Source organism: Pogoniulus pusillus, chromosome Z, assembly GCF_015220805.1.
Source record: "Pogoniulus pusillus isolate bPogPus1 chromosome Z, bPogPus1.pri, whole genome shotgun sequence".
Taxonomy (NCBI): domain Eukaryota; kingdom Metazoa; phylum Chordata; class Aves; order Piciformes; family Lybiidae; genus Pogoniulus; species Pogoniulus pusillus.
Window position 1 is genome coordinate 65,767,839 of NC_087309.1, and position 243,793 is coordinate 66,011,631.

Genomic DNA, 243,793 nt, shown 5'->3' on the forward strand with positions numbered 1-243,793 from the left:
CCTGGGCACACTGCTGGCTCATCTTCAGCTACTACCTATCAGTACCCCCAGGTCCCTTTCCTCCTGTCTGCTCTCCAGCCACTCAGTCCCCAGCCTGTAGTGCTGCTTGGGGTTGTTGTGGCCAAAGTGCAGAATCCTGCACTTGGCCTTGTTAAATCTCATCCCCTTGGCCTCTGCCCACCCATCCAGCCTGTCCAGGTCCCTCTGCAGGGCTCTCCTACCTTCCAACAGATCAACACCTGCTCCTAGCTTGGTGTCATCTGCAAACTTACTGATGCTGGACTCAATGCCCTCGTCCAGGTCATCAATAAAGATATTGAACAGGACTGAGCCCAGCACTGATCCTTGGGGAACACCACTAGTGACAGCTGCCAACTGGATGTGGCACCATTCACCACCACTCTCTGGGCTCTGCCATCCAGCCAGTTCTTGATCCAGCACAGAGTGAATCTGTCCAAACCATGAGCTGCCAGCTTGGCTAGGAGCTTCTTGTGGCAGACAGTGTCAAAGGCTTTGCTGCAGTCCAGGTAGACTACATCCACAGCCTTCCCCACATTCACCAGGCAGGTAACCTGATCATAAAAGGAGATCAGGTTGGTGAGGCAGGACCTGCCCTTCCTAAACCCATGCTGGCTGGGTCTGATCCCTTGGCCATCCTGTATGTGCTATGTGATGGCACTCAAGATGACCTGTTCCATGACCTTGCCTGGCACTGAGGTCAGGCTCACAGGTCTGTAGTTTTCTGGCTCCTCCTTACGACCCTTCTTGTGTATGGGAATCACATTGGCCAGCTTCCAGTCTTCAGGGACCTCTCCAGTGAGCCAGCACTGCTGAGAAATGATGGAGAGTGGCTTGGCCAGCTCAGCTGCCAGCTCTCTCAGCACCCTAGGGTGGATCCCATCTGGTCCCATGGACTTGTGAGGATCCAAATGATGCAGCAGGTCCCTTACTGCTTCCTCATGGATTAGAGGGGGACTGTACTGGTCCCTGACTCCATCCACCACTTCAGGAGTCCAGCTGTCCTGGAGACAACCTGTCCCACTAGTGAAGATTGAGGCAAAGAAGGTGTTAAGAACCTCTGCCTTTTCCTCATCCTTTGTCACTATGTTCCCCTCTCTATCTAATAAGGACTGGAGGTTGTCCTTGGTCCTTCTCTTGCCATTCATATATTTAAAGAAACACTTTTAATTTTCCTTCACAGCCGTGGCCAGCCTGAGCTCCAAGTGGGCATTTGCCTCTCTAATTTTTCCTCTACAAGACCTAACAACTTCCTTGAACTTCTCCTGGGACACCTCCCCTCTTTTCCAAAGGTGATACACTCTCTTTTTAATCTTTAATTCCTTCCTTCGGAAGTCCAGTGTGGAGGTTCTGTTGATGCCCCTCCTGGTTTCTGCATGTATTGAAAACTCTATAATTTCATGGTCACTGGACCCCAGGCAGCCTCCAACCACCACATCCCCTACCAGCCCCTCTCTATTTGTGAGCAGCAGGTCAAGCAGAGCTGCCCCCCTGCTAGGCTCACGTAACAGCTGGGATAAGAAGCTGTGCTCCACACATTCCAGAAACATTCTAGACTGCCTCTTCTCTGCAGTGTTTGAGTCCCAGCAGATGTCTGGTAGGTTAAAGTCGCCCACCAGAACAAGGGCAGGTGATCTTGAGGCAGCCTCCAGTTGCTTAAAGAGTAATAAATCAACCTCTTCTTCCTGGTTGGGTGGTCTGTAACAGACTCCAACCAGTATATCAGCCTTGTTGGCCTTCGCCTTAAGTCTCACCCATAATGACTCAACTTGATCATCCTTGATTTCTACCTCCATGACATCCAGAGCATCCCTAATATACAGAGCCACTCCCCCACCTTTTCTCCCTTGCCTGTCTCTCCTGAAGAGTCTGTAAACATTGATTACAGCACTCCAATCATGTGAGCGATCCCACCACGTTTCAGTGATGGCGACAATATCATAGATTCTGCCTTACATGCAAGGTATGTTGGGAGGATTGGCAATTGAGGTTAAAAGCAGAATGATTAGCTGGGTTACACAGGTCCAAGCAGAACAGCAGAAACCCAGAGAGAAAACATAGACACCAACAGACTCCAACAGACTGTCTTATCTGTGTTTGTGTCCTTGTTTTTATACATCTCAGCGAGCCTATGAGTGAAGTAGACATCACCATTGTTTTCTTGTCACAGCTTATAATCAAATTTTTCTCATTAAAATATTCCAATTAGCCTTAAACCAACACACAAGCATACAAGACCTGGGGAAAAGCTCTCTTTTTTTGCTTACAAAGCTGCAAAGACATTCATATGAAAGTGAAGATTAAGTGCCACTATTGGAACTTGTATGAGCTGCATTGGGGAAGACATAAATTTTATTCTCAACTTCAGATACTTTTTTTTTGCAGACAAGCTTGTGTCCACTAATTGCTTAAGCAGAATTAAAAAACAAACAAACAAACAAACAAACAAAACTCATTCTTAAATAACTGACTAGTTTTGGTTTCTGTGTGCAATGAAATAGGGGGAAAAAAACATGTTCTGTCTGGGCACAGTGTTTGCAACTATTGTAAAGGGTTACTTTGTGTGTAAGGTTCACAGCATCCCTGAAACATTTCATGGGATAAGGAAAAAATGCTTGCTATAAAAGCAAAAATAGATGTGTTTGTTTGTTTGATTGATTGTTTGTTTTAAAGACATGTCCTAAAATTAGTTTTCATTTAATCACCCTTCTTCCATTATCAGACTTTTTCACTGCCCGAAAACAAGCCTATGTTTTGACCAGCAGATTGCACTAGTTCAAGTACAGCTCTTGAACGTGTGCTTGTTTGGAAGCACACACTCCAGTAATTCTGACTTTAGTTAAAGAGTAAAACCTGGCTCTGGGGCTGATGTGCTGCAGTGCTGGACAGTCTGATTTCTCACTAGCAGGCAGAGTATTTGCACAGTGCTGGGTGGTGTTTTTATCGTGTAAGCAAGACTGCCAGTGAGAAATGGAAGGCTGTGTAGAAGCAGTGGAGGAAGCAAAGTCCTCTCCACATTGCAAGCAAGTAATAGGGAAACATGTTGATGAGTTTGTCTATGTTCTCAAACTGAGCAAAAATGGAAGCAGCAGCCATGCCAGCTCCAAGCCTCTCACACCTCAGTGATTTTGTGCATTAAGTAGAGATCCTGGCTTGCAAACAGGTCTTGCTGCACAGGGGCTGACTTACTGGCATCACTTAACGGAGTAAGTCACACCACACAAAGGTCCTAACTGTGTGTCAGGAACGAGGGAAGCTATGTTAGCAAGCATTGTACCATAAGGCACCTAACAGACACAGAGGTGTCAGGACTTCTAGCTTTACAATTTAATCAGACGAATAATGAATCAAGCTTGGAAATGCTCTTGGAGGCAAAAAAAGAAAAAGAAAAAAAAAACAACCCAACTTTCATTCAGTCTGTCTAGCTTTGGCCACCTATGATTGGTTTTAGTTTGTTTGCTTGCTTTTTCTGTCTTTTTTATTTTTTCTTCTTGCATTCACCATCCTTCAGAGCTGTTCTGCTCGTAAGCAGGGATGTCGCAGAAGCTGCACGCTAGTGGTGCTTCCCTGACACTGCCCCGCAGCTGGAGCAGACCAAAAGGAAGGGCGAGGGGAGCCAGAGACGAGCCTCTTGGCAGCTCTTGTGCAAACCTTTCAATATGTCACTTGGAGGAGATGTGACAGCTTTACTGTCCTTACTTGTCACTCCATGGAAGTCCTCGAGGGAGCAAGTCGTCTGGCCTCTAGACTGACCTTCGCCCTCCCAACCTGCCCTACAACTCTGTAAATATGTTGATTGTGGGGGTTCGTTGTTTTTAAACATTGATCTCCCAGACTACAAAGGCATTACCCCAGTCTCCAGGTGGAGTTAATTGTCGGGTAACTACCGACTGTGCTTTCAGCACAGGGTAAAAGTGCAAACATTTGCATTTCTGTGTTGTAGCTTAATTCTGTTTTTGTAAAACTATTTCCACATGGAAGCAACTAATTTTTTATAATACAACAGATGCCTTCTTTTTTAGTCTAATTGTTGCAGCCTGGTTCTACTGTTCTCAAGGAACCTAAATCTGTATATTCAGTTACAATACAAAGTATTCTTTAGGCTAAGGATTTTGTACAATTTGCCCTGCTATAAGGAAGGAAGGAGAGATGAGATCTCTTCTTCTTGAGGAGGGAAAAAAAAGAATATACTAAAACAAACAAATAAACAAGAATTAAAAGAAAGGACTTAGTATCCTGAAACTCTTCTAGTGATCTGCAACTGCATTCAGCACAAATCTTTTTCAAATACGTGTGAGTAGCCATGACAGGATTTAGTGATCGTCTCACGGACAACAGCAGGAGTTGTACTACAAGTAGCAGGAGCTTATTTTAAACTACTAAGAACTCATAATTGCAGGAAAAGATCTGTTACAGCCGTTGCAAAATGTGGCACAGCTCCACAAAAAAAAAAAAAAAAAAAAAAAAAAAAAAAAAGAGACCAGAGCTGAGCCCACTTTGAACCCAGACACTTGAAGATTAATTGCTTAAAAAGAGAACAAAGACTTTATAAATATTTGAAGTTAAACAGTTGGGTTTTTTCCCCCAAGAAGAAAAGCTTTCTGTCTTATACAGATATGCCCATCAATGTATCTCCTTTCTGAGAAAATGGATTCACAGTGCTCCAGTCTCAGTCTACACAGAGAAAATTGTGTAGATCCTGGCACACCAAGATAAAAGGCTTGAGGAATATAGCCAGCAGTAAGAGTTACAGTGAGCAGACATGGTGATAACTGCTGTGAAGGGAGTAGGTATGATATTTGAAATCTCAGAATTTGATCTCCTTAATGTGGATTTTGACTTTGGAAATGCCTTACTATGTTCTAACAGTTATTTTGCAGAGGGGAGCATTAACTGTATTTACTTCTGTACCTTGCAAAGCAGATTACTTTCTTTGCTTAGAATACTGGATTCTTCATTGTTGAAGGTTTTAGGATACTGTTTGCAAGCACTTGGGCTTAAGAAGGTTGGCCTTAGAGAACGAATCAGCCCTGCAGTGTCTTGTGGGGACAACTGAGGCAGAACAGGAATTTCTCAGTGCTCACTTTTTCATCACTTACCATCACTTCATCTTCACTACCCCTGAAATTAAGAGGGGTGCAAATTCATGTGAGATGAGGATTTAAATGTTAGTGTAGTACATGGGGAGAAGCTGTTCATCCAGGACACAACTGAAAAGGAGCCTAAAGTGTGTTTGTAAACAAGGTGGTCTTGGCAGTGCGTTATTTCAGTGAGGAAGCCCCAGGGCAGTGCTGCAGTTGCGCTGCAGTTTGCAAAGCGGACTGTGACACTGGCAAGTCTGCAGACTGGGAAGAGAGATTATCCTCAGTTTCCCTATCAGAATGTGTTCCTCTGTGAATCCTCAACAGTGAAAAAGTCTTTGCACCTTATCAGAATTTCTTGATATCAATAGAAGTGTAGGAAAACACTTCCTTGCATATATGAGGATTAGTAGGAAGATTCAGGAAGTTCAATAAGGACAATAGCAGGGTCCTGCATCTGGGATGGAATAACAACAGGCACCAGTGCAGGCTGGGGGCTGCCCTGCTGGAAAGCAGCTCCATGGAGATAGACCTTGGAGAGGACCAAGGTGGCCAAAAGAGTCAATGACATCCTGGGGTGTATCAGGAAAAGTGTGGCCAGAAGGTGTAGGGAGGTTCTTCTGCCCCTATACTCTGTCCTAGTGCAACCATATCTGGAATACTGTGTCCAGTTTTGGGCTCCCCATTTCAAGAGAGACAGGGACTTGCTGGAAAGAGCCCAGGGGACAGCCATGAGGAATACTGGGGGACTTGAGCATCTCCTCTATGGTGAGAGGTTGAAAAACCTAGGGCTGTTTAGTCTGGAAAAAAACTGAAAGGAGATCTTATCCATGGGTACAAATATCTGAGGGGTGGGTGTTAAACAGATGGGGCCAAATCTCTTTTCACTGGTCAGCAGCAATAAGACAAGGAGCAATGGCTACAAACTGGAACATAGAAGGTTTCACCTCAACATGAGGAAAAATGTCTTTACATTGAGGATGACAGTACTGGAACAGGCTGCGCAAAAAGGTGGTGGAGTCTCCTTCTCTGGAGACTTTCCAGACCTGCCTGGATGTGTTCCTGAGAGAACTACCCCAGGTGATTCTGCCTTGACAGGGAGGTTGGACTTGATGATCTCTGGAGGTCAATTCCAACCTTTGAAATTCTGTGATTCTTGATATTAAAAAGAGCAGCTGCTGTATTGGGAAGTATCAAATTCAAACGTGGCTGGTTTGTCTTCCTTCCTTCCTTCCTTCCTTCCTTCCTTCCTTCCTTCCTTCCTTCCTTCCTTCCTTCCTTCCTTCCTTCCTTCCTTCCTTCCTTCCTTCCTTCCTTCCTTCCTTCCTTCCTTCCTTCCTTCCTTCCTTCCTTCTTTCCTTTTCTTTCCAGCCCACTTCCCTTCCATGAAGTTTCTAAAGCAAAGTAAATTCATTCTGCCAGTCCAAACAAGAATTGATTTTCTTTCAAGATTTTGCCTGTATTTTTGTCACCCTCATTTCTACGTTTTCCTTCTGGCTGCTCCCCGGAAGTGTTCCTTCACAAATGGGAGAAAATAAGCAGTTCAAAGTTATCCCTGGCAAGGGATAGAATGGGTTGGAATAGGTGAAGACATAGCAGGATGCTGTCTCCCTATAGGCAGTTCCAAGTCCCCTCTCCAGCCTACACTGTGGAACTCTGGTGTCGGTCTGCCTGCTCCAGTATGGCCACCTCTGCAACTTCCCACAGCTGCTCCAAAGGACCTCATGTCTGTCCTTCCTAGCAATGGGGGCTAATAATGGATGATTATATGGAGAGTTGTGTCCTGTTTTGCTTTCAGTTTTGCCTTTTGTTTGTTTTTCTTTTATTTTCTTTTTTTTTTTTTAAATTTGTTTTCCAATTTAAAAGATAAATTAAGTCAGAGCTGACAAAAGAGGTCAAAAGTGATGAAAGAATTGCTTTGGATAGCTGTAGCTGACTGTAACCTGTGAATAATTTTTCCAAGTGTAAATTCTGGAACATGCATTCTTCAGTTGCACTTTAGCTACTCTGATGTTTCATGTGGGATGCAAGGCACTGGACCCCAGCTCTGTAAATCCACTCCATAAAACTGACTCTGCATAGATGACACCACAGAATTTTAGCACTGCTTCCTGAAAAGTGCAGCACAGCACATGGAAACAAGGTGCCCTGAGAACAGTCACTCCTGCACTTGGCTGAGTCCTGTGCTGCACACCACTGTTGCATCAGTCTTAAGATAAAGCATACAGAAGTTTTTTGCCTACAGGCAGACCCATCTTGGAAGGATTTTGTTTCATCTACGTGAAGTTTTCAAATGGGATTTTACACTTCACATTCACTGCTTTAGTCACTCCCATTTGAAAATAATGTATGTTAAAACCTGGGGTTTTCTGTTTTTTTTTTTCCTACCTTTGTTTAACTCCTGGAAACTTCCTAACCTAAAGAAGTATCAGGAGGTTTCCAGTTAGCCAGGAACATCATACATAGCTGACCTGGTAACACAACAGTGATGAAACACAGGTCACTGTAAGATCACACACAGTATCACAGTATTATCAGAGTTGGAAGAGACCTCATAGATCATCAAGTCCAACCCTTTACCACAGAGCTCAAGGCTAGACCATGGCACCAAGTGCCACGTCCAACCTTGCCTTGAACAGCTCCAGGGATGGTGACTCCACCACCTCCCCGGGCAGCCCATTCCAGTGTCCAATGACTCTCTCAGTGAAGAACTTTCTCCTCACCTCCAGCCTAAATCTCCCCTGGCGCAGCCGAAGGCTGCGTCCTCTTGTTCTGGTGCTGGCCACCTGAGAGAAGAGAGCAACCTCCTCCTGGCCACAACCACCCCTCAGGTAGTTGTAGACAGCAATTAGGTCATTGTTACAATGGTTAGGAGAAGAGAAAGGATCTTCTGACTCTCTGTCCTTTTTCTTTTACCATAAAGACTCTTTGCATTTACTTTAAAAGTTGGAATAAAAATGTAATGATTTGTTGTTTTCTTTTTTTCTTCTTATTTGTTGAGCAGCTATGTCTGTTTCAGAGTCTCATTGCCTCAAAACAAAGTATTTTTTTTTAATTTCACTGCTGGCTAAAATGTAACTGGAATCAAATGCTGGCTTGTAAGTTTCTGATCGTTGATTCTCAGATTTCTTCTTTCTTTCATAATTATGTAACGTTTCTTTCTAATTCCTTTCCGTGAACCTACTAGTAATTTATTGATAAGGAGCACACTCATAAAGAGCTGAAGCACTGTCTAGTCAAAAGGTATCCTTACGGTTGTCTGTAAGTTCACTTTGCCCTCTAGCGCCCATTCTGTTTTGTTGTTTTTTTTTCCTGCACTGCAAAGTACTCTGCTAACTGAAATGTCTCAAAACATATTTTTTTATTTGGTGATGAGTCTTGCAAGGGTACTTATAATTAAAAAAAAAAAAAAAAACCCAACCAAAAATCCAAAAAACCACAACCAACCACCAACCTTAATTATATGAGAGTTTCAGAACAATTAGTGGACCATGAATTACCATATTCTCACCAAGGCAGTAAAATCTGCAATCCTTTGTGAGAGTGCAGTTGAAAATATTTCATCTGATTTCCAAGTTCCAATAAAAATGAAGCCATTTCGATAGCATTTGACTGCATCAAGGAAGCTACCTAGGATATCAGAACCTGGAAGGCAAGGAGATTGAATATCCTTTTATAGTACAGGCTTGAAGAAGTGTAAAATCCAAAAAGAGTAGAAAGGTTCAAAACAGTCTCACAGAGAAGCCATTTCAGGTGCTCTTAGTGCTCTTAGTTCCAAAACCCAAGAAATATACATTTTTGCTGTAACACATGTGGTGGAGTGTCACTGGGTAGAAAATCTGCTCTGTTACTTTGCTCCTTTCTGTTGTTCTGGATGACTGTGGACTTGTTAGCTGGTTTTATTACTAGTATTGAAGCTTCAGACTTGATACCCATGGCTCTCATCACTTCTTTAGTTTGCATCCATGAGCAGTGGAGTACATATACCCTGCAAAAGATACTGGTGTCATAAATATGGTACCTGAGGTCTGGTGCACCATTGATACTGTTCTTACCAGTCTTCTTGTTGCTTTCTGGGTTTTTGATTGGTTTGTTGGTCTGTTTTTGTTTGTTTAGATGTACCTTTTTATCATCAACCCTTTGAATGATGTTCTTCTGAATAACTGGATATCAGGAAAAGCTTTAAAGTGGTTCCTCACCTGATGCTTAAACCAACCTCTGGCAATTTTGACCTTTTGTTTTTAACATCAGCCCCTCTTGAGAATCATGGCCAGTACCTCTCGCGAGTCACAGCCATGCCAGACTTAGAAGTCTGTGTCAAGCATACCTCAGCCATGGCCACAGGAAATAGCTTAGCTTGTTTGTTTGTGTTGTTGTTGGTTTAACTGTTGGGGGGTTTATCCATTTTTCACTAATAGTCATTAATTAACACTGCCTGGCTATAACTCTTCTTTTCCCTCTTATTCACACGCAGCAAATGACTAGGGAAAACAAAATCATTTGAAATGGAGTTACCCAGGGACAATTTCCCAAGTGTAAAATCTGGACTTGACCTGGTAGAAATTAGTAGATTTTTGCCCAGTTCGTTGCAAGTTGCTTCAAATAATTCTATTATATTGTAATTACTACTTAAAGCTGTGCAGCTTGGAGGGGAAATCCGCTGGAATACCAAGTGTTGTATGTTTCTGTTGGTCAATTTGAGAGCAAAGGGAATGAGGCAGAAAATTTCATGCAGCAACATGGCACTGCACTGAATGAACGTGTCCTTGAGCACATAGAACGTGCCACAGATAGATGAGACTTTAGGGTACTTTTACAAAGAGCAGTTATTTCAAATAAGCTTGCAAAAGAAGTTACAGGAGGGCAAAAAATCCTTTGTCCCAGATAACTAGAGGAGGCAAAGACACTTCAGTTGAAAGTAACAATGTCCAACTGAGAAGTTATTGCTGAAGCCATAGGTACTGCAAGCAATATCCTGTGTGGGTGGGTCCTTCTAGGGTTACTTTACCTCTCTGAACAAAGCAAATGTTAGAATAATTTGAATGTTAAAAGAAAAAAGAGCATGCAAACTTTGAAAGAATGAATGGTCTCAGCCTAAACCAGGACAATTTAAATTACATAGCACTTTAGCCTTGATACAGTCTCAATCAGGGCAAATCTAGCAATTCCTTTAAGGCAGAGCTACATAGCACATTCACAAGTGTATGATTCTCTATATGTAGCTGAAGCAGAGATGGAGAACAGCAGCACAATTTCTTAGCAGAAAATACTGTAGGATGACACTGGTTATAATAAGATTGCAAACCCTCCCTGTGGCATAACCCCCTCTGAGAAGTCATACAGATTAATTTACAGTGTAGACATCTTGCTTACAGAGGGTAAAAAAAAAAATAAATCATATGTCAAGTAATGCATTACATTTGCAAAGATAAGTTTCAGCAACATAATCATTTCAATACAACAAAAATTAACTGTAACTACTGCCACAAGGTATAACAAATAATAAACATAAATATTTCAAAAACTGAGTTATGTCAGGTCAGAACCCCTGTACCTTATTTGCTAAGCTTCCAAATGACTTTATCAGCCAGTTGAAGACATCTCCTTGTCTCTGCACGGCTGATCTCCCAGGAGCACAGGCTATGTTGTTTGTCTTCAAGAAAAGACTTTATTTTTTGGAAGTACTTCTTCAGTTTCAGCCTGTTGACTTCTTTACTCCAATGGTAGTGGATCTGCTTCTTGATGACACATGCCTCCAATTGCTCAATTTGCTGATAAAGTCCATTTTGGAATTGTTCTAAAGCTGTCCCATCCCAAGCAGCTGGAGTCAGATTTTTGCTAAAGATATAGAAGATGTGTTGGAAGATCTCTTCAATGGCCACATTGACAGTCTCTTCCTGTGTGCGTGTTAGAACCTGCTCAGGAAATCTGAAGGACTTTTTCTCTCCTAGACATTGTAGAGGAAACCTTTTACCCATTTTGTCCAAAAGTTGCAGGCTGTTCTTGATCACTTTTCTTTCCTGTAGAGGCAGGTGACTACAGTGAAGACAGGAGCTGATGGTGTTGCACAACAGAATGAGGCCAATTTGTATCAACCCAAATGAATTCATGGTAAAGATAAGATCTTGCCTTTCTCCTTCTGAGAGACAGGCTGGGAATCTTTGTTCATAGGCTCCTGTGTCTTCAGAACATTGAGATTTAATTATTCTGTAGCAGAAGTTTTCTTTCATCTTTTTTTTTTTTTTTTTTTTGGTTTTTAAGGTTTTCCCCTGTTGCTACTTAGCACTTTCATTTTCTGCCTTATGACTTCATGAACCTTTTTTTTTTTTTTTAATTTCAGCTGGATATTAGAATGTTATGTGTATCTTTAGTTATTTATCCCCTCTCCCTCAAAAATTATACCAGAAGTATAATGAGAACCTGAAATAAAAAGAATACACAGAAATATCCTTTGTGTCTTAATATTTTAGGAATGGAAGAACACACTGAAATAAAATAACACTCTTAATTATGGGTCAGGACCTGCTGAATGCTTCCAAAAGTAATTTAAGCTTTCTGTGCCTACTTTTATTCACTTAAAATATTTTCTTTCTCCTCACCTTTATTCCTCAAGCATTAGATGATCTTTCGATGTCCCTTCCAGCCCTTAGCATTGATTACTGATTCTGTGATTTAGACACAAAGGACAGATGTCATATCATTAAAATATATATGTGTATATGTGTGTGTGTGTGTATGTGAATGTGTATATGCATTAATATACCTGTGTATATTCTAAGGCATACACACAGCTAATTAAAGGAGGCCTTGGTCTCACTTGGAGGCTGTAAGTGCTGTGCAAATACAAATGGTCACAGAGTAACTGAGAGCTACTTGGATGAGTTCAGCTATTTGCTTTCCTTAGCCATATAACAAAGGCTAGGACTGCTACAGCACAGTGATAAATCTGGCTCCTGTCTTTGATTTTGTTTTGATGAGAGCTGGTCTTGAACTGTCATTTTGCTGTGTCCCCAGCCTCCTCTGAAAACACACATTGTCACAAAGGCAGGTCTCTGCAGGTGGTTTTATCTTGAAGAAGAAGTCAAATACACTGGTTTTTGTTTGTTGGTTTGTTTGTTTGTTTGTTTTTCACTCTGAGACCTGGCTGTGTAATTTTTTTCCATTGTTGCATCCAGTACTATGCATTTAGCTTCATTCCCAGTCTGGTAGTCACTCTGAGCAGATTTATGATACTATTTTAGAACTTCCTTTGTGTTCAGCACACAAATTTTAGGGAGGGCTTAAAAAGTCTTAAGTAGATGCAAGCACAATTATTCACATGAGCAAACTCCTTGGGTGGCCTAATGTGGCTTAAGCAGCCTCAGATTGGGTGTACTGACAGTGTGAGGAAAACATGAATTCTATATCACTTATGACATTAGAAAATAAAAATAATAAGGACAGTTGAGGCAGGACACAAAATTCGTAACACTGGACAAAGTCTTTGCACTTAGTGGAAGTGTTCATTGCCTTTGGAATGTAGATACAAAATGGCCCTGGAGATGTGCTGCTTTTGCAGCTGTAGAAGGTAAACACAACACATTACAATAGTGATGAAAACAATAAAAAATTAATTTTGATCAAGAAAAAATATTAACTACTGCTACAGCTATTTCCACAGATCACACAGAAGTGTTTTTTTTTAATGAACACTAGCCACTATATGGGCTTAATCCTTCTACTGACTTAAATAGGTAAATGTCTTCAAGTTCATTGTATCTCCCAGACACAAAATTCTTTCAGTTGTCAACGTTTCCCTCTCAGTGAATTGCTGGAGATGTAATCCTGAGCGGAGCAAACATCACAGAGCGGAAAACCAGGATGTTTTCTTCCAGATCTGCTGTCCACTCTTCCCTCCTCACAGAACAGTTACCTTGACTTAGTCCATCAGGGTTTTGAGGAGAGTTTACGTTGTTTGTTTATTCGTGTTTTCTTTTGCTTATGTGTTTGGGTTAACCACACTTTGTTCCTCCCTGCACAACCAGTTTCTTGATTATTGCACTGAGCAAAGCACAGTAGCAACATTAAGTAGTCCAGAGCACAAATGCTTCAACTCACCTGTTGTTATTGCTTAATTCAACTCACCTGTTCTTACTGCTTAATTTAGAAACAGTTCATTAAAAGCAGTGCCTGGAAGAGGTAACTGAGTGGCATGAAGCTGCAGCACAGATTGCTGTTTGTTTCTCAGGCTGTGGTTGAAGCACAGACCACTTCAACCAAGAATGAAATGACAATATAAGTTTACAAGCCAGTACCATATTTCCAAATAGACCTAACAAATAATTATTCTAGAAAGGTTCTCTGGTCTGAGTCCATGTAAGAAAATACCTGCCTTTAAATGCCATCTAGGTATATGTATGTATTTATTACAGGAATATAAGACTGGAGCTAAACATAAGCAAGACTTTATGTCTTTGTAACAACTTTAAAATGCCACAAATTATTTCCTTAATGGAAGTCTTAAACTTTATTTTGTAATGTAATAGAGGAGTGAAATGAATATTCACTGTCCCTTATGATAGGGGTTCTTTTATCTCAGGCACCAAGGCACATGTTGAGTCTAAGTTCAGCCTACATCCCAGCTGGCAAATGGAGCATGTGAGAGAACATTGCTGCAGAACTGTGCTGTTGGCCTTGGGTAACTACCCCATGTCAGATCACTTCATATGACCTGACACCAGATTTCTGAAACCAAAGTAACCAGTTCCTCAACTTTTCATCTGCTCTAGCTATCAGTTTCTTTTCTCCTGTAATTCATTCAGAACACACCGGTTTTAAGAAGTCAACATGCCACAAAAGAGTCCAAGTAGTTCAACTTGTCACTGCACAAGATAGCTTCCTCTTCAGATAGCTGCCACTGCGCACATTTAAAAAGATGCAGTTTTTGTTTGTTATGCCTTCCAGCATGATTTTAACTTACCAGTCTTCTCCCTTACTGTTGTGGAGAGGAGTTTTGGGGAATAACATGCAAGGTCGATTTTTATGAAAGTTTAAATGATTTGTTACTAAAATACTAGAAATCCCCTTCCCCAAACTTATTTATAACTATCCCATGAAAGTTCTTGGTTCGCGGTTGCGGATTAAAATGCAGAATGGCAAAAAATGAAGAGTCTATGATTTAAGAGAGTTCACTGGAGTCTAGAGAGATTATTCAGTCTTTGGATTAAGGTTTTATCAGTTACTCACTGTCCAAATGCAGTTCAGAGAAGTCTTAGAGGATTATGAATTTAAGGCACGTTGTCCGAGCCTCCGTGGGTCCAGGCCAGGCTGGACGCTGGCTTCCAAGGCTTGTGAGGATCGGGGCATTGCCAAGTTCTGTGCCGTCCCGAGCTGGCTGTAACTTCGATGCTGCGGTGCGAATGCCGAGCGAGTGTCGATGCGTGTGTGTGCAAGCAAGCAGGGTAACGAGCAAACAAGGGGTGCGAGGTGCAAAGGTACAAGGGTGCAAGGTTGCCCAATTAAGGCAAATGCAGCATTTTTATAGTGTTTCAGAAGAGCTGTGTTCAGCCAACTCAGGCGGGCTTACGTGAACTTTACAGATTGGTACAAAGTTATAATCAATTCATACATTGGATAATTTTTACCAAAAACAACCTATGGTACCACCCAGGGGTCAGCCCCCAACAGGTGTTCATCGGGTGATGAGAATGCATGAGAACCAAGGTCCCTTATTGCAAAATAATAGCACATGTGTATACTTTTGCCCCTCTGGGGGAGAAATCTTCCCAGAGACTATACGACTGCTGGGACAGCAGCTGCCGTCATGCAGGCAGATAGAAAGCAATGTTTTGACTTTTTCAATGGCTGGCCTTTATGTGAGCCACAACCTTGTGTACAAATGTTTTTGCAAGAGGGCAAGAGGGCTCTGCAACCTTCCATGACATATTCTACCCCCTGGCTCACATGGGCCAAAAATCGAAAAATGAAATGGAATATGTATATTATACATGACCATTATACATATAACACTTTTAAACCTTAAAACATACAAACAGTGTACGTAATACATAAGAAAACTATAATCTAAACCAGCTTAAGACAGATCAACCCCATATACCCACCCCCTGAATAACAAACAACTTTATTAAACATCTGCAAAGTAACAGAACCTGTTATATGTGAAAGCAATTTCAGAAGTCTGGGATAATCCATCGCACGCTTATGCGATGAGTTTTCCCACTTACATCGGTTGCTTCCCATGCATATAACCCATTTGGTTTCGACAAGGTCATGGGTACAACTCCAATTGAGGGCAAGTTTACCATCACCGGTTGTCCCACCTGTAACTTGTGTAATGAGTGTTGAGGGTGTTGGGATTTATCTGGCGGATGGTTAATATTTTCCACTGGTTTGTCAGGACAAAATGCTTTGATTTTTGGACTACCATAATTGCCCCATTTGTTATTTACAATGAAGACTGCATGTGGTAAATGTTTATCCCAATTACCTTTTGATATGATGGCATGCCTCTTGATTAGAGCATTTGACCTTTCTACCATACCATTAGCTTGAGGATAGTAGGGAGTATGAAATACCCATGTAACTCCTTCACCCTTAGCCCAGTCTTGTACAGATGATGCCATGAAATGAGATCCATTATCACTCTGGATGTACTCTGACATTGGCAGAAAACTGAACCACTGCCTCAAGGCCTCAATGGTTTGAGCACCTGTGGCAGCACTGGTGGCTGTAGCCATGACTAATCCTGAGACCACTTCCACCCCCACCAGTATGTATCTCTTCCCATGTGAGGGTTTAAATGGACCCACATAGTCAATTTGCTATGTGCTCCATAACTTCTTGTCTTCTCTAATGTGCTGAGCTGGTGCTAGGTTGGGGTGATTGGCTTTAAGCCTAATTTTGCACTGTGGACAAGCTGAAATGATTGCCTGACAGGTGGTCATAGAGATTGGCCATCCTCTAGATCTACATTCATAGTAGAGGTCTGCTTTTCCTGAATGTCCTCTTTTAATGTGTAGCCATTCAGCTAATCTCCATCAATCATTCTTTTCATCATTGACCATGTTTATTTTTGCCAGGTAGTCTACCTGATCATTCCAGGTTGAAGCCAGGGTTTGCTGTTTGGAGTGCCCTTTAACTCAGCCTACTTTAAGGGGTCTGGATCGGCTTATCTCCAACAGCCTCTTCCAGTCATCAGCCCTCCAAACTTCTACGTTTGAAACCTTCCACTGATTCACTTCCCACTGGCAAATACACTCAGTAGCACCTTTGAATGTAGAGTAGGAATCGGTGTAAATAATGTCTGCCCCATGCTCTGCTGCTAGCATGAGAGCACGTAATTCCCCTACCTGTGCACTGCCATCACTCTCCTCAGTGATGGTTTGGCCTGTGCCAGTCTCCAAGGCAGTGGCTTTGTAACGCCACTTGGACCCCACCCTCCGAGAGGATGCATCTGTAAACGGCACTCCTGACTTATCTGAGTCTGCGGTCATTTCTGGGACCACCTGAATAGGAAAAGGCTTATATGGTTGACCAAGTAGTGCTTTATCAGGATTTATGGGCTGTTGCAATTTGGATACCTTTGTAGGTCCTTCTCTCAATGGCAAAAGCTGTGAGATTCCCTCTAGGTAGGCATACCACTTTCTTACGGTAGCCTTTTGGGCAATCCCTTCTGGTGAAGGAGATCCTTTAAGGATTGCTTTCAACAACGGGAATGGGCCTTGCACTACAATGTCTTGTGTAGTGCGGAGTTTCTCTGCCTCTTTGACAGCTCGAGTTAGGGCAAGGAGTCCCTTTTCCCATTCTGAGTACCGTGTCTCGTCTCTTTGAATGCTGTTGATGAAAATAAAAGAGCTCTACTAGGACCATTGGGTCCCCTCTGGAATATTCCACAGTATGAGGCATGCTTGGAAAACCCCCATTCAACCCTCAGGGCATCTTGTGGGTGCAAGGGCCCCAACTTCTGATATGCCTTTAGTTCATCTTTAAGAACTCTCAGGCTCTCAGAGTGTCGTGGAGTCCAGTCCCAAACTTTGTGCTTCTTAAGCAAATCATACAGAGGATGAGCAATCACGGAGAAACCTGGGATATGTTTTCTCCAGTAGCCCAAGGTGCCCAACAATTGTTGCAACTCCTTTTTGTTGTGGGGCCTTTTCAATATCTTGTAAGGTATCCTCTGGCACTGACACTGCACCTGCCACCCACCAAGATCCTAGGAACTTAACCTCCTGGCTTGGGCCTTGGCACTTTTCCTTTGGCATAGTCAGTCCTTGGTTAGTTAATAACTTCCAAATGTCCCTGGCTACTGCAGCAACTTGCTCCTTGTCATTTCCTCCCACCAGGATGTCATCGATGTAATGATAAACCTTGACATCTTTAGCAAAGCTGCTAGTGTGTTATGTGATATAGTTGCACTGTGTTTGTACTCCTGTGGAAGACTGTTGAAGGTGTATTGAATATCTTGCCAGGTGAATGCAAATTGTGGTTTGTCCTCCTCCCTCAGTGGCACCATGAAGAACACGTCCTTCACATCCATAGTTGCCATCCAGGCGTGAGAAGCTGCTTGGACTGCTGTCACTGTGGATGATAAACTAGGAACTGCTGCAGTGAGAGGGAGAGTGTTATTATTGAGTTTCCTAAAGTCAATGATTAGTCTCCACCTGCCATCTGGTTTTTGAACTGGCCAGATGGGTGAATTATAAGGAGAATGAGTTCTGGTAATGATTTTTCTTTTCTCTAGGTCAGCTATCACTTCAGTAATGCCTTGCCTTGCTGCTGCTGGTAATGGGTATTGTGCAACACAAGTAATTTGTGATTTTGGCAGTGGGGGAGCAGTTTGCAATATGCGAACATGAGCATGGGCTGATTTTGCCCCTTTTGTCCCCACTCCATAAGAACCAAAGCTCCATAGTGTACCATCTGGAAGATGCCACCTCCTACCTGCTGAGACATCAAATCCAAGAATGTTTTCTGGAAAGGAACCTAAGGCAATTTCTACCATGGTGCTCCTTTTATCTCCAGGTAACCACAGTCTTGTCTTAGCTAAGTGGCATATGTCAGGCTGTCCTGTGACACCCATTATCTTTACCTTCCTCCTGGATGGCAGGATTCTTAGGCGTTTTTCCAGTTGCACATTGAGCACTGTAATTTGTGCACCTGTATCAGCAGTTCTGTCCGGTCCTGTTGGAATCAAAATGAAAGGTTCAGGTTTATCAGACCATTGGCAGGCATACACAAAGTGATAAATGGGGCCTGAAGCATTCACCGCTACTTCTAGTTTTTTTGTTTGCCTTTGGGCCCCTGCTGATCAGAAGTAAAAGGCTGATCAGGCTTGTTAGGAGAGGTGGCTCTGGAATTCCTGTTGCGGTCCCCTCCTGCCTCATCTCCACCACGGTTTTTAAACGTGTGGTCCATTAGTCTTTGCATTATTCGATGCATGGCATCCTGTAGTTCACTAACTGTTTTACTCATGTTATTGAATTCAGCCTTCATGGGGTGGTACTCTACCCGCTTCCTTTTCAACAAATCATGGGGTTTTACCCCATATTTGATTTCTTGCCTTGAGTATACACTTTGCCCATAATATGGATTTTGCCCATTATTGGGATTTTGCCCCCAGGACTTCCCCGAGTAGTGACGGTTCAGCTCCAGGCTCCCCCGTGGGCTATTCCGTGGGCTAGCTCTAGGGCTCCCCCTAGGGCTCCCTTTGGGACTTCCAGGACTACCAGAGAAGGTACTCTGAGATGCCTTGGCATGTAGCACTTCCTGTTTCTTTCCATGTGAGGCGGCCACATGGCTGCCTCTGTTTCCAGGCTGCTTGTTCTCATAAAAGGATGCTGTTAAAGGCATAGGATCAGAATAACCTAAATTTCACCCTTTGATGGATAATTCCTCCAGCAGCTCTCCCCACGTAATGTGGTGGGATAAATCATACCCTGTTTGAATATCCTCAATTTGCTCTCTTCTTGCATCACATATACCCTTTAAAGCTCCTGGCAGACCTTTTACTAAGGGTCTTAGTCTTTGTGGGTCTATTGGGGCATCCATAGGACTCAGATAAATTCCCCTTTGATACATAGCTTGTACACACGCAAGTTTCATGACTGCTTCATTCAATTTGGCACAGTTTGTAACACAAACCTTTGTTGGTTCATCGCTGTCTGTGGGATCTAAATAACCTGCCCAATAAAATATTCTAGAACTTAATGCAAGATCCCCTTCGGGACCATTCCCAAGGAATACTTCAGGCCCCCAAGAACTTCCCTTAACCTCATTGCGGGATAAGATTATCGAATCAGCACCATTATCCACCACTCTGCATACATAGTCAGTTATGGTTTCATGAGGCATGCGGGAATAAATTTCCCTTAACTCACGCAATTGCAGTCCGGTGTATGGTCGGATTCGCGTGGTGGTCGCTCCTTTGCCTTTCTTCCCTTGGACAGTTTCTGATTTGAACATGGGTTTCACGGAGAGTGACTTCATTCTTCCGTATATTTCCTCCATTTCTGTGTCGCTACTGCTTGATGTGTTTCCGGGCGATGTCTTGGAGTGGTGCTTCTCTTTCCAGCTACGCTGCACAGGCATGTAGTCATAGTCGCTACATAATGGCGGCAGTTGAGAAGATGGCAGTGGTCCGTCCCGGCGGTCTGTCTGAGTCATTGTGGAATGGAGAATGGTCACCTGCGGCAATAATGGCGGTGGTGGCAGCGTCCATTGCTGATGTAGAGACACTCAGGTGCATGGCAAAGGGAGGGGTGAAGGTTGCAGTTGCGACTCCTGCTGTGGCGTTGGTTGAGAAGATTGTGCCGATAACTGCAGTTGTGGTGTTGGAATGTCTATCGGTGAAGGGACTGGAAAATCTTGAAAAGTTGGTGATTCTGCCCTTTCTAAAGAACGCACTTTGGAGCCTTCAAGCAGGATTGCTGCAGCCGACGATTCAGCGCATGTTTGCTGCTCTAGCAATACTTGGAAAAATGGCATTTTAAGCCGCTCTGCTAAAGAGCGTATTTGGAGGTCCTCAGGTACCGCGGATTCGGTTACTCTGGCGGTGGCGGTTTCTTTCTCCATTTGTATCGCCTGTAACTCCTTTTGTGCCATTTCTAGTGTCTCGTTTTGCCATTGCATCTTAGAACATAGATGTTTATTTTCAGCTTGTAGCTTTTCGATTTGCCGTTCCAGCCTTTCGCTCTGCCTTTCCCAGCTCTCTGACTCTTTCTTCAAGCAATCGATTTTTTCATTTAAACTCTTTCCCATTTCTTCCAATTTAAAATTAAGACTCTCGATATCATGTTTCATATTATCGAATTCGCCTTGCGCTTGAACTATGCATGCTGCTAACATAAGAAGCTGCTCTCTATCTATTCCATCTACTTCCTTCAAAACCGTATACAATGTGGCCACAATATCTGCCAATTTGTCTGTAATTTGTTCCGGGCTAGTAAAAGTGAGCATGGCCATAGCCTTTTTTAAATGTTCAAGCTCAATAATAGATGCCATCCTGTAAAATAAGCCATCCATTGTCGAGAACCCTGCTCGCTGCACCATTTTGTTGTGGAGAGGAGTTTTGGGGAATAACATGCGAGGCCAATTTTTATGAAAGTTTAAATGATTTGTTACTAAAATACTAGAAATCCCCTTCCCCAAACTTATTTATAACTATCCCATGAAAGTTCTTGGTTCGCAGTTGCGGATTAAAATGCAGAATGGCAAAAAATGAAGAGTCTATGATTTAAGAGAGTTCACTGGAGTCTAGAGAGATTATTCAGTCTTTGGATTAAGGTTTTATCAGTTACTCACTGTCCAAATGCAGTTCAGAGAAGTCTTAGAGGATTATGAATTTAAGGCACGTTGTCCGAGCCTCCGTGGGTCCAGGCCAGGCTGGACGCTGGCTTCCAAGGCTTGTGAGGATCGGGGCATTGCCAAGTTCTGTGCCGTCCCGAGCTGGCTGTAACTTCGATGCTGCGGTGCGAATGCCGAGCGAGTGTCGATGCGTGTGTGTGCAAGCAAGCAGGGTAACGAGCAAACAAGGGGTGCGAGGTGCAAAGGTACAAGGGTGCAAGGTTGCCCAATTAAGGCAAATGCAGCATTTTTATAGTGTTTCAGAAGAGCTGTGTTCAGCCAACTCAGGCGGGCTTACGTGAACTTTACAGATTGGTACAAAGTTATAATCAATTCATACATTGGATAATTTTTACCAAAAACAACCTATGGTACCACCCAGGGGTCAGCCCCCAACAGGTGTTCATCGGGTGATGAGAATGCATGAGAACCAAGGTCCCTTATTGCAAAATAATAGCACATGTGTATACTTTTGCCCCTCTGGGGGAGAAATCTTCCCAGAGACTATACGACAGCAGCTGCCGTCATGCAGGCAGATAGAAAGCAATGTTTTGACTTTTTCAATGTCTGCCCTTTATGTGAGCCACAATCCTGTGTACAAATGAGGTTTTTGCAAGAGGGCTCTGCAACCCTCCATGACACTTACACATCTGCATTCTTCCCTTTTTTTGCTGCATTACTAAGCAATAACTTTAAGAATGATTAGATTCTTTGCTCTTGCCCTAGCACCAGGTAGCTGGCCAGATGCAAGATTCATGCTGTGATGGACAAAGGCAGATGCACTTATCAGAAATGGGATAATATGGGTTTAGTTCTATGCCTGGAACCACTCTGCATATATGGATAAAGATATCATTTAAAAAAAAAAAAAAAAATATATATATATATTTATGGATAAAGCTAGTTTTATATATATATATAAAATTTAAATATCTATAAGTTTGTATTAAATTAAAATAGTATTAATTTACATTAGATTAATTTATATTATTATATATTATATATTTATATTTACATGTTTATATATTTCTATTATATCTCAGTTATAATTTATATTTATAATTTTTTTTTTAAAAGTATTTCACAAGTCTGCCATGAAGATGTACACCCTATTCAGCTTCAGTTTATTAAAGCATAGTTCATTAAGCTCACATACTACAATTTATTTTCTAATTACTGTTACAGTCCAGTCTCAAGTTTGGCTAGGATGAGGCACTTTCTCACCAGAAGCCAAGAGGGGCACACCTAGGGCTGCCAGCTTAGCCAGCCAGTGGAGTACTCCATACCATACTGACATTAAGACAATTACATCAGGGGAGGATTGGCCCAGGGCAGTTGTGGCAACTTGTGGTGCTCTGCAGCATTGAGTGAGACAGTCTCATTTTGTATCACTCATTTTGGAGATTATTTTATTATTATTATTATTATTATTATTACTGTTTTTTATTTAGCCCATATATTGTTCTCTTAAACTCTCCTTATCTCAACCCACAGGGCTTTTCCTTCCCATCCCACTGAGGGGTGGGGTGGAAGAGCAGTGTGCCAGTGGCTGCATAGGGCTCAGCTACCAGCTAGATCCAAGCTACAACAGTCTTTTTTGGCACTGAATGCATGGCTCAGAGCACTGTGATAATGAAATCTGTCAAACCCACATTTTACATTAGATAAATATTGCTTAGTTGCAATGTTGGTCCGTTTGATTGTGTGATTGTGCTACGTAAATGCTAATGTCTTTTGTGTATTCCCCAGCACAGTCTTGCTGTGTGTCCTGAATATATCACAGGTCTTGTTCAGGTTTGTTGTATTTTCTTCTCCCCTTCCCACCAGGGTGGGGAGGTTTGAGGAGTAGGAGTGATGGAGCTGTGTGGTGTTAAGTTGCCCTATGGCTGGGTGTAAACCACTACAAAAATCCAACTGTCAAAGTAGTGGTATTCCCTTGAGATTAGTACAGGAATAAACACTCTTTAGTATCCTCACCTTTGCAGGGAGTGTGCCACTGCACTGTAAACTCAAGACCTCCATTCCTCAGTTTCTGACTCAATGAAGTGGCTCCTGGGCAGGATTTTCTGGGAAGTCTCTAAAGAGACGACCTCAAAGTCCATTTTGGTCATTCCCCTTTGCAGACATTGGAGACTCAGAGTCTATGACAAATGACATGGAAAAGGGCAAGGTACTCAAACAACCTGAATGGAAGAAAAGCATTCCTGTGTGCTACAAAATAGTGTCTCTGTGTAATGCAGGTGGATTTTTCTCAGCAGCGTTGACAGGCTTCAGTGTATCGGGGAGAGGCAGGATGGAATGGGAAGATTTCAGGCATCTTTCTCAAGGTCCACCCTGTGCTTAACTTCTAAAAGCTTGTGAGCACTTGCCCTGCCCTTCTGAGCTCCTGGCAACATTTTTTTTTGGACAGCAACATGCTCAGAGCATGTAAGCCTGCAGTCCCCTCTCTAGTGCTGTAAATAAGTCTCCAGCTCCTTCAGCTTCTCCTCTTATGATTTGTGCTCTAGAACATCAGGCTCGCAAGTTCCTGTACAAAGCAATGATCATAGAATCACAGAATGCATCAGGCTGGAAGGGACTCTCGAAAATCATCTTGTCCAACCACCCTGCAGTGAGATCAGGTTACTCAGAGGGCCATCAAGTTTGACCGTGAGTGTCTCCAGGAGCAGGGCTTTCATCACACCTCTGAGCAAGCTGTTTCAGTATTTCCCTACTGGAAGCCCCACCAGCAATCCCAGGAAAGTGCTCTGTGTATGAGTCTGTTTAATGCAGATCTCTGTCCTGAAGCACAGAATCAGCTTCATTGCACAGCTCATCTCTGCAGCCAGGTGTGCCATTTGCTTGCTTACTGCACCTCCTGGACATGTTCCCCGAGCAGAGTGAGAGAGCTCCTGCAGATGCCAGCAAACCAACCTTGTCAGGCTCAGCCTCCCCCAGAGCCTCAAAGCTTGGAGATAAGCAGACACAGGTGTTCAAGCTCCCTGATTTGTGAATGCTTCCTTTCATCTCTAGCTTTAGCAAAGATGAAGTTAGAGGCAAAGGCCAGCACAAGGCCAGGTCTCACTGTCTCAACAAATGAGCCGTGGACCAGGAGGAGGCTTTTACTAAGTGAACTGCAGCTTGCTAGCAGGCAGTTCCAGCTCTCCAGAGCCAGTGGCTTTAGGAAGGCACAGCAGAGGCTGCTGCTGCTGTTTCTTTGACTCATGGCCTGGAGACAAAGAATTTTGTGATATACCTCACCACCATCAGCAGTGCTCTTCTGTAGGACTTCTCTATCCCAAAATATTTACTAACTTGTGGAATCTCCTTTGCCCATGGCATACACATGGACAGTGAAGTGCTGCAGTAGGCATCAGCTGTAATTCACATCACGGAGAATTATTTCACCAGCATTTCTAATGGTCTCCATAGTCACACTACCTCCTGCTGCTGCCTGCCTTGTTCCATGGGCTACAAGAGAGTCATGTCTGTCTGCATGGCACCACCAAGAAGCCTCACTTCAGCTGGCTCCGCTTCCCAGGTGATGCCCAGATCTCGCCTTGGCTGTCATCAATTCTGCTTCCAGACCTTTCAGTAAGGAACTATCAAAGCAGCTGCAGTGCAGCAGTGCAGGACCTGGGCCTGTCCTTAACACTGGTAAGCAACCTGGTGCTCATTTCCACATGAGCAGAGGAGATCAAGCTGGGGGGCCATGTTGATCTGCTAGAGGGTAGAGAGGCTTTGCAGTGGGACCTGGACAGGTTAGACCAATGGGCCAGGGGTAATTGTAGGAAGTTTAACATGGCCAAGTGTCAGGTCATCCTGGGTCACAAACCCAGGTTTACAAACCCACTGTAAACTACAGACTTGGGGATGTATGACTGGGAAGCTGCAGCTCAGAGAGGGACCTCAGGGTATTGGTCAACAGACAATTAAATACGAGTCAGCAGTGTGTCCAGGTGGCCAAGAAAGCCAATGGCATACTGGCTTGTATTACACTGTGGCCAACAAGAATAGGGAGGTGACCATTCCCCTGTACTCAGTGTCATGGTGGGGCTGGATAGGCCAAAATAGGCTTATAAATGTTCTTGCCCAGACGTTTTCCTGCTCTCCCTCCTTCTGCTATGGGGAGAAGCAACTGCAGGAAAGAGGACAAAGAACCTGGTGGCATTGAGTCTAAGGACTCAGGCTTGCCCAGACATGTTCCCCTGCCCCCCTTCCTTCTGTGTTGGGGGGAAGCAACTGAGGGAAATGAAAACAAAAGCCCTGGCTTCACCTAATATGGTCAAGTTTGGAAAAGTGCCATTCTGATTGGCTAATCTATGTGCAAAGGCCCATTAATGTCGGGCTGTACTGATAAAAAGAGGTGAGCAGGTAACAGAATGTGCTCTCTGCCATTGTATCCGTGCCTGATGCTGCCTGCTGCCATCACTGATCTCTGCCTCTGGCAGTGATTCTGTCCTTGCCTTCTTGCAGCATTATGCTAAGTGTGATGGTTGATACTTCTGTATATAGCTGTATATATTGTAAATATCTGCTTGTACATTGTGCTAAGTTGTAAATATAAAAGCTTCACTCAAATTTCTAGAGCTGGCTGAGTCTAGCCTGGGTGATTTCCAAAGTGTGGGGAGCAGGTAACACCCAAACCATCACATCCTTTTATTTTGACACCCAACGTGGGGCAAATTAATTGTGAGTGATTGTTAATTAACTTTGGGAACCAGAATGAAGCTAATGATGCTATTTTACTTAGTGGGGGCTATCATGTGGCCTATTTTCTGCTTTCTTGCTTATAATTGGGTCAAAGTTCAAATTGGTTACTTTTTGTTTAGTCTAATTTTGAAGAACATAAAATCAAAAATTACATAATTTTTTTTTTAATTGTGGGGATTATAACCTTGGATATATTGGCTTTAATATTACAGGGTCTTTTACCAGTAGCATTACAGGAAATGGAAATGATACTGCTTTGTCCACAGCTTTAATGAGAGTAATTTTGCCTAAGACCCAGGTACCCAACCCTTGCTCTGAATTTTATTCACGTGAGACTGTGGTGTTTCTGTCATGTGTGAACTTAGGTCTTATGATTTTGATTTTCATATTAATTTTGGCATAATGGTAGAGAAATTCGGATGTGATCCCTTTAAGGAGACAGGAAAAAAAAAATAATACTTGAATAAAGATAAAGAGAGTCTGACTGTAAACATTCCCAGTTTGGAGGGAGAGCAAGGAGGGGCCACCACTGCACCTCCTCCTCTAGATTTTGGGAAAGCTGCCAAAGTCCCAGGTAATAACAATAACATGGCAGGCAGCCCAGGAACAGAGAGAGCTGCTCATACTCCAGATGTTCCTTCAACTAACTCAAGTCCTCAGGCAGCAAAGAACACTAGCCCTAAGCCAGATTTGAAATCACAGGCCTCAGGTCAGACCTCCAAAAATTCAGACCCATTAGAGGGAGCTTCAGCCCAATTTTTTCTGGTGCCAGCCAAAGCAAAGGCTAAGATGAAACATTTAACAAAGAGTGATTCAAAAGAGGACTTAGGGGAGGGGACCTCTGGTGCACAAGAGGAAGAAGAGGAAATGTATAGTCTTCAAGATTTGGCCAACATACTTAGATCTCAATACTCTGATGAGAGAAGCATTGTGAGATTGGCTGCCAAGAAAGAGGATGGTTCTGAGGAGCTTAAGAGTGCTCTCAGGAAGTTCTGTTTCTAAGCCAGGGACAATCAGAACAAGAGGAAGAGGAGAAGGATGACATCCAGGATTCTAATGATCCACTCAGAGAGGTCAGGGAAGTTAGAAAAGAATACTCAAGGCAATCAGGAGAGCCAACCCTAAGCTGGCTGGTGAGATGCTGTACCACTGGTGCCAATGCCCTGCAGGTAGGAGACAAGTCTGCCAAGTAGCTAGGGCCACTCACAAAGGAAAGTGGAGTGGACAAAAACCTAGCAAGCCCTCTTGGTAAGGTTAGCTTGTGAACATGCCTTCTATATCATTCCTGAGATGATCTACCATGGGCAGGAAAGAAGTGGAACACAATTGAGGAGGGAATTAAGCTTCTGAAGGAGTTTGCTGTGAAGGAAGTACTTTTTGGAGATCATAGCACACATGAGCCTGATGACATTCCTCTTGGAACAGGTCTCATGAAGAAGGTTCTCCTTCATCCTATGATAACAACTTGGCTAGCAGGTTTCTACCAAAAAGTGATAACGGAAGGTCTCTCACTGTTGGTGAATTCACTGACAAGATCAGGCAGATAGAGGACAGCTTGGCACATTCTGCCATGATCTGTGCCATAAAATCTCTGGACATTAAGAACAGTATGAAAGAACTGAAGGAGGAAATGAAAACCTCCATTTCCAATCTGGCAAAGGATACCATCCCTTCATCATCTGAATCGGTGCATGTGAAAAACTGGGCCAAAGAGCATGGTATTGAGTGGATCTACCACAAACCCTACTATGCACCAGCTTCAGGGAAGATTGAGTGTTACAATGGCTTGCTGAAAAACACCCTAAAAACCATGGGGGGTGGAACTCTAAAAAACTGGGACAAACATTTAGCACAAGCTACCTTGCTGGTAAATAGTAGAGGTTCAGTAAACAGAGCAGGACCTGCACAATCAGACTTGGTCCAAACAGTAGAGGGTGATAAAGTTCCTGTTGTACGTTGTTGCGGAGAGCAGGAATTAATATGTGGCCGAGTCGGGAATTTATCAAAAATAGTTATGTTTTATTTTTCCCAAAAACCCGCCCCCACAACTATATATACAAAGATTAATTTAGTTTAATAAGCAGATTCAGTTGCATGAGCATTAACCTACAAGGATACCATCAATAATCTGACTATATTGGAAGTCAGAAGTTGGAAAAGGCCTCAGCTATTAATCAATAGCGGTTTCTTACTAAATTAAGCTAAGCCAAATAACTCACTCAGGCTGGCTCGTGCGGTCTGTCTTCCTCTTCCAGCGGCTGCAGGTGAATCGTTAAGGGTCGTTAAGGGTCGTTAGGCACACAAAGGTGTCAATAGGAAAGCAAATCCTTGAAGGTCTCTCTGCAGTCCGGGCACAGGGGAGTGTGTGAGCTCAGGCAGACACATACGTCCAGGCACAGGCAAACTCCAAAGCGGGAACCCCAAAGGCGGGAAGACCCCCAATATTTATAACCTTCGCTAGACAAAGGGCAGAGTTACCACACCTTAGATGCGAAAGCGCACGGCCAATCCCAGCCTGGCTCCAGCGCGGGAACTCACGGGGCAGTCGCCCCCCCCTTCAAGGGGCAGTCCTCCCCCCCATCACGGGTGCAGGGCAGGCGAGGGGGGAGGGAAACCAGGCAGCTTTTCCCCTTTCCCCCCGAAGTCCGGGCAGGAGAGGAATTTAGGGGTACAGGACTCCAGGGCTTCCCACCCCGGTGGTAATGAGCATCTTTGTCTAGAACTTGAGTGGTAGGTGATCCCTCTTCAATTTAGTAACCTATTAATACATATATATAGATTAGCCTTTTCCAACATTAACAATATATAACACATTAATCGCCCCAACAATATTTAACAATACTTAACAAGGCTTAACAATAGCCCCAAACAGTATTAAATAAAGCTACACAGTCTGTTTGAAAAATTGCTCAGTTCCTGGTAGAGCAACCAAGTTCATGGCAGAGCCTTAGATGCTCTGAGTCCATGGATGGAGGTCACAGTCCGTGGGTCCTGATGCCATCATCCACTGGCCACCCCGGTGATATGACTCCATCTCTCGTGTAGCTGGCTCTCTCTTTCCCAGGTGCTGGTCAGGTGGTCAGGAACTGGTCCTCTGCCTCGACCTTAACCTGTAAGGAGACAAAACCTGCCTCGGCCTATAAAGGCCAGGCTTGACAATTAATAATTGGGGACGATCCACCGTGCACTGATCCGGTGGCCTTTTCCATTTGCATCTAGGGCTTCCCAGGCATATAAGCCTCTCGGTTTACCCAGTGTCATTGGCACCACCCCTATAGAGGGTAGCCTGACAAGCACAGGTTGGCCCACTTGCATCTGGGGCAAGGATTTATCCTTAATTCCCCCTGGCACAAGGTCACTGTCCACTACTGGCTCAGCTGGGCAGAAGGCCTTAATCTTGGGGCTTCCATAGCTTCCCCAACGATTATTGACTGTAAAGACTGCTTGGGCCAAACGCGAGTCCCAGCCACCCTTAGACACATTTGCATGTCTTTTTATCAGGCCATTTGCCCTCTCGACAATGCCATTTGCCTGGGGGTAATACGGGGTATGAAACACCCATTTCACCCCTTCACTATGTGCCCAGTCTTGCACTGAGGTTGCAGTGAAGTGCGATCCATTGTCACTCTGGATGCACTCAGGCATTGGCAAGATGCCGAACCAGTGTTTGAGAGTCTCAACGGTTTGAGCTCCCGAGGCTGCACTGGTGGTAGTGGCCATGGTTAGACTAGAGACCACTTCTATGCCAACCAGTATGTATTTTTTCCATGTGATGGCTTGAGGGGTCCCACATAATCCACCTGCCAGGTGTTCCAGAGACTTTTGTCCTGGCGGATATGCTGGGCTGGTGCAAGGTTTGGGTGGTTGGCCTTCAGCCTTATCTGGCATTGTGGACAGGCTGAAATAATGGTCTCACATGTTGAGAGTGAGACTGGCCATCCCCAAGACCTGCACTCATAGTAGAGATCAGCTTTGCCTGAATGTCCCCTTTTAAGGTGCAACCATTCAACTAATCTCTCCCAATCCTTTTCCCCACTGCCCACTACATGGATACGTGCCAGGTAGTCAGCCTGCTGATTCCATTTTGCAGCAGGGGTTTCCTTCTTAGAGTGCCCTTTGACCCATCCCACCTTGATGGGTCTCGACCAGCCTATCTCCAGCAGTCTCTGCCAATCTCCAGCTCTCCAAACCTTGGTGCTGCCAATCTCCCATTGATTTGCCTCCCATTGACAAATCCACTCTGTAGCTCCCTTAAAGGTGGCATAGGAGTCTGTGTAGATGGCTTTGGCACCATTTTCTACAGCTAACATGAGGGCCCGCAGTTCACCCACTTGAGCACTGCCTTCACCCTCCTCAGTAACAGTCCTGCCTGTACTGATTTCTAAAGCTGCTGCTTTGTAGTGCCACTGTGAGCCCACTCTCTGGGAAGAGGCATCGGTGAACCACACTCCCTCAGTGTCAGAGTCTGTGGTTATCTCTGGAGCTACATCTATTGGAGATGGCTTATAGGGCTGTCCCAGTAAAGTCGTGTCTGGATTTACTGGTTGCTGGAGTTTGGACACCTTGGCCAGGCCCTCTCTTAGAGGCATGAGCTGGGCAATTCCCTCTAAGTAGGCATACCACTTCCTTACAGTGGATTTTTGGGCTATCCCCTCTGGTGGAGGGGATCCCTTGAGAATTGGTTTAAGCAGGAGGAAAGGTCCTTGCACCACAATATCCTGTGTGGTGCGAAGCTTCTCTGCCTCCTTAACAGCCCTTGTAAGGGAAAGGAGCCCCTTTTCCCATTCAGAATACCTCTTCTCAGTGTCCTTGAACGCTGTAGAGGAAAACAACAGGGCTCTAGTGGGGCCTTTAGGTCCCTTCTGATAGATTCCACAATAGGAAGCATGTTCAGAGAAGCCCCATTCTGCCCTTAAGGGGTCCTGTGGGTGTAGTGGGCCCAGTTTCTGGTAGGCCTTTAACTCGTCCTTAAGGGTTTTAAGGCTCTCACTGTGTTTTGCTGTCCAATCCCAGGCCCTGTGCTTTTTCAGCAGATCATACAGTGGCCTGGCAATCACCGAGAAGCCGGGAATATGCTTCCTCCAATATCCAAGGGTTCCCAATAATTTCTGCAGCTCCTTTTTGTTCCCGGGGATTTGGCCCTTTTCAATTTCCTCCAGGGTGTCAGCAGGCACTGCCACTGCTCCTGCTATCCACCAGGCCCCAAGGAATTTGATTTCCTGTCCTGGGCCTTGGCACTTGGCAGAGGGGATGTCTAACCCATTCTGGGTCAGCAGTTCCCAGATGGCTTTTGCTACGGAGCCCACCTGGTCTTTGTTGTCCCCACCCACTAATATGTCATCTATATATTGATAAATGACAACGCCTTCTGGGACCTTGATAGTGTCCAGAAGCACTGCCAGTGCATTGTGGGCAATGGTAGGAGAGTGCTTGTACCCCTGGGGTAAATGATTAAAGGTGTACTGAATCCCCTGCCAGGTAAAAGCAAACTGAGGCTTATCACAGAGCTTATCCTCCTCTCTCAGGGGAATCATGAAAAACATATCCCGGATGTCCAGGGCAGCCATCCACGAGTGGGATGCAGCCTGAATGGCTGTGACCACTGAGGTTAGGCTAGGCACTGCTGCTGCGAGGGGAGGAGTATTAGCATTCAGCTTCCTATAATCTATTGTTAGTCTCCAGCGTCCATCCGGTTTTTTGACGGGCCAGACCGGGGAATTGTATGGAGAGTGAGTCCTACAGATTATCTGTCTCCTCTCCAAGTCAGCAATCACCTCAGAGATGCCTTGCCTGGCTGTTGCAGGTAAGGGGTATTGAGATGCATAGGTGATGCCAGCTTGAGGTAACGCTGGAGCCAACTGCAAGGTGTTTACATGGGCTGTTCTCACCTTCCTTGACTCCACCCCGTAGGCACCGAAGCTCCAAAGAGAGCCGTTTGGAAGATGCCACCTCTTGCCAGCCAGCACATCAAAACCCAATATATTCTCCGGGTAGGGGCTTAAGGCAACTTCCACCAAGGTGCTGCGTTTGTCCCCTGGGAGCCATACCCTTGTTTTAGCTAGGTAGCAGCTATCAGGTGCCCCTGTAACACCTTGTATTCTTATCCTTTTACGGGATGGATGTATCCCCAGGCTCTTTGCCAATTCTAAGTTTAAAACACTAATTTGAGCACCTGTGTCAATTAGGAATTTTACGGCTGTTCTACTGGGTCCAGTCGGGATTAGGATAAAGGGCTCGTCGTTGTCAGACCATTGACAGAAGTTTACAAAGTGGTGCAGAGGCCTGACGCAGTCACCGCCTCATTTAGTTTTTTGACTCCTGCTGGGAAGGTAAGGAAGAGTTAACCTTCCTGCCTGGAGATGCAGCTGAAACAATTGCGGGGGGGCTGCCGCTTCTGGGTGTGCCGCTCCCAGAGCCACCGCTGGGCGTGCCGCTGCCGCTGGCCCTGGGCTTCTCACGGCTGCCTCTGGGCTTCGTAGCTGATCTCTGGAGGCACCACACTAAATCCTTCAGCTGCCAGTCTGCCAGCTGCTTTAAGACAGTTTTTGGTACCCCTAAAGTCGGGGCTTGTCAATACCAACTGTTCTTTTCTCTGGGTCTCCAGTCACTCTGCTGGTCTCTTCCCCTTGGGGAGAAGCCTGCAGGACCCATCTCCCTGGGGGGGCAGTCCTGCACTGGCCGGACCTGCCTGTGCAGAGTCCTGGAATTTTCTGGGGGAGAAGCACGAGACTGTCTCTCCCCAGCCCCTTTTCCTTCAGGAGACCCAAACCCAAGCTGCAGCCCATGGGCATTCAAGTCAACTAACAGTTCAGCCTAAGTCATTACATTCTCTTTGGCATCGTCCTCTGCATTTTTGCAAGCACCCGTTGAATTTTCTCAACATTCTTCATTACTTGGATTTGCAGAGTTGCTGGCAAACCCTTCATAATAGGGTGCAGTCTCTCCGGGTCCACAGGGGCATAAAACGGGCAATCATAATTTCCCTTATCATATATAGCCTGAACACAGGCAAGTCTGTGGAGAGCAGTGATGAGCTCAGAGGCGCTGGTGACCTTTAGTTCCGTCGGCTCCCCCCGGTAGGCTGGGCAGACGCTGCTTGCCCAGTAAGCTATCCGGGCGGTGAGACTGTGTGTCCCCTCGGGTTCACGTGTCAGGAACACATCATCCCCCCAGTCTCCAGCCACTTCCTGTGAGTCTAGAAGGACCCGGTCCCCACCGGCTCAGGACACTTGATACACATAATCAGCAATTGAGTCCCCAGGATCTCTCGCATATTTGACTTGTAAGTCACTGAGCTGTGCGTCTGTAAACTGCTTTTTGATAACGGTGGTCCCTGCACCGCCTTTTCTGCCCTTCACGGACTGAGTTCTTATCACAGGCAGCACGTGCTTCTGCACCATGGCGCCCTCCTCACCGGAGCTCTCTTCGCCGCTAGCCACGGGGGAGTCCGGTCGGGACCTGCGCTTTCTGCATAGCTTTGAGACTTTCTGCCGCACAGAGGCACCTGCAGAGGAATTCTTTGAGTCTCTAGCAGAGTCTTTTCTGCCTGGTTTCGGGGAACTCCTTTCCCCCGAAGAGTCCCTTGGGGCATTCTCTGCTTTTCTCTCCGATTCCTGCGAATCACTCAATTCACATTCAGATACGGAGACTGAAGAGGTAGTGTCTGCAGGCGTTACAAGCCTTTCTTTCAGCTGGGCAGTCAGTGCCGCGGTCAGGCTCTTTGTCTGCGCCAGCATGTTTTCCCAGATACTTTGGCTTTTAGCTTTTTCTGCTAATAAATCCTTTTCCAAGGCCTGAATTCTTTTTTCATGGTGCATGTTTTCCCAGATATTTTGACTCTTAGCTTTTTCTGCTAATAAATCCTTTTCCAAGGCCTGAATTCTTTTTTCATAATTTTCAAATTCAGCCAGAGTCTGGGTCACGACTGACCCCAGAACAACAGAGAAATGCTCCGTTTGAGACTCAGTAATCACAGGGTCTGAGCACTCAGCTAATTTCTCCAGGATTTTCTCTGGATTTTTACAATTTTGCTGAGCCCAAATTAAATCAAGTCCTGTGATTAGGCATCCCTTTTCATGTAGAAATTCTACGATTGAACTACCCTGCATACACTGCGCCATACTGTTGTGGAGAGCAGGAATTAATATGTGGCCGAGTCGGGAATTTATCAAAAATAGTTATGTTTTATTTTTCCCAAAAACCCGCCCCCACAACTATATATACAAAGATTAATTTAGTTTAATAAGCAGATTCAGTTGCATGAGAATTAACCTACAAGGATACCATCACTAATCTGACTATATTGGAAGTCAGAAGTTGGAAAAGGCCTCAGCTATTAATTAATAGCGGTTTCTTACTAAATTAAGCTAAGCCAAATAACTCACTCAGGCTGACTCGTGCGGTCTGTCTTCCTCTTCTTTCCAGCAGCTGCAGGTGAATTGTTAAGGGTCGTTAAGGGTCGTTAGGCACACAAAGGTGTCAATAGGAAAGCAAATCCTTGAAGGTCTCTCTGCAGTTCGGGCACAGGGGAGTGTGTGAGCTCAGGCAGACACATACGTCCAGGCACAAGCAAAACTCCAAAGCGGGAACCCCCAAAGGCGGGAAGATCCTCAGTATTTATAACCTTCGCTAGACAAAGGGCAGAGTTACCACACCTTAGGCGCAAAAGTGCACGGCCAATCCCAGCCTGGCTCCAGCGCGGGAACTCACGGGGCAGTCCTCCTGCCCTTCACGGGTGCAGGGCAGGCAAGGGGGGAGGGAAAACAGGCGGCTTTTCCCCTTTCCCCCCGAAGTCCGGGCAGGAGAGGAATTTAGGGGTACAGGACTCCAGGACATACGCGAAAAGAATCTGTTAGGAAAAACTGTTTCGGTATTTTCTCCTTTGGGTGAAGGGAAACCTGTCCGAGGGGTGGTGTTTGCTGAAGGTCCTGGTCATACCTACTGGGTGATGCAGGACAGTGGTGAACACAGAGAAATCTAACCTTAGCTGAGAGTTTAAATTCAGAGTGTATAATCCAAGCTGTTAGGAGTTTTCTGTTCTAGGTACTATCGGAGTCCAATGAAAGAATCTATCAGAAAATCTACAGTACAAGAGCACAAACCCAACATCACCTGGGAGTCCCTGTTCCCATCTCATCTGTGAGGAGACAAACTGTTTGCTGAGCTTTTGAATGACCTGCATCTGAGATAGCTGGAATGAAGTGTGAACTGAACTTGTGATATTAATTAGTGTAAATATAGTTTCATATTAGATCAGATAGTTCTCAGCAATACTCTGAGTGAAGTAGACAGGGGTGGATTGTGCTAGTTTGAAGCTAGCTGCAATGCTTTGTTGAGAAGAACTAGATTACAGGCTGTGAAAGAGAAACAAGGGTGATGTCTGCTTTACTCATAGGCTTGCTAAGAGGTATAAGAGCAAGAATCCAAACATAGATAAAGTAGTTGGGAGTTGCTCTCTGTCTGGGCTCTGGGCTGCATCTCTCTAACCTCACCTTCCATCTCCCTGATTAATCCACTTGCTTCCTAACTTCCCTGGCCTACCCTCCATTTTTCCTTGGGGCACAGGCAATGTCTGGGGTAAGGTAGAGTCATGGGAGAAGGTGGAAGGGTGGTTGGGTGCCCCTCCTGGGGACTCAGGTTTCTGAGAGGGGTGTTGTGTTTCTGTATTACATTTTAACTTGTATTCTTATGTATAGAGCTGTATATACTGTAAATATCTGCTTGTATATTGTGCTCAGCTGTAAACATAAGCTTCATTCAAGTTTCCATAGCCGTCTGAGTCTAGTCTGGTTGATTTCCAAAGTGTCGGGGGGCAGATAACACCCAAACCACCACAGAACTCTCAAGATGGGAACTGTCAAGATGGGAACTCTCAAGGCAGGAACTCTCAAGGTGGGAACCTTTTCTCTATTTATCCTTTTCTAGACAAGGTGTCCATTTACCATTTATACTGGGTGTGCCAGTTTGAAGCAGGCAGGCTAGAATGTTTTGGTGAGAGAAAGTAGATAATTTAGCTGTGAAAAGGAAAACAATTGTGATGTCAACTTCCCTCACAGTCTCGCTGAGATGTATGGGAACAAGAAGGAAAACATTAGATAACATTTGCCATTTTTCTTCACTCTGCTTCTGGGCTTGAACAAAGCTGCATCTCCTTAACCTCACTGCCACTAACCTTGCTCCTTAACCCTCTTGGCTGCACCTCTATTCTTTCTCAGGATTGGGGTAAGGTTGAGAGGGGCAGGAGGAGGTGCTGGGGTGGTTGAGAGCCCCTCCTGGGGACTCAGGTTTCTGGGAGGGGAGTTGTGCTTCTGTATTATTTTTCCTTTGTATATTTCTGTCTATAACTGCATATACTGTAAATAGCTGCTTGTATATTGTGCTAGCTGTAAATAAACAGCTTCATTTATATTCCCAGAGCCCATCTGAGTTAGCTGGGGCATTTCTAAAAGTGGGGAGGGGGGAGGTGGGGGGAGGGGGGGGGGGCGGGTAAAAGCCAAACCACTACACTGGGCATGAAAATGCAGCCAACCACCAGCGTGATCCCAGCATGGGCTTCAACATGAGTCAGCCCACATGCAGAAAGGCTCCTTTTGCTGCCCCCCTTCAAGCCTGCAGAGCAGGGGAAGGGAAGCGTTTTTTTCTCCCATTCAAACCCATGGAGTGGGAGGGAGAAGAAAGGAATTTGGGGTAACCCAGGACACTCTCTCACACACAGTCAAAACCAGGCTGGAGGTACAGGGCCTCCCCTCACAGGCGTGCAGGCTGATCCCCTCGGTCAACAGCAGCTTCTTCACAACCTGTCCACATGAAAAACATGCACAAGAAAATGAATCTCTGAAAGGGTCCTATTGGCTACAGTTACTAATGCAGACTGCATCTGCACTAGTCCTTGGGCTGGCCAGGATCTGTATGTAGGGAGCCTTTTGAGCAGAAGTAGAAGGTCAGAAGACCCCTGTAGGCATTTCAGTATCTCTCCCTCAAGTGGAAGCTTGCATCTTGAGCCTGCATGCTACTATGAGCTGTGAATGCTCACCAATAGCAGCTACAAAGTTGAAGCAAAGGATTGTAAAGAGCCTGGTCTTCTGCTGGGCAATCTCTTTCCTGAAATTCTGTCAAAGTCATATTCTGAATGGTGTCCTGAACACAAACCTCTATTTACAAACAGGATGGCCTCCATACAATCATGGCCAGTACCCCAGGATACAACGGAATACTCTTTATGAATAGGTACCTGCTCCCTCAAGAACAACCCTCAAGAGAGCCAATGCCATCCTGGCTTGTATCAGAAACAGTGCAGCCAGCAGGACGAGGGAGGTTATTCTTCCCCTGTACTCAGCACTGATCAGGCCACACCTTGAGTCCTGTGTCCAGTTCTGGGCCTCTCAGTTCAAGAGAGATGTTGAGGTACTGGAATGTGACCAGAGAAGGGCGACAAAGCTGGTGAGAGGCTTGGAACACAAACCCTATGAGGAGAAACTGAGGGAGCTGGGGATGTTTAGCCTGGAGAAGAGGAGGCTCAGGGGTGACCTCATTGCTGTCTACAACTACCTGAAGGGAGGCTTTAGCCAGGTGGGGTTGGTCTCTTCTCCCAGGCAACCAGCAATAGAAAAAGCAGACACAGCCTCAAGTTGTGCTGGGGGAAGTATAGGCTGGATGTTAGGAGGAAGCTCTTGCCAGAGAGAGTGATTTGCCATTGGAATGGGCTGCCCAGGGAGGTGGTGGAGTCACCATCCCTGGAGGTGTTCAAGAAAAGCCTGGATGAGACACTTAGTGCCATGGTCTAGTTGATTGGCTAGGGCTGGGTGCTAGGTTGGACTGGATGATCTTGGAGGTCTCTTCCAACCTGGTTGATTCTATGATTCTTGAAATCTGCCTTATTGACTAACCAAATGAGAATCTTGATGATTGTCTTTGACCACTGATGAGTGCCAACAACAGAAGAGATGTTTGTCTCTCCAGTGCAGTAGATTCCTGTCCTCAGCTGGAGTCACAGAGGCACCTCAGAATGTATGAACTGGCTTTCCTTTTAGACGGAACTGATCAGTACAAAGTTAATGATGCAACTCCTAGCAGGCATTTGGTTCATGAGATCAGACTAGGGTCGGTCTGTGGTCAAAATGGGTCTGAAATGCATTGTAGTGTCTCTATAACCTGCTGTTTCACTCACTGTTTTCATGCAACAGGTTCTGTTCCTGTTGGTACATATTACTGGCTATTTTAGACACCACCATCTTAAGCCATAAAACCAAGACAGGGTAACTGCTTCCATAACCCTCTAAATTAAGAGTTGTAACCAAGTCAAGTAAGACTTTCTGGGATTTTGATTATCTGAACATGTTGTGGTTTAGGCCCTGTCTCCAGCCAAGCCCTTTGCTCACACAATTTCCCTGACCCCCAGCAGTAGGACCGGAAGGAAAATCGGGAGCTATGTGCAAAACCTCAGTGGGTTGAGATAAGGAGAGTTTAATAGAACAATGCAAGGAATAAAGAAATAGCAGAAATAAACAATAGCACTAAGGAATTAATATGTAAAATCAGTGTCATAAAAGCCATTTGCATCCCCCAATCCCAGTACAGTAGTGCCACAGTCTAGTCCTCATGGTCCAGCCCCCCACTCTCCTCTCACTATGTAGTGGTACCATGTGGTACGCAATACCTCACGGGTGGGCTCAGATGGCTGTCCTGGGTCTGGCCCCTCTCACCCTCTTGCGAGACAATTAACTCTGTCCTAGCTGAGGCCAGGAGAGGATATCTCTGTAAACAGCCATGCTCTTGCAGCTTGCTTTGCAGAGAACAGGCTACTCCACTACAACATGTATAATTTAAAGCTTTATGTCAATTTACAGTGCTTTCAAGGCAATTTGCAGAGAAGCATTGTAGGCTCTCAAACTCTATGAGTGACACTTGGTTTCCTTCAGTTACTGTGGTGCATACACTCAAAAAAACAAACATCTTAAAATAAATCTGGAGATGCACTTTGACATTATGAAATTAACATTTTTATCAGATGTGGTTTGTCTGAATAAACATCTGAAGCTATATATGACCCCCAAAGGTCCATCCAGTCCAACCTCCCCAGAAGTCAGCAAGGATATCCTCAGCTAGATCAGGCTGCCCAGCCTAACCTTGAATCTCTTGAGCCTAACCTTGAATGTCTCCAGGGAAGGGGCCTCAGCTACCTCTCTGGGCAACCTGTTCCCAGTGTTCCACCACCCTCATAGTAAAGAACTTGGTCCTAACATCCAATCTACAGCTGCTCTTCCCTAGTTTGAAGCCATTCCCCCTCATCTAGTCATCACAGGCCTTTGTAAACAGTCATTCTCCATCCTGCTTGTAGGCCCCTTTCAGGTACTAGAAGGTCACTATTGGGGCACCTCGGACCCTCCTCTTTTCCAGGCTGCAAAAACCCAGCTCCCCCAGCCTGTCTTCATAGCAGAGGTGCTCCAACCCCTCGATCATTTTTGTGGCCTGCTCCATCAGGTCCATGTCCTTCCTAAGTTAAGGACTCCAGATGTGGATGCACCACTCCAGGCAAGGTCTCACCAGAGCAAAGTGGCAGAATCACCTCTCTGGGATCTGCCCAGGCTGCAGGATAAAATGCCTATTGTCTATTGGGAAACAGAGCCGTATCAGTAAGTTTTCTCCTTCCTTAAATTTTGTGGTGCTTATGTTATGTGCTGATCTCCAGTACTTAAAAAATTAAACCAAGCCTACCTGTCATGAGAGTTTTCGTTGGCAGTGCCAACATGCCTTTTGCATGGCTAGGCATGACATCTGGCTGGTAATCATGACCTGTTTGCAGGCCACTATGAGATGGTATTGCCAAGGGAATGGGCTGCCCAGGGAGGTGGTGGAGGCACCGTCCCTGGAGGTGTTAAAGAAAAGCCTGGATGAGGCACTTAGTGCCATGGTCTAGTTGACTGGATAGGGCTGGGGGATAGGTTGGACTGGATGATCTTGGAGGTCTCTTCCAACCTGGTTGATTCTATGATTCTATGATTCTATGATTCTATGATACCCAGCCACTCAGCTTTCTAACGACAAGTCATACCACACATGTCAAATCGAAATAGGGCAAACTTAGTTTTTATTTTTCTGTTAAGAGTGCCACATCAGATTTTTTTTTTCATGTTAATGACAACCCCCCACATCCCTCTAAGTGATGCAAGAATCCCAAGGAAGGTTTAAATGTCTTTGTGCGCAAAATAGCATGAGCAGTTATTAAAATAAAATCCAGTTAAAATGTACCCCCATTCCACTGCCTTTAAAAGTAGATGAAGCTCAGTTTCCCCCCATATTTTAGTATCCTTGAGAGAGCAGAAGACTTTGGAAATTCACCACTATAATGAGTTCAGATTATTTATGAGTTTTTTAATCTATCTGGCTAGCCCAATTATATGAGTCATGTACTAAGGAGCTCCAGAAATACTTGGAATGTTTTGTTTGACCTGGTGGAGATCACACAGTTAGATAACAGCCTTTTAGCTCAGCATTATACTGTTTATATGTTGGGTTTCTGGTTTGGGTGGGGTTTTTCTTTTCGTATGCTTGTGGGGTTTTTTTGTTTTGTTCGTGATTTCATTAATTTTATTTTAATACATAATAAGTATCAATCCACAGATAAAATGTTGCTGACAGGTGTGGTTAGACTCATGGCAAAAAAAAACAAACCAACCAACCAACTTGTTTGATGAAAAGCTCCTGCATCCGCCGCTTATGCTTCTGCTTCTGACTACTTTTCATGGTGTCTGTAGGTCTACTCAGTAGCAAGCAAAAGTTAAGAAATAGTAGTTTGGCTGAGAGGCATTGTATTTCAACAGGTGCTTCTCTTGAGACCTCCAGAGATAAGACAGTGCACTGAGGATTTAGTTTGAAATTATGAAAATAAACACTTAACCTTTTAACACTTATTTGTTGACTGGGATAAAGCACAGGGTGTCCACACACTGAATGCCAAGGAGAAAAAAGGCCCACAGAATAATTACCTCATGAGGAGTGACTGAGGGAGCTGGGGGCTCTTCAGCTTGGAGGAGAATGAGGGGTGACCTCATTAATGTTTATAAATATGTAAAGAGTGAGTGCCAAGAGGATGGAACCAGGCTCTTCTTGGTGATGCCCAATGACAGGACAAGGCAATGGGTGGAAGCTGAGGCACAGGAGGTTCCATGGAAACGTAAGGAAGAATTTTTTCAGTGAGGGTTACAGAATCCTAGAACAGGCTGTCCAGGGGAGTTGTGCAGTCTCTCTCTCTGGAGATATTCAAGACTCGACTGGATGTGATGCTGTGTGATCTGCTATAAGTGATCATGCTCTGGCAGGAGGGTTGGACTACATCTTTTGAGGTCCCTTCCAGCCACTGATGTTCTGTGATTCTCTAAATAAGAATACTCAATGCAATGCACAAGCCAAGAATCTTGGGCTGTGGTGGGGAAAATTCCTCTGAAGAACTGATGAACCCAACACTTCAGCTTTCTTATTCAATAACCAAATTACAAACTATATTCTAATACAAGCAGTATTTAATCATTTGAAAGAGTTGTGGTACTAAAGAAGGACACTCTGCCTTTCATGTTTTAAGAGAGCATTAGACAACCATCTTCTCCATCACATAAGTAAAAATAAATTTTCCTATGACTCTACCAATAATTTTTCTTTTACACAGGAGAATTAAGGATAAAGAGCAGGAATAAGGTAGCAGAAATGGACACTATAAAAGGCTTGTCTCTGGCAGGAGGTCTAAGGTTCCGCATTAGTTTTCTTTTACATCACAACAAATTTTAAATTACATTCAGAGCAATGAGGAGCACCTTCAGCAGTAATGGTGAAGTTCCCCATTACTTGAACAGAAGGAAATGAGACTCCGTACTGCTGCAATTGTATCCATGAAAGGCAAAGATTCTAGAAGACTAACACTGTTTGAATGAAAAAATAAGATACACAAAGTTTGTGTCTAGAATATATCCTTTATTATTTGCAGTCTGTAAGTTTTAATACATAGCTGAATTTCTACATCATTTTATCTGTTTAAACACATCCTGGTGTCTTCCAACAACTTAATCAATCACATCTTTATTATGTACAGTCAGTATTTATGAAATATTGCATATGCATCTATGGACTTAGAAAAATAACATGCATGGGAAATTATTACCATGAAACTGATAAAAAAAAAACCAAAAACCAAAACCAAAAAGCAAACAGGTAAAACAGACAATCCCCTTTTAGTGTGTTATGGCTCTGCACCAAGTATCAGATGTCAAAACAAAGAGTTTAAGATTCTTCTTGTTAAAGGCACTTACAGTTCTTCAAATACACTTTCAAATATAGTTCTGTTGCATTAAGAAGTGCATCTCTCAGATCATACTTCCACAACACAGCAGAACAGTCCAAAAAAGGCAGCATTAATAAAAGGGAAATAAGGAGGTTTATGTTAAAATATTAAAATACCAAGAATTAACAAAACCTTTTAGGATTTGGTCCTTATAAACCAGGCAACAGCATTCAGGCAATAGTGATTTTTTCTCTCAGATGCTAACAAAAAAATATCCCCAACAATGAACTCTTCCAGTTCCAGCGTATAGATATGTCTAAGTTGAGTAGGGCACCCTCTAACACCACCCCTAATTAAAGTACAGCTTTTCAAGACTAACTACGGCTCCACTTTGGCTGTGAAGGAAGAAACCTCAAAGAGCATTATGTATGCACACACTAGTGAGCCTACAATTCTGTGTCTCTGTATCTGGATGGCTGTCCATAATATCCCTTCTTAGAGTGGTCCGATAGCTGCCGACGGTACTCCTCCTCCTCCTCTGCATCGCTGCCATAACTGCCACGGTTCTCTAGGTAAGGTCTAAGAGGCACTTTCTGGGGCTCTGGAGGTCTGGAGCTAATACAGCAAGAGAGAGAAACAGAGAGATGTGTTTACTTTCATTATGAAAAGCTGAAAAACAGTTTTACTTAGTACTGTTTTTATGGCCATGTACAACCTAGAAAGCCACACAAAGAAATCCCTTCTAGTGCATAAAAAACTGCATGGACATGGTACGTCTGTCTGGACAGGCATCTTATTTTCATTAAGCTTCACATTGGATCTACACAAACTACCTGGAATAAACCAGATTTAAAATCACACAAACCCTATGAGGAGAGGCTGAGGGAGCTGGGGTTGTTTAGCCTGGAGAAGAGGAGGGTCAGGAGTGACCTCATTGCTCTCTACAACTACCTGAAGGGAGGCTGTAGCCAGGTGACGTTGGTCTCTTCTCCCAGGCAACCAGCAATAGAACAAGGGGACACAGCCTCAAGTTGTGCCAGGGGAAGTATAGGCTGGATGTTAGGAGGAAGTTCTTGCCAGAGAGAGTGATTTGCCATTGGAATGGGCTGCCCAGAGAGGTGGTGGAGTCACCATCCCTTCAGGTGTTCAAGAGAAGACTGGATGAGGCACTCAGTGCCATGGTCTAGTTGACTGGATAGGGCTGGGTGCTAGGTTGGACTGGATGATCTTGGAGGTCTCTTCCAACCTGGTTGATTCTATGATTCTATGATTCTTTATTGTTAAGTGTCCCCTCATATGCCCACACACCAGAAGCTTTATGGCACTTGGAGCAGAGATATTTTTAGCCACTGCTGCTACCCCACCTGACATTGTACTCAGTTTGCACCAGACTCTTTCTAGGCCTTTTGCTTCTTTTGCATCCCTAGTTTCTTGTTTCATAACCTGAGACTGCTTAGAGGATATTTCTTTAACTGTCAGACTTCTCTCCTTATTCAAGGCTCTCAGTAGAGCTCTTATGCTTAAAAGTGAGCACATTTGATTTTCATACGCTGTGGTACTACCCACTTAGTGTGACACTAAGCAGACATATAGAAATAAAATCTGCCAAAGAAAGGATTTTCTGTTTCACAAGCCATGATTTTTGCAACCCATGTTTTACCAAACTCACTGGAGTCAGTGTATCTCGGTGAAATTATTTTTTCCAAAGTAACTCAAATATTGTAAGTGAGCTGAAAGAAAAAAAAATCCTGAAAACCAAGAAGAGCTCTCTGAAATTTTGCCTAACCTTTACAGTCATCTTTGAGGCACAAGAAAGCAATCTATTTGGGCAGGAACATTTGTGTGAATAAAAGCTGGCAAAACCAGTTTTCCTCCTGCTGGTGAAGTAAACAATCATGAAAAAATGCTTTGAACTGAATGCACCCTACCTCATAGGCTGGGGCCAGCTCTGTTCTGCTTTCGGTGTTTTGACAGGGACAGCATAAATATCTGGATGCTTCTGGGCTATTTCAAGCTTAAAAAGAAAGTAGGAGAAAACAACTGTTCTGTTAGCCTATTCATCAAGGATGTTAGACAGTAAGTAGATCTAGAAGGTCACAGCTACAACTGATACAATTAAAGCACAAATTGATAATTGATCTTACTCATATTCCTACAATTATATAATCTTGTGTGAGAGTAGCAATCTCAAGTGCACACGAAAATAACTAATGGCCAAAACCAGTGGGGGATTATGAGAGGTCAGCTTTCTATAGTTGCAATAGGAAGCCTTAAAATATGTCTTCCTACTGCATCCAAGTCCACACAGTGGCATGTGTGGTTTCACAAGCTTCTTTCACCAGAAGCAGCACAATGCAAGGGCATGTTTCTCCTTTTCAGGATGCAGGTTCGATGCCAGAAAGCACAACACAGGGAGAATGTTTTCCTTCATACCCTGGCATTTTGGGCCTCTTGTAGCTCTTGCATTCTTTGCATCCTTGCCTTATGATCCATCTCTTCAAATATTTTTACTTTCCTCAGTACAGACTTTGGAGTACTTTCTTGTTCACTTCCTTCCTCTTCCAGCTTGGCCTCCTCTTCCTCCTCTGCAGATGGGACTGCTGGCTGAGAGTTTCTCATAATGGGACGTCCAAATGCAGGTTTCACAGAAACTGGTGGTGGTGCTGCTTTAGCTGATACAGTTGAAATCTCACTGCTGGCAGCAATGTTACTTGATTTGGAGTCATAGTTCTTGGGGAAGTCATAAAGATCCTCTTTATTTTGTAATTTTCCCTGTAAGTATGAAACATGCAAATAAGTTTACCTCAGCAATTTCATTTTTTTTACTTCAAATCAAGGCATTAAACCAAAATCTAACAGTGTCAATCTCTATTTGAATCATAGAATCACAGAATCAGCCAGGTTGGAAGAGACCTCCAAGATCATCCAGTCCAACCTAGCACCCAGCCCTAGCCAATCAACTAGACCATGGCACTAAGTGCCTCATCCAGTCTCCTCTTGAACACCTGAAGGGATGGTGACTCCACCACCTCCCTGGGCAGCCCATTCCAATGGCAAATCACTCTCTCTAGCAAGAACTTCCTCCTAACATCCAGCCTATAATTCCCCTGGCACAACTTGAGACTGTGTCCCCTTGTTCTGTTGCTGGTTGCTGGGAGAAGAGACCAACCTCACCTGGCTACAGCCTCCCTTCAGGTAGTTGTAGAGAGCAATGAGGTCACCCCTGAGCCTTCTCTTCTTCAGGTTAAACAACTCTAGCTCCCTCAGCCTCTCCTCATAGGGTTTGTGTTCCAGGCCTCTCACCAGCTTCATCACCCTTCTCTGGACACATTCCAGCATCTCAACATCTCTCTTGAATTGAGGAGCCCAGAACTGGACACAGGACTCAAGGTGTGGCCTGACCAGTGCTGAGTACAGGGGAAGAATAACCTCCCTTGTCCTACTGGCCACACTGTTCCTGATACAGGCCAGGATGCCATTGGCTCTCTTGGCCACTGAAAAAGGTATTTGAACTGATGTAACATTGTCGGCATTCACTTACACACTACACACCAGCCTAGCATTTAAGAAGAGCTTTTTGTCCCATTTGTTGAGGATTTTTATGAATTACAGTGTGTGTTACGAGATAGCACAGAGGAAAATCACCTTCCAAATAATTAGTCCATGTCACCTAATCTAGCATATCACTACCAGGAGTTTAGAAGTGCACAGGACCCAAGACTCTTTTCTATTCTGTTCTCTTATTTCCACAGATGCCACACTCTGCCTAATCTCTACTGTCAAGTGAAACCTGAATATATTTTGAGTATGCAGCATGCGAGGGCATCTGTCATCACAAATCAAGAGCTCTGATGCTAGGAGAATAAGGAACTGCTGAAATGGAAATCGGTGTCCAAACACTGTAATTTTTCTCCCCTGCATTATTCCTGAACAGGTTTGAGTAAATAGTTAATTGTTTAATGATGAAGACTGATTTTGGAGGCGGCAGATTCTGGGTTGTGTCTTGCAATAATTCCCATCAGATATACTTTTCCTAATGATTATCCTACATTAATTCTTCTTGGTATGAAAGAGTGACTTTCTATTTGCTAGCAGGCACGAAAAGGAGTCTATCTTCTTATTTCATGCAAAGATGATGTGTATTTGAAGAGAAAGGCTATCTTTTTAGATTTTCCTCTGCCTGATCCTGCAACACATTCAGCCATTCCTTCTCTGCACACTGACAACATTTTTTAATTTATAATCATTCTGTTGCCACATCCCATGTGCTGCCCTGGAGAGCTCTCCAAACAGAGGAACTATGCATTTAGATTTGTTTCTACAAGTTTACCTTAGGTGGTTCAGGCTTGAATGATGGAGGTGGACTTGGCTCTCTAAGGATCTCTCTGCTACCAGCTTTTCTTAATTGAGCCCTTGGTTCTGGGCTATTTTTTTTTAAACTCTGAAATAAAGTAAGAGGTAAAATCAGTGCAGCATTCACTATCGGTGTTCCTCAAGTTTTCTTTGTGCAAACAGTAACCAAGAGTCAAACTGCCAGCAACCTGACTACAATCGCTGCAAATACCATTGCAAAGGTCATGGTGATGAGACATCATCAGGAAACTTAGTATGTGGTAGTTTAGAGTTAGCACTCTAATAATTCTAAACTATAAGCATGGAATAATAAGATCTCAGAGATGCTGACTAGAAAAAAAACTGTAAAAATAAATAGAGAATTGGTTATAAGACAAAAATAATAGGTAAGTCTGCATCGTGTCATTTGTTTATTGGACTAGTATAAAGTCTACTGCACAAATTACTCTGTCTCCTGCCTCCTCCTCTTTTCCCTGTGCTGGCTGATCTTGCATGGCTACACTAACCTTGGCTGAACAGATCACACTGAGGCCTGAATTTCCCTCTGGAGAGAGAAGGTGGCTGTTAGCCCTTTCTGGGTTGTCCAGGGCAGGGAACTTTGTGTTATTTCTAAACTGTAAATATATGTAAATATATTCTGTATATATGCATTGTATTTTATGCTTTTAGATTTTAGCTTGCTGTAAATATATAGCTTTAACTTGCTTCCAAACTTTCTGAGCTAGTCTGCAGATGTTATTTTGAGGGAGTAATTTCAACCCTACCACACAGTGTTAGGCAGAAAAGCAGAGCTATTATTACTATTGTTGCTCTATATAATGAGATTCTCAAACACTTTCAGAGGTAAGATAAATCTCATTTTTAAGCAATACATACAGAGTTTTCAGAAAGGGCAAATTATAGCCCTGTTGAAAAATCCAATCATCTCACCTCCTCAAGATGCACAGGTTCTGAAGACCGGCTAACAGATGAAACCCTTGGTTCATCTAGAGGCTCATCGAGTTCATTGTCAGTGTATGCACCTCCTTCTCCATCCGTATCCTCTAGGTCACTGATCAGCCGACTGTCACAACTCAAATAATCAGCCCCCATTGCAGTAAGGTAAGACATACGATCATCTGCATCATCTTCCATGCCATCCAGCTAGAGAAAAGTCAGTAAGAGTTAGGAAACAAATATTAAAAGTACAATCTAGCTAGGTCTCAAGGTCATGCCAAACAACTCCTTAAAATGACTCTGGAGAACTGAAAAATCTTTAATGAAGAATCATAAAGTGAAGTCCTTGTAAGAGTTTATCCCTCTTCTCCAATATGCCCTGGCCACAGCATAATGATGAAATCTTCAAAGTATAATGGAAACAACAATAATAAGTATTTTTTTTGTTACCTAGAAGACACCAAAGACACCAATTGACTACCTGTCTAACCTATCCAGCACTGGCAAACACAATCTAGAACTATTTTTATTGCCAAGAGAGGTCTTGAGACATTTGCAAAGCTTTGTACCTACCTTTCCTTCAGATACCCATACTGCTTCTCCTTGCTGTTGCTGAATTATATCTTTCAGACTGCCATACCAGCTGTCATTGGTTGAATTCAAATTGATGGTGGCTGTAAAAATTGAAGGAAGAAGTGTATTTGATGTGTTTGTAATATAGAAAGTGATCCTTTACCCAGTCTTTGCTCTTTAAAACTTTATTTTTCTGTTATGTGAGGATGTTAAACAGCCACTGCTCTTAGATCGCAATAGAGGCACAGTGCTTTCACTTTATAATTTGTCTATTCACCAAGCTTATTAAGTCACTATCTTGTAATCACGGTATAAGAAACCAGCAGAACCAGGAACTTTGAAAATAAAAAGCAGGTCAAGGAGGGGATTGTTCATGACCATACCTTTACATGCACTACCCTCTTGGTAAGCTGGTTAGACACATTCTTCCTTACCTGTAAAAAGGTGGGAACAAGTTTTCTTCAGTTTGTTCGCTTGCTCGTAGAGTTTCCTTGAGCTCTTATTGGATGTGGAACATAGCCTTTGTCTCATTGTTTTCACACCCTGTTTACTGTCTGGGTTAAAGAAGACCACAATTGGAAACCACTGGGTATAATTTAGCAGGTCCACTGCCTTAGGAGTCACGTCCAACAGAGCATGTTTATCCTGTTAACAAAAAAGCCCAGTCAGTCTGCTGCTTGTGGAGAACAAGATGAAGTGGTTGGAACATGGTAGCTTAGGAAAACCAGGGTATTTTTCTCCAAACAAGGCCACAACTTGATGGATTTCCCCCCACACAGTTATATCACATTCAGAAGCCACAGCAGGCAGCTTTTTTTTTTTTTCAACTCCATTTTTCTGAACAATTTTTGCTTGAATGTCCACAGTCTTAACTAGCTCTCATGTTACATAAAATGCAGTTACTCCAGCTTTTTGTGTTGTTAAACAGGTGGTGAAAATTAACCAGCTGGTCTTTCTACTTGCCCCAGCCACAGCTTCCACTACCACAACTACTCTGGGTTCTAGGTCTGAGCTTTTATCTATACACACTAGAGGAGCAAATCTCACTTTTTTTTTCCATTAAATGTATTTCTTCATAGCTGCGCCTAGTGCAAAGATTAATGGGATTTCAAATGGGTGCTTCAGTGGGGCCTGAGCTTTGAACACATTTCCATGTGACATTCTAACCTCTCTGACACTCATTTTATTTGGCTCAGGACAATAATCCACTGTGTATATTTTTGGGAAAGTTTTTTACACTTCTTGATTATCATTTACCTGTTCTCTAAACAGTATTATATAAAGAGTTAATATAGTCTTAGTAGATGTAACTTAGCTATCACAGTCACTTCCTGTTAGTTCAAGAGCAGTAATCTATCTGATGCAATCTAAAATGTTAAACTTCTGACAACAGTAAGAGCAAGCAGATCACTGCATGACAGTAAGCCTTCCATGGCAAATTTAGAAAGCATGCAGTGAAACACAGATGCCTCTCTGTTCAACTTCAAAATGGACTAAGAACTTCATCTCTCATATCATGCCAGGTTCCCCCTCGTACTTGAAGGACAGCTATCAAAATGATAAAACGTGGTTTTGAACAGCTTCAGAACAGCCTTATCATTACGCCAATTCTTCTTACCGCAGAAACAGATGAAGATTTGAGGACTCTGTAAGTTTTAGAATCAAAGAAATTTAACAACATGCCTTTGAGTACAAGAAATTTTCAGAGAAATGTTCTACCTGCTCAATGATTTGCCTCACAGTGTTCAAGCGCACTACCCCAGTTGACTTCTCTGAACCTGCATCTCTGGGTTCTGTCTCTGCAAAGACAACATTTTAGTTTATTTAGAGTGGCTAGGCAGCTGTGATTATTAAGTTATCCACTGTTTCCATTATGGATGATAAGTAAGTCAGGAGAACAACTTACTCGCTGTCTGATACAGGTGAGGCAAATCATTTGACAACTTCTCCATAGCAACATCTGCAATAGGGCCAAATATCACCACAGGTCTCTTAAAACCAGCTGAAAGAAAAACGTTTGAAGAAAAAAGTAAGTCTGGAGTTTTGTTACATAAGTGACACAGAGAAGACCCCTAATTTATAAGCAGTTATAAGAAAGTTGAAGACTTTTTTTTCTCAAAAGTTGGTGCAACAGCATAACTTACACACAGCACTATTTTCACCAGCTGAGAAAGCTGCTTGGACTCTTCATTCCGAATGTAGAATGTTTTCAGGATTCTACATTCTGAAAACGTTCGGATCTTCAGTAATCTTTTCATGCAGCAAAGTAACAAAACCCTCAACTCAGTGGATTTTGTGTAAAGACACAAATGCTAAGCCAGCAACGGGCAGGTTGAAAAGGAAAAACTGAAAGACTCTGTTATGCTTATGCCAAAAAGTGCAAATGTAAGTCCTCAAGTTAATGGGCGAACAACATTCTGTGGCTCAGCTTTCATCTCGAAATCTGGGAGCTCATTTAAAATACTTCCTACAATTTGTTCCACAAAACCATCATGGGTGAATACCCAGAAAATTATCCTGACATGCTCAACATCACTAGTAATACAGTTACAGTCACAGGTGTTGAAAAAATACGTGGTGTTTATTTGCTCTCAAAGTAATGCTAAAGTGGCATTTACAAGGAAGATAAAGATGGTGACTGATATCAGGCACAGAGACTGTACTTTCAGAGCTAGCCAAGGAGAAGCTGAGGAAATAAGGAAACTTCTCCTGTTCGTCCTTTTTCAGTCTAAACCTTGAAATTGGCACATGTAACTTGGAGGCAAAGGAGAACAGCAGCAGCTTAGAAACAAAATACTTTTTTCTGAGTTAATAGCATCCAGAAATTTGTGTTCTAAGCAAAATGTCATCCCTTCCTGTTGTTACAATTTAACATCGAAGCTAAAAAACAGCTAGAAATAAGCGCGCAGCTGGCTTGCAGCAGACTCACTCACCTTCACGCAACTGAACTCGTTCATAAGCTGGGAATTTTGTGCTCACAGATACAATCGCTGCCAGATCTTCACGACTCTTCCTCAGATTCTTCTTCACTCCAGATCGCTGGCCACGTGTTCTCCAGAAGTCTGCCCTATCGCTTGAGCCGTCTTTTTGGGCATTTTGAACACTGGCCATCTGCTCAGCTCTGAGAAGAGAAAGCAGAGAGTTCATTTGCACAGAAATAGTCAAAGAGGGCAAAGGAGCTTTCACTGAGTAACAAAGGATTTTGAATTTGCAGCAGCTAGTTCACCAGACAGCCAGCCATGAGCAGAAGGAAAAATAAGAGAAGTCCATGTTCTTTTGTCCAGGAGCAAACACAGTGTCAGAGTGATGCTCTGACTCACCATAGATACAAGATTTCTGGGCAAGAATGACTCTTCAGGTTTTAAATTAATAATTCATAAAAGCATAAATAAAAGAATATAACTGGAAAGAGGCGGTGAGCAAGTGCAACTCAGAACTGAAGGCCTAGCAAATTATTGGTACTATTCTTTTCTCCACTAGGCCTCTTAAATTAAGTCCTTACAGCATTGAAACAAAGGCTGGGCTGGTCAGACCAATTGACAGGGATGACAGAATGTACTAACCAGGAAGTAGGCAGCAGAGTCACACACGTACTCACAGCATGTACAGCTGTGAGTTTTTTCTCTCCATCTTAAAATCACAACTATGCTCAAGAACTTAGTATCAAAAAACATCCTGGTTTTTCTGCCAATGAATTTTAACACTTGCACACACTGCGCACATTTGAGTACTTATTACCTCATGTGCATCTTAGAATCATAGAATCAACCAGGTTGAAAGAGACCTCCAAGATCATCCAGTCCAACCTAGCACCCAGCCCTAGCCAATCAACTAGACCATGGCACTAAGTGCCTCATCCAGGCTTTTCTTGAACACCTCCAGGGACGGTGCCTCCACCACCTCCCTGGGCAGCCCATTCCAATGCCAATCACTCTCTCTGGCAAGAACTTCCCCCTAACATCCAGCCTATACCTTCCCCGTCACAACTTGAGACTGTGTCCCCTTGTTCTATTGCTCGTTGCCTGGGAGAAGAGGCCAACCCCCACCTGTCTACAGCCTCCCTTCAGGTAGTTGTAGAGAGTAATGAGGTTCACCCCTGAGCCTCCTCTTCTCCAGGCTAAACAACCCCAGCTCCCTCAGTGTCTCCTCATAGGGTTTGTGTTCCAGGCCCCTCACCAGCTTTGTCGCCCTTGACAAGGAAAGTATTCCTAAGCAAAAAGCACTGTTATGTTTCATGCCATATTACACACAAAAATAAAGACTACAGCTACAAATAAATATTACTAGCCTTGGAACAAGTTCTTGAAACACTTCGTCCAAGAACACACAAAAACAATTCCAGCACTGAAGTTCTTCTAAAAGATGAATCATTGGGGTACTCTTGCACAGTCACGAGATTCCTCATATGTGGCTTTGTTTTGTTCATTTGTTTGTGGGTTTTGGGTGGTTTTTTTGGTTGTTGTTTGGTTGGTTGGTTTGATTTCATCTGGCTGGGGACAGGGCAGGGGAGGAGAAGGGAAATTAAAAAAAAGCAAAACCACAATGCTCCACTCATTTTCTAGAAGAGGAACTGAAACAAACAGTGGTCAAAGCTTAGCTGATTGCTGAGACAGAAGCTCTAGGCCTGTGTTGCAAATATCCGTTCTATTATGTAGGCAATGTCATCCTCTCTTGGCCACAAGGGCACATTGCTGTACCATGGTTAACTTGTTATCCACCAGGACCCCCAGGTCTCTCTCCACAGGACTGCTTTCCAGCAGATCACCTCCCAGCCTGTATTGGTGGAGTTCATTATTCCTCCCCAGATACAGGACTCTGCACTTGTCCTTGTTGAACTTCATCTGGTTCCTCTGTGCCCAGCTCTCCAGTCTGTGCAGGTCTCTCTGGATGGCCACACAGCCTTCAGCTGTATCAGCCAAGCCTCCCAGCTTGGTGTCATCAGCAAACTTGCTGAGCAGACACTCTGTGCCCTCATCAGTGTTATTGATAAAGACATTGAACAGGACTGGCCCCAGCACTGATCCCTGGGGGACACCACTAGTCACAGCTCTCCAGCTGGACCTGGCACCATTCATCACCACCCTCTGAACTCTATCTTGCAACCGATTCCTAACCCACCTTACTGTCTGCTCTTTCATCCCACACTTCCTCAGCTTGCTCACTAAAATGTCATGGGAGACAGTGTCAAAGACCTTGCTAAGGTCAAGGTAGACTACATCCACTGGTTTCCCTGAATCTATCCATTCAGTTATAGTATCACAAAATGCTATCAGGTTAGTTAAGCACGACTTCCCCTTGGTAAATCCATGCTGACTACTCCTGATAACCTTCTTCTCTTCCAAGTGCTTTGAGCTGCTCCATGATTTTTCCAGGGATGGAGGTGAGGCTGCCTGGTCTATAGTTCCCTGGAACCTCTTTCTTGCCCTTTCTGAAGACCAGAGTGACATTGGCCCTCCTACAGTCCACAAGCAGCTCTCCTGTCTGCCAATATTTGGCAAAGATGATGGGGAGTGGCAGAGCAATAACATCAGCCAGTATTCAATCACACTTCTAAATTCATTCACACTTCTAAAGAGGTAAAACAGAGAAAGAAGGCATAGTAAAGGAAGCAAAAATCATTCAGAAGAAAAAAAAATTCTTATGTCTAATAACGTGCAGGAAGACAGGACGCCAGCTTACCTGCTCTTATTTGGAATGAGGCCCTTCTCCAGCTCATTTCCAATCCTCACAGCCAGCCAGTTTCCCAGTTTGCCATCATACAGTGTATCGACTACTCTAAAGATCTCCCCTCTGGTGAATGCTAAGCTCTGTGGTGACTCTTTCTCACACTCAAAGTGGCTTCTGATGAAGAATGAATCTCCTCTTCCACAGGCCATGATATCTCTGTAGACTAAAACGGGAACCCCTCTTTATTTCAGATCTTTTTTACATATGAAAGAAAGATTAATCAGTTATTCTAAAGTTCTGAAATTCTTCTCCTCCACTCAAAAAGATGCAAAAACTACAGTCTGCATATCCATTGCTCTACACACATACTATCAAGACTTCTATACTTGCACACACATAGCCTACACAGCTCTGCAAGAAGGAGGTACTCACATCTTCCCAAAGCATAAGGCAGCTACAGTAATTCAGTATTATAGCAAGCTGTGTCTCCAACAGAAAAGCAAGAGACTTTGCTTGCTCTTTAACTGTTCATTAATAGAACAGTCCATTTGCTGTTGTTTGACTGAATGTTCCTGACTGCCTCAGAAAAGGCATGCCAACAGCAATTCTTGGGCCAGTGGTTACAGACAGGAAAGCAGAAGGAACAAGCAGTATGTTGCCACGCTTCAAGATTAAGAAATACTATTCCATACTAATGAAAGTGTTGGAGAAGTGCTCTAAAAAACACATCACATACACACACATCTGTATGACCCTTGTGGTATGGAATATAGCCATCCTCCAATCAACTGAAAAGGAAGGTAACTAAAGTGTTATCAAGAATGAACACAAGAGAGATTGTGTGGCTTTACTGACAAAACAGATCTTAAAAGATTCATGGAATTACACACGTTTTCTTCAAAGCACCTACCTTCATACTTGCTTTGAGCCAAAATTGTCACTGTTTCTCCTTTGGGAATTTCTAAGAGATACAAAACGGCATCTTCCCGAACAATGCCTCTGAAGTCTTGAGTGTTCACCTGTATAGAAAAAAACCAAGCGAAACAACCTCAACCACCCCAGTAAACACACGTTAAAACAAAAACAATCTAAAAAAGAATCAACACTTGGAAAGTCAACAATAAAATGAACAAGTAAAGATTTCTACTTTATACATACACACACACACACACACACACAAATGTAAATATTCTCTTCCTTTATTATACTTCTGGGATTTTTATGTCAATATAGGTGTCAGTTCCCAATAAGGAATATTTTATTCCAGCCATTAGCATTAATCTTTTTGAAAGAACAAGGCTCTGGATGTGCATTGATATGCTGTTGCTTCTATTTTAACAGGCTCCAAAGACTTTGAAAATCCAGGGTATTACATGAGAAAATGTGTAGAAAATTACATCATCCTCTTATTAGGCTTTTCAGCAAAAAAGGAGATTCTAAGAGGAAAAATGGCATAAACGATATAATAAAAAAAAACCTAGGAAAATAAATCACTGTTACCCAAGGTAGTTGGACACACATGAAAGAAGAATATTTGGCCTCAACTTTCCCCCTCCAAGACTAGGAAGAAACATTGCAGAGAAACTGTATGCTCCCATCCTCAGGTATTTTTCTTGGTTAGTCTTTCTGCTACTTACTCCTTCCACAGAATCTTAAATGAACTAAAGACTGATACACACTTCTTCAAAAACTCATTTCAGCAAGACCCTGCCACTCTTCCTAAGCAATAATTTGACTTTCTAAGATCACGATTAGTTTCTGACTTCCACCATGAAGCAAACTGAACAATACAAAATTAATTTGCTTAACTGGGACACAGGCGTACCTTAAGAATCTGATCTCCTTCCTGCAGTCCTTCCTGATCAGCTGAAGTGCCTTCTTGGATTCCAGCAATGAATATCCCTACATCATTTCCGCCAGCCAATCGTAGACCCACACTGTCCCCTTTCTTGAATCTCACCATTTTTGTATTAGGACTACAAAATTCATAGGCATAAAAAAGAAATAAGTGCAGAAGTTAGGCATGTGGCAGTAACAGGTATTAAGAGAAAAAAAAATTCAACTCTTTCAACATGGTAATAATCTTAGTCTCTCTGTGTCACTACTATATGCTACCTGTACCTTGGAAACTCCTCAGTGAGGGAAGGAAGAAGAGAATTTGCACTTTTCAGCGGGAGTGGAAACTGAGAAGAGCAACAAAGTCACAGAACCACAGAATTTGCAGAATTAACCAGGTTGGAAAAGACCTCTAGGATCATTGAGTCCAACCCATCACCTAACCCTTCTAACTAAACCAAGTGCTTCATCCAGCCTCCTCTTAAACACTTCCAGGGACGGTGACTCCACCACCTCCCTGGGCAGCCCATTCCAATGGCAATCACTCTTTCCACGAAGAATTTCTTCCTAATGTCCAGCCTAAGCCCCAGCGCAGTTTGAAACTGTGTCCTCTTGTTTTGTCACTGGGTGCCTGAGTGAAGAGATCAACCCCTGCCTGGCTACAGCCTCCTTTCAGTGGCACACACAGATTGGAATAAAGCAGGAAAACAACTCCCTGTTCATCAAGTACCAAAATGGTTTCCTGCCTATTGTCTCCCAGATGAGTGGCTGGGTTCTTTCATCAAAAAAGGCCCGAGTAGCAAGTAATTATACTGATTGTTTTTTCCTCCATACACATGAGAACTGTCCTCTAATGTAAACTCAGACCTATTTTCTCTGCAGTTTAACATGATTATTAGAAGTTCTCCAAGTTTTTTGTTTGCTTGATTTTTTTCTTTTAACGATAAATATTTTCAAGTGTACTCTATTGGCATGTTAACAATTAGTCCTTTCATTTTGCAGTGGGAGAGGCTATTGGACTAGGTTCAGCTTTTTGCTGTCAGAAAAGCTGTATGCCTGAGTGACCTTCCAATACAGAGGACAGTACTTATCTGTTACAGCCTTTCTCAGTAATACTCTAATCCTGTATTATAAATTCCTCTTCACCAAAATAAGCACTTGATTAATTTGCACATCAATGACATTTTCAGAATCCAAACAAGAGAAGATCTGAGAAAAGAACTGCCTTGAGAGAACACACCAAGCTACAGAAAATCTTCCAAACCTCATCTTTTAGCTTCTCCTTACAACCTCCTCTCCCTTCAATTTCTGTACCTGGAAACTCTCAAAACATGTAAGCTGACTTCCTATTAATACAGTTTGCAGCTTTTATTATCTTCATTGTTAAAGAATCAACAGCAACAGATTCTATTTGACCACTTACAAAAATAATAAAACCCACCCACCAGGCAAAAAATAAACTTGGGAAGCAACATTTTGTTCATTTATAAACAGAGACCAGAACTGCAATACAGTCTGCACAGGCTTCATTTGAAGACAAAAATTTCTGTACTAAATTTCCAGCAGGTACAGAAAGGCCTTGTCTTGCACCAAGCTTGTTTACAAATTTAATAGAGGACATTTTCTTTGCATTTTAATATTATGGTAGAGGGGAGGATTATCTTTTGCATACATATAAAATAACGGGAAGAGGCATAAAAACACATTTCCACAGAACTGCAGAGGTTACAGTGGCCCTCTGCTCACAGCCAGTTGTTCAGGGCCATGACAATTTATGTTTTCAAGTATCTCTAGTGATTGAGTTACTAGCAACAACGTGGGAAAACTATTCAAGTGGTTAACTATCCTCACAAGAAAAGGTTTCTTTATATCAAATCAGAATTTCTTACATTCCAGTTTGTGTCCCTCTGTATTCACCCTCCTACTCCACCCCTCTGAGAGGAGTATGGCTCTGTTTTCTCGCTACCACACTATCCATTAGGTCACTGCAGACAGCAGTGAGATGTCCCTTCACTTCTCTTTTCTCCAGACTTAACAAACACAGCTTTATCAGTTTGCTCTCATGTAATATACTGCAGTCACTGACTTCCTAGACTTGCTCCCCTGTGTTGTCTTTATTGTCCTGGGAAGCCCAAAAATGAACATAATACTCCAAATACTATTTCAAAGTGCCAAGTAGAGAAGAATAAATATATGACAATATACCATTGAGAGTGTTTCTGTGCAAGCCCATAAACAGTGTTCCATATCTTCCAGGCACAAGGTAATTCTACACCTTACAGGCAGATACTCCTAACTGCATGTTTTAATTCAGGTATGGTGAGTAGGAAGCCATGTCAATCTCCCTTTGGCATTAAGCTACAAAGGGTTATCACTACAAACAAGCAAAAACCCCTAAAACCCACGCAACCAAGAACCAGGTGCAGGTCACTGGAAGAATACCAAGTGCAAAACAATTTGCAAGTGCTGCCTTACCCATATATTGCTTCATCTTCAGGGCTGGGCTTAAGAATTGTTCTTGTAACTGCTTTTGGCTGAGACACTGCATGTAAAAAGGCCAATAGAAGTTACTAAGCTATCAAAAAAGTTATAAATGGCAGCAATTTTTACTCATCAGATAGCAGTAAAACTCCTCTATACCAAGGATTAACAACAGATTTAAATATCAGGCATCCCTTTGACCAGTACTGATTTATTTGCATTTTTTTTTCATCATTGAAAAAGAACAAACAGATCAAGGTAGGGACACACAGTTCTTTCAGACAAGCCAGATGAGACTTAAGGAATAGCTCCATAGGCTCTAGGACAATAGTGCTTGTTTATCTGGCAATTCCAGTATGGAGCTACCTTCAAATCATATCTGGTGTTTCTTCTCTCTTTGCAAAACAAAGAAAAATAGACCTCTTCTCTGTATGTCAGGATGGGGCTGACATAAAGAGTATACTGTCTATGTGACTGGGGGAGCAGCTGTTCTGTAGCCAGGAGTAAAGAAATTAAAAAAAAAAAAACCAAAAACTTCAGACTCTGACCTACTGTGTCATCCTGGTACTTCAGTTCTCTGCTTGTGTCTGCAACTGTAACAGCAGAAGTAGCAAAGTCACCAGTCGACTTGAATGGTGTAGGCATTGCTCCTATCCTAGACATCTTACTGGATGGATCATCTTTTGCACTAAAAGAAGAAAAGGTGCAGTGAAATCAGACAACAATGCCATCTGTTTTAAGAATTTCTTTGACAAGCACTAGAAAATGTTGACTGGAAAAGACCAGGTCTTACTTTGATTTCTCTTTCAGCTTTTCATTGGATGAATGTGAATCTACATCGGAATGGTGTAATCTGTCATCTTGAGGGGACAAAGATCTGTTTGACTCTATTTCAGAAATGTCTGGAAAGAAAGAAGCAAAACATGAAATGCAGGATTTGTTCAAATTATCTGCACATCTGATCACCATGTTTATTTACAAAGCTTTTGCATACAAGATATGCAGAACCACTAGGCCTACTTCCATTCCCAGATGGATTTGGCAAGAGTTCAAAGTGTTGTCTGCATTTCAGTGCTTCTACTTCTTTTCTCCCCGAGATTCAGGAAGGTTTCACACAACCTTTAGGACATACAAACCACACAGCTAGTTCAAGTGTATCACAAACTCATTAACTAGAGTTATCAACCTTTGATTTAAGGTCTCACAGAGGTTCCCAAACAGAAGACTACCATCACATTAATAGTCCTCACACAGAATAGAATAGACTACAATAGAATAGAACAGAATAGAATCAATCAGGTCAAAAGAGACCTCCAAGATCGTCCAGTCAAACCTATCATCCAGTCTTTTTTTGAACACCTCCAGGGACAGCAACTCCACTATCTTCCTGGGCAGCCCATTCCAATGGCAAATCACTCTCTCTGGCAAGCACTTCCTCCTAACATCAAGCTTATACCTTCCCTGGCACAACTTGAGACTGTGTCCCCTTGTTCTGTTGCTGGTTGCCTGGGAGAAAAGATCAACCCCCATCTAGCTATAACCTCCCTTCAGGTAGTCGTAGACAGCAATGAGGTCACCCCTGAGCCTCCTCTTCTTCAGGCTAAACAACCCCAGCTCCCTCAGCCTCTCCTCATAGGGTTTGTGCTCCAGGCCCCTCACCAGCTTCATTGCCCTTCTCTGGACATATTCCAGTAACTCAACATCTCTCTTGAACTGAGGAGCCCAGAACTGGACATGTCATTCCTTTTTCAGTTAGAAAGGAAACTGAGTAGCCCTCAGACTTGAACCATACTCAGCCTTGAACCATACTCAGCCTTCACAGCAAAACGTTCAAAAAGCTGATCTCTCTATTCTCACATCAGAGGCACAAGTAACTTGTGCTAAATGCAACATCCTGGTCCCCTAAACATTCTGAGCCCTTCCTAAAGCAAGATTATGTTGAGAGTGACAGCTCATACACTGTGAGACAGCATTTGTACAGAACAGATACTGGATATAGTTACCCATTATGGAATCACAGAATAGTAGCGATTAGAAGGCACCTCTGGAGATCACCTAATACAATACCCCTGCTAATACCACATACACCTACACAAGGCTGCACTGGAACATATCCAGGCAAGTTGCAAGTTTTTAAAGTCTCCAGAGCAGGAGATTCCACAAGTTCTCAGGGCAGTTGTCCAGGCAGACTTAAGATCCTCTTGTCCTGACATTTTGTCTCTCCTGTTGAATGCTGTCATGAATGTTAATGCACTCAGAAGGAGAGACCAGTCCAACCCACTTTAAAACTGAAGTCATTATTAAAGCAACTGCCTCACTTGTTCTGAGAATTACAATTGATTTCTCTCCTTCTGTCTTGGCTCCTGCCCAAAACATAATTATAGGAATTATCATAAAATTCTTCTTTCACATAAAGGAAAAAGGCCTTGATGCTGAATTGGCTTTTATGTAGGTTTGTTTGTATCTATTTTATTAGTTGGTAGGGGAGGGAGAGACAGAAGGGTTTTTTTTTGTTGTTTTGGTTTGGTTTTGTATTTGTTGGGCTTTTGCTTTTTTCCAAAGAAGAACCCAGAACTATTCTACCAAAGCAAAATACTGTAAGCTCCATTCTGTCCCTACACAGCATCCAGAACTGTGGGAATGCAGGGCTCAGAGCCCATGGGTTCAGAGCCTGTGTCACCTCTGAGGGATGACAAACCTTGGGATACATTATGATAATTGACTCCAAGCCCTGGAGCGAAGATTAAGGCAGGCAGGCAGCAGCCTTTTCAATGTATGCTTAGCACAAGCACGGGCATGAACCATCAGTCAACGCCTAAGATGCTTGGAAGAAAGACAACAGATTCCTGAAAGGAGCATCTGCTTCGGTCAGCCTCCTTTTTATCTATGTCTGGCCCTTTGCTATACTTGAATGGCCGCTCGCTGTGCTGGCCCTGTCCTGGACTGCCCCTGCCATGCTGTAACTTCTCCTTGGGAACTACCTTTTGTTTATACACTCTGAAATGTGTTATTGGTTAAAAGCCTCACTCAGAACCATATAAAAAGTTGCTATTTTGGGCAATAAAGTAGACTGCACAGGCCCTGAACAGACTCTGCATGATCACTGAGGGATTTGAGCAGCACAGAACCATTTATTTAAATTAAACCTCACCATCCATTTCTGAGTCACTGTCGTTCAATGAAGGAATGTTGAGCAGTGTCTGCTTTCTGTCCCTGAGGACAACCAACTGAAGCTTCCCCCGTGACTTCTCAATCAATTTTCGGGCATCAGCTAAAGACATGTTTTCTGTCACTGTACCATTGATCTGGACATAAAAAGGCAACAATAGCACTGTAAGCAAACAAGCAAGTCCATGATGTGCTCAAATTTAATAGTGAACATTACTATAACACACCTTACTCCAGAGCAACCACTGTAACAAGTTCCTGTTAAACCAGAACTGACCTTGAGAATGATATCCCCTTCATGAAGGTTGCCATCCTTGGTTGCTAGGCCAGTACGGGTCATTTCTTTTATGAAGATCTGACTGCCAAGCCGGAGGCCATATTCTAGAATCAGAGAAATAATCCACTGTGGCTTAGAAGATGAGCAAGTGGGCTTTTTTAAAAAAAAACAAACACAGAATCATGGAATTGTTTTGGCTGCAAAAGAGCTCTAAGACCACTGGGTTCGACCACTGACTAACACCACCATGGCCATTAAACCATATCTGATGTTCCGTGTCCACTTCTTGAACACCTCCAGGGACGGTGATTCCACCAAATCCTTGGGCAACCTATTCCAACACCTGACCACTTTTTCCATAAAGAAATTTCTAATATCCAACCCAAACCTTCCGTGGCAGAGTTTCAGGCCATTTCCCTTCACCTTATCTCCTGATACTAGAAAAAAGAGATCAACCCCTACCTCACTACAACTTCCTTTGATGTAGCTTCAAAGAGCAGTGTGGCTTCTACTCAGTCTTTTCTTCACCAAACTGAAAAACCTGTTACCTCAGCCTTTCCTCCTAAGATGTGTTTTCCAGACCCTTCACCAGCTTTGTTACCCTTCTCTGCAAAAATCCTGCAACTCAATGTCCAGCGCAGCACACTCCATTACACCAAGAAGAAACAAAACACATATCTAGTAAACCCACTTAACCACAGGATAACTGTCCTGTTTCTGTGCTGTCATAGAATCATACAATCAACCAGGTTGGAAGAGACCTCCAAGATCATCCAGTCCAACCTAGCACCCAGCCCCATCCAATCAACTAGACCACGGCACTAAGTGCCTCATCCGGGCTTTTCTTGAAGACCCCCAGGGACGGTGCCTCCACCACCTCCCTGGGCAGCCCATTCCAATGCCAATCACTCTCTCTGGGAAGAACTTCTTCCTAACATCCTGCCTATACCTATCCTGGCACAACTTGAGACTGTGTCCCCTTGTTCTATTCTGGTTACCTGGGAGAAGAGGCCAGCCCCCACCTGGCTACAATGCCCCTTCAGGTAGTTGTAGACAGTAATAAGATCACTCCTGAGCCTCCTCTTCTCCAGGCTAAACAGGCCCTGCTCCTTCAACCTCTCCTCATAGGATTTGTGCTCCAGGCCCCTCACCAGCTTTGTTGCCCTTCTCTGGACATGTTCCAGCATCTCAACATCTTTCTTGAATTGAAGGGCCCAGAACTGGACACAGGACTCAAGGTGTGGTCTGACCAGTGCTGAGTACAGGGGAAGAATAACCTCCCTTGTCCTACTGGCCACACTGTTCCTGATGCAGGTCAGGATGCCATTGGCTCTCTTGGCCACCTGGGCACACTGCTGGCTCATCTTCAGCTTACTATCTACTGTCACCACAGTACGAACAAAGAGCAGCCCAAAACCAATTACAGATAGATGATTATTCTGCACCTTCAACAGCAAAGCAACGCCTTTGTTCTGGAGGTCTTTGCAACATCCTGGACTAGATTCTTACACTGTGTCACTTTCTACATGGTGAAGCAAGAGAAGAGTCCAAAAGCACTAAGAAGAGAATTGGAGCATTTATCAGTTGCTGTACACTGACTCTGCCCTACCTGTAACCAGTAAGTATTTCACTAGTTTCCAGCGAAGCATTTTTTTATTTGCCATCCCCCCTTTTTTCCACTCTTTGATACAAGTTACTTGGATCAATCTATGTACTACTTTAAAAAAAGCAAGACTCTCAGAACATGCACAGCATTTTTCAGTAGCTCTCTGCTTTAAAAAAATCACATTTAATCACGCCTGGCAAAAACTGTTACCAAATTACTAGCTAAATAAAAAACCTTAAAAGACATCTTAGAGTTCTCTTTATATGTACACCTACCTGCATTCTACATTTCGCTTTATCTATACATTTATCTCCATCATTTTTACAAGTAGAAACATTATATGCAGGGGAAGAAGGAGGAGAGGAAGGGATCCTTGCTAGTCAGCAGAAAAAAAGAGGTTAGCTTCTGTAATGCAGAGCTTACATGAGCAGAACATTATTACAAATTGCAACAGAGAAGATTAGGAAAAAAGCAACCACAAAACCCCCACAAAAGAACCACTACATGCAAAGAAACAACCTAAACCAAAAAGAAAGCCAACTTAATCTCAAGATTTTCTTTATGGTGCAAGTCTTTACTTCACGGAACATGAATGATCAGGCTTCTGGCTTTCATTTGCACACTTTAATACTCAGCAAGGAAAGGCTGTTTCAGCTACTGCTATTTTTATATTCTTTAACTGCATTCTTAAGTATTCAGATGTAAACAGTCATTGGAACTAATTTGAAGGAGTAAGGAAGAAGCAAGGGCAGTATTAAAGGCAGAGTCTACTCTTCATACTTTGTAGCTTAGACTTTTGTACAGGGGCCAAGTGGAATCTTAATCACAATCAGATCCACCTTTCCCACCAGAAACAGAACAACAGGGCAGAGAAAATAGAAAACCAAAGGATACAGTGGCTTGAAAAGACTGAAATGCAATAGGTGAAGAGTTTGTTGTTAGAAGTTCAAGGTGACGGAGGAAAATGTCCCACAAAGCAGTCAGAAGGGATGAAAGAAAAAATTAAGCAACTAGAAAACTTGGCATTTACCCTTTAAAAGCAGAGAATGCTCATCTCCTCTCACTTCCTGATCAAAATAACATGTGCCACTAAAAGTTGGTTTCTTTTCTGCCCTACTACACCTACCTTCGTTATGTCTGCCTTTCGTTAAGAGAACACTGATAGGCCCATTCTGGTCCTGAGGGCCTAGGTAGTCATGGTGATAGTGTACTTCAGGCGAAGGACTTCGGGAATGAAGCCTATCCCGACTTCGACTCCTCACTTCCCTCTCATATCTAGGATCAGGTTGAGATCTGTGGCTATAACTGGGTGGGCTGTAGTCTCCTCTATAATTCCGCTCATAGCCATCCCTGTCGAAGCTCCTTCCCCTGCTTCGATCTCTCCCACAGTCTTGATCCAAGCTTCTGTCAACACTTCTACCACGGCTTCGATCACGGCTGTAGCTGCGTTCCTTATCGTGGTCTCTGCTTCGGTTTCGCCCTCTGCCTTGTTCATCTCTGTAGCTCTGATCCAGGCTGTTTCCCCAGCTTTGGCTGCGCCCTCCATTACCACTGTGCCAGCTTCTGTCACTATAGCCACTTCGAGCACTTTTGCCATCAAATTCTGCATGGTCATCCAGTACATCTAAAGGTCTGTCCTCATAGTCAAGGGAGGGGCTCCTCTTCAGTGAAGCAGCCTGCACTTTCCTTGGTCTTTTCACTACCTGTTCAATGCCACATGAAACAAACAAAACAGCCCTCTAATGGTCAGAAATTGAAAGCAAGCATTAATATTCTTCACATATCAAATACACGTTGGTGAAAACCCAAAGAAGTTATATTCACTAATTCAGAGAATTAAAACCAGTAGAAGAACTTAAAAAAAAAAATTAAAAATCAGATCAGTACCCACATTCTTTTACCTCTGCAAGAGAGAGTAATGAATTTTTTTTTCCTTTTTCTGATTTCCAAAAATTGTAAACCTGCCTCCCCCCAAAAGGCAGAGCTGTAGATGCCTAAATTCAACTAAACCAAGACAATCTGGACAGCAAATTCTTGGACAAGGTCTGTGCATACAGGACATCATTTGCCTCATATAACTTTGTGTTTTATAGCTCCCTCTCATTCAGTGAAATTAAAGACTGAGTATGTATATTTCATTGCCCTGTTTTTAGGCGGGATAACTCTGTGACACTGGTACTTAAACTTCCATCTGATTTGCCCACAAAAATGACGCCGTTTCTTTGTTTTACTTATTTTGTACATCTTATTGGGCAAAGGCTTGCTTTGCTTTATGCAGTTCACAGAACAAACCCAAACCCCATGCTGCTTACACAGACACATACCACTGCAGAGTGAATACATTCATAATTTACTTACAATGGTGGCCACTTTTCCACTTTTCCTAAGCTGCTGGACTGCAAAAGAATGTGGAACATTTTCCATTGGGGTCCCGTTAACTATGACCACCCGGTCATTTTCTCTGGAAGAGGGGGGGAGGGGAAAACATAAATTTAAGAGGACTCTTCATGAAAACACTCTTTCTTTTCCTGGATTTCATTTGCTTTAAGCAGACAGCTTTGCTTCAAGACTGTGTTTGTTATTCCCACACTACCTGAACACCAGAAGAAGCTTTCAGTATGTTTAAAAAATAGACTTTAGGTAGGAGCACATTACCTTTATGTAGCTACTACGTTCAGGTTAAGTACCTTGCCATAAAGTGGAAAAAGATTTTCATTTTGAAAGGATGTTTGTAATGCTCATTAAAGCATCTGTTCTTTTTTGTTTCCTTCAAAGTTCTTTCAGAACTCCTAGTCTTTCACAACTACTGCTACTTTTTTTTTTCCACAACAGCACAGGATTTTCAGAAGAGCTTCATTCTGATGCAACCATAACCGTATTCAGACAAATCTTGACAAGTACCACTCTAGCAGACATTTCTGAAAGACTGGTGTTCAGGTTCCATCTACTCTGAAGAAAGATAATTGCTGGGAAAAAGAACCAACCAAAGAACACTACACAAAAAGTCCTTCTTGCCCTAAAACAAAGGCCAAAAGAAATTACTGTCTGCTCAGATCTTCTGCATGTCATACAGACCAGTAAGACCTAAACCACTGGTTATTGTGCTATTCTCTGCTAGACAAACGAAATCTTTAGTAGCCATTATTTTCTCTTTAGTGTAATCAAGTCACACCACAATCTTCTTTTTAAAAAAGAAGGTTACATACTTTAACCCTTTTTTTGTAAAGATTTTCTCTAACTCTTGAATGATTTTTTGGCCTCTTCTCATACCCTTCCAATTTTACCGAATGAGTATGCCTGAAGAGCATGCTTTACTCCCGTGTTAGTTTCATGCAGGCTTTACATGAGTGTTAAAACAGCTCTCTTCACAGTCCATATATCCAAAAATGGTATCAAACTTATGTTGAAATGCTACATCAACTAATTATCCAGGCCTGCAGATATAAAATTCCTTGTTTGTAACATAATATATGCTGTCTCATCAAGGAGATATTACCAGCAGGACTACAAATAGACTTTATTTCCTTTTTTTTCCTTTTTGCTTTCAAATATAAAATAAATACTGTACAATATTTCAATTTATACACCACCATCCCACCCCCCCATTATCACTCCTGATGTTTTAGGATTGAAAACCCTTCTTTAGTCTGACTTAAGCTATTCCCTTAAGATTGACCACTAAACGTGCTTCTTGGAGGAAGAACGGGGAGAATGTTTTAAGATGCTCACTAAGTATTTCTTTAAAAGATGCTCACTAATTTTCTTTAAAAGAAATGTAAGGTCGATAAACATACTTAACTACAACAGCTTTTCAACAGCACTGAAATTTAGTTTCTTACAAAACAACAAATAGAAACACTTCCAGATGGAGTTTGCTTATTTTGTTGTTGTTTGTCCCTTCCATGCCAGTCTGCAAAGTAAGAAATTGCTTACTGAAGTAATCCATCTGCTGGGCCACCTGGGAGAACATCTGAAATGACTATCGATGTTTCACCATTTTCAAAATGAGGGTTATCTCTGCCGCCAGAAACTGCAATTCCAAATCCTCTTTTTGAATCCTTTAAAACAAAACCAAATACAAAAGACTCAATCCCAACCACAGGAATTTTGACAGGGAGAAGGAAGAGTATCATGAATATTCCCGTGATGGCACTCTACTTAGGTATTATTTAAAATGCAATAGGCTCACACGGAGAGCTGCAGAAATAAACAGCATCTTTAGATTTAAAAAAAAGAACGGGTTTAGAAATTCACGCAACATGATGACACATTCTGTGCTCCAAAACCTCAGTCTACAGCTTGGTGATGCTTACAAATTGAACACAGGAGTCACTAATTTAGCCTGAATTTTTCTCTACTGTCTCACTGCCTATTCACACCAAATTTATTGTTTAGATAAATTCGTAGTGTTAGCGGAAACTTGGAAAACTGGAACAGCTTTTCCAGGATCTCATCTTCACTATGATTGCTGCCTAGTTCACAATAGCTACTTACTCCTTCATCAAACTAAACAAGATTATGACTGATTACAAAAAGCAAGCAGCAAACCTGTGAATTCTCTACAAGTATCCTCTCTCACAATCACCTATTTAATACAAGCAATTTATGTCAGACCGGTTATCAGAGAAATATCAGATCCACACAAGCCCCAACAAGTCATTCATAATAAGATCAGGGAAACAATGGAGTGCAAACGAAGCCTATCTTTAACAGCAGACCTAAGAACAGTTACCACATAAGTGAGCTGTAAACAATCATACATTTTGTTGAACAAATAGGTTTAACACTGTCAACTATTTAACATACATCTCCCACTGACATAAAATTCACATTATGCTACATTTAAACAAGATGTTTTATATAGCGACAGAGTAATACATCAAATTAAAGTGGTGCTTTTCCCCAACTCATACTCAGTATAAGTCATCAAATGCCAACCCACGCTCCACTAGTTATTTCTTCAAGGAGGAGCATTTTACTTGCTGCATGTCAGTTTTACAAGAAGCAATCTGATGCTTCAAGCCAAATCAATAGGAAAATTCATGGTCAGTGGCTGATGCAGTTAAGCCCTTCATCACTTCAATAAGTATTAGCCTATATCTGAGGCAAAAAACAACAACAACAAAAAAAAAAGTACCACCCATTTACACAACATGCAAGAGCTGAGAAGCTGAAAATTGCAGGAATAGTACCACCCATTTACACAACATTCAAGAGCTGAAAAGCTGAAAATTGCAGGAATAGTGCCACCCATTTACACAACATTGAAGAGGTGAAAAGTTGAAAGTTACTGGAAAAATGGTCTGCTTCTGGACCTGACCTCTAGAGGTCCCTTCCAACTCCATACGTTCTTAGATTCTGTAATTCAGCACATAACCAGGCTGTGTACGAAAGATCACTATTTTACCTTGCAACATCGAGTTCACTGCAGAATGTATCAAAAAAATCCCCGTATTCAGCACAGCACAAGCTGCCCACTGAGCCTGTATCATCAGAACAGCTGGGAATACCATCACCACTGAACAAAGCAGACATACGGTACCATGGTGTGGCAGCCTAGTCCTTGAAGAACTCAAAACGAAGTAGGCTACTTTTTAAACTTAGGACTCTGTAAAATGAGATACTTCCTCTCCACTTAGAATTTCTTCTAAGCGACATCTAAAGTCCACATATTTCAGAAATTTTGATGACAGCAGTTTTCAGCCAGATTCTACATTGGTAAAGTATAAAAGATCAAATCTGTAGAATCATGTTTAGTGATTCTGACCATAACTGCTTGATAGAACGATCTGCTTTGTTTTTCAAGGTTATTCAATGATGAATTTTGTTATGTGGCTGGCATGTGGTGTATTATACTATCACAGCAAAGACCAAACAGTAGCAAATGTAGCACTCGAATTGTTAATTTAATTTGCTTGTAACACTAAAGTGTCACACTAGGAATAACTAGTAATTAAGCTTTAAAATGAAAAACATATCAGCTTTGGTCATGAACTTAATCCTGCTTTAGACTCAGATATGCTAATAACATCTATTGTAAAGTGTATTTAGACTGACAACATTTAGACTAAAGTAGTGCTTGTATATTTGAAGCCTGAAAATATAACAGGCACTCACCTTTTGTAAGGTCACAGTGTACTGTTCCCATATCAACTCTTCCATGCCTGGGGCCTGCTGCACACAGAAACCAATTAGTACAACACAAAGCATACAACTACCTAAATTAAAATGTGAAATACCCCATAAAAAAACAAGCATAAATATATAAGTATTCTAATATTTTGGTAGATTTAATATAAAACATATGTATTTCAACTCACTATGATTTTTCTTTATAAAAGGCAAAAATATTCCTACGTCTGGGGTGGTATAATCCCTTCACATTTCACTGATTAAACAGTCCATTCAGCAAAAGCATTTAATTCAGATTACACTGTCATTATATAGCCTCAATTAAAGTGACACACAAAACACTTAAGCAAGACCACTGCAGTCCAACATACAATATGATGAGCAGTTGAAACAAGTTTTTGAAACGAGCTAGCCTTCACATCTTTTGCTTCATGTTCATGTAGATTTAACAAAGTGTTCTGTCCACTATGAATTATGTATCTGTATTGAGGTTCACTATGAAATATGTATCTGTATTTAGGTTCCACTTAAGTAATTAAATTTTACAGGAAAACACAGTGTATCACCATATAAGACTTGTATATCCATTTTTGTGACATTTCCACAAATACTTTCTTTTCCCCCATTTCCAGTTAAAACTGATCCTGCACAGATCAGTTCATTTTACATGATATAAACGGAAAGCTATCATCTTACATGATACAGACTAAGCTACAAACAGCTTAAAAAATAGAATACAGAATAATCACTCAGCTGTGATGCTACACATAGCAACACAGACAGCCCCTTCAGAGACTGCCCTGTAGAATGAGTAGAAAAATGAGTCACAGTATTTGACACACTGCAAACATTTCAAAATGCAAAGCATCTCTTGCAGAAATAAAATTCATAAACATACACGTACTCAAGCAGTAGGTTTGTCTGGTTTTACTGCTAAAAAATGGTCTCTTCTGGGACGCTAAGAGTTTGCTCAGAAAACTGAAGTTCAGCCAGAAACTCAGTTTTGAATTAACAGTCTTTATGAAGGCACTGAAAAGATTACTGACAACTAAACTCCAAAGCAACAGAGATGTGACACAAGACTATGCATCCCTTGTATTTCCAGAGTAAAAGTCTTCTGGCACTATGCAACTGTTTGGCAACTCTATTCCAAATGCAGAGAACCCTATGATGCATTCTTCTGATGGCTTCTGAGTGTCTCAAAGAGAAACTAAGCTTACATTTTCCATTGCACTTTCACTGTATTGAAAAGCAAGCTTAAAATATTAAATCCTGCTCAGAGTTACTGAGTAGATAGTATGCAATCATTCATCATTCTTACCAGGAATTTTACAACACTGAACAGTGTGAAATTTCCACTGTTCTCGCACAAAATGAACAACAGTCTCCAGCTTGAGACCCTTTTGAGTCCAATTAAAAATTCCAATTAAAATAGCTGGAGGAAAGGCAGCTGATAATAAAAATACAAGTCAATATTTCTAAATTTCTACTTATTTAGATCAGACAAGAAAGAGAGGCATTTGTAACTTGTTAGTACTAAAACGTATCTCGAGTCACTGAATTACTCTGCTGAAGCACATGGTGAAATTATTTTACCTGATATTGCCATTTAACCAAATGACATGTCTAACTCTTCAATTAGCTGACACTGAACTGTCTCCCCACACAGTCCCCTACACAGAGAATGAGAATGATGTAATAGTAATACATAATAATAGTTTCTCCCTAACTAGGCACTTTTTTCAGAGCTGTTGTGGTGCTGTGGTATACCAGAAGTGACTGGGCATGTTTGTCTGGCATGTATCGAAATGTGTAAACAATTTAACTTCTACTGATCCTTGCCTACACCATCACTGTCCTCTTTTTCCATGGCCTTTTTAAGCTCTGCAGAAAACCAGTACTAAAGAAGTGCCAGTGAAGAAATACCCTTTAAATTCCAGTAAATTTAACTGAAGAACATTTTAGGAATGAAAGATACAATGAAATGCTGGGTGAAGTTTGAACGTCAAAGCATAAGGGTGGAAATTTTGTGGAAGCAAGGAAGATGGAAAATATTTCCTCACCTTAAAAAAGCCTCAACAACTCACATGTGTAACAAGAACACCACTCAAATTCAGTTTGTGCTGCACGCAGTTCTTACCAACACTGCCTCCCAGTCTAGAATATCGAGTCCAGCGCTGTACAGGCAGAATAATAAGGCAGGCAGAGTGGCATCGACGAGAGCTCATTAATCATGGGGACAAAGCGCAGCTACAGTTGCTTTACTCTTTCAGTACTAATACTAGGACTTCCAATACACTACCTAGTAAAGGAAGGCCCAGGAAATGACTGCTTATTCAGCACAACATCACAGAAAAAGGACTGAAGAGAGCACGGTAAAGACACTGAGGATGGATTTATGGGTATGAAACAGGTAAGATGGTAAAAACTTCCTTCCAGAAAATGATGCCTGTGTAATAAAGTATTATAAACTATCAGGTTAGGTTTACTTTGCTCTGGAAAATAAGTCTTGTGGTTATCTTGTCACAAAAGCTGAACTATCACCAAATCAAGTATTTGTTAAAGTATCACATTTTTTAGAAACTGCTACTTAGGGACCCGTTTCCCATTTGATGTATGCTGTATTGGCGAGAGGAGTATGCTATGCGCTCGCAAAGCTGATTTTGTGCGACATAGTTACCAAGACAACAGCACTGGTTCTGCCATACTGATAAAACTGTGCAGGCTCTGTAACACAGTTCAGCGAACTGAATGGTCACCTTGGAAGCCTGTAAGGCACAAAACACGTCTGTATTCCCTCAAATCTCTAAGCAATAATCTCTGTAACAATATAAAGCGTACTGCTGTTTGTCATTGCCAGAATGCTAACCCACACTGACAGATTAATGGAGAAGACAGAGAGGGAGGGAGAGACTACAAATGTTGTAAGTCATCAGATGGAAGACTCCAACACAGTCACAAAATTCCTGTATTCCATGTCTAATAACATGACTCTCCTCTGAATGCATCAGGCGATGGGTTAGAAAAAGCGTCCAACACCTTGTCAATTTCTTCATACTTCATCTGTAAGGAAACACAGAGGGATTCTGAGCAGCCTGTGCATCCCTTATAAGATCACAATTTCACTGCAAGGCTGCACACCAAAACACTGGAGAGAGACAGGCAGGTGAAATGGTTAAGAACCTCACAGTTATTAATAGTAATTGTTTTGCAAGTCTATCCAGGTTTCACACACACAGAATGCTACCTGTAGTAAATGCAAATTAATATGATTAGCTAGTCTAAATTCATTAGTGACTAAACTCACTCCATTTCTAATTAGAACACTGTAGTCAGGAATTGCTTAAATTTGCCTAATGCTTATACACCAAAATGACAGGTGTTTTTTATATAGCCAAAATAGACTGCTAAACTGAATCTTTGGCAGGAACGTAGTCAAAGTGCTAAAATCATCTGTGTGCTACAAACAGGCAGCTGTTGCAACTCTCACTGACAATCATCGGAGATTTATGCAATCCCTTGCTACTGAGAGATCACCAAAGACTTCATTCATGCTGAAAGAAGATCAAAACCAGAAAACCTGCCACAGCAGTTATTTGGCTATAAAAGTGAGTTGGAAAGGAGAGGGATGTACTGGGGGGGAGAGGAAAGGGGGGGAGAGAAAAGACTTGAAGCAGGATGCAAAAAAAAAACCAAACCAACTCACGTGCCCTTTCAAAATCCCCAACTTTTTGACTGCATGTGACCACATTCTCCGCAGAGCTTGAGCTGTCTTCATTGTTGCAGGATATAATCTGTGAGGGGATGCCGTACATCCCCGTCTTTTCATCCGTTTCCACCACTCAACACAGTTATGTAATTCTAATACAATAGTGGCCTACATACTCGAACAAATCCTGCCGTCAGTTTCACACAGAAGCACATCAGAACCACAGCAATGAAACGCAGCAGAAGTTCAACTAACTTTCACTTTAGGAGAGCCCAGAAAAAAGCAGTATTGTAATAGTACTTCTTCCTTTCTAATTAAAAAAAAAAATATTAAATATCATAGATCAATAGGCAGCAATTACTCTTTTTCCAAGTACATATATATTCACCTCACCAGAAACCTAGTTGAAACTTTAAAGAGAAATGGTTTAGGAAGCAAAGTGCAGATTACTTCTGTACAGTATAGAAAATTAATATTCTGACTCTGGTATTTTACAGTAAAAATAACCACTTGCCTCCACTATCTTGAGTAAGTGCTTCAACAAACTCTATCAACAATTCAACTGCAGAAATAACTCTGTACTTGCATGTAACCTCCTCAGCTGCACATGTGAAAACACAAACTCTTGCAGAACTGTGCACATGACTTCAGCAAGCAAAAAGAGAAACAGAAACAAAACTGTAATAGCTGCAAATAACAGGCACTCCCTCTGCCCTCAAACATGCAGTAAGCTATTTGAAAGACTTATAAGCTAATCATACATTGAAGCACATGATTTTATTGGAAAATAGGTCAAGCTATCGGTTCCATCTATGCTGCATGAATGCTGTGAAATTTAAGCCTTAAGCAAACTCTTCCCCTAGACTTCATGTAAATAAGTTTCACAGGCAGTGAACAGAGAGGAACACACATCAAGTTCAGTCCACAATGATAACCAAAACCTCCATCCATAGACTGCATTTTTTGTTAATGGCACAATTTTAACTGCTGAAGAGAAATAACTCAGACAGCAGTGAAAAATGCAGAGGTGGGTGGGTTGAAATTTTTTTTTCACATCCAAAGTTACAACTGAATGCAATGTTCTGCTTTTTAACTGTAACACCATCTCTGCACTAGCCAGCACTGCACCTTCAGTGCTGAGCTGCCCAGGCTGAACACCATTCAGCCTGCACTAAGAGGACTCTGCAAAAGTAGAGAGAATTCCAGAGCACTCTTGTGCATATAGGTACTTTAGACTACAGTTAGAGTTTTGTCAAAATAGTTTATACTCTCCATAAACATTTCCAAAGAAAATCCTCATTCCTCTAAACAGGCTCACATTCACAACTTCTAACTCCACATACTATATTTATGTACATTCACAAAAGCAAAAGAGTCATAGAATCATAAAATCAACCAGGTTGGAAGAGACCTCCAAGATCATCCAGTCCAATCTAGCACCCAGCCCTATCCAATCAACTAGACCAGGACACTAAGTGCCTCATCCAGTCTTCTCTTGAACACCTCCAGGGATGGTGACTCCACCACCTCCTTAGGCAGCCCATTCCAAGAACCTCCTCCTAACATCCAGCCTATAACTCCCCCCTGCACAACTTGAGACTGTGTCCCCTTGTTCTATTGCTGGTTGCCTGGGAGAAGAGACCAACCCCTACCTGGCTATAACCTCCTTTCAAGTAGTTGTAGACTACAACAGGAAGAAGAAACACATGTATGTATGAAACATCTGTATGAGACCTCTCTCTGTCACTGTTTTTAGGTCTCCTGTTCTCTTTCTCTTTGCTTTCAGCAGTACTCCAAATAGAAGAAGTATCACCAAAACATGTGTGGTGACATGGGAGAACAAAGGTGACAAAATATTGTCCACGTGCTGTAGTCGTTCTATTGGCACGGACTTTCCTTCCCTGGTTTTTCTAAAGGAAAAACAGAAAGATGGGTGGATTAACTCTACAAAAATTTACAATTACCCTGGAAAAAAAAAATCAAGAAGTCCCAGAATGTTGCTGCAAAATTTCTTGCATAGTCATAACAGGAGCTTTGAAAAGGCTGATGAGGAAGGCTTCTGAATTTGGGTGTTTTATTTGGAAGGAAAACAATTTTTCCAAGATAGGGATTCCTCCATTCCATTTAAAAAAGTTAGATGTAATTTTTTTGTTTTTTAACTAACAACCACCTACTTTTCCAGACACTGCCTTCAGTTTCCTTTGCATTAAGTAAAGGAAATGAAAGCCCAAGTTCACCCCAGCACAGTATCACAGATGCAATTAGAAGCTTTTCGCATTTCACACGTTTCACTTCCATTATTCACAGACATTTGAATGTTAAACTCTTTCTGAAAGCAAGCTCAAGCCCAATGAGACACACACGCCTTAGTCTGTTGGGTAAGTCTACTCAGACACTAAAATATTTGTGGAATCATGTGGGGGAATAGTTAATTGAAAGCTAAGCATGCCTTATGCTGTGAACTGAGACCGTGAAAAGAAAAGCAGAGCTCCTAGAAAACGCAAACAACTTAAAGAATGTCTTTGCAGCCTGTGGCAGAAACTATCATCCCTCTGCTCAGGTGATGAACATGCTTCCTTACCTCAGTGTGGTCTCCCCAGCAGGAAGACAAACTACAAGTGTTACACATATCATTGTCTGTTTTGATCTCTTCCTCTCAAGCCAGTGAAGAAAGAGTATTTCTTCACACATCTAAACAGGGCTGTGTAAGTAAACAGAAGGGAAACCTGAAATGGTCTTTCTGGCACTGTTATGGAAGTGACAGAAAAAGAAAAAAAAAGCCCTTCTCCACCTTCCTCTTCACCTCCTTTCATCCACTACACACACTTAACATAAAAATTTTGAAAGCTGAGTCCAGGTTTTCTCTAAAGATAGATTCCTACACTGAAGATTTTCAAAGAACTTCAAGTTTAACTGTCACCCACCTCTGTAAAACATGGAGACAGATGCTCTTTTTTCTGGCCACTGATATAAGCGGCCAAGTGGAGTGACTCCAAAGCTGCATCAAGATGTCCACGGCGTATTTGGTCAAAAAGACCAAATCTGTTATCAGAGGATTTGGGAACTGCCCTCCCATTATGTGTGCAAAGGCAATTAAGACAGACAACATTGGATGGCTCTAGATTTAAAGGCATTCAAAAACACTGATCCACTCCAACTTCTGGTGGATGCTCAAGGGATCAACAGACAGTTTAGGCTGAGTGAAACGAGAAGCATCAGAGTGTGGTGTGAGGGTGCACATCTCTTCTTTTTCAACTGTTTGATGTAATCTACTAAGGCCATTAAAGATGACTACAAAAAAAATCAACCATGCATCACAAGCTGCATATCCAGAGCCTGCCAAGTATTCTTAATCAAAATAAAGAAAAATTACTGAAAATTAAAAGGACCTTAACTAGGCCTCTTTCCACTGCAGTAAAGAAGGTCACTCAGGCCACTCTGAAGTGAGAAGGATCTGCCTGAAGTAGTTCCATGAAGCATGTGCATATGGTACATGCTTCTGCGTATGACGTTTGCTTTTAGGATCTAGAAGATGAGAAACATCTATTAACCCCAGATCTTTGAAAATACAGCTGATATCTCACAGGGAAAAAAAAAAAGATACCTTATTTTCTACTAGAAAAGCATTTCCCACCTCTTGTGTGGGCTCCTGCACCAATACAGCAACCCCTAAAAGAGCAATAGGTTTCCAGAATGATTAATGATTCAGATTAAAGGAAGTGATAAAAAGTGGTTTGCAAAAGATACCCACTAGAGTAACAATTGTACTTCAACAAGGTAGGAACTCCTCCAGGTTTTTTTCCCTCCATGAAGAAGAAATACACATAAAGGACAACTCCATGTTAAAAGACCATCAGCTCCACTTTCACATTTCAGTGAAATCAAAATGGTTGTCAGCATAAGGATTGTTATATTATCAGGATTTGGCAAGATAAAAAGAGTCACCTACTGTATATGTAAGCCTATTTCTGACCTGAAACAGTAACTTTTGAACATGAAAAAAAAAAAAAAAAAAAGAGCTATGCTATCCTTTCTTTCCTTTTCCTCCAATGGAGAATTATTAGTTAGACACAGCCTTTGATTTCTCTGAAATTACTTGACATGAACAAGCAACCCAACATAACAAAAATACATTGCCTTTAACACATGTATTCTACTATTGGACTTTCTGTGAGAAACAACTTTTCCCAGGATGCATTTAGAAGTAGTAATCTCAAAATAAGGGTTGTCTAAAAAGGTCTATTTAAGTAACTTATAAACTGAGTATGTTTCTAATCATTCATTCATCATAGAACTGATAAGCCGAATGTCATTACACAGAAACAAACAGAACTGGTTGTGATGCAAAGAACTGACAATGTCAAAAACTTTTCTTAATCGTCTTTCACTCAAAAGTTACACTGCTCACAGGCTATAATTAGTAAATTTGATCTACAACAGCACATAAGTAGAACATGTCTATTCCAGATATTTGAATATAAATCTTTACTTCCTAAGTTGGATGAAAACTTACTAAATCATCAAATGAGAACCACTGTTTTTTAGTTTGGCTTACTTCTTTCAGGAACAGTTTGAATCCAGCATGATGACAATGCTCATAGTCACTATCTAACACTATGCTCAGCACTTTTTCACTATGAATTTTACTTCCAGTGGCAACACTACTCCTTCTTTAAAAATACCCAGTGACAAAGCTGTCAGCTGTAGAATAGACAGCATAAATCAGGCATCTCCAAGTTAAGTAGCTTATCCACTGAAAAGTGTGCGTGCAAGCAAGTAAACAAAGAGATTCCCTCTATTTCCATCAGACAGTAGTCTCTCACCACAACAGCCCCTGTAATAGGAAAATAGAGGTCAACCTTCTGCTGCTGTGGGAGTTTTAGCCTGCTAATAGGTGGGAAAAAAAAAACCAAAACCACAATAATTTCTGCCTCTTATTGCACTATGACACTCCAAATGCCGTTCAGACTGCAAACTGAACTAGAGGCCAGTCTTATGCAGAAGTGAGGAAGGGCAACAGTGCTATTCAGCAGGCTATAGAGAATATTAATGGACAAACAAATCTAGGTCTCATTTACATTGTAGCCCTACCATTAACATTCACAGCATAATGTCTTGAATTTTATAGTGCACAAAAGCTGTTCCAAAAGTAAGGCAAAGGAGATGGGAAAAAATTTGTATCTCAGGTGATCTGGAGCTTTGAAAAGCTGTGTGCTTTTCAATTCAAAATATACCACTTAATCCAGCTCACAGCACATCAATGGCAAACAACACTTAAAGGTAATGAAGAACATCACACAATCTGCCCATAACAGCACTCCCTACACTAGTATTTTTCAAAAAGGGAATAACAAGTAGCCTGGTCACTGAAAATAAGCCAGTGAAGAATGTGGCACTGGACATCCTTTTGCTGGATTACTGAGTAAAGCACATAATCTTGGAGTAGCTTTATTTGTTTTAACTGTAATAAAGAAACACCTAAATAAAACTGAGTGTGCTGTTTTGAGGCTAACTGGAATATTTTAATGGGAAAATTAGGTTATAGGCTGTGAAAAGGAAACAATGGTGATGTCTACTTCACTCATAGGCTTGCTGAGATGTATGAAAACAAGAAAACAAAGCATAGATAGAACAGGGAGACAGCATGTGTGTCTCTGTTGCAGTCGGTGCCTGTGTTTTTCTCCTTGTGTAATTCAACTAATTCTGCTTCTAACTCCCCTGGACGATCCTCCAAACTTACCTTGCAAATAAGGCAAACTCTGGGATAAAGTAGAGGGGCGGAAAGAAGGTGGAAGGGTGGTTGGGAGCTCCTCCTGGGGACTCTGATTTCTGGGAGGGCTGTTGTGCTTCTGTATTACATTTAAGTTGTGTATTTCTGTATATAGCTGTATATATTGTAAATATCTGGTCGTATATTGTGCTAAGCTGTGAATATAAGGCTTCCATCCTTAACTTCCAGATAGCTGAGTCTAGTCTGGGTCGAGTGGGGGAGTGTAACTCCCAAACCATCACACTAAGGAGGCTGTATATACAAATTATCTGAGTCATGCACACACAACTGTCTTTTAGAAGAAAAAAAAACATTATTTTTCAAGGAAAATTTTATCTGTTCATGACAGTAAGATAATGCCTATAGAAAGTGTGTTTCCTGTAAATTTAAAGGCAGACATTTACCAACTACATTAAAGACTTTCAGAAAGCAGAACAAGCACTTTGAAAGGATGAAATAGAGATTCAGGACCTTCTCACAATATTTGAGTCACAGCTGTCCTTATGAATTGCCAATAAAAATCAAAGTTTTTTGTGGTGGTTTTATTTTTTGTTTGTTTGTGGGTTTTGTGTGTGGGGTTTTTTGGTGGTTGTTCGTTTGGTTTGTGATTATTTTTTTTTTTTAGTTGTTGTTTGCTTGTGTTCTCGATACTTCCTTCTTATCAGGCTCAAAATGTTCCTTGCCTCTAGAAGCAAGCACCTTTGGATAGCTGACAGAAGATCAAGACCCCTTTTCACCTTTAGCAATGTGGGTTTCTCTTCCCAAACACATATCTACCTCACAAGCTGGATACAGTTTTACAAGGTTGGAAAGGACCTTCAAGATTAAAGTCTAACTATTAATCTAGCACTGCCAAGTCCACCAATAAACCATGTAACAGGACAAGAGGCAATGGATACATCACAGAATTAACCAGGTTGGAAAAGACCTCTGAGAACACTGAGTCAAACCTATCACCTAACCCTTCTAATTAACTAAACCATGGCACTAAGTGCCTCATCTAGCCTCCTTTCAAACACCCCCAGGGATGGTGACTCCATCACCTCCCCAGGCAGCCTGTTCCAATATCCAATCACTCCTTCTGTTTAGAACTTCTTCCTAATGTTCAGCCTGGCACAGTTTGAGACTGTGTCCTCTTGTCACTGGGTGCCTGGGAGAAGAGGGCAACTCCAACATAGCTACAACCTCCTTTCAGGTAGTTCTAGAGAGCAGTAAGGTCTCCCCTGAGCCTCCTCTTCTCCAGGCTGCACAACCTCAGCTCCCTCAGCCTCTCCTCATAGGGCTTGTACCGCAGTCTCCTCATCAGCCTTGTTGCCCTTCTATGGACACATTCCAGCACCTCAACATCTTTATTAAATTGAGGGGCCCAGAACTGGACACAGTACTCAAGAAGTGGTCTAACCAGCACTGAGTACAAACTAGAATACAGGAAATTGCATCTCAACAGGAGGAAAATCTTTCCTGTAACAGTGATGCAGCGCTGGAATAGACCGCCCAGAGAGGTTGTGCAGTCTCCTTCTTTAGAGACTTTCAAGATCCACCTGGATGTGTGACTTGCCCTAGAAAATCCTGCTTTGGCAGAGTAGGTTGCACTTGATCTTCAGGTCACTTCAAACCCCTACCATTCTACGGTTCAAGCTCAGCACTCTGATCCACATAGCAGCACAGACCTGCTTGCATGGCCTAGATACAGGATCAGGCCTCCCTTGCATAACTCACTGAGGCTCAGCGCTCTTGCATTGATCTCAAGGTGCAGTTAAGCTGTCTGTGTACCATTTGAGAAGCAGAGCGCATGCACACCTGCACTTCATACATATCTGGGGAGCCGAGAGCCCCCTGCTTAAGCCTAGAGCAGCCATACATACTGGCTTGCTGCCTTGCATTTAGCTATGGAGATCAATCTCCCTGCAGCCCAGCATATACTGCTTGCCAGCTGCCCTGTAAGCCTGGAGAATCCAGGCCCAGCAGACCTTCCAGACTGTCTGCAAAACCTACAAACACAGCCTGCTAGCTGTACAGACAACCATGTCAGAAGCTGCACAGACAAATCCTTCTCTTGCACCTGGAAATCCTGCCAGCTGATCATCCCTGGACACACACAGCATCCAGAAGAAGGAGCAGCACCGAGGCAGAGACCACTTCACACCAGGAGAGAAGGTCAGAGAAATCCTGTTTACCCCAGAGACTGGGAACACTTATCATTCCCCTGCAAGCCGAGAAGATTCCAGCCTCATCAAGACCTGAACACTGGGCATGCTGTGACACAATCCCAGGAGGGTGATTACTAATACTTAAGAGCAATACATTTAAACAAGCTTTAATTCCTTTGTAAAATAAGTTACCTCTGTCTGAAGAGCAGACACAGTTTCAGCCCTTGCTGGGCAAACAGTAGAGTTGTTAAGAGGCATTAAGCCTAAGGGAATCTTTCTCTCTGTCTATAGTTGTCGATAATTTGATATTTCCATTTAATAATCAATCCCTGTACATAAATATATCATATCCCTACTGTTTTCATAACCTTGCACAAAAGAACTTGATTACGTAGTGGTTGGGGGTGGTACAAATTTGTAAATATTAATTTCAATGAATAATTTTATAAAAAAATTAATACCGCCTCAAATTAATTTCTCACCTTCCCCGAATAAGGAGGGAATAAGAGAAACCCCCTCCGCAACACATACCCAGGATCTTTTAAGCCAAGAGCTTTCCAGAAACTCTGACCAAAGCCGGTAGCACTGCATGGTGTTGCTGTGACCCAGGGGCTGGACCTGCTACTTAGCCTTGTTGAACATCATAAAATTCGCTTTGGCCCATTAAGCCAATCTGTTCAAGTCACCCTCTGTAGAGCCTCCCTACTGTCAAGCAGATGAACACTACCTCCCAGCTTGACGTCATCTGCAAACTTATGGGGAATGTGCTTAATTGCTTTGTCCAGATCATTCATAGAAATATCAAAGAGAACTGGCCCCAGTGCTGAGTTCTGGGGAACACCACTTGTGACTGGTTGCCAGCTCCATTCACTACAACTCATCTGGCTTAGCCAGCCAGCTGCAGCAGGGAAATAAAAGCAACACACACACACACACACACAAGCTTTAAATGGAAAATACAGGAAAAACTTTCTGAGTGGCTTTAATAAAACCATAAGAAAACATAGTGTCTTCTGCTTTTTAATCCATCTTTCATAGAACAACAGACTACTACCCCTATATGGATACTTCATCCCCGCAGTCACAACCAGATTGTGTATCTTGTCTGCTGGCTCATATTCTAGAAAAAAACATTTAGGAAAGTTTGGCAAGTATTAATGTAGTATGATGGCATAATCTGACATATAAATATATTAATAAAAAGACTGGTGTATATATATGTAAACATACCCTGCTTTTTTCCCCCTCCCTTTCCAGGAGCTGCATTTCTGTATCCTACTGAATTTGCAGGACATTTTGAAGTCCAGACCAGAAATACTAGTAGAAAAGCTTATATTCCACAAAACCCCACAAAGTTTCTGCCAAGTTATTTTTACACAATGCAGGCAATCCATGCGGGGGAGCCATACCTATCTTAGGTTGCAACCTACAGAAAGTCCAGTGAGACACTAGATGGTGCAATGATGCTGCAGCTGTGGCTCGCACGGCTCCACTGCCCCATAAAAGCTACTCATTTCAGATTTTAGAAATACAAATTCAGACTGTTGCTTTGGCACACAGAGTGGCAAAACTGCCCTGAAGAACTAGACTCAGCATTTAACCATATTTTAATGTATTTAATTATCAAACAGGTTGGCACTTGAGTGATTTTTGTAACTATAACTCGTGTTAAGTTAAAAAAATTCCAAGAAAGTCCTAACAGCTTCTTAGTTCAAAAATCTACTTCGAATCTTTCTTTTCAAACTGAAAATGACAGGAAATGTGACGGTAACGCAATGTGTTAGGTGGTTTTTGTTTTGCTTCTTTAATCTCAACCACATATTTTATCATCAGACTTCTTTTTTTGTTTGCTTTAAATTCCAGTTTTATTAAGTGCCTTTCCACAACAATTACTTCAATAATTATTTGCACTGTTTATACAAAGGAAACAACCATATTCCCCAAGCAGTTTTATGTTCTGAAAAGAGAGAAACATCTGGTCTTCCAAAGATAAACCATGCATATCAGCAACATGAAGACACCATGCAAATGGAAAGCTGAAAACTTCTAAACAAGATTTTTGACTGCTATTAGTACAGTACAGTTGGACCTGAAGTTGGAAATGTTACATTTTAACACTAACAATAAAAATGAGAACTATAGTTACTTTTTTTTTTTTTAAGTGAAGCTGTTTCTTCCAGTCTACTTTCAACCTAAACATAGTAAGTTTACACTTTCAATGAGTCCTTTAATGTTCTGATTTTGCTGACAAAAAGGTATAATTTCTTACTAAATCAGAAAAGTAAAGCAACATGCACACCCACTGGAATCTTCCAAAATTAATTCACTTGCATATCACAGCACTTCTGATCTTTGCCAGTAAGAGCAACAGCTAACCATTTCCATTTAGCACCCAGAAATTACTTAGGACTAAATGATGTCTTCTGAAAACTATGAACTGCCTGATCTCACTCCAACTGTTAGAAGAAAGTAAATGCAAAAGCCGACACCTGAACTGCTTTGCCAATATGCTACCAAGAGGAGGTCCTGGTTTATTGTTGTCAAAGATGGAGAGAGGGGGATGGCACTAAGAGTAAAGGGCAGTAATTACCCACAGAGTATAACCAATTCGGAGGTGGAAACTCAGCAAGGACTTACCAACTTTGCAGGCTACACAAATTAAAAATATGCATGCAAAACTCTAAACTTTTCTGGGGTAAAGTGAAAGACATGAGTGGAGCAATTTATGCTTTTTGCAGCTGAGAACTACTGAGCTTATACGCACACACAGGCATCACCAAAACCCAGTACAACGACACATTACAAACTAAACAAAAGCCTATTCAAGATGTGAAGAGGGGAAAAAAAAAGATAAAGAAAAATAAGCCAAGTGTACCCAACGCACAGCTGCAAGACACACAGGTCTTAACTACTGAAAACCTAAAACTCATTAAAACTTAGTTTAGATATATTTCAGGCACAAGCTCCTTCCACTGTCTTTTGCCCAACAACGGCTGTCATTATCCTGGAGAAACTATGCTGTAATTTTTCCAGTGCTTTCCCCAACAGTAAGCAACAAAATGTTCAAAACTTGTGAGGGAACAGCTTCGACTGAAATATGAAATTACCATTTTGTTGACAAAACTAGATCCCATTTCCAAAAGAAATAAAAATAGTAACAATTATAAAACAGAAAAAAAAAGAAAACAATTTCTCTTGCAAAACAACATTTTGAGAACTTTATGAAAGTTTTTTTCTTCTTCACATGTTGCTTCAAATATGAAAGCCAGAAGATGTTTTTCCCAAGTGTTCTGAGATGTGTAGCACCAGTCTAGCAGAAGAGACTTGTAAACATTAATTTATCCTCCCATAGGTGTTGAAGGGGTTCTAAGGAACAGACCACACCTCCTGGGGCATGGCACTCATCCATGCCACAAGTAGATTTTCCCACCACTCCTTTTTAGAAAACTCAGCCAGGCCTCAGGAGATAAACACCTGGAAGTCCAAATAATTTCAGTTGAAGATCGAAATTAATCTAGATAAAAGGCTGACGTCAATTATAGTTGTGATGTAGCTTATGTACATACTCTAGGTGTGCATAATAAATTTAATCATGCTAGGTAAACTGGCAAAAAAAATAGTTAACTAGAAAAATGGAAGTGCTGCCACCATTCCTTTTTATTTCTGAATCAAGTTACGCTATGTAGCCAAAATGTAAAATGAAAACTGGAAATGAAAAAAAAACCAAAGCACCATATGCATTACAATTGCACTGCACTTCAGTGATAAACCTTCTACTGCTACTGTTTTTGAATGCTTCAACTTACTGCACCCCATATTCAAACAGCAAACTTACTGCACCCCATATTCAAACAGCAAACCAAGCAGCAGAAGTGACAAACTCTAGCATCACGTGTAACTAGTGAGAAACTGCATTTCTGCTATTCCATGACCCTTACAGACTCCCTAATTTCATAAACTTTGTTATCCAACAACTACAGCTCCCAGGTCTGAGAAAAACAAGCTGGATACCTGTCTCCTGCTTCCTGTAACTAGTTTTTAAAGGGCCAATTACTTGCTAGGACACAACCCAATCATGTCACCATTTATATTTAATCATCCAGTCATAATGCAAGACAATTCAAACAAAGGTACAATTGTTCGTTTCTGAGCTTAGTCCCAAACCAGCTTTTCTTTCTCTGTTAAGGTTTCAAGTATCCTTTGATCTAACTCTATTAATAGAAGAACGATAGGCCTATTCTTGGAAGTGTTTTGCTTTTATCCAAGCATTCCCGTGACAGCAAGATTATACATTGTCATATAAGCTTTCTTTCTTTCTTGGCCGATGGAAACAAACCTGAACAGTTATGTACAATACACAAATTTTACTAGTACATTTGACCACAAAATCCTACAAAATTCTCATGTAACACAATGTAACATCATTTCACACAATGGTATACCGCAAACCTCACAAACATGAAGCAGATCACTGATAAGGCAGATAAGTCAAAGTTGCAAATGCAGTTAAACATACATAACAGTAAGAACCTAATTCAACTATCTATTAAAGAGGAAAAAAAAAAAGTTAAGTGTACAATTCAAAAGACATCAAAGCTCTGTAACATTAGGCTCTTCTGAGCTGCAAGTAATATCAGTACAATTCAGATACGCATTAGTCAATTCTAAGCTATTTTCTAGTCACACTAGTCATACCTCTGCACATTTCTTTCCTTCTACCATAATACTCCTGTCTTCACAGTCTTAAGCAACTCAGTTTGCCCTCTCAAGACACCTCACTCACAGGCCTACTCAGTCACGCCAGAAAGCATGGCATGCATCTAAAATGAAAGGAAAAGCTGTTTCGAAAGGGAGTTTGGTAATTTTTCTGCCATCCATGTAATGTAATGCACAGATGTAAGTGAAACCTGGGCACTGCATTGGGTGGGTTTAGGTCTGGACATCTTTCATGCTGATACTCCTCCCAAATACATCTGGAAGGACAGGAAACAAGTGGAAAAAAAAAAAAAAGAAAGAAATAAAAAGTCACCCAATCCCGTCCACCCCCCCCCCAAGACTTTAAGTACCATGTAATAGCGAACTAAGCCAGATGCACTCGGTTCAGTAGAATCCCTTTGCTCACAACAAAGTTTTCTCCTCAGTGCCCCTCCAAAGTATGTACACTCCCCACAGCTCTGATTTTTTTCTGGAAAAGCATCACCAGTAACCTAATCATTCAATATAAAATTGTGTTACACTGAAATTCACCACATACCTGATGACACTGATAAAACACTTCTGTGGCAAGAAAACAACAGAGTAGATTACAGAGGTAAAATTAAAGTGTTTTCCATTCCTTCTCCTCAGTTATTTTCCAAGAAGGATTTTGTTGGATGCTTTGTTGGATGTGAAGCTGAAGTACACCATGCAGTTATGTACAAGTGTGACTTAGTACTAACATTTAAACATCTTGCTATAAACACCCCATAACTTAGGCAGAAATTGTTTCTTCCAACAGTGTTAGTAACACCAGCCAATCAATAACCAATAAATCACGAGAAGGGACAAGAGGCTGAAGTCAGGTGCCCTCTTTCTTTAGTATCAAGATACTAATTTTCACATGGTTGATTCATTCTCAAAGCACTAGTCCAAGTTTTTCTGCAGCCATCCTTCCTTCACCTGAAATGATGTCAGCAGAACAATTTGAAACTAGAATCCCTGATGCAATCTTTGTACCAAGTCAACACCTCACAACATCAGTGTAAGGATCTTCAGGCTTCACTCCCAAGCATTAAACAATGCCAAACTGACACATCCCTATAAAATAGTTCCATTTCCACTGAACTGCAAACTGAAGTTCACAAAAAATAAGCTGGCCAGAACAAGATCAGCAAGTGATAAAACAAATTTTACTTCTCCTCTTGTGACTATTATTTGCTTTCATAAACCACATGAGGCTTTGAAAAGAACTGGGAAAGAAACACAAGAGAATTATTTTACCTGTGTGACTAAAAGAAAATTAAACATCTCAGAGTTACTAAGGATTAGTGATTAGTAACGCTTCCTTTAAGTTACCACCCAGAGCACAGCTTACTTTGGTAGCAACTGAATCTTTAATCTCAACCGAGATGTGGAACAGAAGTTTTCTTCTTGTGGTCTAAGCCACATAAAAGAGCGTTATACACTTCAAGGACCTTCTGACACACAAAGAAGAGGGCAAACCTCGATGAAGTGTTCTGTTCCCAGCCTCTACCACTGGAAAGAAAGAGAAGTTATGTACTTGGCCTGTAAACAAACAAGTCTTACAAAAGTAAGAAAAACTAAATCCTTTTCCAAATCACTGTGATTCAAGAGGGTTTTAGTCCATCCTTATTACCACAGAGGACATTAGGAACAAGATGTACAGGTTTCTACAATGTAAAAGCAGGAAAAGTTTGGAAAATAAAGGAAAACTAAGCCAAATCACTACAACAGGCATAAAAGTTAATGGATGAAACTTAGTGAATTAAATTCTCTAGCTTAACATCACAGCCACATTAAAATTAACCAGTCATCATCATAACTTGTCAAGCAAAAACATATGTCAGGGTCATCCCCATACGTCAGACCAGATTCTAAGTATTTCACATACACCAAACTGATGTACCAACAGCTGATGCACCAATAGTATTCTCATACAGAGGTTTTCACATTTTACCAACAGCTTAACAATTATGTCTGAGGCCCGTGACTGAAGATCTCCCCACTCTCTTCCTGTATTTTAACCTATTCTCACACCTGTTTGGTGCACTGGGCATTGCTCTCAAACAGGTAGGAAAGCACAATTGCCAAAGGAGAACTGAGTGCATAGGAGCTACTGGAAATGCCAATAGACACTGCTGTGCAATCAACACTAGGTCTTTAAAAGTTTGAGCCAGGAGTTTTTACAACCTGACCTACAGAATACCCATGTAAAGCACACACAAGTACTTGTCAAATATCAGCAATGAAAGGGAGTTCCTGCCTAAGTACTGGGTAAGCGATGGCATCTCTACTTTGCCGCTAAACTACTACAAGACTTTCAGGAAATCTTTAATTTTTATAAAATAAAAATGTACAGCCAAATCATAGCTGTTATATAGTACTGATCAGCTATGCTACATCACCTGTATTGCTTTGAGAGATATCACAGTATCACAGTATCATCAGGGTTGGAAGAGACCTCACAGATCATCAAGTCCAACCCTTTACCACAGAGCTCAAGGCTAGACCATGGCACCAAGTGCCACATCCAACCTTGCCTTGAACTGCCCCAGGGACGACGATTCCGCCACCTCCCCGGGCAGCCCATTCCAGAATCCAATGACTCCCTCAGTGAAGAACTTTCTCCTCACCTCAAGCCGAAATTTCCCCTGGCACAGCCTGAGGCTGTGTCCTCTTGTTCTGGCGCTGGCCACCTGAGAGAAGACAGCAACCTCCTCCTGGCCACAACCACCCTTCAGGTAGTTGTAGACAGCAATAAGGTCTCCCCTGAGCCTCCTCTTCTCCAGGCTAAACAATCCCAGCTCCCTCAGCCTCTCCTTGTAGGGCTTGTGCTCAAGGCCTCTCACCAGCCTCGTCGCCCTTCTCTGGACATGCTCAAGCATCTCAATTGCACTCCTAAACCGGGGGGCCCAGAACTGAACACAGTACTCAAGGTGTGGTCTAACCAGTGCAGAGTACAGGGGCAGAATGACCTCCCTGCTCCTGCTAATCACACCATTCCTCATGCAGGCCAGGATGCCACCGGCTCTCTTGGCCACCTGGGCACACTGGTGGCTCATGTTCATGTATTTACTTACCTCTGTGAACAGAGTAACCAAAACTGGAATAAAAAAAAACTAGGAAAACAAAGTAATATTTCTGTAATAAAAAATACCACGGAAAACAAAGTCATTAAAGACATAAATTGCTTTTTCATCTTGTTCTGCAACTTCTCAAAAAGCTTCTGCAATATTGGCTGGACAGAAGAATATGCAGCCTTGGCCACTAGAAGAAATCCACATTATCCAGCAGATTTTTTGCAGTGCTGGAACACAGAAAGACGAGCAATCAGTGCCAAGCACTGACCCTGGCAGCAAGCTGCTCATTTAAGTCAAAGGCCAGCAGTCTCATAGCTTTGTTTGTCAAGCCTGGAATCAAAGTCTAGCTGGACACTCTTCATTCTCACCAAAAAGCTCAGGCTGACTAAGAATCACAAGAGGTATGTCTGAAATGCTTTCCCATCACAGAGTAACTACACATATGCAAGCGAAAACTATGACGGTCTGAGTACATAAATGATGAAGCAATAAATAATGGATAGACATATAATTTCTTGCAGCTGTACAAGCTGTTAAATCACAGATGATTTTTTTTTAAAGTATTATGAATTTTTAGCAAGAATAACTCACCCAAAATTCAGTAGTGAAACACTAATGCAGTATTGTTAATGAGATCTAGAGACTTCAGCAACAGAATTCATAAATAGATTTTTCTCTCTGACTATTTAACAGGGCACAACACATGGCACAAGCACCTTGAAAGCTGCTGTCATCTATCTGCCTGATTACTTAACTCTTAGCAGAGTATTAGGTCTTGAATAAGTATTTTTCATCTTTATTGTATTTTTAATTTACAGCACAAAGATGCCTGAAGGGTACTCCTGCTGTTTAGTAAGCTAAGTGATATTTTATTCTTATATAGCATAAAGAATAATTGCATATGTAAATTGATTTCCACTATAAGCTACAGATAAGATTCATTCAGGAACAGAATTCTGCCTTAAGGCAGTACATGTTTGTCCCATCAGCATGGATCACAGCAAACTCTTGATTTTGACAGTAAGAAAGGCATTCCAAATACAGTTTTTAAAACAAAGTGATTTTAAATTAATTTCCAATTTTAACACAGATGTGAATTATGCTATATACTATTTGGGCCATAAACAATATACAGTTCAAGTCCTTCTTAAAAGAGATTCCTGCAGCATCAATGATGTCACCTTCCTAAGAAAATACTGCAACTTACCACTTTCTGTGGTTTGTGTCCTCCACACAAAGGACCCAAAAAGACATTTCAAATGCCATCTGACTCTCATTTGTCCCAACATAACAGGACTCCTGGTATTGTCATAAATTTTATACTGTTTGCACTGCATTATGGAAAAAAAATAGAAGTCATAGCTTTAATACCTCTCTAGATTATTTTTCTGTCTTTTTCAACAAAACAATGAACAGACTATTGTCTTTTAAAAAAAAACAACACGATCATACTACTAACTGTAATAGGAGAACATATGTTGACAATTTTTCCCTGTTTAAGTTCAGTACACACAAGAAACATGGGCTTCCTCACAGGCTCAATCAACAGGCAGGAGAAAACATCAACCAAATCTCTTTTTGCTGACAGAGAAGCTGCACTGAATTCATAGCCAGCACTGGCTACTTCCATATTTGCATGGACTCTTGGCTCTGAAACAAAAAGAAGCTGCATCTAAATAATTCCTTATTTCTCTCCATGAAGGGCAGACCCTGCAACAGTTTTAAGAAATCACATAAAGTCACTAAAGACCTGACAATCCATACTTTTTATCAAGTCAACAGAAATGTTGTGATTAACTTCAAACAGGCAAAGATTCCACCAATATTGATAAAAGCAGCTTCAGAAAGTTGCTATTTGAGACAAGTGGAGGGACACTGACAGGACTGTCTAGCAGTGTAACATTTACTGGGACATTTTGGGAGGTCTCTCGCTTCAGAAATAATTCCCAATTCACTGTTATTTTGTTTAATTTAATTATTTATGCAATAGCCATGTAAATGGTACATCTGAAGTGTATATTGGTAAATATAAACTCTGTAACTACCTTATAGAGTCAGGCTTTTCATTCACCTAAGGTCAACATAGTTAAGTCTCATCCTCGAGAAAAGGTGGACATATTGTCATGGATGTTTACATTTTTCTCATCAGCACCATGCAATTACACCTACTTACTAAATACACTGCAGCAACAGAAGTGTTAAATACAATGGGATCTGCATCACAGAGCTTACAAGACAGATCCAGAGGAAACAGACAGGTACAGGATACGATGAAGACACCAGAACAAGAAAGGTGGAATAAGAGTGATATTGTTACCCAGCTCAATTGCACAAACCTTGGGATTAATTAGAAAACAAAACAACCCCAAACCCCCCCAAAAAAAAACCCCAAAACTAAACAACAACAAAACAAAACCAAGCAAGCAAACAAACAAACACGACAAAAACACCACAAACTCCTCCCTTCCCCACCAATCAAGCCACCCCAAAGAGTACACTCTGGAAATAATCACATAAAATAAAGTATCAACTGGTAGCCACTGATGGCCAGTGAGTATTTACTTGCAGTACCATTCTGCAAGCTACAAAACAAACAATGATGGAGAAATAAGTTCTAGTTATGGCTTACATCTCCATTTTAGCAGGGTGGTTCTATTCGACTACAGATAACTCAGTTTCCTGCAGGCTGGTACACACCACATGATCCCTTCAGTCCTGACAGATGCTCCTTGCTATTCCGGGGTGCTTCGTAGCTATATTGATTAGTGTAGTTCAGTAACGTGATGAAAACACGTTTTCTCATCAAAAGTGAAGTCTTTTAAAAAGCAACAAAGAAACAAAACCAAGCAAACAAACAAAAACAAGGGCCGGGGAGAGGAAGAATTTTCTTTTTCAAACTTGGGAATTCGTTTCCCCACAGTAACAGGGATGTTTTTGCTTAAAATGCTAACTTGCATTCTGAGCACAACCAGCATTTAAAATACAAAGCCACGTTTTCTCCTCTAGCGATGAAGCCAGCACGGCAGAGCTGAAAACTACTTCTGGTCCCGCCCAAGAGCCTGAAGCTTCCCGTACCGATTAAAAGGAAAACTCATCAGACTCCCACCCTTCCTAGGCTCCAGACGCGTCAGTGGCCGGCCCGGGACGCTGTGGGGGGAACTAAGCGAACCTGAAGCCCTCACTAAACTGATCCTCCTTTTCCCCCAGACGTGCAGCTATGTTCCCGGCCTAGTCTGGAGGCCACAGGCACATTAAGCGGGTTTGAAGCCCACGGCAACACCTGCAGATCAGCACTAGATGCACACACTCCTCAGAAGCTGCCGCGGATGCATCCTCCTGCCCACCCTGCAGCGCACTGGACCCGACCGGGAAGGCCTTCCCCCGGCCCCTGCCGCACCGGGCTCCCCGTTTGGGGAATGCTACCACGGCCGGGGACGGGGTATCGGCGGGCGAGTTTGGCAGGTGGAGAAGCGCCGTGGGCGACGGGGAGGCTACCGACCTGCTCCGCCTTCCCCGCGGGCTCCCGTGGCTCGCTCCCGGCGGAGCCCTGCGTCGCTCCCATAGTAACATCGCCAGCCCCGCCGCGCCGCCGGCCGCTGCTGCCCGTGGCCCCGGGCGCTAGCGGTCAAAACCCGCCGCTCTCGGACACGCTTGCTCCCCGCCAAGAGACCGCTGCCCGGGAAAAGGCGGAGGAAAGCGGCCAGGCCGCTGGCCGGCGAGGGCAGCCCGGCGAGTGAGGCAGCCGGAGCCCGCCGGGGACAAAGCCGGCACTGAGGAGCCCGCCACAGAGAGACTTTGTACTGGCGGGGCCTGGCCGCCCTCTACCATCAGCCAATCAAGCCTGTAAATGCCGCAGGGAGGCGAAGAAACATTTACATTCTCCCCGGGAAGAAAAGAACCGTTATTCTCCATTTACAAAAATATTTCTTGTATTCTTGCCCTTGGCAGAGGCCGGTAGCTGATGCCTGGTCACAGAGGCCATGGGCGTGCTGAGTCCCGCGGTCCAAGTCCGGGCAGCCTTTCCGACAGGAGGCTGCTGGGCAGTACTCACAGCTTTGTTTTGTCAAACACAAGTGCACCAGCCATTGCTACCCTTTCTGCTTGTGTGCTTTCCCGAGGGAGGCCTCCCCTTTCCTGATGGCTTCTTCAAGTCTGCAGCCTTGGAAAGTGTCCCTGTAACTACCTAAGAGTCCTCCCACAATCAGCCTTAAAGCCAGCACTGCTGCTACTGGGACAGAGACTGGATTGCCTGGTTTTGAGGCTGGTAATCATACAACTTCTAAAAGCATGCCTTAAGAAAACAGTATTCTCAAGAACTTGCAGATATGACTGTTAGTAGAAGAAGTTCAAACACATTTATATTCAGAAACAAAGATTTCTTTCTCACCACTACTGCCTTCTGGAGTCACTTTGTTGTGGGTGAATGAGTCAATACTTGAATGAACTCTAGAAGAAATTAAGAATGAGGACAAACTAAGGGAAACACTTTCCTAAGCCAACACTTGAAAAAAAAATGCAAACAGCATGTTATGTTTTATGGCCTGCACTTCAATTTGAAGAGGAAAATGTCAGAAATATGTGAAAGCATGAAGTTTGCTCTTCTTTCATCTGGTCCCTCCTCTCAGTTTTGCAAGTGAGTGATACAATCCAACTCTAGTTGCAACACTAGCAGTCTAAATTCAAGACCACTTGGAAAAATGAAATGTGAGAGGCCAACCCTCTCACACTTTTGTGACAGCATCTGGCATCAAGAATTTCTCCGTGAAGTTCAACAGGGCAATTCAGAACAGCTGCCACTCTCTGCACATCTCTGCAATTAGGAGGCAGATTTCCAGAGAGCTACTGTTGCCTGGGAACACCAGCAAAAGATATTACATCACAGCATCAACAGAGAAAGCCACCGTCCAATACTCTTCTCCTTCAAATGACAAAAGACACAATGAAAACAACATGAGATAGGTTTCACTTTGACAGGTTACAATAGGACTTCATTGCATATTACTATGTAGTTTGAGATGGAAGATCATTCTTTGTTTTCAGCTGGATGGTAATAATTTTTTTTTCCCAGAGCAGTTGTCAGACCTAAGGTAGGACAAGAAAAGGAGAAACCTCGCAGAAGACTGCAGTCTCTTAAGAATTTAGAGTTTATGGCAGAGCAAAGTAGTGCATCAGCCTCCTGCAGCTAGCCTCCCTTCAGATGAAATCTGGCAAAAGAGGAAGAGCTAAAGAGCTAGCACTTGGCTCCCTGCTAGACACGGGCTACTGGGGAGTGCAGGCAGTGCCAATCAGAACAATGTAGAGTCTGCATGTCCTACACAGGGCCAAGAAGGATTACTGTTTCTTACAGTCAAAAGCTGTGGCTTGGCCTAAAGCCTCCTTTTGGCATGTTCTGTGCCTTTATCAAAGCCATAGTCTTACCACTAATGGTGGAATCATAAGGCTGTACTTCCTTGAGCTATAGGGGAGCAGCCACAGTTAACACACTCAGCTAGCCTGAGGTAAGTGCAACACGGATGCAGGAACAGGCCACAGTTACACAAGCAGAACAGGCTGCTTTTCAATCCCTTAGGACAAATCATCCCCTGGGAAGGGCCTATCAGTTGTAGCCATTCACTCTCCTGCAATAACAGATGGAAAGCAATCAATTTGGGCATATTTTACTATCTCCCATATTTGTCCATAAAATGTCTCACTTGTAATGGTGCAAAAGACACAGACCTTTTCCTGGTTTCTTTTTTATCTTTGCTTCTTACCAAACAACTACTCTGCCACAATGGGCTGATGATTCATCCCATACCAGTCTGTAAATGTGAGCAGTAAGTGATCTCTAGTGCTTACGTTCAGGCTAGAGCTTGGCCAAGTGCCCAGATACCCATGGTGATGGCATAGACTGATATAACTATCAACATAACAATTTACAAGTTTACTCATCCTGCAATTAAACTACAGAGAACAGACTTTCAGGCTTTCCTGAATACTTTCTGCCCTTTGACTCAGCTATCCCCCCAAAGTTGGATACATAGGTAAGCGTTAAAGGGGAGGATGAAGCCATTCAAAAGAAAAATGGAAAAATACAAGATAGTTGTGTAGTTAGCAGCATGAGTAGGAACTCCTTCAACATCACAGGTTCCAGCTTCCTGTGGCAGGGAAAAGGGAAAACACGTACTTAAAGCACCCAATTCACCTAATGACTATTTTATAGGAGGACATCATCACCATTCTTTTCCCTTGCAAGCCAAAGGAAAATAAACCCAAACCCCTAAACTGCAGCTTAAAGTGCATCTTTAAGTGTATAATTGGATATAACTTCTACTTCTTAGTCTGATTCTCTTAAATGCCCCGAGACTCAGCATTGTGAATCACAAGTGAATATACATACAAACTACCCAAAACTGAACTTGGACAGCAACACAAGCAGAAAAGGGGCGATACAGCAATATCTTTATTGATGATGTGGATGAGAGAATTGAATCCATCATCAGTAAGTCTGCAGATGACACCAAGCTAGGAGCAGGTGTTGATTGGTTGGAGGGCAGAAGAGCCCTGCAGAGGGATCCTGACAGGTTGGCTGCATGGACAGAGGCCAATGGGATGAGACTTAACAAGGCCAAGCACAGGGTTCTACACTTTGGCCACAACAACCCCAAGCAGCACTACAGGCTGGGGACAGAGTGGCTGGAGAGCAGTCAGGAAAAAAGGGACCTGCAGGTACTGGTAGGTAGTAGGCTGAACATGAGCCAACAGTGTGCCCAGGTGAGCCAATGCCTGACTCAGGAACAGTGTGGCCAGTAGGACAAGGGAGGTTATTCTTCCCCTGTACTCAGCACTGGTCAGGCCACACCTTGAGTACTGTGTTCAGTTCTGGGCTCCTCAATTCAAGAGAGATGTTGAGGTACTGGAACGTGTCCATAGAAGGGCAACAAAGCTGGTGAGGGGCCTGGAGCACAAACCCTATGAGGAGAGGCTGAGGGAGCTGTGGTTGTTTAGCCTGGAGAAGAGAAGGCTCAGGGGTGACCTCATTGCTGTCTACAACTACCTGAAGGGAGGCTGTAGCCAAGTGGGGGTTGATCTCTTCTCCCAGGCAACCATCAACAGGACAGGGGGACACAGTTTCAAGTTGTGCCAGGGGAGATATGAGCTGAATGTTAGGACGAAGCTCTTGCCAGAGAGAGTGATTTGCCATTGGAATGGGCTGCCCAGGGAGGTGGTGGAGTTGCCGTCCCTGAAGGTGTTCAAAAAAAGACTGGATGAGGCACTTAGTGCCATGGTCTAGTTGACTGGCTAGGGCTGGGTGATAGGTTGGACTGGATGATCTTGGAGATCTCTTCCAACCTGGTTGATTCTATGAAAAAGACCCAGCAAAAATTATGTTCTGTCTATGCAGGTTCTGCACACTTCAGAGTGTTTGGAGGCATGGGTGCATGGGCTTTTCACTTGTCTCCCTTGGAAGTGGGAGGTACAGGTACAGTTGTAGTCACTCCTGGAAAGTATAGTGCATCAAGAAGAGAATGTGTGAGTACAAACACCATGTTAAAATTACGCAATCAGGCTATAAATGTGTAGCTCTGACCTCTGCAGTGTTTATGATCAGCTATTCTGCATGTCCGGTAACTGTACAAAGCAGTACCACATGCGGGGGGTTCAATGAAATTTTATGTAGGTGTGTAAAAGATTAAAAAAGAAAAACAACCTTCCATGTACAAATTAATTGGTAATGGTTTTTGGACAAGTATACAAATATCTTCTAGTGACTGCACGTCCCATTGGGGTTTTCAGTTTAAGTAATCAAGGCAGACATGGTTAGCTTGCAATCAGATTGACCCCATGGTCTGTATAGCACTAATTTAGAGAAATCACTTGCTGCAGCTTGAGTCATGCAAAACCTAGGACCTATTTCATAACTTATCTAATGCTAATCTGGAGGAAGCAGTTGTGCTGCTTCCAACATCAGCAGCAGGAACACCCACTGAATGCTACAGTACAAGACGCAAATAAAAGCCAAGCAGCTGCCTCTCACAGCTACTCCTGTCTGCAGCAGTTATCTGCCTGCAGCAACCAAGACTGGTTACCATGTTGTGATTCGGGCAGGGAGGAGAAGAGGACCATCTACCCTTTTAACCAGTCCCTCTGACAATCAGATTTTCTTTCATGCTTGGACAGCATGGCAAACAGGCAACACCCTGAAGAACAGCAGACTGATTTCCGCAAGAAAGTTCAGTTGTTAAACTTTCTGAACAGAGGCTTCAATTTTGCTTTTATTCTATGCGAGTACTCATGATCCTCTGATGAAAGGCATTGTAGAATTTTCTAAAAATACCACGTTGCCAAACAGTCTTTCCCCTTTTCCTTGCAGGCAATCTCTTTAGACTACTATTTGTCATCAGCCAGCAAAATCACACAAATCAGTCAGCCCAGTCCTACGTAAACGATTCACAAATCCAATTACATCTGCTTCCTTATATAGTAAGCTGGGCCCCAACAGATTCAACCTTCAGGATTAAAGGGTGTGTAGGTAGTTGACCTTTGACTCTCGAATTACTCAGGAGCTACATATGGTTCAAACATGCAGCTCTATTCTGTGGTGAAGTATCACAGTATTACATAAGTGATACATTAAGTCATACATACGGCACAGCAACCTTAGTCTCTGTCTTGTGGGGTAGTGGAGAAGCCACGAATACTGGTCTAGGCACTTGTAAAAGTGGATCCAATGAAGGACCATCAAGATGGTGGGGCCTGAAGCACTGGCCCTTCAAAACCAAGGTGTAGAGGGAGCTGGGCTTATTCGTCTATGAGAAAGTATGGCTTCAGGACACCTAACAGCAGCACACAGGTGTTGGTGGGAGGAGACTAAGATGCAGCCATGTGCAGTGAAGCATGGTGGGAGGACAGGAGACAGTGGGTTCAATCAGAAGATGTTCAGATAGATGTACGAAGAAAACATTTTTCCCATCAGGGCTGCCAAGCCATGGATCCAGGGCAAGAGAGATTTTTATCAACCCTGTCCTAGAAGGTTTTCAAGCACGTGGTTAAAGCCCCAAGCAACCTGTTCTGATCTCATAGCTGACCTTGTTTTGGGCAAAAGATTGGTCTAGAAACCTCCCAAGGTCCCCTTCCACCTGAAGTTACCTATCATGCTTCATGACTCAAGTATTAGCAAAAAGCAGTCACGTGGTCATTACTCTGCCCCTCATCTTCACTTCCAAAGAAGAGCTTATGATTAAGCAGCATTAAGTTCAGGTTCCAGCATGTTGGCTGTCTCTGGTCTAACGTAAGGGTGCACAGCTATGCATGCATTTTTTTTCAGGTTTCAGAGCAGCAGTTCTAAGACTGGTATTTTAGAAAACATAGATATGCCTGGAAGAAAATGGAACCAAACATAAACAGCACCCTGTACTTCACACATACTCTTTCTGGGGTAATCAAGAGTCCAAAACTCTCTGTGGCTCACCTGGCCACATAATTTGCTTTTTTTAATTTTATTTTTTAAATTTAGAAAGATTTACCTAGATGCTTCAAATTAATAAGATTAAGATCATGTAGGTAACAATTTAGATCAAGAAGCAATTACAAATCAAATTCAAGTTCTAAGCCCACTGCAAATTCAAGATCATAAAAAAAAAATTACTGTGACAAACTAGAAATTACTGTGAGCAACTAGAAACAGCACTAGAGAAATTAATCACATGAAATACTGTAATAGAGTATGTTTTTCTTAACAGTTCTGAAATATTAGTCATCAGTTCTGCTACCTCTTACACATCACAGGTTTATTCTGATAAAAAGGCAGAAGACTGCTTGTTTGCTGCTACATCTTTGTAAAGATTATACAAACTAGAAAACACAGATGTATTGCATATATCACATGATAGATAAAAAGCAGCATAAGAGTATGAGGTGTTTGGTAATAACCAAAAGCAGGAAGAACGAAGAAATAACTTCTGTTTACTCTAAACACATTTTCCTGTGTGTAGTGTTCTAAACTGCACTGCATGGTCTTGAAAATTACCCTGATAAGGCAAGCAAATGCAATAGTGTGACCTACTGTTAAAGGGAAACAAGGACTTAACAGTGGCTTCTCTTGCTCTGCTTCTTCTGTGGACTATGTGAATTGAAGTACCCTTCTTTGGCACAATCACTTTGACGTCTATCAATTTAAGAAGCTGTAAAAGCTAGTACTGTTATGCTGAAGAATTAAATAAAGTAGTTTAAACAACAAGTATGTAGTGGTTTTCTCCTCAAACTCCAGACAAAAGTGTCTATCAGCACTTGAAAGGAAAGCTCTTCCAGATTCCCATTTTGTTCACTTTAAGCAGAAGACACCACATTGAGCACATTATTTTTCAATATTCATTTTGCTTATAAACTATTTCCTTCCTTTCTTCCTGCTCCTGCAAGGCTCTGAAAAAATCCTCTGCTTTTAGCAATTTTTGCCTTCCCTTACTGGAAGTCAAGCCCTGGAACATCAAAAACTTTACCACGGTAATCAACTGTTACCATTCTAATGAATTAAAACCACAGAGCAAAGAAAACAAAGATCTCATTCTCATGGAGATTACTATACTTACTAAGAACAAGTAAAATAATAGCAGAATTCAAGTAACATGCACAAAACTTTCTTATTAACTTTTTTTTCTGCTACAGAGGATAATTTAAAAAACAAAGCTCTAGACTGGAGTTCTTCAGCCAAGTCATTTAGTGCACTAAAATTATGCTTCAAAGCTCTGCCTCTCCCCATCCTATTTATACTGGCAAAACTCCTGCTGATGAGCTCACTAGAAACAAAGCAGTTCCGCAGCCCTACTCCATAACAGCAAGGTTACAGCTCGGGTACTGTGCTCATTTTTGGGTGCTGTTTTTCAAGAAGGATGGAAACAAGCTGGTGAGAATTCAAAGGATTGAGAGGAATCACCGCAGAGGAAGCAGACGGACACTGTCACTCCAGTCATTCACTTGCCAGGTCTACAACTCCTGGGAGCTCATAGACAAAGTGACTAGATGTAGCTATTCCTTTCTCCTGCGTGCTTCTTCAACTCAGAAGTCGGTTTGCAAGTAATCCACACTTGCTAGTGTAAGGTTTGTGTACAATATCCTTGAAAGCTTTTTATTTTGAGGAAAATGGTGGACTGCTGGAGACCTCAGCCCTGCCTAGCTATGGTTTGCTGATGTATTTGTGTCATGTTTTCCCCACACAGAGCACTCTACATGAACAGGGCTTTTTTGCTCATTATTTTATATACAGTGCCACCTTTTCTTTGTGACTCTTCTATCGTGCCTTTAGAGTCTTACTAAGTAGTATCCTCTTCCATCACTCCCAGAACATTAAAATAATGGATGAGCAGCTTTGGTTAAGTATATCATAAACTAGAAAGGCAGAACAACCCACATGTATATTACAAAAGCAACAGCAGCTATTCATCTCTCAAGAATGAAACATGAGCCAATTAGAGTTTTGTGATACATGAGCTTAAGACCTTTTACTCGCTTAAAACTGTCATCTGTTAATGGATTACAAAAACAAGTCACCAGAGACACATTTTATATTCTCTCTGGAAGTACTTGATAAAAGGTTTCAAAAGCAAGGTTAAGATGCTGAAAGGATTATATTTACCTTAATGATGTACTACAAGAAAATATGCAGCAAAACAACTTTCCCTGTGTGTGGCTATTGTGTTTCCCAGGACTCTACTGAGTCACGAAGCATTAATATTAGCCTCTATGCTTAAAGTAATTTATTTAACCCCAAATCCATGCTAAATATTTATGTTTGCTAAAGACACCAACATAGATTAAATCTATTCTTTACCAATGTTTGGCTAACACATGAACTGGTACAGGCCTGTGGATAGCTTCAGAAGAATCCTGAGTTCATTGCAGAAGTCTCTCCTCTTCTGCAGGCCTGCTGTACACCATAAGGCTTTGGTCAACGTGAACTCATTCAAGTTGCTTCAGGAATCCCGAAGAACTAGCTTTGACTTCAATGTATCACTATAAAGTGCCGGTTTTTAACACCTTTTAAAAGCGCAGCTAAAATAATTAACATTATAGTTAGCACATGACAAGAATTCATTGTTTTAAACTAATGGCCACTTGTAACTGACACAACTTGATTAGTACCTTGTGAGGAACAATGGGTTTTGAATGTCTCTGCCCACTTGCTGTGAGATGCTTTGGGCTTGATGTACAGCTGTGCTCCCAGTCCCACACACAAGGAGATGGCAGTGCAGTTGTTTGCTCCCTGAAAAACAAAGTTTCATTTAAGTGACTGTGAAGCCTGAGACACTGAAGTCCTAGAGACAGGGAAAATATAAAATATACTTCCCTGATAAGTTTGGCCTGCTTTAGCTTCCCTGGCAATCAAGTGGAAACAGTCCTTGAATAAATGAGATATTCTGCAATATTTACACTTGCAGCAACACTGCAAGCTTTAATTCAAGCACTGTCCCTCATCAGACATCCACACAAGCCTGTGCAGAAGGTAACAATGCATTTCTGCAAACTAAATAAAGAATAGAAAGGAAGTATGCTTAGATTTCCTTTGTTGGATATCTCCACAAGGCATTTAGGCTTTTTGTTTCAATTTAGTCTTCATTTGATGGATTGGCTTGCACAAAATTGTACAAATTTAAGCTAGTAAGAGCATTGTCTCCTGACCATAACTAAGTAAGAACAGATGCACACACTCCAGTTTTTAAAACTGGTAACTTAACAGCTACAATTGCAAAAAATACAGGCAAAGAAACCCAAAGCACAGAGTAATTTTCTACTCCTTTTCCTGCTCAACCAGCCTCAGCTACCCCTCTTCTGCACAAGCAGCAAGTTAGCTTCCATTCAGCAGCCCTGTCAGAGGGCTCCTCCTCTATCCTACCCCTAGGTCCTAGCCCTTGATTATCTTGTGTAGGGAAACAGAAAATGAGTAGTTTAGCTAAGATGACAGAGGGACTTTCGACAAAAATAGACACAGAAGCCAACGGGTAGAATCTGTTGGCTGGGTTGTTTTCTTTTTAAAAGAAAACCAATACACATCTCAATCGTTGTCGTGGAAGGTAGCAGAGCCCTCTTGCAAAACCCTCATTTGTACACAGAGTTGTGGCTCACATAAAGGCCAGCCATCGAGAAGTCAAAATATTGCTTTCATCTGCTTGCATGACGGCAGCTGCTGTCCCAGCAGCCGTACAGCCTCTGGGAAGATCTCTCCCCCAGAGGGGCAAAAATGAGAATATAGGCTATTGTTTTGGAAAAGGGACCTTGGTTCTCATACATTGTGACCAGCTGATGAACATCTGCTGGGGGCTGACTCCTGGAATGGTACCACAGGTTGTTTTGGTAAAAATTAGCCAATGTATGAATTAATTGTAACTTTGTACCAATCTGTAAAGTTCACCTAAGTCCGACTGAGTTGGCTAACACACCTCTTCTGAAACACTATAAAAATGCTGCATTTGCCTTAATTGAGGACTTCAGCCCCTTTTGCTTGTTACCCTTTCTGCTCGCTCTCCTTCTGACGGGTACCCTTGCTTACACGCACGGCACGGCACGGCGCAGCTCGGCACTCGCTCGGCATTCGCAGCAACCAAGCTACAACCGGTGCGAGACGGCACGGTTACAGGCAGCGCTCCGATCTCCGCCAGCCTTCGCAAGCCAGCGTCCAGCCTGGCCCGGACCTGCGGAAGCTCAAATAGCGCGCCTCAATCCATAATACTCTAAGACTTCTCAGAACAGAATCCGGACAGTGAGTAACTGACAAAAACTTAATCTAAAGACTGTATAATCTCTCAAGATTCCAGTGAACTCTCTCAAATTACAGACTCTCTTCATTTCAGTCATTCTGTATTTTAATTCGCAACCACGGACCAAGAACTTACGTAGGATAGTTATAAGTAAGTTTGGGGAAGGGGATTTTTAGTGTTTATAGTAATGAATCTTTTAAATTCTTTCAAATTCGGCCTCGCATTTAATTCCCCAAAACCCAAACAAACTTTCTCCTCTCCATAACAATCATCCTAATTCCTCAAAGAGCATCCTTCCAAAGTATTCCACCTTCAAAAAATTATATAGTCAAGCTTCCAAGAAAAGTATCTTTTCCATACACATGACATGTTTAGGTGGGGGTTTTCTTTTGTTTGCTGTTGTTGTTGGGTTTTTTTGTTTGCTTGGAGTTTTTTGTGTGTGGGGTTTTTTTTGTGTGTACTTAGCTGTTTGGGAGTTTTTTTGGTTGGTTGGAGTTTAATTTTTTTTTTTTTTAATATCTAGTTAACACTCCATTAGCCATTTCTAGATAATAGGAGCAGAATTTCACAGAATCAGTCAGGGTTGGAAGGGACCACAAAGGTCATCTAGATCCAACCCCCATGCCATGCCCAGGAACACCCTACCCTAGAACAGGCTGGCCAGAGCCTCATCCAGCCTGGCCTTAAACACCTCCAGGGATGGGGCCTCAACCACCTCCCTGGGCAACTCATTCCAGGCTCTCACCACTCTCATAATGAACAACTTCTTCTTCACACCCAGTGTGAACCCACCCATCTCCAGCTTTGCTCCATTCCCCCTAGCCCTTGATATCCTAAAAAGTCCCTCCCCAGCCTTTTTGTAGGCCCATTCAGAAATGACAGGTCACAATAAGGTCATCTCAGAGTCTCCTCTTCTCCAGACTCAACAGCCCCAACTCTTTCAGTCTGTCCTCATAGCAGAGATGCTTCAACCCTCTGATCATCCTCGTGGCCCTTCTCTGGACACACTCCAGCATGTCCACATCACTCTTGTAATGGGGGCTCCAGAACTGGATGCAGTGCTCTAGGTGGGGTCTCACCAGAGTGCAGCAGAGGGGGGAAATCACCTCCTTTGACCTGCTGACCACACCTTTAATGCAGCCCAGGATCTGTCTTTCCCTCCAGGCCCCAATTTCCCCAATCACCTGCAAGGTCACTCCACATTTTATTACTTGTTTTTATTAAGTGTGACTTTAAGGAGTCTTTAGGTTCAAAAAAGCAAACTTGAAAATTCTAAGATATTTTAAAAATACATTTGATCTCAGATTAATTTCTTAAAAACTTCAAAAAGGTAAGCACCTGCCAGGCATTGCACTGTGAAACTTGGTGGCCATTTTCCCCAGGCTGCTGATTCTGCCAGTGTAGTTGTTTATTACTTCTGAGATGTTTTTGTTTTAAACAAAGGTACAATGAAACATGTTTCTCACAGCACGTGCAGGAAAAGAAGCTTATAAGAACTAATAAACATGGATTTACCACGGAGGAGCCATGGATGACTAATCTGATAGCCTTCTATGAGGATATGACTGGACGGATGGGGGGAGAGCATCGGACATTGTCTATCTTGATTTCAGCAAGGCTTTCAACACTGTCTGCCATAGCATCCTTACTGGTAATCTTAGAAAGTGTGGCTTAGATGAATGCACAGTGGACAGGAAACTATTGGAAGGATAGAGCTCAAGGAGTTGTGGTCAGTCCTCAGCAAGCAGGCTAATGGTATCCTGGAATGCACTAAGAAAAATGTGGCAAGCAAGTCAAGGACAGCTCTCCTCCCTGCTGAGGTCTTGTCCCGTTCCACACTTCTCAGTTCAAGGGCAGGGAACTGCTTGAGAGGGTACAGCAAAGACCTACAGAGACGACTAGGGGACTAAAACATCTCTCTTATGAATAAAGGCTGAGGGATGTGTTGCTCATTTTTAATCTGGAGAAGACTGTTAGAAAGTTTCTCCTCGTGTTGAGGTGAAACCTTCTATATTCCAATTTGTAGACATTGCTCCTTGTCATTGCTGTTGATCAGTGAAAAGAGATTGGCCCCATCCACTTGACACCCACCTCTTGGATATGAGTAAGATGTCCTCTCAGTCTTCTCCAGACTAAACAGCCCCAGGTTTCTCTGCCTCTCTTTGTAGGGGAGATGCTCAAGTCCCCTACTTGTCCTTGTGACTCTCCAATAGGCTCTTTCTAGTAGGTCTCTGCCTCTCATGAACTGAGGAGGCCATAATTGGACACAGTATTCCAGATGTGGTCTCACTAGGGCAGAGTAGAGGGGGACACACTTTTTCTGATGCGCCCCGGGATGCCATTGGCTCTCTTGGCCACAAGAGCACATTGCTGGCCCATGCAGAACTTGCTGTCCACCAGGACTCCAAGCTCTTTCTCCATGGACCTGCTTTCCAGCAGGGCAGCCCCCAACCTGTGTTGGTGCCTGTTGTTATTCCTTCCCAGATGCAGGACCATGCACTTACTGAACTTCATGCGGTTAGCCTTCATCCAGCTCTCCAGCCTGTCCAGATCTCACTGGATGGCAGCACAGCCTGACAGGGTGTCAGCCACCTCTCCCAGTTTTGTAGCATAAGCAAATTTACTAAGGGTACACTCAGTGCCCTCACTCAGACCATTGATAAAGATATTGACTAAAATGAGACCCAGTACTGATGACACTATGGTGAAGGCTAAAGGAAAGTTACACAAGGAAGCTAAACTCAAACTACCACTGCTGCCATAATTTTGTCTCTGCATGAAGATGCCAAGTGTTATTAGACAACAACAAAAAAGCATCACATTCTAATGTCTGCTTTTGTTGTTTGCCTTTTCTATATTTTAAGGGACGACCAAGAGGAAAAAGAGAGTGAGTTAAATATGCACATGAACTTCTTCCGTCAGAAGACAACAGATGAGGGTGTCTATATCCTACATACAGTATTAGGTTTTAGAAATTGTCTCATTATGCTTGCTGGGATTTCCTCCTCTACCCCCAATCCCCTATACTCATCTATACTTTTAAAACACCTTTTGTTATCTGAATGTGACAGAGTTCCTCTAGAAGTTGAGTGATAAGCTAATACTAGAGTGAGTTATTAATTTGCTTATTCCAGTTGTATGGACTAAGCATCCAACAAAATGAGCAGCTCTTTTTTCTTCAACCCATTTTACTTTGCCATCAAGGCAAAGGTTACCAACCTTTAGTTCCCTGAAAGTTTTAATGAAAGCATAAAAGGGATGCCTATTACAGTCCAATGACAACAGCTTTTCTGCTTTTGTGAAACTGTTGGAATGGTAAATCCAAACATAATCCAAACACATTTTAACCAGTTTGGAATTCCAAATGCGTACAACAATCACATTAACTAAACCTCTCCCTGAAAGGAGGGAGGTGCCCGATTAAGACAGCTGGAAATAAAAACAAGTATTAATAGGGCAGCATGTTTTGCACTTTGCTTCTGAGTAACACTTGGTAGTAGATGAAAGCCATGCAGTCCCTCCTGCAAGGCGACACAATCTCAAGCTGTGCCAGGGAAGGTATGGGCTGGATGTTAGGAGGAAGTTCTTCACAGAGAGAGTGATTTGCCATTGGAATGGGCTGCCCACGGAGGTGGTGGAGGCACCATCCCTGGAGGTGTTCAAAAAAAGACTGGATGAGGCCCTTAGTGCCATGGTCTGGTTGACTGGCCAGGGCTGGGTGCTAGGTTGGACTGGATGATCTTGGTGGTCTCTTCCAACCTGGTTGATTCTATGAGGTTAGAATGTTTCATTATCAGAATGCAAGCTAACAGTCTAGTCAAAGAAACCTACTTGAAAACAAAGAATTCTGCAAGAATGTACCATCACTTCCCAGCACTGTTCCTCAAGTATCAAGAGCACTCATAAACTGTTTTATCAACATGTAAAGAGTGGCTGAAAAATTCAAAGAGATTGGCATGTAGATAACTTACATCAAATAATCAAAAGAAGTTACAGTCTAGAGTGCTTCAGTGTCCTGTGTCCAAATACAGCGTACTAAGACCCTCTTTTAAGATACAGAATTTTAACAGCACTTGTTAACGCGGCACCAGAAACTCTGGACCAGCTTGAAGAATACTTGCATCAATAAAACACTGCAAACTGTTGACAACAGAACTCTAGACAATTTTACTGTGACTACCACCATTAGAGTAACTGCATTCCTGGAAAAGTTACAGGATAAATCTAAGTTCAGTTGTATCCAAACAGTCACAGTTTTACTTGCCTACACAAAACTATTCCAATCCAGCAGAAAAATATTAAATTGCTCTTGAACAAATCCCTCTCACATTTCACACTTTTCTGCAATGTCTGAACTGAAGTTACAGCATTCTAATGGACAACAATGATATGACAGACTAGATAAGCTACAAAGACACTCATCATAGATGCTACTCATATAGGGGCAGGTGGGAGATAATGACAATCCCCTTTCACATACACTCTTAATTTCTTGATGGAAACAGTTATGAACGGAAACATTTTTCTGAAGCTAAATACTCAAGTTGTGTGGTATAAGAGAGCACTCTGGATTGTTTTTGACAAACCTAGAATTGTCACTATTTCAAGTTTTGAACATGATCAGCCTTACTTGACTCTCATCCAGTAATTTAAGCTTTCATTTAGGGAAAAAGTAATCCTAAATATGATGAACTCATCTTTCCTAGCAGAGAAGTAAAGTTGTACATACAACATGATTTTCTTTTCCACTTTCAGAAGCTGATGATTCTCACACAGATAAAATTAAAATACACCTCTTTAAACAGGAGGAGGCTTATGAACACAGACACATCAGATAAGCAGTGAGCAATAAACACGTATTTAGTTTTCATTCTTGTAAGTATACACTTGTTTATCCTTTCTTTATCAAGCTCCTGAAATAGACACACCTTCTCCCACTTATCCACTAGCCAAGGACAGCAAGTATGCACAAATCTCTAATGAAACCATGAAGACTTAACCACAACTGCAGAATATACACCATTGGAAAGCACACAAGAAAAAAGAGATTACCTGTCTTACGAATGACTTTCTCTTTTATGGTGACAGTGTTTCCAAATTGCACAATTCAAGGTGAGCACAGGTTTTTGCATAGTTACTCACTGATTGTTTTTTAATACTTACCCTGGATGTTGCCACAGATTGGCATGTCTACCCTCAGGAAGCAGTTCCCGCTTGTTAAGGGGAGTAATACCTATTGCTGCTTCTAAAATAGTTATGTATTTCTTGTATCGCATCCTGCATTCCTCAAGAGTTCTACCACACTAAGTTATCATCTAAATGCAGATGCTGCAACTGAAGCCATGTCTCTTCACCTAGCTAACTACTCCTTTTTAAAACTTACTGCAAGTTCAAAGCACAAAAATAATGCTTTCTCCACCTCTTGCTGGCTTGGAGTGTTAGCAGGAGAGAGAAACTCCCACCAGATTCCCCAGAAACGTCATTGTTACATAATTCAATCTTTGAATAAGGCACTAATGAAAATGATTGAAGAGACAATCACGGTTCTAAGCCTAGATGGATAATGCACACTCTCCAATTGACTAATCCTTTGCTAAATCTCTGCTGTCTATAATCTTTCAAGTACTAATGGAGCACTAGGTAACTTCTCTGTCAAATCTACTCAGAAAATAAGAGAGATCTGCACAGAAAACTTGAGGCTATTTTTAGATACTGTGACACACTAAAATAGATTTCGCTTCAACTTCCCTCCTCAACACCAGAAAGCTCTGTACAGTGGAAGCGTAACAAAGAATTTATCTCATCTATTTAGACAAGACATGGGAAAAACATTTCCTTAGGTGGCTTGTATGGAATTAAGAAAGCTAGAGATTTCCATTACGATATCTACTAATCATTCGAATGTGCCTCACACAATGCCAGAAGTCACTTATCACATCAACATTGTTTTATCCGTGAGGTAAGTAATCTGTGCATGCCAAAGACCTCAAGTACTAACTACAAAGGTGGAGTCACATGTACAGTAACATTTTTGGAATTGCAAAGACTAACTGAAGAAATATTGTTGCAGTACTACTTAGAGACTAAGATAGAAAGATATACATGTTTTATACGCAAATATATATAATACGGAAATATTACCTACTTATGCAGGTTTTAAAATGTAGTAAGAACACATGAAATGAGAAGACTAAAGACTTCAGCCACAAATCCCTCTAGAAACTCTGCATTTCAATTATGTCTGAATTTCTGTTGGGTTGTCTTCATATTGCATTCTACTTAGAAACCACTAAGATGAAAACTGCTAGTTTTCATTACTTATGCTGTAACATGTTCAGCTCTTAATGACAACATTTGTCTAATCACTGCCAGGTGCTGTGTTACCTGCATTTGGTGTTTAATATTCAGTCACATTTGTAGGTTTTGTTAACACGCGACAAACCACTGCAAGTTATTGCTAAATAACAATGGAACTGATTTTAGAAGAGGAAAATAAAATCAAGCATATGTTAGATGCATGGAGTAGCACTACAAAAAAACTGCCAGAGGGAATAATTTAGTATTTAGCTACTCAGTTACATGCAGTAAATGAGCATGCAATCTAAAAATGTGACATATAAAGAACATTAATTAATATATTAAAAACATAAAGTAAGCAAATAATTACTTCTACAGGTCAAAAAAAAAAGAAGAAGAAGAAGCACTTAACTACAACATCAAACATCTGTATACAAAGTATTAAGAAGCTTAGGAAAGTGAAGTATTACTAGAAGTCTGCAAAGCACAGCTAAAGTCATTAAGCCTGCATGCATCCTGACTTCTGACAGCTTTGGCAGCCCTATTGCAAAGGCAGTACTGAATAGGAAAAGAAGAGACAAGAAGTGGGCAGATTTTTGGCTCCTCTTTTTAAGAGCCTTCTGACTATGGCAGTCCATGACAATATTAAATTTTAGTTAAATTTGATAAAATCCAGTTAGTTTTGTTAGCAGTATTAGTATTACCACAATTTCTCATATGAAGTTTTGGCATTTCTGTCCCCTCCATCTTAACACTTTTTAAACCCCAGCATTTACCTAAAAAGCATTTAGTGTAACGCTGGTCCATCTTTGGCCAAGAGCAATTGATTCTGACTAGAATAAGTGCACCACAACCAGCATCCTACACAAAGAAGGGAAGCTTACAAACCAAGCACAAGCTACTACCAAACACGGCTTTTGGCTAAATGGTTCATTAAATCAATGGGTATCTAGAGGGAACAAAACTGACTCACTGTTTATCAACTTCCTTCAACTTAATTTAAAAACAGAACTTCAAAGCTGCTAGTACATCCATTGTTAGTGAAGAACAGCGTTTGCATACCTACAATCCATGATTTCCTTTTGGAGAATTACTATCCATTTCCCTGCTTCTGGCTTTGTATTTTTTCAGGAAAAAATACACCAAGTTTTACTGGAAAGAACACAGTGCAAGTTTCATAACTTGGAACACACATGTGAACAAATATAGTCTAAGAATCACGCTGTTAACAAAAATATTTCTGTCAACTCTAGGCACACACGTTCCTCAGACAAATCAAAAAGGATAACAGTGAGAAACTACCTCACAGTTTAACTAAAAACATTCTTTGCTTATTCACAATATTTGCATTCTCTGCTAAGCCTCTCTCTACAAATTTCTCACATTACGAATCAGTTTACAAAATAAAGACATTTCAGTAACACACACTTCTATCAAACTGATAGTGCATTGCAGGAACACACCAAAAGGTTTGGAGCACTTGTCACAGCCTTACCAAGGTACACTGGCAATAGGAAATGAGGACTACATGGAAACTCTCATCTTTTCTTTATCTGTTCTGAAGTTGTCTACCCTTTTTTAGTGTGCTTCCTGAGCTGAAACAGGAAAAAAAACACACAAATGTTTCAGTCTTGGGGAAGAGATTTCAACTGAAATACTATAGAAGACTTGCAAAAGCAGTTCTGAAGTTTGCTTACTTTCATTCATACTGTAAAAACTGTAGACTCAATTGCAGTGGGAGGGTTGGAAAGCAAGACCCATTTCCAGGAATGGGGATAGAATGACAGAAGCTCTTTTCTGCATTGAAGAAATATTTACAACATCAAAGCAAAAGCTTCTTCTTGATCTAGTTCGTGACAGATTAAAACAGTCATACTCTCTTAATTAGATATAGACTATATTCCATGTAACCTGATGACAGAAGCATAATCACATCTTCAGCCACTTCAGACCCACCACAAAGGAGACAAACATTGTGGGTGCATTAGGCAAATTACTTTCCACTTTGTAAAGAGAGAATTCTGTGGAGAGAAGAAAGAAAAGGGTTTTGTCTAACACCTACAGATCAAAGAATTCTCTCATGAAGAGAGAAAAAAAGCAAATATATTATTCTAGATGCCTTAATTTTTTTTGAGCGATGAGAGTAGCTATGACAGGCGAATGCTAACTTTCAGAACAAATACCTATCTTTTTTGGGCCATGTAGCTGAGAAATAGATTAAAAAACAATCAATATATATGTAAAACTTGATCTGTTGAAACAATCCAGAGGCAAAGGAGCATCCAGGATCAGTAGGAAGACCTGGAAACTTCTTTCAAAGAGCTTCGTGGATTGTAGTTGTTTTTTGACCCCTCCTTAGAGATTGTCCCTTGCCTGAACAGTCCATATGTCACTGGAGATTCTCAGAATCAGCTTATACAAAGTTGTGCTAAGGAGGCTAGAGACACCAGCAGTCAAATCTGCTGGCTATTAATCAGAGCTAGATGATGAGGCAGATGTTAGAACAGAGAGAGCAAGTCAGACTACAAACAGCCTTGCTGTTAACAGTGACCTGCGTGAGAGATTTTATGGTTTTTCTTTAATGTCTCTTAAAAACCAAACAAACCCCAAGACCAACACAAAACACAAACAAAAAACAAACCCAAATCAACTAACCAAACAGAGAAACAAACAACAACAACAACAACAAAAAACCCCTAACCACTCTAACAAACTATACAACAAAAATAAGTAACAAAGCAGAGCAAGTAAATAGCTTGAACAAATATCTGAAACCTTAGCTCACATGAAGCCAAACGTCATTGAGTTCAGGCTCTGTTTGTCTATACAATGCAGACTGATGTTAAAGAATTAGTTTGATATGATAGAGTAATGACAACGAAGTGCTTTTTGGGAGAAGTGTTACTGACCATCTCAGAGGTAAACTCCAAAGTGGTCCAGAATAGCTGAAATCATGCTTACCTAATGAAAATATATCCACATCTAACTAGACATCCTAAATCTGACATTCCACGTATATATAGACCACACCTGAGATAAACACAGAATTCCAGGGACCTCTGGGGATCATCTAGTCTGCCCCAACCCCACACTGCTAAAGCGGGTACGCCTAGATGAGGTTGCACAGGACTGTGTCCAGGCAGGTTTAAAAATTCCCCAGAAGAGACTCCACAGCCTCTCTGGGCAGCCTGTTTCAGTGCTTTATCACCCTCTGCACACCTTTAAGAAATAAAAAGAAACTTCTCAAAACCAGTTCTGCATTGCTGCTGTAAAACAGAAGCAAAGACAACAGCACAGAAAAGGAACAGGTATTGGAGATCAGAATAATGGAGGATTTATATTTTTCTACTTCTTGCTGCATCACACATTTTTGTCTTTTCACATTACGCATGTGAAAATACAACACTAATGATTTTCCTTTTCTTCTTAGATTAGGAACCATGGTTACCTGAGGCTGCAACACTCATATAAACAATGACAATGCTGACCTAAATTCAGGAAGACTTGGGTAGCTCATGTTTCCTAAAAACAAAGCCTGCTGATGACGAATACACGCCAGGATAGATGCCATACAAGATATCAGACCAGAACTCCCACAGCTCACTCCATCATTACTAAGCTTGGATCATAAACATCCTAAATACATTCACAACTGCAACGGGTCATCTAATGATGAACAGAAAGGAGTTGCAACAGTCTGCATTCTCATTTGAAACAGAAATCTACAAAGTCCCCTAGCAACACGCTCTTAACAAAAAGCAGTCATTTGATTTAAAAGAAAACAAAACCCAACAATAACAAAACAACTAAAAAGCAAGCCAAACTTCAATAGTTTAAATTGTGAAATGACCTGGAATGGTCTTTGCTGCTGCATGACGCTGTTTAATCCCAAAGTGCAGTCAGTACTTGTGTTAATAATGTTACATTTAAGTAAAAAATAGTGTTGGCTCAACTGTTAAACAGAGGTTTTATTTGATTTAAAAGAAAAAAAAATGCAGTAAATTCTAAATCAGAACTTACTTATTAAAAAAAAATACTTTCTGAAGTGGTACTAGGACAACCCTGCTATTGATAAAAGACCATTAAAGCATAGCAGAAAGCCCCAAAGATTCTGGGCACAAGAAGTAAACTCACTTTATGTAGGAGTAGGCATAAAGGTCTAACATGATGCTGGTTTTGCTGAGGGAGAAGATAGGTTCAGATAACTGAGAAAAGCACCCTGTGGTTGAACAGCTGTATTTTGACAAAAGTATCTGGTACAGAAATCTGTGTAGAAATTAAATGCAAGTACTTCTCTGTGGGTTCCCAAACAACCTAGAGTTTCAGTCACGGGACTGAAACTATACCTTTAATTGTGAAAGATGACATGCAGTGGTGTCCATACATCAGTACAGCCACGACAACCCAGTCATACCCACCTCTAGTGCTTCAGTCTTTACAGGTAACACACCACTCACAAATTATCTTCATTATGGCAAGTTCCACTTATTAGAAGACAGGCCTAAAAACTATATCTTATATCCTTACTGCTGTAAACATTTTGTTTTACAAACAGATTGTCTCATATTGGAAGAGCCTTCTAAAGTTCACAGAAATCCACTGTAATTTGGGATTAAGATTCACAGGCCTCATACAGCTGGTATCACAGCCCGATTGTCAGATTTAATGAATTCCTTTTTATTCCCAGCAGCAAGTATTTTCACACCTGCTTGAAAATAAACCAGACTTGAAAACTTCTAACTTCAATAAACTGTAGCTGCTACACCATGTTTGTGCTTTCATTCTCTTGTTACTGCAATGACTGCGTCCAGTATTGCTACAGTAGAATGAAACTAATGAAGACAAGGCACAACTGTCCTTGAAAATAGCAAATACGGTTATTTCAGCATTAAGAGATTTCCTTTAGCCTACAAGGAAGTTCTGGAGACAATGTTGCTAATTGTTAAAACACACACCCAAATCATCTACATTAGCTCTGAGTTAAATGCAGTTTTGAACTAGGCCTGCAGTATTAGGCCTTTCTCCATCTGAGGATTATTAGTAGCCATGAACTTTCTGGTGTTTTTTAAATATCTAGGGTTTATAAAAGTACAACAAACCCTATTTTGTGAACCGTGCCAGTGCCTAATGTTATTTTGATCGCTAAGAAAGATTTCCTGGTTGTCCTTAGAAGACACTGAACCAGGAAAGGGGCGGGGGGGATTAAGCAATCAAAAAGTATCAGACACTTAATTACTTTGATGCTTCATTCTGAATAATTCTATTGAGATTATATTTCATGCAAACTCAACGCATTATTCCCAATGCTCATCTTTAGCCTCACAAAAAAAAAACATGTATGTGGCAGCGATCACAGCAGCAGTTACTGACGTTGTGGCGCAGAGCAATGTAGAATGCTATTTAAGTTAGATACGATTTCCCCGGTCCATCTCGAAGACTTTTCTAAAGGGCAGAAGAGTCACTACCACTACTTGAATGGAGTGTTCAGGGCATAAGAAGATGTTTGCATATAACAGTTTGGAAGCAATTACAATAGTAAACTCACATAAATGTCAAGCACATGGCCTGCATAAGCACTCAGTTTCACCAAGTATAATCTCAGTGACCATGTCTAAATGGCACACGCACGTTTACTACATGCAAAGCATTGCCAAGCCTCTTCAGGCAGCACAAAGACCTATCACTAAGTATCAATTTGGACAGTCAAACTTCCCATGCTTTCCAGTACCTTATTCTAGCTATGCATGGATCACGGACTCACGCATGTCAGGATTTCCATGGATCGTGACAGGGCCGTTGCTTGGAAGAGCTCACGGATGCATCCTTACACTATGAATGCTTCAGAAACTAAAGAAACAATTTTATCAGTCATAGCACCTGTTTTTCTTTTCTCTGATCTACAGCCAAATCACGACCCTGTACTTTTAAAATTAAACTCTGCTGAACAAAAGAAATCTTTTAAACGATCCCACCTTGATAGTTACATCCAAAGGTTAAGGAAAAAAGCACACTTTTGGTGGCTTCAGCCGGAGCACAGCCATGGCACTGAGCTTTCAAACCCTGTCCTAGCTGGCGAATTTGACACCAGTTTATAAATCAAAGCTAGGGAGCAAATTATTCAGATTCCATCTGGCTTAAGTAACAACTAGAAGGCATCATTGGAAGTACGAGAATTTTCAGGTAAACAATCTTAAAGAGTATGTTCGAAAACACGTACTTCTAAATGCAGAGGAAACATGTTTCGAATAGGGAGAAAATAAGCAGTCAAATAAAGCAAGTACATGCCACTGACAGATGAACTCTGACACCCCCCGATGCCAATCCATCGTATCTGGGCTCCAGCACCGAAAACAAGACCGATGCCAGGGCACTTTAAGAGGGCAATCAAGCATTTGGCTCCTGGAACTGCCCGTTCCTTTGTCTTACAGTTCCCCGTTAACTTGAAACTTCCCCTGACCCAGTTAGCCAGAGCTCGACGCGCGGCTGGAATCCGCTCAGGATGTGCCAACATCAAGATTTCAAGAATTCTATGTGTAACAAAGGCAGTCCCAGCCCCGCCGTCAGGGCTGTGCGCCGACCGGGTGCCCGCCTCGGCTAAGGGTTAAAAACACGGGTAAATAAAAACCCTGATTCATCGGTGACATCTCTCCCACTTCCCACGTAGTATCGCACTCTCCCGGAAAGTACTTAGCACGGAAAAAGTCACCGAGAGCCGCTTAATCCCGTTAGGGCGAAGCCGATCCCCGGTCCGAGCCAGGCCGTGAGCGCACCCAGGTGCGTGGCGGCGGGAGGGGACGGGCCAGGGCGAGGGTGCACCGCAGGGGAAAGCGGTCTCCGCGCCGCCTCCTGGGGACAAAGAGAGCAAAGTGCGACCGAGGAACTAAAGGAAAGAAAATACAAAGCATACAAAGGGAGAGGGAGACGTCGCGAAGCGCTTTCCCTCAGCGCGGGCCCCGGAGTGGGGAGAGGAAGCCACCGGACGCAGGGAGGCGAGAGGCAGCGGAGCGCGACACCTGCCCGAAAAGAACGGAGCGGCGAGGAGGTGCGGGGCTGTGGCAGCCTAGCCCACCCCATACAAGGATACTCGCCTGCTCGCAGAAGCAGCCCTGGTGCGACGGCCAACAGAAGGCGCAGAGGTCCCGGGAAATGACTTGGCAACTGGGACTGCACGCCCTGCCTTGCTCTCAGCCCTGCCCCGCGCCCCAGAGAGGGCTGCGACGGCGGCGCCAAGTCCGAGTGTAGAGCCGAAGCCAGGCCCAAGTCCGCTGCGGCCGCTCCCACCGAGTGGAGAGATTTCCTGCGGGGCGCGGGTGGGGGCGGCGCAGCCGCCCTAGGGCGGGCTCCCGCCGCAGGTGCCGGGCTCTGCCCTAGGTGGGAAGGCGGGAAGGGGAGGGGCGGGGCGGCGACTGGACGGGGAGGGTTGTGAGCCCCGCTGTGGGCACAGCTTGACCTGCGGCTGCTCTGTTCCCCTCCCTCTCCTCCTTCGCCCCCTCCCCCGTTTCAGAGGTGACTTTGCCCAGCTGCCCCCGCCCCACGCTGGCACACACGCGGCGGGCGGTGGAACAGGAAATACCGGTTGCAGCCCGGTACTCCGCGCCGCTGAGTCACCACGATGGGGCCGCCCCGGCCGCCTTGCCTCTCAGCTTTTCTCGGCCTGTCCCGTCTCCGGGGAGGGGCCGAGGCTCAGCACCCCGCTCTGCCCCAGGCCTGCCTTCGTCGCTCTGCATTGCCCAAAGAGGCGCCGCGCCGGGACCGAAGGCCTACCTGCGGGCCGCCGCAGCAGCCCCGGCGGCCGGTGCAGGCTGCTGGAAGGCCGGGGCGGGGCTGGCCGAGCCCTTCTGCCGCTGCCGTTCTCGGGGTGCACTGCTACACAGCCTTGCACTGCTGCGTTTTTCCGTTTACATTTCGCTAGGATGTTGGAATCACTGACCCTCTAAAACTTTTATAACTGGAAGAAACGGCTTTTAAAACCACGGTGCGCTGTTCCACGCATGCTTCTGAATCTGCTTTTCACCAACTTTTTATTACAAGAGGGTATGTCCAGTTTCCCTCCGCTTCACTGGTGTGTTCTGGCCTCTTTCAGGCAGACTGTTCACATTACCACTGAGCTGAAACATCCAAGGTTAGCAGAAGGCAGAGCAACTCATATTTCCAGGCCAGCACACGCAGCATCACTCTGCAAGTCCTACCAGTGCTGTTTCTGAAAACCTAAGGGGAACTGCACTTCAGGCTGACATTCCACAGGTATCAGCTTTCTGGCATCACTCTTGTCTTGCAGCCGAGATAAGATGAGCAAGGCCAAACAGCCCTAACAGGATTCTCTGGAGTGGTATTTCTTCTGTTTTGTACGGCACTAAGTATCACCAAGAACTCTGTATCTGCTTGCTTGGATGGTTAAACTCCATGCAAGCCCCTCTAAAATTAAACAGTACACTGCCTCGGTGTCAGGCCTGGGAAACAAAATGTACTTGCAAGTTTTCCGGGTTGTTCTTAGTTGCTGGTGAGAAAGGGCAGATGTTTTTTCAGTAGGTGCTAAATGCGCCAAATTCCCACAGCATTCCTAATTCAGATGAGTTTCTTCCTGGTTAGGTGTTGATGTTTGTGCAGTATGCCTCATACAGAAACTAAGATAAAGAAGGCAAAGCATGTTCCTCGTGGAGGTACCGAAACAGCCTTTGATTGATAGGGAATACAAAACTGCATTTGACTGTTGTATTGGAAAAAAGCCTGCCTGCAGCTAAGGTTAATAATTTATGTGCATGTACATACAATACTCCGCGAGTGACCATTACAATCTAAAATGCACAAGCAGCAAAATCGAGGCGGGGGCGGCGTGGAAAGGACAGACTGATTCAGTCATTTCGTTTTCTGTCAGCCATAGACAGGCTCAGGAATCAGTACAAAAGACAGTCTTACATTCAGGCAGCATGAGGGCATGAGGAGTGGAAATTTAGTCTTACTTCCAGGTATGTGTCAGATTATTTAGTTTACATTGTGCTGCGTATCTGGTTTCTTAATGAATGTTAAAAAACATCATCTGTTAGCTGTCTAAATGTTTGGGTTTTTTTTTTTCTGAAGCTACTTTTGTAAAAGTGGCCTTACAATGCCTGATTAATGGTTCTAAAATGCCGTGGAGTAACGCTATTGACATTTAATTTATTCCTAATTTTTACACCAGTACAGCAGAGAATACTGATGGGTAGCAGAAGAGCCTACATCTGGAAAGTAACAATGCTTACAAAATCACCGTGACACACAAGTTTAAAAACCATTCACAAAACTAGAGGGGGCAGCAACATGTTATGACTTGTTCTAAACATCTTTTGTTTTCTTACCTAAACTTGTCTGTCCTTAATCTGAACTCAGGAAAAAAAAAAAAAAAAAAAAAAAAAAAAAAAAAAAAAAAAAAGAGGTTGCAACGAATAACTTTTTTAAAAATTTTGTTTGTAGCTTTATTTATTCTACCCCCAGTGAAACACCCTCTGCTGACTAGGAAATAGTTTTGCACAGATAGAGTGGTCAGGCATTGGAATGGACTGCCCAGGGAGGTGGTTGAGTCATCGCCCCTGGATGTGTTTAAAAGTGGTTTGGATGTGGTGCTTGAGGATATGGTTTAAGGGTGAACTTGGGAGAGTAGGGATAACGGTTGGACTTGATGATCCTGAGGTTCTTTCCCAACCGGAATGTTTCTGTGATTCTGTGACTACCTCCTTTGGTAGTGACCATGAATCTTGTCTTTGTTCTGCCAATTGTAATTTACATAGAAGACAGTTTGGGACAGAGCAGGACAAAACTCCAAACAATTTTTAGTTTCAAAAATATCTTTTAAGCAGGATTCTTAAAAAAAAAAAAAAAAAAAAAAAAAAAAGCTGAATAGGAAACCGGACTGGTTACAAATACAAATAAAGGCACGCAGCAAATTTTAAATACCATTCCCTAAGGGGCCACACAACATGGTGCAACCTGCCCCAAGCCTTTTCCCTGCTCTGTCAACAACATATGCCGTTGGGCAAAGTTAATATCTTCTTGATGGCCTTTGCTTCTGCCCTTCCCATGCTGCCTTTTCTGTTTTAAAGGCTCTTCTAGGTATTTTGGCTAGCATCGTATTTTGGCTAGCATCTGCCTTCCTTCACAGGACTGTCACACATTCCAGAGCTGGTTAGTGCTGTCACAGAGTTTAACCATTAACAAGGAGTTAAAAGTAATCAAACACAAACATCCCTGTGAATCTCTTCTTCCCCCTATTCAGCTTTCGACTCTTCAGGACAATTCTTCATCCCATTTATTGACGCTGCTAGAAGGGAATTTATGGAAATGGGAATGGATGATTTCACCACATAAACAGCCTTGGAGGGAAGAGGTAACATTTTCTAAGAATTATCACAAGTGGAAAGGAAAATGAACCAAAAAAACAAGGCAAGCACACAGACACTTAGTTCCTGTAAATAAATGTATTATTTTGTGAGCAACACAGACTGCAAGCAGTTGCTGTAAGCTTGGCTACATCAATCAATCAACTGATATTTCCAGATAAATCATCGCACAGAGGAATAATGAATTTTAGTAAAGTTAGACCTGCTAGAATTTTTGGACTGTAGGCCAGAAGCAGAAAAAAGCAGTCACTGGTGTGATTAGTTGCTGGCGAAAACTCTTGATATACTCTGCTGAATACCCAGTACAGCTACAAACGTCAATACTCATCACTCAAAAGTACTCTGTAGGTGGCGCCACTGTTTTGTGGGGAAAATGCACTCACAGTGCAGAGATGATTCTTGCTGGTACTAACTGTTCTTTGGGAAAGACGAAGCACAGAACTTTCGCTAGATGGTTACAGAACTGAATACACCATTCTGCTGATTCAAGTCTGTAATGGAAGTGAAAAATAGTAGGTAAGAATTACTTGTCTTTGGGCAATCTGCAGAATCTGACGTTAAGAGCTTATCGTGTGCCTCAACTGTACAAGCATAATGGCCGACATAGTCCTTGCCCTTATTTAAAATCTGATGCAAGTATTAGAGTAAAAATGAGTCACATCCTATGATTCACTTTGTACAGTGAGATAAAACTCATTCTAACTTGCTGAGGCTATTTATCTGCACCAGTTAGACTAAATCCATTTGTTACTCAGATACCCCAAACCAGGAAATTGTTTGTATAAATAGCAGTAGCATTATGGATGGAGGGCAAGACATGCCAAAGTGCTCTTATAAAATCCACTCCAACCAGACCTATGAGGACAGACTGAAAGAGTTGGGGCTGTTCCGTCTGGAGAAGAGGAGGCTCTGAGGTGACCTTATTTTGGCCTTCCAGTATCTGAAAGGGCCCTACAAAAAAGCTGGGGAGGGACTTTTTAGGATACCAGGGAGTGACAGGACTAGAGGGAATGGAGCAAAGCTGGAGATGGGTAGGTTCAGACTGAATGTGAGGAAGCAGGTTCAGCATGAGAGTGGTGAGAGCCTGGAATGGGCTGCCCAGGGAGGTTGTTGAGGCACTGTCCCCAGAAGTGTTTTAAGGCCAGGCTGGATGGGGCTCTGGCCAGCCTGTTCTAGGGTAGGGTGTCCCTGCCCATGGCAGCAGGGTTGGAACTAGATAATCCTTGTGGTCCCTTCCAACCGTGAGTGATTCTATAATTCAGTTTTGAACATAATCTTTCCAGCGAGTGTTTTAAGAAATATGAAGAACTCAAAACAATATGTGGGTCTGTAGACTTCAGCTTTATCGTCACAGCCTGAAATCCACCTTTACTTAATGAAGTAAGAATTCTACATGCAAATTCTGGTAGAAACGTGCACAAGATGTAAGGGAATAGAGAATTAACCTCCAAATATAAATTGGATGCATGTTAATAAACATGTTGCATGCAAATTACTTAAGAAAATAGTTTTTTGAAAAGTCATTCAGAAAAATAACTACACAAGCTATACATGGCCAGGCAAAAGGCCCAGGAGGAAGTATCCTTGATTCAAATATCAAGTCATTTAACATTTATCCAATAGATCTGAAATTCCATATAATTGCCATTTTAAAAGTCTGATTTAAAAACATGCAAACTGCATGAACACTTAACCAAGAACTGCTTACACCAAAATGTCATTCTATTTAATGATGGGAAATATCAAGTTACAGCATTTCTACTTCAAATACTGGGCAAGAATACTATATACTCATTGTTCTTTAGTGACCACCTTAGCGGCATCTGCAGCAATTCTAGCCTGGTAGAGAATGATGCCAAACTAACAATGAGCATCAGAGAAGCCAACAAGGAAAACAATCTGCACTGAACATCTTTTCATACATACACAAACAGTTTGTAACAGTATGGTATAACTGTTTCCTCAAGAATTTGTCAGGAACTTTGTGTTGCCATTTTATAGGCAAATAAAAGCCATCACTGGCAACAGTACAGCAGTACAAGGGTTGAAGCATTTTTCTTGCAGCTCAGTTATTTTTAAAACTTTTTTGTTTAAGACCCAGAGTATGTAACTTACTTGTCATTTTTAACAGCCTGAAGGACACAGCTTCATCAGCATAAGTACCATGCTTAGTTCTACAAGGCAAAAAATTCTGCATCAGTATCATAGCAAGTGGAGCCTATGCCCACACTTGGGAAATGCAACAGAACAAAACTAGGGCACATTTTTGCTGCCACGAGTGGATCTTAATTTTGCTCAATTAAAAAAAAAAAAAGTCCTGTAAATTGTAATTTTACTCTGAACAATAAAAGGAAACAGAAACCCACAGTATCAGAATGAAATATTTGCAGAAGTATTACTACACAGCTTCAACATCACGTACCATCCTTTCCAGCTCCATAGAATGCTTACAGTTAACAGACCACTATGTAACTCTTATTTACACACATAAAATGAAAAGTTTCTACTTACCATGGTAATATCGTTTATGATGTGTTTGACTGTGATACATTATGCACCCGCAGTAGCCACAGATTTTAATGCAGTGCATTCACAGTACCACAACTTAATTCAATGCAATTCACAGGCATTTCTTGTTTTGGGTGTGTGTCTCAAAGAAATAGGTTTAGCGTCTGTGGGATGGTCAGAAATCACCAGGTGGGTAAGTCATTACATCCAAACGAGACTACAGGCAGTAAGAATTCATGACTTAATTCTGCAGTAAGAAATGCATTGATGGGAAAGGTGACCCCAACCATTTGTACTACACGGACATGGACTCCAGCAGTGACACAAAGACAAAGACTGAGCACTGCAGAAAAAAATATATTATTTTAATTATTGTTGCACAACATTTTGATGTCAAATGGAACAACAACAGAACTAAGCTCAGATACTTCAGCAACCATGGAAGGGTCTGGCTTCTGGTTAAAGTCTTTAAACTCCCATGAGGTAGAATATCAAGTATCTTCTTTCCCAGAATATATTAAGCAGGATAAATCCAATTTAGTTTTTAATGCGGTGGAAAATTCTTTTGATAGCAGTTCATGAAGGGATACTCTGTCATGAGAATACACCCAGTTCCGTCCAGTCCAGTCATAGCGCTTGGGCCCACTAGAAAATAAAAAACATACTGTAAGCACAGATCATTTGTGGGGAGCTGCTGGAAGCCTGCATTTATAATGTGCCCCTGAGAGTGCCTAGGAAAGGAACAGTGTAAAGAAAGACTGGTGGGCTGTCTAGGGAACTGAAGCAGAAAAGGCCAGATCTGCCTGGAACCACTGAGCCACCTGACAGATTTATCTGAAAGGCGACAAGATGCATCAATCACTTGCAGCAGACACATGCTCCCTTCCTTTCTTGCTTTTAGTACAGATTTCCCGTGTTTTTCCCCTTACTTGCTTCTTTTGTCATCCATGTAATATTACAAGGGATATTTGTAAAACACTGCTATTGCTTAGTTTTTATGGCAGTCACATGTGGATATAGTAAGCATAAGAGAACACATATCACCATTCTCACTGTCTTTTTAGATGGAAAACAATATCCCATTTGGAAGTGAGTATATTGGCATGTGGGAGGTTTCACTTTAAAACTCTATTTTCATCTGTGCTATTACATAGTTTATGGGTTATTTTTCAGGTCTACATTAAGTATCAAGAAAAGAACTTGAACTGGGTTCCATTCCAAACCTTTTTACCCACCCATTTCTCCACATCTGAAACCAGAGAATGGCTGAGAGGCACCCATTACCGTTAACATCAGCTAAGGAAACTAAGAGAAATTAATGAAATGGTCATCTGGGACAAAGGAAACAATCACCAATCAGCCTTATCCTTGAACTCCTAGGATAAAAAACCCTGGAACTCAGGCAGTCCATAACAAGGTCTGCTAGAAAGCAGAGTAGCCCATATATACATGAGGACAATGTGCATGTTCTCTACAAACCTAAACACTAATCTGAGCCTGCAATACCCTGAATTACTTGGAATATTCAAATTAGGAACTTTCCAACCACTAACCAAACTATAGGAAGTCACAAATGCAAACACAAACCAGTCACTTCCACAGAAATCTCACTTGCTGTATGTGTGAACTGCTAACTATTTAGGATTGAGATTATGTGCTCCAGTTACTTTACTATGCATTTCTCACTTTCTTTGTCTTTAGAGCATGAGAGAATGTTCATATTGTCCTGCACACAGAGAATGATGGAGTGGGATGCAGCCATTCACGGAAATTAGGCCAAGACAAGCCACTTGATTAACAATGAGAAAAGAAATGTATACATTAGTTGAACTGTTTTCAGTTGTTATGTAATAAATATCAGTTACAGGGTTAGCATTATGAAATATCTCCATAGTTCTCCGAGTCTCCAAAATGCTACACAAATGTGATTAAAAAAAATTGCTTTAAGCAAGCACCTTAAGAATTCTATAAAATGCTGACAAAGTTAAATATAGATTATACGTATTTCTCTTTGAGAAGAGAGAAAAATTAAAGTGTCTCATTAAAGCACTATGAAGAAACACAGTGTAAGGTCAAAAATTCTTTTCAGTCAAAATGACAAATAAAATTACCGTCACAATAGTGGCACCTTGCAGACATCTTGTGATGGATTAGATTTGGATCCCAATGAATTGGAATTTACCCTCTGGATAATTTACCAAATGAACTCAGAACTCAGAAGCAAAATGAAAGTTGTAATTACAAAAGTAAGCTAAAATCTGTAAGTATAAAATGCAATGAATATGTACAAAATACATTTACATGTATTTACAATTCAGAATCAATACAAAGATCCCACTGTACTGACTCACTTCTACCCTATGCAAGGGAAAGAAGAAAAACAGAAAAAAAGCCATAACAAGAACCTCAGCCAAGATCAGCAAAGTCATGCAATAGCACCAGTCAGCAGCAGTCAGAATGAAAAAGAGAAGAGAGAACAATTTGTGCAGCAAATTGTAACCTAATGCAGCAATCCAATGGGATGACCTATATATTATTGTTCTTCTGCATCCAATCCCTTCCTTAAAGTATCTCCAGAAAACTCCTTTTCTTGTTTACAATTAAGAAGTGGGCTAGAAGGTTAGTTCTAAATTACCACACATCCTTTTACTCCCTGTTTTTCAAATTGTCAACTATGTAAAGCTTCACATACACCAAAGTGAACTCAGCCTGTGTTTAAATGTGTGACAGCAAAAAGGTGGTAAAAAAATAATCAAGAAAATGTCTCTCTTGCATCTTAAGAATTTGTGTCTCTTGGGCTGTGGTCATAAGATTCAAGATTTTATATTTACTGCACAGATTTCCCATATAAAATAAATAATGGAAGTGATTAGTGGCCACAATACTTGTATATAGCACTTCAGAAGTGTATCACTCCAGACCATATAGTATTTGCTGGAGTTGCTTTTCAGACCTCAGAGAATTAAGCAAACACGTAGTATGAAGTTTCAGGAAATACTACTGTGTAGCATAATACCAGTTAAGGAAGCAGAAAACATAATGTCTGTAGGTGAATAATTTCTTTATCACAGATGAAAAATACAGTCAGAGAATTTTCAAGTTTATTTCTTTCCTCGTGTATTTTTATTCACTACTAGAGCAATAACAAGGAGAGATTTGTTCACAAATTCGATATTCTGAAGCATGTATATCTTAGATTAACTACAGCTGGCTTCAGAATTCTCTGAACTTTGTTTTTCATAAGTAGATGAAACCTTTGTGTCAACGACACAAAAATCTGTCATCTTAAACAGAATCAGGGTTTGGAAATTACGCTTGTTGCAAAATACACAGTATTAAAAAATTCTGACATGCAGCCTGCACTTGTCTAAACAAAAAGGTTTTTTACCTTGCTAGACCTGTGTCTTAGCAGATAGGAGAGGAGTTAGGAAAAAAGTACTAACCTAGTGTGCTGTGCACCAGCCAGTACATAAGGACACTAAAGCAAAGCTAGGAGTTTTCTTCAGGTAAACTTTATGTCTATTAAAATCTTTAATTCCACTCTGCCTTCACTCCCTGCTCCCTGCACACAACAACCCTCCTACAGAATTCTAGTGCTGTAAAACAATTCTGAGTTTTGCAATCAAAACAATTTTCCTGAACAACATGCAAGAGGTACACCTGCATAGTTACTGGGACTGCTCATACTTTCCAGCTAGCTCATTCCTGATTCCTGCGTCAGTAACACTGACTAACAACCTCAGTTCTTTCCCTGGAATAGTGGCAGAGATTACAGATTTTCTGGGGAGACAGCAACATTTTCTCATGTATCTTGGATTCCCTCGCTCTGAAACCAATCAGAAAATCTGGAATGGATCAAAACACAGCATAAAAGAAGGCAGAAGAAACAGCTAGCCGAGTCTCCTGAAAAATGCAGATGCTTGACAAAAACAACCAGTGGGAGAGCGCATAAAACACATAAAGCAGGAAATCCCACAAGTCTAGAAGGGAAGGAGCCACCCTCTTTAAATACAAAAAGAGGTTTAGATCGTAATGTCATCATGCTGTTTACAACAGAAGCTTTGGTGTTGTTTTGTTTTTGAATCATGGCTGTTTATTTTTCCTTTTAATGACTAGCAAAGTTCCCGTAGACCAGAAGAGAGTACGAAAATTCTGTATTACACATTTCTTGGATTAATTTAGGTGTACCAGTATACTGCACTCTGCCTCACACCTCTGTAGCAAATAATTACCAAATACTTAAATTATATCATGTTTTGAGAATATACTGAGTAAAAGAGTTAATTATGAAAAGGGTATGACATAGTGTGACCGTGCTATAATAAGCAGGAAGTACATTTTCACTTGATCTGTAGACACTATGTAACTAATTCATAATAACTTACCTAGTGGGTGAGGACAGCCAAATCTGCCGGTTTGGTGTTTGCTTATTGATGACATATGTTCCCAAATCTCCACCTAATTTAACTGTTAGAACTCCACTCTTACAACAGAAAGGAAAAAAAAGTGAGAAATTAAAATTTCACATCCTGTTACTTGGCATGATCCGCAGGATATATCTGTATCACATTCCCAACTATTTTCCAAACAACAATAGACTGGAAGAAGGATAATGAGGTATCAGAAACTTAAGAGTGTTAATACCTAGGACAATCTTTGAATCTGATGTAGACTTCAAACCTTCTGGTTAGTTTGACTTGGTGTGTTTGCAAAATTGACAATGGCACTGCTTAACACTCTTGAGCTTTGACCTGTCACCTTGAGAAGGCTGCTAGTTCATTTTGCAAGGATTAAAATACCATCCAGTAACAACTTTTTCTATAAATGAACAATGCAGAACTCATACGGTTCAAAGTCAAGAAGCCTCATGTGTCACTGAAGAATTCATTTACCTAACTTTTTCTCAAGTTTCCCAATGAATAAACACAGTTCTTCCTCTAGTAATTCCAATGAAGTGCCTAGATCTGAATCATGCCATAAAAATGTTCCAGTTCTAAATTTCGTGAGCTCTGGCTTATTTTAATTATGCCATCGTCAGAACACAACCCAAGCAAGCATTTATTTTCTCTTTCTTACCAACAACATGATTCACATTCCTCTTACATTTTCACAAGTGCATTTGAAAAGCATATGTAGCCAACAAAAATATTTCTGTCCTAACTAAGAGTAAAGGAACACTGCTACTTGGACTAGAGTTAGCCTACAGATGATCTGAATTATGCTAATTAGAAAGGGCACCTCTGAAGATGGTTTCATGATTTAGGCAATAGGTTAATTATATTTCATCTACAGTATGTCAAATATTTCATGCTCTGTAGCATGATAAAGCTTCACGAAGAGAATTACACTTTTCACACTTTAGTCAGAAGACACTACTACAACTACTACCATACTGCTACATATCAACACTTAGACATAATAAGAAGGGGAAAAATACTTCAATTTCTGACTGCCTATAAACTTTCTCTGTAGCACAGGCAGTAGCTTGGAGCTTGCTTCCCCTAGGAATTAACTCAGTCTGACTGTTTTCTGATGTATTTTTGACCCTGGGAACTACTGATCTGTCAGCCTTACCTCTGTGCCTGGGAAGATCATGGGACAGATCCTCCTAGAAGCTCTGATAAGGCACATGAAGGACAGGGAAGTGATTTGAGACAGCCAGCAAGGCTTCAGTAAGGGCAAGTCCTGTCTCACCAGCCTAGCGGCTTGCTACAATGGAATAACTCCATCAGTGGACAAGGGAAGGGCAATGGATGTCACCTGTCTCGACTTCTGCAAGGTGTTTGACATGATCCCCCACAACATATTTGTCTCAAAATTGGAAGACATGGATTCAGTAGGTAGACTGCTTGGTTTGTGTGCTGGTTTGAGGCTAAGTGGAGTATTTTAATGAGAGAAATTCGATCATTGGTTGTGAAATGAAAATAATAACGAAATCTCTATAATTCATTGGTTTGCTGAAAGGGATAAGAAGTCCCAAAGTAAATGATTTGTCCCACTTTGTTCCAGGACACCGCTTCCTTTCACTTCTCCTTCAATCCACTCTAATCTCTCTCCACTAACAAGTAATAATGTAAGCTTTGCTGGTTGTTTTTGTTTGCCTGCCTGGGAAAGCAGAGGGAGAGAGAGGGTAATTTTGAGCCCCTTCTCCCCCACTTTGTCCAGAAGGGAGTTTGGATTTCTGTATTACTTTTAATTTGTATATAGTTGTAAATACATGCTTGTTAATTTTGCTTTGCTGTAAGTACAGTTTCATCTTACTTCCAAGCCATCTGAGCTGGTTTGGTAAATTTCAATAGTAGTGGTGATGGTGAAGTTCCTAACCTACCACAGCTGGATAAGGCATTGGCTGGATGGCTGCATACAGAGGGTAGCAGTCAATGGTTTGATGCCCACATGGACAGGGGTGACAAGTGGTGTCCCTCAATGGTCCATACTGGGATCAATGCCATTTAAGATACCTATTATGGGGAATCGAGTGCACTCTCATCATGTCTGCAGATGACACCACACTGATCGGTGACATTCATATGTCAGAGGGATGGTGTATCATCCAGGGAGACTTCAACAATCTGGCGAAGTGGGCCCTGGTAAGCCTCACAGGGGTCAACAAGGCCAAGTGAAAGCTCCTGCACCTTGGGTAGCAACAGTTCTTGTTATCAATACAGGCTGGGGGATGATGTGATAGAGAGCAGCCCTGCCAAGAAGAACTTGGGGGTACTGGTGGATGAAAAGCTAGACATGCGCCAAAAATGCACACCTGCAGCCCAGAAGGCAAATCACATCCTGGGCTGCAAAAAAAGCATGGCCAGCAGACTGAGAAAGGTGATTTTCCCACTCTGCTCTGGTGAGACCTCACTTGGAGGACTGTGTCTGGTACTCGGGCCCTCAACACAACCAGGACATGAACCTATGGAAGCAGGTCCAGAGGAGGGCCACAAAGATGATCAGAGGGCTAAAGCAACTCTCCTATGAAGACAGGCTGAGAGTGTAGTGATTGTTCAGACTAGAGAATAGAAGGCTCTGGAGAGACTTTATAGTGGCCTCTCAGCACCTGAAGAAGGCCCACGAGAAAGCTGGGGAGCAATAGTTAACAAAGGTATGCAGCAATAGGACAAGGGGCAATGGTTTTAAACTAGAGTAGTTTTATATTGGACATTATGAAGAAGTTCCTCACTGTGAGCACAGCAAAATGCTGGAAGAAGTTGCCCATGTAGGTGGTGGAGGCTCCATCCCTGCAGACATTCAAGGTCAGGCTTTATGGGGCTCTGAGCAGCCTCATCTAGATTGGTATACCCCTGCTTACCGCAGGTGGGAGGTGACTAGATGACCCTGTAAGATCCCTTCCATCACAATGCAGTCTGATCATCTCAAGGATTTATCAGCCATGAAATAACACTCTAAAGGTCTGATTCCTTATCCTTAGTGTCCGTGCAAAAAGACACCTTCCTCTGTTTAACATTGCCATCAGTTTTGTCCTGACACTTATGCTGAATGGGTACTGCCTTAGGTCAAGGAAAGACAAGAACAAGCTGCTTCTCTTGTGTCAGAATTCAAACTTTTCAATACCTCAGTGGTCTTAAATCTTTACAGACACAGCAGAATAAGAGCAGGTTGGCATATTAGGCCCACATAGCAATATAAAGGTTTTACCACTCTTCTAGATGGTCTTCAGTGCCATATGAAGTATCAATCAAGAAGTCTTAATCAAGATGTTATGCTGTTTGCCACAGAAACTCTGTAAGTAAACAGGTTTCCAAAGACTTAACAAAAGATTTATACTAATCCTTAGACAATATTTCAGCTATTGCAGAATGTCACTGAAAATGAAATAAAGGTTAACTTCTAATGCTGTGCTTAAAACATTTTGCCATAAATTCTGCAATACTTTTGATGTACTGGAAAATACAAGGTGAGTTTTTAGGAACTTATGCTGCAAGATATTTATCCTGATTTCAGTAAAGCGTTTGACAGTATCTCCTCCAGCATCCTTGCAGCTAAACTGAAGAAGTGTGGTCTGGATGATCGATTAGTGAGGTGGTCTGGCAACTGGTTGAAGGGAAGAAGACAGAGGTGCGGTCAGAGGAATGGACTCTAGTTGGAGGCCTGTAGCTAGTGAGGTCCCTCAGGGGTCAGTACTAAGACCAGTACTATTCAATATATTCATCGATGACTTGGATGAGGGCACAGAGTGCACTGTCAGCAAGTTTGCTGATGACACCAAACTGACTGGAATGGGTGACATACTGGAGGGTTATGCAGACATTCAGTGAGACTCAGGCTGGAGAGATGGGCAGGGAGAAATGGACTGAAGTTCAACATGGGCAAGTGTAAAGGCTTGCACCTGGGAAAGAACGACTCCAGGTATCAATACAGGTTGAGGACTGACCCACTGGAGAGCAGTGAAGGGGAAAAGGACCTGGGGGTCCTAGTGGATGGAAGGTTCACCATGAGACAGCAATGTGCTCTGGTGGCCAAGAGTGCCAATGGTATCCTGGGGTGTATTAGAAGAGCTGTAGTTAGTAGGCCCTGGTGAGGCCACATTTGGAATACTGTGTCCAGTTCTGGCCTCCTCAGTTCAGAAAGGGCATTATACTGCTTGAGAGAGTCCAGTTCAGAGACACAAAAACTACTAAGTGGAACATTTTCCTCATGAGAAGAGGCTGAGTGAGCTAGGGCTCTTTAGCCTGGAGAAGAGGAGGCTGAGAGGTGATGTCATTAACTTTTATAAATATGTTAAGGGCAAGTGCCAGGAGGATGGAGCCAGGCTCTTTTTGGTGATGCCCAATGACAGGACAAGGGGCAACGAGTGGAAACTGAAGCATAGGAAGTTCCATGGAATCACAAGGAAGAATTTTTTTCACAGTGATCGTGAGAGAACACTGGAACAAGCTGTCCAGGGGGGCTGCAGCGATAGTCAAGACGTGCCTGGACGCATTCCTGTGTGATCTGTTATAGGTGATCCTGCTCTGGCAGGGCAGGTCCCTTCCAGCCTCTAACTTTCTGTGATAGTTTTACCGTATTTTATGGAATACTGCTGCATGTATTTTGTCCTACCGGAGGAATACTTGTTAGGTCCTGGTACCAGGAGTATTCTTTGAAAGAGAGGCGCTTTTCTCTGCATGTAAAGATACAAACTGGGCGAAGGACTGAAGCCCACAACAGTTCACAGGTGTAACAGACCTTTATCATGTTCGCCACCTTGTGGCTTGCTACAGAATTGACCTTTTTTGTCTGGAATTTGCTCCCCAAAGAAAACAACTTATTTTTGTTTCATCAAACAGTCTATGTCGCAAAAAAGTACTGGTAAAAATTAAGAAGGAAGTAAAAATAATTACTTTTGAACTTCACAATGCATCAGTGTCAAACACAATCCACTCTACAGTAGATGGAGATAAAATTTTGATACAAGATGACTCACTACCTTCATGTAATGATGTATCTCAAGATCTCAAGCAAGCAGATTAAAATATTTTTGTTATTTTTTGTCTTAAGCTTTTAAAATCAGGCCAATGGGCACAGATAGGCTAAAACATTACAAATAGTAACAGTTAAACAATTCTCCAACATTAACTACGTAAAGCAACAAATAGTGACTGCTAAGGGCAAAACCAGACTCTTACCAACAGAATGTTATTTTCTATCCTAGCTACAAGTAAAGAATGAGGTATTATGACAAAAAAGGTTACACAGGAGGACATCTGAAAACTATAGGGTTTTTCTGTTACTGGGTTGTCAGGTTTTTTGTTGGTTTTTTTTTTTCACAGTGCAACCCAAACCATCAGATGCAATGATCCCGAGCATAAAGCCATGATCCCGAGCATAAAGCCTTAACTGACAGGACTAGCAGAGAGTAACCTGCTCATGATAAGACACAAAAAGGGAACAGCAGTTATGTGACTTCAAAAAAACTCAGTAGTGACAGACTTGTTTTGCAGGTAGCAGCATAGAGAGAAACACAAACCACTTCAGAACTGTTATGTAAAACAAATTATCTCCCTACACAAATAGAATACACATTTTTTATCTGAACACGTCACTTACGTAGAATTTGAGTGGCTGACCTATTAAAGGCTCTTATTACCAGGCTAGCTGCCACCCATCGTCCCCATGACAGCAGGCTTCTCCTCATGTATGCTCTGGTCTGTTTTCCAACCACCTATCCTAACACTGCATTCTCTTGTTGTCCCTCCACCACAGATTGTTATCAGCAAACACAAGGCAAACACAGACTTCACGAACACCACAAATGCTGCTTCTCAATATTTAGGGCAATCAAAGAAACTGCACTAACAGTTACATGTGATGGACCTCTCCTATGCCACACAGACCTGTCCTAATATTCACTGGGTGGAAAGTGTCTGCTGATGTCAGGTCTCCATGTGTTCAAAAAAATTTATAGACTGCTGTGACATTAGAAACCACCATTTTGTGCTCTTCCTCTTCTGCATATTTATAATTATCTGTCTTTCTGTATATAGTAAACATTCTAAATCCTCAAATCACATAATAGCACATTACCTTCTACAAGAATAGTTGCTCCAATCTGTACAAATAGGCACATTCTAATAATAAAGCTGTAAAAAACTCGTTGTATGTTAAGTGTTGACACTAACAGGATTAATTTAAAATTATCTCTACAAGACCACGGGGGGAAAAAAATTACAGCAATTACAGTGGTAATAGAATGATTAAAATACCCCTAAAGAGACATCATAATCTTCTGGGGTAAAAGGCTTATCTGTCAGATCCTCAAAGAAATCTGCTAAGGAGTCCAGTGTTTCTTCAGCCAGTTTTTCATAAGTGGTCTCATCTAAAGAGCTACAAATGACATAGAAGTCCATAATTAGGAGTAAAATTATTGAAGACAGCATTTTCCCTACAATAAAAACCATAGCAAGATCACAACCTTGGAGGAAATGGTAACTATGAAGTGATCACAAAATAAAAAGTAGTTATCTTTCTTAAGGTAATGTAGGTAACCATTCACCTTCTATATGGAGATGGAATTTTGAAATTTTGGTAGATCTCTTAATGGAAGAATATTTACTTCTTTCCCAAAATACACTGACCCCTGTGTCCTAAGAGGACAGAATTAGATTCTAAAATAAGACTATTTTATAAAAGGACTCTGTACAAGAATTATTTGAGTTTTGAACTTCACAAATAGCAACAAATATCTCATTAGAAACATGTTATTTGACTCTTAAGAAACTCCCTGTAGCTATAACAGCTTGGAAAGATCAGTATCAATTTCAGATCTACATACAGCATTTGACCCCTCACTGGAATTACAAACATGACCTGGTAATTAGATGTTACTTAAAGTGTGCTTATGAACTAGTGCATACATTTACCTTCTTCAGAGTCTCAAACTACCCTATTATCTAAGGCTTACAGCACTTGTGAGACTACATCTGTTAAGCTCTTTAAAGCAGAAAAAGTTAGTGAAAACAATGCCTAGATCAGTTCAATTAACCAAAAATAAATTATTTAAGTTTTCCCATCTACAACTAACTGTGCAGGCAAGTATCTCTAGCAGCAAATTCAGAGAAGTAATTTCAAGTTTTGCTAATGGGTATGGCAATAAGAGAGTTACTACAACCTGCAGAGTTACTACAACTTGCAGCAGAAAGTATCTTTCTGTTGATGATAAAGAACTTAACATTTTTTGAGAAGTTTCTTTCCAGATAGTTGCTGAAATATACTCCATGTCACTTATATGAAGGAACCACAGAAACACCTCGGGACATGGAGAGCAGAAAGCCTTAGGATTAGGGAGGATTCACGTGCACTATTTATCAACACCAGTTCAGCATGTGGTTCAAGTGCTTAATGGCAAGAGCCATTTTGGACATCTGCAACGTGATTCACTGGGCCCCCAATTGCTGCACCAGAAAGGCAAAGGTCTCTGAGAGGTACTGTATCACATCCTCTCCATATAAAGCAGAAATTTCATGTACCCTAACACCTATATTAGGTATACAAATTATTTCCTAAGTGACTTCTCAAATTCATGCAAAATGCTTTCACTAAAACTGTACTTTCCCTTTACATCAGTTTGGTACTCTTACTATGTCTAGAAATTATTTTAAAATGCAAAGACAGTATTTTCATATGAATATCTCAAAACACAATTTACCTTGTGTCATTCAGAGTTCCCACATGTCTTAAATTCATGAACCGAACAGTCCTGCTTTGCATTTCAGAAGCATACTGTAATTGCTGTTAAGTAAAATGGATGTTAAGCAAAAATGGAATTAAAAAATACAACATGAAGAATTATAGGCTATATTTCTCATATAAATAGATTCTTGAAGAGGCTCAGGGGTGACCTCATTCCTGTCTACAACTACCTGAAGGGACATTGTAGCCAGGTGGGGGGTGGCCTCTTCTCCCAGGCAACCAGCAACAGAACAAGGGGACACAGTCTCAAGTTGTGCTGGGGGAGGTCTAGGCTGGATGTTAAGAGGAAGTTCTTCCCAGAGAGAGTGATTTGCCATTGGAATGGGCTGCCCAGGGAGGTGGTGGAGGCACCGTCCCTGGAGGTGTTCAAGAAAAGACTGGATGAGGCACTTGGTGCCATGGTCTAGTTGACTGGATAGGGCTGGGTGCTAGGTTGGACTGGATGACCTTGGAGGTCTCTTCCAACCTGGCTGATTCTATGATTCTGTGATTCCATCACTTCCAAATAAAATACTCATATTCTCTATCACAGAGCTAATATGAAAAATATGAGGCTTAAATGGTCAAGGTAACACAGTATATCCTTGTCTTCTGATAAAAAATAATAAGAAAAAATTAATTTTATTCATAGTGAACTGGAAGAAAGAAGAGCAGTTTTCTTTTCTGTTGGTCTATCAACAGAATCACTGAACAACTTCAGACAACCATCTTAGGCCAAGATTTTCACAAATATCCACTGCTTAGATGCTTCATCACCAATAACTTGTGCCCCTCTTTCAGAAGGCGTGAATATATTCAGTTGAAATAAACAAAGTCCTGAATCCTACTTACTTACAAAAGAGCCAATATCAGACTCCACATTTCAGGTATTTTCAGGCAGATTTATTTCTGTTTTCTGGTATTTTGTTCGTTTAAAAAAAAAAAAAAAAAAAAAAAGGGCAGCTTAAACCAACCAAATAAAAATCACAGAAAAGCTGCATCAACAGTATCAACATGCTGGCCAGCAAAAGAGCCATTTCTTTGAGGGGAAGCAGCACATCAATATCTATACAAAAAAAGCTGATCCCCTAGTGACTGCACTAGAGAAGCATTTATGCTATCCACCAAGAAAGATAACAGACTTGCCATTTTCTTCTTAAACAGGAGTATGAGGGTATATGGTTTTGGATAAATGGTAAAGTAGGATTTCTGATGGCTTTTCGTGTACTTGCAAAGTTTTTAAAGCCAGAAGTGAGGTGAAAAGCAAGTGACATTCAAAAAGGAACTGTCATGGCCACATTCTAAACATACACACCAAATAGCTGGAGTTCTATCTTGAGGCATTACAGATGATGGTCTGTTAGTCCCAAGCCACGACACATGCCATGAAGCATGAAGACCTGCTAGCTTCTTGTACCACCACAGTGATACAGGATACCTCCATGTTTTTGACCAGTACCCTTTAACAATCCTTTAATGCATACTGAAGAGCAAAAAGCTGCAAGACCAGGTTAGGTTCTGGCCTGACTGAGAGGCCGTAACTCCAGTTTGTGTGCTTATACCCAATTTATAACTTGAGGTTGCCAAAACGGTGCTAGCACACAGTTGGTACCACACCTCCAGGTACCGACCCAGCGTTAAGGGTAGCCAGCCCACACCTACTAGAAAACGGTAGCAAACAGACTAACAGCACTGGAGTAGTGAGCAAGCCCTTGCTGCGCAGGCGACACTTGCCGCCGAGGTCACTGGCCCAGCACTCCTGCCCTCGCCTACTTCCACAGAGGGAAGGCCGAGGCGTGCTGCTGCGAGGAGCTGCCCGAGCGTCCCTCGGCGCTCACACCGCGCTCGGCCCGCCTGCCCACACCGGGACCGCTCGGACGGGGGCGGTGCCCTCAGCCTGCGAGGGAACGGAGGCAGGACGCGCGGCGCTGCCGGCCGGCCCGCGGGGCGGTGCAGTGGGCACCCTACCTGGCCTGGCGGCGGCGGGACGCGGCAGACACGCTCGGCTGAGGGAAAGCTGGCAGCTGCCCGTGCCCCGTAGCGCTCAAAGGCCCACCCGCAGCGTCCCGAGGCTGCCCCCCACTCTCCGTCCACGGCCAGCTGCAGCGCGGCCGGCACGCCTCCTCCCGCCAGGCAATGGGAGGCCGCTCATCACTGCCTGTCTCACGCTCACCCTCCGGCCAAGGCTGGCGACGGCTGTCTCCGCCAGCAGGGCATCCCCAGAGCCTCCATTCCGCCGCCGCGCCGCGGCCGCCCACCGTGCGGCGCGTATAGCGCCAGCTAGCCCCGGCCTCCACATGTCGCGCCTGCTCGCTACGGAAGCGGCTGGGGAGGAGCCAGCCCACCGCCACAGCCGCGGATCAGATGTGGCGTGGCCGCTACTGCCCTCCGTCGACCGTGTTGGGCTGTTTCGAGTAGGCTGCTGGCGGGGCCAAGCCCAGCCGCTTAGCAGGACCCTCCGGGAGCGGGCAGACGGCCTGTTCCGGCGGGAGGCGGGGCGCAGAGCTACGTCTCTTACCTCACCGCGGGTGGGCTCGAGTGGCACCGCTCTTACCCTGTCCTGGCCGGTGGTTGGGCGCCCCGGCAGGGCACGTCCCTCCCGCGCCCTGACGTGCCCGGAGCCTGGCGAGATGCTTCGGGGGGCGCCGCACTACAGGCGGGCTTTGGGGTACGGTCCTCTGGCAACGTCCGGGCCCTTCGCACGGTGGCGGTGTCTGCGCGCCAGCGCGGGCTTGTAGAGCCGCCGGAGGCCCGGGCGCCTGGCTCCGCAGAGGGCGTGGCGCCATTGCACAGCCGCTCACGGGACTGAAAGAGAGAAACAGTGCCTGGGGGTTGTCCTTTTCCCCTACCGTCCCAGTCTTTGCTGACTTCACCCGCAAGTGCAGCCAAACTAAATTAAACCAGCCTGTTCTGCCACTGAAAGCCACACCGTAGTCCAGTGCTGTCTTCGGGACGTGCCTTTTCCAGGAGGCGACGCTTGCCCTGTGCGCGCCGTGAAGAGTGGCTGCCCCCGGCGCACCCACCAGGCAGTACAGCAGCAGGGAGGGAGGCGCTGGGGCCTAGCGTACTGCTCAGGCGTTTTACGTGCCTAGGAAAGCGTGGGGGTCTCAGGTCTGACTGGTGTCACACAGGCAAGGAGCTGTGGCAGTGACTGCTCGCGCTTTGCACCTTCACCTCCGCTATGCTCATGTCGTTGAGTTTTTGCAGGTACCCATTCTGGCACCGCCGCCCTGGTGGGGGGATTTACAAGCCAAGCATCCCCTTCACTCGTGTGTGTTTGTTCGGGTTTGGGTTTTTAGCCTTTTTGCTCGTTTTGCGGCCGGGGGCGCCCTTTGGTTTTTATAAAAGGTGCAGAGAGGGCAAAGGAAAATTGCTCTTGTAAGGGCTAGTAACGACTGGAACGTAAGAGGCAGTTCTGACGCACCGCAGGTGCTGACAGTAGTGTAACTCCAGCAGCATGAGCTACAAATCAAAATACTTCTTAGGTGTGTTGTAATCACAGTCATTTCCATCGCTGCGTGGTAAGAATGTGTTTCCTGTAGCTGTACTGTTCCACAGTTCCGTTCCTCTTCTCTGGCATATTTTCAAAGTACAATACCTGTAGCATTTTCAGACATTAAGTGGTAACAGAGAGATACAACTCCTTTCCTGATAATCTAGGACAAGAACTGTAGGACACACTGTCAGTGCAGAGAGAGAGCAATAGGGCAAGCACCAAAGCTACTGTCTTGGGATCAAACTTTAAAGCAGGGCAGCAGGACAATGAATACACACTCCAAAACTGGAATAGCTGCAACTCACTCAGAAATCCAATTCCTGTTAACTGCGGCTAATCGATTCCAGGTAACTGCACTGATGTGATGATACAGACCACTTGAGATGCCAGGCTCCACTTTGGCCAGGAGCACTTTTAACTGAGTGAATATCTGAGCCCATGGAAAGGTATGTTGTTACTGAATATAGTGTCCATTCCAGGACCTGTCATAGGACATTATTTTCTGTGATAGCAGGTATCCTGATCCGTTACCTCCTGTAGGTAAAGCACTACCCTGAACCAGTAAATGAAATTAAAATGTGATTTATCACACCTGAGATACATTTCATAGAACTTTTGATGGTGGACTTCAGAAAGCAGTGGAGATGGGAATTTTTGTAGGTTACTGGCCAAGTTCCCACCAAGTCACTTAAGTGCTAATGATACTATATTGTTAATGATAGGTAAAGATGTTCAAAGTCTCAGATATCTTCTGTTGATACTTAAATGGAAAAAAAGTAAAATAGGCTTCCCAGGGAGTGTTGAGACATACAAAATAATTCTGATGAGAAAGTTTCTTGAAAAAAAAACACCACATTTTCTGCAGGAACACAGACAAATTTTAGTTTCAAATCATTCCACAGGGCAGGACTGGAAGATGCAACAGTTGCAAGCAAAATAATAAATCTGTATTAAGAAGCTTACTGCTAGTTACTGTGTAATGCATTTTTATGTTTCTAACACTCTCACTCAAGTAAGCAGCTGTCCTTTAGGGAATAAGCTGTCAAGTTTCTCAGTGATACCTTTTTTTTTTTTTTCCCTTAAGCTGAAATTCTTTTCTGCCACAGGAGCGTCAAAAGTGGAGACAAATCATCAGTTCTTCTGATTTCTGCTGAGATTTTGGTGTCCTAGAAAAGAACGCTCAGTACCAACCCACATTATTTAGCTTAGTCAGCATCTTGTCTCTTTCTAGCAGTCCTGGGTATTTCTTTGATGCCAGTCTGTGGTTTGTGGCATTTTGTGAGGGAGTTTTTTCCTATCTCAAGTAGAAATACCTAAGATACATCTTAGTTCCCTGAAAACTTCTTGTCACTTCTGGAAGACACTAATTATGCTTTTGCAGTGGTAATGTTTTACAAACTGAGATAAGCCCTGTAGGAAGAAATAACTTTTACCAGGTTGCAGTAAAACAAACAGTAAGCACACAATTCCTTTTCCATGCAGGGCTGGGGAAGGAAAGAGCTTGAAGAACGGAGGAACGTCTCTTCTGTTACGTAACATATGTTCTAGTAAAAGATAGTGCTGTTTTACATACCTTGTCATTCCTATAAGAAGGTGTCAGAAGGTATTTTCTAGCATTATCCAAGTACTCCCACAGTGATTTTTCTCTAATAATCCAAAATCATACACAACTTCAATAGGAATTTTCATTTATTCTTCCCAAGTTATTGGCAGATCAAGTGATTAGTGCATAGTAAATATTTTCTCTGGTATTAGCCTTCTCACCAGATGTTTTTAAAAAATTACAGGATTGTTCAAGTTGTTTGAAACTACTACCAAAGGTAAGACTTGCCCTCTGAATACCTACTAGCATTCTTTAAGCAGGCATCAACCTATGCTTCTTGCTTTTGGGCAGCTTGCAAGACCAGACTATTCAGACACCACTGCACACAGCTAGCCTAAATCTGTGACCTAATTATTCAAATTTTGCATCGTGGGGAGTGTTCCATCTGTTAATACTTGGAGAAACAGACAAATATGCTACATTAATACCCCAGGATGTTGATTATTCCTTCTGTATATATGTTACTTTTACTTGACATGCACTGCCTCATTAGCTTCACAGATATGGTTGTTCAGATTTTTTGACAAAATTGTACCAAAGCAAAATACCACTGCAAGAGGAGCAGAGATTTATAATACTCGGGCATGAAATGAATATTCTATAAAAATTTATATTTATTAAACTCAATATTCTGAACTCTCGCCACCCCCAACCACTGTAATTTAATATTAAAAGGATTCTACATGGTCATGGAAACATTCTAGATTAATATCAATAGTAACTTATTAGTAACTAGCAAACATTCAAACTATAAACAGAGAGAGGAATTTTTCCCCATGGCTTAATGCTGCTGGGGATCTGTATACTATTTGTCCAGCTGAGTGGGCTGGAAACTGATTCTGCTCTATGGCAGGGGCAACAGATATTACAGAGGCATTAAAGCATTTACTTACAACTCTTATTAATCATTAATCACCCTCCAGGGCTACATCACAGCCTATTACTAGTGTCCAAGCTTCAGGGGAGTATTTGCCCATGGACTTTGAGGCTGGAATCCTCCCAGCTTGAGGGGAAAGGAGAATCTTCCCAGCTTCTGGGGAAAGACAGTCTCTGACCTTTTGCTCTTGGTGAAGGATGCAACCTCTGCCCTTGTCTCCTGGCTTCTTGTAGATGCTCTGTCCAGGGATTCTTAGGCAGGATCTCAGGTGCAGGAGTAGGATGCCGTGCAGTCTGAGCACGGTTCTCACGCAGCTAGCAGGCTGATCGCGTGCAGACAATCCAGAGTCTGCTTCCTGGTAACTCGGTGGCAATGGCACTTACCAGGCAATGATGGGCAGCAGGCATATAACAGGGTGCACAGCTGCTCGAGAGTCTGCGCTCTGTAGGTAAAGGCAGGCAATACAGGATCTGGTCCTGATAACACAGTGGTGTGCAGATGTGCACAGCTGGCTGGGCGTCTATGGGCTCCACATATATATAGGCAGGCCTAAGTGAGCTCTGCAAGTATGCAAGCAGGCAAGCAATGTACGGGGTCCAAGCTATGCAGGGGAGTCCGAGCATGTTGTTTACCTGTGTACCCCTATGTATTAGATATAGGGTGAGATTAATGGTCCTTTGGCCACTAGAGTGACCAGATTGGCAGTCAGCCAAACATTACCAAAATAGGCAAAAGCACAGGCCTGGACTTTCTCCAAATATGGGAATCACATGGGCCATACACTAGGCAAGACAGGAGCTGGGCACGTGGGGGCTTACACAACATGTTTACAAACACCTTATACAACATAAACCCTAGGCAGGCCAGACTTTGTGGCACCAGGACTATTGTGTCCCTTTTATCCATTTAATGTGTCTACCCCTGCTTTGGGCAGAAAAACATGTCCAGGCAGAGCAAGGCATAAATAAAGCCTATCTTTGGGCTTTACAGGCCCTCCATGACAACAAGCTACTGTACTCTTTGAGATTTGGAGCTGTATACGTGTTAAGAAACAGGTTCCAAGTTGTTGACTGTTAATATTACTTATCTGTAATTCCTCTCCCCTCTGAGGGGAACTGTATAGTCACACAGAGAAAACCCCTGCCCCCAAACCCAACCAACTTACAAATTGAGGGAGGGGGGGAAAAACCCAAAACATGTAAGTGCACATGCTTTGCAGAAGAGTTTCCCACTAGGGTCCACATATTTTCCTTCAAGTTATATGGTTTAATTATATGGTAAATTATATGGTTTAATTTATAAATGACAGTGTTAAAAGGACTGTACACAAAAGATGTCTTTGTCTATGAATCATTTAGTACAGACATTCTAGTTTTGGACAGAGTTGTTTCAGTCAAGTAACACCTCTTGAGATGCCTCTTACCATCTCACAAAAGGTAGAAAATCACAAGACTAAGTCCTACACAAATCAAGAGCAGGCTAATAGCTATGATAGTCTTGAGAACAAAATATTTTATTCTTCAAAAAAAGTATAGTTTACAGCAATGTTTACTAAATAAATTATATAATTTCTCTTTTACAAGAAATAAACTATAATCAAAAATATTTAAAAGACAATATATATATATACAACATAAGGCCTTGCTATAAATAACATTTTTTCTCCTTTCCACCAACAGTAAAAACATCTCTAGAGGCTCATTTTCATGTAATATGTGCAGAGGTTTATCTTAACCTTTTATGACATCGATTCCCATTTCCACTGATAAGGACCTAAGTGATTAGAACTGAAATGTCAAAAGAATTGTAATTAATTTTATTCACTGTGTTCATTTTTAAATAGGTATAGATGTAGAATGCCTGCAGATGAAGTCACTAGAGAGCTGATAAGAAAATGTAATTTTCAAGTCCAGAAGAAGAGACTGGTAATATAGTAGAAAGCAGCCTGAATACAGTTCTTTACAGTTCAGCAAGCAACAGCAGATGATAGCAGAGTGTGGAATGTTTCATGTAATTTTTTTTCCAGTCCATTAATCTTTTCTATGGTTCCAAGATCCTGACTCTTAGAATAAGTTCATCTGATTATTACTCTTTGGCTATTAGGCTCAGCAAATTCCTCCTTCTTAAATCAGGAGTGTAGAAAGTGCTCTTCATTAACCATGGTCACTTCTTGCAGTTATACTCTTCACGTGTCCTTTGTTACTGGAAATACAGAAATTACAAGTAAAGTCAAGAGTTATGTTTATTTGTTTTCTTACAGAATCCTAACAGCATTTTTTTCGTCTAAGCAGGCTACAGCACAGTCTGTCAATGATTCTTTTCTTACCTTGTACCTTAATCAAAATCATTGGGGCTCTTTTCCTGCACAACAGCTAACCCCTATGGTTTTGCAGACATTACAGTAATATGCATTACAGTATAAAATAAAGCCACTTGTTGCTTCAAAATGCTGAAAACTGGACATCCATAAAGAGCATCCAAACTGAGAGCATTCAGTAGTTCACAACAGTTTTTATTACCTTGCAGCATGGACTGGGATTTACTGCAAAACTTATTTGTATGTGTTAGGGGAAATATGTCACTTCTCTTAGGTCATTTATAAAAATCTTGTTAGCTTTTTAGTGCCTGAGGACTGGAGGAAAGCCAATGTCACTCCATTTTGAAGGATCCAGTCTTCAAAACCAGCAAGAAGGAAGATTCAGGAAACTATAGACCAGCCTTACCTCTGTGGAGGTGGATACAAACTAAAACACAGGAAGTTTGGTTGAACTTAAGGAAAAGCAACTTTACTTTGAGGGTGCCAGAACACTGGAATGGGCTGCCCAGAGTTGTGGAGTCTCCATCTCATGGGAATTTCAAAACCGGCCTGGACATGATCCTGTGCAAGATGCTACAGATGTACCTACATTTGCAGGGGGCCTGGACTAGATGATCTCCACAGGTTCCCGCAACAATCCTTCAGAAAAAACCCCAAGCTTAACATACCTCCCTCCTGTATTGAAATTTTCAGCACAGGTAAAAGGGTTAGATGCACTAACTTCTCTCAAATGGCACTGGAGTTGTGTGCCTACTGCCTTTATGTCTGTGGAATGTGAGCTGCAGATACTAGAGAATTCTTAAAACATAGACATAGACTTGAGAATATCTTTCAGCAGTCACATAAGCTTCTCATTAGGAACCAAAACAGCAAAGAAAAGACACGTTTGTAATCATACATCAGGCACCACAACTGGACAACCTTTCAGAGCAGAAAAGGAAGCCATTAGTGTACTTTATTTTGAGTTCCACCACACTGGCTTCAAAACCACTGATGTAAACACAGAACCATCTCATTTAAATTACGTCTTACCCTGAAAGGTTGGATTAGTTGATCCTTGAGGTAGATTCTATGAATCTAAAAATTAATCTAAATTTTTCTCTCTGAGAAGACTTAATGTCAACATTGTGGAATATTCAACATGAAGAAGAAAGATTTTTCTTTTTTCTCCTCTTACAAAAAAAAAAAAAAAAAGGAAAAAAAACCTATAATTATAGAAAAACTGACAGCACTTTAGCTTACTTCATTTACTGTGTTCAGTTTGGGGGCCCTCACTATAGGACACTGAGGTGTTAAGAGAGTCTCCAGAAAAGGGCATCAAGGCAGGTGAAAGTGTGCTGGTTTGAGGCTAATTGGAATATTTTAATGAGATAAATTGGATCATTGGCTATAAAAACAAAGAAATAGTGATGTCTATATTGCCCACTGGTTTTGCTGAGAGATATAAATAGTCCTAACAATAACAAAGTCTCTCACTTCAGTCTGCGTCTGGATGCATCATGCCTAAACTCCTCTGCATGAAACCTATGGAACTTGATCTAATAATTTCCTTCCAAGCCCTTATTGGCTCTGGCATCTCACTTCTGCTTACCTGTAAGCACATAAGCTTTCAATCAGGGTTTATTTAGTTATTTCTGATATTATAACGAGGCGTGGGAAGAAGGAGTGGGATTGGTTTGGAACCCTCCTGGGTCGTCTCATTGTTTGGGAGGGGTTTTGAATTTCTACATTATTTCTAACTTGTATATAATTGTAAATATTGTGACTTCTTGTGCTGTAAATATAGCTTCACTTTAACTTCCAGCTGTCTGAGTTAGCCTGGTGACTCCAAGTAGGGGGGGAAGCAGGGAGAGAAACTCATGAACCACCACAGAGCGGTCTTGAACACAAGTCCTGTGGGGAGCAGCTGAAGGAGCTGGGGCTGTTCAGCCTGGAGAAGAGAAGGCTGAGAGAAGACCTCGTTGCTCTCTACAAGGACCTGAAAGGAGGTTGTAGCAAGATGGGAACTTGCCTTTTTTTTCCCAGGTAAGAAGTCTTGTCCTAAGTTGCACCAGGGTAAATTTAGGTAGGATATTAGGAAATTTTTCTGCACTGAAAGGGTCTTGAGGCACTGGAACAGACTGCCCAGGGAACTGGTGGAGACACCATTCCTGGAGGTGTTTAAAAAGATGTTTAGATGAGGTTCTCAGGGACATTGTCTAACAGTTGTGTACAGGGAGATACTAAGTTATCGTTGGACTCAACGATCTTAAGGTCTTTACCATCCAGGTGATTCAATGATCTCCATGATTATTAACACAGTAGTTAGTAGGCACATATACTCTTTAAAGCTTTCCTTTGGTATGGTACTTAAGCATTTGTCTCATATACAAAATACCTTAACAAACCCTATGATACTAACATTAAACATGGATTTTTGTCGCTTACTGAGCTGGAGTCAAAGGAATTATAAAAGAAAGAGCCCATCAGAAATAACTTACTAAGTAGACATCGAAAACCGAATCATTATCATTTTCCATTTCCAACGTGCTCTGTTCTGAAGTCCAGTAGATGGTGCTGTCTTCTACAGTGTATGTTAAATTTGAGGGTAACACTTCACTGCAAAAAATCAACCAGAAATACAAGTTATCGACAGCTCAGTCACAGCTGAAAATATTAAAATGCAAATTTCTCTCCAATATAAAATCTCCAAATACTTGAAAACAGGGAGCGTAAATAGACAAATACAGATGTGTTGGCAATGGCTAGATAATCATCAGCTCGTATTTGTGTGAGGTGCACAAACTACAGTAATTATTTTTCAATTAACTAAAATTTTGTCAAGAAGAAATACTGTTCCCGAGCTCTAATTGTTATTTAAAGAACGAAGCTGTATCACAGTAAATGTGGAAAAACTTCACTGATTTTAAAACACCTTACTTCACATTGCACATGGTGTAAATTCTGGCACCATTACTGTATCCAAAATAGGGGGGAAAAATCGATAAATAGGCACAATAGTATTGGACTTTCTCATACAGACATGGGATCATTTGCAACCAGTAGTTCAGAAGGGAAAATAAGAGAAGAGTATATTGTAATCAGTAGAGCTGTGCAAGGAAGTGATATTTACAGGTCAGCTGCACTGTATTATTTCTTTCATTCATTTGTTTGTTCATTTTCCCCCTCTGCCATTCAGAAAGATCATGAAACTGCAGGTTCATCCAGACAGGAATCTTATTTTGTTTTGTTAATGTACGTGGAACCACAAAGCCAAAATTCAAAAGTGTTTTATTGCAGTTAGGTGCTAATTATGCCCTATCTTTGCTACCTGTCAGAAACAGACTCCATGCTGCCTTGAAGACTCAACTGCTAGCTTTCCAGAGCCAAATTTTAATAATTCTTATCTATTCACACACAAAGTGAAAACAATTCTGCATGATAACTGGGTATGAAAACATGGTTACAGCCAGCACACCAGAAGTTACTAATATTCCCCTCCCTTTGCAGTACTTTTTGTTTTCTATAAGCTATAATTTCAGAAAGGGCAAAGCTAGCATGCAAAATAGAAAACAAATTCTAATGTGCAACAAAATAATGACTCAGCAGTTACCTTCATTAGTACTAACTGCACAGCATAACATTTGCCACATTACAAGGTTCCTTTTATTATATAACGTATTAGGCATCTTTGCAATGCTCTCACTGACTTCAGTAGCAATTTTCTCCCACCTGTTGTATTCTGTTGAGGAACATCACACCTTTTTAGTAACATATGCATTGTTTTACTGACACAGGAAGAGCAGACAGGAAGGAAAAAAATGGGCAGCTGTCACAGGCTGAACTGTGTTTTATCATCTCCCACAAAGTAAGCTCTGGCATAAAAGATACCTTGGCAAAAGGAGCCTTGGGGAGAGTCACTTTTTGTTTCAAAAATTCGGTCTCTGACATTGGATGGTTCAGGCTTCTGAATAAGCCTGTACAGGAAAGCTATGTGACATGAAATACATGTGCAGCGAGGTGCTACTACTGCTGTAAGAATATGCAAATCCAGTGGTTAACTATTATTTCTGAAAAACAGTGCTTTGCATTGCTAACTGTAAAGAAAATCAGGCAGGCTGTGGTGCATACCTGGCTTTTGTTCCTGAGTTAGGGTAGGTTTCAAGGAAAGGACATTGTAATAGTTATTTCTTTTACATACGTACCAGGCCACTTCACTGACAGCATTACTGCTGTAATTTTTAATTCCTTCCACTTCCAGAAAACCTTTGAAACCTGTACACTAGACAAGGTGAGGATTCTGCAATTCAGTGGCATTTCACTTTATATCCTTCATGTTTCAGAAGGCTAAGACATAGTCCTCCCATTATTTCACTTTAATTCCCTGATATACTGTAACATTTTTCTTCCTCTCTACTTAGCTTTTCCATTAGAAGGCACTGTGCTTCTTTTGCTCTTATTTTGTTAAATTGTAATCTATTTCTTCACAGCCTGCCAGGGATTGCAAACAAAAGCAATATGACTTCAGCACTTGGTCTTGATATTACTAATTTATTTTTCTCCCCTCTGCTTGTTACGAAAACACACTTGGGGCAAAATAAGGGTTCAAACAAATCCAGCAAGTTAAGAGAAGAGAAGCTCTTATGAAAGTCATAATTTATTATTTAGTACTGAATGCTCTGAAAAGGTAATTTAATATAATAATATAAAGTATATAGTAAAGAATGGAAAGAAAAAAGGAGAAAAGAGGGAGAAGAAAGCACTAAGACAAAATAATCTTACAGAAAACCAGCAGTGACTAAACAAGTAAGTCACTGCTTGAATAAAATCTGGCATAAAACAATGAAGTGACACAGAAGCCAGTTCACTATTTTTTCCTTGCAACCAATGATCCACCATTTATTTGCAGATACTAATCTCATTGCTGTCTTGACTTTCACACTCATTAATTAGAAACTAACTCTGCAAGTAGAAGCATAGAATCAACCAAGTTGGAAGAGACCTCCAAGATCATTCAGTCCAGTCTATCACCCAGCCCTATCCAATCAACCAGACCATGACACCAAGTGCCTCATCCAGTCTTTTCCTGAAGACCCCCAGGGACAGTGCCTCCACCACCTCCCTGGGCAGCCCATTCCAATGGCAAATCACTCTCTCTGTGAAGAACTTCTTCCTAATATCCAGCCTATACCTACCCCGGCACAACTTGAGACTGTGTCCCCTTGTTCTATTGCTGGTTGCCTGGCAGAAGAGGCCACCCCCCACCTGGCTACAATGCCTCTTCAGGTAGTTGTAGACAGTAATAAGATCACCCCTGAGCCTCCTCTTCTCCATGCTAAACAACCCCAGCTCCCTCAACCTCTCCTCATAGGATTTGTGCTCCAGGCCCCTCACCAGCTTTGTTGCCCTTCTCTGGACATGTTCCAGCACCTCAACATCCTTCTTGAATTGAGGGGCCCAGAACTGGACACAGTACTCAAGGTGTGGCCTGACCAGTGCTGAGTACAGGGGAAGAATAACCTCCCTTGTCCTACTGGCCACACTGTTCCTGATCCAGGCCAGGATGCCATTGGCTCTCTTGGCCACCTGGGCACACTGCTGCCTCATCTTCAGCCTACTATCTATCAGTACCTCCAGGTCCCTTTCCTCCTGGCTGCTTTCCAGCCACTCTGTCCTCAGCCTTTAGCACTGCTTGGGGTTGTTGTGGCCAAAGTGCAGAACCCTGCACTTGGCCTTGTTAAATCTCGTCCCATTGGCCTCTGCCCACCCCTACAGCCTGTCTAGGTCCCTCTGCAGGGCTCTCCTACCTTCCAACAGATCAACATCTGCTCATAGCTTGGTGTCTTCCACACACTCTAGAAACCTTCTAGACTGCTTCTTCTCCACAGTGTTTATGTCTCAGCAGATGTCTGGTAGGTTAAAGTCACCCACCAGAACAAGGGCAGGTGATCTTGAGGCAGCCTCCAGTTGTTTAAAGAGTAATAGATCAAGCTCTTCTTCCTGATTGGGTGGTCTATAGCAGACTCCAACCAGGATATCAGTCTTGTTGGCCTTCCCCTTAATTCTCACCCATAATGACTCAACTTGATCATCCTTAATTTCTACCCGCATGACATCCAGAGCATCCCTAATATACAGAGCCATTCCCCCACCTCTTCTCCCTTGCCTGTCTCTCCTGAAGAGTCTGTAGCCATTGATTAGAGCACTCCAATCATGCATGTCATCCCACCATGTTTCAGTGATGGTGACAACATCATAGTTTTCCTCCAGCTCCAAGGCTTCCAGCTCCTCTTGTTTGTTACCCATACTGCATGCATTAGTGTACATGCACTTCAGCTGGGCTGCTGCTTTTACCCCTAGCTCTAGCCTACCGTTCTCTACTTCCTTTGCTTTATCTCTAGTGCTGTCATGTTTAACCACCTCCCCCTTCCACTCTAGTTTAAAGCCCTCTCAACAAACCCAGCCAGCTCATGTGCCAGGGTCCTTCTCCCATTCTGCATCAGTTGCATCTCATCTGTTGCTTGTAGACCTGTGGCAATATAAAGTTCCCCAATATCAAAGAATCCGAAGTTTTGTTGGAGGCACCAGCCTCTGAGCCACTTGTTAATCAAATATGCCTTCTTATTCCTCTCTGCATTCCAACCTGTGACTAAGGGCAGAGTCACCTTCCATTGCACACATCAGCAGACTTGTAGCTAAAAAGATGAAGTGTCTTCTACCACGTATACAGCCCTTACCTGTCAGAATAGAACATGGATTGTCTGTGTTGATAATGTTCATCTACATTCAAAGAAGAAGAAGAAATTGTGGTTGCCAAGGAAGCTTCTTCAAATAGAGATGGAGTGCTTGGGACTAGATACTGACAGTGTCGTGAACTTAGTACTGCACAAATGAAAATAAAGAACAATGTTAACTCTTTCAAATGGTCACATAGTCCTCTCAACAGCTTCTTGAAGCTTTCTAATATATTAATATTGATGAGATTGTGGTACTCATGTGCCCATACCCACACTTATGCACTGCAGGGTGAGTTTCAGCTGCCAGCCAGTACATTCAGCAGTTATGAATTACACACTACCAGGGTTAGCTGGCAGGTCCTCCTTTGAATCTGGCAGTAGATAAAAGCTCTGAAAGAGGCAAGGTCTGTATTTCTTAAAAAATACTGTAGGAACAATGAACTGAGCTTCAGACCACTTCATGTGACATGTTTCTTTAAAAGTCAGTGAAAAGAACAGCACCAGCTCTGGCCTAGGAATCACGGAATAATTTTGAATGGAAAAGACCTTTAAGATAAACAAGTTCAATCATTATCTAACTATCAAGTTTGGCACTAAACCATGTCATTTACCACCATATTTGTGCATCTTCTCAACATTTCCAATGTTCAGGATTCAACCACCTCCCTGAGGAACCTATCCCAGTGTTAGATAACCCTTTTAGTAAAAATCTTTCTTCTAATATCCAAGCTAAACATCCCCTGATGCTACCTGAGGCAATCTACTCTTGTCCTATCACTTGATACCAGGGAGAAGTGACTAACACTCACCTCACTACACCTCGTTTCAGAGTTTTATAAGGTTTCCTTATAAAAGTGATAAGGTTTCTCCTCAGCTTCTTCTTCTCCAGACTCAACAACCCCAGTTCCCTCAGCTGCTCCTCACTTTATTGCTCTTCTCTTGACCCACTCCAGGACCCCAAAGACTTTCTTATAGCAAAAGGCCCAAAATAATATACTCAAAGCATGGCGTCACCAGTGCTGAGTACAGGGGCATAGTCACTTCCCTGTTCCTGCTTGGCACACTACTCCTGACACAGGTCAGGATACTGTTGGCCTTCTTGGCTACCTGAGCACACTGCTGTCTCGTGTTAAGCTGGCTACCAGTCAACAGCCCCAAGAATTGCTCTGCTGGGCAGTTTTCCAGCTGCTCTGCTGCCAGCTTGTAGAGTTGCCTGGGGTTGTTGTGACCCACGTGCAGGACCTGGCAATTGGTCCTAGCCCACCAATAAGGCCTATCCAGGTTTGTAGAGCCTTCCTACTCTCAGGGAGATCAACACTCCCTCCCAGCTTAGTGTCATCTGCAAACTTACAAAGGACACTCTAAATCCCCTTACCCAGATTGTTGATGAAGATACTAATCCACTGCTTGGGCTGGACAATTTGTTTTAGGATCTCCTGAAATCTGAAAGATCATCACCTACTATAACCTTGGCTCTGACTTCCTATTGGTCCTGAAGGGACATTACACCAAATACTACTACCAGCTCTCTCCATGGTACCAACCTGAGTCTGAAGTTAAGAAAGTTCAGCTAGACACTAAGCAATCTGGTTAGAGTGCTTCTAGGGCTTATACTAAATTCCTTTAAAAACATTGTTTTGGCAGTTGATTTGAAAGACATCACCTTCTTCATCAAGGCTGGCGCAGCTTTGTCCTTCAGCAAGAACGCCACACTTTTCTTTATTCCAGTCTTGGCTGACTGTGCACACCATCTCTTGTGATGCTGCTTTTAGGGCTGGGATGGAATTGCACCGTTTCTTTGAAGGTGAAGACTTTAAAGCTGCATTACCAAATAAACACAAGTGTTGAATGACATAATTTTATTTCCCTGCACAACTTTATCAGCATATAGAAGAGCAAGCAATCTATGGAGTTTCTGAACATAGGGGAAGAATGCATCCAGATACAAATACAGTATTAAGACTAGAGTCAAAGGCATTACTTCATCTATAGGTGAAGTACTTTTGTCTTCTTGTGGGATACCTTGCTGTTCATAGGACAAAGGAAATCAAGGTAGTTAAACAACTTTTACATTACCAAGGAACAAATCTCCTGCAAAGTATGAACCCCTCTAGTCAGAGCCAGAATTATACAGATAAAAAAAAAAAAGTAAGAAAACTGAAAAGACATTTTGGAGTATTGCAAGAGGTTATGATAATTTTATTGAGCTGTGAACTACAATGATGGATGTGCTACTGCAGAATTTTCACTTCAGCAACACATGTCAAATATTTTCTTTGGGTAAAACAAACACTTCCAATTTGTTGATAGCTTGTACACTCAAGTGAGAGCACCCCTTTCGTAGATCTTACAAGTTCCTGCCTACTTACAATGGCATTTTGGGTGAAACTCCATTGCCATTACTACCGAACAACAACCCTCATAATTTGCAGTTCTTCTCCAGAAGGATGCCCCTCATTTCCATAACTGCTTTTCAGCTGCCAGCTGCTGACCTCCACAATCTGGCTGCAAGATCAGTTCAGACATACTACAATGGTTCATATTGTATTCTTCTATAAAATTCATCATTAAAAATAATCTAAGCTAAGACTTAAGAAGAGAATCAGAGGCACAACTCCAGGATATTGATAAAAATATGAGTAGATAGCTGCTGAACTAACTTCTGCCCAAGGCCGAATCGAGGCTTGTTCTGTGCAGTAGGAGAAAAAGAGCACCTTTATATCAAGTTTTAAACAGTTTAAATGGGAATGTCTAACTCAAAGTTTAGAAACAATATTCCCGAGGGCAGGAATACTCTTGATTCTTTACAGAGGAATGATCATGCATCTGAAACGTTAATCTGTTTCAAGGCAGATTAATTGTTTTATATGCAAAGCAGATCTGTAAGAGTGGGATATTAGGACAGGTTAATAGCCTGAAAAAATGAGACAGACAAATTAAGAAAGATGAAATTAGGCATAATGTCCTCCATTGTACATGGTACCTTTTAGCTGTGTCTTGTACTGACATACATCTAGCAGTCAGAACTAGAGAGAACTGAAAAATAACTCAAACGTTCAGGAAACACATATATCTGGTTGAGATAATTATGTTGTCCAATCGACATAAATACCAACTTGTCTACTCCTTATTCTATGCATGCAAAGGAGTTCATTTGAGTATTGTTTCAGACAACAACAGAGCTCCCACCAGTTTTCTAGAAAAACTATTTAGGGTTTAAGAGATGCAAGGATGCATCTCTTAAAAACCCAAATCAACATAGCAAATAATTTTCTGTAAGTAATCTCATTAGCTTCAGTGATGGTAGAAATGCTACATGAGGATGAAGAAAAGATTCTTTTGTTCCAGGACAAGAACATTATAAAAGAAAAAGATTATTTTACTCCAGAATAAGAACATTATAATTAATGTTTATTAAGATATCCAAAAGAGTCAAAGCCATAACTCTCTTACCTTGAATTTTCTTGAAAACTCTTGTACTCATAAACTTTAAAAATCTGTCTGCATAAAAACTTGGTCGGTGAACCGAAACAGTGTCCTACAAGATCGGAAAAGCTCTCAGTCACTGTTTCCAGAAGTAAATCAAAGTAAATTGTCAAAAAAGAAGCTAGACACCTCAGGTAAATTCCGTCATACATTTCAGGCATACTTAGAACAAGTTAATCCTAACAAGTGTTTCCTTTTTAAAAGGTTTCAAGAACTTTTATTTAGGTATTACATCTATGAAATTATGAGTTATGAATTGTACAGCCATATTCTATAAAATCTTCCTAACACTTGAAAAATTCACATTATCCACATTTTTCAGTTACAGATTCATCCATTTCCTGCTAAGTTTCCATTATCTTTTGTATGTTATAAGGACAAGCTGCTCATTTTAATTGCTTTTTGAAGTATCAGTTAACTAAAATCAGAGAACGTATTGGAAATGGACCTAGATGACATCAGAATATGAATATACAGGAGCTAGCTGTTTCCTGATCCAAGTCAGCCAAAGCTGCATTAGCTAAACTATCAGCAGTTTGAGAAAGATAGAAAATACCTACTTACACCATCATAAACAAGAGCTTTCCATGAATGTTCCAGCTTCTTCATTAGCCTACACATAGGAAAACAAACCAGATTTGTTTGGGGTTTTTTTGTAAGTTCCTACATTTTCAAGTGATTTCAGAATAGCTTGCTCAATAAAACCAGGAAATTCAGCTTACCTATAAGACTGAAGAATATCAATAATACCCATAAATAGAAGCAGCTTTTCTCCATTGTGGCTTTTTGCTGGAATACCTCCCATGCTGAGAGAAACAATAGAAATGTAGTTAGAATATCTTTTAAAGCACCTAAGATCATAAGTTAATAGCTTAGTTGTACCCAACTGCAAATGTGAAGGAAGAGGTAAAACATTACCATGAGGCTAGTGGAACACTGCAACAGGTTGTCTAGGGAGGTGGCTGGGGCACTGGACAACTTGATCTTGTTGAGGATGTGCTTGCTTACCGCAGAGGAGGTTGGGCTAGATGACCTTCAGAGGTCCCTTTCAACCCAGACCATTCTCTGATTTAGGCTAGTGCAATGTAGTCAAGTGTGGGTCACTTACCACGTAACAGATTTTAGATAGCAAATTTAAAAGTACCTGGGATTCGACAGTAAATATGAATGATGAAGAAAGAACATTTTGGGATAACTTTTATCTAGAATTATATATATTAAGGTGATCTGCAAACTGAAAAAAAGTATAAATAATTTTATTACTAAGGAAAATAAGTAATTTTGTCACTTTACCTATCACATGTAACAGAACAGTAGAGAACTGGCAGATTATTCCAAGTCTGAGAAGGTTTTTTAGTGTATTTTTCACTAAAACATTAAGGATATGCTTTCCCAAAATTTACTTGTGACAGACAAAGGGAATAGTACAGAGCTGAGAAACCTGACTACCCTGAGCTTCACTTAGTTCTGGGTACTTCTCAGGTATGACCTTAAAGAACAAGGTACTCAGCCTAAAACCCTCTCTTCCTACTCCATCACTTCAAAAAGAGAGTCCACTGCTTTTAGAACCAGAAACTGAAATCCAGTTTTCATTTTGTCAGCTTCTCTTGACACTGATGGACCCGCTACAAAATCAGAGAAAAAACAGAATGAAGATACAACGCATGTAATACCTCCAAATCTTTTTTAACAGTTTAAGAAACAATTAATGCACACCTGAAATGGCTACCGAGAGCACACTTGAATGTATACTCTCCATGCTGCCACTGAAGAACTATACTACCTTCCCCTAAAAAAACAAAGCTACCACTTACTACCACCTACGTCTACTTTTGATCCCGAATGTGTGGGGGGGTTATTTTTCTAGGCAGAAGAGAAATCATGTAAGAATAAGTGGTGTTTAAATTAAGGTAAACCCCTGTTACCATAAACTCCATCTCAAATGGTAAGACATTCATAAGTGTTGCTTTGCAAAACTATACTCTGTCAGCTTTTCCGCAAAGCTATCATTGCAAATTCAGTCCAGTACAAGCACCAGTTGTGGCTGATAAGTATCTATTCTCATCCACATGCTTTTATGGCCTTACAATGAGCCACAGCAGAAGGCTGACCTAGGGTTCTTTTTTTAAGAGAGAGGCTTATTTCCATCCACCTGAGTGAAATCTGGCACATTACCAGTTATGTCAGCATGAGAGAGGAAAATGGTCTAAGGAAGGACTCACTCACTGCAGCAGGCTTTCAGCAGCAGCACTACTTCAAGTGATGTAGGAGCCTAGGATGGGCTCCCATACATAAGCACAGGGACTTTCTTGGATGATCTATATAATCAGCTTTGGCTACCAGTTAAAAATCAAACCCAAAATCCAACACCCCTGAAAACCACCACCACAACACCTTTGCAGCATTCACTATTTTCTGTGTGAATGTGAATACTGCTATAAAACTTGACTGAAGTTCAGTCTTGTCTGATTTATGTTCTAGAGCTCTGAACACTCGGAAGCTCTCTAGAAGCTCTCTATAAATGCTAATATTGTATTTCTCCCATTTGTTTGCATGTTAAGCATATGTTTCTATACAATTAGTTGTATTTACTTAGACAGCTCCCTTGAGAAGTAGAGGAGCAATCCTTAATTTGAAATTAAACTCTCATCATAATGAAGGACTGATTATATAAAATAATGATGATCATAATGCTCTTACTAACACTGAGTGTATTTCAAAGTAAATCTATATACTTAAATGTGTACTGCAGTTCTTGACAGACAGAAAAATAAGATGAAAGCAGAAGTTCTTAATCTCCAAAAGTATCATGAGTGCACTTCGGGGTTGATGGTACAGTTCTATGTATTGAGTATACTAATTTGACAGGAAAATAACCACTGTAGGAATATCCATTTCAATGTTAATAATTAGGTTTTGCTTATGGCTCAGTCTGCTTCCAGTTAAAATTGGATTATACCTAAGACTCCTTGTGCTAGTTTGAAGCAAGCTAGAATGTTTTGGTAACAGAACTAGATAACGGGCAGTGAAATGAAAAACAATTGATGTCAACTTCTCTCACAGTCACGCTGAGAACTCTGGGAAGAAGAAGAAAACATTCTCCATTTTGTTTCTCACTCTTGCTTTTGCCTTAGACCTGGTCACATCTCATTAACCCTGCTCCTACTAACCTTGCTCCCTAACCTCTTGGCTGCACCTCTCTTCTTCCTGAGAACTGGGGTAAGGTTGAGAGGGCCGGGGGGAGGTGTTGGGGTGGTTTGAGAGCCCCTCCTGGGGACTCAGGTTTCTGGGAGGGGAGTTGTGCTTTTGTATTGTTTATCCTTTGTATATAACTGTATATAATTGTATATAACTGTATATATTGTAAATAGCTGCTTGTAAATTCTGCTAGCTGTAAATAAATTGCTTCATCTATATTCCCAGGGTCCGTCTGAGTTAGCTGGGGCAAATACAAAAGTGTGGGGGGGCGGGGTAACCCCCAAACCATCACATTTTTTAATTGGCTTTCCCAACGTGGGGCTCGATATTTCAGTGAGTGGAAATTAGCTCTGGGAATTAAGATGAAGCTAATCAAGCAGCTATTGTATTTGGTTGGTGCATTGCTCTGGTCTGGTTTTGTTTTCTTGGTATTTAGTTGGTTAAAAGGTCAAATTGTTGCTTATTTCATTGATCTGGCTTATAATAAGGCTAAAGCTAAGGTTTCAGATATGTTCTGGAGCTGGGGTGATTTTATTCTTGGTTATGCTGGTTTTAATATCTCTGAGAATATTACCAAGGACATTACAGGAGCTCTGGTCAATAATGTGACAATCAATGGAAATTCTGCTTTAAATATGGCTCTAATGAGAGTTATTCAGCCTAAGACAGGAATTCCAACTGTTTGTATAGGCACATGCTCGTGTAAAACTGTTTTTCTTCTCACAGTTTTTAATATTTGCCTCATGATTTTGATATTCATATTAATTTTGGCATTATGTGTGAAAAATTCAAAACCAGCTTCTGTAAGAGCTAGGAAAATTTCTGTGTCTCAGAAGCAGTCTCTTTCACAGCAAAACAAGGGAACACAGTTATCGGCTTCCCCCTTGCCAGCCTCTCCACCCTCCTCTGTAGGTTCTGGGAACACAGCCAGCGTTCCCGCCACTAACGTAAACAATGATAAGGATAACCAAAACAAGCCACAGAGTTTAGCAGGGGCCTCAGGAACACAGGCAAGTACCCAAAATCAGAATGTTCCTAGCAACAATCAAAACACGTCAGGGTTGGCAGGCATCCCAGGAGGACAGGCAAATAATAACACTGCTAGTGCTAGTAACGCTAGCCCAGTCAGTCCAAATCCTAATGACACCAGCTCAGCCAATTCGAACCCCCAGCCAGCAGACCAGAACCAAAATCCTCCTGTTAAAAGCAAGGCAGATTTGAACTCACAAGCTCCAAGTCAGACCCCTAAGGATTCAAACCCTTTGAGTCAGACTCCTAAAGATTCAAATCCTCCAGCAGACACATCCAAGTCTGTTGCTGCTCAGGCCCTTCTGGCACCTGCTAAGGCAAAAGCTAAGACAAAGAGTGGTTCGCAGGAGGATGTAAGACAGGGGACCTCTGGTGATCAGCAGCAAGAAGAGGAAGAGGAGGCAGTTAGTCTGCGAGACCTTGTAGATGTGCTGAGACAACAATACTCAAGTGAGAGGAGCGCTGTGAGGTTAGCTGCCAAGAGAGAGGATGGTTCCCATGAGTTTAGGAATGCTATGAGGAAGATTGTGTTAGGCCAGGCACCACCAGATCAACAGGAAGAAGAGGAGGAAGATGACATCCAAGGCTCCAAGGATCCACTCAGAGAGGTCAGGGAAGTTAGGAAGGAATACACAAGGGAATCAGGTGAGCCAATCTTAAGCTGGCTAGTGAGATGCCGTGGCATTGGTGCTAATGCTCTGCAGGTAGGAGACAAGTCTGCCAAGCAGCTGGGACCACTCACTAAGGAGAGTGGAGTGGACAAACACCTGGCAAGTCCTCTTGGTAGGGTTAGCTTGTGGACACGCCTTCTGTTGGCTGTGGCTATGAGATATCCTTCCCGAGATGATTTGCCATGGGCTGCCAAGAAGTGGAACACCGTTGAGCAGGGAATTAAGCTTCTGAAGGAGTTTGCTGTGAAGGAAGTGCTTTATGGAGATCATGGCACTCATGAGCCTGACGATATTCCTTTGGGAACAGGTCTCATGAAGAAGCTGATTAAGCTTGCTCCTTCATCTTATGCTAACATCTTGGCCAGTAAGTTTCTATCAAGGAGTGATAATGGAAGATCTTTCACTGTTGGTGAATTCACTGATCAGCTCAGGCAGATTGAGGACAGTTTGTCACATTCTGGTATAATCTGTGCCATAAAAACTATGACTACAGAGATTAAAGATACTATGAAAGAACTGAAGGAGGATCTCAAAAATCTGGTAAAGGATACCATTCCTGCATCATCTGAATGGGTGAATGTTTCTGCAGTCAGGAACAGACGCCCACCTCCTGCAAGGCAATTCCAGCCCAGGAGGAGACAAATTCCACCCAGACAGCAGCAATCACGTGCGTCACTGTGGATACTTCTGCGTGACACATACGGTGAGAACATGAACAAATGGGATGGTAAACCTACTTCAGCTCTTTCAAAGAGGGTCAAGGATCTGCAGAGTGGCAGAAACAGAGGCAGCAATGCCAGAAAAGTAGCTGTCACTTCTTCAGCTCCTGAGAGCAACTGCAATTGTTCCAACAGTTGCAATTTCTCTCACAACAACACCAATCATTGTGTACACCCTACATGCCATGTTCAGCATTAGGGGTGCCCTGCCTCCAGCCAGGAGGAGGAAAGGGATAGTGGAGAGAACCGAATCTATTGGAATGTATTCATTAGGTGGCCTGGCAGTTCAAGAGTTCGGAAATACAGGGCTTTAGTTGACACAGGTGCTCAGTGTACTTTATTGCCATCTAATTGCAAAGGGACAGAGTCCATTTCTATCTTTGGAATCACTGGTGGATCTCAAGAGTTAACTAAGATACAGGCTGAGATCAGTTTAACTGGTAAAGAGTGGAAAACACATACTATTGTAACTGGTCCTGATGCGCCTTGCATTTTGGGAATTGACTTTTTGAGACAAGGTTGTTTCAAAGATCCTAAGGGTCATAAATGGGCTTTTGGAATAGCATCTGTAGAGATTGAGGATGATAAATTGAAATTGTCTATTAGACCTGAACTTTCAGATGAATCTGCAGTTGTGGGACATCATGACATAGAGGACCTGGAAGTGCCAATTGCAACTCAAACTGTTCATCACAGGCAGTACAGAACTAACCGTGACTCTTTGTTGCCCATTCATCAGCTGATTCGTCAATTGGAGAGTCAGGCTGTCATCGAGAAAGCTCATTCACCTTTCAACAGTCCCATCTGGCCTGTGCGCAAACCTACGGGCGACTGGAGACTGACAGTTGACTTTCGTGCCCTCAACGAGGTGACACCACCCATGAGTGCAGCTGTGCCGGACATGCTGGAACTCCAGTACGAGCTGGAATCGAAGGAGGCTAAATGGTATGCAACCATAGACATTGCTAATGCTTTCTTCTCTATTCCCATAGCAAAGGAGTGCAGGCCTCAGTTTGCATTCACCTGGAGAGGAATCCAGTACCAGTTCAATCGTTTGCCTCAGGGGTGGAAACACAGCTCAACCATCTGTCACTCAGTCATCCACAATGCACTGGAGAAAGGTAAAGCTCCAGAGCACATCCAGTACATCGACGACATCATTGTGTGGGGCCAAACTGCTGAGGAAGTCTTCGAGAAAGGTAACAAAATCATTGACATTCTGTTGCAAGCAGGTTTTGCCATTAAGAGAGACAAGGTCAAAGGACCTGCCAGAGAAATTCAGTTTCTGGGAGTGCGGTGGCAGGATGGTCGCCGTTACATTCCTCAGGATGTGATCAACAAAGTCTCTACCATGGCAGTTCCCACCAGTAAGAAGGACACACTTTCTTTCCTTGGTGTGGTGGGATTTTGGAGACTACACATTCCTGGTTTCAGTCAGATTGTCAAACCTCTGCATGATGTGACTCGTAAGAGAAACAATTTTGAGTGGGGACCTGAACAACAAGCAGCCTTTGATCAGATCAAACGAGAAGTAGTCCATGCAGTGGGCTTGGGTCCTGTGAGATCTGGTCCGGACATTAAAAACATTCTGTACACGGCTGCCAGTGACAATGGTCCAACTTGGAGTCTCTGGCAGAGAGCTCCAAATGAGACACGTGGTCGTCCTCTTGGTTTCTGGGGACGTTGTTACAGAGGTTCAGAGACAAATTACACTGCAACTGAGAAAGAGATTCTAGCAGCCTATGAGGGAGTGAAAGCAGCTTCTGAAGTGATTGGAACTGAGTCACAATTGCTTTTAGCTCCTAGACTGCCAGTTCTGAACTGGATGTTCAAGGGCAAAGGTTCATCACCGCATCATGCCACAGATGCAACCTGGTCTAAATGGATGGCTTTGATAACCCAACGAGCACGAATGGGTAATCTTGATCGACCTGGTCTGGTGGAGGTGATCACCAACTGGCCAGAAGGCACAGACTGTTCCAAACCTCCAGAGGAGAAAATAACTCGTGCTGAGGAAGCTCCTCCCTATGGTGATCTCTCTGATCAGGAAAAGAACTATGCTTTGTTCACAGATGGTTCCTGTCGTCTTGTTGGGAACAAGCGAATATGGAAGTCAGCGGTTTGGAGTCCAACCAGGAGAGTTACCGAAACGAAAGATGGCGAAGGAGAATCCAGTCAGTTCGCTGAGGTAAAAGCTGTTCAACTTGCTCTTGATGTGGCTGAACGTGAGAATTGGCCTATCCTTTACCTCTACACCGACTCGTGGATGGTAGCCAATGCTCTATGGGGTTGGCTGAAGGACTGGAAGAAGAATGGTTGGCAGAGGAAAGGAAAGCCTATTTGGTGTGCTGATCTATGGCAGGACATTGATGCACGGCTGGAGAAAATTCCAGTGAAGGTGCGGCACGTAGACGCACACATGCCTAAGAGCAGAGCAACTGAGGAACATCAACATAACCAGCAGGCAGACCAAGCTGCTAAGATTGCTCAAGTTGATACCAACTCTGAACTTGACATTGACCTTGATTGGAAACACCGAGGTGAGCTGTTCTTAGCTCGGTGGGCCCATGACTCATCTGGACATCAAGGCAGAGATGGAACATACCGATGGGCTCGCGATAGGTCAATTGACTTGTCCATGGACGCTATCACCCAAGTCATCTATGACTGTGACATTTGTGCTGCTATTAAGCAGGCTAAGCGAATCAAGCCCTTATGGTATGGTGAGAGATGGTCAAAGTACAGGTATGGTGAAGCCTGGCAGATTGACTACATCACTTTACCTCGATCTCGTTCTGGCAAGCAGTATGTGCTAACGATGGTAGAAGCCAGCACTGGATGGTTGGAAACCTATCCAGTTCCACATGCTACTGCACGTAACACCATTGTTGGTTTGGAGAGACAGATCTTGTGGAGACATGGAACTCCAGAGAGAATCGAGTCAGACAATGGTACTCATTTCAAGAACAATCTTGTAAAAAACTGGGCCAAAGAGCATGGTATTGAATGGATCTATCACATACCCTACTATGCACCAGCTTCAGGGAAGATTGAGCGCTACAATGGTTTGCTGAAAACCACCCTAAAAGCCATGGGGGGTGGAACTCTGAAAAACTGGGACAAACATTTAGCACAAGCTACCTGGTTGGTAAATAGTAGAGGTTCAGTAAACAGAGCAGGACCTGCACAATCAGATTTGGTCCAAACAGTAGACGGTGATAAAGTTCCTGTTGTACGTGAGAAGAATCTGTTAGGGAAAACTGTTTGGGTGTTTTCTCCTTCGGGTGAAGGGAAACCTGTCCGAGGGGTGGTATCTGCTGAAGGTCCTGGTCATACATACTGGGTAATGCAGGAGAATGGTGAAATCCAGTGTATTCCACAGAGAAATTTAACTTTAGCTGAGAGAGCTTAAACTCAGAGTGTGTAGCATAAGTTGTTAGGAGTTTTCTATTCCAGGTAACATCGGCGCCCAACACTGAGAGAATCTACAACAGAATCTACAGTACGTGAGCACGAACCCAACATCACCTGGGAGTCCCTGTTCTGAGCTTTTGAATCACCTACATCTGATTGAAGTGTGAACTGAACTTGTATATATTGTTTTAGTGTAAATATTGGTTTAGATTAGATTGGATAATTCTCAGCGATACTCTGAGCGAAGTAGACAAGGGGTGGATTGTGCTAGTTTGAAGCAAGCTAGAATGTTTTGGTAACAGAACTAGATAACGGGCAGTGAAATGAAAAACAATTGATGTCAACTTCTCTCACAGTCACGCTGAGAACTCTGGGAAGAAGAAGAAAACATTCTCCATTTTGTTTCTCACTCTTGCTTTTGCCTTAGACCTGGTCACATCTCATTAACCCTGCTCCTACTAACCTTGCTCCCTAACCTCTTGGCTGCACCTCTCTTCTTCCTGAGAACTGGGGTAAGGTTGAGAGGGCCGGGGGGAGGTGTTGGGGTGGTTTGAGAGCCCCTCCTGGGGACTCAGGTTTCTGGGAGGGGAGTTGTGCTTTTGTATTGTTTATCCTTTGTATATAACTGTATATAATTGTATATAACTGTATATATTGTAAATAGCTGCTTGTAAATTCTGCTAGCTGTAAATAAATTGCTTCATCTATATTCCCAGGGTCCGTCTGAGTTAGCTGGGGCAAATACAAAAGTGTGGGGGGGCGGGGTAACCCCCAAACCATCACACTCCTGCAATAGCTGTCTCATAGCATCTCTTCTATAAATGAATACACTTGTGCATACATAAGTCACTCTGAACTAACCACATTTGCTACCACGTACTTAAATATGATCAATATACTAACCAACATTTTCATTTCCTGCTCTGGAGCAAACCTTGCTGATCCAGCTTTTGGGGAAAAAAAGAAAAAAGGGAAAAAAGAAAAAGTCCTGCTGTATTGTACTCTTTAAAGTTTTGCCTCTTAGCACCAAGTGGCATAGACTAAAGAGGCAGGACATTCAAATTTGGAAAGTAACCTTAAGAGCAAGTTAGGGCACTTACGTGTTTGTTGACTCTGTGGTGACAGTGTCTCCTGACTTCCCAGGGCCCTGTATAGACTCCATGGCCGTGGAATAGAGAACTTTCTGCCCTCCATGACGTTTTGTTTCTGAAGCACTCTGGGAATTCTCTCCCTCTTTTTCCTTTTTTCTACTGTTCAGGATGTGGATTCCCAGTAGCAGACTGTAATCCATGATCTTGAAACTTTCTAGAACCTATCAACAAAGAAATGGTGGCTGCACTGAGATAAAAAAAATGACTGCCTAAAATATGAATTACACAGCAGCATTTTTAAAACCCAAATAAAAGTAGGTCTTTGAAGCACAAGTTTCTCTTACTAGGAAAATAAGTGACATAATAATCAAACAAAAATCTTGTACTACCCCACAGAAGTCAAAGTGCTAGTTCTCTAGTTAAATGCTCTTGGAAAGAAAGGTGCATAGCTCAAATATTACCCAATATTATTTTGTAGTGCAGGAAGGTATTTCAAGTTAGCACCTTTTTCATTTATAGCAAATAATCAATGAATAGTTCCACCACGTAAGTATGAGCTACAGACACTTATGTCCCTTGAAATGTACGTTCGAGACCTCAGGGCACATTTTTGCCTATACTTTTTTTTTTACACCCCATGTACCTCTTGTTTATAATTGAGATTTTTTTCTTGGAGAATTTTCAAATATTTAAAAAAAGCATTTGCTACCATTGTCTCATTAACAATGGATGGAATTTTAGTATAAAATACTGCATCTGTTTTTATTAGTCTGAGGTTTATCTAAACTGCAAGTGCAGTTTTATCTCTGAAATATGACTTAACCAGTCAGCCCTCTCTTCCAGTTCTACCAATTGTTTGGTTTTCTTTTGTTGGGTTTTTTTTTCCCCACTGTCAGTGGGCCAATTCCCATCCTTTTTCATGCACAGGTACTGTGCTAAGTTTCCAGTAAGTGAGATCACTATGAATTGTCTGGCATACTGCCATTAAAAGGTAATACAAATCAAGTCAATACGGAGACATGAACTAAACAAGCCGTGATCATATCTAGCAATACAACCAGTTAGCAGACAGCAACTCTGTTAAATACCTTCTATAACAGCAGCGTTAGGTGGAGGGAGAAAAACTGATACCAAAAAGAAACCACCAGCTATGCCACTCACCCTTCCTTTACCTCAGGCTGCTAAGCAATGATTTGTGATGTGTTTTGGCACACAATGCCCTAAAGAAGGAATTGGGGGTTTAGACTAGAGAAAAGAAGTCTGAGGAGACCTTATCACTCTACAACTGCCTGAAAGGAGGCTGTAGCAAGGTGGGAGTCAGTCTGTTCTCCCTAGAGAGGACAAAAGGAAATGGCCTTAAGTTGTACTAGGGGAGGTTTAAATTGGATAGTAAACTTCTTCACTAAAAGGGTTATGAAACACTGGAACAGGCTTCCCAGGGAGGTGACTGAATGACCATCCAGGAGATGTTTAAAAAACACATAAATGTGGTGATAAGGACATGACTTGGCACCAGATTTGATAGAGTTAGATAATATCTGGTTGGACTTGATGATCTTAAAGGTCTTTCCTAATTGAAACAATTTTATGATTTTATAATGTTCTAAATGTTATTGTGCATTGTGTTTAGAGTTTTCTTTGCTGCTTGCCTATTGATGCTCTTTACTCAGGGTTTCTCAAGATTAGATTACTATATATAGTAATTAAAAACATATAATCAATCGATGTTTGGTACTAAATACTGAAAAATAAATCAAAACCAAAACAACCAAACCAAAGTCAATTCATGTTTTGTGAAAGTAATTACTTTATCAATGCAGCCAGCAACACTGTTCATGCAATGTCAGACTATAGACTTGGAAAAAAAGCTCCATCACTGTTATTTTGCAGTTAGAAGTGTAACTACTGATAGTTCTGCCCTCAATCTGTTCTCTGCTGCTTTTTAAATTAGACTACACTAAATACATTGTTATTTAACTGCACTAGTTACATAACAAACATATTGGATGTAGCCTCATGGAAGGCTGTGGTATCATGTGCTGCTGCTTCTTCGACAAGGACCTCTTATGAGATCAATTTCATCTTTCTGACTACATCAATTCATCACTGTCACTTAAACCCATATTACCTGTCTGCACAATGGACTAAAAAATCTCTTTGGTTATTACTTTCTCCTAGTGTTACTGAAAAGTATCACAAAACTAAGTAACTATTTATTAAATTCTAGCTCATTATGAAATTGAAACACCTGCATATCCAATGGCCTAACTGTAGGACGTACTCTTACAAACAGCACACAGCATATGAACTCTAGCTCTTGTCCCTCAGACCCTTACTCACGGTCCTCTGCAGAGGCAGGGTTGTTCATTATACAAAGTGTCTTCAGGATATTGCAATACTGTCTGCCTACTGATTTGATATAGAGTTCTAGTTACCTTTCCTTAGAAATCTAATATCCAAGCCAGTCACTCTTTATGCTCATCTTTTGACTGGCAAAATGAATGTGAAAATAAGGCTGAGTGCTTATTGATAATGATGAGGGGGAAAGCCAACAAGGCTGATAGCCTGTTGAGAAGTCTGTTATAGACCACCTAATCCAACCAGGATGAAGAGGCAGACAAAGTATTCTACAGGTGGCTGACAATCCCCAGCCCTTCTTCTCATGGGGGACTCCAACTTACCAGACGTCTGCCAGAAACAAAACACAGCAGAGAGACAAGCCTAGGATGTTCCCAGAGTTTCTGGAAGATAACTTCCTGACACAGCTGTTAAGAAAGCTTTACCAGGGGAGACGCCTCACTAGACCTACTGTTTACAGAGAAGGACTGGTGGGTGACCTGGTGGTTCAAAGCCATCTTGCACTTGGTGACCATGAAATGATAGAGTTCTTGATTCCTGAAGTACAGAGTGGGGGCGCAGTCAGCAGAATCACTACCATGGATTCCGAGAAGCAAACTTTGGCCTGTTCAGGACATTGATCAAGAAACAAGTTGAGAGACTTTCGTCCTTGGGCAATAGTCCTGAAAGCTAAAGGGGTCCAGGAAGGCTGGACATTCTTCAAGAAAAATGTCTTACAGGCACAGGAGCAGGCTGTCCCCATATATTGTAAGAAAAATGGCTGTGGAAGACAACTGGCCTGGCTGAACATGGAGCTTTTGCTGCAACTCAGAAAAACGTGTACCAGCTTTGGAAGAAGGGACAGGCAACTCAAGAAGAGTACATAGATCTAATTAAGTCATGCACAAAGAATAGAAGAAAGGCAGAAGTCCAGCTAGAAATCAATCTGGTCACTGTTGGAAGAGATAATCAAAATACCTTTACAAATACATCAAGAACAAAAGGGGAGCCATGGGGAAGTATTGCCACCAAAGATAAGGAGAAAGCTGAGGTACTAAATACCTTCTTTGCCTTAGTTTTTAATTGTCAGACCAGTTTTCCTGAGAGTATTCAGTGCCCTGAGCAGAAAGACAGGATCAGAAAGAATAAACCTCCCATAATCCAGGACGAAGCACTTAATGACTTGCTACACTGTCTGGACACTCACAAGTCTATGGGGCCAGATGGGATCCACTGAAAGTGCTAATGGAGCTGGCAGAGGAGCTAGGAGCTTGCCAAGCTACTCTATCAACAGTCCTGGTTAACAGGGGAAGTTCTAGGCAACTGGAGGCTTGCAACGTGATGCCCATCTACAAGAACGGCTGGAAGGAAGATCCAGGGAACTACAGGTCTGCCAGTCTGACTTTGGTACTGTGAAAGATTATGGAGTGGTTCATCCTGAGCACAATCACATGGCATGTGCAGGGTGACCATAAGATCAGGGGCAAACAGCATGACCAGGTGACCTGTCTAGTGGATGAGGGGAAGGCTGTGGACATTGTCTCAAAGGCTTTACTGAAATCCAGGTAGACAATCTCACAGCATTCTGCTGCACATGACTCATGGCTTAGACAGGTGTACTCTTCTCTAAGATGACAACGGGATGGGTGGCTAAACTCAGAGAATGGAGTTAAATGCAGTTGATGGCCAGTTGGCAGCAGTGTTCCCCAGGGCTCCGGTTTGGTGCCATCTTTATCAATGACTTGGTTGAAGGGATCGAGTGCACTGTCAGTAAGATCACAGATGACACAAACATAGTGAAAGTGTTGATATGACCAAAAGAAGGAAGGCTTTGCAGAGGGATAGGGATGTGCTAGATCAACAAGGTGATGGCAACTGTATGAGTTTTAACACAGCCAAGTGCCAGGTCTTGCACCTGGGTCACCTCATGAAACGCTGCAGACTTGGGGCTCAGTGACTGAAAATCTGCCTGGTGAAGAAAAAAAGATCCAGGGATGCCAGCTGCCAGCCAGCTGAACATGAGCCAGCAGGGCACTCAGGTGGGCAAGGCGGCCAACAGCATCCTGGCTTGTACCATGAACAGTGTGGCCAGCAGGAGTAGAAGTGATTGTGCCCTTGTATTGAACACTGCTGAGGCAGCAGCTTGAGTGCTGTGCTCAGTTGTGTGCACTTGCATACAAGAAAGACAAACTGCTGGAGCTCGTCCAGAGAGGGTAACAAAGCTGTTGCCAGGTCTGGAGAACAATTCTTATGAGGAGTGGCTGAGGGAGGTTGGGGTTGTTCAGTCTGGAGAAGAGACTATCACAGTATCACAGTATTATCAGGATTGGAAGAGACCTCACAGATCATCAAGTCCAACCCTTTACCACAGAGCTCAAGGCTAGACCATGGCACCAAGTGCCACGTCCAACCTTGCCTTGAACAGCCCCAGGGATGGCGACTCCACCACCTCCCCGGGCAGCCCATTCCAGTGTCCAATGACTCTCTCAGTGAAGAACCTCCTCCTCACCTCGAGCCTAAATCTCCCCTGGCTGAGGTTAGACCCTCTCTGCGCACATGCAGCAGGCTGCTCTCTCTTTGTTTGTGGGGAAGAATGGCCTTCTCCGGGCTTTGGGTGGCAAGCTCATTTCTAGCTATGTCACTGGGCCTAGCAGTGAGGCCAATTCAGCCTGCTCTTGGGTCTGCTGAGGCTGAATGGGACAGAGGAGGCTTTGGACAGTCTTGGAAGGTTTTCGCCTGGTGGGCCCAGGTGAAGAACTGGGCTGACATGGATTGATGTGTGTATATATTGCTTTTCCCTGAACACCTTTTTGGTATGTGTATCTATTGAATTTCCCTGAATACCTTTTGTATTTCTGTATATATATATTTGTAAGTGGTATTCACATTTAGCATCCAATTCTGTGCCAGCATTTTTATCTTACTCCATGGGGAGTAAGATACCTTTCTGTCCTTTTGCTCTAAGCATCTTGTGGCTCAAAAGTAGGACATAACTCCAAGTGACTAGTGATACAACCAGAGGAAATTGCCTCAAGTTGTGCCAAGGGAAGTTTAGATTGGGTATTAGGAAAAATGCCTTCACTGAGAGAGAGGTCAGGCATTGGAACAAGCTGTCCACTCACTGAGAGAGAGGTCAGGCACTGGAACAAGCTGTCCACTCACTGAGAGAGAGGTCAGGCACTGGAACAAGCTGTCCACTCACTGAGAGAGAGGTCAGGCACTGGAACAAGCTGTCCACTACAGAAGTGGTGGAGTCACCATCAGAAAACAGAGAGATGGAACTTCGGGATATGATTTAATGGCCATGGTGGTCTCAGGCTGACATATGGACTTTTCCAACCTTAACGATTCTGTGATGTAAGCATGTTTCACTCCCCTGTTTGTTCCTAAGGAAAATTCTGATAAGAAATTACTGGCCAGAACAACAAGGAAGAATCTAAAAAAAATCAATACTCAAGGAAAACTTACATTGCGTCAAATTCTTCAGTCTCTATTAACACAGAAATTTTACTTCAGTCAGTGGGATTTCCAGTTGAATATATCTGAAGGGTACTCATGTATCAACAATGATATTTAAAATACCAAATGATGATTAAAAAAAAAAAAGTAACAATTTTCTCACTCAGTTTTCACAGAATCATAGAAACAAACAGGTTGGAAGAGACCTCTAAGATCATCCAGTCCAACCTATTACCCAGCTACAAATGAATCTAGTTTGTCAAGGAAAACAAAATACAGAACACAGCTAGTCAAGCTATTTCTGAAAGTGCCTCATCCTACAAGAAGACAAAAAGGCCTCTTCCTGTGTTGAAAGTTGCTTGCAAGTAGCTTTATATCATTTTATATTAAACTGCCTTTGAAAGCAAGTTTTTGCTGCAAAGGTATCAAAATGAGTTCCTAATCTAATGAAAAAAAAAACAAACCCACACTCAAATCACAATATTCAAGCACTGTATTCATAGCAGAAGTAGAAATCCCTGTAAAGCACCTGATGTCATTCATCTGAGACCACTAGAAATTCACATTAACTCCCAGAAATACACTCTTGTGCAGCTGAAGTCAAGGAATTCAGTCTTTACTCACTTGCTAGCAAGTTGCACTTTGGTGAGTAATATGGCACTGGATGATTTTATCATATTCTTACGTCAATTTGCAGTTGTATTTGATAATGGCAAGTGAACAGTCAGTTCATTAACTCAACATTAAATCACTAATCTAATTTGTATTTATATATCTTTGTTATATCACCAGCTACACAGATTCTGTCAACACAGTGTTGTTACCTGTTCATGAAAGACTGTGTTCAAGGCTGGCTTTAGCTGCTCTGACAACTTCCAGATGGCAAGTTTCACCCATCCCTCTCTAGCCTTAAGCACTGTTTTGCTTCCTTATCACATAAACTCCCCCAAGGAAATAGCAATACAACTAAGTTGTTTTGGAACATAGGAAAATAAACCCCTGAATCAGACTTTGTTTTCCCTGAGCTAAGAAATGTTTAAGCGTTCTGTATCATCTTGGACATGGTTCCACTCAACTATCTCAGCCAGCAACTAAAAGAGCAAAGCAAGTATTTCTGCCTTGGAATATCACCTCTACTATAGATGATATTCACAGCCAAAGCTATAGTACTGACAGAGAAGGCTGCATTCACATTGTTATTATGCAAAACAACCCAAGTCAGCAGGTCATTTTAATAAAGGAATCAAGGAAGACGCTAGTAAAAAAAAATAATTAGTTTCACAAGCAATATAAGATGCAAAACCTAAAAGGACAGTCATACAAGCAAGTACATCCTCTCTTACATTTTGGATGAGGAACACTGAAACTAATGTAACAGAAAGAAGGCTGATTTTACATGGAATCAGTAATTATTCTCCCAAATAGGAGATATAAAAAAATCAGCAAAACAAGGTATGACTTCACAAAATAGTAGTTTTCTAAGAAATAAATGTGCAAATGTCAAATGCCTAGTGATGGGTTCAGTATAAAATTAATCTGACCCAAGAAAATATATCACCAACTTGCCCAAAGTGGAGTCATTTCTCATTTCAACAGACTGCTTGAAACAAATTGTTAAGTAACACTCCTAAAATTACAATCTTCTTTCTGATTTTCAAAGTAGAAGGGAAACTTAGAGTTTCAATTGATCATACAGAAGTGATAATACATGAATATAAGAGATCTGTAGTATCATTCTGTGTCCATTTTCCTCAACCTACTACTTCTGACAAAGAGGTTCTTCATCTGAGTACATTCTCCATCTTCATGTCATGTTGTCTACTATTTCTTCCCTATGCTGCAGTTCAATAATGCTACAAGTTAGGCCAACACTACTCTTTGTAAGGATAAGCTGTAGAATGGCTCTCTGAAATTATTTGGCTTAAATAATAATCTGTGCAGATTCTCCACACACCCTACTCAAGATTTTTTTTAATCTACTGAATAAATTCCATTGTACAAGGTCGCTGTGACAGCTGTTTCAGCACAGAACAGATATACATTCATACTGCAAAAGTCTCAAGCTTTGTGGTAACTGGCTAAAACAGTAGGGATAGAAATAACACCCAGGCCTGAAACTTGTTAGATATGGCCTCTTTTTGTTCAACTTTGAATTTCCTTGTCTTTACAGTCTTCTTTGTTACTCAGGCATTAATGCCAGTATTAAATAATGTGATTTCCTTAGAGATGTCCATAGAGTTCTTTGCTAACAAAACAAATGGAAAATTCCAGACTAAAAAATCAGAGTTGTTTCAGTTGTAAAAGACCTCTAAGATCATTAAGTCAATCATTGACCTAAATTCATTCAATTTTCATCACTTAAAAACATGCTGAAATATTTTTTTGGTTGTTGTTCTCAAAAACTGCATGACCACAATCTGTTGTTGCTTCTGTAAGAGGTATTTTGCAATACGGGTGTCAATATGTTAATTATTAACTTGCAAATAAAAAATGGCTAACCACATGTGTCTGTTTAGAACATTCTCCAAAGTTTGCATAAAATTCTTATTAAACATAGAGAGCACTCCTAACAAACTATGCCTTTTGCTTTCTCAGCAACAGGATAATTTCCAGTGATTGCTATCAACTATCTCAAACAGGAAATAAAGAAGCTGTAACAATGGTGCATTACGCTAAATTAAAAGAATTCTGGTAAACTGCAATCTTGGAATAAATAGACCTAATTTCTATTTTAAATTATCAGAAGGGAAATCTCATAACAGAAGAAAAGCTGTATTCTGTTATTTGATTTTTAATTCTAGTTTACAGTCTTAGCAGCAATATATTTTGTCCTTCATGTCATGACAAGGTTTAAGTGATGAGAATGAAAGACAAAGACAAAACCAAACCCAAAACATGACCTGACCACCAGACAAATAAATGATGTTCACAAATGTTACCTCTCCAGCTAGCATGGAAATATTACCTAAAAAATCCTGGTAATGTTCCCATGAGGCATCTAACAATTCTCCTATTTTTCTAATGCAAAAAGACACTAGAAAAACTGTTTTGCCACAGAGGAAACATACTAAGCCTTCACCCTTCAGGAAGGTTTTGGGTTCCTTGTTTGTAGTGAGACATGCCTTAAGGCAAAGAAGGAAACAGTAAAGATTATCTGAATCTCACTTCCTAGTACAAGTATCTACAGAGAGAATTTTTTTTCACCTCTATGAATTTGAAAGAAGTCATATGCGTGCATACTGCACCTACTTGCAGGTTGTTAGCACTCTGATAGCTCACAGAAAATCTAATTATTCACTGCAATATAAAATTCCCTAGTTCTACAGTGAGGTGCCTTGTCTGTTTGTGTAAAACAACATTTCTTGGTTTCGGATTCTTTTCCATTTGCCCAGTTAATAGAGCTACCTACATTTAATTATAGAGTCATAGGATAGTTTGGGTTGGAAGGGGCCTTAAAGACCACCCAGTTCCAACCTCTACCTGCCATGGACAGGGATGCCTTCCACTAGACCAAACTACTCAGGGCCTTGTCCAACCTGGCCTTCAAAGCCTACAGGGAAGAGGCATCCACAACTTCCCTGGACAACCTGTTCCAGGGTCTCACCACTCTTACTGTAAAGAATTTCTTTCTACTATTCAGTCTAAATCTGCCCCTTCAAGCTTCAATCCATTCCCTCTTGTCCTACCACTATAAGCTCTTGTAGAAAGTCCCTTCTCAGCTTTCTTGTGGGCACCCTTCAGGTCCCAGAAGGCCATCATAAGGTCTCCTTGAAGCCTTCTTTTATCCAGGCTGAACAGCCTACTTTTAGTTCCTCCTTTTAGTTTGTCTCAAATTTGTTTTCTCTTGGATTCAGTAGCAGATGGAAATGGGAAAAAAATGCAACTAGGTTGTTTTTAACAGAATATTCCAAATTTCTGAGTAGAATCATTATAGAATCAACCAGGTTGGAAGAGACCTCCAAGATCATCCAGTCCAACCTAGCACCCAGCCCTAGCCAGTCAACTAGACCATGGCACTAAGTGCCTCATCCAGGCTTTTCCTGAAGACCCCCAGGGACGGTGCCTCCACCACCTCCCTGGGCAGCCCATTCCAATGGCAAATCACTCTCTCTGGGAAGAACTTCTTCCTAATATCCAGCCTATACCTACCCTGGCACAACTTGAGACTGTGTCCCCTTGTTCTATTGCTGGTTGCCTGGGAGAAGAGGCCAGCCCCCACCTGGCTACAATGCCCCTTCAGGTAGTTGTAGACAGTAATAAGATCACCCCTGAGCCTCCTCTTCTCCATGCTAAACAACCCCAGCTCCCTCAGCCTCTCCTCATAGGGTTTGTGGTCCAGGCCCCTCACCAGCTTTGTTGCCCTTCTCTGGACATGTTCCAGCACCTCAACATCCTTCTTGAATTGAGGGGCCCAGAACTGGACGCAGGACTCAAGGTGTGGCCTGACCAGTGCTGAGTACAGGGGAAGAATAACCTCCCTTGTCCTACTGGCCACACCGTTCCTGATGCAGGCCAGGATGCCATTGGCTCTCTTGGCCACCTGGGCACACTGCTGGCTCATCTTCAGCTTACTGTCTATCAGTACCCCCAGGTCCCTTTCCTCGTAGCTGCTCTCCAGCCACTCTGTCCCCAGTCTGTAGCGCTGCTTGGGGTTGTTGTGGCCAAAGTGCAGAATCCTGCACTTGGCCTTGTTAAATCTCATCCCATTGGCCTCTGCCCACCCATCCAGCCTGTCTAGGTCCCTCTGCAGGGCTCTCCTACCTTCCAACAGATCCACACCTGCTCCTAGCTCGGTGTCATCTGCAAACTTACTGATGCTGGACTCAATCCCCTCGTCCAGGTCATCAATAAAGATATTGAACAGGACTGGGCCCACCACTGATCCCTGGGGAACACCACTAGTGACTGGCTGCCAACTGGATGTGGCACCATTCACCACCACTCTCTGAGCTCTGCCATCCAGCCAGTTCTTGATCCAGCACAGAGTGAATCTGTCCAAACCATGAGCTGCCAGTTGGCTAGGAGCTTCTTGTGGCAGACAGTGTCAAAGGCTTTGCTGAAGTCCAAGTAGACTACATCCACAGCCTTCCCCACATTCACCAGGCAGGTAACCTGATCATAAAAGGAGATCAGGTTGGTCAGGCAGGACCTGCCCTTCCTAAACCCATGCTGGCTGGGCCTGATCCCTTGGCCATCCTGTAGGTGCTTTGTGATGGCACCCAAGATTACCTGTTCCATGACCTTGCCTGGCACTGAGGTCAGGCTCACAGGTCTGTAGTTTTCTGGCTCCTCCTTACGACCCTTCTTGTGAGTGTGACTCGCTGACATTCAAGAACATGCTGCGTCTGTGTGAATGTGTGAAGCAAAGGTGTACCAATACAGAATTCTATGCTCATCAATTTGCCTGAAGTTCAAGTTTCTTATTTAAAGTTACATTAACATGCTTTGTTAGAATACTAGATGAGGAACAATTAATACAATAATATTCCTCCACAACCACAACATTGTCAGCTTTAAAATGGACTTCCTTCTTTTCTCTTTAATAAATGGTTACCAGTCCTTCTGTCCATGAAAGGATTAGAAGGAAGATACTAAGAGTGCTTTCATAATCACAGGACCATTCTCATGTGATAGTCTGGTGTACCTTTCCTACAATAATTTTTTGATGTGTGCCTTTATAAAGCTCTATCTCCATTTTTAACATGGGACAATCAAAAGAAACTGTGCCACTTGTGTGTCTGGGTTGTCAATTTCTCTTACTTTGCTGTGCTTTCTGCCCTGTGCTCTCTGTACTTATTAAACAGTTTAAGAGCTCCAGTAGATATCAAATAATTAATAATGGATGCTTAGCTTCACTTCTATTCTACACTGTGAAAAACTGAATGCTACTATTAATTCACTTGTAGTCTCTCTCATACAGAGCTGTACTAATGTTATTTGTACCTAACACATCATTCTCCCATAGCTTATCCTTTGCCTTACATAAATATTGCAAACATTTTTTGCAAGATTAGGTATTCATAATGAAGCACAACAGCAGCTAAGCTTGACATGAAGCTTAATTTTCTGCACCTTTAAGAGAAATTAAATTAAATTTTAAAACTCCCCAAATGCTTCTTAAAGTGTTTTTAATGTCTTCACTGACTTAGCTCTTACTTATATGCCATGAAGCTTTTAATTCTGGGGCTCGATAATGAACAGAGTGGTTTCTGTTAATATTTATAAGACCAAATTTATTTTAAAATTGGAGAATCTGGGCTATTACTCAATAATTAATGAATTTTATACAATGATCACAGCAGCTAACAGCACAATTACAAAAATTAATCACAGCTATTGAAACTACTTTCCAGTGCTCTGAAAATTTATGATTATACCAAACTCAGACACACTGGCTTCACAAATCAAAGCACTCTGAAGTGAGTAAGGCTTCAAAGCAAGCATTTTTAGAAGAGCTATTCTGGCAAGTGAAAGTATTTATTTTTAGTACTGTTTGCCTGCAGTGTGTCACCTGTTTCCCTCCTTTTTACTGCCACCCATCCCTGTCACTATGATAGTGTCTGCTGGCAAGCACAGGATAGCTATAATTAATCTCAGCAATAACCTGGAATTTGAATTTCATTTTTTCAACTGACTGTATTGTATGTATGGTAAACTTGTCTTCAACAACACTATAAAGTTACACCCATTGGTTTAGTCAAGCTGATAATTAGTTTAGCACTCAAATAACAGTGAGAGTCCCCTTTATATGTAACAATTAATCGGTTCTTTTCTTACTTCTCCATTCAGTTCCTTCCTCTAGATTCTGTTTATTATTTTCTATGCAACAGATCCCTCCCAGGTAATTCCCCCACAGCTTTGACTGGATGAATAATCTTTGACAACTCGTGGGATGCACAAAAGGGCATCCACACTTCCAGATGTGTCACACTGATGCATTCTGCATTATCACATATGTCAGGAACTCAAGAAACACTGCAAACGGCCACAGAAAGACCAGTGTGTAGTGTTAGATAAATGTGGTGCCCTGAATATGCAGCTGAACATTAGGTCACTCAGCTTTGCAAACCAAGCACAAGGCATTGCAGACTTCTGTGATAGTTAAACAGAAAGCACTATTCATGCTTTCCTTCTTGCACCACAGGTGGCTTTGAACAACAAACACTGATGTTCAGGATGCCTCTTGTATGTGATGAGTTCAGCCCAACCATTCTGTTGTTTCATTGTGAAACTCTTAGGATTCCCATTGGACAAATACAGCCTTTTCTTTGCACAACGCTTATGAATCCTGTGAAATGCCAATCACCAGATAGCTCCCATTTTTCATACTTAATATTTTCTTACCTTTTCCTACAGAAAAAAAAGTATTTTTACAACAATTCTTCCTCTCCACAAGAGGCATTGACTCCATTCACCAACATCCTCTCAAAGGTCAATTGCAGATAACCCCCTCCTGCCTCAAAAACGTAATGCAGCTATTAAGCGGCACCTTCCAGCTGAGAATGGTACTTCTCCAAAACCAGGACTGCTGCCACTAGATATGCCTCTCCCACTTAGTTTCTTAGCTCTTGTTGCGAAGTAGTACTGAGCTTGCAGCTCTACAAAGAGTTTATCATACACAAAAACAGTACCATGGAGCTAACTGTGACTCAGGAAAAAAATTATTAAAATCTCCAAATTAATGGGAAGCAAGAAGAAGAACTAAAAACCTCCCTACTGGACTACTTTCTTATAGTAACCTCTATTTTCACAGATGGATCAGTGTAATCCTGGATGTGCAAACAAATACAGGGACAACTCTGCAGAAAGGGTGCAGGAGATTGTGCTGGATGGTAAGGTCAGAAAGCCAGCAAGGTGCTTTGGTGGCCACAATGGCTAACTGTATCCAGGGGTGCATTAAGCATTGTATAGCCAACTGGCTGGAAGAAGGGACTGTTGCACTACACTTAGCATTGGTGGAAGTTTGCCTCAAATACTGTGTGCAGTTTTGGGTTCCACAATATAAGATGAATACACAAATATTAGAATGTGTCCAAAGAAAGGCAAGAAAGATGGTGAAAGGACTAGAAGGTATGACTGGGGAAAAAGGGATGAGAATATTAGGTTTTGTTCAGCTTACAGAAGACTAAGGGGTGAACTCATTGATGTCCTCAACTTCCTCATGAGGTGATACAGAAATGGTGATGCTGATCTCTGCTACAAGGTGATTATGAAATGAGGGCATAGCGTAAATATGTTTTGAGGAAGTTCAGACTGGATATCCGGAAAAAAAGTTCTACAGTGACAGGATGGTCAAACACTTAACCAAGTTCCCCAGGGAAGTGAGCATGGCCCTAAGCCTCTTGTTCCCAAAGTTTTTGGATATCACACTTAGATAAGAGGATTAACCTTTACATTGTCCTGTTTTGGGAGTTGGATCCAATGAGTCTTACAGACCATTTCTAATACAAGATATTCCATTCTACTATTCTCTGACCTCAGGTTGCAACAACTTAGGAAAAGCTATGGATGTCAAAGCACTGATGAAGCTTGTATTTTTGCTAAGTAAACTGTACAAAAAGCAAATGGAAGTTAAACAACATACAGAGCCATGCCCTGCCCTCCAGAAAAATCTAGAGCCGGTAAATATGTAGATAAACCTAGATAAAATTTTAACACAGCAGTTTAACTAGACAATAATTTTTACTTACTCGACAGTCCCGCTGTAGTGTTTTCATTAGTGCACTGTATGTTTCAGAGTCAAAATACAACCCTTCACACGTATCTTGCAAGAAATCCAAGTCTTTGAATGTAGGGTTGAACTTCTCCCTCTCTTTTCTTGATGCTCTCCGTTTGTATGTGGAGCCTTTCAAGTCATACGTGAAATGCATTTTCAAGGCTCGTGGCAAAACATTGTTCATTACAACGATTCTGATATTAATGCCTCCTGACTGAACACAGTATAGCCCATAAAATTTGGGCAGAAGAGTCCTTGGATTCTGGTTCAGGTTCTAAAACAAAAGAGACATTGTCAGACCTGTCTGTTTTCTGTAATCTTCCACACTTAGACATTTACAGGCATCAGGAAAACTGTGAGTGTTTCCATATTCAGCGTAGTTTCTTGGACCAGTTGATTTTCTCATGGGTATTTCAGAAAGCTAGCACAAACACTGCCAACAACTCACACAGGCCACGGTCTGGGTAATAACTGCATTTATGCCAGATTTCCCTTTCTTGCGATGAGATTACTAGGCCAAACCTAAAAGTATACTGATGATTTAACTTATTTATTCTGACAAACAACCTTTGCATTCCACCCGCTGGAAAGAGCTTGGGTCAAACGTACTTCTCATCACCCTGACTTAGATTCTGAAAACCAGAACACTGCTGTCTCCATGAGGCTCTTCACATCAAGAGTTAGTGCTAAATTCCACAACAGGTTAAAAATAAACCAGGAGAAGGTAAGAACGGCGGGAGTGAAAATCCTCTGTCTGAATACAACTAATCTCAGTTTTTGACATGGAAGAGGACAAAAGGAAAAACTCACTTTGAGTCTTACATGACTATGAAGTCACAACATACAACTATGGGAAGAAAATACTTTCATGGGAAATAATCACAGTAACTGAAGTTTTACACTTGGGAAACACTTAGATACAGTAGCAGTGAGAATAAGCTTCCCAGAAACAAAGCAAAGTGGCCTTATATTTACTTGTAATAACTCAAACTTATGCCAAGCTGATTATCATGACTAGAAATAACAAAACAACCAGTACCTGCCATGACTGCTCTTTTTCATGCTACTACTGCTTATCTTTTTAAAAACAAACTGTGCCTCCATGTTATTTTCATGTAACAATGATAATATTCCTCATTTTTAGTACAAATGAGAAAGTAACTTCTCAAGCATTTACTCAAGAAAGAAAAGAGTCAGTCACAGGTCTAATACCTTGAAACTCTGCACACTACCCACAAGAAATTCTGTTCATATGGAGTAGCTTTTTTTCCCCTCTGTGCATTTTTTTTTTTTAAAAGAAAAGAATAAAAACATCGTCAAGTAAAAGAGAATTAAGTTCTACTTTGGATCAGTGTTTTCCCTTTCTGGTGACTGACACATAAAGCCAATACAATCCACTTAGCCCTCAGAAAGTTCCATTTAAAAAATGTTTTTAAAAAATATATGGATAAATTTTTTTACATCACTGTTCTAATACATGAGAAATTGAAATCAGAAGTAGCCCAGAAACAAAAGTGAAACTGACTGATCTAGTTTATTTGTCCACTCTGTGTGAAATGCAGAGGGTAGACAAACACAAAATGGTGAAGAAAAAAAAAAAAAGCTGAATTAGAAATGTAAAAATCTCTTTTTGTTACCATCACCTTTGATGCAAAGTCTGGTATCAGATTAAAAGATGACATTCAGCTTCATCTTGAATCGTAAAAGAACAGCAATTATTATCTTAAATATATCCTTGATTTATATTTATTCTTTCTGCTGGGTGTGTGGGATACAAAGTTGAAAGAGAAGTATAAAACTATGAAAAAAATTAGCTGAAGTCAATGAAGGATTAAAAGACAATAAAAGAAACTGAATCTTCAGAAGTGTGACTAAACCCAGGAAAAATACAAGTAAAAAACAGTCTTAGATTACTTACCATATAATAACCTGGCAAGAGCTTCTGAAGAAACTCAGCCTCTTTGTGTTGAACTGTTTTAATGATGAACTCATCATCACTAGTTACAAAAAATAAGGACCCACTGGCACCTGGGTTGGATAATTCAATTAAAGGCTCATTGCAGATTGAGTACTGTAAGAGACAAAAAGATATTTTTTTTGTGCTAATCCATGCATTACTCAAAGAAATTTAATACATAGAACTGCAGGTTCAAACAGGCACAGGAGAATCCTGGAGATTATTTTTTGTCTTCAGCTACAGCAACACTAGTATTGTACAAGCTGGGTCATAACTTGTTGGCTGAGCTTTGGCAAGACAGTTTTTACACTCTGCTCTGCCCAAGACAAAACAGCACAACCATGGAAGAGAAGTTGGCAGCTCCATGTAAGGTGTCTATTCATGTTCCACTGCACTGTCTGACCTTTCCCTGGAGCGAAGAAAGTGGTTTAGCCACACAGAATCTATTCCCACAATGTCAGCAATGCAAACTCTAGAGTTGGAACCATTAAGGTTACATTTGCACTACAACTCTTCCCTCTTCAGTGTCATTTATGAAAGAGGTATAGGAAGATACGGAAAAGAGGTATAGGAGGACAATGGGAGCAAAGTTCCTCACTATGGGCAAGTAGGCATGCCCCAGTCTCCAAAATTAGGTTGGAAACTATTAGAATAATAATCTCAGTGTGACTGCTAATGTAGTTTTCTGATTGGAAGCTGCTTTTAACAGACAGCCAGTGGCATCCTGGCCTGCATCAGGAATGGTGTGGTCAGCAGGAGCAGGGAGGTCATTCTGCCCCTGTACTCTGCACTGGTTAGACCACACCTTGAGTACTGTGTTCAGTTCTGGGCCCCCCAGTTTAGGAGGGACATTGAGATGCTTGAGCATGTCCAGAGAAGGGCAACGAGGCTGGTGAGAGACCTCGAGCACAAGCCCTACGAGGAGAGGCTGAGGGAGCTGGGATTGTTTAGCCTGGAGAAGAGGAGGCTCAGGGGTGACCTCATTGCTGTCTACAACTACCTGAGGGGTGGTTGTGGCCAGGGGGAGGTTGCTCTCTTCTCTCAGGTGGCCAGCACCAGAACAAGAGGACACAGCCTCAGGCTGCACCAGGGGAAATTTAGGCTCGAGGTGAGGAGAAAGTTCTTCACTGAGAGAGTCATTGGACACTGGAATGGGCTGCCCGGGGAGGTGGTGGAGTCACTGTCCCTGGAGCTGTTCAAGGCAAGACTGGACGTGGCACTTGGTGCCATGGTCTAGCCTTGAGCTCTGTGGTAAAGGGTTGGACTTGATGATCTGTGAGGTCTCTTCCAACCTTGGTGATACTGTGAGAAACTAAATACCAGTAAGTAGGAAAAAAATTGGTTTCAGAAGACTGTTATTTTGGATGATTAGACAGGTGTTCTCTTCCATGGGGACACAGCAATAATTTCTACCACGTTAAGGATGAAAAAGACACCAATGAATATTCCCTTCTAGTAGAAGATCACACAGAGGTTAATGTACATTTACTGAATCTCCATTAACGTGATTCAAAACTAAAGGCAGGAGAGGTATTAAGCTCACAACCACAAAAACCTGTCTATATTGAACTCAAGAGCTTGTTTAAAATATAATGTCACTGAATTTTCATTCACACTCTTTTCCCTTGTTATGTAGCATCAGTTTTAAACACCTGGAGAGTTTACTGTACAGTCCAATAGTTAAGGCTTCAGTCTTTGAAAGAAACTAAATGATACAGAAATTAAATGTGAGTAGCGTAAGCACCAGGGTATTATTCTTAGCAGTGCTGTATGATGCCCGTCTTTTCAGAACAAAAGGAATAAGTGTTTCAGTAACAAACAGCTGGTTTATTGGGTCATTGCCTGAGATGAGTTGAGCCATCCCACAAGGAAAAAAAAACAATTTTGTTTGTTGAAAACAGCTTTCATTAAATTCAGCTGGAGTATTGCCCTCTAACTTCAGTGCACGGTGACACCAACAAAAAGTGGTACAAGAAAATCTAATAAATATGGGGGGTTTGAGCACTTCAACTAAAGAAGTATGTTTCCTATGGACTCAGACCACTGCCTTAATGCATTTTCGCATCCTGGGTTCAGCTGAGACTTCTCCTGTGCTTGCAATGTTTAAGAGATTTTTGCATGCTATAAAAATATTTTCTGTTTCTCTCCGTCATTCTCCAGGTAGCTCAGTTTCAATTAATATGACAGATCCTTTGTACTGATCATACAGCTGTGATTGTCTACAGATAGACAGCAATACCTGTCTGTAACACTACAGACCTTCAGGGTAGATCAGCAGTTTTAGTACAAGCGTTGTTTTTCTTGCCAGAAACTATAAAGGTTCAGGAGTAAATTTCTGTTGTAAGCAATTGAAACCAATTAACCTAAATATTAAAGCTCAGTAAACCAGTATAGCATAAGCATAAGTCATTAACCTCACATTGTGTGCTGGTGATTTAACAGTTGCAGTCATTCCTGTGAAATAGAAGCCTACCCACCAAGTACTGCTATACAAAACACCCAGTGAATTTTGAGTGGACACTTATGAAAGCCAAATTAAAAAAAAAAAAAAAGTAATAAAAATTCACAAGCCTCTGATAAGTAAGTACATTATGATCAAAATGTTTCCCTGCAAAATGACAGCAGCCCATGAAGTTTCCTGTGAAAATTTTGTTCTACCAGCTGTTCAAATGTAACTACACTTGTTATTTAGTCAGATTCCTACAGTGCATTACTGCTCAACCTCATTGGAAAAGGTGAAAGTGTAAATCTTTGGGCTTTGCCACTGCAGATTTACAGCATAAACTCGTATATGCTTGCTTGTCCTCTTTTTATTTTACTTCCCTTTCCCTTCAGCCATAATTGGACCATCACTTGGCACATAGCTGCAGTGAAGTGTTTTAGATAATGAATTTAAAACATGGTGACTACATGATCCAGCTTTCACAGAAACATGAAGGACTGATGAGCCAGAACCCTGACATAACCTATTGAGAACAAACTCTCAACCAGATGCTTTGGTCAGAACTAATTGGGAAGAGGGTCCCAGAATAAAAAGTTTCATTTTATGATCATAGAACCCCTCTGATCACATCTGCCTCTGGACTGTAAGGGACTGAAATCTGCTCTAATCACAAAGTGATGCCCATTAAGAATCGGAAACAACAAGAATAACATAGATACTAACTTGCAGAGCAAGTACAGCCCTAGCAAAGACATGCACCAGTTACAACACACTAGCTTTCTAGTTGCCTCTTTTCCTTGGAAACATACCACTAATGTCTTTTCCCATGCAAAGAGGAAAAAGAATCCCCAACAAGTTACCTTCACAGGGAGTTTTACTCAGGGATTACTCATTTTGCAACTAAGTTGAATGTCACGCATCAACAGCAAAGCATCTTTTTAAAATCTTCAGTTTGTGTTACTACAAATGCTGACTCAGACAGAACAGAAGTTGCAGGTGACATAGCTTTGCTCTAGGAAGCCAGTCTTTTCAGCAGCTGGCAACACAGTCTGCAAACTTTATCTTTTGTCAAGTCCATAAAAGGAGGTAGAAAGACAACGTATTAGATTAACAGCATCACTGTCCCAAACACCACCCTTGATTCTAAATTGGAGAGATAAGAATTTGATGGATTGACCACTCAGTGGATAAGGCATTGGTTGGATAGCTGCAGTCAAAGACTTGTGGTCAGCAGTTCTATGTCTAACTGAAGAGCAGTGGCAAGTGGTATTTGCATTGGCACCATTTAACATCTTTGTCAGTGACTTGAACAGTAGCACTGAGTGCACCTTCAGCAAATTTGTCAACACCAAGCTATGTGGTGTAGTTGACAGCCTGGAGTGACAGGATGCTGTCTGGAGAGACCTGGACAGCCTTGAGGGGTGGGTCTGTGCAAACCTCATAAATTTCAAAGCCACATGCAGGGTCCTGCACCTGGGTGGGAGCAATCCCAAGCACAAACATATGCTGGGGAGCTTGGATTGTGAGCAGCTCTGCAAAGGAGGATTTGGGTGTGTTCATTGGCAGCAAACTTGACATCACCCCAAAACATATGCTTGCAACCCAGAAAGGCAATAGTATCCTTGGCTGCATCAAGAGAAGCATAACCAGCAGGTCAAGGGAGGTGAGTCCATCTGGAGTACTAAGTTCAGCTCTGGGGCTTCCAGCACAAGAATGACACAGACCTGTTGGAGTGGGTCCAGAGATGAGCCACAAAGATGATCAGAGGGCTGGAGTATGCCTCCTATGAAAACATGCTGAACGAGTTAGGATTTTTAACCTGCAGTTGTTCACACTGAGGATGGTGAAGCACTGGAACAGGTTGATCAGGAAAGTTGTGGATAACCTGTACCTGAAAATATTACAGATGAGATTGGATGGAGCTTGGAGAAAGCTGGTGTAGTGGGAGGTGTCCATGTCCATGGCAGAGAAGGTGGAACTAAACAATGTTTGAAGTCCAATCTAAGCCATGTTACGTTTCTGTGATTTATAAAACTTGAACCCAGGTGCACTTCCCTGCTACTAATATCTGCAAATCAAATGAATGGCCTGTTGTTACATATAACTGTTTCTGTGAGGGTTAGTAATAGAAAATCTTCAGTACTGAAGAACTAAAATTAGCTATCCAAATTCCACCTAAATAAAAGCAAAACCATTTAAGTTTCATTTAAAGGTTCATTGTCCAAGAAGGAAAGAGAACATTACAACACAGTCAAACACAACAGATGTCTGTGAAGTAATATGTAAGTAGCATTTCAATACTTTAACTGGTGTGACTGGTGTGGTTTTTTTTGTTGTTGTTGTTTGGAGTTTGTTTTCTTTGAAGGAACAATTATCAATAATCTAACTTGTACTGGGGTTCTGATTTGTTGGGTAGACTGCCACGAGGGAAACTGGACATGGGGCAAACAGTCCAGTTCTCAGCTTTCACACTACCTTTCAAAACTACAGACGAAGTAAAATAGTGGATCTTTGTCCCTGGCAATGCAAAAACTGATTCTACCAAGTAAAGACTGTTTTTATGGTGGCAACAAACACATCACTTTTTTTTTCTTATGTAAGCAGTGGAATACCAGATGCAAGTCTTTAAGTTACAAAATACAGAGATGAAAGGAGATACACTAAATATTAAAACTGAATTGTTAGATGTAACACAAGTATTGACTGTAGAATCATAGAATCAGCCAGGTTGGAAGAGACCTCCAAGATCATCCAGTCCAACCTATCACCCAGCCCTAACCAATCAATTAGACCATGGCACTAAGTGCCTCATCCAGTCTTTTCTTGAAGACCCACAGGGATGGTGCCTCCACCACCTCCCTGGGCAGCCCATTCCAATGGGAAATCACTCTCTCTGTGAAGAACTTCTTCCTAATATCCAGCCTATACCTACCCTGGCACAACTTGAGACTGTGTCCCCTAAGGACCTGAATGAGAACACACAAATCACTCTAGTCAACAACAAGGTGGATTTTCTAGGAGTTGTCTCAAAGATGAGGAATTAGATTTCTTGTAAAACACAAGAAATATTCACTAGTTATAATCCACACCACACACAAAATGTATAACCCATTTAGACACCATTTAAGCATCCCCTTGTGCCACTATGAATCTAGTACTAGTCATGGTTAACTCAAAGGAAAATCGCAAGCTCTTACCAGGTAATCATCAGGCTTGATACCAAAAAGTTCTCTGAAATAGCGGAAGGCAAGAGGTGCATAGGTCTTAAATCTGAAGTCAGGGTAATGATGAGCAGGGGTGAGATTGCTCCCTTCACTGAAAAGAGAAACAAAAATAAACCAAACCAAATTATCACTGAACAATTTTTAGATATTTCATTCTTGCAGCTAGTGCCACCGTAGAGCTTCCATAATCAACTATTGGTCTTCTAATACTGGGGTCATAAGTACAGAGGTAGAAGAATTTTTTTATATGCAATTGAGAGAGGTCTCACAATCACTATCCCTTGTTCTCATGGAAGAATTCAACTTCCTGGATGTCTGCTGGAAATATAACACAGAATGGAGAGAATGATCCTGGAGGTTCCTCGAGCATGCAGAAGATAACTTCCTGACACAACTGGTGAGGAAGCCAATCAGGGAAATTGCCTTCCTGGACCTGGTTCTCATGAACAGGGAAGAACTTGTGGAGGAAGTAAAGGTTGGAGACTGCCTGGGGCTCAGCCATCATGAGATGATTGTGTTCTTTATCTTTAGGAAAACAAGGAGAGGAGTTAGTAAAATTGCCACCTTGAAATTCTGGAAGGCAAAATTTGGCCTGTTCAGGAGAATGATTGACAAAGTCCCTTGGGAGGCCACCCTGAAGGATACAGGGGTCCAGGAAGGCTGGACATACTTCAGGAGGGAAGTCTTAAAGGCACAGGTGCAGGCTGTCCCTGTGTGCTGAAAAATTGCTAAGTAAGACACTCAGATATGTTTCCTTGCAGCTTTTCTTTACTATGGCCTCACCCCGTCTGCAATCAGGAGATAGCACACCTATCTGAAATGCCAGAGAAGGCTAGCTGCAGTCTTTGTGGCAAACCTTCATTAAAAAGCAATGTCAATAGGCTGTGATGCAACCATTAAAGACACAGTCACGCAGTAGTCATGGGTCCAGGTATATACCCTTCTTGTACATACTGTAAGAAGGAGGAAGAGGAGGAACATCTCAGTTCTCTCATGTGAAAGCAACTTATTTAATACCTTAAAATCAAAACAAAACATCTAAAATTTAATGCCCTGAATGAAACCTAAGAACATCCCGTCTTTGCGTCACTGTTCTTGGATAAAGCTGATCTTTTACAATATATCCAAACGTGCTGAAATTCTACAAACTGTACCAGGTAAATACACACTAATGACTCATGTAGTGCTTAGGTGTATTCATTTTCTATCTATCTTTTCAAGAAAGCAATTGCTTCCCACATGATGGAAGGAGGTATTACATCCAACTGTACAAATAGGTGTGTGCTTGGTTTTGTGATAGTGTGGGATAAAGTCCAGTGGAAATATCCTTTGTTTGTCACTGTACATTCTCCTATACTTTCAGTTACTATGTACTGTCCTAACAAGTCCTCTGTGAGGCAGCTTTCAAATACAACTGTGAATAGCACATATCTTCAAAACAAGTCAAGCAGACCACATCTACGTACTCACTGAATATGCAGGCATTTTCCTATGACAATGATAGGATTATTTCACAATCAACTGAAGATACATTATAGCAAGAGGTCTCAGAGTAACCTAGAAATAGTTTGTCTACATAACCACACAGTATTCAAACTGCCACCATTTCACCAAGAACTTAACAGTAACGAAAGTAACTAAACCCAGTAACTCATAATGAACATGGTTTTGATTCTGTTGGCACATCATCATCATTTTAAATACTAGTTGTTTTGCAAACAAATTAATTCCTTCTAACGGTGGTTTTTACTCACAAACCATAAAAAGTGCGTCAAAACTTGGGTCATCCTGCGCATCTCTGAAATTGAAACACCAAAGAACAGCAGCACTTTTATCACAGACCTCAGGCCACTTTCTTATCTGTTTGTGAAACTCCTCAATCACAAATAGGATGGGACAAGTTATACAACAGCTACGAGTTAGTGTGAACTTTTGAGTACCATTCACACTGAATCTGCAGAACATTCTGTTGGCCTTTAATTACAATGACACTGCTTCACCCATCAGGTAATTTGTGATTCAGGTATGCAACAAAGATATTTCTAAGGGCAAGTGTCAGTTTCCCTCATTTTTCTAAATCAGACCTCAAAAGCACACCAGAAAACAGTGCACTTCACTTTTAGACACAGGGTAAAATACAGACTGGTTAAAGTGTGTCCAAGGCTTTACTCTTCTTAGTACTTTCTCACTACTTATTTGAACTCCATCCAAATGCTCTCATAATTAAATACTAAGCTTTCGACATTAAACAGCAGGAAGCAATGAATAATATTACATTAGCATCACTAGAAAACAATTTGTAATTGAAGCAGTTCACTGTACTGTAGCTGCAAGGTGCATGTGAGTCAACAGCATCTAGCAGACTTAGTAGTTAATTTAGAAACCATAGCAAATATTCTCAGCATGCAGTCTAGACTCTGAAAAGAAAGTTTATTAGCAAGGGAACAGCTTGCTGAAAAAAGGTCAAAGTCACAGCTGTTCAGCAGCAGCATCCATGTAGGAAAAAGATGGAGCCTGAAACATACTGCCTTGCTCCAAAATCTCTTCTATGAAGATATATATGACTGACAAGTTAGGTGACAGAACAGAGAACCTTCTGTTCAGCTCAAACACCACCACAGCAAACATGCATGTTTAGTACATGTCTGCTGGAATAGCTTAGTGAGCTGCTTACACTCTTATCTCACAGAGAGCTGCATGGCACATCATCCAGCTTGAGCCACCACTGCCTAAGAGAGCTAGGCTTATTGGTTCAGTACTGAGCCCTTCTAACCATGGCCACATTACTTGAAGCAAGCTCCACACTTTACTCAAACATTGCTGTAACCAGAATGCACAAATGATTGATTTGGAGACAAAATGTACCACCAAAAAAAGAACTAGTTCCAGCCAAGGAAGTTGGGACACAGAGTGTAACATAGGAAGGGGTCAGTACGCCTCACAGAGCTGAGGCACAGGACAGAGTGTAGAGAGCACAAGCAGAATACACAGCCTTCCCATGGAACCCTCCTGCCACTGCTGAAGCACTACTTGCACCACTTCAGCAACTCTATTGTTAGATTTCCAAAGCAGTGTTTAAATGCCAAGAAGGCTGGAGTTGTTGCCCCAGTGGTCTCACACTGTTCTGGGACTAGGGCTGACTTCAGACACCATGTGTTCTGAATCAGCTAGGTCACTGTGTTTGTTTCTCAATGCAAGGAGAATGCATGGTGCCATTTAAACTCAATCTGGACAGTGGTTCTCAGTGAACTCTTGTATAGCAGTGCTTGGTAATACCTTACTTAATTCTCAAAAGTAACATGGTGTATCAGCTTGAAGAGAAAGTGAGTAAGGCAATGTAGAAAGAAGCAGATGCTTTTTCATCCCCTTCACCACTGCAATGTACCAATAAAAGCAAACCCCTTTACAATTCAAATCCACTCACTGCACAGAAATAGTACTTCAGTCAAAGTCACTTCCTGAAATAAATACCTAAATGAATCTGAGCTAAAAAAAAATGAACAATCCAACTCAGTTATAAAATAACTCTGCAGCAGGCATAACCTGCAATCAGTGCAGTTACCACTGGTTTACATAAGTGTCTCCTACAACAAGCAGGACAATTAGTTTGAAGTCTGAGCTGACCCCTGTTTTTCACTAGGCATTTTTTTCTCCCTCCATGAATCCTGAATAGTGCTGGAAGGGTTTTGCTGTGGCTACCAAAGCTAGAGGTACAGGCAGCATTAAGATTTATTTCAGGGACTGAGAGATATGCAGAGACTATTAAATTTCCCAACTAATAAAATTTATAAACACCTGTTGACTATTTTCCCCCAACAGTAAAAGGGCACAGATAACACTGTTTTGCTTGCTGGCACGCAGACTGCTGTTTCATTGCACTTCTAGTACCTGAGATCTGTTGTGTCGCTGCTACCATAATTGTGCTTCTGTTGCTATCAAAGCAGCAGGTGTGCCTACAGTTCCACAAAACAGAAGAATGCTCACCTTGCTGCCAGGTCAAAATATGGGGATGATGCAGGAAAAGTGCAGGAAGAAGGTAGAACAGGACAGCTGGAAAGAGGCATGTTGCTGTGAATTAGCTACAATGAAGAAAAAGCTCAGCTAATTGGTTGCTTGAAGTTGCAGCTGAATTATGTGGAACCAGAGCAAGTGGAAAAACGTTGCTCTTTCTTTGGTATCTGTCTTATGCAACACATTTGCTGCACTGCCAGGTTATCCTCCAGCTGCAGACATCTGGCAAAAAGCTTATTTAACCTCAGCCTGGTTCAGGATGCTTCCAGTTAGAAGTCAACCCACTGTATGTGCTGGTGTAACTATTATCATCTAATTGCTTTCAATGCAGCCCAGTCCAAAAGGGAGGAGAGAAAGCCACTAAAGTAATGACTTCACACACAGGTACTGTCCTAAGAAATAAGTGACGTGTACCCAAGGTGCACTTTGGGAGCACAGTCCTATCTGGAAAGAACACACAACCTTATCTCTTTAGCTCTGACTAGGGTAAAACATGCAGATATGACTCAGAAGTGATACATGTAATGCCATCATGAAAGACTTCATGTCCTCAGCATCCTCAACCATCAAGAAAGAAGCTTGTATCATTATGTGCTATTCTAAATTATTACAACTTATATAATCTAATATTTTAGAGTGATACCATTTCAGATAAATTAATGTGTATGTTGTATTGAGACATAGGAAGGATTTGAAATTTGACATTTCTGTGCATGAGCATAAAAAATAAAGTGGCATGGTTTTTAGAGACTGCTATGGATAGCCAACTTTTAGTTTCACAGAGAAGGTTATCAGTAAGTGAGCTTTATATGGAAGCTCACTATTACAGCCAAGATCACTCACTATACTATAGTAAGTCACTATAGGATATACTTGCTAGTTAAAAGAAAGCTATACTGCTCTGGCCACTTTCAGTTGTCTAATTTTCCTCATATGATTTATTTATAGGAAACTCTCTAGGAAGATGATACTAAAGCTTTTCTAAGAAAACTTCTGTTAGTGTAAACAGGATATTCCTTCTGCCTTTGCTGTCTTTTTAAGCAAAAGGGATGTCTCCCAGTTCTCTCATAAACCCAAACATACCAAGGAAATCTCACTTCGGAGAATACACACATGCAAGTTCCACATATACAGTCCTGTGGAACACAAACTATTTTATTTCACTTGTTCCTTGAAAACTACATTGAAAAAATAGAGAGGAATTGAAAAAAAAAAAAAAGAAGTCTTACCTAATAGTACCTACACCTAATAAAACAGTTTTAGCAAGCGTGCTTCATTTAATTTCCATGAAGTTTGGAATCTTAGCAAAACAAACTACAGAAGCCTGCATCGCTATCACAGACACAGATTTCACAAATGCAGCGGCTCAATCCGTCTCACTCCATTCTTCAGCATAAGAAAAGCTTTATGTGATGTGCAAACTTCTCAGCTATAATTTATTTTTGTTCAAAAAGCAAGCAACAACATTGTGATTACAGCATATGAAAACACAGGCACCTTGTTAACTTCTCTATATCTATATACCTAACCTACCAGAAAGCACACACCAAATCACCCATGAACCTCGTAGTTATCTCCAGAACAAGCATATGAATGCCCTTACTTACTAGGGACTAAAAGGTAAAGTATATCACAGTTCAGAGGAAACAAGGGTTCAGCTCAAGTAGATTCGCACAAGGAGAGATCAATTTTGAAGTGTGATTATTTCATTTCAACTTTGGTTTAGTGACAGCAGTAATTTTTAAGGATTGCAAATGATTAGAAACAGTTTAGGAAGCTGCATCCAAACTGTAGATGAACAGAACTTCAGGGAAGACTGTATATACAGTATATCTTCTAGGAAATTACAGGCACCACTGATACTTAGTACTTCTAAGAACAGAGGTGACGCTGAACACAGCAAATAACCCTGTTTTTAAAACATATCTTTCCTAAACCTGCTTTGTTCATCCTCAGCATTTGTAAATTGGAGAAGTTACATGGCACTGTGCTTCAGCTTCTGAACCCCTCAAAGCAAGTATGGCCTTGATTTCTCTCACCAGCATAACTCTGTAATTACAAATTCTATGCTGTCAGTGTGACAGTGCTACAAGCTGAGGTGGTCAAGTGCGAAAAAGTAAAGGTGCACGAATTGCAGTCAGCTAGTAAGAGCTGAGTCTTCTCATAGGCTAAAGCTAGAATTCTCTAGCATAGTGTTAATTTTTACTTTACTTTCAACACTGCAAGGACTGAATTTTTATTACATCTCAACAAAACGGAAAATATTATTCTCAGTTTTCAGAAAACAAACTGAAACTAAACAAACATGAATGTTGCACATAAGTTAACTGTATACTGATCCACAAATAATTTCCAATTGTTAATTCACATCTCCATTAGCTGAAAGATTCCTACTGCCCTTCTCTAGAAATGACAAGTTTCAAAACTTCACTGAAGCATGTTCTTCCCAGTTTTCTCCCTGCCTTCACTTTCAATGACAACCTGAAGACACAGTATCTAGTTAGAGTTTAATTATGAAATTCTATTGAAAATAAATTGAATAGGCTTGTCCTTACCTTGGTAGGAAAACACTTTCCACTACATAGAAGTCTTGCATAAGAACATCTCTGTCTGGTTTTGATGTAAGGTTTCCTACTGTATAGCCAATTCCCAACTGGATAGCACCTTTAATAGCTGAAGATGCAGTCTGTGTAGAAAATAAAAATTCAAGCATGAGTGTGCTAAAAATAGATTTAGCAATTTTAGCAACAATGCCATGCCATCTCAACCTCCTAGACCTCAGAGAGATGACTACTTCTCAATTAAAAAGTCTTTAAATAAACACTACATTGTAGCAAAAGACAGAAAAAGTACTGACTGAGACTCGGAAGGTAGGAGTGTCCTGCAGCGGGGTCTTGACTGGCTGGATGGGTGGGCAGAGGCCAATGGGATGAGATTTAACAAGGCCAAGTGCAGGGTTCTACACTTTGGCCACAACAACCCTAAGCAGCACTACAGGCTGAGGACAGAGTGGCTGGAGAGCAGCCAGGGAGAAAGGGACCTGTGGGTGCTGGTAGATAGTAGGCTGAAGATGAGCCAGCAGTGTGCCCAGGGGGCCAGGAGAGAGCCAATGGCATCCTGGCCTGCATCAGGAACAGTGCAGCCAGCAGGACAAGGGAGGTTATTCTGCCCCTGAACTCAACACTGGTCAGGCCACACCTTGAGTACTGTGTCCAGTTCTGGGCCCCTCAGTTCAAGAGAGATGTTAAGGTACTGGAATGTGTCCAGAGAAAGGTGACAAAGCTGGTGAGAGGCCTGGAACACAAGACCTGTGAGGAGAGGCTGAGGGAGCTGGGTCTGTTTAGCCTGGAGAAGAGGAGGCTCAGGGGCGACCTCAATGCTGTCTACCTGAAGGGAAGTTGTAGCCAGTGTCTTCTGACAGGCAACCAGCAATAGAACAAGGGAACACAGCCTCAAGTTGTGCCAGGGGAGGTATAGGCTTGATATTAGGATGAAGTCCTTCACAGAGAGAGTGATTGGCATTGGAATGGGCTGCCCAGGGAGGTGGTGGAGTCACTGTTCCTGGAGGTGTTCAAGAGAAGACTGGATAAGGCACTTAGTGCCATGGTCTAATTGATTGGATAGGGCTGGGGGATAGGTTGACTGGATGATCTTGGAGGTCTCTTCCAACCTGGTTTATTCTATGATTCTGCAATTATCCAAATTTTGACATTGAGTTCTAACTCAGCACAGAATCACAGAATACCAGGTTGTAAGGGATTTCAAGGATCATTTCCAGTCCAGCCTTTCAGGACAAAAGAATAGTTTAGGCAAGACGGCCCAACACCATGCTCAGTTGAATCTTAAAAGCACTCAATGTTGAAGAATCCACTGCTTCCCTGGGGAGATTATTCCAACAGCTGATAGTTCTCACTGTGAACATTTTTTCTCTTATGCCCAGCTGGAATCTTCCCAGGAATAACTTGTACCTACTACCTCTCATCTTTTCCATGTGAATCCTTACAAAAAGGGAGTCTACACGTTCTTTGTATACACAGCTTAAACACTTGAACATGGTGATAAGGTCTCCTCTAACATCTTCTCAAAGATGAACAAATTAATTTCTCTCAGGTTTCCCTGTCCTTTAATTATCCTGAAGGCCCTTCTCTGGCCTATCTTCATCTTTTTTGTGAAGGGACAAAAAACTGGTAGGGACAAAAACTGAACAGATGTGGCCTGACAGGCACTGAGCAGAGCAGGATAATGGTTTATCTCTGTTGGCAACACTTTTGTTGATGTTCTGTTGGCTCTCTTTGCTGCAACAGCACACTGTTCGCTCATATGAAGCTTGTTGTTCACACTCCCATATTCCTTTCCACAGAACTGTTCCCCAGTCAGGCAGATCTCAGTCCATGCTGCACTCTCAGGTTATCTTTTGTATTATGTGCAAGATCTTAAGCTTGTCTTTGTTGAACTTCATAATGTCCTTGTTAACCCACTCCGACAGCCTTTTCTAGTCTTCCTGCAGAACAGCTCTCCCTTCTGAAGTGTCCACTTTCTTGCTCAGCTTGGTATCTTCAGCAAACTTCATCAGGGCATACTTGCTCCCATCATCCATATAACTTACTAAGATATTAAACTGAGGCCAGTATTGATCCCTGTGGAGCCCATTTGTTACAAGCTGTCAGTTTGAAAAGGAGATATTTATCCACAGACTGGGTGCAACCTGTTAGCCAGTTTCCCACCCACAACACAGATCACTTGTCTCAACTGTAATGCATCAATTTCTCTATAATGAGACTCTTTAAAATGTTATCAAAAGCCTTGGAGAACTCCTGCAGACAATGTCCACTGCTCATGCCACATCAGCTGAGCACAGTACTTTGTTAAAGGAGCAGATCAGGTTTGTCAAGCATGATTTGCCCTTGGTTGGGCACCATTTTCCCATGTTGGCTTTTCCCAAGCATGTCCTTCTTTTGACCTGTGATAGCCCCCAGGAAGATTCATTCCATAACTTGCCCAGCAGCTCACATAGGTCGATGGGCAATGACATTAGCCTTCATCCAGTCTTCTGGGATGTCCCCTGATCTCCATGACTTCTGAAAGATTATGGAGAGCAGTCTCACAATGACGTCAGCCAGCTCTCTGACAACATTAGGTGGATACTGTCAGGGTCCAGCAATTTGTAAGGGTCAAGCTCCTCTTTTAGTTCACTTACCAACTCTTTCTTCACTGATGATAGGTCTGAGGTTACATTAACCTGGATTTTGCTCATCAGGCCTGAGGCCCAAGACTGCCGGTAAAGACAGATGTGAAGAAGTGTTGAGCACCTCTGCCTTTCGGTGTTGATGACTGATTTCCCTCTCCTGCTTAACAAAGTGCAAATATTTTCCTTCTGCTTGTTTATAGATCTGAAGAATCCTTTCTGATAGATTTTGACAAGTTCAGTTTCAATTTGAGCTGAGCATTTGCTTTCTACCTGCATCCTTGCATGCCTTGGCAATGCCCATGCAGTTCTCCGTGGCTATTTATTTGCTTCTCCATCTCTAGTACAGTTTGCTTTTGGTTTTGCTCACATTCAGAAACTCACAGTTGAGCCAAGGGAGTCTCTTTCTCCAATTAATTCCCTTATCTTTAAAGTTGATGAACTATTTTTGTGCTTCCAGGAGACCATTATTGAAAAGTTCCCAGCATCCACTAGCTCCTTTATCCTCCAGGAAAGTCTCCCCAAGAAGGCCTCCCAGCCGAATTCTGAGTGAGCTGAAATATGCTTTTCTGGAGCCTAAAATCTTTGTCTTGGTACCAACCTTCCACGTGCTCAGCAGTGTGCCAGAATCCACAATACTGTTACCACTGTGGCAATGGTTATCAGTAACTGGGATAGCACAAAGCAGGTTTTCTTGGTTTGTGAGCAGCAAGTCCGTCAGTGCCTCTTTCCTGGTTGGCACATCTAAGATTTGTATGAAGAAGCAATCCTCTACACACACATCAGAAGGTGTGAGCTTCTGTACTGTTCTTCCAACAACACCTGAATAGTTAAGTTGCCCATATGAACCAGCTTCTGTTGTGCTATAGCTTAAGTGACCCACATTTTTTCATGAGCCTTATCATTTTGGTTTGGAGGTCAACAGCAGATGCTTACTGCAAGATTGCCCTTGGAGATGACCCCTCTGATTTTGACCCAGAGATATCTGATAGGGCCTCCACAATCTTTGTAGCTGACTTCTATACATATTCAAGGTTCTCCTTAAACATAAAGCATGGCCATCCACTGTGATCCTCTTAAGACATTTTCAATCTTACTGGACACTAAAACCACTTCAGGAGTTTGACATAGCACATATAACCTTCAGAAAAAAAACCAGATACAATCTCCAGGTGATTGTACATGCCTGCCAAGGCCAATGGCTTCAATGCAAATTCTGGATATAAATGTGTTTACAAAGTTGCAGGAAAGGTCAATGCAAGAGGTAGATTAATTGTGGGGAATCTATAGAGAAAGGTAATGAAGAAATAAATATCTCTATTTAATGATATCTGCTCATAGTCAAACAATTTAATTCCACAAACCAAGCTTGCACAGCAAAGTAGAGTTCAAAAGGACAGGATCAAGTAGTGATGGACACATACATTGCGCTAGTTTGAGGCAAATTGAAATAATTTAAAGAAATTAGATTATAGGCTGTGAAAAGGAAACAATGGTGATGTCTACTTCACTCATAGGCTTGCTGAGATGTATAAAGACAAGAACAAAAACATAGGTAAGACAGTTTGTGTGTGTCTCTGGGAGCCTGTGCTTTCTCCCTGGGCTGCTTTCTGTGTAAATAATCTTTCTTCTTTCTAACCCCCATTTGCTGACCCTCCAAACTCACCTTGCACATAAGACAAGCTCTGGGATAAGGTAGAGGGGTAGAAAGAAGATGGAAGGCTGGTTGGGAGTCCCTCCTGGGGACTCCGATTTCTGGGAGGGCTGTTGTGTTTCTGAACTACTTTTAACTTGTATTTTTTCTGTATATAGCTGTATATATTTGTGATACATTGTAAATATCTGCTTGTACATTGTGCTAAGCTGTAAATACAAAGCTTCACTCCTTAACTTCCAGCTTGGCTGAGTCCAGTCTGAGTGATTTTACTAGGAGGGGGTGGGGAGAGGAGCAGGTAACTCCCAAACAGTTACACACATATAGAGAAATTGAGACCAGCTCTGAAACTTTATCACACTCACTAGAAAATATTGCAGGATGGATTAAAAAAAGATGGAAATGAGTCAAAATAAAAAAACTAGTCAAGAAAGAAATTCTTAAGAAAAGATGGAAGGAGGTAGAAGAGAAAAAATAAACAAACAAAAAACCCAACCAAAAACAACAAGAAAACCCCAACCCAACAAATAAACACTGGGAAGGAAAAGAAGGCTATCAGGAAGGAAGTATCTTCCTATCTTCCTTTGGTACTTTCATCAGTTTGAAGATACCACTTCGTGCCTGCTTTCAGGTTTTATCTCTCATCCACCAAACAAGAGACTGTATCAGTAGAAGGAAAGAATACCAGAAGTTCTATGATCAGATTTACTTCATCACTTGAACAAATTAATTTCAGATGTGGTAATTACATAAGAAATGGTTCAAATACACAAAACTACTCTTGTTGTAGTTCTCTGAACAGCATCTGCTAGAGTGACCACTTATTTTTAGAAAAGACAGAGATGTATAGTTGGTAAATTAAGATTGCACACCAAGCAGAACTCGTGCTTGCATAACAGTTTAGAACAGGCAGTTAGGTGGTAACAAACAACACCATCATTCTTAGACTGCTACTTCAACTATTAAAAATATTTGGCTTTGTATCATAATAAGATTCACATTTTTCTTTATTGAAAGGCCTCTATTCACGAATGATTAATGTCCAACAAAAGTGGTAATTATGTAACTTTGACCAAGCCAATGCACATATAAACAGAGTTTCTGCTTTGTAAGTGGATGCTTACTTCCAGGCCAAGGGACTATATCTGAAAAGTAGCAAAAGTAGCAGACAGCACAGTATTGTATTTTATTACTGTGGAAGGATATGCCATTCCAAAGAAATTACCAAACTAACAAAAAAAACCAAAACAATAAAACAAAAACCCAAAACAGAAACCAAACAAAGCCACAAAAACAAACAAACAACAACAAACAACACCACCACCTCAAGGCAGGTAACCTGGCAATGTAACTTCACTAGAATGCTAGATCAGATTTCAAGCTCATAAACTATTTCTGCAGGATTTCTGACAGGAGGACAGAATACAGGTCTTTCGGCTGGTATGGTGCAGACCTACAAGGTTACTTTCTTGTAATTTCCAATCTAATTCAAAAGTGCCTTTAGAAATCACACATCTTAGCAATAGATTTAACAGAAAATCAGTGTTATGAAATGGCTCAGGACACTTTAACAACTGTTTCAAAGCAAATCAATAGCAGTTACAGCATGTGGAAGGCAATTGCCAGCCAAAAGTAAACTGTGAGCCACTGTTATAAGTTAACCCAAAGAAAGACTGGCTAGTCAATATCCTCCTTGCAAATAACAAGGTTATGTCTTCACAAGCCTTAAAATGAAAACAGAAAAAAACCTTGGAATTTGTCTCAATACAATCAGTTGTCTTGGTCTGATTTTTTTATTATTAGTTTGTGATTAAGAATGGAATCCAAGGAAGAGATTAAAAAACTTGTTTATGAAGCCCTAGGGGAGGTGTTCTTGATGCATCCATTTTATTGCTCCTAAAGTTTATTGCAATCCACAAATGTAGATGGAAAAATTGAACTCTCATGCATTTTTCCTTATTCAGGCACTTCTTCTAATGCACAATGAGGCAGCAAAATCCTAAGCCACTTATTTCTTTAAATTCTTGAATATTCTCTTGCTGTAGAGCAACCAATAAAATTCAGCAACCTTCTGTGCTTTGAGTTTGCTCTTTTAGAGACCAACGCTGAGACTCAGAAAGTGGTCCTGAGTCCATGTATCAGCTGCAAATGCACAGCTGACAGTGTACAGTCACATATTTAAAAGTACATGCTATCAACACCTTCTGAAGCTCTAAGAAATTAAAGATGAATCTCCAGGACAAACAACTTCAGCTGATGAATTTTAGCCTATAAAATTCACTGGATTTGTAGTAAATGGTGCACACTGTAGTAACAACTGTCTTAGTGACCTAAAGCAGCACAAGTTTTGCCATCCTCCTTTTGCTAAATAGGGTATTATTGTGTATAGTACAGGCATGTTGGTTGGTTTTGTACTGACAACAAAACCAGAAATCTACAGAAATGTTACCAGTTTCAGACTGCATTGTCTTTTACTTGCATTAAAAGTGTGCATCCTAGCCTGCAGGGCAAGGTCTTCGATCCTTGGCAACATGTAACAGCAAAAACTCAGATGGATGTAGGCACACAACTTTGCTGCCTTCAGATCAGCCAACACTTAATCAATTTAACATTAACCTTCACTTCTGATACTACTGTTAAAAAAGACAGACCATCTCTTTTCTCTCCATCCCCCATAAATCTATGCGCTGGTACTCCTCCTACTACCCCAGCAAGTTTCTGTGCCCAGGAAATCAGTAACAAAAAGTTGATACAAGATTTCAACAGGATCAGTTCCCTCATTCACAATAATACTCATGTCAGCTGCTCATGTGAATAAAAAACAATCCAAGTCTAACATCACAGACCAAATTCAATAGGACTTACATTTGTCTTTCTACTTACTACAGAACAGGCAAAGACTGAACTAGTAAAACGCCTACCTTCTAAAAATTAACAACTGCAACAGGTTAATGCACCCCTGTATAACTGCCTGCTCCCCCAGTGCAGACGTGATAGAAAAGCAACACACAAAATTTAGGGTTGAGATTAAGAGATAAGAGTTTAACATGAGATATAATCACGGTGAGTAATTACCCTAGCTTAGACTATTTGCAGGAAAAAGAGTAACATAAGATAAAAAGATAACATTGTAATTACTTTAGCTTAGCCTACTTGCAGGGGGAAAATAATGCAGAAAAAGGCAGGAGATGAAAAAATCTAGCATAAAACAGAAAACCCAAACCAGTGTGTCACCCAGCTCCCATCCATCTCACCCCCAGGCCTGCAGAAAGGAGACAGGACCCAAGACCTGGAACACAGAAGCAGCAACTAGAACAAGAAGCATCTCATATTACCGTCTGAATTTCAAGTTACATAATAGTTTGCTCTAGCTGGCAGTGTAATTTTGAAGCTGGCATGACTGCAGCATGTTATGAATAACAGTAGCAGGTCCAACTCAATCCATGACAACAGGTCATCACCTTCTGAACACATCTTAATGGACACTGAATTTATGCTCAGTGCTTTGTGCTATACAGCTAGCACACTCTTGTCTTGGTAACAGGACCTCTGTATTTCTCTCTAATCCAAAACTAGAATCATGCACAATTTCTCCCCAGATCAGTTTTTCAACAAAAGTTAGTTCAGTAGAGAAAAGCCAAACTTTGCCACAACTTTTGATTCAACTCTACCTTATCGAGATACAGGGAAGGGAAGTACAAAACTATGAATAAATAGAATATAAATGCAAACTATGAAATTGCCCATTCCCTGTGCTACTGACCCAGCAGGCCAGCATCTCAAAGAAACAGGGACCTGCTCTTTCACCTACCACCAGTTGCAAGTCAAATGCAAGCAGATCAGCAAAGGGGAAAGACCTGCATTTTACGAAGAGAGGTACTGGGGATAAAGTGTTCCAGGAGAAGTTTCATAGTTTTGAAATTGTTGAGACAAGAAGGGTCTCCACAGTTTTATCCCTACATAGAAAAGCTTGAATCGTCCTCATCTTACTGAATCATACCTCTGAAACTTTCTGCCAAAACTAACTACGTATTTTCTCTATATTTGTTGTATAGTATTGCTAAACAGTCTGTAGAGACAAAGAAATTAAATGCAGAGCCATAAAGCATAATAACAAGTTACAAGATGAAAACAGAATGTAATACAGAACACAAGTACATGGAATACCTGCATCACCAATAAGTATTATAGCACTAGATATGCTCATGAATTATGGTTCACTACAAACCAGTCTTCCGTTCACTCTACATTTCTCCAAGCTAAATCCTTTCTCAGCATAGCAAAATAAATAGGAACTTAAATACTTTCAAATCAGGTATTAACTCTATGTATGATCCCATAAATGTACAAAGCAGGATTTTATCACTGCTTTTCCAACAGGATAGTTCTGTAAAAATCAGATGTATTAATTTACATACATTTATGTGTCTGAGAAACACTTTTTAGAAGGTAGTTTACATTCAGATATATAAAACATAACAGTAAAAATATTCAATAGTACCAAAGCTATTTAACAACCATGCAAGTTAGGGACAAGGATACTAAGAAGGATTGGAAAATTCTGGCCTTTACTACACAAACAAACAAAATAAGACAGGGATGCTATAAATGCTATAGTTGCAAAAAAATATACTGAACACTGCTCAGTAATTATTTCCAGTAGGGTGTGAAGGTTTTAAGTGGTTAGCAACCTAACTAATCACTGATGTGATGGTAAAAGATTGGTTTTAAGTACATAGTACACTAAGACTTCAGATAGTAAATAGACTATTGTTTTTAAAACTACTTTTTTCTAGTATTTTCTCCATATCTCCATGAGTTTATTAATGACAGAAAACAAATCAGTCTTTCAATGAGCAGAAAGGAACTGATCAGGATGCAGGTTTCATTTAATAAAAGTTCTCCTTTCATTCACAGTTATTTCCCCATTCTTCTTTTAACTTCCACTTGTTTTCTGATTTTTTATGCATTTCCCACAAGCAGTTTGTGGGAAATGTAACTCTAACACTGTTGTCTTCCTTAAAAATAGAGATCCTGCGGAGATTCTTTCAAACTGTGTGGATATAAACTTTGTCCTTGTTTATCTGGTCTCCCTTTTTATAACTCATTTTATTGCAGATGAAGTTTGGCCCATGAACTTTCTGGGGCAAAGACAGAGATTCTTTCAGAAGACACTTGCCTTACTGCAGGTGCTATGAAGATATCAGAAAAAAACAACAAACAAAACAATAACCCCAAACAAGCAAACAAATAAAAAAAGCCACACAAAAAAAACCACTCTGTCTCAGGAACTCTACCTTACCATCACTCAAAGGCAAGATAATGTTTGGTTTCTCTCACTCCCTGTACTGCTGCCATTCAAATGGATTTTAAAGTCTGTCTTATGAAATGGGCAGTTTGCCTACTTCTGTGTGAGAGACAGGAAAAAAGCCATACGAGCAGAAGCCATCACTGATAAACACAGGTTTGCAGCCATACTTCCCACAGTGTAGTTGACATTACTTAACTATTTCTACTGTGGTACATGGAGAAACTTCTTCTCATTTACTTCACTCTACTGATTGGTGGGACTTAAACTCGACTGGTGTAGAATAGCTTATTTCCTTCAGGCAGCATTATCAGTGAAGTTAGTATGAACCCCAGAAAATCCTGTTAAGGAAGATGTGAATTTTCTACATATGGACTTGTTCTTCAGTTATAGTTAGCATAAGTACCAGGAATGGACACACACTACCACTTCCATGCAAGCACAGCTTATCTTTACCAGACGCCTGAAAAGATACTAAGCCTCCATATATTGTGAAAACTCGTAAGTCAAATCTCCTGAGAAGAATGCTTGCTGAAAACCAATGTGTCTTCTTCAAGCAACATTTAAAAAGAGCTTCTTTGAACATCAGGAAGCTGCAATTACATTCAAGATGCAGCCATCATATTTGAGCTATCAATTTCCTCTTATATTAAGTCACAAACAGGGCCATAAAGTTACTAGAAAATCCCACTGACTAAAATAGTTTTATTGTTTCTTCACATTTGGTAGACATGGAGTCACTACAGCCACAGCATTCTTTCACTTCTTCAGTTCACACTGGTTTCATGTCAAATGTTTGCCCCGGTGCTGCAGGTCACATTTCATGAAGCTGGAATTCTACCCGCTATCTTAATCTCTGGATTCTACTGTTGTTGGGGAGGGGCACGGGAGTCTGGGAGTGTGTGAATGGCTACAATTAATTTGTTCTCTTCCTACATAACAAAATACCTTAGCACTAACAGTGTGCTTTGCAATAAGCAACTCCCAGGTGAAAATTCTACCTAATGCTTTTCCTTATAATATGGAAATCTGTAATTCAAAATAATCAGAAATACATTTATTTGTACAACACAGACCTAATTAAAAATGTTCAATAGACCTAGAAAAATGAAGACCTGCAGCAAAGCACAGAAATCTCCAGGATGTGTCTCTTAATTCAGGATGCTGCAATTATAGTGGTCTATGACATGTTCTTTTGTCATTATTTTCCTTTGCACCCTAGAACAATGCCTCAGTATAAACTGATGCTACAGTTTCATAACTGCTCTGTTCAGTGTTGGCTGCACTTTATTATATCAAACAACTGCCATACTATTAAAATATGAATGGAAGCATGAATGCTGTATCATTAAATATATGCAACTGAGGATATTGTACTTTTTTGTTTGTTTGTCTCCTTACATAGTTACTGCTCAAAGTTGGTGACGGGAGTTTCTTTTAGCTCTTCGACTATTTTTAACAGCTTTGTGGGGATGCTCTCCCAGGAAACAGTGAAGACATCCACAAATTGTTCCTCCTGCTCCACAGCTAATAGAATGGTTTTATGATCCAAACTAAATGCGATCCTCCTTTCATTTTCCAAAACTGGATTCAGGTGAATCCAGAGCTTTCAAATAATATTTCATCCATTTAAAAACATTTACATTGAACTTTCAGGAGAAATCATGAGTGCAAGTGCTTTGGCTCTTCTAGTTCTCTGAGGAAAAGAATTAAAGACCTGTGTGTCTGGTAGAAGACACTGTCACTAAAGATGGTAATTGCAGTATCTTTACAGTTGGGCATAGCACACAAATTTCTGCCACTGAAAACATAGGTCTCAATGCAGCAAAACCTCTAGTAGAAAAGTTTCAGCATCTGCAAGGATCAGTACTCAAAATGCAGACATCTAATCCAGGGCATAAGCCAGTACCAAAAGCGATGCAGCAACTCTGCTCATACACATTTGCAGCTCTAACAATAGGTAGCTGGTGTCCTTTCTTCAGGAAAATTCCTTTTTCTCCTGGCCAAAGTAAGTCAAGCTTTATAATAAGCACTTTACATAACTTGTTCAAAATTGCATGTGATACACCATGCAGAAGAGCCGCAAGATATGTAGTAACAAGATACAGTCTAACTGAATACCGATGGGCTCGCGATAGGTCAATTGACTTGTCCATGGACGCTATCACCCAAGTCATCTGTGACTGTGACATTTGTGTTGCTATTAAGCAGGCTAAGCGAATCAAGTCCTTGTGGTATGGTGAGAGATGGTCAAAGTACAAGTATGGTGAAGCCTGGCAGATTGACTACATCACTTTACCTCGATCTGGTTCTAGCAAGCAGTATGTGCTGACGATGGTAGAGGCCAGCACCGGATGGCTGCAAACCTATCCAGTTCCACATGCTACTGCACGTAACACCATTCTTGGCTTGGAGAGACAGATCATGTGGAGACATGGAACTCCAGAGAGAATCGAGTCAGACAATGGCACTCATTTCAAGAACAATCTTGTAAAAAAATGGGCTAAAGAGCACGGTATTGAGTGGATCTATCACATACCCTACTATGCACCAGCTTCAGGGAAGATTGAGTGCTACAACGGTTTGTTGAAAACCACCCTAAAAGCCATGGGGGGTGGAACTCTGAAAAACTGGGACAAACATTTAGCACAAGCTACCTGGTTGGTAAATAGTAGAGGTTCAGTAAACAGAGCAGGACCTGCACAATCAGATTTGGTCCAAACAGTAGATGGTGATAAAGTTCCTGTTGTACGTGAGAAGAATCTGTTAGGGAAAACTGTTTGGGTATTTTCTCCTTCGGGTGAAGGGAAACCTGTCCGAGAGGTGGTTTCTGCTGAAGGTCCTGGTCATATATATTGGGTAATGCAGGAGAATGGTGAAATCCAGTGTATTCCACAGAGAAATCTAACCTTAGCTGAGAGAGTTTAAATTCAGAGTATCTAATACAAGCTGTTAGGAGTTTTCTGTTCTAGGTACCATCGGCGCCCAACACTGGAAGAATCTACAAGAGAATCTACAGTACATGAGCCCAACCTTCAGATTAAGCAGAGATTTTGGTAACCTAGTAGCAGGTTTTGACAAGTGTTCTCTATATATCTGCTTTGTTTTCTGGTGTAATTTTCTTCTACAAACTTAATGTGCTTTGACAGGCCTGTCTGTGCCCCATTCCTGCCACCATCCCAGTATCAAATATCACAATGCTGCTGAAATCAGTTTTGTCAGGAAGCAGATTTCAAAACCACTATGTGATCGATGGCATAGCAACGAAAAAGCTGCATGTGTGTCAGCAGCTTCTCACAATAAAGTCTGCAGAGTATCAGGAGGAAGTGAAAACAAATGGCTGTTGCATACTCCAGATTTCAGTGACAATACTGGTGGATATATAAAAAAAGATACAGTCTGGAGACTGCATTTTGTTGCAGGCTCCCTTGCTACTTTGCTTAGGATCTTCAAGCATGAAATTGAGTAAATAACCACAGCCTTTGTTCTCACACACAGCCCCTGCAAAGCCTACCTCCAATCCCTGACTTTATCTTTGAAATTCCTCTTTCATTAATTAAATTATTAAGGTTTTTAGGTGACATTCATACTGTAAACTTCACAGCTTCTTGAAATTTACAGATAGGGATTAAACCCAGGAGTTTCAGAGATCATAATGCAGCAAATGACTTCAGCTCAGTAGCCTAATAGAGCCACCCTAATTTACACCACCTTAAACAAAGGGCATGCATGGAAAAGTTGTGTACAAAACAAAACAACAAAACACGAAGTTGTGTTCCACTACTGCAAGAACTTTGAGTAAATAATACTGCTAAACACTTAGAATGCAAAGGAGTATTTGTGTCAGATTGTGGTGGCAGAAAAATCAAAAGCTTAAAAAACAAACAAACAAAAAGTATCAGAGCTGAATGAAGAAGTGCTATTTGGCATAGAAAATGTGCCACTGTCTTGGTCTAGATATCACAAAGGATGTTGGAGCAATACTTGTGCAATGCCTTGCCCAAGGCTGTGGTAACATTAAGATGTTTCCTTGGAGCTCAAAGGTGTTTACATTTGTGCAGATGGCAAGTCAGATCTCCTTCTGCCAGGAAGTGGGCCAAACCTTGACTATTGTAGGAAATTGAAGAAATGAAGTTATAATTAATTCAGATAGAGATGCTATCTTCTATTTCAGCTGAGATGAACAAAATCATAAAGATGATCTTGGAAGAATCTGAAGTCCTAGATATGCTACTGCTAGGCTAGGCTTACAGACTATTTATTATGCTGGAAAGTTTTATCCTGGATGTAGTCAGCAATGTTCTCCTGGAGAAAATTTGCTTTTATCTGACTGAGGTGAACTTAACACCATCAAAACTAAGTCATTACAATAGATGGATATGTAAAACATATGGACAGCTCTTACAATTTAATAGACAAACAACTCAATATAACCAAGCAGTGTGCCCAGGTGCCAAAGAAAGCCAGCAGCATCCTGGCTTGTCTGCTGGACACAGCATTTTGTAGAAGTAGGGAGGTGACAGTCACAGTATCACAGTATCACAGTATCACCAAGGTTGGAAGAGACCTCACAGATCATCAAGTCCAACCCTTTACCACAGTGCCCAAGGCTAGACCATGGCACCAAGTGCCACATCCAACCTTGCCTTGAACTGCCCCAGGGACGACGATTCCGCCACCTCCCCGGGCAGCCCATTCCAGTGCCCAATGACTCTCTCAGTGAAGAACTTTCTCCTCACCTCCAGCCTAAATTTCCCCTGGCGCAGCCTGAGGCTGTGTCCTCTCGTTCTGGAGCTGGCCACCTGAGAGAAGAGAGCAACCTCCCCCTGGCCACAACCACCCCTCAGGTAGTTGTAGACAGCAATAAGGTCACCCCTGAGCCTCCTCTTCTCCAGGCTAAACAATCCCAGCTCCCTCAGCCTCTCCTCATAGGGCTTGTGCTCGAGGCCTCTCACCAGCCTCGTCGCCCTTCTCTGGACACGCTCAAGCATCTCAGTGTCCTTCCTAAACTGGGGGGCCCAGAACTGAACGCAGTACTCGAGGTGTGGTCTGATCAGTGAAGAGTACAGGGGCAGAATGACCTCCCTGCTCCTGCTGACCACACCATTCCTGATGCAGGCCAGGATGCCATTGGCTCTCTTGGCCACCTGGGCACACTGCTGGCTCATGTTCAGGCGGGTATCAATCAGTACCCCCAGATCCCTCTCTGTCTGGCTGCTCTCCAGCCACTCTGACCCCAGCCTGTATCTCTGCATGGGGTTGTTGTGGCCAAAGTGCAGCACCCTGCACTTCGAGCTATTGAATGCCATCTCATTGGCCTCTGCCCATCTGTCCAGGTGGTCAAGGTCCCGCTGCAGAGCCCTTCTGCCTTCCAACTCAGTCACATCTGCCCCCAGCTTAGTGTCATCTGCAAACTTGCTGATGACTGACTCCATGCCCTCATCCAGATCATCTATGAAGATGTTAAAGAGGATGGGGTCCAGCACTGATCCCTGAGGGACACCACTAGTGACTGGCCGCCAGCTGGATGTGGCACCATTCACCACCACTCTCTGGGCTCGGCCCTCCAGCCAGTTCCTAACCCAGCACAGAGTGTTACCATCCAAGCCGCGGGCTGACAGCTTAGCCAGCAGTTTGCTGTGGGGGACAGTGTCAAAGGCCTTGCTGAAGTCCAGATAGACCACATCCACAGGCCTCCCCACATCCACCAAGCGGGTCACCTGATCATAGAAGGAGATCAGGTTAGAAAGGCAGGATCTGCCCTTCCTAAACCCATGCTGGCTGGACCTGAGCTCTTTGCCATCTCTCAGGTGCGCAGTTATTGGCCCCAAGAGAACCTGCTCCATCAGTTTCCCTGGCACTGAGGTCAGGCTGACGGGTCTGTATTCCCAGGTTCCTCCATCCGACCCCTCTTGTGGATGGGGACCACGTTGGCCATTTTCCAGTCTCCTGGGACCTCTCTGGTGAGCCAGGAATGCTGGAAAATGATGGAGAGTGGCTTGGCCAGCTCAGCTGCCAGCTCTCTCAGCACCCTGGGATGGATCCCATCTGGTCCCATGGACTTGTGGGTGTCCAGATGACTCAGCAGGTCCTGAACTAATTCTTCATGAATTTCCAGGGGAACACACCGCTCCCCGACCCCATCCCCCAGTACAAGAGGCCACTTGCCTCCTCCTCCTCCCTCCTTACTGTTGAAAACTGAGGCGAAGAAGGAATTCAGGACCTCTGCCTTTGCTTCATCATCAGTTATAGTGTTCCCCTCCTGGTCCAGTAAGGAGTGGAGGCTCTTCTTGCCCTTCCTTTTAGCATTGATAAATTTATAAAAGTGGTTTTTGTTAACTTTCATGGAAGTGGCCAGCCTAAGTTCTAGCTGAGCCTTAGCCTCTCTAATTTTTCTCCTACATAGTCTGGCTACCTCCTTAAACACATCAGGAGAAGCCTTCCCCTCCTTCCAGAGGCGATACACCCTCTTTTTCTCCCCCACTTCCTTCAGGAGCTCTTTGCTCATCCAGGCTGGTCGCCTCCCCCTGCGGCTCATCTTTCGGCACGTGGGAACTGCCAGTTCCTGTGCCTTCAAGAGCTCCTGTTTAAAGTAAGTCCAACCATCCTGGACCCCTTTGTTCTCAAGGACTGCTGCCCAGGGGACATTGGAAATAAGTTCCTCGAGCAAATTGAAGTTTGCCCTCCTAAAGTCCAAGGTGTAGGTTTTGGTGAAGTGCCTCCCTACCTCCCTGTGATCACTACACCCCAGCCAGCCTCCCACTATCACATCTCCTACCAGCCCTTCTCTGTTGGAGAGCAGCAGGTCAAGCTGAGCTTGACCCCTAGTAGGCTCGCTTAACAGTTGGGTCATGAAGCTGTCCTCCATGCACTCCAGAAATCTCCTGGACTGCCTCCTCTCTGCTGAATTAAGTTCCCAGCAGATATCTGTCAGGTTAAAGTCACCCACAAAGACAAGATCTGAAGATCTTGAGACAGCCTCCAACTGTTTGTAAAATATCTCATCTGTTCCCTCATCCTGGTTGGGTGGTCTGTAACAGACTCCAACCTGGATGTCAGATTTATTAGTTCTCCCTCTGATTTTAATCCACAAGGTCTCTACCCCTTCATCCCTCACTTCAAGCTCAATGGCATGGAGTGACTCCCTAATATACAGGGCCACCCCTCCTCCTCTTCTCCCTTGCCTATCTCTCCTGAAAAGGTTATATCCCTCCAGTATAACAGCCCAGTCATGCCTGTCGTCCCACCAAGTTTCTGAAATGGCAACTACATCGTAGTCCCCCTGGTGGACCAGGACTTCCAATTCCTCCTGTTTGTTACCCAAGCTGCGTGCATTGGTGTAGATGCACTTCAGCTGGGCTCTCGATTCAAATGTCCTTAGTTTCCTTCCATCTCTCTCCTTCTCAGAGAGAGTAATTTCCTCACCCACCCCCTTCAGACCTAGTTTAAAGCCCGCCTAATGAGCCCTGCCAACTCCATTGCCAGGACTCTCCTGCCCTTCCTAGATAACTGCACCCCATCACAACCCAGCAGGTTCGGCTAGTACTCGGCTCTGGTGAGGCCACATCTTGTGTACTGTGTTCAGTTTTGGGAACCTCATTACAAGAAGGATGTGGAGGTGCTGGAGCAAGTGCAGAGGAGGGCAACAAAGCTGGTGAATGGCCTGGAGAACAAATCTTGTGAAGATTGACTGAAGAAGCTGGGGCTGTTTAGTTTGAAAAAGAGGAGGCTGAGGGGAGATCTCATTGCTGTCTACAGCTACCTGAAAGGACGCTGTAGAGTGGCTGTTGCTGGTCTCTTCTCAGAGGTAAACAGTGAAAGAATGAGAGGCAATGGCCTCAAGCTGTGACTCAGTGGGTTTAAACTAGACATTAGAAAACATACTTTTTCACAGAAAGTTTTCAGGCATTGGAATGGGCTGCGCAGGGAGGTGGTTGAGTCACCAACCCTGGAGGTGTTTAAGTCATTTGGATGTGGTGCTTGAAGATCGGATTTAAGGGTGAACTTTGTAACAGAGTAGGGATAACAGTTGGACTTGATGATCCTGGGAGCCTTTTCCAACCAGAATGAAAAAACAAACACCCCCCCCACCCCCCCCAAAACCCGAACAAACTAACAACAAGCCCCAAAGGTAATCTACATAGATTTAGGACATATTTGAAACATACTGGTACAACACAGCAAAGATACTAAAGCACAGAAAAACATTCCCATCATAAACAATATTAATTTTTCCCCTAGAACAAACAGGCAAATAATTCTTTTGGGAGCTCTCCCAAAGTCAAAATGTGCTGGAGTTACAGCAGGCCATAATATACTGATGCATACACACAGAGGAAAGACAAGCACACTTTGAAGATTGCTCATGTTCACTAGTGAATGATGCTGATGCTTTTTCTTGGCACAGGGCTATGAACTAATTGATCACAGCTTTAGTCCTCAGATGTGAGGTGCACTAGATGAGAATAACACCCTCAGTAGTGTACACCCTGACAGTACGCAAAGGGCAAAATTACAGCATGAGGAGGGAACAACAAAAGAGAGACTGGATTAAGGAGTCTTAGTTCCAACTCATTCTCTATCAACTGCAGCAACTAAGTCCCACATCACCAAGTGCAGCTACAGATGTATGTCCTTTCCACATCACTCAATTCAGCAGAGCTGTTACTCAAAGCTGTATTTACTTCAGAGTTTTCAGAAGTAAGGGAAAGTGAGCCACAAGGGAGAAAGTGCAAAAAAATGCTCAAACATGAAACTGGTTTACTTCAGGCAGCCATTAGAAATAATTGTTTCTTGTGATGGAAATGGACTTTAGTAACCTCTCATTCATCTCTGTATCAATAGGACAGATTGTGCTGGCTAAGGTAAGCAGTTTCATTTACATTAAATTAAAAACACCTTTATCTCTAGGAGAATTTTTTTTTTTTTACAATTGCATAAAACAGATTGTTTTAAAAAAGTAAAACATCTGCAATTATCTTCTCTAATTTCCTCCCAGGTTTCTTTTTTTGAGATGATTTACAGTACTTAATAAAGGATATTTACATTTCTAGACCAAGAAACCAGAACATTACTTAATATACATTGATTAGTTAACTGCATTTGCCATTGGATCTGACACAGGCAAAATACCTCTAAAGCCAAGACATTTATTTGATTTTCTCTCACAGTCTATTGGATTTTAAGTCATAAAGCAGACATTTTCCATGCATGTTTCCTGTTTGTATGTAGAATTTTTTATGTATTAAAGCTGCATAAAATTCTTTACATGTTGTTATGAAAGATGAACAACACATGATACAATTAAGCAAACTCCAACACTGTTGTTAAAAAAGGCTTTCTTTTTTAGATCAGATTAAGGATTGCACTCACTAACTCCTCAGCCCATTCTACCTTCTGGCACAGTAGTACCAGTACCAGTATATCACTTACGCCTAGAGGCTTCGTTTTGGGCATTATAAGACATTCCAGAATGCATCTGAGCATCACCTAGTTTTTGCCACAAAGTGACTGCAGATCCTAAACCAGAACGGCCCTTTACACTTGGTGTGTGAGGCTAAAGAGGCACTCTGGCATTTTGCTCTGTGAGAAGATAATTTCAAAATCTTCCTTAGTCTCTTTTAAGTCAAAACCACATCCCACAACAGAGTTACTGTTACAGAATCTTCATGTGAAATCAGTGGGTCCCACAATAGGAAACAACGGCAGGATGACATGGCTAATTTCTGTGCTTTGAGCCTGTGGCCCTTTACATAGGGTTCAAACTGAAACTGTCATCACATTTCAGGGTGATTATCTCCCAGAATTATCACTAGAAATCCTTTGAACTACCCACATCAACATTACCAAAGTTACAAAATGTTTCTAATGTCTGTGTTTCTGAGCACATGAATGTGATAATCACTCATTCTACTTCCAACCACACTACTATTCTGTTGAAACCCTCCATGCCCACATCTCATGATGCAACTCCTTTGGATACCAGGCCTCTCGAGGGGACCAGTCCACTAATAAGAACATTCCAAGTTAAAACTAGGCACCACACCACATAGTCCTTTATAAACTTACTCAGTTCCACCTTAACAGCAGTTAAAGTGTTGCCCTTGTGCTATACCTCAGAGGTCAATGCAGAGCAGAGTAAAACCTGAATTCCCACAATTCAAGCCAGGATACTGTTCTTTGCTTTTCTAAGCTTAATGGCACATGCATCTTCACATTTATTATTGTCTCTTGGTGGAAGTGAGGCCTCTGAGCAACAAGAATGAGCAGATCTAAGTAACTATTTTGCTAAGTATTTCCGCTGCAATCAAGGGCAGTGGTAGACAGGACAGGAATGACCCAAGCAACTGAAATAGCCCTGGCTGAGGAAACAAGTGCTTTCCCAGCCCAGCTTTCTAGCAGAAATGGCACAGGAAGTCAGAGGACAGAAAGGCAAGTATTTTCCAGCTAAACAGAGTGCAACAACACATGACTAGAAAACTGTAAATGCACTATCTGTAATAAAAGTGGAAAGAGAGGTGGTGTGAGCCATAAAAGACAGGTGGGTCTTAACTGTAAACAAGACTCCAAGAGAGTAGTTTTCAGTAAGTATACAGATGATTTTATGGCATGATGAGAAATTTTTACAAGGCTTTCTCTGAAATATTGTGAATCTAGAGTTTAACAGGAACAGAGAAGAGCATGTATGATGCCAGAGGGGAATGGAAACTTGCCTGCAGTGGGATCACTGGGATTTGTCTAGTCTAGCAATATAAAACTGCAGAAGTGTCCACCTCAGGCAATAAACTTTTCTTTCATTCTCTTACTAATGTCAAGAACAATTTAGACTTCAACATTTTAAAGTAATAATCTAGGAGACAGAACATAACCTATATCTAAAAAAAAAACCCCAAACATTTTCTCAAATGTTATTTCCTTTCATTTCTGAGCAAATTATCTTTAATGTTGAGGCATTAAAGGTAACAAAAACGTCACTGCCAACAAAAAGAGTGGGAAAAAACCCCGGTTTACTATTGTCCTTGACTTCAGCAGCAATGCTGTAGGCAACAATCAGCAATGAGAAACACCAATCCATGATATATACTGTAGGAGCATGGGGATCATGTGCTTAATTACAGAAAAAAAAAAAATCATCACTCCCTTGAGCTGATCTGTTAGAGAAAAGAAAATCAAATCCAGTACCTAAACAATTTGGTTATGCAAATATATATACAAAAATATACTCCTCTTGTTCTACCAACACTTATCAACAGCACTAGGTTGAACTAAGTAATGCTGGTTCCATATAATCAGTGACAGAAAAACAAAACTAAGCCTGTGTCAGTTACAGTTAAGACACCTGAGTAGCCCTCTGCTGCTACCGTTGATGCACAGTCCTACTTCAAATACACCCTCCCTTAAGCAACGTTTCTTTTTTTTGAAAAAATAAAGCAAACAAAAAGTGTACTGTTTGGCAAAGCACTGAGGAGGTGGTAGGGTAGGTCTGTCGTCCAGACACATCACAACAAAACATTCAAAGCATTTGGGAACTTAGTGTACTAAATCTGTAACAACAGTGTTTGTGCTCAGAGGTGTATCTGTTGCTAAGTGCAAAGAATTCTATCAGCCTAGCAAAAGCATATACTTTAAAGCTATACGGGAAAAAAGCTTTCAAGTAGACATCCCTGCAGGAAGTAGAAAGGTCTTTTTCTATCAGATTTCATAGAAGGAACAAAATGCATGGAATGTGTTTTGTTTGTTCTTGTATTTAGTCAATTTGGAATTATATTTCACTTACAGCAGGTAAGAATTACTAATATGAAGGAGAGAATATGCAATGAAAAGGCTGTAAGGTTTATTTACCTTTTTGTATGTTTTCTCTTTGTTTGGCTTTCCAACAGGTGCATCGCCATTTTCAGTAACAGACGACATCTAACAATAGAAATTTGAATTATAAACAAAGTAGTTGCCTTAGAAAATATTCAGAAAACATTATCCATTTTTCCCTCAAATTTTTGCTAAATTCAGACCTTTTATTGGGACAGCGAGTCACCAAGACCAATGTCATATCTAGGATTGTCCAAGCAGACTAAAAGGGCAGTGCTGCACCATGACTATGTCCAGCATATCACCAATTTTACATGACCTTCTGTTTCTTTTTCCCCACAGCGTTAGGCAGGTGCACAGGAAGACCTTGCAGAGAAATCCTGTTCCTCAATTTGAGCTTGAAAAGTACAATGATGGGCAAAACTATGAAGCTTGTGAACCAGACATTTAGTGGCACATCTCAGAGGTCCAAGCCCTTTGGATTCATTGTGATGCTGTATCTCCTTAAAGAAGCAAGGAGATATTTAGCATTGTATATTACCACAACTGCAAAGCAATGCTGCATCAAGAATACACCACTACATTGGAGATCACCAGAATAAGACTCTCCATATGTTGCTGCTGCCGAAGTGAATAAAACAAAAAACACATCAAGGATGCATTTAAAAATTGTTCCAGATTTTGCATACTTACCCTTATGAACAACAGGACAAGTCATCTGGAGCTGACAGCAAAAATCAAGCCATTCACTGGTGTTGTTAATGCTTTCCAGAACCTATTAGAAGAAAATTCTGTTACCACTATGCCATCACATATTTACTTCTCACAAAACAGCATTAGATTTCCTTACTCCGCTAACTTTGATCTCAAATAACTTGGTTACTAATAGGTCATTTAAAGGAACTAACAGTATTATTCAGGATAGAAAAGTTTCTTGGTCCAATGTCCCCTTGTCCTAGATGTTGTACTACTGCAGCACAAGCAGCCCTACAATAAAACAGTTACGTAGAGCAGTAGACATACATGCTCTGAAGTGTAATTACATGCTCTTTCCCAAAGGAATTAAAAAAGCCCCAAAGAGTAAACCTTGTAATCCCCATTCACCTTGGAAAGCCTGCATTGTAACTCCACCAAACCCAAGAAGATAAGCAATTTTAATGACAGTTTGGAGGACTGCAAACTAAGTAGTTGTAGGTAACAAATAACCTCATTTTGGAAGTTCTCCATAATGGTAGTTACTACCAGTGTAAATTTTATGAGTCGCCCACTTGAGGTGAGCTCTTGCACTGTTAAAATGGCTTGACTACATAGATAACTTTACATGATCAGGTATTATTTGATAGCCCTCTGCAATCAACTTTCCCTCCTATCTTCCACATCTGTTTTAACACACATCAGTAAAACTTTTCTTCACTTTAATTTCTCAACCACACTGGAAGAGAACATACATTTCATTTTTCTTCAATGCACCTTATGCATAACTGAAAACCGATTACAAAACAATATTCCCAGGACCTCATTAGCCATATTTAGTTCTCCAGTAATCTGGAAAGTATACATAACACCACTAAGAAACACTATTTTCCTTCTCCTCAGAGAAGCAGACTATTAACTGCACCCAAGACAACAAATAGAAACCTGGGCATTCTGGAAAAAAAACACAACAATGCCTCCTCAGAAAAAGCTCTTCTACCATTACACATCAGTAACAGCTACATTTGTTGTATCCTTCATGTAATTAATGTCGCAGCCAATAATTACTCAGACATGCATCAGAATCATGCTCCACATCAAACTGCTAAAGGCAACAATTGAGTTTTGATAGCTTTTAAAACTGAATGTACTTATAGTCACATGTCAATATTGATTCTGACATGTTTGTAACTTATCAGTACATGAATACAGGCTTCAAGAACTGTTAAACATCTTCTGCAGGAAAAGGAATATAATTTTAATCACCAATAGGAGGAAGACTGCTTCATCCACTGATCCCTGGGGTAAAACCAGCAAAACTTCAAATCTTTCTGCAGACACTCAAGACTATCGACACTTCCTAAAATATCATCATAATCAGTCAGCAAAAACAAAGTATGAATGCACTATGGGAATTTTCTTTCAGTAAGAAGCTAGTAAGGGAAAAGTCAAGACAGACATGGAAGAGAAGCCTGCTTGTTCCCAGCACTCTTGTGAAAATACATCCCTATAATGATGCCAAGGACAGGAGAGTAGACAATTAGATTCCACGTTCAGTATCTACCACCATTCATCCACTATGAAGAAGGTAATTATTTCTTATCTATGCCAGTTTATTTAACTCCTAGACACACCTGGAATATAACTATTTCCGTTTCTTTTCCTTTGAAAGAGAGCACACAGCCTTTTAATTTGGGTGATATTAAACACTTTTCAAGATTTTCACTATGACAACTGTATTCTATTCCATTCTAATAGTTTTTTTAAAAGCAGGTGTTTCTTCATCCATTTTCTCCCTACTCTGTAGCTACTGAAATGCTACAGGGTGCCTTCTCATGTGCTTTCTATCATGCATAGCAAGAGCTACTGTCAGTTCTTCTATTTAACACTGCAAAGATAGCTCAAAACTTACAGCCTTGAACCTGCTTCCAAGCTAAGCTGTAACTACTTATTACAATAGCAGAAAACTACTGTAACTAAAACTTTGGATGACTGCATGTATCTCACAAAGAGCAAGCTCACAGTTAGGAAAGATGGGGAGGAGGGTGAAACAGAACAGAAAAAACATTTAATACAAAAATCTCTACTGCTATTCAGTGAAAGACCGGCATAGAAAGATCTCCAAGCTAGCCTCTTAAATACTGCTTATCTTATGTGACAACAGCAGGAATTCAAAAAGCATTTTCCCCAAAAGCTCTTGAAAACCTCATGAGTCTTGTGTGCAGCAAAAACTAGCATGGCATGTTTAGTTCCTGAGACACAAGTCTAAAGCCTTTCATTTTGACTTTCTGCTCAGAAAGTCCTCCTAAATATAGACTTAGAAGAGTAATCCCTACACAATGTACGCATCAACTTTCAAACAAAAAATATGTGGTTTACAGCTTAGTTTCTCATATTGGAATTGCTGAATCATGGGTTTCTCAGCTAACACAAACTGCAATTTCCACTATTCGGGGAAAAAGTGCCATATGCATTTTCTTCTAAAGCTACATGGGTGCCTTTTTAACTTCTTTGCCTAGCCTTAAACATATTGTGTCAACACTGTCCTGCCCACCAAGCAGCCACAGAGTTTAGAGAATTGAGGTAACAGGTAACAGGCAACGCATGTGAGCTGCTGATTCAGATTTTTTGTTCTTTATTATGTAATGGAATTTTCCTTACATATCAGAAAGCTTTTACTAACAGCATAAGGCGTTAATTTTGCCACATTACAAGTAACTACCTGCTTTTACAGAACCCTAGTTGCTTAGACCCAGATGACAACTGAATTGCCTTTCAGCTCATATGAAATTTAGAAATTCCACTGACTCCAATGAATACCAAAATCCATGACAAACATCGTTGCTAAGATTCCTCCAGGCCTCATGCATTAACTTGTCCAACCAAAAACTAGTTCTGCCATCTTTCCACTATCAAGAAAGCAATATCTGTTGGAAGAATGTATTTCTTAGCATCTTTAGATAATTTTCAAAGAACTCATAAAACATGCTATTAAGAAATCACATCACAAACACAAGCCACATAGCTTCTGAATGCTTCTGCTGCCATGTCATGGATCATAGCTAGTTTTTCACTTCCCATCCCCAACTTCAGTGACAGCCTTTTTCCCTGGGAGGCTTCTACAATGTCTAGTACATTCAGAAAGAGAAATTCTGCTTGACAGAAAATATATTGCTCTATTTTCAACTGGCATAATCTATACTTTTACATATGAGGAATAAAAGAAAAAAAAGGCAAAATTAAATCACACGAAATTTTCCAGTCAGCAATACTTTCATGTATTTCATATAACCTGTATTAGAGATAGCCACTTTCTAATCCTTAGCTTTTTTCCTCTAGGAAGATAAAATGCCCTGAACCATAACGGGGCTGCATACTCCTCAAAAAAGCACACTGAATGTCCTATTAAACTCATATCTAGACTATTAAGTAAACACCACACAAAACATGCAATAGTCATCTTTATCTGTTCTAAATAACTGGAAATTTTCAACACAAGATTGCATTTTTGATGATGGCAGACTGTCAGCACAGCACGTAAGACATAGCCAGGCACTTCTAATTCTATAAATAACATTTATACTGTTCCACTAAACAGAGTCACCAAGTAAAAATCCTTGGTAGCCTTTGTTAGTCCTTTATTACAACTTTAACCCAGCATCTTTCAATAAAATCATGAAAATCACATCACAGATATTTATTTACTACAAAACTCACTTTTATTGGTAAGATTTTCCTGGTCATAGTTTTCCCTGTAGTAGTTGTGAAAGCAGCTTGGCAAGTCAGTTCTCCAATTCAGTAAAATGCAGGTCTAGACGGCAATATGCTTTCACTAAACCATTTGAGGAACAGAGTCATAAAGTGACAGATTTCAGTTACAGTGTGCAACCAGAAATCTTCATTACATAGTGATGCTGGAAGAGCAAAAAGCTTCTAAACCAAGAATGCTTCACAGAGGAAGAAACCCATCAACACATACTCATGTGCTATCTAAGTACTTGTCTTCTTGTGATTGTCTCCCACCATAATTGTGCCAAAACCATTTCCAATATTCTTGGAGCCATGGGATAGTAGCTCCAAAATAAAAAAGCACTAATGTAAGTTAACTCCTCTCCTGCCTGGGATGATTGCCTACCTAGAGCTTAAACCTTCTTACGCACTGAACAAACTTCTCTCACAAATGATGCACTTAGAAAGTCTGCCTCTTGCCTGGGTTCTCTGCCAGCTAACACAATACATAGAGCACTGCTAGTTTCCCCAGTTAGATATGTCATCTTGCCTATTTATCCATATTTCCATTTTCCCACTACCACATCTAGATGACAGCTCAACCCAACTGACAATAGCTCCCCCTTCCCTCTCCAGCTGAATTTGAACAGTAGAACTATTTATAAGATTATGTGCAAAGGAAGAGGCTTGGGACACACAAAACATCCTCTGCACACGACACAAACTGCATATATGTCATGGAGGGCCTGTAGGCCCGAAAAGAGGCTTATTTATGCCTTGCCCTGCCTGGACATATTTTTCTGCCAGGACCTCTGGTTGTAAACAGGTTGTGTAAGCCCCCACACACCCAGCTCATGTCTCCCTGGTGTAGGCCCATGTAATCCCCATATTTGGGAAAGTCCAGGCAAGTGGCATTTGCCTATTATGGTAAGGTTTGGCTGACTGCCAACCTGATTGGTCATTCTAGTGGCCAAAGAAGACATTAATCTCAGCCCACATTCAATAAATAGGGGTGCACAGGTAAACAATGTGCTCTGACCCCTGCTCGGACACCATTGCTCACACTCGGAGCCTCACTTGCAGCTCAGATGCTCAGACCCCCACGCTCAGACTCCATTGCGTAGCTCCAATGCTCAGAGGCTCAGACCTTCATGCTCTGACCCACTTGCAGTGCGGACTCTCCCTGCCTGCGTACCTTAGTTGCAGAGCTCATTTAAGCCTGCCTATATATATATGTGGAGCATATAGACTCCAGCCAGCTGTGCACACTTGCATGCCACTGTGTTACCAGGACCAGATCCTGTATTGCCTGCCTTTACCTACAGAGCACAGACTCCCAGCAGCCACGCACATCCTGCATGCCTGCTGTCTATCATTGCCTGGTAAGCGTGCCACTGCCGCTGAGACTGCACAACTTCCAACTCCTGCACCTGAGATCCTGCCTACCTATCCCTAGACAAAGCACCCAGAAAAAAACAGCAGCACCAAGGCAGAGATTGCATCTGTCACCAGGAGAACCAAGTCAGAGACCAGTCATTTCCCCAGAAACCGGGAAGATTCATCCTTTCCCTTCAAGCCCTGAGGATTCCAGCCTCAAAGTCCATGGGTAGAGATCCCCTGAAGTTTGGACACGGGCATAGGCTGTGACATAGCCCTGGAGGGTGATTACTGATAAGAACTGTGAGTAAAAGCTAAAGGTTTAATACCTCTGTAATATCTGTTGCCTCTGTCATAGAGCAGAATTAGTTTCAGCCCGTTCTGCTGGGCAAATAGCATATAGACCCTGAACTGTATTTGCCATGGGGGAAAATTCCTCTCTCGGTTTATAGTTTGAATGTATGCTAGTTATTAATAAGTTTTGGTTCATATTTTATCCTAGAATGTTTTCATAACTGTGTAGAACATTTTAATATTAATATACAGTTGTTGGGGGTGGAGATAGTTCAGAATATTGAGTTTAATAAATATATATCTTTATATAATATTATCTCTCCCCAATTAATTTCCTCCCCTCTGCCAAATTGGCGTAGGTGGCAGAATTCCCCTCCACAACAATATATGCATTTTGTTTCTACAAGAAATCAAATAAAAAGTATCAGCATACTTTCTGGGTGTCCCTGGGAATAGAGACAGAAGAATGGAACTCAAGAGGTTTTTTTTGCACTCACTGTTTTCAGAATGCTCAGGAGACAGCTCAATTGTTGACAGCAGGTGAAACATGTGACCTAAATTGGTTTTATTACAGTTTAGCTTCTTTACAGAGTTTTCTTTATGCCTTAAAACAATGCTGACTATAATTTTTATGATTTAACTGCCTTTATTCTGAGGTGGCCAGACAATGCTGAGTGGTGTTGAAGAACTTGCAAGCAAAGCTAGGCCATGTGCCAATAAGAGGATGTAAACAAATGAAAGGAATCAAAATTTTAGTGCACAGAGTAAGAGATAATACACGACACATCCTACAGTTATCACAGGTTAGCAACCTTTCAAAAAAACCTTATGTCTTTTAATGCCAGTAAAAAATCTTTGTATGTGAACATCTGGACAGTTACATAGCCCTTATGTAAAAGCTGAAGTAATGTACATGGCCACATGGTTATAAAACACTGGCCTGCAGAATGGATTTAACTCTTTATAGCAGAAGTCTTATATCCATCCAAGATCAGATATACCTGTATGTCCCCTTACTTTAAGAATTCAAGGAGTAAAAGTGAGTATATATTTTTAAAATTTGAGAAAGAAGTCAATGTTTACATATTGCAATGCATTGGACACTCATTAGAAAGTCTGAAAACACTTCAAATACAACCCCCCCCCCCCCCCCCCCCTTTTTTCCTCTATACATTTGAAAGTTCAGAACTTCATTCTGAGAGCTTTAATCTGTTTCCTGTACTGCCTGTTAGTCTGCTTCACCTCTGTCAGCTGCTGTGACTTCTGCTCTTAGAAGCACTGAAGGATCTTTTATGTCTTTTTAGATACCAGCTGTGAAAGCAAAGCAAACTAGATACCACTGATATATTCTGCTAAGTTAAAAAAAGTAAATCTGACAGAAACTTAAACTGTATGAATTATGCAGGAAAGGGAGGAAAATTTGGAAAAAAAAATGGTTAGGTCTGTTATCTGAGCAAATTCCCCCTGCCCCCAAGTAGTTACAGAGGTGTTAGGAGTCAGAATGTGACAATACTATCTTTGCACTTATGAAAACTGGAAGAGGCTGCTCTTGCTAACACATTAGTTTTGATGCCCTCCTTGCCTTTTAGGAACTAACCTGATTACAATGCCAAGATTCTGACACGTTTTGATTTCTACAGTGATATTCTATTTCCAGGGATATGGCACAATACTTTAATTTCTTTTACGAAACATTCTAGTAGGAGTACCACTTTGTAGTTTGTTTTTTTGGATAGTTTTGGGTAGGGTTTCTTTTTGTTTGGTTGGGTTTTCGGGGAGGATGGGGGTTTTTTGTTCATTGTTTTGTTTCTAAACTTGAAAGCTAAACTTGAAAAGCAGTTTATCAGTATGATAAGCTATATAAGTTTATAAGATAATGGAAGTGCCAGGTTATCACTCCTATTCATTTAGCTTTCAGAAACAGAAAATGAAAAGAAAACACCACTTTAATCAAAATATATGGAGTCATGTGCTAGTTTGAAGCTAGCTAGAATGCTTTGGTGAGAAGAACAACATCACAGGCTGTGAAAGGGAAACAATGGTGATGTCTACTTCACTCATAGGCTTGCTGAGAGGTATAAGACCAAGAATTCAAACTAGTTGCTCTTTGTCTAGGCTGTGGACTGCATTTTTCTCTCTAACCTAACCTGATTAATACACCTGCTTCTTAATCCCCCCTGGCTGACCCTCCATTCTTCCTTGGGCACAAGGCAACAGGGAGCTGGGGTTGTTTAGCCTAGAGAAGAGAAGGCTCAGGGGTGACCTCATTCCTGTCTACAACTACCTGAAGGGAGGTTGTAGCCAGGTGGGGGTTGGTCTCTTCTGCCAGGCAACCAGCAACAGAACAAGGGGACACAGTCTCAAGTTGTGCCGAGGGAGGTATAGGCTGGTTGTTAGGAGGAAGTTCTTCCCAGAGAGAGTGATTTGCCATTGGAATGGGCTGCCCAGGGAGGTGGTGGAATCTCCATCCCTGGAGATATGCAAGAAAAGACTGGATGAGGCACTTAGTGCCATGGTCTAGTTGACTGGATAGGGCTGGGTGCTAGGTTGGAGTGGATGACCTTGGAGGTCTTTTCCAACCTGGTTGATTCTATGATCTGGGGTAAGGTAGAGAGAGAGGGGTGGGAGAAGGTGGAAGGGTGGTTGGTAGCCCTTCCTGGGGACTCAGGTTCCTGGGAGGGGAGTTGTGTTTCTGTATTACCTTTTGCCTTGTATACTTCTGTATGTAGCTGTATATACTGTAAATATCTGCTTGTCTGTTATGCTAAACTGTAAATATAAAAGCTTCAATTTCCAGAGCCATCTGAGTATAGTCTGGGTGATTTCCAAAGTGTGTGTGTGTGGGGGGGGGGGGGGGGGCAGGTAACACCCAAACCACCACAACTCACAATACAATTTGATCACCTCGACAGTTTACAGAAGTCCTTCCCTCTTCCATTTGAAATGATACCCCTGGTGCACGAGCGTGTTCTGAGGCCAAACAGAACCCTCTCAAATGGTAACATCCAGAGTTACATAAGAGCCACAACAATAGGTACCTAATTTATTTTCTGCAACAAATCACAAATCTATGTTTTGAAAATCATCTGCTGAGATTTTTCAGATAACTTGTTTGCAGCAACGGAAACAAAACTATAAACCTTAGAAGACTTTGGAAACACAGCATACTGTGTTTCCCTCCAACATATCACATCCATTTCCATTTGTAGCTTCTGTATTATTTAATTTCTGCATCTCACTGATAATTTGAATGCCCTACAGCAAGAGATAAAGGATTGGTTTTTTTTAACTTCATGAATCTCAACATTTGGTGCTTGTATCTATCTTACTCCTCTACTGCCTGTTAGCACATTTAACCTTTACTGTCAACTGCTATGTCTTCTGCTCTTCTCAGAAGCACTGAAGGATCTCTTATGTCTTTCCAAACAGCAAATGTAAAAGCAAAGCAAACGTTCTACTAGGTAGTATATACTGTTCATGTATTACAAATGATGAGACTTTTCCAAATCACTGATCCCAGACCAGCAATCAGAAAGAACAAATATTTCATCCCTGCTATAATTGACGTCACATTGTGTATTTTGCAGAAACTGCTAACAGGCCCTCCTTTCACAGAGTGAAACAGCCTCATTAATCTCTCAGTGTTTTGTAACAGACTGAAGCACGCGAACTAGAAAGGCACATTTGTACACAGCCAAAGAAGACTTCCCAATTGCTGCTCATGCTTTCATAACTGAGATTTCATATGCCAACAGTAGCTTTCAGAAGATCAGCAACCTCTTCACTGAAGCCAACCAGAGTTACAAATGAATAAACATTATCAAGGTAGGACTTTCTTTGGAAAAAAGGCAACAAAGGAAACATCTGCACACTACATACAGCTGAGTGCAGCAGAATAAAACAGAGGTTATAGTAGTACCACAGTGAAGGGCACAAGTAGAAGATACAGCAGTCCAGAACCCCAGTGCTCTGCTCCTTTGGCAACTTTGACATGGCTATGATCCTAACTACTAACACATAAAAGACATTGCAGTTTGACATAACATGACCACATATGCAGGCTGTCCAACAAAGTACTGCAGCATGTTGGGATACCAAGGTAGGAGCAGGCGTTGATCTGTTGGAAGGTAGGAGAGCCCTGAAGAGGAACCTTTACAGGTTGGATGAGTGGGCAGAGGCCAATGGGATGAGATTTGAGAAGGCCAAGTGCAGGGTTCTGCACTTCAGCCACAACAACCCCAAGCAGCAATACAGGCTGACGACAGCCAGGAAGAAAGGGACCTGGGGGTACTGATAGATAGTAGGCTGAAGATGAGCCAGCAGTGTGCCCAGGTGGCCAAGAGAGCCAATGGCATCTTAGCTTGTATCAGAAATAGTGTGGCTAGTAGGACAAGTGAGGTTATTCTTGCCCTGTACTCAGGCCACACCTTGAGTACTGTGTCCCGTTCTGGGCCCCTCAATTCAAGAGAGATGTTGAGGTGCTGGAACATGTCCAGAGAAGGGCAACAAAGCTGGTGAAGGGCCTGGACCACAAACCCTATGAGGAGAGGCTGAGGGAGCTGGGGTTGTTTAGCCTGAAGAGGAGGCTCAGGGGTGACCTCATTCCTGTCTACAGCTACCTGAAGGAAGGCTGTAGCCAGGTGGGGGTTGGTCTCTTCTGCCAGGCAACCAGCAACAGAACAAGGGGACACAGTCTCAAGTTGTGACAAGGGAGGTATAGGCTGGTTGTTAGGAGGAAGTTCTTCACAGAGAGAGTGATTGGCATTGAAATGGGCTGCCCAGGGAGGTGGTGGAGGCACCATCCCTGAAGGTGTTCAAGAAAAGACTGGATGAGGCACTTAGTGCCATGGTCTAGTTGACTGGATAGGGCTGGGTGCTAGGTTGGACTGGATGATCTTGGAGGTCTCTTCCAACCTGGTTGATTCTATGATATGGCTGATTAAGAAAGTAGCAAGTACAGAAGGAAAATTCTTCCACATTTACCTTTTACAGCACATGCAAAATTGTTTGCATAAGATGGCAGCCATAGTATTTGGAAAAAAAGTTACACAAACTGTGTCATTGACATAGGTAAGATCCAAAAGGAATGGAGTCTCATACAAAGGAAAAAGGAGTTGTGATGGTAGGCCTAACAGGGCAAACATTGGCTCATCCATGCCCTCTTGGCTTGCCCAGATATGTTTCCTTGCTCCTCCTTCTGTGCTGGGGGAGGCAACCGTGGGAGAGGACGGTGAAATCCTCGGCTTCGCCTAATATAGTGAAGCTTGGCAAAGTGCTGTTCTGATTGGCTAATCTATGTCCAATGCCTCATTAGTCTCAGGCTGGATACTGATGAAAGAGATAAGCAAGTAGCACTGAGTGATGCTGCCTCATTTTGCATTCTGAAATTTGCCTGGAGAGCTTACCAGGAACAGATTCCAAATGCCTTCACACAATCAGCCTCCATAGCCAGCATGACATCATGCTGAGATTGCACATCACAAGACATCCTGCCTGCACCTGAAAGTCTCCTTCTAAGATTACAAGTCCTGGAGATACATTGATCATCCAGAGGAGTCAGGAGACAAGGTCAGAGATTGCCTGCCTCCTTTCCCCAGAAACCTGGGAAAAATCAAGTCTCAGCAGCTGACAAGGCAGAGCTCCCCAAAAGCATCTGGGTGATGTCTGGGACTGTGCCTAGCCCCAGGATTCAGATAATAACAGTTTTGTGAGTAAACACTTAAAAGGCTCTTCCAGTACAATATTTGTGTTTGCCACTTTAAGAAATAAGTGGTCTAGTTTTGCCTGTTCCTTGAGTGTACAAATTTGCAACCTGTGTATAAGTTTTCTGGTGAGTTCTAATGTTAACAAACAGTTTTCATAGTTGTTAACAATCATTGCCTGGATATCATAGAATCAACCAGGTTGGAAGAGACCTATCATCCAGCCCTGTACAATGAACTGGATCATGGCACTAAGTGCCTTATCCAGTCTTGTCTTGAACACCTCCAGGGACAAAGATTCCACCACCTCCCTGGGCAGCCCATTCCAATGGCAAATCACTCTCTGGGAAGAACTTCCTCCCAACATCCAGCCTATTATTTTTTTTGCATAATCAGTCACAGGAGATCAGTGGAAATGTTACTTATGCTCAAAAGGAATGACAGAATCAGAGGCGCAAACAATTCCACCTTGCTGGACAGGGAGGAATACAAAAGAGGAGTTTGCTAAAAACAACAACTTCAGCAACTGGAAATTCCAGAAAGAATCATACAACTCCCTACCGCAACCAAGCAAAAAACCTCAACCAAAAAAAGAAAAAATCAAAACCAAGCAAACAAAACTCCTCCATCACAAACAAACACACAGAGGACACATGGGTAAGTCTAAGTACAAAAATCACAGGGTGAACATGCAGTATCAAAAGTAGAAAAGCAAGGAACATGCTACTGAGATGAGAAATGCATATGAAACAAGAATATCACAATTTATCTTTTCCCTACTCATCCACCTTTTTCAACCTTGATAAAAGGTCAGCCACATTAAATTCTTCACAAATTCAAAATGGCTATGCAAACAGAAGCACATAATGAAGAAAGAAAATAGGTATTATCTGCTTAGAAGAACATTCTAAAAAGGATTGTTGAATGGACAATACAGAAAAGCTGTGGTTAAAATAGTTCACATCCACTAAAACAGATTGCATCAGTTCTCTCTAGGCAGTTTATAAGTCCAACACCACTAGAAATTATTCCATCCTTTAGCATACCAGCATCACAAAGTTTGCAGAAGCATACAACGTGGAAACACTGAGTTTTGTGCTGGAGTAGGATATCATAATCTTCAAGTTTTTTGTATTTGCAGCACCCACTGCAAGAAATTATTGTTTTTGTACATACAGCTTTTGCTGAATGCAGCCTAGTTATGTAAAGAATTTAAGTCTTTAAAATCCCATTTTTTTCTCTATTTAAGGGCCCCTTCTGCACTGCTGCAAAAATATAGTTGCTAGAGTGGAACAGACTACCTTGCAGGATGTGGTGGTTCATATTTGAGATTTTGTGAGAGATTAAAAAGCTGTCTTAAATGCAGTCGGTACTGGCTAGAAGGAAGGGAAATGTCTGGGTACTGTAGTATCATCACATACCAACTAGGTTGTGTATCTGCAACAATTTCACATGGTCCAAGCTGGTGCTGCTATGAGTCTGCCTTCCAGGCACACATTCAATGGCATCCTTATTATGATGCCAGTGTTCCTTAGGCCTCAGAACTCATCTAGACAGTCTGAAAAAAAAAAAAAAGGAAAAAACCACACCCCACCCAACCAACAAAAAAACCCTAAACACTTACCAAAGATTATGCAAAATTAATAATAGGCTGCATGTTGGGAGGAAATTCTTCCCAGAGAGAATGATTTGCCATTGGAATGGGCTGCCCAGGGAGGTGGTGGAATCTCCATTCTGGAGGTGTTCAAGGAAAGACTGGATGAGGCACTGAGTCCCATGGTCTAGTTGACTGGACAGGGCTGGGTGCTAGGTTGGACTGATCTTGGAGGTCTCTTCCATCGATTTTACCATTTACACAGCTAGTATTTTTTTCTAGTCTGAGGTGATATAAAGCAGAATGCTGAATGCCACATGTTTATATGTATTTATTTAAAATTGCCTTTCAATACTTGCTGTTGGGAGTGCAGACCACTGTTTTCTGTCTTGCTCCCAGGAATGAGCAGTCTGATAATTGGAGGAAAGTGATACATATTAATAGTTTATTAGCAAGTTGTGCTTTTACTTTATAGGAAAGAAAGACAACAGTCTTCAGATTGCAATATGATGCATTATAAGACCACTGAACTGCAGCCCTGCACTAGATATTAAGAATCACCAGATAAGAAAATAATGAGACAAGTGAGAGCTAGCCAGACTACCCTGCATGCTGACCCATCCTCAGCATTCTTGCAGCAAGGACAGTCACAGGACAGATGGAGATGGTCCTTTTGGTGCAGCAGCAAGACACAAAAATGGTGACAGTGGAGTGAATGGGGCTTTTTGCAGAGCAATGTATTATCCAAATGCTTACAGAAGAAGGGAATTTGTTTAAGAAGGGGGATTAGATCAGCTAAAAAAAAAAACTTCACTTACAGGTTCTGGTTGGTGTTTTTGCACACGTTAATGTAGACATGTGAGAGAAAGCTGGACACTGTAATGTACCTCATGAAGTGTTACTGAAGGTGCTGTACCACATTTTAAAATAGTCGTTTTTACCTAGAAATGACTAACATTGGTCTGGCATAAAAGCCAGAGAAACTAGACACTATCTGGAGTCCCCTTCAAAGTAAATGGCCTTCAGCAGAAAGCACTGCTTTGGGACACAGGTCTAAGCTTCCATTTTCACTCAAGAGAATGAATGAGCTGCTGGGAGAATGCTACACAGATACAGACACACAGTCTTAAAGCAGCAGCTGATGTCAAATCACTTTACCTCATAGAAGTAATACAGAAGAACTGCAATGATTTTCAGTAGATGCTTCACTTGGGAGATTCTCCAAATCATGGAAGTAATAATTTGGTTTTCTAATTAAATCACCCTTCATCATTTGCTCTGTCAAACAATTTGACTGTGTTGATACACCTATCTCTGAACAGCATCTTTTATGAATGGGTCCAGCAGCTTCCAATTTTGGCCAAAGTGGTCTCTGCACAGGCTTGGAAGGGACCCTTTCCATACCGCCCAGAGCACAGGTACTTTGTGTAAGAAATGCAGCTTCCAAGAACTGACCCCTATCAGGGTGGGGAGACAGGAGTGTGCAGCCTTCTTCACTCAGAAAGCAGCAACAGCTACTGAAACTTAGTCCCTCTGGGCAAGTTTTCACTTTGCGTATTTCATTTGCTGCGTTTATGTCCTCACAGCAGTAGGAAAACTAAAACTAGTTGAAATGCATACTTTCTTTCACTTTGTAGACTTTCACACTTGGAAATACACAGGAAGGATACAAGTGAACACAGTGAGGAACCTGGGAGTGTGAGACTCAGCAGGAGACTGTGCACAGTTGAACTGGGAGCAAAGGAGTAATGGGAGAAAACAGTAGATGAAGAGCAATGGAGACAAAGTAGAATGGAAATAGATGTCAATAGGAAATGCATGGACAGGAAAGGTTTTCTGTTCTGATGTATTTTAAAGAAGAGCATTCAGTGTCATTAACTTTGAATAGTCAAAAGAACACTCAGAGAAGAGGAAAAAGAACAAATTACAAGTCAGCAGACAGCTGATAATAAAAATTTATGTTGCAAGAAAGCAAACAAAGAAAAGAAACTCAATCTTTACCACCAGGATAATGCAGGTATTTTTGTCCCAACATACAGAAAGGTCAGTTCACTGTGAATCACATATATACACACACAGAGAAAGGGCTTGAGATAGTCATTCTTGCCCTGTTTGCCTCAATCCATGCTCAAGATCAAGGAAACAGATCAAAGCCAAAGAGCAGCAGAGTTTAGCTGCAGAGGCAACCACTGTAATCTGCAGCAGTAAAACTTGAATCTGCAAAAGACCACTGGAGGGGCACTCCACTATCCAATCAGAACTGGCTTGTTACACATCCGCAGAACTAAGCAGCTTGCTACCGTAACTCAGACTTGCTTATATAAAGCTGCTGTAAAAAGAAAGGATTGCCCTGCTTTGGCCTCATTAATTTTACATGTTCACCAGAAACTTCTATTAGGAGGGCCACAAACTACAGAAATCTGTCATTCACATTAACTGAAACGTTTTTTTTATTGTCTTCTACTACTTTGTACCAAACTGCAGCTGGTAAACCTGTAAGAGATGTATTTTATTACCCTTAACTGTGCACATCAGTATATAACATATATACGGAGTCGCCATCCCTGGGGCTGTTCAAGGCAAGGTTGGATGTGGCACTTGGTGACATGGTCTAGCCTTGAGCTCTGTGGTAAAGGGTTGGACTTGATGATCTGTGAGGTCTCTTCCAACCCTGATGATACTGTGATACTGTGAACATTGTGATCCCAAATTCTCAAAAGGGATTTTTAGTTAGACCACATGATAGGCATAAAAGTAGTTTGATTTTTCTCTGTTTTAACTGTTTAAAAAATGCGAGTCCTATGCACCTCTCTGGAAAAGTGAAGAGCCTTTACTAAACTCTTCACAAGTCTACTAACAAGTGTCTTAACCTTGTCTCTGTAGGTGGCTGAGTATCACTGGCTTGAAGACAACAACTTTATAGCCATTCCTGATATCATTCCTCTAACTGAAAAATAACCCAAACAAAAAAATAACAACCAAACCAACCACCATATATATGTATCTTTTGGCCGCTGCACAGTTTGAGGCATGCCTCTAAGGAATGCACCAAGTACAGTAATATTTACAGATGGATCAATCAAAACTTTCATCCATACGCATAGATTGGGCTAAACCAAAAGCAATTATATGATTTTTGGTACCAGGATATCAGAATTAAAGTAGATAACGCTTCAGTTGTATAGCTTAATAAGTTGATGAAATCTTTACAAAATAAAGCAAATAAAATGAAGAATTCAGTAAGATTTTAAACTCTACTTCTAATTTTTGCAGTATATGCTGTAAATATTGGGAAGTGTACTCCTGCAGAGCTATTTAAAACACACTGATCTTTAGCAAGAGATGCTGGTAAAGCATATTTTAAAGCCCTGTTAAACAACTAGGTTGCAATACTGCTCACATTTGTGATAACCTTTCCAAAAGCGCTTTACCATACAAAACTAACAGCATTGGAAGTCTAGGTGCACAATGCTTTGTAGCAGAAAGTAACATTTGCTTGCATATTCTCTGTGTGGGATAATTTGATGGCTATGAAAAGAATCTTCAAGCTCATAAAGCAGTCAAAGTAATAAGATGTGAGCCTGTCCTTATCTTTCAGAATTTTTTTGTTATACTGTTCTTGCAAACTGAACAAAGACATTTCCTACCTCTGTTACCTGAGGCCAGAATTAACTTCACAGATATGAGAAGCACAATCACAACAAACTAGAAAAGGCTAAAATGAATTAAATTACTTTTGTGACATTTTTTGTTTCATACAGAGAGTCTTTCTTTTCCTCTGCATTATACTCTAAAGAGAACTGAGAATGCGTAAGTGGTATTTCAATTCTGTGTTCACTATAAGTTTAACAATAGGCCCCAAGACACAGGATATTACTATCGTAATTTAACTGCATTTATATGACAGGGCCAAAATTACAACAAACAACATTCAAGTTTTGAATTTTAGTATAGAAGTTGATGATCATTAGTATAACAGTTTATGACCACAGAGCACACCTCTTGTGCTTTTGCACAGACCTCAGACACACACTGCCTGCTGCCAGCCCCCAGAATAAAGCATTGCACTCAGCATGCATTTCTTGAGGTCTCTGTTTCTTGTCCCATAGAAGACAAGACAAGCAATAGAACAAGGGGACACAGTCTCAAGTTGTACCAGGGTAGGTATAGGCTGGATATTAGGAAGAAGTTCTTCACAGAGAGTGATTTCCCATTGGAATGGGCTGCCCAGGGAAGTGGTGGAGGCACTGTCCCTGGGGGTCTTCAAGAAAAGACTGGATGAGGCACTTAGTGCCATGGTCTAGTTGACTGGATAGGGCTGGGTGATAGGTTGGACTGGATGATCTTGGAGGTGTCTTCCAACCTGGTTGATTCTATGATTCTATGACATCATGCGGAAGCCAGAATTTTCTTTGCAGTGCCTCACCTTGGACACAGTGACATAATTCCTACCACAAATATGTCATTAAAGTTTGCTCCCTCATTTGCTCAATGAAATTGTTAAATGGTGGGTTTTGAGTCATATTTCCTACTGAAAAAATGCTCTCCTGCTAGACAGTTTCTCGTTTAATCTCCAAATGCCATCACTATGCTACTCTAATGTTCTCAGAATAACTTAAAATACATTTGGCTTTCACATTTTGACGCTTGCTGTTATACAGTTCCTATCAGGGTAACAAGGAAAAAATATAGCATAATTTCCCCCCACCTCCAACACTGTGTCAAATGAAATTTGTTAATATTTTCAGGTATGAAAATAGTCCACAAATACTTTTTGAGTAGGTATTCTGCAGAATGCACCATTTTACCAGTCTTAAAATTGAGATTCGGGTCCAAGAATTGCCTTTGCAGCTTGTTAATCCAATTCCATTTTGACTGTACGTGGCATTATGTGCAGGCTTCATGACCACACTGTCATTGGATCTGTTTTCCCAATATAGTTTCCTCCTATCACCTGGCATAGACATATTTTTTCCATGAAACTGTAATACTTGCAAAAATGCAATAATACCACGACTCATCAAGTGAATGATGAATAGTCCACATCTGCTCCCTGGATGTGTTTAGGAACAAGTTTAAGCATCATGGGAGGTGACTTAAAAATAAAAGAAGCAGTACTGTTTCTGCAGAAGTGCATCTTCCTTACTTCCTGCATCACTGTGGCTTCATTCAAATTATTCTGATGCTCACTGCATGCAAAGTCAGGCCTTGTTTTAAAAAATTAAAACAAGCATTTGTGTCTAATGTCACAAAATGAACAAAAGCCTCACCTTGACTGCAGTAATTGCAGAACTATCCACAGAGAATAGGAACAGCAAAATTAATCCTAAAGAAATAAAAATGAAGAAACCACCTCCTGAAATTCCAGAGCTCAGAACAGTATAGAGGTGAAAGTACTTGAATGCTTGTATTAGTTTTTAAGAATGGAGACAGGCTTACACATGAAACATCCTTTTAATAGGAAGTTCCCATGTACTAGACCATCAACAACTGCATCTTTAAACAAAAAATAGGTCCTACTCTTCTGGAAAGAAAGTCAGCAAAGTACATGAAGCTCACAGAACAAAAGTTTATGTGTAATTGCAGTAGGACAGACTCTGACATTCTTACTTCCTTTGCAGAAGTATGTCATGACACTTCTGCTGCCTTCATTATTCCTCACCTCTGAAATACCAGAAATTATATACAAGTCACATTAGTAAAGCATCAGTTGTATTCTAAAAGCACAACTATTATTATCCCTGTGGCCCGCTTTGACCTTGCTTTAAAAGAAACTAGGCTGCCAAAATTAGAGTGCGTTCTTGATCAAGCCAGAATCACTGAATTTGTGGACTGCAGCTGATTTAACTAACCTGTTCTGCACTGGGACTTCAGCACAACTGTGGTTTCATTACTTCAAAGTCTTGCAAACATTTGCATAACATGGAATGGCTTGAAAAATATCAGAAACCTTTTTTTCACCCAGCTGTGTAAGTACAGATAAAGTCTGACAGTATGTCTGAGAACACTTGCCATATCTGTTTTCCCCTCTTAATCTCCTTCTCTTCCCCCTGATATTTTATCACTTCTTAAGATATGAGTTTCAGCAGGGTTATCACTTATGCTGTAGAAAAGAGCAGCCAAGAAAAGGGCAGCATGCTACCTTCAACTTACAGAGTTTCTGAGGTAAACGCTGCAGAATAGGTTTTACCTGTTTGTTTACATTAATCATTAATGGTCCATTTAAAAAAACTAATGCAGGTTGATTACCTTTTTTTTACCTAAGTGAAAAAATACTGCAGTACATATAAGGTGTAATTTGTTTGATTTCCCATTTCAACGAATTCTGGAAGTCATGAACATAAAATCTAAAAAACCAAACAAACAGGTATTTGAAGATTGCTTCACTGTTCACGTAACCTGCTTCTTACATCTATTTGATGAGACATAAGCACCAGCAACTAAAATTTAGGAAATGCTCTACGTTCCTGTACTCTTTGAGAACACATTTTGCTAAATACATCTATTAGTTCTATTTTCACTTGAACATACTTATATCAAAATAACTCCATATCCCAGGGAGTTGCCTTAGGAGGGTGATTTTCAAATTAATTTAGATTAATTTATAATTCATTTAGTATTCGAGATGTAATATTCACCTGAAAACGTTACAATAAATTGAAGCTGGCGGGGGTGGGGAGGACTAGAGAAAAGATTACATTCACTGTCACCCACCCTTGTTATCTGATATCAGCACAACAAAGTTAAAATCTGGACAAATTATTATTTTTGTCTCTCCGCATTTAATAGCATTTGCATAAGTCTGAAACAATAATTCTCTGTCTGAGGCTTAGGTCACTGAAATGTTTGCTTTCCCTGCAAAGTACCCTATTCTCTTGCAGATAATGTAAATGAACATATGGAATGATCAAGAATGACCTTAAAACTTCCCAGCTGACTTTGCTAACTATTTAGCAAATGCCAGGTCTGATTCTCAGTTACATGCATACAATGATCTCAGTCAACAGAACACATAAAGCAGAGTAGACTATTTTCCAATGCTTTATAGACACAAATAAAGTGTCCTCTAATGGAATACATGCCATGAAATACATTGTTAAGGTCCATCAAATAACACAGATGCTTCACTGTGTCAGATCTGGCTGTGTACTGCTGGATTTTCTTAGAAACTCTACAGTGCAAGTGGGTTCACTGCCTACCATGCATACAAGCCGGTAACAGGCAGAGCACACCTCTCTACTGCAACAGTGACAAACCACGGGAGTCACATAATGTGGACAGCTACGCTCATTAAAAGATGCTACTCCTACCTCTACTCAGCACACTGTATTTCTTTTTTTTTTTTTTTTTTTTTTTTTTCAGTTAGCCCTGAAAGTTACAGCTCTTACAACTTTCTTGTTTGACCCCTGACAGTCTCTCACACAAAGGGCTGAATATTTACGCTCCTGTGACTCCACAGTTCTCCTGGCATAAGCCCTGATTTTCTGTTCAACTTTTAAATGACAGCTTATTGCAAAGTATTAGGTCAAACTTGACAATATAAGTGCAAATTTTTCAGAATAAAAAACAATATACTTTACCTGGTCTTGAATATTGAACTTCATCAAGTTTTTTTAATTACAGTGACTTATAAACAAATCTACACAACCAGAACCTAGGTTGCAAGATAAGAAGCAGCTTGTAGAGCTATTAATTTCCACATACCAGCTAGATTTAATAAAATTCTTCAACAAAAGGTGAAGTTGCATCAGGTGTACTCTATAAAATTTGTGTTTATAACTTAACATTTAATTTTTATGTCAAAGACACAGTATCCAGCAAAACTCAAAAGAATTTGCAAGGAAGCTGTCAAATAATTTGACTTCTGCTCCTTCCAAATTTATAAAGTGCTGCTGCAAATCTCACCCTCCAGTATATCACTGACATACTAACATTCTTACTTTGCAAGTACATACTATACAGTATTTGCAAAGCCCTTCCTATATATCATTTACAGTTGAGAGGTAGAAGAAACAAGTTCATAGGACTGATGTTTACACTGTTTAGTTTTGAGATCCTGCAGATTTTGACAGTCCCACAGTCAACAACTGCTGCTTCTTTCAATCATCAGAAGTAAAATCAAAACATGCAGAATCAAAAACAATTTTCTGTCTACCTTCTCAGCCTCAGCTTGCTGCCTCTAAATGAAATAGTCCCCACTGTTTCAAATTTGTTTTGTGTAAAAACATAAGACAAACAATATGAAATGGCCACTGTAAGTAAACATTTAAATACTTTAATGTCTGGTACTGCAACAAAGTTTTGACCCAAGCAGTTACTAAACTCCAGAAATGTATCACTAATATCTTTGGAGATTACTTCAGATGGATAAACTACCTCTCATTTTTCACTATGCCTACTTACCTCCTCAAATTCCTTCTCTAAAATATGCTTCTAGGTTTCATGTAATCTGCGATGATGTAGCTCAATATTAGTGTTGCAAACACTGAGAGAAATGCTTACATTTCCACAAATTAAAATCCTAGAAGAAACTTACTTTCTCTGTAATTAGACCTGAAGGTACAAGTAAAATTCTTTCTGCTTTGAAGATCTATGTAAAAATCAAGACATTGCTCAATAGCAGTGAACAAAAATATTCTAAGGCATTTTCTGTTTTTATCTCAACTTTTGAGTCATCCTCTCCTGCACTTTATCATTATTTGCAGGTATAGCAAAACTAAATTCTTCTACTAATGTTATGCTGTGACCAAAAAACCAACACCACAAACTCAACAAGCAAATAATCTATAAACTAATTCCTATCACAGTCTGTTGTTACACATCCAGCTTCAGCTGACATTTTAACCTCCAGTTTAACCATTTTGAACAGACTATGTAGTTGTGTGCTTTCACATTTGCTGTAGGATTCAGTCTTGATACCACACATTAAATTAGACATATACCAGACATTACAAAAACAGATCAGGCTTGCATGGTAAAAAAAAGAAAGCAAACACCAGAAGAGTGACCAAATTTCAGGTTATATTGTTAGCTGCTTAAAGTAAGCATGATTCTCTACAGTATCTGCACAAACAACATACATATGGATCTGATAATTTCAGACTAAAAACATAATCACAGAATGGTAGGCACTGGAAAGGACTTCTGGAGATTACCAAGTTCACCCCCTCTGCCAAAGTAGAATCACATAGAGTAGGTCACAGAGGACACTACATAGTCCTTCTGGGCAGCCTGTTCCAGTGCTCCATTACCCTGACAATAAAAAAGTTTTTCCTGATGTTGAGGTGGAAATTCTGTGTTCCTGTGTTGATTTAAAGTGTTCTTTGAATCCATCCCAATGCGCTGGTTTAAGGCTAATTGAAATATTTTACTGAGAGAAATTAAATCCTTAGCTGTGAGAAGGAAGAAGAACACAAATGTACCCTATATCACCCATTCTTCTGCTGAGAAACACAACTACTCAAAATACAGATAAGATATTTCACACACTTCTCAGCTCTCACTTCTGACTGTTCTTTCTTTCTGGCGGTCTGGTCTCTGTGGTTGCCTCTGCCTTAACTAATCCAATCTAACCCTTTTTCCTCTAACCTCCTTGTCATCTCTTTTTGACATCTCACCTCAGATCTCCAGATTTATCATGTGAGATATATGTGTGTTGATCTGGTTATTTCTGAAGGGAGGGAAAGAGGGAGGGGGAATTGGGTCGGGAACCCTCCTGGGGGGCCTCTGATTGCTTCTGGGAGGGGTATTGTATTTCTGTATTACTTTTAACTTGTATATAACCGTACATATTTGTGTATGTATGTGCTTGTATATTGTGCTAAGCTGTAAATAGGGTCGGGAGCCCTCCTGGGGGGGCCTCTGATTGCTTCTGGGAGGGGTATGGTATTTCTGTATTACTTTTAACTTGTACATAACTGTACATATTTGTGTATATATATGCCTGTATATTGTGCTAAGCTGTAAATATAGCTTCATTCTTTAACTTCCAGACAGCTGAGCCTAGTCTGGGTGACCTTAAGGGCAGAGCGGGGAAGAGTGGGGCAGGTAACTCCCAAACTATTATACCCAATCAAAACAAAATCTTTCTGAGTACTGCAAAGAGCTATGAACTGCCTGACACTACTGAATTCCAAGGACTCTTTGGTCACAAAGTCAGTCACAAATGGGCTCAAATAAGAGCTGCATTAATGCCATAAATGCAAAAATTTTAAAGGTGTTTATTTCTGAAATAAGTTGACCTATTTTTTGGGTAGCATTACCAAAGAAGTACGCACGTTCAGGGTTAAACTGTTCTTTTAGGCAGCATATTGGAACAATTAAGAAAAGGGGCCTCTGATCAGGAATGCCCTTGATGGCTGAAACTTCCTGGATAAATACGTAGAGGTGCTACTAAATAACAGTCAGATTTTGACTCAAAAATAGTGTCATAGACTAAACTAGCTTCATAATAATGATACAAACCATGTTTCCCAGCTAGACAATTCCTGCCTGACATAAATACCTCATCCTATGAGCATGTGCAGTGAATTTAAGAGAAACTGGACTTTTAATGCAAAAACAAACAAGAGACTAATGAAAGGGTAGTTAGTATGTGTTGATATGAGGCATAGCTAGTGCATTTCATTGTATAAATATCTACATGGAATTTCAATTGGTTGGCTAGTTTGGTGGGAATGCCCACTAGCACCCAACTTGTGAAACTTTGTAATAAACCAGGGCCAGCTTTCAAAACTATAATTACTAGTCTAAATGCCTTACTTTGATAAAAAGCTGTTTATACAGCTTGTTTGTGGATGTGGGTTTTCTGTTTTTGTTTTTTTGTTTGTTTGGTCCTTTTTTTCTAACCAGAACTTTCAATCACTCAAACACAACCTGATATAAGAATAAAACATGCAAAGCTACACTTCATTGTGTACACCTGAGGCAGCTCTTCGAACGCCAGTAACTTTAACAATTAATTTGTAAGTTAAACATAGACCTAAAAAAGCCTGAGGTTATGTATGTGCATTGGGTTGTCACGGCAATACATTACATGTACCCCAGGTGCACATCAACACTGCATTGATGTCACCCCTCTGCCAGCTGTGCCCTAAGGCATATCTGCATAGACCATTGTGCCTCAAGGTTGATACAGCACACCAGAAAGGCTGCCATTGGCAAGACTGCTAGTAAGAACCAGGGCAGTATTTGCTCATGTAAAAGCAATATGGACAAGCATGGAAAAATCTCTGGCCACGTATAAGCCCTGTTTCAATATTTGCACGCACATGCCTCTATCAGGGGCCTCCCTTGCTCAGCCAAAGATACTCAAACCTTACCACTTCAGCTCTTACATGCATCAGAGGAAGAAGCTATTGATGACGACCCTGTGCAGCAAAATAACATCACAAGCAGTGGCACCTCAGAAAAGGATACTGATTATGTTTCAGCATTCTGTGTTTGCAGAATGTCACTTCTTACCAAACTCAGAACCAAAATTCAAGTCATGAGATGCAAAGGGCAATTCTAAGAGGCAGGTGGTCTCTGCAATGTGTGTGTACAAAGTGAGTGGCACCAAGGTGAATGGCTCAGTTAACTGCACTTAGTAATAGTGCAGATGTTCATGGCTGCTTAGTAGTTAATAATTGACCTCCACATAAGGTCAAACAGCTGTAAAAAATATTTTTACATCACAGGTAAATAAATTAAAGAAATTAAATGTGAGGGAAGATATTACTGTTAGAAGCAACTGCTTTGGAGCTTCAAAAGAGAAGTAAATTGGATCACAAATTCACTTAAATTGCAATGGTTTTTCTTACACAGTTTCAAAGATGAGTTCTGCAGCACACAACTACTCTAGGACTCCTTACACAACTTCTCCTCTGGAGAAACTGAAGAGGGTACCATTCCCTGACAATCAGACTGACATTTACATTTTCAGATGCATTTTCCAACTTTTAGAATTCCTCTCACCTCTGTGACATGAAGCAGAATCTGGGTAGGTTCAAACATTGAAGACATCACATAAACCCTCAGAAGTAACATGCAGGTCACGTTCTATTTGGGCTTTAGTACAAAGACATTCAAGGTTTTAAAGAACTCCAGATAAACTACAGCCCCAGAGATAGCACAGAACATGGCTTTTTTTTTCTCCTTCCCCCCCCTTTACAAACAACTTTCCCAATTAAGAAAATACTATTGTTGTACAATGCTGAAACACAGAGGTACAGTTTCCTTTCTTTTAAAATTAAAAGACAAGTGCATGTTACTGCCCTCCATTTTTGATCAAGCCAATACAGAAAAGGAAAACCTTGAGAGTACTAATTAACAATGGAATAATTAGTTCAGTAATTTAGTGGATTGCTATCAGAAAGAGAAAGTTGATTGATCAGCTCAGCTGCTAACAGAAGGCAATAGTTTTAATCTGACAGCCAGCAACTCTGAAGAGCAATTCCAAATGTGTTTCTCCTTTTATCCAGTAGGTTTGTATACTACCTTCCTGTCTTGGCACAACAGGGAGCCATCATAGGATTATAGGATGTTAGGGGTTGGAAGGGACCCAAAGAGATCATCCAGTCCAATCCCCCAGCCGGAGCAGGACAATACTATCTAACACAGATCACAGAGGAATGCATTCAGACAGGCCTTGAAAGTCTCCAGAGAAGGAGACTCCACACTCTCCCTGGGGAGCCTGTACCAGTGCTCTGTGACCCTTAAAGAAGTTCCCAGAACATCTTTTGCTGCAACTTAACACGTTGCTCCTTGTCCTATCACAGGGAACAAGTGAAAAGAACCTGTGCCCCTGCTTCTGGCCAGCCTTCAGATCCTTACAAACATTTATCAAATCCCCTCTAAGTCTTCTTTTCTCCAGACTAAAAAGCCCCAGGTTCCTCAGCCTCTCCTCATAAGCCATGCCCTCCTGTCCCCGAATCATCCTCGTAGCCCTCTGCTGGACCCTTACTAGTCACAGGGCTCCATCTAGACTCCATCCCATTGACCACAACTCTATGGGTTCTTTCCAGCACATGTCTGGATAGCTAAAATCTGCCATGAGAACCAGGGCCTGTGACTGCAAGGATGCCATTAGCTGCCTGTAGAAGCCCTCATCAACTTCCTGATCTTGATCAGGTGGCCTGTAATAGACATCCACAACTGTATCTCCCATGCTAGCCTGCCTCTTAATTCACACCCACAAGCTCTTAACTATCAAGAACCATGTTAACCTGAATACATACAGTTGTTAGGTACTTATTCTTTAGTCCTGGCTCTGAAAAACTGTATTTAAAAAGCAAATAAAGCAAAAACAAATGAAAAAAAAACCAAAAAACACACACACATAAAAAAACAAAGGAAATGTCAGTTTAACAGTGAACATTTTAACAGGTATTCTGACGTTAAAAAAAAAGGCAATTCATTCACACTGCCACTTAAGAGGTCCTTCTGAACTACTATGCATTATTTTACTGAAGGTCTTAAACTCTCCATTCAGGAAATATCTCTAAAACTCTAATTCATTGCAGAATTTTAAAAGGCATCTTAAAATTACACAGGTACTTGTGGTTTAATTTTAGATACTTCTAGTATTTTAATTCCCTTTCATGTAAGCAAAAATATTCTTTGTTCATTTTGATCCTTACAAATAAGACATCACACTACCTCTTTAACAATGTCACTTCTGCTTTCTACCTATGCTAAGGAATCACCATATTGACATGTCTGAAGGCAGAAGTAGTTCCAGCACAATCACAGCTCTCTGTGGCATTGCCACCACACATTTCAGTGGAAGTCTAACAGCCAGAGAAAGTGATTATGAAAGACTATGATCCTTATTCAAATTCCAGTAGTTTTGAACTACATCTAGTGTAAAGACCAGCAAACCCTCAAAGCAAAGTAAGGTTCCAACTTAGATTTCTATTACCATTGAGAAATATATTGTTCTTTCTATTTTCAATACATTACTGTCCTGCTATAGTGATTAGCTGGCAAAAGGTTTATAGCATAAACAAAACCTGATAACATGAAATGTACAAGTATTACTATTTAACAAGATGACTCCTTACATCATTGTGTTTGTTCTAAAAATAAAACAAGAAGCAGTGGACTCCAATGAAAAGGTTTTCTGTTTCCTAGCTGGCTGGGTGGTATGCAGTCATAGAGGACAAGAATCTTGGCCAGAATAGCTAGCAATAAAAATCAGCAACTAATAAAATGGCCATGATATGGTACCTTTCCTGTTGATCATGACACAGACCATAACTGTGACATCCTGAAGAAATTAATACTAGCTTATTACTACTTAAATTGTTTTTTTTTTTAATCTCATATTTCAAAATACAAAACACAACATATTTGGATAGTGGAGAAAATACACAAGGCATCCGCAACACCTAGAACTTCTCCCTACTTTGCCAATCACAAATAAAACAGGTAGTTGTACAATAAGGAGGAAATAACAGCAAATGATAGACATTGTACCTTGCAACAGGCTGATAATGGTTTTATAGTTCACAAGTAGAGAATGAATAGAGAAGGTGAAAGATGGGATTTCTAGTTCACTGAGAGAGGACTTGGAATTTCTTTCTCACATGTAAGGATGAAAAAGTTCTTTCTGGACTGTACAAATATGGAGAGTAAAACAAGACACATGTCACAACCAGAGCAGGAATCTACGATGACAAATCAGACGATCTATTTAGGGAAAATAACATTCACTGGTGTGAGCCCACAACAAGTACAGTGCAAAACAGATTCAAACACAATTTATACCTAGAAGATAGAGTGGTGCAATATGTAACTAACACTAGGTATCAGGGTATGAGGACCTGCCTAGCACAATAAGATGGAATTTAGAAAAACATTTACTTGCATTCAACTTGCGCAGTTTGCTATCCAGTTCTAAGCAATTTTGAGCACTACAATATATATCAAACTGCTCATCTGCATGCTTTGAAGTGCACATTGTATTTCACCCGATTAGTGCAATTTGCTTTCTAGCTTCCACAGTACACAAATTTAAGCTATAGCACCACGTAATTACCAGCTGTAACCAAAGTAACCACGCTGCAACACCAAGTATAAATTCCGCAATCGCTGTGCTTAGGTAGGCTCACAGGAATGGTCAGGACACCACCATATGCTGCAGGGTGCTGAAAAGCACACAGAAGCTATGCCAGCTAAGTCTCCGCAAAACCAAACAGGAGCCAGGTTCAGAAGGGGTGGTAGCACCTTAAGAACAGCTACCACAGTCCTAAGGAAAGGCGTTTGCAAATTTCTATCCTTAAGCATCCAAGAACACCAGAACATTTAACGTGGCTTGGTCACACAGTCACACATGGAGCTGCAGGAATCTGCAAGCACATTCTCAACACTATATGGACTACAGAGAAAGTATTTTTTACTGTTTCTAGCCCATTCTGGTTGTACAAAAAGTAATAAAGCTCTTAGCGGCCTACAGGCTAGACAAGAAACTAAACAAAAAACCTAACATCATTTCATGATTTCACACATTATTACAGCAACCCCTGTAAGCATATGCATATTTTTAGGCATGTGTTTCAAGTCTCCTTATTGTTTAGGTCTTTTAAACATTATAAACAGCTTTAAATTAGCATCAAGTGAACTCAGCTAAAGAAACCTCCTGCAGTTCATAAACTTAGAATATAAAAAACCAGGGAGTGGAAAATCATAACTGGAGGAAGAATCCACAAATGAGATGAAATACAGAAAAAAGACTGAAGAGGAACTTTTTTGCAATTGTATTATATTTTTCCTCAGTATATTAATTACCAGAAACTGACCTTTATAAACAAAACAGATTTAAATATTTATGCACATTTTGTTTTTTATTAATCAATTTTGAGATGGCTGTAAGGCCAAAAGATACATTAAAAATGGGGAAAAGTATCTAGATGGTGGACAAATGAACTATTTAGGTGCTTTATGTTCTGGAAAAGTCAGAGGAACAACTTGATTAGGCATTCATCAGACTAGGTCTCCTCTGCTTTGAAGATCAAAGACTTTTGAGAGCCAATTTAATTAATTTTATTAAATAGCATCTTTACCATAATAAAACATAAGATAAACATCCTGTAAATACATGTTGAGACATAAAAAACAAAATCCAGTGGGTGCTACAATATATATTCACTAATTCCTTAAGTGCCAATGATCCTTATGCTAGGCTCCTTTTAATAAGAGTTTCTATGCTTCTAGTTTTGATTTAAGCCCTCCTCCACCTTACATTATCCAAATGTTACCTCAGAACATTTCACAGAATGTTACGGGCTGGAAGCAACTCCAGGCGAGTTTTCAAAGTCTCCAGAGAAGACTCCACAATCTCCCTGGTCACTCCGTTCCAGTGCTCCGTCAACCTCAAAGCAAAGAGCTTCTCCTTAAACCCAAGTGAAACCGCTTGTCTTCTAATTTGTATCCATTACCACTTGTCCTATCACCGGCAATCACTGAAAGGAGCCTAGCCACATCTTCATGGCCTGCACCCTGAGATACTTATACTCATTGATAAGAACTCCTTTCAGACCTCTCTTTTCCAGCCTCAAGCATGCATAAACGTGTAACTCTAATGAAAGAAAAGGAATTAAACGACTGTTTCTCTACCTTAAGCGATATCGTTTTAGAAGCAACATAAAACAAGTGTATTTACATTTCCTTCGGGACAGCAAACGTAACATCCACACAAACTTTTCCCAAAGCAACGGCATATATACCATAGCTCCATTTTAAAGAAGCAGCATTAAAAACAAGAGGGAGGAAAGCCCAAAACAACACATCTCTGATCACCTACGCAATATATTGGAAGCACTGTTACTTTAGGAAAGACGACTTAGAAGTTTGCTCTTTAAAGCGCTCCACTCGCGTTGGACGCGATTTAACGACCCCAGCCCCAAAGGTTTTAGCCTTGCTGCTTCTCCCGCGGCAGGAGCAGCAGCGGGAGCAGGCTGTATGCACCTCAGTAAACTCCTTCATTCGCAGCAGAGCTTAATCCTGAAGCAGGCAGCACCTAAACCATGCAGGAACCTACCCCTCACGATTCCCTCACGCTTCTTCGTCGTTTTGTTCGTGCTGTCTTTTTTCCCTTTAAACCCCCACAAGACACTTAGAGGTCAGTGGAAGTCCACAGAGAACAAACTAACACGAATAAACACCGTATCACCACCACCTTCCAAGTGAGACGCTTCCTTTTCTGTCAGCCCTTCAGGCTGAAGCCGGCACGACCTCTGGTGCAGGTGAGGCTTTCCTGCAGGCACACGCACCAGCAGCCGCGCCCAGCCCGGCACAGCACCTGTCCCGGCCCGGCTCGGAGCGCCCACAGCCCCGCAGCGGTAAAAACCAAGCCTCCCGGCCCTTCCCAACTCCTCGCCTCTCGCCCGCTCCTTGCGGGCAAACTAAACGGCCCGAAAAACAAAACTGGGATGCAGGCAGACGGCATCCGCCGCAGCTCCCAACGTCCCGCGTCAAGAGCGCCCACCCACAGGGAGGAAAGCACACCGCCAACGAGAACGGCGGCATTGCGCGACGGGGATACACTTCGCACCCGGAGGCTGCCCAGGGACAGCCTCTGACGGCCTTTACCGAGGCGTTCCCCGCTCGCCGGAAGGTATAGCCAGCCCCCCCGAGTCCGGAGCTGCGAACCAGGCTGGAGCCCACACACCCCCAACCCCGACCCGCTCGAACAGCAGCGCAGCCACTCGCTCACCTCCGGTGCCGGTGTGTAGCGGCGTGAGGCGGAGCGCCGCGGCCCAGGCCCCGCCCGTACGGCAGCTCCTCCTGCGCAACCAAACGAGTCAAGACGGCGAGAGCCTGCTGGTGTGCGCTTTATATACCCTCAGCGCTCAGCCCAGCTCCGCTTGCTGTCTGCGTTCGCTCATCGCTTGCCGCTTCTAGCCCTGAAGGCACTCTGGGCGCAGAAGTTGTCTGGGAGCTCAGAGCAGCTGCTTTGTGGGGCGCGGGGTCACAGAAAACATCCGGCTGGAACAGACATAAAAAGATCATCCAGGCCAACCTTCGACCCAGCACTAAAGCATGTTCTTAAGTGCCAGGTCCACATGCTGCTTAAACACCTCTATCCAGGGTAACTGCCCTAGGCAGACCATTCCGGTGTGTGATAACCCTCTCTGTGAAGAAGTATGTCCTAGCATCCAGCCTGAACCTGGCCTGGTGCAGCTTGAAACCATTTTCCCTAGTCCTGGAAACATAAAATCATCGTAGGTTTGGTTGGAAAAGACCTTTTAAATCGTCAAGTCCAATCATCAACCTAA

At 41.7% G+C, this 243,793-nt stretch overlaps 4 protein-coding genes across 15 annotated transcripts; all 4 read right to left on the reverse strand.

The window, feature by feature from the left end:
- Positions 1–10,654: 10,654 nt before the first annotated feature.
- LOC135173547 (interferon alpha-13-like) lies at positions 10,655–11,209 on the reverse strand. Its single transcript, XM_064140512.1, has one exon. It carries the CDS (start codon positions 11,207–11,209, stop codon positions 10,655–10,657), a length of 555 nt encoding a protein of 184 aa, XP_063996582.1.
- Positions 11,210–41,573: 30,364 nt separating this feature from the next.
- TJP2 (tight junction protein 2) lies at positions 41,574–115,714 on the reverse strand. Of its 11 annotated transcripts, none has more exons than XM_064140397.1 (24): positions 115,474–115,714; positions 100,476–100,596; positions 68,916–68,972; positions 66,732–66,856; positions 65,157–65,259; positions 63,925–64,501; positions 61,193–61,296; positions 60,899–61,052; positions 58,541–58,649; positions 58,296–58,435; positions 57,742–57,808; positions 55,256–55,406; positions 54,341–54,449; positions 53,443–53,653; positions 50,697–50,884; positions 49,670–49,765; positions 49,483–49,562; positions 48,198–48,408; positions 47,764–47,864; positions 47,185–47,397; positions 46,232–46,342; positions 44,335–44,673; positions 43,830–43,915; positions 41,574–42,516 (listed from the first exon to the last, which is right to left on the reverse strand). In XM_064140397.1, the coding sequence occupies exons 3-24, from the start codon at positions 68,958–68,960 to the stop codon at positions 42,348–42,350; spliced, it is 3,489 nt and encodes a 1,162-aa protein (XP_063996467.1). In that variant the 5' UTR covers positions 68,961–68,972; positions 100,476–100,596; positions 115,474–115,714; the 3' UTR covers positions 41,574–42,347. The 11 variants fall into 11 exon arrangements, with proteins under 11 accessions (XP_063996467.1, XP_063996462.1, XP_063996457.1 ...); XM_064140392.1 differs by lacking the exon at positions 115,474–115,714 and adding an exon at positions 109,881–109,949; XM_064140387.1 differs by lacking the exons at positions 100,476–100,596; positions 115,474–115,714 and adding exons at positions 71,970–71,993; positions 72,637–72,754.
- Positions 115,715–121,610: 5,896 nt separating this feature from the next.
- On the reverse strand, positions 121,611–135,910 carry FXN (frataxin). Its single transcript, XM_064140398.1, has 5 exons — positions 135,605–135,910; positions 133,409–133,491; positions 131,967–132,087; positions 125,652–125,749; positions 121,611–121,911 (listed from the first exon to the last, which is right to left on the reverse strand). The coding sequence occupies exons 1-5, from the start codon at positions 135,728–135,730 to the stop codon at positions 121,758–121,760; spliced, it is 582 nt and encodes a 193-aa protein (XP_063996468.1). The 5' UTR covers positions 135,731–135,910; the 3' UTR covers positions 121,611–121,757.
- A 4,989-nt stretch (positions 135,911–140,899) lies between these two features.
- On the reverse strand, positions 140,900–243,319 carry PIP5K1B (phosphatidylinositol-4-phosphate 5-kinase type 1 beta). 2 transcript variants are annotated; one of them, XM_064140001.1, is made up of 16 exons: positions 243,232–243,307; positions 216,558–216,672; positions 212,841–212,922; positions 212,184–212,252; positions 190,751–190,881; positions 184,158–184,275; positions 178,479–178,631; positions 176,535–176,834; positions 162,058–162,269; positions 152,649–152,732; positions 152,491–152,539; positions 151,894–151,978; positions 150,104–150,259; positions 148,441–148,585; positions 144,205–144,322; positions 140,900–141,609 (listed from the first exon to the last, which is right to left on the reverse strand). In XM_064140001.1, the coding sequence occupies exons 4-16, from the start codon at positions 212,250–212,252 to the stop codon at positions 141,607–141,609; spliced, it is 1,623 nt and encodes a 540-aa protein (XP_063996071.1). In that variant the 5' UTR covers positions 212,841–212,922; positions 216,558–216,672; positions 243,232–243,307; the 3' UTR covers positions 140,900–141,606. The 2 variants fall into 2 exon arrangements, with proteins under 2 accessions (XP_063996071.1, XP_063996070.1); XM_064140000.1 differs by lacking the exon at positions 216,558–216,672 and having other exon boundaries at positions 243,232–243,319.
- Positions 243,320–243,793: the final 474 nt, after the last annotated feature.

Excerpts from the sequence above, each read along its gene's own strand:
- LOC135173547 (XM_064140512.1), bottom strand. The coding sequence starts at position 11,209 with ATGAATTCATTTGGGTTGATACAAATTGGCCTCATTCTGTTGTGCAAC.
- TJP2 (XM_064140387.1), bottom strand. The coding sequence starts at position 72,708 with ATGAAGACAGCTCAAGCTCTGCGGAGAATGTGGTCACATGCAGTCAAA. Across the intron at positions 54,450-55,255 it reads AAGGAGATCAGATTCTTAAG|GTGAACACTCAAGACTTCAG; the intron begins GTACGCCTGTGT and ends TTTTCTATACAG. Across the intron at positions 53,654-54,340 it reads GGCTCAAAGCAAGTATGAAG|TCTACAGAGATATCATGGCC; the intron begins GTAGGTGCTTTG and ends TTCCCGTTTTAG.
- FXN (XM_064140398.1), bottom strand. The coding sequence starts at position 135,730 with ATGTGGAGGCCGGGGCTAGCTGGCGCTATACGCGCCGCACGGTGGGCG. Across the intron at positions 133,492-135,604 it reads TCGCCAGCCTTGGCCGGAGG|CAATTACAGTATGCTTCTGA; the intron begins GTGAGCGTGAGA and ends TTTACTTAACAG. Across the intron at positions 132,088-133,408 it reads GGAACTCTGAATGACACAAG|CTCTTTAGATGAGACCACTT; the intron begins GTAAATTGTGTT and ends TGTCATTTGTAG.
- PIP5K1B (XM_064140000.1), bottom strand. The coding sequence starts at position 212,252 with ATGTCGTCTGTTACTGAAAATGGCGATGCACCTGTTGGAAAGCCAAAC. Across the intron at positions 152,540-152,648 it reads GATATTCTTCAGTCTTATAG|GCTAATGAAGAAGCTGGAAC; the intron begins GTAAGCTGAATT and ends TCCTATGTGTAG. Across the intron at positions 144,323-148,440 it reads TCCATGTTCTATTCTGACAG|TGAAGTGTTACCCTCAAATT; the intron begins GTAAGGGCTGTA and ends GATTTTTTGCAG.